The sequence below is a fragment of the Phoxinus phoxinus genome (genome assembly GCF_949152265.1).
Source record: "Phoxinus phoxinus genome assembly, chromosome: 10".
Lineage (NCBI taxonomy): Eukaryota > Metazoa > Chordata > Actinopteri > Cypriniformes > Leuciscidae > Phoxinus > Phoxinus phoxinus.
In genome coordinates, this window is record NC_136885.1 from 13258396 (window position 1) to 13504751 (window position 246356).

The 246356-nt window shown below is 37.9% G+C and overlaps 12 protein-coding genes and 1 long non-coding RNA gene across 24 annotated transcripts; 5 read left to right on the forward strand and 8 right to left on the reverse strand.

Moving 5' to 3' along the window:
* The first annotated feature begins 32382 nt into the window (after window positions 1–32382).
* Window positions 32383–87632, forward strand: ncalda (neurocalcin delta a). 2 transcript variants are annotated; one of them, XM_079626463.1, is made up of 5 exons: window positions 32383–32580; window positions 37151–37228; window positions 74692–75091; window positions 83369–83474; window positions 85534–87632. In XM_079626463.1, exons 3-5 carry the CDS (start codon window positions 74714–74716, stop codon window positions 85629–85631), a joined length of 582 nt encoding a protein of 193 aa, XP_079482589.1. In that variant the 5' UTR covers window positions 32383–32580; window positions 37151–37228; window positions 74692–74713; the 3' UTR covers window positions 85632–87632. The 2 variants fall into 2 exon arrangements, with proteins under 2 accessions (XP_079482589.1, XP_079482590.1); XM_079626464.1 differs by lacking the exons at window positions 32383–32580; window positions 37151–37228 and adding exons at window positions 56960–58149; window positions 58565–59392.
* A 3107-nt stretch (window positions 87633–90739) lies between these two features.
* Window positions 90740–106793, forward strand: grhl2a (grainyhead-like transcription factor 2a). Its single transcript, XM_079626421.1, has 16 exons — window positions 90740–91056; window positions 92009–92195; window positions 92314–92372; window positions 92736–93081; window positions 93220–93278; window positions 94631–94787; window positions 94882–94993; window positions 98556–98650; window positions 101063–101221; window positions 102418–102502; window positions 103162–103298; window positions 103433–103470; window positions 104027–104109; window positions 104356–104441; window positions 105193–105257; window positions 105379–106793. Exons 1-16 carry the CDS (start codon window positions 91040–91042, stop codon window positions 105491–105493), a joined length of 1800 nt encoding a protein of 599 aa, XP_079482547.1. The 5' UTR covers window positions 90740–91039; the 3' UTR covers window positions 105494–106793.
* Window positions 106794–107146: 353 nt separating this feature from the next.
* Window positions 107147–113803, forward strand: tapbpl (TAP binding protein like). Of its 3 annotated transcripts, none has more exons than XM_079626440.1 (10): window positions 107147–107201; window positions 107312–107361; window positions 108512–108724; window positions 108804–109082; window positions 109667–109867; window positions 109947–110114; window positions 111202–111305; window positions 111395–111623; window positions 113270–113344; window positions 113547–113803. In XM_079626440.1, exons 1-10 carry the CDS (start codon window positions 107185–107187, stop codon window positions 113552–113554), a joined length of 1344 nt encoding a protein of 447 aa, XP_079482566.1. In that variant the 5' UTR covers window positions 107147–107184; the 3' UTR covers window positions 113555–113803. The 3 variants fall into 3 exon arrangements, with proteins under 3 accessions (XP_079482566.1, XP_079482567.1, XP_079482565.1); XM_079626441.1 differs by having other exon boundaries at window positions 107152–107201; window positions 107300–107361; XM_079626439.1 differs by having other exon boundaries at window positions 107172–107361.
* An 11-nt stretch (window positions 113804–113814) lies between these two features.
* vamp1b (vesicle associated membrane protein 1b) lies at window positions 113815–124357 on the reverse strand. 2 transcript variants are annotated; one of them, XM_079626467.1, is made up of 5 exons: window positions 123887–124357; window positions 122787–122919; window positions 122455–122613; window positions 118618–118669; window positions 113815–117901 (listed from the first exon to the last, which is right to left on the reverse strand). In XM_079626467.1, coding segments are annotated over exons 1-5 (363 nt in total). In that variant the 5' UTR covers window positions 123889–124357; the 3' UTR covers window positions 113815–117884. The 2 variants fall into 2 exon arrangements, with proteins under 2 accessions (XP_079482593.1, XP_079482592.1); XM_079626466.1 differs by lacking the exon at window positions 123887–124357 and having other exon boundaries at window positions 117761–117901; window positions 122787–122959.
* A 616-nt stretch (window positions 124358–124973) lies between these two features.
* On the reverse strand, window positions 124974–136765 carry psmd4b (proteasome 26S subunit ubiquitin receptor, non-ATPase 4b). 2 transcript variants are annotated; one of them, XM_079626448.1, is made up of 10 exons: window positions 136746–136765; window positions 131595–131735; window positions 131373–131487; window positions 129955–130041; window positions 129761–129829; window positions 129448–129663; window positions 129267–129375; window positions 127967–128080; window positions 127791–127855; window positions 124974–125781 (listed from the first exon to the last, which is right to left on the reverse strand). In XM_079626448.1, exons 2-10 carry the CDS (start codon window positions 131714–131716, stop codon window positions 125608–125610), a joined length of 1071 nt encoding a protein of 356 aa, XP_079482574.1. In that variant the 5' UTR covers window positions 131717–131735; window positions 136746–136765; the 3' UTR covers window positions 124974–125607. The 2 variants fall into 2 exon arrangements, with proteins under 2 accessions (XP_079482574.1, XP_079482573.1); XM_079626447.1 differs by lacking the exon at window positions 136746–136765 and adding an exon at window positions 132344–132432.
* On the reverse strand, window positions 136746–157787 carry pip5k1ab (phosphatidylinositol-4-phosphate 5-kinase, type I, alpha, b). Of its 4 annotated transcripts, XM_079626422.1 has the most exons (17): window positions 157361–157691; window positions 153819–153860; window positions 149768–149802; window positions 148120–148200; window positions 147055–147185; window positions 146626–146743; window positions 145314–145466; window positions 144857–145156; window positions 143991–144214; window positions 141130–141213; window positions 140995–141043; window positions 140805–140886; window positions 139116–139277; window positions 138729–138864; window positions 138490–138552; window positions 136997–137084; window positions 136746–136917 (listed from the first exon to the last, which is right to left on the reverse strand). In XM_079626422.1, the coding sequence occupies exons 1-17, from the start codon at window positions 157404–157406 to the stop codon at window positions 136915–136917; spliced, it is 1797 nt and encodes a 598-aa protein (XP_079482548.1). In that variant the 5' UTR covers window positions 157407–157691; the 3' UTR covers window positions 136746–136914. The 4 variants fall into 4 exon arrangements, 3 of the variants coding, with proteins under 3 accessions (XP_079482548.1, XP_079482549.1, XP_079482550.1); XR_013799356.1 differs by lacking the exon at window positions 153819–153860 and having other exon boundaries at window positions 136997–137735; window positions 157361–157698; XM_079626423.1 differs by lacking the exon at window positions 153819–153860 and having other exon boundaries at window positions 157361–157787.
* Window positions 157788–157938: 151 nt separating this feature from the next.
* Window positions 157939–168522, reverse strand: ecm1b (extracellular matrix protein 1b). Its single transcript, XM_079626427.1, has 11 exons — window positions 168151–168522; window positions 167803–167853; window positions 166520–166558; window positions 166338–166391; window positions 166172–166237; window positions 165674–165945; window positions 163729–163937; window positions 161698–161968; window positions 160909–161126; window positions 158966–159053; window positions 157939–158794 (listed from the first exon to the last, which is right to left on the reverse strand). The coding sequence occupies exons 1-11, from the start codon at window positions 168218–168220 to the stop codon at window positions 158597–158599; spliced, it is 1536 nt and encodes a 511-aa protein (XP_079482553.1). The 5' UTR covers window positions 168221–168522; the 3' UTR covers window positions 157939–158596.
* A 5769-nt stretch (window positions 168523–174291) lies between these two features.
* Window positions 174292–213622, reverse strand: rorc (RAR-related orphan receptor C). 2 transcript variants are annotated; one of them, XM_079626428.1, is made up of 12 exons: window positions 213111–213622; window positions 197860–197889; window positions 182209–182294; window positions 181881–182022; window positions 181424–181738; window positions 180293–180412; window positions 180018–180139; window positions 178638–178770; window positions 178301–178408; window positions 175891–176001; window positions 175696–175805; window positions 174292–175608 (listed from the first exon to the last, which is right to left on the reverse strand). In XM_079626428.1, exons 1-12 carry the CDS (start codon window positions 213163–213165, stop codon window positions 175444–175446), a joined length of 1497 nt encoding a protein of 498 aa, XP_079482554.1. In that variant the 5' UTR covers window positions 213166–213622; the 3' UTR covers window positions 174292–175443. The 2 variants fall into 2 exon arrangements, with proteins under 2 accessions (XP_079482554.1, XP_079482555.1); XM_079626429.1 differs by lacking the exons at window positions 197860–197889; window positions 213111–213622 and adding an exon at window positions 195551–195809.
* A 2055-nt stretch (window positions 213623–215677) lies between these two features.
* Window positions 215678–218103, reverse strand: LOC307005931. Its single transcript, XR_013799360.1, has 3 exons — window positions 217992–218103; window positions 216683–216788; window positions 215678–215805 (listed from the first exon to the last, which is right to left on the reverse strand). It is a non-coding gene; the product is annotated as an uncharacterized lncRNA (long non-coding RNA).
* Window positions 218104–219817: 1714 nt separating this feature from the next.
* Window positions 219818–225527, reverse strand: them4 (thioesterase superfamily member 4). Of its 2 annotated transcripts, XM_079626455.1 has the most exons (7): window positions 225368–225527; window positions 224888–225066; window positions 223849–224044; window positions 223569–223731; window positions 223348–223458; window positions 221497–221621; window positions 219841–220398 (listed from the first exon to the last, which is right to left on the reverse strand). In XM_079626455.1, exons 2-7 carry the CDS (start codon window positions 225047–225049, stop codon window positions 220349–220351), a joined length of 807 nt encoding a protein of 268 aa, XP_079482581.1. In that variant the 5' UTR covers window positions 225050–225066; window positions 225368–225527; the 3' UTR covers window positions 219841–220348. The 2 variants fall into 2 exon arrangements, with proteins under 2 accessions (XP_079482580.1, XP_079482581.1); XM_079626454.1 differs by having other exon boundaries at window positions 219818–220398; window positions 224888–225527.
* Window positions 225465–228465, forward strand: LOC307005929 (uncharacterized protein). Its single transcript, XM_079626468.1, has 4 exons — window positions 225465–225687; window positions 226646–226686; window positions 226780–226906; window positions 228020–228465. The coding sequence occupies exons 1-4, from the start codon at window positions 225625–225627 to the stop codon at window positions 228119–228121; spliced, it is 333 nt and encodes a 110-aa protein (XP_079482594.1). The 5' UTR covers window positions 225465–225624; the 3' UTR covers window positions 228122–228465.
* A 5587-nt stretch (window positions 228466–234052) lies between these two features.
* On the reverse strand, window positions 234053–239702 carry LOC307005923 (uncharacterized protein). Of its 2 annotated transcripts, XM_079626460.1 has the most exons (6): window positions 238973–239202; window positions 238535–238597; window positions 237953–238250; window positions 234589–234643; window positions 234371–234488; window positions 234053–234248 (listed from the first exon to the last, which is right to left on the reverse strand). In XM_079626460.1, exons 1-6 carry the CDS (start codon window positions 239044–239046, stop codon window positions 234224–234226), a joined length of 633 nt encoding a protein of 210 aa, XP_079482586.1. In that variant the 5' UTR covers window positions 239047–239202; the 3' UTR covers window positions 234053–234223. The 2 variants fall into 2 exon arrangements, with proteins under 2 accessions (XP_079482586.1, XP_079482587.1); XM_079626461.1 differs by lacking the exon at window positions 238535–238597 and having other exon boundaries at window positions 238973–239702.
* Window positions 239289–242363, forward strand: LOC307005924 (uncharacterized protein). The gene is made up of 4 exons (XM_079626462.1): window positions 239289–240440; window positions 240647–240701; window positions 241060–241174; window positions 241458–242363. The coding sequence occupies exons 1-4, from the start codon at window positions 240144–240146 to the stop codon at window positions 241597–241599; spliced, it is 609 nt and encodes a 202-aa protein (XP_079482588.1). The 5' UTR covers window positions 239289–240143; the 3' UTR covers window positions 241600–242363.
* Window positions 242364–246356: the final 3993 nt, after the last annotated feature.

The following is a 246356-nucleotide window of genomic DNA, read 5'->3' on the forward strand; positions in this document are numbered from 1 at the left end:
TTAAACATAACATGAAAAAATGTGTACAGTGTAACTGGTGTATAGATTAATATCTTTCCCTCATGTTCTTTTTCTCTATCTTTTTTATTTATTTATTTTAGCTTTCAGCTCATTTTTCTTTTCTCAATTGTATTCTGATGACATTGAACATATTGTTAATACATTTTGTATATTGTATACAAGTTGTATGTTATAAAAAATGTAATCTCTGTAATATACTTGTTTTGCAACAAAAGAAAAAGTTAAAATAAAATAAAGTAGACTTTTGAGCTGTTAGCACGTCCCAGCCAGATTCTTCACTTATTTGGTTCCCCTGGAAACATTTCCCTTGTGGTCAGTGCATTGCAGCGCACTTCTGTATTTGGTTGTGTTGTGAACTTTTGCTGCGCGTTTCTGTATTTGGTTGTGTTGTGAACTTTTTCTGCGTTTTTGTAGCCTATTTGGTTGTGTTGTGAACTTTTTCTGCGTTTTTGTATTTGGTTGTGTTGTGAGTATTTTAATGTGTGTTGTGGAACTGATGAAGATGTTTTCTTAATTTGCGGGTGTTTTTTTCTATTTGCATGTGTTTTCTTCAGTTGTAGGGCGTTGAGCTCTCTCTCGGCCACCGCATTTCTCTACAAGCATGTAAAAAAATAAGCCGATCAGATTCCGCTCCCCTTCTGACATAGGAAGGGGATCTTATTATAATATTACCGCCCCTTAATCTGCACGTTTAGACCCACGGCGCCGCCATTTGGTTTTTGCAAGTGACAACAGTGTAACCAGTTCTAATAACGCAATGGCAACAGTTCGAGCAAAGCAAACTGTTCTGTCGTTGGCTGCACAGACCCAATAGTTTGGGTCACTATTTGACCCAAAAATATCACAGCTGTCTAATAAAGATCTTGGGAACTGTGTCAACTTGTGTAAAAGTTATACATGACGGTACATGCAAGTCGATTAGATGAATCAATGTTACTCCATGTATCCACTAACCATTCAGAAACGTCCATGTGCAGTCTCAAAGTTGCAACCTCTTCGCGATTCTCTCCTCCATAAGGCTGCACTCCACTACTGGTTATTTCTGACTGAGATTCGCGTGTTTTGTTTTTGCCGGAGTATTCGAAGCTCGTGTAAAGAATCGGCACTCTTCTGAACGCAGCCGGAGAGCAGCAGCTTATTTGCATTTAAAGGGGACACACACGAAAACGCCACGTTTTTGCCATAGGGTTTTTGCTCACACCCAAAAAGTGGCCAATTTGACAATGATCTGGGGGGTATTTTGATCTGAAATTTCACAGACATATTAATCTATGGGACTATGAATCAAGGGGAATAATACGTCACCTTTAAACTTTATGCAAACAGCTGCCCCAGACAGTGTGATTTTGTAACAATCATGTCAGTTTTTTAAATGCGTGTAATACTTTTTTTATCAACGTTTTTCCTCTACAGCTGTACAGTTTTGGGGGGATATATGGCATTTTAAATTTTTATTTGCCAAAATTAGTTATGATATTTATATACAGGTTTATTTAAAATAGCAACATTTTATGTCAAATTCACAATAAAGAAGATCATCTCTCAGTTTCATTCATGGTGAAAACATTAAACGTGCCATAGTTTAGTGGAAGATTGCTACAATCTACTGAAAAGCAAACACTTTTTGCAAGAGCTCAATGAATAGTTTGTGCATGAATGCTACATGTAACTACTCTTGCTGTTTGTATTAAGGCTGTAATGTGGCATAGGTCCTATTTTATATTTATCCATTTTGTAGCCGCTTTTATCGAAAGCGACTTACAAATGAGGAATACAGCAAGCAATTCATTGTGAAGAGGCAAATAAAAAAGTGCTCAAAATACAAAGTTTCAGACATTAGCCCTGTTTACATGCACACATTTGTGCTATTCTGATTGAGATCGTTCTGATTGACAGATTCCGGTTGACTGTTTACATGGGATGTTATCTAAACCGATCTGGACTTTGGATTGGATTGGACTTTTAAACTGGTTATAATCGGAATACAATGCTACATGTAAACAGGGCTATTGAGAGTAGCATAAGCTAGAATAGGGAGGGATTAAAGGAAAGTGAAAGCATAGCTTTGTTTTATGATCAGGTTAAGTGCTCAGGGAAGAAAGCTCTTTTAAGTGTTCCGGAAAAAGGCGGGAAGATCATTCCACCAGCAAGGAACAGTGAATGAAAATGTTCTGGAGAGTGAGTTTGGCTAAATGAAGCTTCAGAGTGTTTCACAAGTGTTTCGACAGGTGGCATGGTCCGCCGAATCAGCGTTTGATTGACAGGGTCGGGAACAGACCACACAATCGCACATCTGTATAAAAGTGAAGTCAACGCATCGTGACCTTGTGGGTTTTTGTGAGAGGAGTTTGATCTTGAGATAGCGGATTTTTGGTGATATAGTGACATCTATAGTGCAATTTGTTTAGTCATATTTAGGCTTACATTTAAATTTACACATTGACTGATAGGCTAGAGACAGACAGAGTATAGTGACGGACGGATGGATGAACGGATGGATAAACAATTAAACAAACTCCAATCTTTACAAAACACTCAAAGAATCTTGGAAAACTGGAACAGAACAACCAACATAATAATGAATAAGACAACCAAAGAACTAAACGAAACCCAGGTCTTAAACACACACACCAAACAAGAGGAACTAATGAGACACACCTGAACAGAACTAACTCAATCACTTAGTTACCATAGAAACAAACAAGTGGGGGACAAGGAAGATTGGACCAATAAACAGATCAGAAAACAAACCGTCACATGATTTTCCTGATGTTGTTTATTTTTTTAAAGTTTAACCATCATCAGCCTTTAAAAAAATTAAATAATAATAATATTATCATGAACACAATGACGGGGTGGAATGGGCTCTGATGCAAGTGGCACCAGGTAAAATCTTACCTATAGGGCAGAAAATTGGACAGGGCGGCCATGATGGCAATATTTTACAATAAGGTCCCATTAAATGAATGCATTAACTAATATTAACTAGAAATGTGAAATGCATGTTGTTACAGTATTTATTCATCTGTATAATGATTAGAAGTATTTTTTTGTTATCTAACTAACAAATGGAACCTTGCTGTAAAATGTTACAGAGAAATGCTGCTGAAATGTATGATTATACATGTGCTATCTATTTTTACACTTAGAGTATCATGGTGTTAGCTTAGAAATATTAACAGTCAAATTGCAAATTTTTTCCTTTTCACTATTTGTGTGTGCTCCATATATAGAGAATTCCAAATTAGTCATTTATGAGGCATAAAGAGACATTACATATGCAGAACTCCTTTTTGCCTCTTCCTTTTTAGTAACAGCAGTTGCTCAAAACGCAGGCCGTTATACGCTTATTATCCACATATGGGTGGCTCTAATTAGAGCATTCTTCTGTGAGACACACCATGAGATCCTGGAGCATCTACTGTCCTGAGGCTTGTGAAGCAGCGCAGTGTTCTATCATAGCTATTGAACACAGTCACATTGCCGATGACAGTTCAGGGTCATAATTAATCATACTGGACAGACATATGGCTGGAGTTTTGCTCGCCTGCATTTCATTCTGGGTTTTAGATTGCTTCGGAAGAAAGACTGAATTTATTAGTGGTGAATGCTAAGGCAAGCGATTACTCCTCTACTTAACTCATTTGTAACTGGATATTAATGATAGGCTACATGTTTGCTAACACTAAGAGACCAGTGTAAAAACCTTACAGTTGTTTGCTGACACAATGGTGTTGAGGGTGTGATCACACTTGCCATGTTTAGTTCAATTAAAACAAACCCTGGTTAATTTGAATAAGTGTGAACGCTGCCATCCGAATCCTGGTGCGCACCAAATAAGCGGACCAAGATCCCTGAAAAGATGGGTCTCGGTCTGCTTCCAAACAAACTCTGGTGTGGTTCGAATGAAATATGAACGCGGCACGGACCAAAGACATGTAAACGAACCTAAAACAGGACATGATGTCAAAAGATGTGACCCTAAAAAGGACAGAATGCTCAAACATACCTGTTTTGTCTCGTCATATTCGCAAGATTGCCCATCACAGTTCGGTACGCCTTCTCGCAGCAGATCTTCGTTTTTTGGTGAGTGACGGAGGGATTCCTGCCGCTGTTTTGACTCCTTTATACATTTGATAAGCTCTTTACAAGTTCTCAAATGGTCAAAATACCATCATATGTAGGCTACGCACATAACAAGCACATTTAGCCCAGCACACAGCATTGTTTTGGATGTTTGGTAAGCTACATCGCTACATTTTATATAGTAATAAAAGCCAACCAATCAGGTTGTGAACATATCCCTATGCCTTTAGGTTCGGTGGTAAAATCCCAATGTGAACACTAAGCAGGGGTGCGTTTCCCGTACAACGATTTAACTCGCTGCTTAACTACCGTAGTACGATGCATTGTTGAAGACATCTACTAGCTAGTTACGAGTCACGACTGTTTCCCCAAACCTTTGATATTGTCGCAAAGTGGTCGTTCAACCAAGTCGGTTTATGACGTCATGCACGTGGTGGAGAAATAACTTCTTTTAATGAAACTGTTTGAGATCAAATTAACGCTTGATATAAATTACAGACATGGCATCTGAGTACTATTTCTCATTTTTCTCAGTTATTTTGCTTTACTTCCAGATTCAATCATAGGCTCGTTCTTACGTACCAGAGCACGTTTGCACATGCGCACTCTTCAAATATGGTGCTTTAAATCTCTTGACAAACTAAAAGACGGAAATTAAATTTGCATGTATTCTAAATAAAAGATATAGATTGTACTGAATGTGACCTTGCTTATTTGGTTCAAGATAAGGATTTATTGAGTCTACATGTCATGCAAACTAGAAACTATGCTTCAAGCCACAGGTCGAGAGCCGTCGTTCCAAACACACAACTTTGCGATGCAGTTTGCGAATGTTCGTTGGAACGAAGGTTTCGGGAAACTCAGACTCGTTGAACTATGCTGATAAGGACGGAACTTGCGAACATATTTGGCTAACGATGCTTTCGGGAAACGCACCCCATGATGACCAGCACTAAATAAAAAAATGTTTTGGGTCCAGACCAAACAAACCAAGCAAACCAAACTAATGTTACGAGTGTTCTAAAACACAAGGAAATAATATCTAATATCTTTTGGTTGTATGAACTTTCTGCAATCAAACTATCTACATTTAAATGATTTTAGCTTAAATTAGCTACAAAAAAATCCCATATGATTATATTGAAGAAACGACTCAAGCTATAGAGACCAGAATTAAAGAGACTTGCTCTTTTGTATTTGAACAGTAAGCAATGCCCTATTAATCACATAACAATGCACAAAAACATTCTCACAATATCTAAGCAACCACATAGCAATGCAATCATGGTCGTGAATTTTTACTTTCATTTTTTTTGTGTGTGTGTGTGTGTGACCTAAATAACTAGTCTTAGGTCTTACACCCCCCATCATTGGACATTCTCCCTTTGAGAAGCGATTAAGGCTGTAAAAATAAACAGTGAGTAAAGATGCTAGTTAATATCCTTTCACTGTCTCATTTTCTTTTCCTCGCTTTCTCCTTTCATCCATCTGTGTTGGGTCCAGGTGTAGTGGCCTGATTCCGCGGGGTGTCATCCCGCAGTAAATGCTCGCTTTGGACCTCCTGGTGACTGAATTAGCCCTGTGTATATGGCCCATTGGTGTCAGGTGTGAGGTCATTATCCCGCCACACATGGATGGGACAGGTGTCTGAGAGGCTTTACACCACAGTTAGGTAGCAATAATGAGCCCTATTCTCTCTTTACCAAAGCCTCTTGTGTGTGCGTGTGTGTGGATGTGAGCACATGTAGAGAACTCCAGCTGGGACCCGCAAACACATACACATGCACCAGCTCAGGGAGAGCACACAAACACCTGACAGATGCATGCTGGGAGCTTCATTACCCCTCAAACAAAGGACACAAGACAATTATAGGAGCATGGGTACGTCCCATACAGACGAACTGTCCGGATGGTAACAGCTCTGGGGCAATGAGAAAATTATGCCAAGAAACAGAGCAAGCGAAAGATTCCAGGTGTGATTAGCTCCATTTTGTTCCTATTACAGACAATTTTAAGGCTGTTAAGAAGGGTTTGGTTCATCTTCATGGACAGAGTTAATATGTCCTAGATCTCCACCAACTAAAAAACATCATTTATTTAATACCTTTCAAAATAAATTGACGTGAGGCCCAGATGTCATCTTCAGGATTAATGTGTCCCACATTCTAGACATGACATATGAACAAAACAGTGGGATGCCAGAATTATTGGTACCATGGCAGGAAACCTATTTTAAGAGCCAAGTTTTTATTTGAATAGGCTACATCTAACATCGAAATTTGTTCAGCTATCCTGCTTAAAATAGTTAGGCTATGTGTCCATTACAGAAAATGTTTACTATTTTATTAAATATTTTAAGTATTAAAATATTATTCAATGGTTCATCATCAGCACAGTACGTGCATAACTAGATTTTTCTAACCGCATGTACTCTGAATGCTCAGTTCACAGTTCTCATGTGGACAAACTAATTATTTAAAACAAAAAATGCACAAGTTGACAACACTGGTGTAAGCAAATACCACCAGCTCGCTTGGGGACAGATATAGCGAAGATGATGTCTCACTCCACCACAGAACTTTCATTCGAGGTGAAATTTATTTACAGTGCCAAATATATTTGATTGTGAATAAAAGCCTAAATTCAATCTCTTCGTCATATTAACCAATCATGTGTTACTGCATCCCAATTCGCCTACTTATACTAAGTATAATTTATACTCCATGTCTGTAGTTTTTTTTTTTTTTTTACACTTTTCACTCGTGTTTGTTGTTCTAACCGAATCCACGTCCAATGCGCGATGAGTTGTGGGCAATATCAGCCGTTAGAGTGCGCATCGATCTGCACTTCGGATTCTGACCGGAAATAGTAGACCATCCGGGTGTCTTTGGAACACAGTAATTTTAACATACTACGATTTGGGACGCACTAATTCTACATTCGAATACTATTTAGGACGGATAGTATGCTAATTGATTGGGACACAGCACTTGTCTTGTTTTGGTCATGTTCCTGTGTCTTGTCATGTGATTTCCCTGTTAGTCATGTGATCCTGCCATGTGTTCCCTTGTCTGTGTCAGGTTGTCATTGGTTGATTGTTTCATTGTTCAAAGGTGTCCCTTGTCTTGTCATTAGTCTTGTGTATATTTATGCCCTCTTGTTTGCCATGTGTTTTGTCAAGTATTATTACCTGTAACCACTGTTAGTAAGTTTCTGTTCATGTCTTCCTTTTGAGTTTTCAGGTCACGCCATGTTTTTGTTTCATGTTTGGTTATGTTTATAATAAACTGTACTTGGGTTCTCTTCAAACTTGCCTTCAGTGGATCCTTTTACAGAATACTTGACCTTCCAAAATGAACCCAAGTGCAGTTTATTATAAACAAAACCAAACATGAAACAAAAACATGGCGTGAAAACTCAAAAGGAAGACATGAACAGACACTTACTAACAGTGGTTACTTCATCGCTCTGAATCCGATCCAATCGTAGTCTTTGATTAAAATGCAATTTTCTCCGCTTTTTTCTCAAAATTTGGCTGTTTTATGAAACTTACATTCAAATGTAGATAAAGAAAGAGTGCATGAAACCAAAATAAACTAGGTCTGTTCTCTCTTTTGAGACATTGCATGTTCAAATATTCACACAACAAAATATTGTGGGGGCCATGAGACTTTTGTGAAAATGATAAAAAATGCTGGAGCTGGCTGGCAAATTTTTTCTTTTTTTCAAAAAACGCTGGCTGGGAAAGAGCTGAAAAAAAAATGTCAGCAGCGTCGTTGTAGTTACACAGTACCTGTGGTGAGGACTTTGCTATTAAAAAGATAAACCTAAAACTTTATAAAGTTATCATTATATTTATGGTCCTTGATGTGAACAGGCCTTTATATTCAGCATGAAACAGAAGCTGTGATCATCTTTTCCACTCATCATCTTCCCTATTATGACGTATATCTGCGTGAAACAATTTCTCAAACGATCGATTTGTTGGATCTTTGTTGTATGTGTGCGAGAAAATGCTGGAGGGGACAAATCATGACAATCAAGACATGGATTGATAATTTAATAAACACTGCAATATTCCATAAAAAAATAAGAGTTGTCCATTTTAAATTAATAATGACTAAGAAAAAGCAATTACGCTAACAGTTTCGCTATTAGCTACAAACAACATGTAGCTAACTAGATTCAAGTTATTCAAAGGGGGGAAATGTTTTTTGTTTTTTTTAGAAATATAACTATCAAATAATATAATTTATAATTAGATCAGAGCCATATTTTTGCTGGCACAAACACAAAATGGGTTTCTGCAGTACGAGTACTTGAATCAATTAATCGTTTTTGTGACGTAGTGAGTCAATTTGGTGACTCAAATTGACCAGATTCTCCAATTGTTTAGTCAACATCCCTTTCATTCAAATGGCTGCAAGCTCACATTCAGATCTCCCTCCATCCAATCAATAGCCAATGAATAGAACCAAGTCATCGACCTACATTTTTTCTTTTTCAATAATCAATTTCACTTGGGTGTAAGTCACAATATGGAAAATATCTGTCACTACTTATGCTTCATCTTTAAGGCCTTTAAGACTTTAAGGCCTGTAAAAAAATGACAGCAGCCACAACAATCAATCTTGGCGTCTTACCTCATTCTATCCTTACTGACACAATGCATAATTGCCTTTGAATGTGATCTGCATGATGTCCAGCTGTAGCATTGTGTCTGTCTGTATGCATAACAGAGATGTGTTTATGTGCTTGCCTGATTGGGTGAATTCATTTCCTAAGGACCACTTCCCATCAAGTGATCTGAAACTCTTTAGCCCAGAATGAGAGAGCACTCCTGCATGCATTGGTTAGTTAGTCTGAGTATGTGCTGCTATCATTGTTATAAACACTTCTCAGAGCTCCACTCCACCAGAGTGTACAGAGACTCAGATTGTTTGTGCGTATGTGTTTATTTGCACGTCTCTCAACATCCTCACCACCCTCTTCCGCTCTGCCTCCGCTACGCGCCACTAATGCAACACAACATTAGCATACCGTTTGATGTTGAGTTAGAAGACGTTTAGGCGCTCCGTGTTTAACAACTGTGTCAAGTGTTTGCACCGTCTACATGCTTCAATAACGACATCAAACAATACACAGTCACCGCAATGTTCCCAGTGCAGGAGCTGTTAGCTTTGTCTCCTCCATCTATGCCTTCTGAGGAAGAAATGGCCTCAGAGCGCAATGAATAATAAAGGACAAATCTCTTCGCCAACAGGGACCTCCATTACGGGCCAGAAGAAGACTGCACACTCGGAGCAGGCCACTGCAGGGAGCTGCATTCATCAGATTCTACCTTCCCCATTTTATTTGTGTATCTGCTCTTCCTTCTTCAGTCAGATAAAAAGAGCCATCGGGTGGACAGGCCAAGTCTGATGAATACAGAAGGGAAGGAGGAGGGTGGGAGATTAGAAGCCTGGAGAGAGAGAGAAAGAGCTCGCTGGAGAACGAAAGATAAGAGGAAAGAGGTGAACAGGAACACTTGTCACTGCAGATGCCGGCTTTGATTTCGCAGAGAGGGAGGGAAGATGGTCGCGAGTGTGGCTGGACATAATGCAGTGGCCAAATGTGTAAGGTCTTCTTCGCAGAACTCTGTGACAGCACTGTTCACTAAAGATATGGAGTAACATGTTCATAAGGTCAGCAAACCAATACAGTTTTTCTGCTAAATATTAAAGGAATTCCCGGTAACACTTTCTATGAAGTCCATGCTTATAAATAAATATAAATCGGGCTATGATTTCTTATAAGTATGAGCATGTGCATTGAAACAGCAAATGCATGACTCATAAGTAATTATATATTTTTTTTATAAATATAACTAACTGTTCTTATAATGCAGTAAACAGTAGGTCTTGAGTCTTTTATAAATATATTTATTAGGGATGCACATGAAAATTTTGGCCAATACTGATAACCGATAATTCTTTTCATTTGAAAGCCGATAACCGATATATTGACTGATAAATCTAAATTAAAAATTGTATATCCTTTGATAGCCTGAATACAAAAACAAAACACTATCTATCGGCTTTGATACATATGCCTAATTTTATTGTCTGATCGATAACATCAAAAATTACCATTTATCGGCTGATATCGATATGCGGTCGATATATCGTGCATCCCTAATATTTATACAACAGTAATACATAAATAAGTATAAATGGAGCGATAATTCACTATAAGCATGGACTTCATAGAAAGTGTTACCAAATGATCCATATTCAATACAAGTTAAGGTCAATTAACAGCCATGACATTTGGACATGATTTTTCCCTCCTTTTCTTTTTTTTATGAAAGAGAGCAAAAGTCAGGGTTAATGTCTGTGAAATTTTGCGTGATCTGGAGTTTTGCGTGAGGGTAGAAAAGTTCCCACACAGATCTTACCTGTGGTCCTGATATAGGCAACTCACGACAGTGATTTTTCATTCTTCACTTGTAGTAAAAAGAAGTTTGAAATACCTGACCAGCAGTATGCTGTTAGTGAACATCGAGATGACGTCCATGCTGCTGGGAGTGGCGTTTAGATGAATATGTAAATATGTGCTTTGTGCGTTTCTGGCAATAACAAAGTAACCACATAACAAAAATGACAGCGGTGAGAATAAAGCTTTTAAAGGGGTGGTATAATGCCCTTTTCACAAGATGAAATAAAATATATATTTGATGTCCCCATAGTGTGTATGTGAAGTTTTAGCTCAAAATACCCCATATATATTTTTATATAAAGTTGTCCCTTTTTGAGGGTGAGCAAAAACGCGTTTTCTGTCGGTTCCTTTAAATGCAAATGAGCTGCTGCTCCCGGCACAGAGGGCGGAGCTTCAACAGTTTGTGTCCTTTCACCTCACACAGACATGCACTGAAAATTTAAAAACTTTTTAGCCTTTTTAATGTTCAAACCAGTCAGATGATGTCAATGGAGTCAATGATGGAGAGACTCAAGAAGAAGTGACAACAAGTAGAATGCAACAGGACATTTCTGAATGGTTAGTTGATGAATTTATGTAGCTGTTGTTTAGTTATAGGTGTAATGACTTCTAGTCATTGATTAGCATATTCTGTCTTGATAATCTATAAATCGTGTTCAGGGGCGGGGTTTATGTAAATTCTAGGGATGGTGATGTCACTAACCCTGAAGAAATATCGTGTAGTCCCTACCAGCCGTTTGTTGTAGTGCTTAAAAATCAATTTCTTTAAAAGCAAATATCTCCCTTTGCTTTGAACTTTGAGAATTGTAACTTTGCAGATGTTGTTTAAGCTCAAACAGCAACATTACACACTAACTAAAGTTAGAAAAGTGAAATCATAATCAACCACCCCTTTAAGAAATGATCTAACCCCAGAGCACACCAACCTATTACATAATCGCCACAGAGCAATGGTTGCACCTTCCACATATCATTTGTCTTGCAGAATAAACTCCGGAAACACAACCTCTTACAACGAAGAGACCGGACAAAGAACTGAACAAAGCGCCTCAGGTTACGGTTCCCTGAGAAAGAGAACGAAACGCTGCGTCCCCTAGAGGGCGCTATGGGGAATGCCTCTGGCATGACTGGTGTGTGAAGCTTGTGTCTAAACACGATAATGAGCTTGACATTGGCCAGCGATAGCCGCTGACGTCACTTCAGGTGCGAGCACAAGTATAAAAAGACACCTGTGAAATACATCATCCACTTCTTGTCTGAAGGAGACGTGCGCAGGAATGCCTGAAGCATGGCAAAGGGACGCAGCATCCCGTTCTCAATGGGAAAGTGCCCAAGCAACATTGCTCGACAACATTGCCCAGCAACATTGTTAAAAAAAAGTTCCCCTGTGTATCATCACCTTAAGATCTGTGTATCATCAGTGGCCAAGGAGGCTCACAGAGAGCCTAACAAATTGCCGTACAACCTACCCGAGCACCAGGGTCGAAGGCCTCGGCACTGTGTTTTATGCCTATACTAATAGCAGACAGAGCTCGGGGGAGACAAATGATGCTCCATTTTCAAGCAGTGACCAAGGAGGCTCACAGAGAACCTAACAACTTGGTCCTTAGCTGACTCAGAGGACGGAGGCCTAAGCACTGCGTCCCACACCACCTAGGGACACCAAGGAAACTCAACAAGCTGACTCTTTGAAACAAGAGGAGGCCAGGTGACGTTCTACACTCAGAGCAGCTTTCAAGGAGGCAGAGAAGAGCCTAACGACTCGAAATTGCTATTCAAGCAAAATTCTGGAGGAGCGGAGCCCTCGGAAACAATTCTTTTGAGAGAGAAGGCCTAGCAACGCTCAAATAAAAGCAGCTCAAGTAGGATCAAAGGGAGCCTAAAAACTCAGCACTATTGCCCCTCAAGCTCTAAGGACGGAGGCCTCAACTGACGTTCTCAAACAAGAGGAGGCCTGCCACGTCCTACGCTAAGAATAGCTACCAATGAGGTGCACAGAGCACCTAATATCTGGATACTGCTGCCCCAGGCGGAGCTCGAGATCTCAACCGAAACTCTCTAAGCGAGACCCAGGACAACTTCCAGAGGCACACAGAGATCCTACACTCTGAATGCTATCCCAGCAGAGCTCTTCGAAGGCAGAGGCCTCAGCCGTATGAGGCTTCCTATCACAAACAGTGGCCAAGGAGGCTCGTAGAGAGCCTAACGACTCAGCAGTTTTGCCTGGTCGAGCTCTGAGGACGGAGGGCTCAGCATGACGACTTTCTAAAGTGAGAGGAGGCAGCTACATTCAAAACCCAGGACAGCTTACGAATGAGACTCACTGAGACTCACCAAAAATTGGTAACTGTAATTCACTACTGTTACGTCAAAATAAAAAGTAATCAGAATACAATTACATTTTTGCAAAAAAAAAAAAAAGTACAATTACATTTTGTAAATTTTGTAATTTGGTTTAATTAAAAACGAAATAAATTAGTATTTTGACATAACGCTATTTTAAGCGCTGATTGATTATAGTTCCTGGTTCTGTTGCCAGTCATAACTCGCGTGAGCCACCTGTTGGTGCGTACGCAAATAACACCCGTCTATTATGTTTTGTTTCACAGTAATGTCACATTTTCCTTAGGGTGACGTTTTTCCCCACCCTACTCCTAAATGTATATACGGGGCTGTGTAATCTCTAGTTGGTGAAACAAGACATGATTCAAGACAATTCATAATTAAATAAAAGTACTTTGATGATTGCTTTTGACCGGACTGTATTTACATAGGCTATGTGACCTTAAAGGAATCCAAAAATAATCAGATTACATTACTTTCATAATGTGGTACTTGGATTTTGTTACTGAATACTTTTTTATGAAGTAAATTGTAACTGTAATGGAATTCATTTTAAAAGTACGTTTACATTTAATAATTTAGCAGATGCTTTTATCCACAGCGACTTACAAGGAGAGCAATAAGCAATTAAACTAACAATATGACAACAATATGCAAGTGCTTCGACCATTCCCAGGTTGGTCTAAGGCAGTAGGCTACACGTAATAATAATTTTTATTTTTATTTTATTTAATAGATATAGAATAGAAAATAAAAGAAAGTGTTAGTATTAATGGATCAAAAGTAACCCTCCCAACCCCGGCGTTCATGGAAAACGACTGCAAGTGCGTTAACTGCCATGTCTATTTAGCCTTCATTTCTGCATATTTGTGTGTGTGACACATCCGCACTTTCACATTGACATGTCCTCGCAGTGGCAAGAGGAGACGGTGGTGCCCTTTATGATATGAAGAGCAGGGAAAAGGTTATTCGCTAGAGGTTGATATGTGTCAATCACGCTTTGGAGAATGTTTGCTGTCACTGCCTCCTTCTCCACGCAACCTCACACACACACATACACACTCTGATAATGCTCCAAATATCAGGTGAGAGGAGAGAGAGCTGGCAGAAAAGAGATTGCCTGACCTTATTGTTTGCCTTCGTCTCCTCTTTGTTCTTCACAAATAAAGGTTTTTAATAAACTGAAAGGGTCCTCCGCCACAGCCTGGGGAACCAATGAAAGGGAGCACTGAGGTATGGCACAATGTGGCAGCACAGAAAGAAGCAGCTCATCAGAAAATAACAAAGGTGCAAGTTAAAGATAAGGCTGCTGTCAGAGATTAATCCCACCAGCCTTGATTGTTTTCTTTAATACCGGCCCTGCTACGGCAAGCGATAAGTTTGCTGAGTAATTTAGTTTTTTTCCCTATTTTTTTTTTTTTCTGGAATAGGAGGTAGCTGAGAAGGATAGGACGGGAAATAATATTCAGGTGTGCCCGGTAATTGATTTCCTCTCTCTCCATCTTACTTTGCCCCAAATAAAATGAAAGCCAAAAGTGCTTTCGTTCCACTTTCTTTCGTCTTTTTTCCCGCCCCTCACTTTCTCAGCAGATTAATAAACTTGCTTTATTCAAACCATTAAAGGATAAAGAGACTGCCTTGTGAGGCTTTTTTTTTTTGGCAGGGGATTTTTTAAAGCAAACTGAAAGCAGACCACCATCAGACGACATGACAAGCTTGAGGTAAAGACTGTCTCTTTGTGATGAACGTGGCTCAGATGGTGTTAATTAATTACAGTACTGATGACGAGAGAAGAGACTGCCTAGCATGATAAATTCGCCTTATGCCCGATTGAATAACTCAAAAAAGATCTGCTCTGAATAAAAAAAGGTGTTTAGTAAGTAGAATATCAGAATTTAAAAAAATAAACAATAATGTACAAGAGGTAATGCTAGATTGTCAGTATAATCATGACAGCCTGCAATGCTGTCCAGTTTATAATATTTCAATTTATTACAAAACGCTCTGGAAAACTTGATTTTGATTGGACAATCGTGGAATTCTGCAGTTAGATACACTCCTGTTCAAAAGTTTGGGGTCAGTCAGAAAGACATTCAAATAAATTCATACTTTTATTCAGCAAGGAAGCATTCAATTGATTTAAAGTGACGTTGAATATTTTTTATTTGTTTAAAAAAAAATTATATTTCAAATAAATGTTGTTCTTTTGACCTTTCAATTCATCATAGAATCCTGAAAACGTGTTGGTTTCAAAAAAATATTAGGCAGCAAAACTGTTTTCAACACTGATAATAGTGTGAAATATTTCATAAGCACCAATAAAGCATATTACACTGATTTCTGAAGCATCGACACTGAAGACTAGTGTTGGTAAAACTCTTAAAATAATGTTACAATATTGCGTTACTCCCTAAAAAAGTAACTAATTGCGTTACTTAGTTACTTTTATGGAAAGTAATGTGTTGCATTTCTTTTGCTTTACTTTTTCTCACCTGGGCTGGGCTTGCTTGCTTGTTTTTTAACAAATAATAAAAAAAGTGTTAATAAAAGGCCCTTTCACACCAAAACTGAAATGAATAAGCTGCAGTCTGGAAAAAAAAAAGCCTGTACAGTAAAGGGTGCAGCTCAAACAAACCTCTCAGCTGTGCTGCCATTCTGGACTGCAGGAGAAGAGAGTTCAACATTCTTATTTCATACATTTTTGCGATTTTCAGGTCAGCAGCATTGACATTGGTTAACAAAGTGAGATTAAATACATAAAGTATATTTGTATTAATTTAATATTTAATTCTCGCAGGTTAGCGTAATATTCCGAGTTTGTATTTCACTGTTTTTTATAATTCTGAGGAATACTGAATCTGATTTTGTGCAAGTGAGATGAGTAATTTGCCTGCTTACAGTTAGTCTAGAACTACAATAACCATAATGTTCACACACACAACGCCTCTGCACTTCACTATCGATTTCTTTCAAGATTGGGAAATGAGAGGTGTCAGTCAATACATGAGAAAACAAAATAACTTGCGTTATTTATTTGAAAAGTAACTCAGATATTTTGTTGTAAATTTAAAGGTAATGCGTCACTATAGTTACTTGAAAAAGTAGTCAGATTACATAACTCGCTTTTGTAATGCGTCACCCCCAATACTGCTGAAGACTGGAATAATGGCTGCTGAAAATTCTGCTTTGACATCACAAGAATAAATTACATTTAAAAAATATATATATATATTATACAGATACTTTAAAGTGTATTAATATTTCACAATATCAATTTGTGTTTGATCAAATAAATGCAGCCTTAGTGACTTTAAGATACTTTATTAATATTACTTACCGTAGATATTGTTGTGTTGCTAGGCTAATTGTTTTGTACAATTAACAATTTTGGAAGCTTTAAGATAACATACAGGTAAATTTATGAAATAATTTTAGCTTAAATTAAAATGTCCATGCATTTATTTATTTGTTTATTTTGCAAAAATGACCGGCAGACTGTACATTATCCTTTCTTGCAAGATAGATTTTCTCACTTACTCTATATAACCAATGACCTAGATCCATCAGTTCTAGAGTTCTAGAGTTCTGAGCACATGAAAAAGACTGACAATTGAAGAGCTAGAGCTGCGTCTGTGTTTGTTCAGTCTAGCGGAGTGGTGGTCTTGCTAATGGACATCCGTCTTAGTGACAACTGCCATCCAAATGAGCACTGCCAGATCTTGACATACATTGACATAATCAGCCGTGGGCTGAAGTGAACTCGGGGAAACTGGCAGACGTGGGGCCCAGAATGCATCTTTCATTTCTCATGCTATCTATTCTGTGACAAATCTTCTTATAGATTCTTGCTCTGTTCTAAATGCATTAGTGAATCTGCTTGATAATCTTTTAATAGTCCCTTATTGTCTCGTTATCTCTATATCTCTATTTCTCTGTTGCCTTCCAGGCTCTTCTGAAGATGGACACACTTCAGGGCTTTTTTTTTTTTTTCAATTATGGAGTTCCCTTTGCAATGAAGGTCATCACAATTAGAGCACCATTTAGCTTCTCCCAGTCAAAAGCACAGAATAGCAGTTGCAACTGTGCCGAGTGACCGCTGGATTGTCATTGCAGGCCACTCAAGTGCCTCTTTTATAACTGCAGGCAAATGCATTAGAAGAAACCTGAAGATTAGCTGTGGGCGAACTGAAAAGACATCTCGGATAGAGAAAAAGCTTTCAAAATCAATATTAGCTAGCATCTATTGTGCACTCAGCAGTGGTTTGTGTAGTCCTGAATGGTAGTGGTAATGGAAAGTGAAGGGAGTAGACTCTACTGTATATTACATTTCTCCATTATCACCATTACAGATAAAGTGTAAATGGATGTAATCATGGTTACATAACAGTGACTAGAAAGAGGTGGGATGTTGTTTGGCATCTTCAGCACACCCTTCTCTACTAATTTCCTGTAGTATGATGGATAACATCTATATATATATTTTCAACTGCAGACTGTGAATGGTCATCAAAGTGTGTACTGTTTTCTTGTGTTGTCTTTGGCAATGTTCAGACTGCCAACAAATATCTGATTTTATCCAGATGAGTTTTTGAAAGTCTGGACAGCAAAAAACACATGAAATCGGATTTTTTCCCTAAATCTGATTCGAGCCACATATGGAGGTGTTATGAAATGTGATTCAAATCAGATGCGTCTCAGTCTGGATGCTCTGGCTGCTCAAATCGGATTTCAAATTGTTTTTTGTGTCACTCTTAATGTCAACACACAACGTCAAAACTGGTGATAAAAATGCATTCATACGCTATTCAAACGGTATGTCCAAAGATTTTGGCATGTCCATGGATTCAAACAAAGAGGACAACACCACTCAGTGGACTGACCTCAAGGTCAGAGGCTGGCGCTTTGGGGGAGGCTTCCGTGCAGGCAGAACTCAAAGGGACCTATCTCTGAATGTCCTACGGAGAAGTTCTGCACCACAACTCGACAGGGCACTTATTTGGAGAGCGAGATGATGCACCTCCATTTTTCCTGCATTCATTTTGAAAGCCTTGTCACATACGAGAGTGCGCCTAGCTAGCTGCCAAAGCATCCCATGCAGATAGGTTGGTTATGCCTGGAAACACAAATCTTATTTGATCACTTGCAATTAATAGTGCGGACAGTCTGTCTGAAAAGATCTGATTAGAGAAAAAATCAGATTTGCCTGCAGTCTGAACATAGCCTTTTTCAGTCTCACCCATGTATTCCTTTCTCTTTCTGTGTGTGTATTAAGTCCTCTGTGTAGTATTTGTATTCATCTTTGTTGCAGAGAAAATGAAAAAATAAAAAATCGCTGATCCTCACATCCTTATTTCCTGTAGCATATTTACCGAGCTTTTGCGCTGTGTGTTTGGAGCAGATGGTGAGGGACTCGAGCTCCATGGTGGAGGGAAGGCGTCTAATTGCTTTAAGTAAATCGATACGGGACTGCAGCTAGCAGCAATCCCTCACTCTACATCAGCCTCTCACTGCAATTACCACATTGATTGGCCACTGCTAATTGAAGGCCTCGTTATTTCAGCCTTCATGCAGTCATGGTTACACAGAGTTCAGACCCTGGTGACATTTCTTTGTTCTTCTCCTATACACACATATATATATATATATATATATATATATATATATATATGCTATATATAATGTTGTGCTTATTATCAGATTATGAGCGCCAATGCCATGATGCTCTTTTTTTGTGTGGATCTATTCATTTATTTAAAATACATTGAAGGTGCAATGACTTGTTCACGTCTTTGAACATGTTTATTATCTTTTTAATCACAATTCTTTCGAATATTTTTGGGGGGCAAAACATTTCAGGGTGATGCAATTGTCCAGATATCAAAAGAGCCTCAACGATTTTTGAAAGGAAAACCCAAGTAGGTTGGCATAATCTTTTATTTTTATTTAATATTTATTGTTAATTCACTGCTTATTAATATGTGAGAATCTGGTGTAACCAACTTGCTGTTATCTTGAAAAATATATTTACATTTAAAATGATTTTTGTACACCCACTGTCACGGTTCAGGGTGCTTCATCAGCTTACCTGTTGTCTGTGTTGTCCTGTAATTTTTTGGAGCTCGTGACCTGGGCAATCAGCACTGATTTTGCAGCGCGGGTGTTTGCAGATCACAAGCTGATTGCTTATTACCTTTTCCCTTATATTCTCTGCTGTGTCTCCCCCTTGTTGTCAGTAGACTTATGTGTGCATTGTCTCTTGTGTTGGACCTTTGCATCTTACCCTTGTCTGCTGCTGTGCCCAGGACGCCTAGACGAGGAGTTATACAGCTGGCCGTTCGCTTGCTGTCCTCTGTCTCGTCTTATTCCCAGTCCCGTTGGGTGTGCACTTGAAGTGGTCTCTACAGCCTGTGTCCGCAAGTGTATGTACGGACTGCTCTGGAGCTCTCACACATCCATTGTTGTCCGTGTGTGTGTCACTACACTGGATATGGTTTATTCCCTAAAGTGTCTAATAAACTGTTGCACAAACTCTCTGCTTTTGCACAAACTCTCTTTATGCTCCCTGACAGAATCTATTGACCAATCATGGACTTCGCAGAGGAAGCAGACGTTCATCGAATTCTCAGGCAGCAAGGTGTCCTTTTGGGAAGGCGGCAGGAGGAAATCACTGCCTTTCACCGTGCTTTCTCTGAGCTATCACTCCAGCTGACCCAGCTCACAGAACGACTTGATCGGTTCCAGATCAACCCTCCCACGGCTCCTATTGTACCACCTCTGCCCTAACCTGAGGTGACCATTCCCAGTCGTGCTGAACCTCGCCTTAATCCGCCTACTCCGTACTCCGGTGAGCCCAATTCATGCCGTTCCTTTCTGTCACAGTGTTCTCTGACTTTTTCACTCCAGCCCTCCTGTTTTCCCACGGAGCGATCTAAAGTGGCCTTCACATCACGCTTTTGATCGGACAGACGAGAGATTGGGTAATGGCCATGTGGGACAATGAACATGCATGTTGCAGCTCATTTAAGGATTTTTCGGAGGAGCTTCGCAATGTTTTCGACTGCTCCGTTCTGAGGATGGAGGCAGCGCGGGCTTTATCATTGCTGCAACAGGGAGGTTGGTCTATTTCTGACTACTCTATCGAGTTCCGCACGCTCGCTGTGTCATGTAGATGGACTGCCAATGTATAATTTTCTTCACGGGCTGGCAGAGTACATCAAGGAGGAAATCTCTTCTCTAATTACCTCCCAGCCTCAATGGATTAGTCGACCCCGCCATCTGTATTGACAACCGGATAGCTCTCCGTTCACGGCATCAGAGGGGCGTGTCCTCTCACAAGCTCTTCTCCAACTTGGCCTCTGGAGTGGGGGGTGACCCGCCTTCTCAGCATCTCGTTTTGCCTGAGGAGGAGCCAATGCAGATCCCCAATACACTGAGCGGCGCCATCGTCTCACTAACAATCTGTGCATTTACTGTGGGGAAGCAGGGCATTTGGCGGCCTTGTGTCCGGTCCACTTGCCATCCAAGGGAGGGTGTACGGTGAGCGTTACTAATACACTGCTACCCTGCGGTGGTCGTTCCTTCCTCCACTTTAATGGGGCTGCTCATCAGGTATCAGCCTTAATTGATTCTGGAGCGGAGGGTGATTTTATGGACACTGAGCTGGCTGCACGCTTAGGTGTTGCACCTGCTCCACTGGCCGAGCCCATTTCAGCCAGAACTCTCTGCAGCACCCATCTAAATAGGATTACCCATTCTAGTTCATCACTCTCACCCTCTCTGGCAATCACTCTTCCTCCACGTAGGAACCATGACTTGAGTCCCGAGCTTCATCCTCCACACTCTTCTCCACCTAGAGATATTTACTCTCTTTCGGGGCTTGAGAGAGAGGCCATGGAGAAGTATATCCATGATTCTCAGGAAGCTGGCATCATCAGGCCCTCTTCCTCTCCGGCTGGGTCAGGGTTTTTCTTCGTGGAGAAGAAAGGTGGATCGCTCTGTCCCTGTATAGATTATCTGGGCTTGAATGACATCATGGTGAAGAATCGCTATCCTTTGCCGTTGATGTCTTTGGCCTTCGAACACTCTCAGGGGGCGTCCATTTTTTACAAGTTGGACCTCCGCAATGCTTATCACCTAGTTCGGATAAGGGAGGGGGACGAATGAAAGGCCGCCTTTAACACCCCATGGGACACTTTGAATATTTGGTCATGCCTTTTGGGCTTTCAAACTCCCGTGGGGTCTTCCAGGCACTTGTCAATGACGTGCTTCGAGACATGGTCGACCAGTTTGTATTGGTTTACCTCAATGACCTCCTTATCTTCTCCCAGAACGAGCTCGACCATGTCTAACATGTCAGGCGAGTGCTGCAGCAGCTGCTTGAGAATCGTTTATTGACCAAGGTGGAGAAGTGCAAGTTTCATACACGGTCGGTTCCGTTCCTTGGATTTATTCTTTCACCCGAGCGTACCCGAATGGATCCTGCCAAAGTGAAAGCGGTTGATGATTGGCCCATTCCATATAGTCGTAGAGTGGTCCACTGATTTATGGGGTTCGCCAATTTTTACAGGCGGTTCATTTGCAATTTTAGCCAGGTCACCCTTCCTCTGACTGATCTCAACTCCACTCGAAAACGTTTCTGTTGGTTGTCGCAGGCCCAGGCTGCGTTTACAGTCTTAAAGAGTCGTTTTGTTTTGGCTCCTATCCTTGCCACTTCCGATCCGTCGGATGCGTTAGAGGTGGGAGCGGGGGAAATTTGGTCTCAGATCACTTTCGGATTACAGAATACTTCCCTGCGCCTTTTTTTCCCCATTGTTTAACCCTATTGGAACAGAATTACGACATCAGGAATAGGGAAGTAACTGGCTGTTAAGTTGGCGCTGGAGGAGTGGCGCCACTGGTTAGAGGGTGGGGAGGTCCCTTTTATCGTTTGGACCGATCTTCTAAGCAAAGACCAGGAGACGTTGGAATCACGTTCAAGCAGAAGTTATTCTTTATTGAGTGTATCTGCAGGTGTATTTTCACTAGGCTCTTCACTAGTCACGGTTCCCGCTGGGTGCCCATAAGCCTGTTGTTTGTGCCCGAGTCAGTCCAAACTAACATCCTACAGTGAGGCCACTTATCCATACTAGCTTGCCACTCAGGAGCGACTCATACTTGCAGTGGTTTTGGTGGCCGTCCATGGCGTGGGACGCTCGTCAGTTCATATCGGCCTATCTGGTTTATGCAGCGGGCAAGGGCTCCAATCGACCCCATGCAGGGCTACTCCAGCCACTGCCTGTCCCTTCGAAACCGTGGTCCACACAGACCACACAGGCCTACCCCTCGTCTAGTGGCAATACGGTAGTCCTCACTGTGGTGGACAGGTTCTCGAAGGCAGCCCAAATTTTATTATCCTTCCCAAATTTTCTTCAGCGAGGAAGACAGCCACTGTATTCATGGCCACCCGGTGAAAAGGGGTCCCCGATTTGTCTTAGTTCTGTCTACAGCCGGGGGCGACTGCGATTCTTTCCTCCTGGTATCACCCGCAGACTAATGGTCAGGCTGAGCGTGCTAACCACGATCTGGAGAGGTTCTTGCGCAGTGTGGCGTCTGCTGAACCATCATCTTGGAGTTCCAGATTGACCATGGTCGAGTACGTGCATAACTCCTTCCTGTTCTCGTCTACGGGTTTGTCTCCCTTCCAGAGCTGTTTAGGCTACCAGCCAACATTATTTCCCTCCCAAGAATCCGATACTTTTGTTCCATCCGCGCACTCGTTTTTTCAGATACAGCTGGCCGTTTGCTTGCTGTCCTCGGCCTCATCTTGCTCTCTACAGCGTTCTCTACAGCCTATTTCTGCAAGTGTCTGTACGGATGGCTCTGGAGCTCTCACACATCCTTTGTTGGCCGTGTGTGTGTCACTACACTTTGGATATTGTTTATTCCCTAGAGAGTCTAATAAACTGTTGCATGAACCCTCTGCTTTTGAGTGCTCTCTTCACGCTCCCTGACACCCACATGTATTCAAAGTGTAAAGAAAACTGTAGATTTTACATGATGATTGTACTGTAACCTGTGACATATTTAGAGCCATTAAATTTGAAATTTTCTTGAAAATGTTCAAAATATTTTTTTAAACCATCATCTCAGAAATTTGTATCATTGACCCTAATTTTGGATTATATAAGATGATATAAGTTTATTACTGTATATATCAGGACAGAAATTCCTATGGTGTATTCATATTGTTATTTCTATTATCTAGACATATGTTTTATTATTTGTATTAGTTGCTTATTGATTTCCAATAAGTACTTTCATTATTTTCTCTTAAAAAAATGACATATAGAATGAAATTTTGCTATAATTATTTTACAATATTTTTTTCTCTTTTAGCACAATCAGATCTCTTTAAATGAATGGCAAATGTCAAAACATATCTTAAAACAAAACACAATGTGACTTCGCCCACACTCACAAATCCAGTGCTGTGCAGTCAGTGGAATAAAGAGAATTTGCTTAGTGGAACGTCTAACAATAGCCATTAAAATGTGTTCAAGATTCATGGAATGATGTAAATTGTTCGTTTTCAACAGGTTAGCAGAGATGCCCTCCACCACGATGACCATTCTCTGTTGGCTCATCTTTATTTCCCATGAGCCCTGGTTAAAAATGACCTTCCATGCCTCTCCTCTCTGCTCCAAAACCCCTCGAAGAATAATAAGGGCGCCAGACACGTTAATTAGACGCTCTATTTAGATAAATGTCTGTGAGCGAACGTGAGGTAGTTATTAATATTTCAGATTAAAATAATTAAATTCAATTTTTCATTTGAGCGAAATAGAACATCTACATTAGCGTGTGTTGCTTTCTCTTCTTACCTCCTTCCTGGTGTGTGCATTTTTATTAAAGCCTTTTTTTCTTTTGCACACATTTTCCTGCTCTTGCACTTGCAATGTTCCCTCTGCAACACTGATTGGGTCAAAGTGCCACATGGAGAGAAGGTACAGGAAATGACTGTTAATTAAAGAGCTGACAGCTCGCATGTAGCTTGCTGCGTGTGTGAATAGGAGTGTGTGTGTGTGTGTGTACGACATTGTGAATGTGTGTGTGTGTCTGAACCCGAATACATGGACTAGCCTGGTAACTAGATCTGTCAAAAGACATTTTTGCCACGGCACTTTCCTCAATTGTTTCAATAAAATTCTAAATCAGCCTTATAGTTCCCTCATCTTCAGTTTACGTCTCTTTTCCCATCCTTTAGAATCTCATCTCATCTCCTGCAGTATCACATTGTAGGGCACTTTTGTGCCCCTGATCTCTTCAAGGTTCAAATCCATCAGCAAAAATCTTAAATGCTTCTATTGTCTCTTGTGTGGGAGGTCAGTTCTCTGTTTCACCTGACCAGAAAGAGCTAAATGGTTGCCAGGGAGACTGGAGATCATTTGTGCGTGTGTGCATGTGTGTGCGTGTGTACGCACTTGTGTCTGTATTTCTTATGTGTAGCGCTTTAATGCTTCTATCAGCCTTTAGTCATGTTGGTGTTATTTGGAGCAATAATACCAAGCCTGACAGTCTCTCTCCTGTCTGATACCCAATAGCATAAAAGGCACCCCTGACCTTTAAAAGAGAGGACTAATGGATGAATGAAAGCAAGCCAGGACGTATGAGCAGTAAGGGCAGCCTCCTGTAGGGGAAAAAAGCCATTCCGACACAGGAAGTACAATAGATGTAGAGCTGAAGCAATCACAGAGTGTTACACAGAGAGTAGCACACAGAATAAATTCATTACCGCTGCAATAAATGGAGCAGAACACCTTTACACCGAGAACAAAGAGCACAGACTCCATGAAATATGCATTCAGGAACATTTATATTCCTGTGGTTTTTATGAAATGCGCATCGATTGAATTCAGGTAAATTTGGCCAATTTATTTGTATTTATTTATTACATTGAGATCAACCTTAAAAATGCATAAGGTCCAAAATCCTGAGGCTATAATTGTCTATTATATTTCCTAATAATTCATAAATTAATTAATTAAAAAAAAAATCAATAAAATGATTTGAAATAAAAATGATTTCAGAATTTCACAAATGTGCTTATTTGGTCGGCGACTTTCGATAATGAAATACTGTTTATAAACCCTTGCAGAATTTATACAAGTAAAAGTAATACAAGATAGTTTTATTTTATTTTATTAATTGGTACCCTTTAGAAGCTACATATTTACATATAAGACACAATAACAATTTACACCAATCATCCTGTTTAAACGTTTACATCTCCTTGTTTCTTAATATAGTGTTTTGTCGTACCAATGAATGTTTTGAGTCCCTCAGTTTTCCTAAGAGTGAGTAACTGGAACATCCGCCACAGTTATGAGCTCAAATTTGCAGAAGATGCTGGAAAATCAAAGAAAGTGCAAGACCTGGAGCATTTTTGGTGTGTAGTTTCACAAGACAAAGCAGGGACTCATTCACAATGATTACAAATACAAACAATGATCATCAAAGAAAGATACACACCATAATAAGTTGTAAACGTTTGAAGAGGCTCATTTCAATATAAATGTACTCTTTTTTTAACAATAAACTTAACTTCAGAGCAAAATCATAAATATTGTTTTCCTTTTATGCCCTGTATATTTTTTGATCCTGGTCTTAGACATTTGAACCCACTCATTTTCTTTTATTTCTTTTTTAACATTCAAATCAAGAGAAAAATAAAATGTTGTCTTCCCCACACAATTATTTTATACAATGATGATAATTGTATAATGTCATACAATGACAACATCTGCACACCACTGTGCATACAGATCTCAAATCTAAAATAACTTAAAAAGATTTTGGCCTGTCAGTCTCCGTAGCATCTTTTCAGATAAATGTTAAATAATGTGCATTTGTTCATGAGTTAGCAGTTTGCCGGCTGATGATTAGGCAGATATGGGGAGTATTTAGCATGTTATTCTCCCCCTGCTCTCTTTTGGACTCCTCCTTGGCTCTGTGCCTAGTGAGTGTAATTTGGATGAGTACTGCTCGCTTGCCTTTGGGCTCATTAACAACAATATAAACAGTAATTACAGTGATCGCCTAATTAATTCATTGAAAAACGGGCGAAAAAAGGAAAACACTGAATGGTTAAGAAGCAAGCGCAAATCTTTTGCCAAGATAACAATTTTATGGCAACATTGTTGACATAATTAGCAATTTCACGTGCCACAATACAACTTCAATAATTACAACACTTTTTCTAGAATTCATTTATGAGAATTCTTTGCTTATTGTTTGCAGTGCCCGTCATTTGTGTGATTGTCTCTTCTCTGATATTTTTTGATGAAATCTTCCATTAACAATCTACTTCTTTTGTTCCAAAGGCATTCGTGATTTTTTTTCTTCTTCTTTATTCTGGGCATCTATGATGATTCTGGAATGTGGTTAGTCTGGAGAGAGAGAGAGAGGGAGAGAGAGGGGGGGGGGGGGGGGGTATAGATAGAATGCTCATGTGACTCTCAGCTCTTCATTATTGGTCTTAATTAGCTTAATTAGTGTAATTACTTAATTGTGGTTAGTTAAAAAATGATAAATACCTACCGGTAAAAGATGAATCGCTTGTAAGAGAAATTAATGAGCTTATATTTCATTAATATAACTTTGACTCATAGTATATTTTTCCTTTGAAATTCCATTCATCTTTTTTTATTTATTTAATAGTCTCACCTGTTACTTTCTCATCTCATGAGCATATCTGAAATACAAATAATAAAATATTAATATTAGCGTTTTATTATGAGTTAAAAAATGAACATATATTACAGGCCTGCCCATATACAGTATATCCAGATGATTTTCAAATGAGCAGCATGTTGATCTGAGACTGTTTTAAGTAAATGTGTTTAATATCCTTACAGTTTTTTTTTACAGGCGCTAGGACACATTTCTCAATACTTAAGTCACTTTTTCAAACTTTATATGTGGACTAAACTGTGGATCATTTATCATTGCTTTGGCACAAAATGCATTCAATGACTACAACTTTAAAATTACATTAACTCTTTTCTCACTTTGATACAACAACCGCCAAAAATCTGTGTACCTACAGGCCAATTTGCACACGCTTACATACTGTTTTCAAAACTGTTAAACTTAAGTTCAAAACAATAACAATACAAAATATGTATACAACAGCATTTTGCCACTTTTCTACAGTAATATTGTAATGAAATATATTTCGAATCTAAAAATGAAATGGTATAAAAACAATTGGACCAACCACAGCTGATTCCTATTGTATCTGTATCGGTGGATGGTGCTTGGTGTGTATACAAATTTTTGTACTTTGGAATTACTCCAAAGACATAAAATATATAAAGTATTGAAGCATATGCATCATGTCTAATTCATTCTAGTAACATATATTGCAGTGAATTCTAAACAGTAGAGAGGTAGAAGAAAGCATTTACAGAGGAACACATTGTATAAAGTTACCTGTGGTTAGTGTTTTTTAGGTCATTGTTTTGTGGGTGACAAAGTGTGTTTGTTGGCTGTCAACCTTTTCTAGTGTTATGGAAGAATGTGTTGATTTAAGACATGTATGAAGCTATTAGTTTTAGTGCATTTTGAATGTGAAATTAACTGCTGTGCCGAGCTGAAAGTTGGTTAGGAGAAAGAGTTTTGACAAAGTGACTTAAGTATTGAGAAATGTGTCCTAGCGACTGTTAAAAAAACTGTAATGTAAGAGCAAGATATTTTCGTGACAGACACTGGTCATAGATCAGCAGTGAAAGAAGATGGGCAGAAAGCATGAATGAGCTTCTGCGCCACACGGAAACCAGGCTGTAGTGGTGCCAGCTGACTGGTCGCCAGCAATGGAAACTTCCCACAATTAACACAAATTACTGACAGTCTGCCAGCTATCAGCGCCTGGCATCAGCCTCGGGCCTGGCAGCCATGCAGAAATAGGAGGTGGGATCATATACAACAATGATAATGTGTGCTTCTGTGTGTTCATCCATTATCACCAGTGTCACTGCCAATATGTGTCTCATGTCTCTGCATGTCATTTCTAAGTGGCATTTCTGTGAGTGAGTGTGTGTGTGTGTGTGTGTGTGTGTGTGTGTGTGTGTGTGTGTGTGTGTGTGTGTGTGTGTCATTAATTTTTTTTAAAGATTAATCATTCTCCATTATAATTATTATTAGTAGGCCTATACTTTAAACATGCCAGCAAATTCAACTGTTTATTTTCCTGAAGTTCACCTGCATATCTGATCATTAGGGTGTAGAAAGGGTTATTTAACTTCTCTCGCCCAATTTTTATTTAGTGAGCCTGTATCATTCATATTATCCCAAATCCATCTAGTCTGTAAGAGAAAAACGGAAGGATGTGACATGCGGGTTTAAAATGAGAAATTTTGCCATTTTGATTGGTTCCACACATATAACCAGAAAAGGCTCGAATTGCTGCAGAGTTCAACTGTTAGAATAGAGTTATAGCTCCATCTACTGTTGAAAAGTGGATGGCAGATTTCTAGCGCATCTGTGCAGAGACTGATCACAACACTCGAAAAGATTTCATTTTTTGAAGAGTTTGTGATGTTCCTTCCATGCAATAGTCATTAAAAACAATGTTTTGAAAATGTAAAACTACATTTTGTTACATCCTAGTCTAGGAGTTTAAGCAGATGCAACAATATTAAAGGATTTAAAGTGCACTAGTCAGAGCCCTGCCACAGCACCACAAACAACCAGATCATATTAAATATTTTTGTATTTACAGCCTGTAAAACAGAAACAGAAATAGGAAGTGTTAGCTTCAGGAGAAGGCAATGCCAAAATAAACAAGAGTCCTGCCTTGGAAATAAAAAAAAACCTTTAGGCCTAACTAAACTGCCCAAAGAAAAATAAATTAACAGAAATATTAACTCCCTACCTGGTCACACTTAAACTATACAATAAGTGTTGGAGTCACACTCAACAATCACTGAACTAACACACTGCCATAGGGTCCCAATAATAGGAAATAGTGTATGAGGGGATGGGATGGATGGGGATGTGTGTGTGTGTGTGTGGGGGGGGGGGGGGGGGGGGGGGGTAACTGTGACAAAGTCAATAACCCACCCGTAGCAACGATAAGAGGATACGTCTCTGGCCTTAAAATTTGCACATTTACCTGTTACAATAATTTTAAATCTAACAAAAAGAGTCGGCTATAACACTGTATTGCAAGATAGTGTTATAGTGTTAAAAGTTGAAGGAAAATTACAATTTACACGTTTCCAGTCTAAATAGGGAAGCATTAAGTCTGGAATCTGCACGTTAAGTGATTCAGCCTAAGGGGGAAAAAGAATAATAAAAAGAATTTCAATAAAACTGACATTTTTGAAGCATTTATAAAGGTTTTTATGTATACAATATTGAGGTAGGAACACCTGTTATGCACTGTTTTGGTTTAATTTTCATTATGTTCAGTTCCTGTTGTGTCTGCCTTCGTCATTTAGTTAGTTTTCCTTTGATCTCAGTTTCCCACTAGTTTATTATCATGGTTACTCATTAATTGGTTATCACCTGCTAGTATTCAGTTCATTATCTCGTCTATTTAAACCCTTCCATTATTTCAGAATGACACATCCTGGAATGTTTTCCTCAAAAACCTGAATTTCTTTTCGACTGAAGAAAGAAAGACATGGACATCTTGGATGACATGGGGGTAAGTAAATTATCAGGAAATTTTTATTTGAAAGTGAACTACTCCTTTAAACTCCTCTGTGCCTGCTCGATTAGGGAGACATCTAGTGTGCAGTCACTGCAGTTGTGGATACTCTGTCTCCAGGACCAGGGGCCTGTACCATGATGGTAGTTGAACAAACTCAGGGTTACAGGATTAGTTGACAAAACCAGAAGTAGGCCTAGTAGTTGCCAACAGCAGCAGCTCCAGACAAACAACGGCAGTGTAACTCACGTGTGGAGCGAATCAAGCAACCTCCGTGTCTGTTTTCAGGCCTTCGATCCCACTTAGCTCTCTCCAGCGCTGGAAAGCTTAAGCCTTTTATAATATTAAAGCGAGTCTTAAAGCTCTTGCCCAGACAACCCTTTATTTTCCAGTGGTTTCTTCTGAGCTTTTCACCTTTGTATTGTGTGTTTCATCTCTTTTTCTGCAGCCTTTCTTCAAATCTCCCTCTTGCTCGTTCTCCCCTCCACCGTCATGCGCCCCCTACTGATTGGCTATACACGTTTGTTGTTGTTTGTTCGTATGTAGATCCGACTAACTTCCAAACAGGGTTTTTCAAATAGCTTACCCCACCATTAAGACAATAGCTATGTTTCCATCCACACGTTTATATCCGAATTAAGTGATATCGAATGAAAAATGCCTTATGGAAACAGTAAAATTCTATTGAATTTCATGAATATCGACTCAAATGAAATACGTTCGTCTCATAGGATTTTATCTTGATCGATATACGGCTTATGCGATAAACGCTGATGGAAACGTTATTTGCCGAATACATTTTGTCTAGCAAAACTTTGTTCGCAAATGTTGGCTTGAATGTTGTGCGATTCAGTGCGAAAATGAATGGAAACACCTTAAAATGTCTCAAATCAATTCAATATACCAATTTGATGCAAAACAGCATGTGACGTCATTACGCACATGTTTTTATTCGCTTTAAAGCCGTTGGATGGAAACACACTTTCACCAGCTTTATTGACCGTTCGCAAAAGCCACGCCCCCTAGTTATTGTTACTACGCCCGTCAAACAATTGAGAACCAGACACATAGCCATGTGTTGAGCTCCATACATATTGGTATAAGTGATTGGTTTTGGAGTAATGCAGTAGCCATATTCTCCAGGGTACAACAGAAAGTGCTGCAATATGCATTGGAGGGATATGTTAAAAATGTTAAAATAGGCAAAGACGGTAATTTTACAACAATCGAGGCAAAGGTGTAACTGTACCGGTCTCAGTCCAAGAATGAGAAACCTCACGACCTGTTCTTGCAATGTAACCAGCACAGCCTTGTGGACCAGTCATGTTCCTGCACTGCCGGGTAAGTAGCCTACGTTTTAAATTTTTAATATTTCCCAGGCTATAACAGCTAACGTTGCCTTACAGGCTGTAATAGTAAAGTATCTAATGTTTTAACTTTACTAACTGTTACTTTCGATAATAATGCTATATAGAACCCACAACTGTTAACTTAAGTCCAGTTTTACAGATTGTATGTACTTAGCTACTTAAACTACTTGTTGATCATTGATATGCTAAGTTAGCTCGCTAGCTTTACTTACCTTAGAGCAGACATAAGTAACTTATGCTTATTAATCTTCGAGGCAGAACTTTAGCTGTGAGTGAGTGAGTGAGGTCTCCCACACTGCTTGATCCATTGTCGGCATCTTTCCGCTTGGGTCTTGGGCTTTGGAAAGGTGAAAAAAACGACCCCTCCCTCTAAACTTTTGGGGTAGGCCTACCTGGTATCAGACTTGCAGGTGCCATAGGCGCATCGTTTCACCCTCTTGCTGAAATCGCAATGTTTGACGGGGGTCCTTCTCCTTACAGTTGCTGAGCTAGGATTGGACGAGGACCGTTCGAGGGCGGGGTTTTGCGAACGGTCAATTCGCATGAGTTTTTTTTTTTTTTTACCGAACTTCAGATAATATAATTCGATTGACAAGTGGATGGAAACGAGTGACTTGCTGCCACCTATTGGCGGTTTAATTTCATTATTTAAAGTTTAATTGATTTTATTACACCGTTTACTATTATTTTCCAGATTCATCTCAGCATCGAAAACTTGTGGCTTTGCTTCCGCCCCAAAATTGTAGACCAGACCAGCGTTGGCCCTCCTCACTTACTGGGAAGGTTCATTGCTGTCACTGCTCTCTGCTCTGTGTGATGAATCATTGAAACATAGAAATTCACTATAAAAAAATTATTGCATTTTTTATGCATAACACTTTTTGCACCTCACCTGTTTCAGTCACGGCAGTGTTAGTTTAAGAGAAACTTCTGCATGTAATTACATGCAGAAGTTTCTCTTAAAAAATTATGAAAATGCAGTAAACTACACGGCGGTCAGTGTTTTTAATAAATGTTACTGTAACACTCACCACTAGATGTCAGTAAATTCATAGATTTAAGAATATTTTCCCCATGACGTTTGATTCTTGTCATTTGGGTAAAATATATAATTATTCGAAACATGCATGAGGTAAAATCAGATGCTTTCGTATTACAAACGGCATATTTAATCATTGTTATTGTATTTAATATTACCAAATAGTATAAATGAATATAAATTAAAATTAAAATCCAACACGTGGATTTGGTGACTTAATAAGACTGTTACGGGAAATCTAAAATCGTAGCCTATTTGAAAACAAAAGGTCGGCGAATTTGCACCCAGATTCCCTAATTTATACAACAAAAACGATATCAATAATGTCTAAGAATAAAATCCTCAGGCTTGTTGGTGCAGTAATGGGGAAGGCGTGCCTCGCGGATGACGCCATCAAACATTTATCGTGCCACATTCCCCGAACAGCGCGAGTGCAAAACCGTTTTCGGTTTATTTTCTCTACAGTTCTCGTTTTGTTCTCTGCTGTTGCATTGGACCATACAGCTGCCTTTGGTTCTAGGCTTCCTCCAGCCGTCTCCAGAAAGTTTGTTACCGTGAGTTTATTTTGTCTTCTTTTCCTAAACTTTTCTTCAAGTTTGCCGATGTCTGTCGTCATGTCTTTGAGCTCTGTGTTTTTGTTGTTCAACTTATCCCTCTGTTCGTCGCCTATGATAAACAGCATAAAAGCAGCTCAAGAGTCTGACTAATAACAAACAGAGTTTCTTGTCATTAATAACCTATAACGTCGTGTGTATTTCTAACACAATTCGTGCGCTGACACAACGTGTGCTTTTAGCCAGTTAGCTTGATAGTAGGAAGTCTCCTCAAAACTAATTTAGTTTAATTAAGGTTCATTGACACTAAACAAACGGGGTTAGACTCGTTACACTCAGTTAAACTGGTCTTCCAGCTCGTGAAAACATATTTTGACTGGTTTCTGAAGAAAATTGTATTGTAATGCATTACCGTTAGACATTAATATAAACAGATGATCCCTCAGTGTTTTGATGACGCATGTTATCTTTACAGTACACAAACTGGTGTTTCCTTATTTCAATATGCTTGTTGTAGATGTTGAAACGTTATGGTTCTCATGATTGTGTGTTGGGTTTCTTTATCATTGAGGACTTCCAGATCTCAAATGGATGTCATCCTGAACACTGCCATCCTTCAGAACGAGTGAGGATTGACATTGTAGAGTCAATGTTTTTGTCTTGGTTTGAGATTGCCAATGATGCTGACTAAGCAGTTTTGATTATGAAAACCCGATCTATATATTACCATTTCAGTCGTATCGGACTCTTGGTGACTCTATGGCCATCTCTTGCCATACGGGAGAGACTGTCCATGAATTTTCTTAGCAATGATTTCTTTCCCGGGTAGGTTGCCAGATCTTCCCCAAACCCTCCCCATTACATTACAATACACCTATACTACATGTTTTTCGATAGTGGTGGAGGAAACCCATGCAGAGTAGACCCTAGGAGAACATGCAAACTCCACACAGAAAGGCCTCCTGGCTCAGCAGGGACTGAACCGGGGACCTTTTTGCTGTGAGGCACTTAATGTGATCATATTTAATGTCAAATATTTGTTAGATTCATTGTGATACTGAATAAATCCTCTTGAACATATATATATATATCTTGTTTTGGAATGGCTGCATCTTTTAATGCACACATGCTTTTCTAGCCATGTTTGAAGAGTCCATCCATCCATGCCCTTTACTTTTCCCAAAAAAGATGAAGTCCTTTGGTCTGTGTACTTTCATGACTGTGGTTGAGGAGCCCAGATCTGCCTCCTCCCTCATTCTCCCACTAATGCAGACCAGATGGAAATTAGAGCCACTGATGCAAGCCAAGTGATAACACTCACAACCGTGTGTTCCCATGCCAAATTCAACCCCCCCAACAAACACACGCACGTCTGTGCTATCTGTTGGCCAATTTCACTTAAGCATATCATTTACTGTGATAGAGGGAGTTGGCATACAGCGGCCAAAGGCGGCTGATCATTCTGCTGTCACTTTGCATGAAGAAGAGGCACTTCGCACATGCATAACATGTTGTGGAGGTGTCAACCTCGCAGGCATGCACCCCAGCAGCAGCACTATGGGTAGCCACCCGACACAAGCAGGTTGGCATGCGTGACAGTGCCGATTGTGGTCAGGGACATGTAAATATGTGGTCTCATGAATTGACAGGGCTTGATGCTTGGTTTTTTCCCCAAGGTGCACAAGCTCTCTTAAGTTTAGATTTAGGAGAGCATGAAAATGATTTGTCTTGTGTTATCCCTTTTTCTCCCGAATCACTTCACCAGGAATCCCGCGCTGCAGCTAATTTCATTGGTTAAGGTTGAAGTGATGTGTTGGTTTAGGGATCAGTGTTTGGTAGGCAATCAGTACTGTGATTGACATGACCAATAAAATCGTAAGAATCGGCTGCAGGACGGAGTTTCCACTGAACTGAAAAAGCGCTTCAGAGATAACACTGCCATGATATCGGTCAGGGTTTAAACAGAACATGAAGCCACAGATGAATCTTTGATCTAAACAAATATATAAACATTGATATTGTTTTTGAGAATCGATACAGTATCGCCAAACATATTTCGATATCCATGTGAGTATCTATTCTTTCTTACACCCCATTTAAAAATGTCAATGCTTTTCTATCCGCTCGTTAAGTTAATGTCACGCATCACCGTTGCCTGGGTCCAAACCATAGACTGTATAAAAAGATGGACGACACCCCTTCGCTCTCTTCCATTGGTGAGAACTGAAGCCGCCAGTGTCCCGATATGGCGCTGACATCTTGGGACTTGAGTCTGTGCAGTAGCGATCTCGGGACCAGACCTGCGCAGTAGTGAGCAGGAAGTAAAGCCGCGAAATCAACGCCCGCCCTCACTCTCGCAGAATGCACTCTCCCTACACTTTTCAAGTGGCCTATGTCTGCTCCGTTCTGCTCCAATTTTGATGTCTGTTAATTGCAGTACGACAAGAGGCTTGTTAAAATAAAGTAAATACTATCTCGTCAGTTCTCCGAAGATCCCGAAAAAAAGTCAGTTGGTGCTTCAGTGACTACTTCGCTCAGAGAACCTGTCAATCACAGCTGTCAATCATGACGTTACACCACCGTTTTTATAGCATCACGTAACTAACTAAAACCAAACTTATTTTAAAAACAGACACTTGAACTTACATCAACGTGATAAAAAGGACAGCAAATGACAGAAACTACCTTTGGAAAAAATATATTTGAAGTGTAATTTAATTGTTTAGTTGGTCTCCCGTCCCGTTGAATAACACGGGGAGGCGGGGTTTATGACCTATACTAGGACCAGGCGATGGAGAGACGTTTTGACTTCACTTTTCAGGGCTTGTACGGCACCCCTCAAGTGCAGAAAAGTGAAGCCAAAGTGCCTCGATCGCTCCCTGGTTGCTGGTCCCAGTATTGGTCATAAAGCCCACCTCCCCATGAAGTCAAATGGATGCGATGGAAACTAAACAATCAAATTACACTTCAAATATGTATGTTTTCAAATATGTTTTCTGTCTTTTTAGGTAGTTTTTATCATGCTGATTTAAGTTTTTAATTTTTTTAATTTTTTATGAGTTTAGTCTTAGTTATTTGATACTATAAAAACGGGAATGTGACGTCATGATTGACAGCTTCTCTTAACGATAGTCACTGAGGCACCAACACGATTTTTAGCTGAGGTGACGTGGCGGCTAACAGACAGCAGACAAACGGCTAGTAGTGACAGCGGCAATCCACCTGTCACTCAAGTCGCCACGCCCTTAATTATGCAGAACTTTAAGGCTTAATAAAACCTTAAAGTCCCTGTAAAGGCAATTCTAAAAAAAAAATCCTAAACACATTCTAAATGTTAGAAATGTATTGCTAAAACATAACATATTATCACGTACAAAACAGATCTGTGTCCTTATTTAAATTTCCGAAAAATGATCACATCAAGAAGAGGTGGATTAATTTTGAGAAGAGCCACCTTGATGGAGAGCTGAAGATCACCGCCAAAACCCGCTTCTGTAGTGATCATTTTACATGGGATAGATTTTTAAACTTTCGTCGGAGACAATTCACTGATAATCCGCTGTTACTGGTTAATGGGGCAGAACCGTATCTCTCGCCTTAGCCTTCATCCTCCGGTCACGCCGACAACTGTGCCATCATCGGCAGTGCGTGCCCACCAATGAGTGTAAGTTGCCTACTTGCCTTGTGTACTTATTATGTTATAATTATAGTAGGTAGCCGTCCACAGTAACTCCACAGATGAGTGTGGCGACTGCAGCTGAGCTTTCCCGCGAGTGGGCGTGGTTTCAGCGCAGCCAGCGGACACGCCCCCAGCGTTTGGCTTTTTTTTTATCATTCAAATGTGTCTGGGTGGCTAATAACACGTTTTTCGGTGGTGTGACAAACTCAGAACACATACTTAATTTTGACTTTACAGGGACTTTAAGTTTGACTTTAAAAGTGTGCAGCAACCCTGTAAGACAATAGGCTGCACAATTCCTGGTTTTCCATTCCCAAATTTAAATCATCATAAAATGACAATTAAGACCGTTTTAAAACATTTTAACTTCAAGACCTTAAATTTCATAAAGCAAAAAAATGTTTAAGGGCCTGTGGGGACTTTTATATGCTGCTGCTAAACACATTTTACAGTTCACAGACATCTATTTTAGTCTCAAAGTCGAGTGAAGCGATTGCACTGTCGAGCGCTGCCTATTTTAATATCAAATCAGCCCTAATATATTGTATTTCATAGCTTGTGCGTTTGACGTGTTTATTAAACCAGGTCCAGTAAACATCAGAGGGCTGATGAAGAATTGATGGCAGATGTACCGCCAGAGCTGTAGGTTCTGTTGTTTTATTTTTTTGTAGCTGTTGAACAACATAAGAACAATGAGGGGATGAGTCAAGGTTTCTGTTGCTTAGAAACAAGAGCACCCACCCAGAAGACAAATTTTTTTTTTTATCAGCATCAACCCATTCTTCCAATAAATAGTTTTTTTGCCCTCATTTTCGTAATTCAACCCCTGGTTGAGATATCTTGTTTAATACAAATGACTTCTCTAATGGGAATTGTTCTGTTGTCTTTCAGGTGAAGAGTCCCCTGGTCGGCAGCTAAAGAAAGCAGCCTGGTCAGTTGGTCAAGCCTGTGGATTTCTTCTGGCATTTGGTGAGGATCTGTGTTTCTTTAAGAATAACTTTCACGATTAATCTAGCTGTAAATCTGCTACCGAACATTTGGTGGGTTTTGTTTTAACCAGAAAAGGAAGGAAGTGACCTTGAGGTTTATGTTGTTGAATTACTTAATCGGTTGCGTTTGTTTTTAGGTAGTAATGAATGACTAATGACTCTTTCAAGAACATAACTTAAAACTTTCTTTGAGCTGCTGTTGCCTAGTTACAGAACGGAAATAAAAGCCCACCTGTGTCACTCAAATCAGTTCATTTCTAGCATGGTGACTTTCCATTGAGAGCTCTGAGATGACAGTTGTACGTCATGTGTAGCAGTATTCATTTAATATAATGAGAGTTTTTCTTCTCAACACCAAGAACTCGGTACCATCCAAACAAATTTAGGCTGACAGACATTCGTTGTCATGGTGAGGGATATAACTGGACATTCCTGACTGAGTCTTATTGCGTGTTCTCAAAACTGGTGAGGATCAGCTGACTTTCACAGGAATTTTCTCTTCTGAAAACCACTGTAGTGTCGCTGCCCAAATCATGGTGCTATGCCTGAATGATTACGCCTACTGGCTCTCATATCCGTGATCATGAATTGCCTGCAGAGCTTGAAGTCTCACGTCTGCTGTATTTTCACTGGCTGCAAGGCTGTACTCTGGTTTACATTCTTCTTTTCCCCAAAACCCTTCATTAGAGTCTCAGAATATGTTGTTTTGATTACCTTTTTTCATACTATTAACATAAAAGCCATCCTGTTGGTTAGAGCTACATGATTCTGGATGAATTGACCCCCTGATTGACAGGCGATCTGACCAATCATAATCTGCCATTTGTGTCCGACAAAGCAGTCAGGAGAGTTGGTAGATTACCGTTGGAGGATTTGAACTTCAAAAACGGAGTGTACTGACGCCTTTCCGCGGTTAAAACAACGTTCATTAATGTTTATTTGATGCTATAAATTAACTAGGAGGAAGAGATGATCGGTTCACGAGCAGCTTTAACTGAGGCTCTACAGCGATCTGTCAGACACATTAAAGAGCCCCAAAACGGTATTTATTTAAAAAAGTGACCACATTTGAAAGTTGAGACTGTTTCATATCAAAAGTAACCTGGTCGGTCCTGTCTGTCAGCGTGTTGTCCGGGTCCTCTCTGCTCTGCCATGTATTTTTCACTTTGTTAGAGAGCCGTGGCTTGTCGGACATAGCAACAGTAACTAAAGGGGGCGGGTCTTTGCGAACGGTCAATTGAGAATCACAATTATTTTTATTTTTTTTCAAATGGAGATCACAATGCTCCCACGAACAGACAACTAAATAAAATAACGCAATTTCCTAGAGGTTCTGACAAAATATGAATTGCTGCAGTCTATTTAAAAGGGTTTGATTAATTAGAAGGAATAAAAAAAAAAATGGGTTTGAATGAATGTTTCTATGACTTACTCATAAAGACTTCACATGTTTCATTACTTTATTAATCTTTTTGAATGAACCTCTTGAATGAATGATTCAATGACAAATAGGCTACAATTTTTTAACAGTCACTTGTTGCCAAGTACACCTGCTCGTGTAACAATGTATTCAATACAATCATTGTTTGAAGCACCAAGTTGCTTTCAAAAAGCTCTATTTTGATTGATACCGTTGACATCAGTGTTTATCCGAACTATAAACTTTTATCCCAGTACTTCTGTGATAACTTGAATTATTGTAAGACAGAAATAACAAGTGTGGTTGAAAAGACTGTTTGTGAAGCGGTTTCATTCCTGTACACATAGGTGGAGGGTGAACCAACTCCAGGGTGAGTCTAAGGAGATGCATTTCCTCTTTAAAAACACATTTAAATAGAAAGTCATGAAATAGTTTCAAGTTACATGTCGCCTAGCAACAACCTACACATCCCTGGATAAATGCTCCCGATAAACGATTTGTTAATGAAGCGACTATGCTCACAAACCACTATAATTTAAACAGAAAAGCAAGCATATTTTATGCGTGATTTGGCAGGGCAGCCAATTTGAATAATAAATAACCATTGCCTTAACTAATGCAACAAAACACGTTTTATGCAAATTCTGAATGGATTATATATCGCATAGAAAGAATGCTAAAAGCGCTCTTTAAATAAAAAACAATCTGTCACTCATCTCAGTTCATCACGATCTCACAAAGTTCCGCAATAATCAATGAAGCTCAATGAGTCTCTTATTTATTAGCCTGTGCGTAAAACTGTGTGAACTTCTTCTTGTCCCTAAAAGTGTAAGGAGGCTCTCAAAAACAGTTTGGCAGGGTAATAAGATAACATAATGGCAAGTGTAAAATTATACCATATCTGTGAAACCAGAACTTAACATTGTACTATATATTTTTGACTTCTATACTTAATCAGTTATCTTTGAAAAAAGAAAGCTCAAAAATTGCATTACACTACTGTGTATTCAGTGGGTAAAGTAACTTCATGGGTAAATTCATTCTCAAATGAGGAGTTATGGAAATGCATGCTGCATTGGAGAAACATGGTGGAAGGCAAATTGAGCAAAGTCTGAAAATCCATGCGTGTATAACTCCCATCATTATGAGATGCTGTATATTGTAACAATTACGTTTTATGTATGTTTTTGCAATGTTAAATATCATCCACAAATGCAGTGGAAAATAATATATCTAATATAAATAGTGTTTTGAAATTCAAATATCATTGGTGACTTTGTTGATAAATGTCTTTTTTGTGTTGGCTGACATGTTGCTTGTGGTAAAACCGCAGTGAAAATAGTTTAAGTTCAATTTTGTAATCTAAGATGAGAAACAGCTTGCAGCGTTCTATAAATAATCTTAAACCCGATCTTTTTTCACACTATCTCAGAGCAGAGGCATTCAAAACCTGGCTTAACTCCATAGCTGATCTCATTTAACCCAGTGGTCGTGTTATCGCATTGCTGATTAAGCCCACACAACACTATCTACCTAGTGGGTTGGTTCAAAAGGTGGTTTCAATGAGGCAGTGAAACATTGTTTTTCTGTCCATGTTTAAAAGACTTGGCTCAGTTGGAAAAGCCTTGGGCTATTTCAAACTGAAAAAGCAACACCTTTTATTGCTGCGGGTACTTTATTGTCATGAGTTCTTCATTGTCTGCTGTTGGCTGAATCCCAGAATTGCATTGATGCCCAGACTCATGCTAGATGCAATCTCTTTACTTTATATGGTTGGAAGAACTTATGACAAAAATGAGCATTAATATTGAGACTTTTTATTTAAATATAGGCTAAATGCAACCATGCAAAGTACCATCATAAAGCATGAATCAAACAGAAATAAAGAGTCTATTTTTGTTCACCTCAAATTTGTAGAAACATTGACGAACACCTGTTCTTTTGGGTCAGGTTTAATAGGCATGACAAAAACCTGTGGTAATCTGATGTTTTGTTTGTGGAAAAATTTGCAGATTAATTTTTGCATGTTGTTTTACTTCGTCTATGTCTGTGACCACAAATGTATACTGGGCTTAAATGAGACTCTGGATTGATGTGTCATGAACTCAGGCCTCGGTGATGGTAACCTGCATTTGTGTGACTGATTCTTACTCGACGTTGAGCTGTCAAACCAAAAGTTATCATTTTGCTAACACCTGCTGGCTTAAAAACCTCATACCTTTAATACTTCTAAATCATTGGTGGCTAGAAAGTGTGTGTGTGTGTGTGTGTGTGTGAGACCAGAATGGTGAAGTTAGGAAAATGTGTGTTAAGTGTGAGTCTTAAGTGTGAGAAAACCGTTCTGCTTTGTGGACATAAATATTACTAATCGCTGGAATCTGGCTGTGTCGTGCCTGGTTAGGATATGGTTATTAGTCCTTGATAGGCACACAGTTTCCATTGGTCCAGTCATCTCCGTTATTACATAATAATGGGGGTATTTGTTTGAGAAAATCTGTGGTCATCGATGCAGACGTTCTGTCTTGACCGAAGGATGTTGACATGAATTAAGCTCGCAGCCACATCCCCATTCTCACATTCAAATGTCATCTTGCACCAACTGTGTGGAATCAATAAACTCAAATGCAACATGACAACTAGGTGTTATTGGTGATGGAAAAAATTTATTGCCGTTCTGTGAGGAGCTGGTAAAGGATTTAAGGGTAGAAGGGGTCTTTCTTAATGTTCTGATTCACTATAAGAAAGCACTCTTCTGCTCATCTAGAACAGAAAACAATGAATCAAGAGTGAAACTGCAGAATAGCTCTGTGGGAGGCGTACAGACAGCCATCCGTCGATAATGTTTTATCAAAGGCTAAGCTGATGCCGTCATTGCTTGAATAATGATGTCTGTAAATGTCATTATTCTCCAGGTGGTCTGCTGAAAGGAAGTCAATACCAGATCACTCAGCCTAAGCACAAACTGTCAGCAGACACATGCCACCAGAGCACTGCCTACACACTGAAACCATTCACTGCAGCACATGGCGTTGACTATTGGCAAAACCTGGGTTTGATGTCTTTGGATATTGTGCGGATAGAATGTGTGGAGGAACGTTTTCAGCACTGACACCTTTTCATTCAACATTGAGAACGTTTGACCTCTGTGATTAAATACAAGGCCATAAAGTTTTACGTATCTTAAATGGTATAAGAAAATTCTAAATGATCATTTCAAGAGGTCTTAAATTTGCCGAAAGAAAGATAGGAATTGAGATATGGTTTAATGTGAGTCAGTGTTTCCCATACATTGATTTATATGTGACGGCCCACCACAATATCAACATTGACCGCCACAAATAGATGTCAGTGCTTCCCATTCATTAGCTAGACTGTGCTGGCGGCCCGAAAATATATTTAAAGGGCACCTATTATGACATTTAAAATGTTCCTAATGTTGTTTAGGGAGTCCCCAACAACAGTTTTACATGCATGCAATGACAAAAAACACTTTTGTTTTCGTATAATATGCATTTATTTTTACCTGATTTGCTCACCGACTCCCAAATGAATCGTTCAACGACTCATTTTTCAAACCCCTCCTCTGCGCGACGCTAATCTGCGTTGATTGGTCAGATGACCCAGCAGTGTTTACATAGATAATACTTATTGTTTAACACGGAGTACAATGATGCTTTTATCAATTAAATTGTGTTATAATAATTAATATAGTCCACTGCTTTGTAGTTTGTAGTAAAAAAACTAAAAATAAGATAAAGAATGTAATGTTATGTTAGCGAGCATAGCCCAGAGTTCATATTGTAAAAGCACAATCAGTCTTTGTTTGCGTTAGCCCGATGCATAAACATAACGTTTTTACAAAAATAAAAAAAATAAAATGTAGTTACGTTACTACGAGGTATTACTCTATTATTTAAGACAACTCCGAAAACAACGACAAACACTTCACATATCTCAATACAATTGTCATTGAAGACCTAGAAGCTAAACGGTGCTTACACAACAAACAAAATAATTATTAGGCATGCTACATAAAACATAAAAGCAACAATTATTAATAACACTTACAGGATGTGATACGGAGGAGGAAGCTGATGCAAATACACTTGGAACTGAACCTTCCTTCAATATCAGCCGACTCGCGAATCCAAGTTTGAGTGCATTAAGTTGGTAAAGCAATCGTCTTCAAAATGGCGCGAGCAAAGCACAAGGCTCGGACTATACTTCTGTGGTATAGTTGTATATATGAATTGTAGCCACTAGTCTTCAAATGCTCCTCCTTGGGCAGATGAAAAAAGTTTTCTTTTGAGTCGCACTTCAGAACACCGCGTCTCGTCGCCATGATATTTTCCCTGGCCTTGGAGCGCAATAAGTGGGCGTATCATATTCAAATAACTTGACAAGTTGACGTCATCTAGTCAGAGAAAAAGCTTCGGTCTTCTAACGATTCATAAAAATGACTCAGAGTTGACTCTTACCTTTGAAAGACAATAACTTTATATACGGTGCACTTTCATATTTCAAACTTTGCAGGATGTTTTTGTTCACTTAGATCTATGTTACACACTACATGAAAGGTAAATTTCTAAATTCCATAATAGGTGCCCTTTAAACTTCTCATAATAACATGCAACGGCTCTATAGTGCGACCATTTCAGTCGCAATTGACTAAAAATATCTGTGCGACCATGAAAAGATATTTAGGCGCACTTGTGCGACTGACCCAATCGAAGCTAAAAACTACATCTCCCAAGTGTCCTTACACGTACGTTACGTATCAACAGTGACGTTTCACACTGCGATTGGTTGCTTTCAATGCCGGTTAACGAAGCAGCGCGAAAAAGTTTGCCAGCATTGAAATTGTCTTGTGTTGGGATGAAGAGTATCACATTTTACTTTAAAAGTTCTGTCTCAAATGAGGCAGAACAGAGTAGCTTCGAACGAAAAAGAACAAGACCGTGAACAAGATGTTGTTGTTGTTGTTGTTGTTGCTCCTTGTAAGAAGCAGAAAATATCAGTGACAGCCAGGTAAAGTTAAACGGTACAGGTTCCAAAAAGAATGGCTAGACGCTTTTCCGTGACTACAATACGAGCAAGATAAAAGATGTTATGATATTGCAAAGAAGCTCTCCGACAACTAAAAATAGAATTTAACACTGCATACATGATAGCGAAAGAAGAGATCCCATTCACGAAATTTGGGCCATTCATTTTGTTAATTAATAAAATGTCAATTTGGAACTTTTATAAGGACAGTTCACCCAAAAAAATGTATTCTGTTGTTTAATATATTATTAATTTTAGGGATGCACCGATCCACATTTTTTCACTTCCCATCCGATCCCGATACCTGAATTTGGATATCGGCCGATACTATTCCGATACCAGAGCTGTGTTTGCTTTAATTTTATTATTATCATTCTTGTTGATTTTATATGATGCTGAAATAAACTCCTCTCAACAGGCAAGTATGATATGTATAAGGTCAGAAAAACAGGAAATCCTGTTAACAGGAAAAATCCCATTCTGAAAACAATTATGCAACTAAGGATTTCAAATTGATTGTCATGTCAATATTTATTACATTTCATAACTACATTTCATAACTTCATAATAAGTCTTGAAAATATAGGCCTACGAAAAGTGCAAGTGTAAACATCTAACACACACACTATCAATAAAACAGTGTACATCTGAACAGCACAAATCAAGAACACTGGCTCTTGTAGAATCAACAAATCATGTTTTTAAAATAAATAAATAAGAAAAGTGCAATAACTGTAAACATATTTTACACACACACACACACAATAAAAAATGATATTACATGCGCTTCATGAGGCGCGCGCGGTCTCTTGCTCTCTCTCCCTCTCTGCCGCGCTCGCTCTAGATTCCGGAGATTTTAACTAATTCGCGGGCATCAGTGAGTGATGCGAGGGAGCTTCCGCCTCTATGCATTACAGCTTTGCAAACATTGCACTCTGCGGTGTGTGTTCCAGTGTGAAGTGTTTCCACACAGCGGACATGTTGGCTAGGCTAGCCACGAATCACGATGCTGCTCAATGCTATCCTGCTCTAGCTGGCTGCAAACTGCGGAATGGCTTTCCTGATCGGGGACGTGTCTCATAACTCCGTGTCTCATTGAGCCGCGCCTCCGTTCAGGAAATCCATTCCACAGTTTGCAGCCAGCTAGCAGACTCGCCGGCGGGAATCACTTTTGGAGTTATTTCAGCAGACAACTTTAAAGCGCAGACATGGCTCATGGATATCGGATATCTCCGCAGGTTGGATCGGGAAAATCCGATACGTGAATTACGCTGGTATCGGCCCCGATACTGGATCGGATCGGCCTCATCCCTAATTAATTTATTATCATTCTTTAATCTGCAGAACACACTTGAAGGTATTTTTAATATTATGGGTGTTAGGGGTGGTAATCTCTAGGCACCTCACGTTTCGATTACGATTCAGAGGGCTGCGATGCTAAAACCATTATCGATGCATATATTTTTTTGTGTGACTACTTGGTGCTTTTAAAGCAAAATACCATTTGGGAACGTAGCGGGCACCAGTTACGCATATTTTCACATCTGCATAGTTGATGATTACCGCATTTCGCTAGATTTGTAATGAGACGCGTTTTTAAACACGTTTCCGCCAAATACATTTTTTCTTTTTAAATATTTATTTTTCAGTGCATTTGTTTTATAAATTGCTATTACTGTCATATGATTAATATTAAATATATTATTATGTAGTGTATTGTAGACTGAGACACTAACAACTAAAAAGAGGTTTCAGTCCCCTTTAAAGTTAAGGGACAAGTCAATGCACAGACTTTTCTTTGTTCAATATGCTCACTGGATGTGGGTTGGAGCTCTTTATTTTGAACTCTCGAAGTGCACCAGACCAAACCCGTCACATTTCTAAAAAAGAGAATGTGAGTGCTTGCTTTGCTAAAACATAATTAACATAATTTACCACTTTATTTACAAAATATTAATCTCATACGCGCATGTTCACAAGAGCACCCTGACGCATGCATGTGTATATGGTGCGCAAGGGCAGACGTTGCGTGAATGCGCGTTGGAGATTAATAGTTTGTAAATAAAGTGGTAAATTATTATTATTATTTTTTTTTTTATGCAAACAAAGCACTTGCATTGCTTCATAAAATTAAGGTCAAACCACCGGAGTCACATGGATTACTTTAATGATGTCTTTACCATTCTGGGGCTTGAAAGTGGTAGTTGCGTAGCTATCAATGGAAAGACATGAGGGTAAGTCATTAATGACAGAAATATCCTTTTTGGGTGGACTAATCCTTAAAAAAGTTCTTAATCCTTAAATTTGAGTTTTAAAAAACCTGAGGATACCCTGTAAAATAAATGTAATGATGGCATTAGTCAAACACTTTAGCGTCAACAGTGTTTGCCTGTTTATGAAAAGGCTATAACTACTACATCACTGGAAAGGGGTTATAGTATGAGGAATCTTTTGAGAAAAGAGCTTATTGTACCACCATGAAGACGTGCTGCTTTTCTTCCGTGCGAGTAGACACACAAGATAATGCTGCTTTGTCATTGTCACGTATCGAATCTTCCACCACAAACAGAAGTGAAACATGCATCTGCAAAACAGACTTAAAGTTTAAACTTCTCCTATTAGTATTGGTTGTTAATGAATGGCTTATGGACTAATTTGAAGGTTTAGTTCACCTAAAAATGTTTAATTCTGTAATTGAATTACTAACCCCTCATGTCGTTCCAAATCCATGAGATTTTCGTTCACCTTCAAAAAACACATTTTTGGGTGAACTAACCTGTCTGAATCACTTCTGATCGACCAATGATGGATTGGAAGTAGATAAGTGCCAGTTTGTGTATGAAAATGTGAGGACCCTATTGGAATAGGGAAGTGTGCCGTGCACATCCTGAAAAGTGAAACCAGGACATTTTGATCACCCCCTGGTGGCTGGCTGCAGTATAAGTCAGTTTTACAGTCGGTGTTCAAGTAGTTTTTGCATTAATCACAACAACATAATTGCGATTTGATGGTGCAGTCCTAGTAAAGACATCTGAGGGACAAACAATAGAGTTTGTGTAGATTGGTGCTTTGCGTTAGAACACTTTCCAGTTTCCTTTTTTTCTTCTTTTTTCATTATGCAGCATTTACTTGCGTGATGTAGGTTGGTTTGTGAAACGGGCTATTTTGAAACCGTAAGAAATGTTAATGGCTTTGGCAACGTTCCCTGAAAATGTTTGAAATGTTTTTAATTTTTGGACCGTTTAACTGGAAAAGTTTTGAGTTACCTAATATGTACATGAAAAGTTTAGGAGTAAGTTCAAATTGATTTCAGCTGTGGTGTTTAAAGTTGGCCTTTTCACTGTTATTCTGGGATGGGTGAAACCAGCAGTGTGGTGATCGCTAGCGAGAGACACTGTTGAGAGCGGTAACAGTGGTGCTGACAGACTTCACACACCACATAAGACAGATCTGACCTTACCCTCCTAAACTGCCGAAACGGTCCTGATGCATAACAGAAGCAAGTTTTTGGCAAAGGTCTTTTGTTCTTTTTAATACTTGTTATTTGCTACACTGATTTGACTTTGAAATTCTGGAGTAATTTTAGATTATTTTATTAGTAGACCACTGTTTCCTGAATGCATAAAACAAAACGTCATCTTGCTGTGTGAAATAAACCTGTTAAACCAGTTTGGTATACTATCAAATATCTATAAAATAGGGCTTGTTTTAAGAATTGTTTAGGAAAGTTCCATTTAAAACTGCAGAGCTGTTCAATAAAACCTGACAAAGAAACACTGACCTGCAACCGAGACCAGCAATGACGGTGTAAAACCGCCAACCTTGTCCATTATGTTAAACCACCACAGCTTCTCTTTCCTCCCACATACTGGATGCTTTTCCTCCATTAATGCCAAATACATTGGCTCACATATTCGCACCCCCATTACACTCATGCTTCATCATTAATTCATCACGAGTTTAGTCCATTCAATCTTTTTTTTTTTTTCTCCCAAGGTTGAAAAATCACTCTCTAGCAACTCTCCGAAAAACTAAACGCACTGATTAAAATCTTCTAACAAATCTTCCTTATTTTGTGGTGTGGTGTCAACTTAAAATATGACATGAGGGAAAACGTGTGCTCCTGTTCTGGCAATGTCGAGGGAAAAAAAAAAATATATATATCAATATATGTATCTTTTTTTTGTATTGCACCAGCGGTCAAAGTCTGCTCAGACATTCACATATCCATGTAATCTACTGCTGAGGAGGCTGGTTGGCAGAGACTTTCATTTGTTTTTTACTGCCTGGAAGGTTAATCTTATATATAATGATATCTGGACTTGATAGGAATCTTTATATGAGACGCCTACTCTCTCAGAACTGCACTACTGCACTTACAGAGACGCATACCATTGAGGATATTCTCTCAATGGTATGCCACGTGTGGGCATAGTAGTGTTGTCAAAATTATCAATATTTCAATACGTATAGGTACTGATATATCCGAAGCGTTTCAAATAATCATTTCCTGCAGTGTCGATGCATTGATACTGGCTATAAATAATTGAGATCGAAAACAAATGTTGGATAACCGTAAATAGTGGATAAACTCTTAAAGTGACTGCAGTCTAATACACCCGCTGCTGTCTGTCATGTAATCAGAGAACAAAACACAAAGAAAAAATCACACTTTGCTCTTTGACTGAACAACTTTTGTAACTTACCTTGTACTCATAAGCATTAATCTCTATTTCATTTTTACAATGAAGACGATCCAGTACATTTGATTACTTTATTTAATTTCTGTAGCATTTCTTACCTGAATACTACTTTCAGAGCCACCTAAAAAAAATTATTTAATTTGCCTCTTTATTATATTTTATTTATCTTTTGCAATTAGTTAATTTGTACTTATTTTATTACTGACTGTTTACTTGTTTTTTAAATGTAAATTTAGTTTAAAGTTTCAAAAAGCATCCCTGTACTGTAAAGCTATTGCAACAAAATGACTCAAATTATCAAAACATTTATTTTATATAGTCTTTTTTGCCCAAAGTTATTGTATCGAAGTTAGAAATTCCAGTATCGTGACAAAACTAGAGCATAGGTACCCAAGATGTTCAAATCCAGAAATCATTAGCAGTGTTTAGCATGCCTGTCCATGTGCGTTAATCTAAATTGAATCGTAAAAGGCATCACCCACGCGGCTCTGTTGACAGAATAGAACCACTGCAGAGCGATGAATCACTCATTCTTTCATTGTTTCGTGACCATCTGCACTCTGGGTAAGGTGTGGTGGTGGGGGGTTGGTTAGGCGCCACATGATGAACGGCAACACTGTTACAAATACATCCATTGCATCTCTGCTTCCCTGCCTGCCTGCCTGCCTATATGAAATAGGAGGTTCTGCTGTGTGAGTGGGCAAAGTCGTGACAGTCGTCTCTGCCGTGAGGAAGAGAACTGAAACACTCGTAGGAGTGCAGCTGCCCACGCACTTTCATATAAACCTATGTGCGTCCACGACTGTACAACCTGCACACCTCAGCAGTCTAACACATCTCCATAGCAGGTGTCCAAAAAGATCGGCACACGGTGGTTCATTCTAAAACGCTGTATGCCCATTGTGGGAATGATTGCGTTTCTGTGCATGATGCCAAATATCAATGGCAAAATTATGCATTTAACTGAAATGGATGCAGCTCAAATAGTTTGCATATAATTAATTTAGACTACTGTTTTCTGTGCTTAATACAGTACACAATATATTGCTTAAAATCAAGCAGCTTTAAAGTGCTATATAAATAAATGTGACGGGACTTTAGAGTGCCGAGTTGCAGCAGAGCTCGTGCAAACAAACATTAATGTTGCTATGATCAGATGCTTTTCTCATACTTTATTGTAATGCTTGCTGTTTTCTACATTTTTCTGTTTATTTTGTTATTGAGAGGAAAGCACGCAGCAGCACATGTTGTATATCTAAACGCCGCTCTCAGCAGTGTGTGTGGCGTCAGATGTTCTCTAACAGTATAACACTGCCCATTTATTTTGAAATCGCTTTACACCTAAACGAAGAACAAAAAATAACTTTGCCGTGAGTATATCAGGGCCATAAATCTGTAAGATTTTACCTTCATGCTGTGGAAATGCAAACCGGAAGACAGAACACCACATGCACAGCGCTGAATATGGGTGGGGCTACATAAGGTCTTCATGCAGGGCCTAAAACTAACTTTGCCACACATGCCAAGATGGCCAGTTACTTGAGAAAATTTACCAAATTTACAAAGATGCTGTGACGCCAAACACTCTCATGGAAGAACGGTATCGTGTGACAATGAGCGCTTATCAGGATCAACTAAACGGTGTATTTTGTAAAGTTTGAGGTATAGACTCTTTAAAATATGTCCAAGAGTTTTACACACCGTTCTGTTAGGGACATCGTTACATTTTCACTCTAAACATGTCACGGAACAACTAACTGTGATTGGTTGCTTTAAATGTCAGTTAAATGGCCTCTGGGCAGTCCTTGGGAAATTAAAGCTGCTATGGAGTCCAGACCTCTTTCTGTTATCTGTTTGGTAACTTAACTAGGGGTGGAACGGTTCGGTGCACGAATTTACACGGAGAATACACGGTATAAAAATAAATAAAACTTGAGTGCAAATTAATTAATGTAATGCGGAACTACTGTTAAAAACGCGGGTTCTGTAGCCCTGCCTTAAGCTAGGTTTGCGCTGTCTATGGGTTTGCGAGCCTCCGCTGCGCGCGCGCCTCCCTAATGGACGAGGCATTTATACTTCGTGCTCGCCTGTGTACTATTCTTTGAAACGACAGGGTGCGACTCGGTGTAATTGTCCTCTAAACAATCAGGAATCAGCTGTGAGAAGTAGTAAGGTACACTCGTGAATGTTCATTTTAGTACACATTAGTAGGCTACACCAAAAGAATCGTGCAAACTAAACCAGATTATTCCTTGTGACATTAGAAAAAAAATGGATATGAGAACGTAACTAAATTAACGTTATCTTACATAATTTCTAAACATTTTTATTTATTTTTGTGAACCTTTTTATAAAACAATATGCCATTTATTTTCATTTAAATGGCTTATGTCTGCTATTGTAGGCTCATTTAGTTAATGTAAGCAACTAATTTAGACGCTAGAACTGGGTGCCGGCGGTGAGATGTACTCGGCTAGATTCGGCTTGAAGTCGTGCATCTTCGGATGCCGAGCTGCTCGCGCTGTAACAAAAAAAGCCGTGCACTGCACACCGCCACGCGAAATGGGGCCTTGCGCACCCAACGCGCATGACCGCCCACACCGCAATGACGACATTTTTGCCACGGGCACCTTCGCGCTCGTGAGTCCGCACATAAGAGATGCTGTATTTTCAGTTTTAGCTGATTGTCTTATTTTGTTTACATCTTACTTTACACACTTCAGGGCAGGCTGTCGCAGCTGCTCAGGGGAGAGACTGTATCTAGTGGTACAGCTTGAGACATGCACAATAAAAATAATTGCCCTCAGCATTTTTGTTTTGCTTTTCCCTCCATTGTACCGAACTCGTACCGAACCGTGATGTCTGAACCGAACCGTGACTTCAGTGTACCGTTCCACCCCTAACATTAACCCATCAATTGTTTAGCATTCATGTAAACACTACATTCAGATTCACCAACCGGAATGAATTCAGTTAGATTGAAACAAAAGGTGTGCATGTAAACAATGAATGGCGACTGCAGAAAGCAAAAGCCGAATCCCGGACATTTTGGGCGATCTCGAGGGCCGGACATGTCCGGGAAAAAGAGGATGGTAACCTCTACTACTCGGCTTTCTCCACAGGATAAGAACCTGTTAGCTTAGCTTCCTAAAAAAGATGGCTGACACTATTTGTACATTCTGTGAGTGAGATCCCACCCTCATAAAATACATAAATCTCTCGTCTCAGGGGGACATGAGGGAGGGAAGCACGGTAATTTGAAAATACTACAGGTTTTCTACTGATACAAAGCTTAATGCTAAATCCTGAAGTATCCCTTTAAATAGCATGCGCATATTAAACCCAATCACTCCAGGATATTCAGATCTGCATCGGTGCTGCCGCTGAGCCATGAGGCAGCTGTCATGTATAAAACAGCTTCACAAACAGTCTTTCAACCACACAGTATCGTAATTTCTGTTACTATTCTTATCACAGAAGTACTGGGATAAGTTTATAGTTCTGTCTATGGTAGCGGTCAAAATAGATAAAATCACCAATTGAAAGTAAGATGGCGCTTCAGTTAATGGTTATATTGATTATATCTTTTATGGCAACAGGTGGTGACACATGACTGTTAAAAAAATGTATTTATCATTGAATCATTCATTCAAGAGATAAAAAAAAAACTTAGTCAAAAACACTGATTCATTCAGTAATGAAAGTATTTATGAGCCAATGAATCATTCATTCAAACCAAGTTATTAAAATAATTCAGATTAATTAAACATTTATAGACTGTAGCAATTTACACGTGGTCAGAACCTCTAATAAATTACGTTATGGGAGAATCGTGATCTCTGTAAAAAAAAAAGGAAAAAAGACAAGAGTGATTCTCAATTTCCAGAATCGTGCAGCTATACTGTGCATAGCACTTTAATAACATGAGATTTTAGCCAAAATGGCAGAAAAGGGTGAGAACCCACATTGCTAAAGTCAACTTTATAACATCTTAAGTTGACGAAGTGTGTGATGCACTTACTGCCACAGATACGGGTGTTGACGGAAAAAACACATGTCTGAAATTTTCTCAGTGATCTATTTACACTCCTGAAAAAGTCACATGCTCCAACCAGAAACTTTGACATGTGCCACTGAAAAATGAGAAGAGAGCAGAAGGTTCCTCAGGTGACACCCTCAAAGCGTTTGACTTTACTGGTCCTCACACCACCACACCATTCTCATTCAGTCATCAATTTACCATCCATAATCTAGTTTTCCACTGGAGCAGTTACCTGAGTTTTTCCTTGTATTTTATGCACTATATGGAATTTCCACACAAATGCTCTTTACACTCACTGAACTAACCTTGAAAATACATCACTGCAATGGAAAAACAAGTTTTAAGGCTAATATGTTGAAATTTGTGAATCGCTTTTGAATCTCTTCTGTTTCTTCAGACTGCATGGTCAAGATTAAAATACAGAGTAATCATTTTGTGTGACCCATACTCATTTCTATTAATAGCAAGCATGTCCATAAAACTTTGGCCTCTAGTGTGTTGAACACAAATGAAAACAGACCATTGTTTAAATCCCTCTTTTAATGTGCGTTTTAACATTGCTAAGAAAATTCCTGCTCCTCCGTGAGAGATTTGAGACCGGTGCGTCTCACAGGTGTCGCTCATCAGTAATCACGCCACCGGCCTCGCGCCGTTCTCCCGTGGCCCTCAGTCTCGTCCTGCTCGCCACAGTAAACATAATGAATGGCGACTGTAGAACGCAAAGCCTGGAGAATCCTGGACATTTTGGGCGGTCTCGAAATCCCGGGCAGACTCGTCACGGAGACTCACTAGTAGCCTAGCCTTGTTGTTTAACTGCGCTCTTACCAGTAGGCGTAGCAAGTGCATTCTGGGAGTTGTTGTCTTTCATCCACATGAGCCACAAATACAGTTTTTGGCTTTTCTCAGTCTAAAAGGCTCCAAATTAAAAAATAATTTCGCATTTAAATGACCCATTTTAAATACACATTCATCTTTACAGAGGTGAAGTATCCCTTTAGGGCAGTTCTGGCTATGGTTCGACGACAAATGTTAGTTTGCCATCAGTTGACAGAAGATTGAATATCTTTGTCATGGTGTCCTTTAACGTTTAAGGGGATTTCCCATGACTGGTGTCAGCGCTGTTCAATGCATTGATCTCTATTCAGAAATTCAGATGCATTGCTCATCGATTGAGCCTTGTAACATTGGCACTCAGTTAAATCAATTTTAACAAGTTTACATTCATGAATGAATCACAATTTTTAAGCTTATTAGTTGAATGAATGGTTTAATGATGGCTCACTCATAGAGACAGTCCTTTGCGCCCCCTTCTGTCGTAACAATGTAACTGCACTGATTGACAGCCTGCAATTGTTCAGTTTTAAAGTCTTGTAGGCTTTTTAATAAGCCAAAGTATCCTAACATGGATAGTGATTTAGCAAACTCTGTTTTTAAAGGCCTATTAAAATGTTCATTGTAAAATAAATATTTGTTGTGCTTTATTTGAATCTTAATTAAAACAACAATTAGCATTACTGTAAATAATATTACCAAGGCAACATCTATGTGATATTACTTTATCTGAAAAAAATAAGTTCACAATGACAGTCTGCAGAGAGCTTACATATCACTTATATAAAGCTTGAATGATCGTGATCAGTATCGGCCTATCATGATGGCAAGAAATCTGTAGTCGCTATCGGCTGCATAAATCCTGATCGGCAACTATCACTGAGCCACCAACTCTGTCAGTGAAGGGCTCAAACAAGCGTTCCTTAATAATGTCAGAGTCCATTTCCTTCAATAAAGGACCAACCCCTCATCCTCCTGTGTCCCAGATTAAAATAATCCTGTAGTAGTCCTTTCATTTTTGGCAAGCTTGTCCCATTAACAAGTGTGAGGAATTTCATCCTGGCCTATCACAGGGTCATAATTTTTCTATCACTTTGAAGAATAAATTCATGTTTAACAACCAAATGTTGGTGGGTCATTGAGGAAGCATTCTTGGTTTTCCAGTAACAGCATATTCATTTGGCAGGGGATGTAATACTTTGTTACATTTTATATAGCACTTTTCCCAGTGCTCAAAGCCTGTGTAATCAGATGTAATCTGGACCAGGTGCTCAGGAAATGAAGGAAATGAAGGTAAAATGAGATCTGTGCCTCTAATGTGTAAGATTCCTTAACTCCTTAAATCATTTTTAATTTTTTTAAAGTAAAAAAATTAATTAAAAAAAATCTATTGCCTTACTAAGAAATAAAATAATGCTTTAATAATGTAAACAAGTCATTGGACAATGTGTAAAAAGAATAAAAATGTATGTAAAATGGAATGGCCTGTGCATGGTCAATAATGAAATGGTTTTAATTAAACCTAATTGTTGATGATAATGAGAAAAATAAATAAAACTGCTAGTTATTATTAATAATCCATCAGTTTTTTTTTTTTTTAAAAGTAACCTCTTAGATTTGTTACAGTTTCAAATACCAGCATTTCTGTTTGAGCTGATTGCGCTAAAGCTGAATGTACACCGGTAAACTGAAGCGCTTTGTTAGTGGGTTAATTAACTCAACGACACGCATCCTAGATGAGATGAAGCGGATATTTATGCAACATGTATGACAGTCCCAATCATAGTTATTAATGTTGTGCATAGGTGTTGTTATCTACCAATAACATTAGACCGACAATAGGAACGCCCACAAGCGACTACACAGTACAGAGACTAGCGACATACAGCAACAAAGTCGCTGGCGGTGTGAACGGAGCTTAAGGCTTGAAATGCCAGCTGCTCTTACTCTTGAGTCAGCCGTTCCTATCTTGACTGCAAGTTTTCAGCATCCCATTACTCTAAAATCTCACAGCTAGTATTTCATAATCCAAAGCATTATTTTGTGCAGGAGTGTATGATGTGCAGCAGTAAGTGCCTTATCTAATGCACTGCCATGACATTTTAGACACGCGTTCTTGGGTTATCTTGACAGGCAAATGTTAGAAAACCTGTGTTCACCACTGAAATTTATTCATGGTTTATGCAAAGCAAGAAGAGTAAGACCGTAAAAAAAAGGAGTTCTTGCATAGGAATAAGATATGGTATATGTTGAAATTCATTTAGCAAAAATGTATTTATTACATTTATTGTCCTGTTACAAACACAAACACCTGACGGTATTCACTTTCATTTTAATCGTTAAATTTGAGTCTCTTTTACTTGGCCGTTTAGTTGATGATATTTAAATACATGCATGTCATCTCCATCCGTAATTTTTACTTTGTTCAGTGATTCCAGAGGGTTAGACTAAGAAAAAAATATTATCAAACTTGCTATAGCTTTTATTTCATCTGTACATCACAATCAAATCAAATGTTCCTTCATGTGCAAGTATTTGCATTTAAGCAATTGGCATTTCTGGTCAAATACCAATTTTAAATGTTTTTTAAGCTGCTGGCCATAGTGGCGGGTAGATGATTGGCCCAGATGATTGTGATTGCCTAAATGTGGTAATTTCATGGTCACTTGTGGTAATTCTTAATGCGGAATCTCTTTTATCTCATATTTAGGCCTGGGACATGTTGTCACGGAAGTTCATAGTTTGAAGTATAATTTGAGACTGGCTGTCTGTCAGGCCACCCCACCCGAAACAAGTCTCTCTTATTCTGCTCGCCTCAAGCATTTTAATCCATGTTCTGATTTATTTGGCATCTTATTTTTCCTTGTATGGTCATGTACAAACATCCGTGTTTCTCAAGCATCCTCTCCCCCTACTCTACCCATCAACTCTTTGGGGGAAGCTCCCCCTTTCTCTCTGTGCCAAATCTCTCCCCCCGTGGTGCTCTTATTTCCTGACCTTGCCCTTTTTCTGTTGTCATCCTTTCTTGCCTCATTTTAGAGGCTTGGTTACCTCTATTCAGCTATCCACCAGATGGTATTTAAATTAGACCCCTTGCATGAAAGCAGATTTTTCCAGGCTCTTGGGCTGGAGAGTGGGTGGGTTCACCCTGGAAGAGTGACCCAGAGACCCCTGTACTTCTCTTTCCGCTGTCTGTGAGGGAACGCAGAGACCAGGACTCGCTCCCTCGGCTGCTAGGCCAGTGCAGCCCGCAGAATCTTTTATGTTTCTGGAAGACACAAATAGAAAAATGTGCTGCCTATTTTTCAAAGTTATGTTCGAAAGGGAAACCACACATAATGTATGCTGACAACCTATTGCTAGAGTTTAATCTGGTTTCATCCCCAAATGTTGATTAGAGTGAAAAGAAAAAAGTGTGTTATGACTAAAGCACATTATTTTTACACTACTCTCATCTAAAAAGCAATTTCAGTTTCTAAATCTTCCCCTAATTCAAGTTTGGGAGAACTTCTTAGCTCCAGCACACTTTAACAATGTTAGAATACTTTCTCCTATCCCCATTTAATGTGCAGAGAGAACTTTATGTAAGCAGTTTGTAGGTTAATTTAAACACTGTGGCTCTGTTTCACTTTAAGTATTGCTCATTGTTTGCATTGTCTGACATTGGATCAGTCAATGACATGAGTATGGAGCAGAATTCAAACTCATCTGTTTGTCCAAGCAGTGGAAGAGGTCATTATTTTGCGCAATTTGTTTTGGTGCCACTCAAGGCAAAGAAATTTAAAAGAGTAGTACATCTAAAAGAGTACATCATTTTTGGATCAAAAACACAGGAGAAAAAGAAACAGAAACAAGCAGATGCATATGTAAAATAACGCGACCATCAAACGGCATATAAATCAAAACTGCCTAATGTTGCCGAATAAGATGTCGACCCAGGACAAGGTATAGGACTGTGAAGCTTTGAGGGTGTTGATGGACTCGATCATTTCAATCTCTATTTTAGTCATCGTACTGAATCCGATCTGGATGTAGTTTTTGAAAAAACACTTTTTGCACAAATTTTGCTTTTTATTAAACTCAACCATATTCAAGTGTTGATAAAAAAAGAATGCTTTATGCTAGAAAACTTTTTTTTTTTTTTAAAGCAGAGGGTCTGTTCTTTCTTTTAATATATTGTATGTTCAGATATTCATGCAACAAATGAATGCTGCCACTGGCTCTCAACTTAAAATATGTCAGCAGCCATATCACCCTGTAGCCCAAGACTGGTTTCCCACTGAAGCTAAGCGGGGCTGAGCCTGGTTAGTACTTGGATGGGAGACCTCCTGAGAAAAACCAGGTTGCTGCTGGAAGAGGTGTTAGTGTGGCCAGCAGGGGGCGCTCACCCTGTGGTCTGTGCGGGTCCTAACGCCCCAGTGTAGTGACGGGGACACTATACTGACAAAGAGCGCCGTCGTTCGGATGAGACGTTAAACCGAGGTCCTGACTCTCTGTGGTCACAAAAAATCCCAGGATGTCTTTCGAAAAGAGTAGGGGTGTAACCCCGGCATCCTGGCCAAATTTGCCCAGTGGCCTCTGTCCATCATGGCCTCCTAATCATCCTCCTATATATATATATACTAATTGGCTTCATCACTGTCTGCTCTCCACCAGTAAGCTGGTGTGTGGTGGGCGTTCTGGCGCAATATGGCTGCCGTCGCATCATCCAGGTGGATGCTGCACATTGGTGGTGGTTGAGGAGATTCCCCCCTTCTATGTAAAGTGCTTTGGGTGTCCAGAAAAGCACTATATAAATGTAATGAATTATTATTATTATTATTATTTTTATTTTTTTTAAATGCCGGGAAAATACACGGGTTTCTTTGCAACGTCATCACGTAGATGCGCGCGCATCTAAGAGGCAGAAAGCAACAGTCTTTACGGCTATATCTAGCAGAAGCAGAGATGACGCGGAGCTGTTGTGCTGTAAACTAACCTAAATGCATAGGGTATGTCATGTTTTTATGATTCGCAAACTTAGTTGGACAATTTCATACTAGTCAACTAACTAACTTTTTACATAATGTTATATTAATATGCAAATGAAACACAAGCAAACAGATTCAACTCTGAAATTGCAGTTTATTATTGAGTCAACAAGAATTTACAAACAATGCGAAATCTACGTTAATTACAATGTTCTTTTACAGAACTCGGCATAACATATAGCGGTCTTGCCTCGTGGATGCGCGCGCATCCGGTATTGTTTGTATACAAGAAACCTGTGTATAGTTAAAAGAAAGCTCTAAAACGTAATTAAATTTGATGACAATACTTTGTGTCATTGCATCACACAAAAGCAAAAAAATATTCCATTCATGCAGTTTGAACACACTGGGATTGTAATGTTGACATCATGGAGTTGAAGTCTGTTTATGTTCTGTCTTCCTCTGTGGTTCTGGTTACCAAAGTATGTTTATAATCTAGATTCAAAGTCTCATGGGAACCATTGACTCAGCACCAGCCACTGTTCCTGTCATGACTGAGAAAAGCATGTCTGAAACGGCTGGGAACTCAGCATAGAGAAGCGTTGCGGTATGAAACGCAACAGTCTGATGATTTTCGCGTATTCTCGTTTCGCAAATTGTTGCACACTTCATGCGGTTTCCCTTTCATCGTTCGATGCAGCTTCCTGTCCACACTGAAGCTTTTCTTCTTCAACACTCGCTTATGACTGCAGGATTAGACTGTGGTTTTGTGAGGGTCTCTTTCACTGCAGCTCTGACAGATGACCTATTGAAATCACTATAGAACTGTCTGCCTGTTGCCAGGGCAACACCAGCTCGCTTCTGCTTTTTATGCGCTCACGTGACTGGCTGTTGACGTCACCGGGGGAGGGGCGCTGCCAGAGTTTGGTCCACTCTTGACTGCATAGGGCTTCGAAGAATCTTGAGGACTTGTTGAATTGACACGGTTAGTCTTAGTCTTGGTTGTCTCTTTTCACTGTCTGTCACCCCGATCATCACCATCATCATCATCGTTGTCGGCAGCTGTTAATAGCCGGGTTATGGACTGTTGAGGGCCGTGGATTGCAGGGGAGAAATAGAAATAGAAAAAGAGGTAAGTCATCATACTCCTTATTTTTCTTTTGCAGCAATGTCCAATGGTTTTAAGGATTATTTGAGTATGTGATGTCACAGAACTAGTGAGATTTTATTGGTTGAGTTATGCAAGATGTCAGTGTGATTATTCGTGCACAGCTGTTGCATGCTGGCTCACTCCTTCACACGCTAACGGCACATTGGGGATCTATGAGTAGAAGGATGTAGTTTAAGATGTAGTCGTTCACTCCCGTAGATAAACTCCCCACACACACAGATCATCTCCTCCAATGTTTCCCTGCCATTTCATATCCTATCCATCTCTTCATATTATAGGTTTGTTTGTGGACGGTTAAATGAATTGGAGGGAGATGGTCCATGAATATTGTCATCGCAGAAACCGCTACATTAGAGAGCCTCGTGGGAAAGGAGGAGAGATGAGGAAGCTTGCATAATGTTTCCAAATTCTTCCTCTTCTCTTCCCCAACTTTTCATTTTCACCTTCCCCCACACTTTCGCTGCTCGCTTAACTCATGCATGTGGGTGAGCGTGTGTGTAAAGAATGCTCTCTCTGAGGAGACGCACTTGCACTGAATACCAGAATAGCCCCATCCCCCCTGTCGCATTGAACGTGGGTGGAGGGTGATCTATGGCAGGAAGAAAACTGTTATTGCTAATTGCTGGAGTTTTTTTATGGTCAACGGTTGGCTTTTAAAAAAAATTATTTTATCACTTTAAACCCAAGAAAAGAGCTTTTTAGCAGACAGTGCTTTCACACTTTCATTAAAGTAAAAGATGCCTTCTATTCCTAATGGAAGAATCATCATATACATCACTGGCTAATTTACCAAGAGCTAATTTAACCCAACGACCCACCTGAGGGACAGACTCGAAGCGGCTCAATGCTCGGCTCGACTTCTGCTGTGAAGACATATTGGTTATTAGATGTTATCGGGTCCCTGTAGTGATGTGACAGTATTTCCTGTACACACACACACACACACTCGTGCACACACGGCCTACTGGTAGTTCAGAAACACATGGTACCAAAGACAAACACACTTCTGCGTTGGAGGCCTGCTGGCAGTAGGGATGAGAGACGCTGCTGGCAGCTTGTTCAGCACGGCCCACGTGTGTGGGAGGAGATTATCCTCGCTGCAACCACTGCCATTGTGTGTTATCAGCCCTGTCTGTTATTACAGCGTTTGTCTGTGTGTGTGTGTGTGTGTGTGTGTGTGTAGGTGCTACTTGTGTGTTGTGTATATCTATTAAATGGCTTAAATACACAGTGGCAAGTGAACATGATTTTTTTTTTTCCATTATCAAGCCTCTAAGTGCAGTTTTAATGGCATTCTCACCGTCAGTATCAGTCTGATGAGCACTTAATGCCTTAATGTATGCATCTCAAACCTACGCTACTATTTACTGAAGCACTGATTTTCAAGATGAAAACGAAGTAACACAGATTTTCCCATTTCATTTTCTGTTGCAAGTGCTCAAAAAACATAGTTACGGTATTTTCACACCAAGACGAATGTTTGACACGAAACTAATTGTCGCATGCAATCTGGATTCTTCCTCTTTGTTTACATATTAAAGCCGGTAAACTCCAATAAAATTGCAAGATTGATTTTCCAGTAAATACACAAATGTGCTGTTCACACAAGCAGCTACGTTCCGGCTGTTTCCATCTGGATGAGATGTTTAGTTTCAAACTTTTTTTACTTCTTTAATGGTATTTTATTTAAAAAAAAAAAGGTCCTATTCGCACATGATCTTTCAACTGAAATTTACAGGTAATTTGCCAGTAGACACTTGTGTGAAAGGGGCTAATATCACTTTGTCTGTTTGTGAGCAACACCAAGTCGAAGTTTTTATGTTATTGGTTGGCCAGTTTTATTTGCAGTGCAATGGAACACTTCTCAGTAAAAAAAGAAAAACTGTAACAGCATGTGAATATTTGTCATTCTGAACAGGCGCATTAACAGCCGTTTGTTTAAATTAAATTATCGCACCAAATGTTTGCACTGAACATTTGCCTTGGTGTGAACAGGCCTTTTTACTTTGCTTTTCATCCACAGTAGGGATGGAACGACGCAAATTAGTCGATTTGTGTGAAATGCATTGCTTCATCACGTTGTTTATGTTCCCCAATGATGGCGGCTCCTGGGCTTAATTCAGTTAATCACTTTATTTATTTTAATCACACCTTTGACTTCTTCTAAAGTGAAAGATCATATTAGTGTTATGAAGTGTATTGAATGGATAGGACATATTGTACTTGCACAGTATACAAATACCCCTTTCCCACCAGAATGATTGGCATTCTAGAGCCAGAGCCTGTTCTTGGCCAGGCGAACTGGAGCGTGTCGCGAATCGGTCACGTTTCCACACAATTCACTCTTTCGCACACTGGGGGCCCTATTTTAACGATAAAACCGCCTGGTCTAAAGCGTGCACTTACGGCGTGTCTGGATCCGCTTTTGCTAGTTTAACGATGGGAAAAATAGTCTGCACGCCCAGCGCATGGTCAAAGAGGGTTGTCCCTATTCTCTTAATGAGTAATGGGTGTGTTTTGGGCGTAACGTGCAATAAACCAATCAGTTGCGCTCGCGCCATGGCAGATTCGCTATTTACATGGTGGAATTTGCAAGCAGAAAGACTGAATGCTTCTCCGGAGAGGAAACGGATCTGCTTGTGCGCGAGGTAAAAGTGCGCAAGCAGACCATCTACAAGACAAGCCGGATTCCACCAATTTTTTTTTTGTACACAATAATAATCTTTTACGTTGTAATCCTTTTATTTTTAATATTTGCCATGTTTGTGTGCTGCTGTGCGTCCATGTGTGCAATAAGCAGTGTACGCGTGTTGTGCACCCGCATATAGGCTTATATTACTAATGCGCTCTTTAAATAACAAAAAAAATACTGGTTTCAGTTGGTCAATGGCGCAGTCTTTTTCAGTTGCCTCAAAATAGCAACGCGCCTGAACACACCTCATTTTCATACCAAATGTGGTGCCGTGAAAATGATAACTGCGTCGGGCTGAAACTAGCAAAAAACACTTGCGTTGCGTCGGTTGTATGATGGGGCCCTGGGTCTCTCTTGTGCGCATAGTTTTATATATTTAGATTAAAGAGCAATATAGTGCAGTTATTACATTTTCTCAATGATTCGCCAGCATTTCTCCCCTCTCCCCTTTTTCCCGGCTCAGTTCAAGAACAGACTGTTTTTAGTGCCGGTGTTAAACCAATCTTTACAGCCCGGCACCCCCTTTTCTGCAATGGAAATGCGCGGAACGGTTCGAGAACGGACAAAGGCCAGAGACACGCACCGTAACAATGTCAGTGGTAAAGGGGTATTAGTGGTTTTTACTAAGTCGTATCACAAATAATACCGCCCCTTAACCAAAGGTTCTGGAATGAGTTTTTGCACTGGGATTAGAATAGTAGATTTCTGTCTGCTTGTCTTGGAGTAGATATGATGATCTTTGTCAGTATGCCTGTTGTTTCCATTTCAATTCCCTGTGATACAAGTGTCTAAGGACAAAAAAAACTGCATTTTGAAAGAGGCTTGGATATGCTCTCAGTTTGAAATAAATAGGAGTAATTTTTTTGCCCTGTTTGTGTCCAGCTCATTCTCTGCAGGGCTCCGCATGTCAGAAAATATCCTCCACCATGCTGAGAGCTGGACACAGCTGTTCTTGTTTTGTTACACTCATGATTGTTGCACACTGCTTTTTTTATAGCTTTAAGTCTGTCGCTAGAAATGACTTTTTTTTTCTTCTTTGTCTTCAAAGTTAGTGGCCTAAACTAGAGAACTAAAATGATTAAATAAAGCACCTTTATTAGCACCATATTTCTGGTACTTCTCACATCAAATGCATTGCCATTTGCTAAAAATATGGTTCTCAGAAAACTTGGAAATGGATACTGTTGCGTTCCTCGTTTATTTGCACTATTTATGAAGTGCTATTTGGAAGTGTTAATAGTCATTCTGTTTGTTTCCTTGGTTCTCAATCTCTGTGGGAAACTTTATTCTCCTGTGCTATTGTTTAATTTATTGCCAACATGTAATTTGGTTGAACATGAACCTGTTATTATTACTATATTAGTCATTCTTTAGGCTGGTTTCTTGGTTTCAGTTCCCTTTTCTCAAATGTGGTCTCGCAGTCTTACATTTTTTGGAACTAAAAAAAAAAAACTTACCTTGAGCAATTATATAAATACTCATGGAAGGATGCAGCCAGGCTCCTTGTTTAGACTGGTTGTGTGTCGAGTGCCAATGTGCCATGGATAATGAAGGCAAGGCATGCACTGCTAGACAAAACTGTGACTGAATGGGAGAGTCCTTGTTACAGATTTCATCCACAGAACTTGCTGGTTCTTCTGCAAAAGATATTGAGGTTATATTACCTGTATGTTGTCTGACAGGTTGTCCTGGTATGATTTAGCAGACACTGCTAATAAAGAGAGAGATCATTTAGCTTAATGATTAGGACTGCTAAAACCTTATTTGCAATGTCATTCATATTACATGTAGGATTCCATCAAGTCATTTCAGGGATCGATTTTCATTGTTTGTTCCTTTTATGCTGTTCAATCTATATCTATGTTATCTGAATATGCGTCAACTCTTACAAGACATATGAGTGGCACTGGACAAAAAGTGAAATAAACCACACAATATTGAAACTGTTGAACCGTGTTCCTTTACCGTCTATTTCTCTGTGCAGTGACGGTGGATCAATGTGAGCACAGTGAATGATTTGAAAAGCTTGAAGAGTTGGTGACTACACCATTAAGGTTGCCATCACAACAGATCATCACTGTTGCTCTGGATTATGTCGTCCAGACAATTCAGGAGGAAAACGAAATATTATGTGGAACAAGAAATTGCTTCCTTTTAGGAGAGGATGGTTTTTTCCTCTTTAACCTCTGCATTTTAGTTTCCTTGTGACCACACAAATCAGACATCACTATTTTTAGGCTTAAAGTTCGGTTCATATCAGCAGATAAGATATTTGGAAAAATTACCGTCCGCTACAAAGAGGTAGTTATTTGTTAGTTCTTTGTAGTTCGAGGTTCCCATGATCATTGCAGGGCTGTTAACTCTCACGCATTCAGTGTGAGCCTCACGTAATTGACACTGTTCTCGTGCCACACATCCGTTTTCTTGTGCAGTGAAAAATCGCAAAGCAATGAGGACAATGACACCGACAGACAAGACACAGACTGTTACAATGTCTCGTAACGTTACATTTACCCCAGGAAAGCCATTTAATAACCATAGCATGTTAGTTAGCTAGAAAAATTAACCACAGAGAGGAGTATGTTGCTAAATATATGCACCATATTACATATTTATTATATTTTTACTCGTATCATTCAGAATATTGACATGAAATGATCACACACCTGCAGCATTTCTGACAGTGACAACAGAGAAAAACAGAATGAAATAATATATGTAAAAAAAACTAAAATAGGCCTACACTAAATATATTTGTTAAACTTAAATAATAAAAAAATTAAGATGACAAGAAGAAAACACTGAAGCTTTGAAAAAACAGTTTTTCCCCATCAGACTACGTTTTTTCGTCAAATAAAAATAGCAGGCCTACCTCAATCCACAGCTTGTCTAGTTCTTTTTATTTTTTTAAGTAACACGTCTACATGATGTGGGGTTAGTCGGGGTCTCCGATGGGACAGATGTCCCGGGAATACAGAGATAACGTATTGCTAGTGGCCAACTTCGGAAAGCGCCTTTCGTTTGCTTGTGGATGTTTGCTTCACAAGTGATAGCCTATTGCATTGTACTTGCACTACTGCTTTATTTTAATACCTCGTAGCATATTTTGCAAGTAACCTCGTCGCCCTTTCTGACGAAATTGTCCCACACAGTAGGCTGCTACTTTTCGCTTGCTTCAGTTAGCTTGCTCAGCGAAATATCTCTTTAGGCGCGTGGTTTGTTAACTTAATATATAGCACTATTGACTCTTCAGAGTGATTAAATGCATGAATGAGAATATAGGCCTATATAAAAAGTTAAATGTTAAAAGGAGTTAAGCACAATGAGCAGTGATGAAGAACTCCATGTGGTGCGTGCGCTGACTGACACACAGCATAACAGCTGCACAGAAAGCCTCGTCTCTCAGCATGTGATTAAGCTTGCGCTTAAATGGTTGAATACACACACAATTGTCAAAATGCACATCGTGTTGAGTATTCATGTAAACAGCTGGTTATGTCACAAGTAAAAGTAAACGGTTGGATGTAAACCGGATGTGTATCAGTATAATGGAGCTGTGCATTTGGTCTTAAAGTGACAGCAGCCTAATATACCTCCTGCTCTTGACTGAGTAACTTGTTTTACCTATAATAAGAATACATTTATATTTAGTGAAGACTATGCAATATCTTATTTGATTATTATTTTTGATTTTATTAAATCACCATCACTACACTAATTCTAACTACGTATATATTGTTAACATTAAAGAAAATGTATCATATCTTGAAATAAGAATTTGGTCATATCAAGAACAACTGGAAAAGTCATGGGTTCCCTGGACAAAAGGTGCAGGGTCATTGCAACATGGCAATAGGCTGAAAGCAGCAACAGTGTGGACATCAAAGATCAACCTCTTAGACACTGTTCAGCAAGAGCTTAATTAGAATAATTTCTCTGCCATTAGCGAATTACCACCCATACCGAGGGCCTTTATATTTTTGAAGATCTGCTTTCAACCTGCCGATATGAATGATTGTGGTCATACACCGTTTCAAGACGGGACAACAGGATGTTGTTTCTACCAGTGCCCTGCAGCTTAAATTTACTTTAAGTTGTCCACATAGTGTGACTACTAAGGTAAAGCAACAAGTTGCCTGAAATGTTTTTTCCTCGTACATATTCTTGGCTAATGAATTGAAGATTAAGTTAGCTTGCACTGGATCACAAACAAACTGAACTATGGGTAGGAATGGTCAGAAATGTTATAGTGATCTTGTGCGACACTAGCACTCTACCCGTCTTCTTATTAAGAAATCCTAATTTTATCAGGAAATCCTCTTGGAGGAGCAATGTTCCGTCTAGAGACGCAAACATCTGTAGTCTCATTGATTTATTGTTTTCTTTCTGCTAACCAATGCTGCATGGAGTGTCTGTTTCCATAGCAACATGGCAAGAGGTCACAGAGATTCGTTATTGTACATGATGACAGCATTGCTAACTGCTTTGTAATTAAGCCCCAGTCTGTCCTCTTTGTTTAAATTTGATGTTCAGTTTAATCGGGAGCATTAATGCTGGAAACTTAATAAATACCTGTCATCCATGACACCTCTTAGCTGAAAACTATTTCTCAGCACATGACATATTAAATATAGAAAGAACGTTGATGAATGTAGCTTATATCTAATGCAGTGAGACCTCAGCATCTGCTTTCCTTATCAGTTAGCAGATAGTTTAAACGCGTATAGCACTATAAATATGAATATGGCCGTTTCAGTCTTCAACTCAGGGGCTTGTTGTTTGGACTCTCTCGTGTGACTGTTGTTCTGCGTTTACTGCTAATGGCCTCCTCTATCATTAGACTGAATGGCCAGGTTCCTGGGCAGACACGCAGTAATTCTATAGGGAATTTGATTCCTGTCTGCTGCTTTTATATGTAGTTAAAGAACAAATTGTTTGTTCTGATTCTGGCCCTCTGATTCCAGTCTTTCCATTTGCTTTTAATCTTGTTCTTTGTTCAGTGTTGAAATAGCATGAAGTTCAAATATTATTAGTCAAACAAAAAAAGGTGTGTCTGGTTGCCGTAAGGGATTAGTGTATTTTAGCTTCCTTTCTTCCGTGAGACAAATGTCAGTGCCAAACCATAATTTCTAGTTTAAATAGTAACTGAATATTGTGAAATTCATATAAATTATATATATATAATTATATAATTATAATTCATATCATAATATTAAAAATATAAAAACAATAATACTGCCATTTGTCATCTCTACAGTTTGGGGTTGGCAAGATTTTTTTTAATGTTTTTGAAAGCGGCTTCTTTTGCTCACACAGGTTTGTTGCATTTGATAGAAATACAGTAAAAACGTAATATGCTGATTTGGTTCTCAAGTAACAATTCTTATAACAGTTGAAAATGGTTGTGCTGTTTAATATTTTTGTATATTTTATATAAAAAGTTCAAAAGAACATTTATTTTAAATGAGTAATTTTATTATTAATTTTGTGTAAATGTCTTTACTGTCTATTTAATGTATCCTTGCTGAATAAAAGTATTTATTTGACTTATGTATTAGTTTATGTATTTGAAAGGTTTAAAGGCAGAATGCTTCAGTCTCAAGTTGTACAAATTGTAAAGATCTCTGGCTAATTTTTGGTATTTTTAAGCATTGTCATCAGCAGATACATTTTCCAGTTTAGTCGATTAGTTTCACAAGCCTGACTTTTGACTGTGCCAAGAACTGCCAACTTGGATGTGAAGGAGCCATACTACTGGCATGCAAAATAATAAACCAATGTTTGTTTTTACATGTCATTGTCACACGGCAGCCTATTAATTTGGTAACACAGTCTCATTTAAGTTGAATGGCATTTGGCAGAGCCGCTGCACAGCAGACACGTGAACGCTTGTGATGTGTACAGTGCAGTGCTCCTGTTTTTTTAGTTTTTTTTAGTTTCCTTTCACTAACTATTTTGTCTAATGTTAAAAAGACAAACATTAATAGTAAAGGTTGTATCAGCGATTCTGGGTGACGTCACTTCTGGTTGTGTTTGAAGTGAGATCCCAAACAAACCAAGTTAGCTTGCCCCTCCTGTTTCGTGCATCATGAAAAAAACTATCATGCACGCTAGAGCTACGCTAAAGCTAAGTTTAGTCGAGCTTCGCTCATATTATTTCAAGAAGGATATTTTCATAAACACAGTTCACATCCAAACAAGTCAGCACTAGCAGCTACTCACCTGTCCAGAAGAAACCGTGCAACCTCGGCGTCCGATTAAAAATAAATAAAAGTTTTTTTTTTTAAATGTTTTACTTTCATTTCTTTCCACCGTTCAAAAGCCTTCCCGATAACTATACGTGTCTTGGAATAAACACGATGGTATTCCCTCGCCCTAATCCTCCTCCTCCTCCTCCTCCTCCTCCTCCTCCTCCTCCTCCTCCTCCTCCTCCTCCTCCTCCTCCTCCTCCTCCTCTTGGGGATTGACTCAGCCATGTTCAATTTCTCTTGTTGATAGACGCTGGCTTCTTCTTCAGCTCCGACTTCGCGTGCAGCCGTTCACGAGCGCAAAACCTCACAACACCCAGCCCCTGTCGGTGATTGGTTGAACACTGTTTATTTTGGTTTTGAGTGGTTGGTGAAACCAATTGTTTTTGTGTGCAGATCTTAGAGCCTAGGCTGCCCACAGAGACGCGTTTTTTTGACGGCTTGCTTATGGGGCGGGCAGCTAGCGGATCGTTAGGAAAGATTAGATGAATGTGATCATTTATGTTTGGGCCTGAAATCGCTGATACAACCTTTAATGGTGCATACTAAGGTTCGGATGGCAGCGTGCATGCTCGTTCAAATAAACTGCATTAACAGAGCATTCAGAGTATATTTAAATTAAATCAAACCTGCCAAGTGTGAACCCTCTGTGTGATCCAAATATATTAACATTTTATCCCAAATCCTTTTAAATTCATACTTGGAATAGCTATGATTTATGTTCAGAATAGTTTTTCCAAAAATGTATGTGTCTTAAATTGGCATAGAGAATCTAAAGCAACTGATAAATGGATGATTCAAAATGGTTCCAGTGGTTGAGGACACTGCTGTTTCAGCGCTGCTAGCTTTATAGTAGCCTGATGCCTCTAAACATGGGAGTTTATAAAGCCTAATCAGAAACCAGGCACTGGATTTGAGAAAAATTATAATGATTATAAACTTCAGAAAACTTCCAATGCTAAGTCTTGCATTCATTCAGGAGGCTGTCTGGTAATTTGATGGCAATTTTTTTCCAGAATCAAAGCCCAGTGTGAATGTGGACCTTTTTTACACGGCACCTGTTCCATGATGAAATTGCTACGACATTCTTTGGTCTGTTTTTGTGAGCTTTAGTTTTTTCTTTTTCTTTATTCGGTTACAAGTTTTATGAAAGCGCTACAGCAATAAGGTCTTACCCTTCATTATACCAAACAGCAAAGACAGGATGTAGTGTACTTGCGTGGGTCATTAAGAAAAGCAGTTTCAGGTCTACAAGTGTTCTTAAGTTTGAAGAGCTTCTAGTCAGACAGTGATTACCCGCTCCTCTTCTGCCCTAACCTTTACCCCTCAGTTCTAGTGCACGATTCATTCGGCTCATTTAAAAGTATTTACATTTTACTCTGTATTGTATATTGTTTTGTGTACGTGTGTGCTAGCGTCTGCCTAGAACTTCAGTAAAACTGATTAGTCCAAAGATCCATGACCCACATGAGAAACGGGCGTCACTTCCTGCACATGGAGAAGTCCCGTAACAGCTGATGCTCTCCAGACCTTCCGGCCTGAGTGGAGGCTCTACAGCTGGGGACTGTGAATGACCTGTCTCGTGGACACATTTCTCATTTTTGTTTTGCCGTTTTTATTGAGTACTAGATACTTATGTCTAGATGTGTTTTGTCCTTTTTAGATTTATCGGAATATCTTTGTTGGTTTTGTTTTGGCATGTTTTTATTTATGTTCTGGCTCATTTGTCTGATATTAAATCCTGAAATGTGTAGTTGGGGACCGAGCTTCGATGGTGAGAGGACCCTATTGAAATTGCTCCATTTTTAGCTATTGCACCTTTATAAAGAAAAAAAACCTCAAGTACTTGTATATTATTATTATTATTATCTCTCCCAAATGACCAGATATCAACATCGAGCCTTTAGAAGCAGTTTGAGTACAGAGGAAAGCGTCCTAGTGTTGATGATTTGGTTTTTCTTAACTTAGTTTTTGTATATTACCATCCTGCAGAAAGGGAACATCTCTAGGGGTCTATGTTTGCATGATAAAAGGTGTCTTGTCTTGTAAAATCGCCTTATATTCCTCATGCTGCGTTCACACCAAACGCGAATATGCGTCAAAATTCGCGCCTGCCGCGTCTGGTTATTCGCGTGACCACTTTGTGTTCATTCGCGCGTCAAGAGCGGAATTGACGCGCATAAAAAAAAAAGTTTGAAGCGAAATTTACGCGCGTCACGCGCGTCAAGAGGCGAAAGTCAGTTTCGAGACCCGCTGGCGGCCATCTTTTTACAAGATGTCTGATGAGCGATCATTTACCGAGAGAGTCACCGCACTGTATTTACTCTGGAGAGCAGAACAGCGGCGTAGGGATCATCGTCGCCGTATTTGGGTCCACCAGACCCTTCGGAGGCGAACCCAGTTTGGCGAATTTCACCATTTGCTCCAGGAGCTGTGGCTGGATGACGGCCGGTTTCAGCGGTACTTCCGCCTGTCCCGCGCCCAGTTTGATGACCTGCTGTCCCGCATCTGAGCGAGGATCACCCTCCAGGGCTAAAATTATACGTTCCTCCATTTTGAATGAATGACTCTGGGCGGGCCTGCCGCCACAACATCAAGCAGGCTCCTGATTGGTTAACGCGGCGCGAATTTGACGCAGAAGTTCAGATTTTTCAACTCGGGCGGCAGACGCGAATTCGCGTCAAACGCGTGAATGCACAAAAAGCACAATTCGCGCTTAACGCGCGTATCGCGCCAAACGCGCCAAACGCTCAATTCGCGTCATTCGCGCGAACTAGACGCGCGAATGAGGCGAATTCGCGTCTACCGCGCCGCGCCAAACGCCTCATTCGCGCCGCAAGAACTCCAGACGCGCCTAAACGCGCCTTACCATTGACTTAACATTGAAATCACTCGCGCCTGACGCATATTCGCGCTTGGTGTGAACGCAGCATCAGAGTATAGGCTATGTAATATATTTTCTGGTATCATTATGGAGCCCCACAAGTTACATAATCTTTAGATGATGATGCTTTGCAAAATGGATTACCGAGCAGAGTATGGTGTATGGCTTTATAGTTATAGTTCATAGTGTGTCTTCTGTTGTTGGATGTAATTGGTTCTGTATGTTTTGAGAAGTTTTCATTGTCAAAAGTTACTGCAGTGTTGAATTGCAGCTAAGATTTTGTCATATGTACTTTAGATCTGCTCCTGAAGGAATCCCAACACTGCACATTTTCTTTAGTCTCCCTAATCAAATGCTCCTGATTAAACTCATCAGCTCATTAGAAGAAACTCCAGGACCTGAAATGGGTGTGTCAGAAAGAGGAGACTTTAAAAAAATAAAAATAATGTTGGGGTCCTCCAGGACCAGGGCTGAGAAATGCTGCTTTAGATCATGAGGAATAGGGATGTGCCAAAAGCTTAAATCTGAATCTGGAAAGGCACAGAAAATGGAAAAAAAAAAAACATTCTACGGAGCCTCTAAAGGCACATTGTTAAGCTTGCTGTGGTAGTGTTAAGCTTGCTGTGGTAGTGTTAAGCTTGCTGTGGTAGTGTTAAGCTTGCTGTGGTAGTGTTAAGCTTGCTGTGGTAGTGTTAAGCTTGCTGTGGTAGTGTTAAGCTTGCTGTGGTAGTGTTAAGCTTGCTGTGGTAGTGTTAAGCTTGCTGTGGTAGTGTTAAGCTTGCTGTGGTAGTGTTAAGCTTGCTGTGGTAGTGTTAAGCTTGCTGTGGTCGTGTTAAGCTTGCTGTGGTCGTGTTAAGCTTGCTGTGGTCGTGTTAAGCTTGCTGTGGTCGTGTTAAGCTTGCTGTGGTCGTGTTAAGCTTGCTGTGGTCGTGTTAAGCTTGCTGTGGTCGTGTTAAGCTTGCTGTGGTCGTGTTAAGCTTGCTGTGGTCGTGTTAAGCTTGCTGTGGTCGTGTTAAGCTTGCTGTGGTCGTGTTAAGCTTGCTGTGGTCGTGTTAAGCTTGCTGTGGTCGTGTTAAGCTTGCTGTGGTCGTGTTAAGCTTGCTGTGGTCGTGTTAAGCTTGCTGTGGTCGTGTTAAGCTTGCTGTGGTAGTGTTAAGCTTGCTGTGGTAGTGTTAAGGTGTCGGTGGTCGTGTTAAGCTTGCTGTGGTAGTCTGTTGCATTACATACAGTAGATCAGATTTCACTTTTCACGTGAAGATATTAAAGACTGACAGGACGATGCCGGAGGATTTTGTGCGCAACAGATCCTGAGCGTCATTGATAAATATCTTGTATTGTAAAATGTGTGGTCAGTACTGCCGCTCCTTATACACAGAGTATGCATGATCGTGAATTGGAAAGTGAAAGTAAAAAGTATGCGTGCATTCAAAAGCGATTTTCAATACCCTGCGTATTGGTAGTGGCTCTCTGATGCCCGCAAATTATATACAGTTTAATTGTGAGGGAACACAAAAATTGAAATATATTTTTTCCTCCCATCTCAAATTTTTTTTACCATCACCATGTCCTTTCAGGGGCTCCATAGAGTGTATCATTTCCTTTCCGAACATTCTGGTTCGGGCACATCCCTGATGAGGAACTCAGAGGCCGAACACATTGCTCTGAATTAGAACATTTCCTGACACTGTAACTATTTCGGTGACTGGTTTGATTGGGTATTGTGGAAAAATTAGGCCTCATTCACCCAGCATCATGCCTTAGTTCAATTAGGATATTTAACCCGTTTAATCCCACATTTTTTCTTGCAATTTGAATACATGCATTTTACTCCTTAGACCTCTCTAACACACTAACACACAAACTTTATGCCCTTATTGATTTTATGTTGGTTAAGTTAGTGAAATATTAGGTTTTATACTTGGTCACAATAGTGACCGGTGGGAAACAACATAGTCAGAATTCATACAAATTCTTCAATTAGGCCTATTTACGCAACACATTCCAAGACATCCATAACCTCGCTTTGTCATTTCATGAAGGAGGTTTAGTGAGATGAAAAGGTTGTCATGGACAGAGTTACACCCTGGATGAACTTCCGCTTGTTCGGCTAGACCTCTATGGGCTAGAGTAGACCAAACTTGGGCCCTGCCTATAGGCCAGTTTCAGGGAGATGTGTGTGCACTGATTCAGTGCACTAAAGATGGGCTGTACGTTGTAGAAAGGGTTGTTTGTGGTGATGTGTGGCGCACGCACACCAATTGGTTCTCATGAACATCTGCCTCATCCTCCAGATGTTTCACCTCTGCATCGCCATTCAATAATCTACCTGGCAAATAGGCCGTACTCCCTATCTGATCCATCACTATCAATCACTTTTAATTGCCTCTGTTTGCTGCACACAGCACTTGGGGGGTCACGTACGTCTAGAAGGTCCAACACATCTGATAGTTTTAAAATGTGTAATAATAAACAATTGATAACTAGGATTAACAGCCAAAACCTGTGTTTTCAACTGAAACACTGTGTTATACTACCGGTCACAATTGTGACCGTTAACAAATTGACATGTCTTACGAGCAAAATATATATGCAGGAGTATAATTCTAAAAATATATCAGTAGTAGACCCTTTAAAGAATATATGTACAAAATTTTATATTTCTATCTGTTAATTAAGGTGTTTTATATACTACTTTTTGTAGTAGTGTGAGGAAGACATCTTCTTCTAGATGTGCAAGCAGGAAATAAACTGATCTAGTCATGTGACCTTTCACACCAGTCACATGACATTTATAAATTTTAATCAAAACAATCTATTTTTTCTTTTAAAAGTTGAATTTCTTGCCCAAAGCCAATAACAACACTTTTAGAGCTTCCAGAAATAAGAAAAAATATGCGGTCACAATTGTGACCGGTGGGATTAAACGGGTTAAGTAGCTTTTATAAACATGCCTTAGAAAAAAACATTACTGGTGTGCATCTTGAGACAAAACAATGGCACTGACATACTTTAAGATAGATCAATGGAAGTTGCTTTCAGTTAAAACCGCTCAAATATGCATTTTAGTCTCTGCCTAGTTTAAGCCTGTGTGAAACCATGGGACAGCTTTACTGCTGCAGGTCATCACGTTTTTTATTAACTGATCAATGGTAATTTCAAATAAGCTTTTCTGTTCATTACGATTAAAACATTTTCCTTTTTTTTATTTTCTATCTGTTTGTGTTCCTTGAACAATATTGAAATGTGTATGATGGTACTTCCTCAAAATAGGGCTGGTATTGCATTCTTGACTGTGCCACAAATAAATTGGGATGATTGACATTTGTGGGCATAAAGGATCATGGCAGAATAGGGTACCACAATAACACCACTATGTAGACTTGAATCTATAGTTTTCCATTTATGCTCATTTTCTCTCTTCCCTTTCTTTCGCCAGCGCTGTCTTGTGAAACTAAAACATGGGGAAGCAGAACAGCAAGCTCCGCCCTGAGGTGATGCAGGACCTGCTGGAGAGCACGGACTTTACGGAGCATGAGATCCAGGAATGGTACAAAGGCTTTCTACGGGACTGTCCCAGTGGCAACCTCTCCATGGAGGAATTTAAGAAAATCTACGGAAACTTCTTCCCTTATGGAGACGCCTCAAAGTTTGCAGAGCACGTGTTCCGTACTTTTGACGCGAATGGCGACGGCACAATAGACTTCCGGGAGTTCATAATTGCACTGAGTGTCACGTCACGAGGGAAGCTGGAACAAAAGCTCAAGTGGGCGTTTAGCATGTACGATTTGGATGGAAACGGATACATCAGCAAGTCCGAGATGCTTGAGATTGTGCAGGTATGTCAGGCTACCTAAAGCTTTTAAGATTTTACCTTATTGTTGGCCCTCTTTAAAAGCTCTTTTCATCATCGCCATGATGCTTAAGTCTGACATAGAATCAGATATCGCTTAAGGAGACACAAAAGAGAACCCAACCGAGTCCTGCTATACCCAATTTTCACATCGCATATGTTGTTGTTTCTCACTTGCAGAATGTAGTGCGTTAGCAGCAAGGATAGCCGTGGTGTTAGACTGTCAGGAAGCTCCATACTGTAAAGAAAGCCTGAGTCTTATTTCTGTCACTGATAAACAAGCTTTCATCAAAGTGCACTCCCTCACATGGTTATGTTTGCTGTTAATGCAATTGGCCTGATTTATCTTTGCTTTCTGCAAGTTATTGCTCAGATCTTGAGGCCCTGTTGAAACAAACCAAGTTTGAGGATTTGTAACTCGGGCGTTACATTGCATGACATTTGACTATAACTAGAAAAAAAGGAAAAATGTTACACACAAATTATATTAAAATAAGATTATTTTAGGTTTAGTTGACACATTTCATATAACTTATAACATGTAAACATTTTATTTACTTCTGTTTTTTTGGTGGTTATAAAGGATGCGTTATGAGAACATCTCATATCTTGATGGCATTTTTATTTTGATGCATGGTTCACTTCCTCGCCTGGAAGGCTGATGTAAATCTAATGATATGCTGAATGTCTTGTCGACTTTTACTGATGTATAGCCAGGTAGTGTGTTAAAAAGGAGCCCATCTGTAGAGTGAAGACTCAACTTCACAAGAGATCTGCGCTTTACAGCACACACTCTTTTTCCCCCTCAGATGTTAAGGTTATTAATAAAAGTATATATTGCAGATGGAAAAGGCCTTTAATAATTCATTAATCTCTCAAGAAAACACAAAAGATGAGGAAAAAACAAGATGATACGAATGATACGTTAATCATTCGTACTAGGGATGTGCTATACTGCATATTATAAACTAGTCCTTGCATTTAAAAACTACAATCAACATATTAACCCTATGGGGTCTTAGGTGTTTTCTGGGTTTTGTTTTGACATGCCCTATTTTTGTGCAGGATTTTTCCTGCTGGCCCAGTTGCTTGCTTGATTGATTTGGTATTTTTTCATTGGCTTAATCCTAATTATATTTTTCATAAAGGATTATTTATTCAAGTAAAGTCTACAAGAAGATTTCCAAAACGCTAACAGTTCCTAGAGAGACAGTTTGACAGCCTTATGCATGACTTTACAATTTGTTGTACCAAAAAACCATTGAGGGTTTTGAAGAAAAAGCACAGAGACTTGCAAGAACACTAGACAAGCACTGCCTTCATGTTGGGACATCTTGCAGAATGCCACAATTGACCAAGGCGAACATAAAAGGCAGACTTGAATATGCTAAAATTAATTTGGATAGACCTGTGGATTTCTGGAAGAATGTTTTATGGAGTGATACTGTATGATCCATGGACCAGCGGTATATCTGGTGAAAACAAGGCAACGCTGACGAGCAGAAGAACATCATCTCTATGGTCAAACATTGGGGCGGTCCAGTCTTGTTATGGGGAAGGGGAAATCTTGACTGTATGAAGGACGTCATGAATTCTTTGAAGTATCAAGACATTTTGGCAGCAATGATGATTCCTTCGGTGCAGAGACTGAAGCTTGATGATCAATGGACTTTCCTGCAGAACATCCAGTACACATCCAAATCTAGTTAAACTTGGTTCAGGGATCAGTCGTAGAATGTTCTTGAGTAGCCTGGCAGTCTGCAGATTTAAATCTCATTGAAAATATTTGGTGGTATTTGAAGAAAGCAGTGGTAACGTGAAAACCAAAGATTATCAGTGATCTGGTTTGAGCCCAGATTGCAGTAGAGAGGTGACATGATCCTTCAGAAATCATTAATATTCTGATTTAATGCTAAAAAAAAACATTCATTGTTATAATCAATGTTGAAAACAGTTGAACTTTGATGAAAAGAAAGTTCAAAAGAAAAGCATTTAACTGAAATGGAAAGCTTTTGTAACATTATACACTGGTGTTCAAAAGGTTGGGGTCAGTAAGAATGTTTTTGGGGGTGAGGGGGGAGAAATAAAAGAAATCAATACTTCAATTCAGCAAGGATGCATTAAATTGATCAAATTTTGTGTATGTATGTATGTGTGTACAAATGCTAAACTTTACAATGAAAAGGTAACATTTCAATTTGCAATGCATAAAAATGTATACTAAATCAATGAATGTAAGATTTCTTTGTGGCTAATGGGATTTGTAAGGTTATATTTCCTGTAAAAGCTACTTTGGAGCAGGATTTATTTTGAAAAGTTCTATACAATTATATTGTACTTTAACATTTTTAGTTGAGTATCTGTTGCCTTCCTGAAGATCATCATACTGGACATGTTTCTAAATGAACTGTTTATGCATGCCACATTAGTTGTCTGTAGATTCTGTGTTCGCTGCAGTCAGTCATGTGCTGGTTATTCTCAGTCTCATCTGAGTGTGTAGTCAGTACTGTTAGTGCACTAGGTCTTGTTCTAACTTTCATTCTCTTATTCCTTTGATAGTAAAGTCTGTTTACTGTTCATTTGAACAGGAGCTATTATAGGGGAGCAACATCTTTTAAAGGGTTAGTTCAGCCAAAAATGAAAATTATCCCATTAATTGGTACTGTAGCTTAGATTTTGAAGCCCAAAAAAGTGCATCAATCCATCTTAGTCATCCATACTGCTCCAGGGGGTTAATAAAGGAAGAGTGACCTCTGACCCGACGTATCGACGAGGATTGAGCGAAACAAAACGCCGGTCACGAATTGGAAGTCTAAAATTAAAGCTGCAAGCAGCGATTGCGGGCCCAAGCCGGTGGCACCGCCACCCTGGTGCCTTTAGTGGAACTAAAGGCACCGGGTGGCGGTGCCACCGACTTGGGCCCTCCATCGCTGCTTGCAGCTTTAATTATATATATATATATATATATAAATAAATAATATAAAAAAAAATATATATATTATGTAAATTCTTTTTTCCTCCCTATTTTTAACATATATATTATTATATATATAATAATAATATATATATTATTAACATTTTTGGATGCTAAACTATTCTTTTTATAGGCTTTGTACTTTGTACACTTTGTACACTCACGTTCCAATATAGAAAAATTAAAAAAAAATATTATGAACGGCACAAACTGTACAAATGACTATTTAAAGAGAGCAGTGTAATTTTTATATGTAAGGTTGACTATTTTATTATTATATTTTATTAAGGCTATAATGAACATTCTGCGATGTCAAGATTGCAATGCTGGAATTGTGTGTGTGTGTGTGTGTGTGTGTGTGTGTGTGTGTGTGTGTGTGTGTGTGTGTGTGTGTGTGTGTGTGTGTGTGTGTGTGTGTGTGTGTGTGTGTGTGTGTGTGTGTGTGTGTGTGTGTGTGTGTGTGTGTGTGTGTGTGTGTGTGTGTGTGTGTGTGTGTGTGTGTGTGTGTGTGTGTGTGTGTGTGTGTGTGTGTGTGTGTGTGTGTGTGTGTGTGTGTGTGTGTGTGTGTGTGTGTGTGTGTGTGTGTGTGTGTGTGTGTGTGTGTGTGTGTGTGTGTGTGTGTGTGTGTGTGTGTGTGTGTGTGTGTGTGTGTGTGTGTGTGTGTGTGTGTGTGTGTACTTGGTATACATTACATTGTGGGAACCATAATGTCCCCACAAGGATAGTAAAACCTGAGATCACCTCCATTGTGGGGACCAGCCAGCGGTCCCCATGAGGGGAATGGGTTAATAAACATACTAAATTATATATTTTTGAAAATGTAAAAATGCAGAATGTCTCCTGTGATGGGTAGGTTTAGGGATAGGGGCAGTGTAAGGGGATAGAATATACAGTTTGTACAGTATAAAAACCATTACGCCTATGGAATGTCCTCACAAGGATAGAAATGAAAGCTTGTGTGTGTGTGAGGCTCGATCGAACAATGGAGACATAAAAACATACTCCGTCATTTTGTTCATACAGACCATCATTCAAAATGCAAAGTGTTTCTCTATATTTGTGTACACTCGCATTGAAACACAACATTGTGCTTTTGTTAAACTACAGTGCTATGCATAAGTTTAGACACCCATGCTAAAGTTGACTAAAAAGAGGAATAAAAAATCATCTTTTGGAAATTGAACTTAATGCCTTAATTTAAAAAAAATAGGAAAAATCCAACCTTTAAGGACACCAATTTTCTTTGTGAATGAATAATGTATCGTAAATAAATAAATGTTCTTCCTTAAAATATAGGGTGCATAAGTTTGGACACCCCTATGTTAAATTCCCATAGAGGCAGGCAGATTTTTATTTTTAAAGGCCAGTTACTATATGGATCCAGGATACTCTGCATCCTGATAAAGTTCCCTTGGCCTCTGGAATTAAAATATCCCCACATCATCACACACCCTTCACCATACCTGGAGATTGGCATGGTTGTATTTCAGTTAGCTTAAAAGCTGGTTTGATTTGCATTGAGAGATGATCTTATGGAAAGTACTCCATGCCAATCTCCAGGTATGGTGAAGGGTGTGTGATGATGTAGGGATATTTTAATTCCAGAGGCCAAGGGAACTTTATCAGGATGCAGAGTATCCTGGATCCATATAGTAACTGGCCTTTAAAAATAAAAATCTGCCTGCCTCTATGGGAATTTAACATAGGGGTGTCCAAACTTATGCACCTTGTATTTTAAGGAAGAACATTTATTTATTTACGATACATTATTCATTCACAAAGAAAATTGGTGTCCTTAAAGGTTGGATTTTTCCTATTTTTTTAAATTAAGACATTAAGTTCAATTTCCAAAAGATGATTTTTTATTCCTCTTTTTAGTCAACTTTAGCATGGGTGTCTAAACTTATGCATAGCACTGTATAAACTCTTGTCAAACTGTAACCTACAACTGTCACCCAACCAAAATCACACACACACACACACACACACACACACACACATCCCCCCTCCCCTCCCCACACAGACAGAATGGCAGAGAGACAGAGAGAGAGAAAATACACATTCAAACCACAATATCTGACTTCCTGTTGGTCGGAGCTAATGACTGTAAATTAGAAAGTTGTCCGGATCGAAGAGAAGAATATACGTACCGAGTTTGGTTACTGTAGGTAAAACTATAACTAAGTTATAACACACTTTATGCATCCTTTTTTAATCATAAATTTGTTTCCTCGCCACGGCCAAACCGTTCGAGATATCAAAAATCCCCTGGCAATTTATCATCTTCCATGTCTTGACTTCATGCTGACCGAGTTTCGTGGTCATCGGATGAATTCTCTAGGAGAAGTGTTTCAAATGCGAGAGCAAGCGTTCTCCAATCAACCCGTAATAGCCGACTTCTTGTTGGGCTGGCGTAAAACTTGACCCAGGGAAAGTTGTTCGGCCCGATTAAATCTATATGTGTACCGAGTTTCATATTAATTCATGCAAGCGTGTTTGATATACGGACAAGTGTTCGAATCCCATTCCAGGGGGCGCTGTCGAGCCCCCCTGCCACGCCCGGGTACCAGCTTCAGCCCGGCCCTAATGGCCGCGGGTTCTGACCTGTGTGCAAAATTTCAAGAGTTTTCGAGCATGTTAAGGCCCTCAAAAGTGCCAGAGATTTTGCACACAGCAGAGAAAGGGTTAAACTAAACTAGCCCCCCTCCTCACACACACACACACACACACACACACAGAGGGGCAGAGGGAAAATGCTCCAAACAGTACACATTCAAACCAAAATATCTGACTTCCTGTTGGTCGGAGCTAATGACTGTAAATTAGAAAGTTGTCCGGATCGAAGAGAAGAATATACGTACCGAGTTTGGTTACTGTAGGTAAAACTAATACCCCATTTTTGACTAAAGGTGGCGCTACTGAGCCCCTTACCACGCCCGTTTCTGAAACTTCGCACATGTCTATTACACAATAAATGTCAAATGCATGTTAAGTTTCATGCAATTTGAAGCATGTTAAGAGCCTCAAATGCATCCAAAAAGAATATAAAAGTTTAAAGCGTTGCCATGGCGACAGTATTAAAGATATCAATAATCCTTTCACAGGTCTACATCTGTCGTGTGTTTACATTATACAGATGAAGTTTGAAGCAAATCGGGTAAAAATAAGAGGGTGATTTCAAAGCATTTCGAAAGTGACACACTTCCTGCTGCCAGTTGGTGGCGCTATAACTTTGACTCACAATAGTCACATCCATGTGATCGGCCTCTTACAGCGAACACACTGCTGAAGTTTCATCAAGATCAGTTAATGTATGAGGATGTTATAACACACTTCCTGTTTCCAATATTCGCCATAAATTTGTTTCCTCACCACGGCCAAACCGTTCGAGATATCAAAAATCCCCTCGCAAGTTTTCATCCTCAATGTCTTGACTTCATGCACACCGAGTTTCGTGGCGATTGTTTGAATCGTCTAGGAGGAGTATTTTAAATTCCATTGCATGTGTTTTTTAAACTACGCCAAATAGCCGACTTCCTGTTGGGCTGGTGTAAAAAGTCAGAGCATGAAGGATATATGAACCGATGAGATCTATAAGTGTACCGAGTTTCATATTATTTCATGCAAGAGTGTTTGATTTATGGACCAAGTTTTCGGACCCCGTTCCAGGGGGCGCTGTCGAGCCCCCCTGCCACGCCCGGGTACCAGCTTCAGTCCGGCTCTAATGGCCGCGGGTTCTGACCTGTGTGCAAAGTTTCAAGAGTTTTTGAGCACGTTAAGGCCCCCAAAAGTGGCAAAAACCTTGAAAAAAAAATTATTATGAAGAAGAAGAAGAAGAAGAAGAATAACAAAAAACCCTTAGAAGAACAATAGGGCTCTGCGCCCTTTCAGGGCTTGGGCCCTAACAAGAATTTTTAAAGAGAATGTCGGAGGAGCTTGAGTTTGTTGCCCAGCCCTATTTTTTTAAACCTCAAGAAGCGTCTAATCTCACCTAACGCCCGTTTCACACACACTCCTTTAGCGTGCGTGTTTTTCCCGTACCCATGTTAACCGGTTAGAGCTGTATACAGCAGTGCAGAGATGGTTTCCGCACCGAGTCTATTTTTGCTGTGCAGCACGCGCTGAATTAAAGTGACAGCGCATGGTTCATGGTCAAAATGAACACGGATTTACATGAAAATATAGTAATCTCACCATAAATGCATGTAATTAAATTATACTGCTGTTTTTCAGTCATTTTCTGTTTAACTTTTACACCCGGGCTAATTAAAGCAAGGAAAACTGCAGTGCCTAAACAACGCGACATAATGGATGTAGCCTACTCGTCTCTTCGTGGAGGTGGAAGAACAAGTTCTTTGTGACCCACAACATTTCTTGTAAAAAAGATTTAAATGCAAAAGAAAACGTGTTTTGGTCAATTGTATGTTTTAATTTAAAATGTTAACATAAGGCCTGCATGTTTAGCCATTATAGAAGTAATGCATTGAAAAATGAAAGAAAGAGCGTAGACCTATAATTACGTTGTTGCCTACAAATAGAATCGCAATGTTAAAACTTTTATATAATTTAATAAAAGACGCGGATAATAAAAATAGTGATTTGCAATAAAAAATAGAGAATAAATGTTGTGTTTGTGGTACAGCTGTAGATGAGTTGCGCACTGCAAACGCAGCATGTGAAAGCACAATAGCCGCATACGCACCGCAACGCGCGCTGCACACAATACGCTTACACTACATCTACATCATACGTCATGCGTCGGGTCAGAGGTCACTCTTCAACCGGAACTGTGGAACTTACGGCCTTTACCGGAAGCTAGTGAATATAGTTTATGAAGTTATAAATATGGATATTTTTCTTTTACAAAAACACATCGCTTCGCCTTATGAACCCTCTGGAACCGTATGGAGCACTTTTATGATGGATGGACGCGCTTTTTTGGGCTTCAAAACTGCCATTATAAAGCTTGGAAGAGCCTGGATCTTCTTTAATATAACTCAAATTGTGTTTGGCTGAAAGATGAATGTCATATACACCTAGGATGGCTTGAGGGTGAGAAAATTATGGGATAATTTTTCATTTTTGGGTGAACTATCCCTTTAAGGCTTTCCATGTCGTTATAGTGATTCTGCTACATTCATTATGGTCTGACATCATTGAAATTTCACATTTTATACACATGGGGTATGATCTTGCTGATGATTGTAGCATTAATATATGAGATTACTGTGTTTTGTGATGTGATATATTTTGATAGAGGGAATCTCTTGTGTATTGTGTCTCCCACAGGCGATTTATAAGATGGTGTCATCAGTGATGAAGATGCCAGAGGATGAGTCCACACCCGAGAAGAGAACAGAGAAGATCTTCAGACAAATGGACACCAATCGAGATGGTAAACCATTCCCCCCCCTTTTTCATTACACTTATTTGGCAGTGGTATATGAAAAATAACATAATACATGTGTGGTCTTTGAGGGATGAAATCATTAACCAAAATTATTTTTAGTAAGTACTTCTCCGGTGGCGTGTTTTGACTGTCAACACTGAAACGTCACTGTCTTGTTTGTTTAGCTTGAAATTAATTCGTTTTGGCTTGACGTTTATACAGCTCCTTTTACTTTTCATTCTTGTTCTGTTATGAATACTGTTAAATTTAAAGAATTTATTGTCGATTTAGGGGAATTACCTTTAGCTATGTTTACAGTGTTTATAATCTTTGGAAACATTTCGCTTTATATTAGGCCTAACAGTATTTTACACTAATATTTGGAATAAAACATTATTAAAATGCGACTTATACACGGCGTTACCGTTTTTTTCTTGGAGCTTATTTTTTAACCATGCAACAAACATTTTTAAAATATCTTGAAAAATTACTGTTTAACCAATAGTATGAATTGGTCCAAATTCTTTAATGTCGGTTAATCAGTTAATTATGAGCGTCCCTAGTCCATAGCTCATTAATTAGCTAGAAAAAAAAGCTCTAAAGAGGAGAATTTGCTAATTATTTGCATTATATTAGATAACGAAAAAAATATTTATTAATTTTAATGACTATTTAATGTATGTTTGAATAAATCTTTTAAGATCAGTTTTATTACACCCAACATTTCAATGTTTAGAATTTAAAAAAAATTGGCAACATAAATATATCATTACAAAGTTGATTATATACAAATGTTTATATACAACTCGGTGTTGAGAGTTGATTAAATATGATTTCTGTTTTTCAGTTTCGGTAAAAATAAATTTTGGTGCATCACTATGTGAAATGTTACGTTTTACTGTGTTTTTGTTTGTTTGTTTCTTACTATTTTTTTACAAAACAAATTCTAGCACTATGCTTTCTCTGTGTAAAGTCTCTAACTTACTTAATGCATCATGATTGAGTGATTTGAAGAGCCCCATTAGCTGTTAAACAAGGCTTAGGACTGTCTACGCATGAAATTGATGATCAACAACCAAACGGATGGGAGTATACAGAAAAGAGAATGGAAAAAACTGGTCTGATTCTATGGTCAGATGATCTTTGCGTTTCCTGCTCTCTCGTGGCCAGAGTCACATGGGACGGAGACTGTGTGTATTTGTGTATCTGTGGGCAGTTGTCTGCGGAAGCAGCATAAGCGCGGTCTCACTCGGACAGAAGCTTTATTGATCACAGGGAGGAAATTGAAGAACATAGGACCATGTTCATTTGTAGTGGTGTTTTTATCCAAATAAACCATGCAGTCCATGCATGAACTATGAGCGATGAATGCTAATGTTATCACATATATGTTTGAGAGGACCTGTTCTGGACTATTTCATCACTCCTCACTGGGGTACCAGCGTCTGTATGCGTCCTTTGATTCTCAGCATTCCTTCGCCACCTCTCACTTTTGAATGCTGAGAGTCGGCAGCGCCCCCTGCTGGCCGCACTGCTCATGCCACTTTTGGGGAACTTCAATCACTACATGTTTTCAGGGATGCCCCTATATATTTAAAATGTCAGATAGCAAATAACCAATCATTTTATATCCAATATTACAATAAAAAAAAAAACTTTAAATAAAATTAAAACTAAAATAAATATTTTTATATAAATTTTAAATCCTACAAGTCAAATTATAATAAACCATTTGAAATGGTTATTGATTTTGAGATTAAGATTAAAGATTACATTACCTTCTTTTTTTTATTAAGCAAGTGTTTCTTTTTGTTTTTTGACTGTCAAAGTTGTAACTATATATCCTGCCCTTTTTTAACCCAAAGACCTGAAGGCTTATTAGATTTAATAGAAAAGCTCAAATATCTTCCATTTGTTTCCATAACCTGTAAAAATATGGCTAGAGAAAAATGTGTTGATTCAGATTCTAACGCAACGAGCCGGATATCGGACAGCTAGCCATCATTTTTCCATTGTAAATAATATGATTTTCTAAGAGCCTGTGTCCTCTCCTGTTTTATTCTAGGAAAACTGTCTCTGGAGGAGTTCATCAAAGGGGCGAAGAGTGACCCATCCATCGTGCGTCTGCTACAGTGTGACCCCAGCAGTGCGGGACAGTTCTGAGAGCAGCCTCATGCTTCAACCTTTTATTTATTTATGGGTTTTAATTTAGTTTTTGATATAGTCGCAGGGAAATGATGGCGGGTCAGGTGTTTTTTCCAGAGTAGGGCATCTGGGTCTCATCAGACTGAGCTTGGCCAGATCTAGTAACACACACACACACACACACAGAGAGAGAGAGTTATTGGCTGTGCTATCTCTGCAAGAGGCCTGTGATGGAGTGAATCTGGGCAACTAGAGCGTTCATCTGAGCTCCAATCACTTCCTGGTGAGAAAAGAGCTTTCAGTGTCATGTTAAATACATAGTTTCATTCTTATCTTCTCTGGGTTTTAGATGCAGCAGTTTAAGCTTGACCAAGACCGGGATTTAATATGGGAAATGCACCCAGTAGAAGAGAATGTTTTGTTCCTAATTCTTTTATTTTTATGAATAAATCTGATGCCTGAATCATTGTTCAAACGGATGACCGCAGTGGCATCACTTTAAACACCTCAGCCTTAGTGATCGAAATAATCGGGGGAGTTTTCAACTTTATTTAGATTAGTTTATAAACTTATATAGTTTAGGTTCTCTCAACTCATTGTTCGGCCAACTTTATTATTGGCAGATCACAGTATTATTATCCCATGGGACCAATAAATCAGGCATGTAGATTTTGTAAATGTACACGGAAGTTTCCCCGCGTCATGCTTCCGATCTTAAGAGCCTTATTAGTGCTGGAAGCGCACGGTCAGTTTAGTGTGGATTAGTTTGGTTTTGGTCGTACAGTCTACTGTTCAAATGACTGCGTTCTCTTTTTCCAGTTTTCTAATGTTTGTACTCTAGTAACTGTTAGGCCTGTACATAAATCTGAAGTATCAGACACGCATGCGAAACTGTTCCATCTTAGGATGCAGCAATGGGTTTTATTGACGTTTTTAGCAAAAGCATGTAACATCAAGTTTATCTGCATTTGTGGACAGGAGAGTATTTGTGTGATTTGTATGCATGTGTTGTGGTTAATATCAGTTACGGCCCTGTTCGCTCTCACCCTGGTTATAGGTGTCGTGATGCATCGTTTGCATTCGCAGAACGTTTCTGTTCTTCAACAAGAACTAAAGCTTTATTGATTCAAAGCTTCTTTGATTTTATACAATCACTTTTATCTTTATCTCTGGATTGTACACCTGAGCATCAAGTTACTGAATTGCCTTAAACGCGCACTCAAGTGTTTCTGTGGGTTTTATCAAGCTTAAGTTGCAGTAAAATAGCTTGCATCTGGAATGATAATCCTTCACATGTTGGGGAGTTTAACTCTATGCTTGAACAGATGTAGTTAGTTATGTTATCATTCTGAGAGACGCTCATTTCAAAAGTGTGTAAATGGAAATAGGACCCATTGCTTTTCAAATGCCCCTTGCACTCATGTGGTACCTATACTCGTGTCCATTTCACTTGAATTCAACAGTAGGTAGAAAGCATTTCTACAGTTCCCATATCACCCTCTGTCGTGCTCTTAGTAATCCTGCCGAAGCCGCAGAGATCCACACTCCTGCTGATGTTCAGTGTTCTCGATGTCCCTGTGAACGTCAAATGCCTCACCGCAGTGCATTTGGTTCTGCTATACTGTTAATGAACATAATTGAATGTTTTTATCGGTTTATTTTACTCATTGAACAACTGCTGTTTTGTAAAAATATTGAAAAAAAGAAAAGTTAAAGTGGCAGGTCAAAACTGCTCTATTTCATGTTTATGTAGTTTTTCGTTCTTTTTTTTTTCTCTTTTTTGAAACATCTGACGTAACATTTCTGTATCACAATTATATCGTGGTCAGGTGCCAAAAATATGAATGCAGTATTGTAGAAATTTATACTGTACAATTGTTATTTCTCAAACAAATTGTTTGTAATTGTTGCATTTTGTAGATTTTGTATGGTAATCTGTATTTTGTGACTGTAGATTTGAGACATAGAAATTTGTTTTGGTTATCATATTGAGCAGAAATTAAATCTGGAGAGAACGGAGTGTGTTGTTGTTGCATTTATTTGCTTTTAGAGGGAAAACAAATCTTCAATGGCAGCTACTGATCGAAGCTCCCCAAAAGTGGTTGAAATGTAGTAGTACCCGCTTTGGCCACAAGATGTCATAAAATATAAAAGGAAGGGCTCCAAATAGAAACTTAAAGTGCTTCATTTATAGAACCTTTTAGGGCTTTATGCATTAAGTTTTAATTTAATTTGTTTAATTAGTTCGTTTTTATTTTGATTCAGTGTTATTAATTAAACTGCTCATACACGTACTTTATCACTAGGAGAAAATAAAGTAAATAACCTGTTAAACGTGAAAGCATTATGCAATACTCTAAGACATTTCTCCTTTATATAGAAAAGTTGCTTGCTGCATTATGCTATTCTGCTCACTCCATACACTATAATTACAAAATAAAAAACTGATTTGTTATAACTTATATTGAAATATTTATGTTGCATTATTATTGGGACCCTTGAAATTTAGCTTTGAGGTCGTCTGAGATGTTTGTGTTAACCTGTGGCAAATTCAATTGAAGGGACATGATTTGGAAACTCAATAAAAGGTCGAACAGCTGAAAATGCATATCAGAGTAGAGCACAAACAAAGCCATTCAGCAGCAGGCACTTAGGGAAAGAAAAATATTGAGATGTCCTTAATTAAAACCTGGTCCAGAACCTCGGACAGGCCAGAAGGTCCACCTTTCCCACAGGATAATAATCCCAAGCACACAGATATAAGACAATGCACAGGCTTGTGGACAACTCTGTGAATGTCCTTGAGTGGCCCAGTCGAACATATCTGGAGAAACCTGAAAATGTCTGTCCACATCCAGCCTGACGGAGCTTGAGAGGATCTGAGGAGAAGAATTCAGATGTGCAAAGCTTGTCGTCATATAGCCTACAGAAAAAGACTTGAGGCTGTAAAGGTTCTTCAACAGAGTACTGAGATAAGGCTATGAATACTTATGCCACGCAATTATTTCAGTGCCTTTTTAATAATGTTGCAAAGTTGACAAGTGTTTACGGTCACAGAGTTGTTGTTGTTGTTTTTTTGCTTTGTCATGTGGTGAGGAGTGTAGATTGATGTGGAAAAAAGTAATTTAAAGCTGTCGCAAAAAAAAATGTGGGGGTGAATACTTTCACAAGGCAAATCCAGAAGAACTGTGGCAACGTCTCCAAGACGCTTGAGGAAACCTTCCTGCAAAGTTGGGATGCTTTAAAAAAAATAATGTCTTCAATAGATTTTATTTATCAATTAACTTATAACTAAATCAAATCAATATTTGGTGTGCACCCTTTGCGTTTAAAACAACTTGCCCAGCTTTGAAGATCGGTTTCTTCAAGCGTCTTGGAGACGTTGCCGCGGTTCTCTGGAGTTTCTTCATGTAATCACAGACAGACTTGACAGACAGACTAGACAGATAGTGAGATCAGATCTCCGTGTGGAGCAGACCGGCTGTTCTCATACAAAAACCCAAAAGGAATGTTTGGAAATGTAAACTATTTCCTACTGACACACTGCCGCAAAAGATATAAATAACTGGAATTTTTTTGGATGAAAATACTAAAGTGTCGAAGACTTTTGCACAGTATACAGTGAAAGATATACACATTTGCCTTTGGCGTTTACTTTTTTTCCACATGGAGTGAGAGATTGTATTTTCAGGAGGCACGAGTGTGCTGTTGTAAACGATCTGGTTTCTGTAGATTGGGGCGGGCCTTGTTCCCATGCTCAGGCAAGAGATGACATCATGTGAATCATGTGAGTCAGCAGGGTTAGTCCTGAATTGCTCGCTGATATTTTCCCATCAAATTGAATTTTAATATGTTGTAAGTGACATAAAGCATGTACACCTTAAAAAGGTGGTGCGTGAGAAAGATTTTCTTCATTTGAATTATCTAACAATTAACAGACACACAATATGAGGATGCTGCGTATGAAGTTTTCTGAAGACAACTCCACAGAAGTCTTTGCCCTTTATTGGACTGGTGCGACTGGTAAAATGTGTCGATTCAGTGTGTGTGTGTGTTTGTGATGTATACTACTATCACATTTTGCTAACAAAGCAGAATCGTTACCTGTCAGACAGGTAGAAGCTGAAGCGTCTCTCCAGGTCAAAACAGGTTATTTTTCTTTTCAGGCATGCCACACCTCCTGTGAAATGTCCCATGAAGTGTGATAAGGATGTTTATTTTATTTTTAAAAATTTTGTAAGAGCAAATTAAACGCAAAAAAAGCCATTTAAAACAATGAAAACCAGACTGATAATTAATGTATTTGTATATATATGCCTTCATGTTGGTGAAAATGATGAAATATTGTTCTGCACTGAGGTGTCAGTTTCGGTTCCCATGACTGACGACAGTGGGTCATAGTAGATTTCACCTCACTTCTAGTCTTGTTGAAGCCTGCTCATCTGTGATCTGTCACGTACACAATAGCACTTAAATTATTACGAAATTATGATTCTTTAAATAATAAACAAAACAAAAAAAAACAGTTGGGTTTTTTTGCTGTTGTTTTTTTTTTTTTTTTTTTTTTTTACTGGTCTGCTGAGCCCAGGCCAGCCAAAATCCCAGATCTCCCCCCGATCCAAGCAAAGATAGAGCACATTTGACGACTTTAAAAAAGAGCCACACCTGTTAGTCTAACAGACACTTTTATTTGCAGCCCTAACAAACAAATATCAGTCTGCTGGTCAACAATAGCTGTATTTGGATAAGCACAGACAGAGGGCTAAACGTGAACAAACATTCCCCTTTCCCAACAAGAACAGCTCAATGGAAACAGAAGTCATATTTCATTATACTCAGTTGGTTAAATATAGACAACTCTGCCATCTGTCAATGTTATACAGACCTAAAGAACGCTATAAACAAAGCGTAGCCTATTATATATAGGTTATTTACTAGAGGTTTAACCCACATTTATACATTTTCCATAGAAACGCCTATCGAGTGATTTGTCATTGCGCAATTAATGAAAAATTCCCAAGAACAGAATGATTCTCTATTTCAGATGCATGTTTTTAACCGTGTAACGTGCAGGTAGCGGCCACGCCTTCTTGCATTTTTCAGCCAATCACCGTGTCCGAATCAAAGCAGCTGCGTGGGGATTAGCTGGCTCGTCTCCTCCTCCAGGTACTGAGAGCGCACCTTTGCTTGCTCACAATAACAGTCACCTTGAAAGTTGCCAGAATTAACACAATCTACCGCGTGATCCTGGATGTTTGGCGGTTCACCTTTGTGCGGAGCAGACGGAGGATGCTGTAATGAGAGTCGGATGCGAGAAGTTGTTTGACCTGTAGTCCGAGTTTTCTTTCAACCGTTCCCTGCGACTCACCTGCCGCATCTCCACCGACCTGAAAGTCCAGTTTCACTGTGGAAGCCCCGCACTGCACATGGCTCAGGAGGAGAAGTAAGTCGCCAATGTAAACACTAATGCTATCTATAAGAAATTGCTAACTTAAGGAAATTATATAGCAACAAGTTTTAAGAACTAGGGGATTTCATGACGTGTTGTATTTTCATGTGTGACGTCACGTTATCGTGGCAGGTTGTTTTGTTTGATAAAATGCTTAGTAAATTTGTCAGCTTGCTTTGATCAAGCGGTTATTTTATTACATTATCTAAAGGTAAACTAAAAGGGAAAAGGTAGAGGTCCACGAATAGAACCCTGAGGAACTCCATTATATTTATTATTATTATTATTATATCTGATAACAGATCACACAATTTTCTGTAAAGCTGCTTTGAAACTGTAGTATTGTGAAACGTGCTATACAAATAAATGTGAACTGAATTATTAATATTATTAATATGTTTAATTAATTATATAAATATTTGTTTTTTTATATACGTATTTAGATGATTACCAGTGTAAGGTGTTCCAAACTATATAAACTGCAACAAGAAAGAACAAGTGTGACAGATTGATGTTTTTTCTTTTCCTCTTCTGTTTGTGTTTGTTTGCTGTAGAACAACTATAACGGTGGGCCAGGGCAGGTGGCTTATATTAGCTAACATCCTTGTACAGCCCCTCCCATGCAACCCTTCCTCACTGTAGTATCAATATCCAGCAGGATATAGTCCATTGTCCCACAGAAAAAAAAGCAGTTGTGTGGAAAATGTAAAAGGATAGTTCTGGGAATTTCAGTTGTATGCTCCTCCAGCCCTTTGTAAAATTAATGAACCCTAAGGTATAGAGAGAGGTGGTATTATTGGGATCAATCCTGTTGTCTATGCTTCAGATTGTTTGATGCATGTATGTGGATATCTACAATCTTGTGTGTGTATATATATATCATCATACTCGTACCTAGACCCTTTTATGTGCCCTCTTTTTAAAATAGCATGCCTGTATTTTACAGTAAGCGTCTGGTGGTGGTGGTCCCTAATGAGATGAGCCTTCCATCACGCCGTGCCTTCACGAGTGAAGATGAGGCATGGAAATCTTACTTGGAGAATCCACTGACCGCTGCCACCAAGGCCATGATGAGCATTAATGGAGATGAGGATAGTGTGGCCGCCCTGGGAATCCTTTATGATTACTATAAGGTCAGAGGGCATCTGTAACACACTACAGTTAAGAAGGAAATTAATGTGCTGGTTAGGGGTGTAAATATTTGAAGACATTGTGCCAGGAAGTTATTATACCCATTTCTTGTCCCTTTAGGTTCCTAAAGAGAAGAGGCTCTTACCAGTACCCAGACTTCCAGAGGATCATGAAAAGAGGTCAGTCAATCACACAATTTGTTAAAGCTTGCTTTGATCAAGTGGTTCTTTTATCACATTACCTAACAGGAAAAAGGAAGCGGCCCACGAATCGAACCCTGATGAACTCTCATTTCTAAAAATAAATGTGAACTGAATTATTACTAACATAACAAGTTGAGTGAAAGATTGATCCTTGTTATCCAGCATGAGTTGGGCTTTGATAGTAGCAAGTAAATCATTTACTTGCATTTTGTTTTTAGAATCTTAAATATTTCTTCATTGTAGGCCTTTAATTTACTTTTTTATCTTAAAAAAAAAAGTCCATGTTCCGACTTGAATAATTTGAACTAACCCCTTTGATTTCTGACCTCTTTCTTTCAGTCGGATCGGTCAAGATGGTTTTGAGTCCACGGAGAATCGTATTCATGTCCTGAAGTCTCTTCCAGTCAACCTGTCCTTGAATACGGACATGCACAGTGCAGAAAGTAAACAAGACCTGTACGATACCATGCCGGTTGAGGAGGGTGTTGTGGCCACTGTGAAGGCTGAGGTTTATGCTCAGTCATTCTCCAACCATCACCAGCAGCAAGGGCTTCAGTATCAGCGCATGCACTACCATTCTTTACAGAACTCAGCGAGCGCCAGCAACGACGGATACGCGAAGGATGAACAGTGTAGTACACCAGATAGTAGCAGCTATGAGGACTCCTACATTGAAGAGCCTATGGTGAGCTTTCTGCAAGTTTATGACTATCACTGGTAATGGTATACAGGCCTTTGCACATCTCAGCGATAACATGCAATGCAGTTTAGAACTATTTGTTTCTTCCGTACGTTCACACGTCTGTCATATACTGTTTTTCAGAAGTACAGAGCGCCCACCACAGTAGGGGCTGAACATTTCGGCCAGGCACATCCAGGGGTGTAAGTACAGCAACCCTTAATCTTTATTTACACTACCATTCAAAAATCGGGGGTCTGTAAGATTTTTTTTTTTAAATTGTCTTGTGCTCACCAAGGATGCATTTATTGAACAAAAGTACAGTAAAAACAGTAATATTGTGAAATATTAATGCAATTTAAAATAAGTGTTTCTATTTTAATATATTGTAAAAGGTAATGTATTCCTGTGATGTAGACCTCTAGTCTTTAGTGTCACATGATCCATTAGATTTGGTGATCAAGAAACATTTCTTATTATTGTCACTGTTGAAAATAGTTCTGACACTTTTTTCAGGATTTTTTTAATGATTAGAAATTTCAAAAGAACATTTATTTGCAACAACATAACATTGTAACAATGTAAAAGTCCATACTGTAACTTTTGATCAATTTAATGCAAATTTGATCACTTTTATTGCGGTCAAATCAATTAATATTGATTAATTGTGATTAATCGCATCTAACAAAAGTTTGTTTACATAATATATGTGTTTATATATAAAACACATATATTATGTAAACAAACTTTTATGTTAGATGCGATGAATCACATTTAAATGATTTGACAGCACTAAACATTATTGCGTGTTAGTTATTTCATTTAAAATAACATGCACTATTTAAATTCTAAACTCAAATTATTTCTAGATGTTATAATTCTCTGTAAAAGTACATTTGAATCACAGTAATATGGATCTCTGTATTAGAGCCTGCAAATTCTGAGCCATGGTGTCTCCGTGTTTTATTCATTTTGTTAAATTAATAGCAGTGGTCCTTTCAAATTCAGGAACTGTTCCTCTGAAGACTCCCTTTTATTATTGATGATTTTTCTAGTAAAACTGCTTGAAAAGATGGATGCATCATTTAGACAACACTGATCATTATTGATGAATGATTATATATTAAATATTTATATGCCGAAGCCAATATATTGGTTAAAATTAGATATATATCTACATGAGGCTGATTACAAAAAAGTGCCCAACTATAATGAAACAACCGCAGAAATATATATTTTTTCCACAATTATTTAACAAATATAAGCCTACTATGTACAAAAAGGTGCAAGTGTGTCATAGAAATTGGAAGGTTCGTTGATCATTTGTATATGATTTATTGCCATGAATAAATTGACTTTTATACTAATCAGACCCTATAAGCGATAATATTAAAAATATATATTTTCTTAATGAAGAATGTAAATCATATAGCATATGAACTTGTGCCAAAATCTTTGTTGAATGCAGACTTGATTACAAATATAGACAAACATATAATTTTTTTCCCCAAAAAAAATTCTATTCACACAAAAGTGTTCTCATCCTCTCCTATAGAGACATGTTCCAGTACAATATAGAAGCGAGTCGTTCGGCCCGTGAGAAGGCAGGCGAGGGACCCATGATCTACCTGAACAAAGGCCAGTTCTACAGCATCACTCTCAGTGAGACCGGGGCCCACAAGAGCCTTCGTCACCCCATCAGTAAAGTGCGGGTGAGTTCTGCTGCTACCATGACGAGCACTCTTAACCCTGCAGCATATTTGATGTGAAGGACCAGAAACCTATTGTGACTCTTGTCTCTCTCAGAGTGTAGTGATGGTGGTGTTTGGACAGGAGAAGTGCCGAGATGAGCAGCTCAAACACTGGAACTACTGGCACAACCGTCAGCACACGGCCAAACAGAGAGTCGTCGACATTGGTGAGATTCTGCTTGATGTAGATCTTTTACTTATGTCTTAAAGTGCCCGAATGCTATTTTAAGGGTTCCTAATTTTGTTTTGGAGGACAATGTTTACATTAGGGGTGTTGAATCTTGTCACTGTCCCGCAAAGTTCAGCTCCAACCCCAATTAAATACACCTGAACCTGCTAATGAGGGTCTCATGAGGCATACTAGAAACTTCCAGATAGTGTTGAGGTAAGTTGGAGCTAAACTCTGCAGGACAGTGGCCCTCAGGACTGAGTTTGGACACCCCTGGTTTACACGCATCCAAGATAAAAAAACACACATTTTCTCATAATATACATTGCAGCATCAGCTCTTTGCTCACAGTGTCTAAAGCGGTTCGTTAAAGTATTCAGTCTCTCTAAACTCCTCCTTTCTGAGAGCCTACTCTGCTCTGATTGGTCAGATTGGCCAGTCTTGTGATTTGTTTTACCGTATCAATTCTAGTCCGATTCCGAGTCCTTTGGAAGTGCATGCAAAGTGGATTTGCTTGCATCATTTTTGTCAACAACACTAACCAAACTCTTCCAGTCTCAGCCACAACTAGTGTTTGAGGCTCAAAGCAGATGCTGATCGCATTATGCAAATTAGCTACAGTACAATCCTATGTAGGTTCATGCAAGAAGTTAGACGACTCGTTTCAGGGAGTTCAGGTCAGGTCAGGTCAGGTCATTTCAGTTCAGTTCAGGTCAGTTCAGTTCAGTTCAGTTCAGGTCAGTTCAGTTCAGTTCAGTTCAGGCAGTTCAGTTTCTTTTGGGAGACAATAACTTCATTTGTCGTGCACTTTTATCATTGAAACTTTGCAGAACTTTTACATTCATAAACATATACATGACACACTACATGAATGGAAAAAGCATAATAGGGGCACTTTGAACATGCACGTTTTTGGCTAATTTCACGGGCAAAAATGTCCATTCCCCATTGTCAATAGTGCAATGTGTGAAGCACAGCTCACACAGAAGTCCCTTTCAAACCAAGAATCACGATGAATCTGCGAGACCAACTTGAAGCCAGTGAGAAATCTTTCGCTCTCACGCACTGCAAAAAATGATTTTCTGCCTCAGTATTTTTGTCCAGTACAAATATCTAAACATTCTTAAATCAAGATACAATTACTTGAGAAAAAAATTACTGAAGATAATAGTCTTGTTGTCTAAAACATTTTTTTATGCTTTAAACTAGAAAGAATATCTGCCATGAGGGATAAAGTTATTTTCCCTTTAAATTGAGTTTATTTTTCTTACCCCATCTGCTGATATGTTTTCTTCTTTTAAACATAAAGTCACTACATTTTGAACAATTCAGAAAACAAGACTTAATATCTTAAAGGGATAGTAGACAGTTGACGGTAGCCATTGACTTCAATATTAATCTTTTCTCCTACTATGGAAGTCGATGGCTACCGTCAACTGTCCGTTTACCAACATTCTTCAAAATATCTTAATTTGTGTTCAACGGTAGAAAGAAACTCATACAGGTTTGGAACAACATGAGGGTGAGCAAATTATGACAGAATTAAACATTTTTGGGTGAACTGTCCCTTTAAGTAATTTTGCTTCTCAACTTGATTTAATGATGTTCAGATATTTGTAAACAAGCTATACTGAGGAAGAAAATATTATTTTGCAGTGTGCAAAATTCCCAATAGTGTGGATTCCTATTAAAATGACTGGATTTCACATGCAATAATTGGCAGAACAATGGTAAATATGAGCGTACCTTAAGAATGACACAGTGTTTCGGGGTGTGTCTTTGTATGTGTGACTCTACGTGTGCATCATTGTAGGCTATTCTTTTTTTCTCTTTTATTCTCTGTGTCTGTATCACTGGGATACCAGATAACCAGAGTCCCCTCCTTTTGTTCATCTTTTTTTCTTCCCAGTTCTTCATTGACTTTATTTAAGGTGTATCCTAAAAAGGGGTCTGCAACTTTAGCACAATGCTTAGGGCAAAGTATTCCATCATAACTCCCAGTTGGGAAGCATAAGGACAATGGGGGGTCAGGTTAAAGGAAGTTTTTTTTTTTTTTTTGGACACCTGGGGGGCACTGTGATGGTCTTCTCCGTGGCAGCTGGCAACCTGACGAGGTTTTGGTATGATTTTGGAAGAAAGAAACCCGATCTGCTGATCCTGATGTTGTCCTGATTTGAATAACAGTATCCAGGGATTTTTCATAATGCCTGAGGCTGAAGATCAGGATTTGAATAGGAGCGTTAACCGTTTAGGAGGGGGGAGTCGAATCCACAGACAAACGGGAGCTTGGGAAAGGGTCCGGCTCTTTTGTAAACGGAAGGCTTGAGTAACATCTGCCATACATTTAAGCGGAGTTATATTTACACAGCAGGCAGGTACTGTGTCGTAGTCGTGAACCGTGTAACAGAACGCCCGCGTCTGAGGTCAAAATTCATCTCGCTGTGTTTTTTTTGTCTTTTGAATCTTTAAATGACTGAATTTAACCTGAAGTGCTTAAATTTGTTTGCAGCTTTGCATATTATATTCATATTTTACTCAGGGCAAAACATGAAAGTGCGTTCCCACATTTATCTGGTCTTCATGTTGTTTGAAAATACAGTCGGGTGCAAAAGTCTTTGTGAAAAGTTAGCATTTTGCAATTAATATTATCAGCATAACTATTCGAGTGACATGAATTTGAGAATGTCTTTTATATAGGATTTGGTATTGTCCACCTTTTGTTTTAATACGAGCAGCACTCGAGCTGGTAAAACCTGATGATCATGTTCTCCAGCATGATTTGAGCTTGTGTTTCAAAGAACTGGACTTTAGCACAAAGGAGTTCAAATGGTCACGACCTTGGTTAGAGACTTAATGTTGTAGAATAACACCTGTTAATAATATGTATTTGATTCAATTTATTTTATTTATCCAAATAATATCTTGAATCCCAGATTTACCATGTAGCCTCAGACATTTAAAAATAAAAGTTTTTATAGTAGCCTATTTATCCCAATTTAATTAGATGCATTTATTAGGTTAATTTTTTATTTTTTTATTAATTTGGTATTTTGTTTTGTTCATTGAAATAAGATCTTGAATCCAACCTTTCTTTGAAAAATATATTTTATATATTCATTTTATTTAAAAAAATATATTTTTAAGTATTCTGTTAAATTTATTTGATTCAAAGCAGCTTTACATTGAATAACAGGAAGATAATGCAACAAAGTTTGTTTCGACTGAACAGCAGATCTAGAAAAAAAAAATAGTGTCATTGTCCAGCTTAAGTAGGTTCAGTGTTGATTCATTTTGGTTGTAAAAAAACAGTAGTTATTAGTTTAGTTCATTTATACAGCAGCTCTGGAGAAAACAGTGATGTCATCGTCCAGCTCAGTTCAGTTCTCATATAATGTCAATGCAGGCAGATCCATAATATTGTTGAATATTAAGTGTCCCCCATATATAGTGTTGAACCCCACTGTACACTGTTAAGGTCTTAAATAAATTATATTAAAGAAAGATTACAACTTAAAATATAACTAATATAATCTTGTCACTACTCATCTTTCACCCCTCAGCTGACTATAAAGAGAGCTTTAACACCATTGGCAACATTGAGGAAATCGCATACAATGCTGTGTCCTTCACCTGGGATGTCAATGAAGAGGCAAAGGTGAGTCTTCAGCTTCTCCGTTTTTACCTGGATGTTAAGTTTGCTGTGTGTGGGTCAAGCTGAAGTTGTTTGCTAACAGCCGCTTAGCCTTCTCCTCCTCTTCCCTGCAGGATCATATTCACTGTCAGGAGGCTTTTTCCTTCGTAGTTCCAGTGCTTAACAAGCTTACTTTAAGTGCACTCTTAAGGGTGGAGACGTCCACCCAGTGCTCATGGTCAATATTTGTCTTTTAAAATTGGGCTTTTGAAGTAGCCTTATACTGTAATTGTAATAGCCAGTGGAAGACTTAAAGGGGTGGTATAAGAAGTCTTTGATGTCCCCAGGGTGTGTATGTGAAATTTTAGCTCAAAATACCCCACAGATATTTTTATATAGCATGTTAAAGTTGTCACTTTTTAAGGGGGAGCAAAAACACACCGTTTTTGTGTCTGTCCCTTTAAATGCAAATGAGCTGCTGCTCACAGCACAGGGGGCGGAGCTACAACAGCTTGTGTCCTTTTACCTCACGCAGACATGCACTGAAATTTTCAAAACCTTTTAGCCTTTTTATGTTTAAACTGAAGTCAGACAATGATGGAGAGACTCAAGAAGAAGTGACAACATGTAGACAACATTTCTGAATGATTAGTTGGTGAATTTATGTAGCTTATGTGTAGTTTACTTCTAGTCACTGATTAGCATATTCTGTCTTGATAATCTATAAATTGTGTTTTGGGGGTGGGTTTTATGTAAATTTTAGGGCTATAGATGTCACTAACCCGGGAGGAATGTCGTGTAGTCCCTACCAGCCGCTTGTTGTAGTCCTTATAAAGCAATTTCTTTAAAAGAAAATATCTCTCTTTGCTTTGAACTTTGAGCGTTGTAACTTTGCTCAAACTGCATTACACACTAACTAAGGTTAGAAAAGTGAAATCATAATCAACCACCCCTTTAATAGAAGAGCCCTAATCTTTGGAAAAATGGTTCTGGAAGCTTCCTAATTCAGATAATGTGTGAAGATGGCATTTTCTGAAAATTGATAAACATTTACATGCGTTACATTTTAAGAGCCAACTGATGGTGATTTGATAGTGTAGAAGGGTGTTTAGATTTCAGTGATATTTGCTCGCATGCTCCCACACGCACATTCACACAGAAAGACAGAGCCCACACTAGAGAGATTTATCCGTGTAAGCGTTTGCTAACGGATTCCTGTCAGAGTCGATCACGTGGCCCTGAGAAAGCAAGTGGTTCTCATAACATTGAACAACAAGCTCCTCTATGAAACAACAGCTACAGGCACAGACATGAAAGAACGGGAGACCGTCAGTGGGAAACTATTTTCACCTCGGGCTGAAAGATTCGCTATAGCTTTCATCTTTCAACAGTCGTTTTTCCAGTGTCTCTTGATGTATTGGCATAAAACAGGTTACAGTTGGGAATATTTCAAATCAATTTTGTTTTGCTTATACTATTTGAATAACCTACTGACAGGCACACAATGAATGAGTGGTTATGCGGTTTTGTTTAGAGTCGCAATTTATAGATTTTATTTGATGATTTAACATTCAACGGAGAAGATTGATTATAATAAAGGTCACAACTGATAGAAGGTTTTCTCCACAAAGAAGCAAGAATGTTTAGATTAAAGATGGACTAGTGCTAGTCTGGGAAGCAATCCCAAAATAGCTTTTTATTCAGGACGAGTCTATTAATCAGACAGCCTGTAAAGTGTGAGGGTGAGGTGTGTCGTTTCACCACCTCTTAACATGTTTCCCAGAACTTATGTCTGCCATTGCCCAAACCGATAGTGCCGCCCCCTTAAATTATGCCATTGATTGAACCAATGGCGCCAGTCCTGGACCGTTGCAGCACGTCTTTACAGCTTTTATAAGTACGAAAGTTTAAAAAGTTAAAAATGCATTTATTCATGCTTTTAAAAAATAATAATTTGTAAATATGTGCAACGTGGACATATTGACTAGCACTTCAAAAGAAGTTTTAAAAACATGCAGTGGAACACAAAAATAGGGAAAATGTCTCGAGCCACGTTTCTGCTGCATTTTTAAACACAAGATGGGATCATAACACTCAGATGTCCATCTAGCATATTTCCATAGAAAAATAATGGAAGGAATGGCTCCTCACTATGTTGTTTTCTAGTTTTGAAACGCAAAAACAGGTTCCACGTGAACGGCCCCTTATTCCACTGTTTTCTAGTTTTGAAACGGAAAAACGCAAACATTCCCCTTACAGTTGAGCAGCTTGGTGTGGAAAAACGTCCCCCTGGCTCTCCTCTCATAAGATAATACGACATGATTGCCTGGCCATACTTGACATTTCCCAAGCTCAGAGATGCATGTTTTGTCAAGCTGATTTTTGCATGCATCTCATCATCTTCTTCTTCTTCTTCTTCTTCTTCTTCTTTTCCAGGTTTTCATTACGGTGAACTGTCTGAGCACAGATTTCTCCTCACAGAAGGGAGTCAAAGGTCTTCCGCTTATGATCCAGATTGACACCTACAGTTATAATAACAGGAGCAACAGACCCATCCACAGAGCCTACTCGCAGATAAAGGTCTTCTGTGACAAGGTTGGTGATGCGTCAGTGTGACTGTTGTCGGTCATATACATGCATTGGAGTCACAGACATCAATCGCTTTATTTGCTATAAAATTGTTATACAAAAGTATCTACAGTTACAGTGGCATCTTCCTGTGTTTGCCATTGACATTTCCTGTAGTGGCTGTAATTACTTGACTAACATGTAGTATGTGGTGGGTATTATTATTAAGTAGATTTCATTTCTATTTGTAAAAAAAAAATGTCAATCTCTTTCTACTGTCTTTTCCTACAGTGGTGGGATTTTGTGTGTATAATGGGGAATTATGACGCTTTATAACAAGATTGTAAACATTATTTACACAGTTAACATGTACTACATTCTCACTTAGGTTTCATGAATTAATATACTTTTCATGGATTTGTTCAACTTTTGTACATTGTAACACCATGGTAGTTTTTTCAGTGATATTACATCACCTAATTTTAATATTAAAATAATTAGAATGAGTAGAAATTTGCATAACCCAAGATTTGAAAATGCTTCAAATTCATTGTTAACTATTATGTAATGTTATTGTATACGCAGTCTTGATATATTCCCAACCAATCCTAAACTAACTCCAGTTCACTTAATAGTAAATAGTGGTGTCTTCATTTGTGAAATTTCAGGGCATTATTCTAATAACTATATTTGTGTATATAAAAAATTAAACAAAGACCCTTATGTGTTGCAGAGTTGTGTTATAAAATGTTCAGTACAGTTTAATTTATTTTTCCTTTCTACCAGCCAAAGATGATTCTGAAAGGAAAGTTTACTGTCATGCTGTAACAAACGCTACATTCACACGCATCTGACTGACAGATAAACCACACACGCTCGTGTTGTTAATGTTGTGGTTATTTCTGCAAACAGTTTGCTTTGCACAACTGAGTTTAAAAGCAACACAAGTTAAAGACAGCTAACTTTATCATATATTCATTGATATGTGAACATACATTTTAGACACTCCGTCTATTGCTTGGTCCATGCAATACATGCATGTCCTTGAATGAGTGTGGTTTCTAGCATATTTACTTCAACTGCTCAGGTCATGTCAATGGTATGACCCATTTCAGGGGTGGCCAAAATTACAATTTAAAATCAGAATATGAGCATAGCTCATTTAACTATAAAATGTACCCTCAACAACAGTATGATCACACAAACTCATCTCTTCTGTACAGGGAGCTGAGCGAAAAATTCGAGATGAGGAGAAGAAGCAGCTCCGGAAGAAGGTCAAAGGTCAGACTGTCGGCCAGGGACATGATGGTGAGAGTTCTGGCAATCAACCAAACGTTCATTTATACAATGTGGTGCCATTATCCTTAGATGCTGTATCCATACATCATTGCTCGTATAATGGATAAAATGCACTTCAGTCATATCAACTCTCGGGATAGTTCATGAAGCATTTTATTAATGTAAATGTAGTGTACGTAGGTTTGTTCTTGGCAGACTAGATCTGCTATGTTGACGCTATGGTTTCTCTAGTCTAGAACATTAAATGAACGGAAAAATGCTGTTGTTAGAGAGAGGGAGACCCGCGTAACAGATTTAGGGAGGTGGTGCTGGGGAGGAGGTGGAGGGCTAGAATAATAGTTTGCATATAGCGCACATATTTAGTGTATTCGTTCAGATGTGTCATGGTTATAAAGTTCCCTAGTCATGGATCTATGAAACTGATTGGCTGTGGAAGTTACATTGAAACAACCATTTAAAAGGCTAGAACTATTCATTCATATTCAACTAATCCATGGCTGAACTATTCATATAGTCGTCACATATTAGGTGAAAACCTGTAGTGCAAACTTAGACTGTTTGTGATGAATATGATGACACTGACCTTTTTTGTCCATGGTGTCTAATGAATTTATACGTTTCAACTTGCTGGTTTTGACTTGAGTCACTGGTTTTCTTCACCCTGTTAGGTAAGAGAGGAGGTTTCGCCGCTTTATCTCAAAAGAGGCCAGATATTACACTTTTCAAAACTTTGACGGACCTGGAGTCCCAGCCTGTCCTCTTCATCCCCGATGTCCATTTGAACAACCTCCAGAGAGCCGGTCAGGTGAGGAGGAATGATCAGTGCAGTTCTGAAGTGACACTAGAGTTGTTTCAGTTCTGAATTGTTGGGAATTGACTGTCATCATTATAGAGCATGTGCAGTTTTAAGTCTCTATAATGTTTTCTCTTTGTTTATAGGTGTTCAGTGTTGGTGTTGAAGAAATGGAGAGTGATGGGTCAGTGTGATTACTGTGAATGTCCTCGTTTAATCGAATTGTATTGGTATTTAGGGATGCAAGATATGGCTTTACCATAATAGTTATCTGCAGAGATTTTTAAAATATATAATGGAGGTTACATATTGTTTTTTTTTTAATTTGTGGATGCTTATTTTCCCTATTTTTTATTTATTTAGATTACCTTAGCCGTCATGCAACTGTCACTTAAAATACATTTTAAAAAGCACTAATAACAATGTTAAATGTAATCTTTAGCAGCTCTCTAAATCAAAATTATAATATTGTGAGGCCTTAATGACTTATTGTAGTTGTTGATATTTATTTAATTTGGGCAAAATAGTGTAAAATGATCAGCCACTCATTAATTTTGAAAATAACATGAAAATATCATCTTTTAATCATATTCTTATATACCATGCATCCCTTTTTGTATTATTTAATTTCATAAATATATATTATTATCAGACCAGTAGAATTAGTTTCTTGCAATAATACATTAAAAGGTATCATCAAAGAAGTATAAAAATAATGATTTCATCTGTTTATCACACAGGATGGCCATGAAAAGATCGTTCGCTCATCGGTCAGAGGAGGAAGTTTCTCCGCCCGCCAAATACAGCAGAGAGGACAAGAGAGGTATGCATTACTGCATAGGTGTGAGATTTAAATGTCAGTGCAAAAGAATATATTCTATATTAAAGCTTTTTGAAATTAATTTTACATGTTTTTTTTTTTGTTTTTTTTTTATGTTTTTTTTATTTATCATATTATGTGTATTTGTGTTTGTAAGTTTGTGTGCTCCTATGCTGTGAAACTAATTGCCCCACTGGGGGACAAATAAAGGTATTGAACTTGAACTACCTGCACATTATGTTTCTGCAGTCCTGCTGTACGTAAGGAGAGAAGCTGATGAGGTTTTTGATGCACTGATGCTGAGGTCTCCAACACTGAAAAGTTTACTTGAGGCAGTAAGTACAGTGTCACACAGCACATGGGATTTACACTGTTTCTTAAAGGGATAGTTCACCAAAAAAGGAAAATTCTGTCATAATTTACTCAGCCTCATGTCGTTCCAAACCTGTAGGACTTTTGTTCGTCTTCGGAACACAACGCGCTTGTGCTCATTGGTTCTTGCAGAAGCTCAAACGTGCTGCGTAACATGAGCATGAACCTCATTGGTTCTTGCAGAAGCTCAAACGTGCTGCGTAACATGAGCATGAACCTCATTGGTTCTTGCAGAAGCTTTACCACAACTGATGTGTGCGTTGATAAATGTTTATATGTGAATAAACGCCTAAATTCAATCTGTTTATCATATAAACTGACCTTGTCTCTTTAAAAAAATAATTGGACTAAACTGCTCAATTCATATGGATTAGTTTTACGATCTCTTTATGAACTTTTTGAAGCTTCAAAGTGTTAGTTGCGTTGATTGCCGGTGGAGGAAGAGAAAGCTCTCAGATGTTATCAAAAAGATCTTAATTTGTGTTTCGAAGATGAACGAAACTCGTACGGGTTTGGAACGACATGAGGGCGAGTAATGACAGAATTTTCATTTTTGGCCCTTTAAAGAGGAAGAAGTAATTCGGTATTACACTGCGTTTGGTAACGGGTCAGATTACTCTTCCATTGAATACAACAGAGTTGGAAATAAGCTGCCATTCACAGAGGTTTTTTTGTTCGAGCTGCTGATTTTAAGGTCTTTTTCCCTCCCCCAAGATATCTGGCAAATATTCTCTTCCTGTGGAGAAGATGACTAAAATCTATAAGAAAAGCAAGAAAGGGTGAGTAAACATTTACCTGTACAAAATCCATTCCCTCAACTTTTATCAGTGATAAAAGGAAAAATATATGTTTTTGTTTTGTTTTGAATTGTTTTAATGTTCACTCTCATTCAACCACTAGTATCCTGGTCAACATGGACGACAACATCATTCAGCACTACTGCAACGAGGACACGTTTATCCTGGCCATTGACAACCAGGCCGACTGTTTCCGGGTCACTCTCACTGAAATTTAAGTGTTAGTGCCGCAATGACATGGTTCTACTGGAGAACTTAATTGGGACCCTGAAGCACAACACACAAATCATTATGTGCATCAACACTGCTATTTGGTTCTTATGACATCTGTATTAGAAGATGAAAACGCCTTCGGAAGTCACTAACTTGGGAATGCACTTCCGTGGACCTGCTGGTACAGATTAAATTGTTTAAATAAACATTATGATGGACAGTCTGAACGGCACATACAAATGCTCTTCCAAAGCACTATAACATGGCAGTCAGGTTTAATGCCTTTTTTACTCTTTGTGCTGTCTCCCCCTTGCGGCCAACAACGTGCAGCCGTAAAAAAAAGTAGGCCTACCAGACTTTAGCATGCGTTGACTTCCTTTATCAATACTTCGATGATATTTAAACAGTAAAGAGATCTTTATCATTCAAGGAAGACATGTATTGTACATTATATCCACAACAATGCCATGAATACACTACTCTTCACCTTATGTGTTGCATTGAATGCATATACCGGTATATTCCTCATTGTGTTATATGTTGTTGTTGTTTTTAAACATACCTTGTACATATTTTTTATGGTTGTATTTTATCTGTTGAATAAACAAGTCCAGAGTCTCTTCACTGTTGTACATGCACGTGTATTCATTTGGTAAACTGTTGACTGACCAATTGAAATTTGGGGCCTTGTGGGCCTTGAAAGTGGATTGTTGTAGCTGTCAACAGAAAGCTCTCAGATTTCCTTAACAACAACAAAAAAATCTTTAGTTCTGAGGATGAACGAAAGCCCTACGGTTTTGGAATGACATGAGGGTGAGTAAATAATGACAGATTTTTCATTTTTAGGTGAAATAACCCTTTAAAATGAAAAGTATTATTAAAGATGAATCATGTTTTGTTTTTTTGTTATAATGTTGCAATATTTGTTTTTTATTATTTGTATGAAATTTGCATAAAATATATGTACGTGTCCTTGCTTTTGCTCAATATTAGTTAATTGTTTGTTTGTTTAGGTATTATGTGCTTGTTCATGAAAAAGAAGAGAACTGAATTTAAAACCACTAATCATATCACATTTTAATATGCAAACACACCCTTTGTCTCTTATTTGTTTCCCAGGCTTTTGGTGTGTAATTATTATGCAGGGATAGGTGTCTCCATCCCAGTCTATGTATAAGGAGGTTCGGTCTTTAACCCTAGGGGGGATTTGCTTGCTTTGAGTCTGATAACTGCTGATTCCTGTTGCAGTGTTTTCCAATCGCAAACAATATGAATATTAAAACTGTAAGCATCTGACAAGTTCCCAAACTGGTTTCTGGTGTTTTCTGAGAAACATGATGCAGGTCACAGGTCTATAACCCAGAGCTTGAGAAGTACTATGGTGATGAGGTGCAAAAACAAGACTAATTGCTGTGCTTTTCAAATGTGTTTGAAATTGTATTAATGTATCATTTATTTTAGCCAATATGTTGATATTTTGTACATTATCTATCTAGCTGTCACCTACACCTATCTTCTTGCATTTGTGCTAGCCTATATGCCATATTATATGGACCTATATATAATAGCCTATCTGTAATATCTTATAATTTACATTGTGACTAAACTAAACTAAACTGAAAAGTAAACTCTTATTTTGAACCTGCCGACGAGGAAGAGCTCTGATCAAAAGTGAAAGTAGTATATTACCTATTGAATGCATCGGGTTTCGAGGTGAGCCTAGCAGAGTTCATGTCTTTGAATAAAATGCCTTTTTGCTCACTTAATGTAAATATATGCATATAATAAGCGACATCTAGCAAAATGATTAGTTATATTGTCAGGCGCTGCTCGGTGATGTTAACACTCCTCGTCTTCCTTTCGTTGATTTATGGTGAGTTTTCGACATTTATTCGTAGGCCTATTCCTATATTCAGCCGAGCTGCTTACATAGATTTGCATCTATACATTGTATATTATTTAATGAAATATAAACGTAATGTTTTACGACGTTAAATGATCTATTAATGGATTTCGCTTTCGGTTTTATTTTCAATAGTCTGATTTTGGGAGATTTGGCTCCCCCTGCTGTTGAAGTGAATGTACTGTTCTAACTAATGTTAAAGGGATACTTCACCCAAAAATGAAAAATAGCCCATGATTTACTCACCCTCAAGTCATCCTAGGTGTATATGACATTCTTCTTTCAGACGAATACAATCAGAGTTATATAAAAAAATGTCCTGCCTCTTCCAAGCTTTATGAAGTCCATAAAAGTGCATCTATCCTTCATAAAAGTGCTCCACACGGCTCCGGGGGATTAATAAAGGCCTTCTGAAGCGAAGCAAAAAGTTTGTGTAAGCAAAATATTAATATTTAACATGTTACAAAGTAAAATTATAGCTTCCGGGCAAACGCAGTCATTACGCCTAATGCGCAACTTACTCAACTTGTGACATCGGAAGTAGCGTAGTGCGTCATAGCGTAGCGTAAATATCAGCAGTGCGTCGCTTAACTCGCATAAGTAGTGCTAGTCTAAATGGAATCTGTATGTCCGATTGGCCGGAAGCTAGTTATTTTACATTATAAAGTTTTAGATATTAATATTATTCTTACACAAACTCCTCGCTTTGCTTCAGAAGGCCTTTATTAACCCCCGGAGCTGTGTGGAGCACTTTTATGATGTATTGATGCACTTTTATGATGTATTGATGCACTTTTATGATGGATAGATGCACTTTTATGATGGATAGATGCACTTTTATGATGGATAGATGCACTTTTATGATGGATAGATGCACTTTTATGATGGATAGATGCACTTTTATGGACTTCAAAACAGAAACAACTATTCACTGCCATTATAAAGCTTGGAAGACCCAGGACATTTTATTAATATAACTCTGATTGTATTCGTCTGAAAGAAGAATGTCATACACACCAAGGATGACTTGAGGGTGAGTAAATCATGGACTAATGTTCATTTTTGGGTGAACTGTCCCTTTAATACCGCTACTGTGCTAACCACTGTTCTGTCGTCACAGGGCTGGAGGGAGCGGATGTGGTTCTGTCCTGCTCGCTGATCGAAGAGGGGGGAGGGATGGGAGGCATGATGGGCGGGTCGATGTTCAAGCGCACTCCCTCCACGCTGGTGTTCAGGGATCTGGTTGGGAATGCTGATCTGTCACCAGAGCTTGTGACCCCATATAACCCCCCCGAGACCCCTAATGCCGACGATCTGATCTTTGAGTTGATGTGTAAGTGCACCTTAAGTCAGCAAGTATATAAATGAAATACATATAGAATATCTTTCTGTATTGTTTCTCACCCCCACAGTACCAACCATTCAGATTCCTAATGCAGACTTGCTTCTTCACGCTGATTGTAATGAACAGGAAGTGGTTTGTGAGATCAGCCGTTATGTTCCTCGGGATGCTGATTTGGATTCCCTGCCTGCTCATTTCATTGGCTCAGTTCAGCTGGATGGAGGCGGGATCAGCCTCACGCTGGTCCTGCAGACCCTTCACAGTGAGACCACACTATCCCACACGCAACCACTTGTGCAGAGTACACTGAACCTGACCCTCAGCCAAGCAGGAACGTTGCTGACAGAGGGTAATGTTGAAATATATTATTATTGGTCTATGTTCACATATACAAAGGCTGCATCCGAAATCGCATACTTCCTTACTATATAGTAGGCGAAAAACAGTATGTGACAAAAGAAGTGTGTCTGAATTGACAGTACTCATAAAAGAGTGGCCAAAAAGTTCCCAGATGGCCTACTTCTTCCGGCGAGATTCTGAAGTGTGCATATGATGGACACTTTACTATCCCATGAGGCCACGGGAGAATTTGTGACTGGCAGTGAAGCGACGTAACTTAGATCACATGATAATGACAGCATTCTCTCTAAAAAAATATTGCGCTCCCCTTATAAACGTAGTGTTTCCACGAGAAACTTTGCATTCGCTCACATAATCATTTCCCCTCCCACCTCTTTTTCCATCAACACAAAGGTTTAGCGAGCAAACGCAAACGTTTTATGGGCGAACACATATGTGAAGAAACACATATTCTTGGGGGAACAAACGTTTTCTGATATTTTCTCTCTCTCTCTCTCTCTCTCTCTCTCTCTCTCTCTCTCTCTCTCTCTCTCTCTCTCTCTCTCTCTCACTTCTTAATATCTCTCCACCCAGTTGTGTTTGTGGTGTTCTCGCGCGTCCCATCCATAGTGGCTCCAATAGGCAGTGATGTGCTGTTAGACTGTGGCTTTAGACAGAAGGTCTCCGTCCCAGGGCAGGAGGTGGCACTTGAGTGGCGCTTACAACATAGAGGAAATGGCCGTAAAATTCTTGATATGAAAGCGAGGGAGGAGGAGACGGACACGGCACCGGAACGTAAGTGAGAAGTTTTCAGATAATTAAAGGAAATGATATGTTTATATGCTAAATGTCACCATACTATTGTACACTATAGTGTTTGTGGACCGGGAAGGCACAAGCGCTGAAGCCGATCTTCTGGTGAGGGACGGGAATGCGTCTCTGACTATGCAGAGGTTAAAGGTCACAGACGAGGGCACGTACATCTGCACTGTCGGCTCTGGGGAGTTTCAGACTCAACAGATCGTGCAGCTGCACATTACACGTGAGTCTTTCATAGAATATCCCAGATGTTTCCTGACATCCTATAAAGGTGTTTCTGCGGTGGTGCGTAGAAGCTTGTTTCTGCCACGGAATAAAGAAAATAAATGAAGAAATCTCAGAATTGCTCGGTATAAACTTGCAACTGTGAGTTGTAAAGTCAGAATTGCGAGTTTATTTTTCATCACAATTCTTCGAAAAAAGTCGTCTCACCATTGTGACTTCATATCTCACAGTTCAGTTGAGAGAAAAAAGTCAGAATTGCTAATTTATATCTCGGAGATCTGACTTTATTTCCCAGAATTGCAACTAGGCCTATATCTTGCAGTTCTGACTTTATACTGTAACTCGCAATTATGAATTTATATCTCACAAATCTGAGAAAAAAGTCAGATCTGCTAGACATGCAATTCTGACTTTTTTTCCTGGAATTGCAAGTTTATATCTCTCTTAGAATTTTGAGAAAAGTCACAATTCCGAGTTATAATGTCAGAATTGCGGGAAATAAAAAGAATTGTGAGGGGGGGGGGGGGGGGGGGGGTTAATTAATTAATTAAGTGATAAGATGTATATTTTATTTCATATTTTTTATTCCATGACAGAAACAATCTTCCATAGCTGTGCGTGCTATGAAAGAGCTTAACTCTTAAAGGGATAGTTCACCCATAAAGAAAAATTATTAAAATCCTAAATATACAATTCATATTTTAAAATATAAGTTTTTTTAATTCCTTGTTTAGATTATCACATATTTTAAGCATAATACTTACTATTTTTATTATGTAATTTCATTGTTTAGTATTGAAAGTCTAAAGCTGTAAAAAAAAAGCAATGTATACATGAAATGGATATGAAAAGTATCAAAAAATAAATACATGATAGGAATGATAAAACTTTTAATGTGAGCTGCCTTCATATAACAAAAAGAAAAACTGAAATCTGTTTGTTTTTTATAAAAATACAAACATTGGATTTACAGTAAGTGCTCAAAGTTGAAGAAACCCGTAAAATTGTTCACATCCATAAATCATAAGTTTGATGTGAATGTAAGTCGAAGATATCATGCCATATCACTCTCCATCTTTGCCCAGAACCTCCTGATGTCACACTGTCTGAGGAGAAACTGATATTTCAGGATTCGACACCTCAGAAACTGAGCTGTCATTGTCAGCGTTACTACCCTCTGGATGTGCAGGTCAGCTCGCTTTCAGAACAGCCACGGAACAAAAGCACATTCTGACGCCTTGTGTAGTGGAGTGTCCTGACGGCCCTGTGCTCCTGCAGGTGGAGTGGTTTTCCCAAGCGCCGTCTGCAGAAGAGCCAGTCTCTTTGACAAAAGAATCCTCTCTCTCCAGCCATCGGCAGCACAGTGATGGGACATATTCCCTCTCCTCTTACCTCACCCTGCGGCCCGACGAGCACCCAGCGGGGACGGTCGTCACCTGTAGGGTCTCTCACTTCTCCCTAGAAACACCGAGGGATGTCAGCCTGACTGCGGAGAAAACTGAGCCAAGTAAGAGATTTTCTTCTTCTTCCTTTTTACAAATATGCATTTTTTAAATGTAAATGTAATGTTTATCACAGAGCAAACTAGTCATGAAAAAACCGAGCAATTTTAAAGTGCCCCTATTATGCCTTTTCGAACATTACCTTTCATGTAGTGTGTTTTAGCTGTTTGTGAATGTAAAAGGCTTGCAAAGTTTTAAAGATTCTGAACTGCTGAAACAAGATTTCCTGTTACATACACGTAACAATGTAACAAATTCGCTTAATGCCAGCCCTGTGGTCTTCATTGGCTGCCCGCGAACAACGTCTGCTTTGATCCATCCTCAAACACTGTAGTTGTAGCCGAGACTGGAGGAGTTTTTTTTCCCGGCTGGTCGAGAAAACGAATTTTTTTTGCGCTGCAAATCCACTTTGCATGCACTTCAAAAGGATGAGGATTTGGGCTGGAATTGATATGGAAAAACCGATGCCATCATTACTGCTCGTATCACTGTGTATCAAGTGCTGAGGAAGCCTCCGGTGGCGAAATTTAAATAAGGTGATTGTCATTTTTTAAGCGGTCGACCAATCAACAGACTGGGCCATCTCCAATCAGATTAGGTTTGCAGAAAGGAGGGGTTTAGAGAGACTGAGGCCACATTTACACATAGCCGGGTATTTAGAGAAACGAATATTTCTCCCCCTCCGTTTTCAATAATAACATCGTGCACACAACCCGCATAAATACACCGTCGAGCGCCTTTATAACTATGCTAAACCTATGGGCGGCAGTGTAGGGAGAAGGATAAAGCCATGCAAGCCAATCAGAATCCTCAGAATCGACAAGAGAGAACCTAAAACCCCGTTTCTCCCAGTTGACACGACAACATATAACCGCCGTTTTCAGAAATCTCCACTTTGGCCGGAGTTTTTAGAAATGATCGTTTTCTGGGATAAAAACGGCGTTTTCGTGTAAATGACAGGCCAAAAACGCAGAGAAATATCTGCGTTTTCCCATCGTGTAAACGGGGCCTGAATCTTCGAACTAAACGTTTTTAGACTCTTTGAGAAATAAAGAGATGTGCAATGTATATTATGAGAAAATGTAAAAAAAATGGTTTTACTTGGATGCATGTAAACCTGTTGTAGGAGAGTCCAAAATAAAATTAGAAACCTTTAAAATTGCATAATAAGGGCACTTTAATATGCAACATACAGGTGAAACTCGAAAAAAATGTATATCGTGCAAAAGTTAATTTATTTCAGTTACTCAACTTAAAAGGTGAAACTAATATATTATATAGACTCATTACATGCAAAGTGATATATTTCAAGACTTTATTTGTTATAATTTTGATGATTATGGCTTACAGCTTATGAAAACCTTTTCACAATATTCTAATTTTGAATTTGAGGTTTTCATAAGATGTAAGCCATAATCATCAAAAATTATAACAAATAAAGGCTTGAAATATCTCACTTTGCATGTAATGAGTCTATATAATATATAAATTTCACCTTTTAAGTTGAATTACTGAAATAAACTTTCATAACTATTAACATTTTTGGAGTTTCAACTGTATGTTAGTGATTACTGCAAATCTAGTAATGTCTTAATTTAAATATTCATGAACTCTGTTGCATATAAAAGCTGTGGAACTTTGAATTTAACAGGAAAAGCCTTCTGGACAGTTATCTTAATGTTGGCGATTTCAGTGGTGTTTTTGTATCAAGCATTCAGAGGTGCAGGTGAGTTTCGTTTTTTTTTTAACTCATCAACAAACTTACTGTTCAAAAATTTGGGGTCAGTAAGATGTTTTTTTTTTTTTAAATAAATTAAAACTTTTATTCAGCAAGGATGCATAAATACTGTTAATAGTGAAAGTAAAGACTCTTTTACATTATTGTTACATTTATGTTAAATTTACTATTATAATGATTGTCTTTTAAGAGAACTGAGGACCCGTTCTTCTTGAAATCTTGGAAGGAGCCATTTTATTTTTTTACTTGATCCATCTGTCCCCAACCGTCTTCCAGCGGATTTATTTTCATTCAATCATGGTACATTTGTTTAATAGAAGTTAAATGTCAAAAAAAGGTTTTCTGCGTAACTTATTCTATAAATGTAAAATTAATTTCTGATCTACTGGATGTTGTTTATTTGTTGTACATTTCCCTTGTGTTTGATAAATAAAAACAGAAACGGATCAGGTTTTGTTGATGGTTTTACTGGCATCATCTACAGTATCAGGGACATACAAGCATGCTGTTTATGCCATTACAGTCTAACCCTGGCATCAGGCCTGATGGCATTACCCCTCTGTTATGGTATATGCTTTCATTCATTCATATTTATACATTTAATCATTTGTCATCATATTTAATTTGTGTCAATTGATCTTGAAAGAGAAATATAAGACATGTCTCCAACAGAACAAAATATAAAAGTCTGTGCTGACGAAGGAATGTGAACCAACAGCTGTATTTTGCATGGCAGTATAGATTAAAATGTATGCTCTTTTTGCATCGATTATCTGTAATTTTCTGTACATTTCAGTACATTTTGGCAGGGTTGTAGCATTCACAACTTGTTCCCCGGTGAGGCTTTTCCACAGTACAGGAAAATGAGGCTTATTTTGTACAGGCAGTTAATAGTAATAAATAAACATATTACTAGTAAAAGAGTCGAACAGTAGGATTATTCTGCCATGCAAGTCAAAAGACAACAAATAACACCTTAAGTTTTCTATGTGCACATGTTCTCATTTTTCCCATTTCACACAGTTATATAATTATTTTACTGTTTGATTTCATTAACTTGTGCACCTCCAGGTAAACACACAGAAAAGAAAAGTACAAAAGCTGTTACTGGGGCGGTATCCTTTCAAAAGATACTATGTAGGGAAGGGGAAATAAAGCATCATAAAGCACTGAGGCTTTCCCCTGACTGTACCGCCGGGAAAAGATTCAAAGCTTCAAGAGTGTCAAAAACAGCACCATCTGGTTGTTAGTTACAAATGAAAGCAGCCAAAAGCCTGTGAAAAAAGCTACATTGGATAAAGCAGCCACCACTCACTCCATAGCTTTAAAGGGGACCTGTTATGCAAAATTCACTTTTACATGGTGTTTGAACGTATGTCGCCAGTGTGTCGCCTCTTTTTTAATCCCCATAAATCATAAGCAGTGTCTCAGAACAAGCATTTGCAGATTCTAGCTTTAGTGACAAATGCCCCGCCCACGACTGCTGATGGACTCCGCCCTATTAGCATAAACCCCGCCCTGAATGACACACGGGTGCCCATTGTGTTCCTGGAGATCTGCCTTCTTACAAAGCTAAGCTCAAACCCTGATCAAAAGAACTACCCCAAATAATTAAGATATTCAGGAGCACTTGATAATTACAGGACGGTGTGTTTGGTCAGGGTTGGAGAGCTGTACACTCTCCGCCATGTTTATATCCTCGCCAGAGCATTTAACACCAGCATTCCCGTAAGAAATCTATTCTTATTAAAGCTACTAAAGCAGTTAATGATTTTTTTTTTTTTGCTTCATATTAACAACAATATAATGACTTGTGACAACAACATATGACTTATATTACATCTTGTAATAAGGGGCATAATAGGTCTCCTTTAATGTTACGTATAAACAAATAAAAGCCTGTTTTGAATTTCTCTCTGATAAATTAATTTACCATTAGAATGTGGCAATAAATGCCAGTATGAATATTGATATGATGTAATAGAAGAATAATGTGCAAATGTATGACTAACAGTTCTAAATTATTGTTGATCTAAATTAAAACTTGTAAAGTAAGATCTGGTGTTCGAGCATTCTGACACGCAAAGCGAATTGTGCACGTGATTGGACAGAAAGTCGTTTACGTGACTCAGTGAAACCAGCAAGGTAGATAACGTATTTGCCCCGATACGGGGCTTCACTGGAGATTGTGCTCAGGAAATTGTGCTGTGTGATATGTTCCTCAAAGATTCAGTTTCATAAAAAAGAAAAAAAAAATCAGTGTCATACGTAACATATGTACTATTTCACCGCCAGAGTGACCGCTTTTGTAGCTTTTTTTTCTGTGTGTAAAAAAAAACTGTTATCTCATTGCATTCTCATACATTATCTGTCTAGTTGTGTGTTTTTAATTTTAAATCTGTATCTTAAAGGTGCCGTAAGCAATTTGTGAGAAACACTGTTGAAAGTGGATCGGACCGAGCACCACAACACACTTGTAGCCAATCAGCATTAGGGGGCGTGTCCACTCATGATGGGGAGAAGAGAGAGAGAGAAAGAGAGAGAGAGAGAGGGAGATTTGAAGAAAGACTGTTAAAAGAGAGATGGCTGAGAGACATTACAAAAGAGAAAAGGTCAGATGATTATCACTGGAAAAAGAAGGGTTATGATCAGGCAAGAGCTTTAGCACCCGCGTTATTATTAGAAAAGCTTTCCAGACTCCAGACCGAAGTGGGAATATCTGAAACAGACGCAGAGGGTTGAGTTGTTTCTGCTCAATACGTGAGTAACATTGGTTTTGCTGTGTTTCACAGAACCAAGATATGCTGTTGTTGTAATGTTAGCTACAACAAAAAACTCTTGCTTGTATATAGACCTTATGTAGCCCCGCCCCTTTTCAGGGCTGCGCTCGTTGTCTTTTGTCTTCCGGTCTATATTTTCACAGCGATCTTGCGTATTTATGAATGAACGGCTCGTTTTAAAATCTTCCCGGTCTACTGACATTTGTTAAGACATCTGCTTTAAACTGCATCTGTATGATAACTTTACATTAAGTAAATCCACTTCAAAAGCTAATTACTCCTGGACAGCGATGCCATAGAAATATACAGAGCGACCGCAAAAACGGAAGTTCAAAGACATTATTCTAAAGATGGCTGAGCCCTTGTTTCTCTGGCGCATAAGGTCTATTGTGTACTGTCTGTTCATTTTTTGTTCTTCCTTGTTGTCCGTTCATAATTTTCGCTTTATTTTGCTTCGCTTTAGCTATGATAAAGAGACATCCACTCTTCCTTTGCGTGTTCGTGCATTTTGGGGGCGGAGCAATGAAGAGAGGTGTGTGTTTATTTGGTTTGATTTCAAATATCAACAGTATTTTTCTCAGAATCGCTCACTGCACCTTTAAGTACAAATACACATTTAGAATAAAAGTCAAAGGATGACAGCTCATGAACTGTCTTACAGTAACAGGGTAATGGCAACAGCAGTAGTGATAATAGGATGGGGGCGTATCTGCAGGGACAGATTATGTCAGTATCAATTTATAAAATTTCTCCGAAAGGTCAGATGAGAAAGCTTTGGCATTACAGGGACAGAAAAAATGTTTACCTGACTTTACTATCATCTATTCCCCCACCAACACACACACACACACACACACACACACACGCATACAGACTCTCTCTCTCTCTCTTACATACACTACCGTTCAAAGGTCTGTAGAAAATGATTTTGAAAGGAGTCTCTTCTGCTCACCAAAGCTGCATGCATTTGATCAAAAATACAATACAAACAGTAATAATGTGAAATATTATTAAAATTTTAAATAACTGTTTTCTATTTTAATATATCTTAAAATGTAATTTATTCCTGTGATGGCAAAGCTGAATTTTCAGCATCATTACTGCAGTCAACAGTGTCACACTATCCTTCAGAAATCAGGATGTTGATTTGGTGCTCAAGAAACATTTCTTATTTCTTATATTGAAAAGACGAATAGAAAAGTTCAAAAGAGCAGCATTTATTTGTCTTTGCTGTCACTTTCGATCAATGTTATGTTTCCTTGCTAAATAAAAGTATTAATGTATTTCACAAAATCTTACAGACCCCAAACTTTTGAACGGTAGTGTGCTCCTCTCATGAGCACTGGATCTTTTTTTTCATCCTCCTACCTTGTCTTCCCAAGTGTCACCACAATTATTTCCTTCCTGGCTTCTCCCACTTATTCTTAATCTGCTTTTTCTTCTGCTTTCTCTCTCTGTGCATTCATGTATGAATGTCTGCAGAAAGTTTGAATAATGCAGGAGATTCCAAGAGGGAGGGAAAAGGAGAGAGGGAGACAGAAACTGAAAGATATAGAGAGCATGTGACGTGTGTTCATTCTGATACAGGAGAAAGGAGAGCAGACATCTACATAATACAGTCACACCATGGTGCAAAATGTCTAAATGGAGAGACCTTAGGATTTAAGAAAGGAGTATTTGGGTTAATGGGTGGAGCTCATGATTGTGTTTTCTTCCTTCATTTTCTTGTTTGTTGCAGGTGGATCGGCTCAAGAGAAGAAATACACTAGATAAGGAAAGATAAAAAAGGAGAGTGTGAAAAAAAGGTCCACGTTATCCACAATGTCTCTTGTCGGGTTCGCCATACATACGGTACACTTTAAAAATGCTGTGTTGTTGGGTCAAGTATGGACAAACCCAGCCATTGGGTTCATTTTTTTTATTACATTTTTAACCCAACGTTTAGGTTTGTCCATATTTGATCCAAAATTGGGTTAAACATTTTTTTAGAGTGTACCATTACGCACAACTGCCCTCAATGAATAATTCACCTGATGATGAATTATTGAGCTTATGCTGAGTTGGTCCAAACCCAATAAAGAGTACAAATACTTAAAGAAGCCTGAGCATCCCAGAATGCTCTGCGTGCCCACGACAGGTAAGCATGTAAGTGTCTGCACATTCAAAACTACCTTCCTTCGCTAAAGAGAAAATGATGTGTAAATAATGGTATTAGATCATGAATAAATAGTACTGTAAATAAATTCTTGAATACGATAACAGTAATGAAATAAAAAATTTAAAACAATAAATCTTCAAAGCTCAAAGCTTTAAAATTTCCATATAAATACAGAAATATAATAAGAAATCCAGTTATAATTGCCTTTGTAACAATTAAAACTAACAGACGTTCTAGTCTGTTAAGATAAAGGAAAATTGTCTGATCATAATGTGTAAAAGCAGATGCTTCAATTAACCTCTTAAATGAATCGAAAAACTCACAGAAAATGATTCCAACGAACAGGACTCCAATGACACCCATAATAATCATCATCTGAGGGAGAGAAAAAAAACAGGCTAAAAATGGTTACAATTACACAATTCATCACTGACTCTACATTATAAGAAGGACGACAGCAACACAAACACAATCACAAACATCCTGGTTATCGAGACGAGAACCATCAGATCAAGAATCTGACAACAAACGCTTACAAATCCTTAAGTTTAAGTGCATGTCAAATATATATTTAAGTGCCTGCTGAGCAACTCAGGGATTATGGGATTTGTTCGTTTTATCACATCTGCCTAGCGTTGTCAAAAGTACCGACTTCAGTACCACAAAATTAAAAAAATGTGAAGATACCAGCATTCCCCTCTAGCATTTTGAGCGCTGTTGAACGGATTCTTAGAGACCTCTGATTGGCCATTGTGTTCAAGCAATCAACATATATGTCTGTGATTGGCTACAATGAGATGTTATCTTCACCGAACGGTGAGCGCTTGCACAGATACACACGGGAGCTATTGAAAGCAGGCGTCTATCAGCAGATCCGTTTATCAGTGAATATATTAGGGATCTGCTGATTGAAGCCTGCTTTCAAAAGCTCCCATGTGTATCTGTGTAAGCGCTCGCCACTCGGTGAAGACAATATGTTTTTGAACCATTGATCATTGTATCACAGACATATATGTTGAGCGCGTGAACATAATGGCCAATCAGAGACATATATTTTGAGTGTGTGAACATAATGGCCAATCAGAGACATATATATTGAACGCGTGAACATAATGGCCAATCAGAGACATATATATTGAACGCGTGAACATAATGGCCAATCAGAGGTGTTTTAGAACACAGTAATTTATGGTGTGGGACAGCCTGGAGGGCCAACTTGCCTAAACACTCATATCTGGAAGTTTCTAGTATGCATTGAGACCTTGATTAGCTGGTTCAGGTGTGTTTTTGAGGGAACACACCTGAAGGGATTTTTTGAGGGATTTCGAGGGATTTTGTAGCCTGGCTAACGCCAGACCCAATTCTCGTTGAGATTTGGGTCTGGGAACCACATGTGCATTCTCTCGTATTTGAGGCGTGGTTTACGAATGCCCGGCGCCGTTTATTGGGCGCTAAGAATGTCTATCAAATGCGCCTGTACGCTCATAGCCAATCGTTTCCATTATACCAGATGACGTATGTAGAGCGAAAGAAATTAGACAAGGAAGAAGACGATGGGTAAGATATTTTTGTGTAAACAATGACGTTCAGCAACTATTGCCGTTTGTGCAAGATAAACATGAGGGTCGAAGGTATATATGGATATAAACAAACTGCTTAGTTGTGTCGCATATATGTCGTCATCGTCTTGCTGCTCCCTCCCCGTTCTGTGATTGGTTCCCTAGATGAGGCGAAAATCTGGTCCATGGTCTCCAGACTGCCTTTCAGCGTGAATAAAATCGCGCTGCGCAAAGGCAGTATGGGGAAACCCAGGCTAGGGATTTCGAGCCATTCCTCTTCCATAACAGTGGCCAGGTCACTATGTGAAGTTGGTGGACGTTTTCTGACTCGCTCCTCCAAAATACGCCAAAGCGGCTCAAAAATATTTAGATCTGGTGACTGTGCAGGCCATGGGAGATTCAACTTCACTTCAAAATGTCTTGCTGTGTGCATTGGTGCATTATCATGCTGATACACGGCATCCCCTTCAGGGTACAATGTTTGAACCATTAGATGCACATGGTCCTCCAGAATGGTTCTGTAGTCCTTGGCACTGACGCCCATCAAGCACAGTAGGGAATGCAATGATAATGATATCGTTCTACGCGGTGGTGTGCCGCAGGGGCGTGGCCTGAAATAATTTGGAGCAAAATAATGAGACAGGTGTCATCTCAGCTTTGCAGGAAACTTTACTGAACAAGAATTTTCGATGATAAACAAAAAACTTTGAAAGCATAACAAACAAGCATAGAGCACTTAGTACAGACTGACACTCCAGCTCTACCTACTTCCTGATCACTCGCGCCACTGCTCATGGGTAATGTAGTTCGTTTGAATATATTGTAAAGGTTAACAATACGATTGATCACAAACATTAAAGCAATCATAATTATTTTAACCTTATAATTATTCAACGTCAATCAACTGCAACTTATAAATTGCAACATGGCCACAAGGGTAGCAGCTGCCACCCTAAAAATTTGTTTTGCCACCCCAGTTCCCACCCCAAATCTGCCCAGTGTCTCAGCTCGCATTTTGATGTAATGATCGATAAAAGCTATAGCCTTGAACGTGCGCAAAATGCACTCCCTTTATAATCACTAAAGAGCTGTCATTCATATCAATCCATCACAATCTCACAAGTAATCATATAAAGTAAATATGATTGAAGTAATCATATTATAATCAATGAAGCTATCTAAACTACACAATGAGTCTCTTACTTACGTCGTGTCTGCACTTTGTTATAATGAGAGGACACTGACGAGCGTGCAGAACTCGGCACTGAACAAAAAAATTGGCGATTTGAGCGCTGAGTGTATTCTGATTAACTTTAACACCTCTGATTGGCCACTGCGTTCAAGAGATCCACTGACATGTCTGTGATTGGCTACATTGATCAACGTTTCAAAAACGTTTGACGCTTTCCAGAGCGCAAACACAAATACCTACTGGAGCGTTTGCCAAATCTGTTTTCCCAATATGATATTATTACAGTTTCAACTAAAGGTGCTCTTGCTTTCCATAGAACCCGCCCTGCTTGTCCAGAGATGAGTAAGTGAGAATCTCACATACCAAAGCAAATCTTTCATTTGAGTTGTGTATTCTGCCAGGTGTAATGGTATCGAATAAATTGTCATTCAAATCAGTGATTTCAGGAGACATAACTTGCCTATATATGCGGAGAAATAGCCAAATAAACACAATATGTTGAAGATCTTCATTGTAGAAATAATATAAAATGTTACTTTTTTTATTCTTTTATTTTTAAATGGTTGACTATTTAGTTGTGACGTCATTAACGTCACCTCAATAAAATGGTTCCCCCTCGGTTGAAATTGCGACAGCATTTGCCCCGGTAGCGACGGCTATGTAAGGGGTGCAGGATGTGCAGACCATTTTGAATAAGTTTTAATTTGTTCAAATCCCTAAGTGGGAGTATATGAGAAAAAATAGTAATGCATCAATTACAAAAACATATACATGTTCAGTCATCACTCATTTTTGACACCTCATTTTTTCCATCTCATTGCAGATTTCAAAAATACATTCTTAATAAATCCTTAAACAGAAATGTAACACTAACACAATTTAAACAGTTTACTTTACATATTAATAGTCTAGATTCGGATCACTAGTAACAAAAATCCTATTTAATAGTGGACAGTACACAAAGAGATGGACGATGTCCAAAGTTTCTCTGCATCAATCGGTAATTAGCAAAACCCAGAAGCTCCAGTTTACACATATTAACTAATTAACACTAGCAGCTGTTCTGAGCAAAATCGCTGAGCACAGCATGAGCAATAAGCACTGACCTATTTACTTCTGCATGTTATTTCATTCACACTATATAGAGATCTGAGTAAAGTAGAATTATATATAGGCTACTATTATTAATATTTTGAAATCGTTTCTAATTTTTTAAAATGTTTTCATTTTCATTTAAGTTGTAGTAATGTTATGTACTTTTATGATTTTGTTATTATGATTATTTCCTACAGCTTTATTTATTTATTAATTTTTTTAAGTTTTAGTACTTAAACATTCTTCAAGTATACGTTTTTCATCTAATATTTATATTTTATTTCAGCTTTATTAATATGATCAGAATGTCCCACCTTGCAGTTCTTCCACCAGTATTTGTTCTTGAGTTTGGCAGCACAGCTTTCGAACTGTGAAGCCCCGGCCTGCAGAGCATCTGCCCTGTCGTCTAGCTCAGACAGCTTCTGGTCTCTCTCCAGAACCTTATCCACATTCACACGCATGATATCCACCACCTGCAGACCACAAACACACAGAAGACATGACGCAAGAAACATCGACGACACTGAACACTTGTGTTGCAAACGCATTGATTCATAAGGAAAGAAAGAAAAGTATACAGAAAGTCTGCACATCTTGCCCATCCATAGCTAATCCTTATATTTCTTGTCCATAAACACTCACTCACCTCCTCCACTTGTGCTTGTGTCTGCTGTAGTCTGCGGTTGCTGGTGGTGTTTGGAGGGGGGGGGGGACCGGTTCCTCCGGGGCCACCTGGGGCTCCAGGAGCACCCGCTGGGTTGGCATCATCTGCAGAAGACCTGAACATCCAAAGACAATCATGACACATAAAAACTATTGACTGAATTTGCTTAACCCTTACAAAAATTAACCATTTGTATAACCACAGTTTTAATGCAAATGTCATGGTTAAACTATGGTTAAGCAAAACCATATGGTTACTATGGTTTAACTACAATAACCATGTTTTTTTTGGTTTTATTTGTTGTAAGATTATGGTTAATTTTCATAATATTTCTGATTTGATGTTCCAGTTATGTCGAACACAGGGTATGGCTTCCTAAAATACTACATACTACAAAATAAAACTACAACATTAATTATTAATACTTCTATTATTTTAAGGTCTAAATTTCTGGTCGACCGATATGGGTTTTTCAATGTCTAGTACCAAGCTGACTATGTACTGTACACGTGTAGTACGATATATAGGCCTAAGGTTCAATGTTTATTAGCCATTGAATCCTGGTTATCAGTCTTTATAACAGGGAGGTCTAGTTAATATACTGGGCTATCAAAAAATGTAAGGCCTTGTTTCACAGAGAGGGTTTAGATTAAACCAGGATTAAGTTTTAGTTCAATTAGCCTAGGACATTTAAATAGCTTTTATAAACATGCCTACGAAAGAACATAACTGTTGTGCATCTTGAGACAAAATAATGGCATATTGTATTTTTTTTTTAAAGATATATCAATGGAAGTTGAGTTCAGTTAAAACAGTTTAAACATACATTTTAGTCTGGGGCTAGGATTAAGCCTTATCTGTGAAACCGCGGGGTAAAAATATAAACATTTAATCGTGACAGTTTAGTCTACTGAGAGATCCATGACTCCAGCATCTCCAACAAATCGATAAAAAATGTAAGTTACTCACACTCATGGGAAATTAATCTTAAAAACTGTTTACAAAGTTGCATATACGTTACGTTAGGTCTATGCTTGTAGCAAAAAAAAATGGTAGAATATAGAGTCTGCGAAAATACTTACATTCTCTTTTAGAGTACCGCACCGAAGGGAAAAGAGTCAAAAGGTGATACAATTAAAATTAAAACAGCGAAGAAGCGGTAGAAATGGTTAAATTATGAAGGAGAAACTGATATGCAGGGTTGAAGCGGCTTGCTGCTGAATGCTGATGCAGGATCCCCGCGCGAGTCATCAGTGCGATTGGCGCATTATCGAGGCACGCGCTGGACAGATAAAGCGGTCGCGTGCTCGGACGCACGAGCGCATGTTCAGTTGCGCCTTGAGGGAACTCCAGTAACGGATTTCTCTCTTTTCAGTTTTCTCTACAAAAAGTTACAAATTTCAACGTAAATTAGAGAAACACAATGGTTAATTATCACATACAGAATGCAGTGCGGGCTAATTTTGAGTGCACTCGCTGGTTTGTAGGTTAGTGCAGTAAATGTGCGCGCGCTGCGCTCCTGCACTGCGTCGCGCTACTGTATCTGAACTCATGAGGATGAGGATGATGCGCTGCGTGTTTTTACTGCCCCCATCCTCCCTCTCTCTCTACTGCGGTACTTCAGTGAATTCAGAGTGCTGAGTCGGCTTGTTCTTTCTAAGGGGACTTTTCTTCTCTCTGATAACTGGCTTCTCCCCATGCTATACTTCTCAAGTCCTGCATATAGGCGAGCATGGGTCTCATAGGCCTGGTTTCACAGATAGGGCTAAGATTGAGCCAGGATTAAGCCTTAATTTAATTAGGACATTTAAGTAGCTTTTATAAACACGCCTTAGAAAAAGAAAAAACATTACTGGTGTGCATCTTGAGACAAAACAATGGCACTGACATATTTTAAGATATCTCAGTGCAAATTGCTTTCAGTTAAAACAGCTCACACATGCATTTTAGTCTGGGACTGGCTTAAACCTCCTCTGTGAAACCGGGGGGTAGTGTATCAAACATCAGGCCAATATTCTGATATTATCCCTCCATTCATGCACTTAATCCAATCTGGGCTTTATGAGGCGGCAGTTAACTAATTATTTAATAAAAATGCTGTATAACATATTATATAGCATAATGATCACTTTGGTAGATGAAATGCAGACTTAAAAAGTTAAAAAGTAATTTGTCAGTCTCTATTTGACCATGTTTTAATCAACAAAGTGTTCGGTTGTGAATCACTACTGGCAACTGAACCTAAAATCAAAGGATTGTGATATTTTTTGCCTTTTTGCACAGGAAAGCAGAGCTTCAGTGGTTTACACCTTCAAAAAAGATCACAACTACGATCTGTAGATTCCCTTAACCATAACAAAGCCCTTTATTAAAAAAGGAACTGAAAATAGTGATACAAAATTGACAAAGAAACCTTTACAAGTCATCCAAAAACCACAAGAGAAATTATAGTTGGGTGGCATAAAGTAACCTATCTAGCAAATAAACACTGAAGTGAGCACTATTTGAAGTAGCGCGTGAATTTTTCTGCTCCACTAAATAGGTTCAAGATCAGATGTTACTTAAAAAGGAACGAATGAAGATGATCATTCACCATTACAAGTAAGAAGTGTTTTATGGATATTCTTTTCTGTCAATAAACTTTGTTGTTAGTCTGTTGTTCCTCCCTCTAACAATTGTTAAGAAAACTCTTATTAAATCATTATTCTTGCTTTTTTTAATCAGTTATATGCATTGTGTTCATCTCAATCCATCATCCAGTTGGAAACCCTTCATGCCCATGTCCTCGGTCTGGACCGTTTCTCTATTTCTTCTCATCATCTTTCTTGCCCTCAGGTGGTTTTGTTCTGTTCTGGGACGCCAGAGAGCCCATGGCATTACGGATGGCTTCATTGTTGGGGTCGACTCCGGGAAGGTTCTCCAGCACACTCTGCAGAAAGTCTGGATCCTGCATCACATCGTAATCCTCCTCATCCTCCTACAGAAAACACACCCAAAAAGTTTGAGTTTCATGACATTGTGCCAGGTTGTATGTCATTATGCATTTATCATGTGACAAATTAAAGGCAGTACCTAATTAATATGTAATTGCTTTAATTATCCTATGCACATGGTATAGATCAGGGGTTTTCAAAGTCTAAGACAGTGGGCCTTCCTTTTGACACAACTTACCCAATGGCTTCAAAATATAATCATCGTGACATCTGCATACTGTCTTTTTTGCATATATTTACTCATAGATTGCAACAGTGCCCGCTAACTTTTTCAATGGCTTTTGTTCCTAAGGTATTTTTCTCCATTCTTTTTTTTTTTTATAGGAATTTTAATAGTCTTCGTTTAAGAGTTAACCATGAACCAAACCAACCAGCTAAAAAGTGAATTACAACATTACAAACTTTAAAGTGGAGCAAAAAAGCAAAGTGCACAAGACTGTGTAGTTAATGGCTTTGCCGAAGGGGAAAAAATGAGACATTGCGAATGACAATCTAATAAAAAAAACGATGGAGAAAACCATTGATGTTGACGACTTCAACAAAAGCACATAACATCAATTAACAACCTTGTGGCTCACAGTAGGTCTGTCTGTCTTTAAAGGTTTATAAGTTATTGTGAAAATTCAATTCCCCTATGGAGAAAATGACTTCCGGCACCGACTGTTGAGACTGGTGTCTTTACACTGCATATATGGTAGGGCTGTCACGATTCCTCAATTAAAGTTGAGTACTCGATTTAAAAAAGATCCTTGATTGCAATTCACCCGTGTCAGGTAACCGGCAAAATACCGGAAGTGGCACATTTCACGTATGAGAATCCATTAACCGCATTATTACACCGTTTTCTAAGGCTGCACGATATATTAAAACCATTTAAAATTATAATATAGCATAATGCTATTGTGAAATCACAAAGGCTGCGATTCAGGTAAATAAATATATACGCCGTTTTGTTTTTCCCACAGAGAAGCATGACGCTTTAATTATTTACATGCGTGCAAATTACATGTTAAAAGTACCTCAGCTCTGTTCACAGTAAACGCTGCTCCAACCAAACGCAGTCTCTGCGTGTGCTGTTTGTTTAGGTTTCCAATAACGTTCATTTGGGAACGCAAAAAGTCAGACACGGTTTATAAAGTAAGTAACTCATTTGTAAATCTAGGCCAACACAAAGAATACATAAATAAGTGTCTAAATATGCAATCTGTTGTTCATTGCGATTTCAAAATAAAAGTTTAAACCCTCGCTCTGAGTTTGCGTATTTTGATGTGCACGTTCTTGATCAAGAAATTACAGCGGCTGTTGCATTTCTATCATACATAAGTGACCAAATATTAAAGATTAAGAGGACATTTTAATTAAATGTTGTTTGGCCAATATTAAACAAGGATTTGATCATGCCGTAGTTGGCGTAGGGTAACAACAACTATCACCAGGCCGTTGGCACCCTCTGCAGGCATTTGTTATAATACGTAATGTACATAAGTTATGTTTATATGAGTTTACATTTATTTGATATGTTGTGTTTTAACAGTGTTGTTTAATGATGCTCATATGATTATTACTTACTTGGAAACTTTAATTGAACAATTATTATCCCTTGTTATTATATTTGTATTTTAAGTCATTTTAAAGGCTGTTGTTCACTTGGATCTTTTTTTATTACCACAAATTTGTATCCGATTAATCGATGGAATAATCGGTAGAATACTATATTACTAAATTAATCGATAGCTGTTGAACTAAAATAATTGAAAGCGTTGCATTCTGCGTTCTACTCACAAATCTAATAACATGTAATGTTTCCGTGACTCTGTTTTGTGTGGTTTTGACTCGCTTCATCATATTTAGCAATGGCTTTTGAATGATGGGAATGAAGAATTTGCAGCTGCTTTTGATTATTCCCACAACACGACTGTGTTCGATCTAAAATTCTCATCTCCTCTCTATGAGAACGCAGATCTGGTTGGAGGAAAAGAGCTGAGAAACGCACCTTAGGAGCTTCACTTTCGGCTGCTGCGCTTGTTTCCACATCCATGGCCTCTGAACAGCCAAATTCTGTGCACAAAGACAAACATGTGGTCATATAAAACAAATCATAAAAATGGGGGGGCTGGGGGGGTCTAAGAAAACCAAAAACAAGAAATGATGAAGAGTAATAAGCCTGACCTCCTCCTTGCATGGACATCTGTAGGGCGTATGCAATCTGTTCATCCTCCGTCATGCGGCTGAAATCGGGCAGAGCAGGAGCCGTCGACATCTTCAGCAGGGCATTTTCAGACTCTAACACAAATACAGAAGACATCAGGTCACATTAAACACCGACTTCTCATAAAACAATCGTATACGGTTAAAATACACAGTTTCACTCTTCAATTTGGAGCATAGAGAAACTTTCCTTATACACAACTCAAGAAATATGTTGTTTTTCGGAGCGCGTGTCGAAAAATCTCGGAAGCTTTCAGTAAAGCGCGTATCGAGGCTGGTATCGCTTTAGACCAATGACTTTATTGATGGTGTCCGAAGCCTCGCTTCCGCCTGACTGGTTCAGGAAGCGGTTCGAATCTTGCCAGAACGTTTTGACATATATAAAGCACATGGTTTAAACCCAGACACTTTCCAGTTTTAGAATAATTATATTGCCCCTCCTGCCTATTATGACCAAATAATAGATTTACACACATTTGATAGCCCCATTCATTTCAAGCCAATAACACAGTTATGTTATACAATCATTATATACCACCAGCAAGTACACATTATAATCATATACACAGAGTAGTCTATGTGGAAATAGATTTTTTTCTTCACTGTTATTGGCACAAAATACAGTGCATCACAGATCACATCAGGGGTCATGTGTAATGGATCTGCTTGTTTTACACTCTTGGACCACCAGATGGTATTGTGAGCAAAAGAAGCACTGGACTGAAAAGCTTCAATGCTTCATGAGGCTTCATCTCGCCACCACTAGTCACATGATCCTTCAGAAATCATTCTAATGTGCTGGTTTGATGATCAAGAAATATTTCTTATCAATATTGAAAACTATTGTGCTGCTTAATATTTTGTGGAAACGGCACTACATTTTTTCAGGATTCTTTGATAAATGCTGTTCTTTTGAACATTATTCATTTAAAATTAAAATAATTTGTAACGGCCAACATTTTCACAGTAATTTCTGATCAATCTAATCCATCCTTGCTGAATAAAATATTAATCTCTTTTTTTTGTTGAATAAGTACTAAACTTTTGTGTTCCCCTGAGAAACTTTGCGTTCGCTCGCAAAGAATTCAAAAGTCAAAAGCAGACCATTTTTCTTCCCATCTCTAGATTTTTTTCTATCACCATGTCCTTTTAGGGGCTCCACTTAACCCAAACACCCACAGCTACACTTGTCGGGACCCCGATGTGTCCACAAACCCCATCTGGTTCAATCCTCATTTAAGCATTCCCCTGCGTCTCTCACCATCTGCAGTGGGTGATGAGACTCCAACCTCTGCAGCTGAAGCCACCGTTACCCTGCGCGCTTCCTCCTCCTGCCTCTGTCTCTGCTCCTCCATCGACACACGCAGAGCCTGGAACAGAGACACCAACAGTTACAATCTGGAGCATCTCTAGCAGAGAAGTTTGTCCTGTGTGCTACTAACCAGAGCGAGCTCGGGGTCTGCGCTGGGGTCCACTCCAAACTCGAAGTCACTGGGACCCAGGCCGATGATGGTGCCACCCTCTCCAGCCATGATAGGAGAGGACATAAGAGCATCTGCCAGGCTCGGGCCCGGAGGCACCGTGACCAGGTGAGAGCCTACACCCTCCTTTCCATTTAGGGTGTTCACAAACACAGTCAGCTTATCCGTGTTGAACTCCTAAAAGACAAAACGAAAATGGGAGGAAATGACATGGAAGAATAAGTCATTTCTGGAGGACTGTGGTAAAGTACATTCCCTCAGAATAAATGTTCACCTCTTCTCCAAAGTTAACAATGTCAACGCTGACTTTTTCCTTCTTCAAACGTTTTGCCATTTTCACCAACTGAGAGAGAGACACAAATGGGAAGGTCACGAACACATTATATTGGCCTTTTTTAAATTCAAACTCATAAGGTACAATGTTTAGAAAGAAGAAAAGCACATGAAGAAAAAACACATCTTTCTCACATCTTTCTCCAGGTCCTCCACAGGGCTTCCCACAAAAGCAATGATCCTCATCTTATGGTTCTTTCCCTGTCTGTGTTTCAATGCCAGCTGTGAAACAGTGAAGAGCAGAGCAAATCAGAAATAACCGTACAGAGGACGTTAAGAAAAAGTTATATAATAAAATAAAAATAAATAAATATATATATATATATTTCACATATCACATTTTTCTGTTATTTACCATTTAATTTCAACAGAGAGATATATGTAAGCAATAAGGTACGAGAGGCTGTGCTGAATATGCAACCCCTTCAGCCGTGACTTATTCACAATACAACACCAGCCTCTCGTACCTTATTGCTTTTATAAAAAGGTAACCACACACTACAAATATTAAAGCCGAAAAATATGTATCTATGCGACTTTCATGAAGTAAAATCACTAAAAGCCTTCCGTCTGCTGGAAAAAATAGTCCCTGACCGTGAACAGCAACAGAAGTTACATACATTATTTCACCAATAGATGTTATGAGTGAGTCAGTCAGTAGAGAAGACTTTTACATTGAAAGGACTCAAACTTGCGATCACGGAGAAGGAAGACGCAACTGACAGATGACTATAGGCACGGGAAACCCCTTAACTGTTAAAAGGACAAGATATCGCAGCGGACATTCAAACGGATTTTTTTTTTAATGAATATAGGACTGACCTGAAGGAAAATGCTATGTCTACTGTAAATGCAGGTACACTCGCTTACTCGATCTCTCACAATACTCTACAATAGCTTCAATGAACAATATCAATGAGATCAAACATGTGTTTAAGTTGCTAAGAGTGGTTGCTAGGGGTGTTGTGTAGTGATACATAGAACCGTTTGGTGAAGCAGTCATAGCGGTGTTTTATCGTGAATAAAACACAGCTATTGACCAATCAGAATCAAGGATTGGAACTGACCGTTTTATAAATAAAATAATAATATATATATATATATATATATATATAATTATTGATCTTTTGAAATAAAATAGTAAAATGTTGTAAGTAAATATCCTGTAAGATTCTGAACTTAAAACTTCACTAGTTCAAAATAAAAAGGCAGTTTATAGCAACCAAGCTGCCAAAACAATAACTCCACATTTCTGTAACCTTCTGAGGTTTGATGTTGTTACTCATTTCACATGTAAATAGTTCATAAGAAATGATGTTCCTAAAAGGATGATCATACAAATTTGAAAGTTACAGTAGCAAAAATCAAACAATTTAATTCTAGGCTCAGACAAAAGGTGCCATCTAATGTAAATCATGACCGTTTTTGGTGCAAGAAAATATGGTTGCAATTGTGGATCTTAGCGGCAAAATAAAAACAAACATTTATACAGAATAAATATTGATAAAATAAATTCTAAAAATAAATATTGTGATGTGAATCGACCCACTCACATGTGCTACTCTGATGCCAGTACAGAAGCAGATGACTCCTATGGGCTGAACGGCATGAAGCTTCGACAGGATCCGGCCCGTGTCAGGGGTCAGTGTGGTCAGGACCTCACAGTTACTGAAACACACACAGTGGATCTCGTCTATAGATTCTCTCATACACAATAATCCCAAATTATACCTGTTAGTAAAATAAATAAAGTATACAAAAAAACACCATCCTACTTGGCCATAGTGATGAGCCCAACGTTGTTTTCTGGGTTACTCCGAGTTTTTGAATGACAGATGATGTTGACAGCGTCTTGCTGGGCCTGAAGTCTGGTAGGTAAGAAGTCTCCATTGCGCATATATTCACTGTTGTCCACACTAGAAATAATAAACACACACACACACACATATATATATATTATTATTAATGACAAGATTATATATTTAAATATTAAATATACAAATATACATACATGTCCTGTCCACTCAACATAGGAAGCATAATTCTGCACATACTGTACTATTTAATATTTAAATATACAATATTGTTAATAAAAGGCTGAGGACGCCACCCAGACTAAATAGTTTATTAAGCTAACAAATTGAAAGTAAAAAGAAGGATTTTAAAACCTATCTGGGTAGTTATTTATACAAAAACCTATACTGTTACTGAAAATAAAACCAACACACACATTTACATTCAAAACTAATCAATTTCATAATAGGGCAACTCAGACAACCTGACAATCGCATCTATGAGCTTTCTAACGTTTTTCCCTCATAACATGTCAACACAAAGAAGCTGTTTAACAGCTGAGGGTCCATCATGACTAAGGAAAACCGCACATCTGTCATTCTGTTCAACACAACCGCTCTCTCAACTCCAATTCACAACACTTTCACTGCACAATTGCGTGATATTTCAAACACATCACGTTTATCAAACTACATTTGATGTTTGAGGAATATAAAGTATTTTTTCTTACCAGACCATAGTACTTTCAAGCACCATCTTGAAAATTTTCTGTCGCTCTACGTGATGTAAGCACGCAAGTGAACCCTTATTGGTTAATGTAGCGCTGATAGGAATCATGGGAAATGTAGTTCATAATGTGTTTTCTATTAATCTCATGAACTGTTTTTTAATGACACCGTAAAATATACAATGTTACTCTGTCGTTATTTAGATAAAACTCTTACATTTTAACCGCCTTGCTTCAACACAACGTATTAGTTTAGTTTCTGACATAGGTTTTAATTTAAATTAGTGCTGGCTAGCATTCATTGTAATTTTGGTAACACTTATAAACACAATCTAAGGTTTCATTTAACATTAGATAACTACATTTTAATGAACTAACAATGAAAAATAACATTTATTAATCTCAATTCCAACATTTATTAATGTTAAAATGAACTTGAGCTAATATGAACGAACAATAAAGTTGTATTGTTATACAACTTTATAGTTAGTTACCTAAAGTTAAAGATAAATACATACTTTAATTCCTAATTGTTAGTTAATGCATTGGTTTATGCTGATTTGGTGATCAAAAAATATTTCTTACAAACTTATCATCAGGGCATTTTCAGACCAACACAAATACAGAAGACATCAGGTCACATTAAACACTGACTTAAACAGTATTACAGTAAAAAAATAAATAAAGTAATAATAGTAATACTGTGAAATATTATTACAATTTAAAATACCTGGTTTCCATTTTAATATTCATTTTAAAATATTATTTATTACTGTGATGGTAAAGCTACATTTTCAGCACCATAACTCAAGTCTTCAGTGGAGTTTTATACAACTTTATTGTTAGTTAACTAACGTTAAATATAAATACTGTAACAAATATACTCATCATTGTTAATGTTGGTTAATGCATTGGTTTGGGAAAAAAATATGTTAAAACAACAGCAATGGTTTGGAAAATATTTTATTCTTTTTAAATCAGAAAGACGATGTGAAAAAACAGAATCACCACATCACTGAAAGATGGTAGGAGAAACAGGCTGCAAACACCACACAAGAAAAAGGCATTTCCGTGACTTGCTTATATACATACTATATACACGTTTTATACAGGCCAGGTAAAAATATAGTCCTCAAAGCACTTACGGTCGCCAGTGTTGTTCCTGACACCGCCAGACATTCACAAGTAGAAAAGCTGAGGAAGAGCTTTCACAGATTTAGAATGAATAGGAATATTTACCTTGGACACGAAACACATAAAATACAAAAATGGTTTATATTGTCAAGAACTTCCCTCAGACCCAAAATAAAATACATACTAAAGATTATGTAATACATACAATCATCTACGGTACATAGAGATTTCAAAATACATACAGGTCGACAAAGTAAAAAAAGAAAAACAAGACATTTCTTAATAAATACAATCACTGAAATACATTGGCAGAAACGTTCATATTGCAGTTGGTTGGTTGGTCTGTTTAGTGTCAGAGTTGCCAGCATTTAATCTGATGTGTCTGTTGTGCAAATATCTGTGTCACTGTATTAGTACAAAGACTGTCTCTGTTTGCCCGCTCACAATGAGTTTACGATCTTACTTTCATTCGCATTACGCATCGCCAGGTCAAAAGTTTCACTTTTGGGATATTTAAATCAAGATGTTTTCTAGCCTGTAAGAATAGATTGATCAGTATTGAGTGTTGGTCAGAGAAAGGCGGTTATTTTTGCATCTTGAGACCATAAAGACAAATTAATAAATAACAGAAACATAAAAGAATGAGGCCTGAATTGTGAAGATCCAAAAAAAACTACCAGAAAACTACACAAGCCAACTGTGAAATTAAGCCACTGAGAGCTGATCCAAGATCAGTTTATGGTTTATGAATTTCAGAACCTCAAAACTATAAAAGAAGATGCATCATACAGAGCAGATACAAGCACCACATTGGAAAGTGAAATCAATACAAACATTGTGTGCAATATTAGTTTTTATAAAAGTAACTTCATCATAACATACACCCAATATCCTTCAACAGAGAGGCGATACAAATTTACTATAAAATGTACAAATGTTAATCAGGGCATTGTTAATCTTATTTTATTTACTGTACTGTAGGTAACTTTTGACATTCACAGATAATCCATTAAGTTTAGAAACGCTGTAAAAACCTTGTATGACCAAAACCAGTCGAATATACCGAACTGCTTATCTTTGTTTTTAATATCAGTGCCAAAGCAAATCCTGAAATGTGTACTTCCAGAGGACAAACTGTGAGTTTAGCTCTAGTTTTTAGTGATATTAGCTTGTCGTGGGGTAGATCGTTTTTTCCCCCCTAGATAAAACATTAAGGTGCATTATCAAAATGTTCTGTAACATGATCCGACAAAGACATTGAAATGATTCAAACCAAAAGACAGAAAAAGACCCAAACCAAACTTCTGTGCACGAGTATACATTGTCACTTTGATTCAAATACATTAAACTTAGAATATGCATAAATACTGCATCCACTGTGAAGCTTTATAGGTTTCTTCAATACAGACTTGCCCATGTACTTCCTGCGCATATTCTATCTGCATTTTCTTCAGGTCTGCAAAGACAAATCCTTGGCAAGCGATCCCTTCGCTCCGACTGTGATTTTAAGAGCTGCAGTTCACCGACCGGGACAACACAACACTGTTCAAGCCTACAGTCAGCCCTTCTTCTAAGTACTTCAAGACTGCATTGTCAGTATCACATCTGTGTGTGGCAGAGGTTTTAGGGCCTGGAACCGGCCAAAGAGAAACTGTAAGTAATGCCTGTCAACCAATGGATCCATTAACAACTACTTCCTCTGTTAAATCGATCCAAATGGGTGTGATAACAGAACGGCAGATTCATCAGAAAGCTTGTAGTGATCCGAAGACTCTTTCCAGCTCCTCTAAAGTGTTCACATGTGCCCTGGTAAAGTCCATTAGAGTTCTTTCTTCGCTCAGTTTAAATGATTATTCTCAGGGTGAGTCTAACTAACAACTGTTGAGCAGATTTACCATCCCGTCAACTAGAAATCAGCCGCGAATATTCTCAAGACTTCTTATATACCGACAACATGACGTTAGAATGTAAATTAAGCCTACATTCCTGATATTCAAATAGCTAAAGGCTTTTCAGTCCTGTCCATACATTACAGGACTGCGTATAATGCTAGAAAACAAATAGGTTTGTATGAAAAGGCCAGAAAGCATGCACTGTGTAACAAAAACTTCTGTAACGGGTAGATCTGAAAAGTTGGTCCGAGTGATTTCTGTAACCAGCAGAAATTGAGTGTTTTCATACCAACGCGCTGCTTTCAAAAGCTGCATTAAGGCGGATGATCGGAAGACGTCATGGCACATCAATCAGTCAGTCAGTCTATCCATTAACATGTTAGTTAAAAGACAAGAGCTGCTGTGCTGGAAGAGCACATTCGTAGCGTTTTATACATGTACAGGAACACAGAATGAATCATTATTTACAGAGATATATACATGAGTACACTAATATTACGGGGCCCTTGGCAAGGCGTATGTGCATTAAAACTAGAATATGACATGCACGCGGATCCGTCCGTTTCTCAACCTGGACAGTTGATTGGTCCAATGTGGAGGGGCAACTTGCAATGGGCAAATGCAAAAGACAGATGCATAGACAATTATATTTGCGAAACAAAATATCTAAATCTACTTAGTGGCACCTCAAAGAAGGCAATTGTAAAGCAATGAAATACTAAGCCTGAATGCGGCGTATTTAGAAGATACAAAGCTATTTTATCTGTAACACTCAAACGCATTTCTTTTTTAAAAAGTGGGAATCGTTTTTTTTTGGTCGTTTTCCCCGTTTTTTCTTCTTCTTTTTTTAATCGCTCTAAGGGCACATGCTGCCCTCATCGGGTTTACTCAAAAAGAGGAGTCATAAAAATGAACCTTCATATGTATTCACAGAACGCCACTGAGAAATAGAAGTTGCCTGCTCATCTCCAACATAACGCCTTCTGAGATAAACATACTGGAGCGCTAGCAGAAAGTCACACCAGTTAAGAGAGAATCAAAAGGTTTACAGACCTATATAAATAAAGATTTACGCAACATAGCCTCCAAGGATAATATAAAGTGGTGCCAACTGTGTAACACGTTTTTTTCTCTCCCAGCACTAGCTAGGCAGAGAAAACTAAAATTGGTTTGTGCATCCAGCTTGCCTTGTTTTAAAAGTTTAAGAGAGAAAGGCCGTAAAGAATGTGACAGAGATCGTAACATCCCTTTTCCAATAACTGTGTAAAGTTTGTGGTTAAAACTGGTTTTAGCAGCATTTCCTGTGCGAGAGAAAGAGAAAAAGCCACCAAAGCTCCTCGCTCAATGGCTTTTCTTCATTCCCTCGGTTTCTCACTCACTTTTAAAACACACTTCATTGTGCCGAGGATGTTAAGTTCTTTCCCAAGCTCCCATTGAGAGAAAACTGCCATCATAGCAGTGCTCGTAGCATAGCCCTTCGTCTCTCTTGAGTTTCTGTGTGTCCATCTCTCGCTTAAATGCTCTGCTCCTTCAGTCATCGCTCTGCTCTTACTGGAAACAAGCAATGTGGTCTTTAATAAAATCACATTTTTGGCTCAATTAAATTATTTGGAGTTTATATACAACTTACAAAACAAATGTCAGTCTCTGGGATGATGTCTTTGAGCGAAATGGCATCTTCGTTGCTTAACTGCTCATCTAAGCATTCGGCTCCAGAGCTGAAAAAGAGAGCGGAAGATGAAGGATTGGTCTCACTTCACCCAAATATTAGAAATGTGTCATTATATACCACCCTATTGTTCCAAACACATTCACAAAGTTCGAGGTTGGTAAGATTTTTGAACGTTTTTGTCTCTTAAGCTCACAAAGGCTGCATTTATTTGATCATAAATACAGTAGAAACAGTGTGACGTTTTCTATTTCAATATATTTTCAAATGTAATTTATTCCTGTAATGGGAAGGCTGAATTTTTACTCCATTACTCCAGTCTTCAGTGTCACATGATCCTTCAGAAATCATTCTAAAGGGTGTTCACACTTGTAGTTCAGTTCGTATAAAAAAATCCTGGTCTGCTTAGTGTTCAAATTGCCATTTTAACACCGAACCTAAAGGCATAGGGATATGTTCACAACCTGATTGGTCGCTTTTATATATTACCGAACATCCAAACCTATGCTGTGTGCTGGGATAAATGCCCTCGTTGTTTGTGCGTAGTCTACATATGATGGTATTTTGACCATCTGAGAACTCGTGAAGAGCTTATAAAGTGTGTAAAGGTCAAAACAGCGTCACAAACACAGAAGAAGATCTGCTGCGAAGAGATGCGGTTCAGATTGCCTGTTCCGAACTGTGATGGGCAACATCATAGCTATGAAGAGAGAAAAAAGGTATTCTTGAGCATCTTTTTAGGATTGCATCTTGTGATATCATGTCCCGTTTTTTGGTTCGTTGACGTGTGTTTGGTTTGTGTCGCGTTCATATTTAATTCGAACCGCACTATAAAATGCACACCCTACATTTGTTTGAAAACAGTTGTGCTGCTTAATATTTTTGTGAATATTTTTTTTTAGGATTAATGATTAATAGAAAGTTCAAAAATTTGAAATAGAACAAATGTTTCACAGTAAGAGTCCTTGATCAATAAAAGTATTTAAAAAAAATCTTACTGGCACCAAACATTTGAACAGTAGTGTAAGCTGATTTTTCGGAAATATTCAGACACATACCATATGGATTTGGAATGACATGTTCGGATGATCTATCGCTTTAACAGTTTAATCGTGAACAGGGCCGTAACCACCACAGACTCCAATAATTAGAACTATAACTGAATGTGACGAGACAAGGGACATTTTGTGTTTTTGACAAATCAAATGAACAAATAAGAATGAATGTATGCATATTTAAAAAATAAATATTATTTGCAAAGTTTAAATTAATTACTTTAAAACTACAATTAGACGTAGAACTTCTTTTATCACTTAAATCCCTTTTAATTATTGAATTCCTATAAATAAAACGCCTAAAAAAAAATTGCTCCTCCCCAATGTTCAACACACGGGTACTGCCTTGACCGGCGTGAGAGGTGATGAGATGAGAAATGTGTGTGCGTTTGGTTTTACCTGTGGGGGGCGCTGTTGTCCGGCTCAGTGACTGCAGATTTGTGCACCTCCACCCCTACTGACCTGTAAGTATACAAACGAAGGTGAAACTGGGCCAGAGAGAATTAAACGAGAGCGAGATGATGATGATGAAGAAGAAATATAACAGTCAAAAAAAAGACTGCAAAAAACCTACGCAAAAATCAAAAAAGAGAGACGGATTAGAACTGAAAAAAGTTAAAGAGGTAATGTGAAGGTACCTTTGAGGAGGTGATGATGATGCCATTCCCGTGCTGCCTTGTGAGGAGTTGGACATATTTGATGCTGCAAACTCACTAGAGCTTCCTGCCAAGGGATCGGTTTGTTGGAGCAGGTCCGGTCTGCCCGACTGCATGCCTGAGAATGACAATCACAGGGAGTTTTGATTTGATTTATGCTCCAAAGACTATTGAACGCCTATTCACACTAAATCTGACTCAGCTGAAAAGCATGCACACAAATATTTAAAACAATTAACAGCGACACGCCTACTGCTTTGCATTCAATGGCTATGATGATTCACTCCCGTATCCCAATTTTTGTTTAAAGAAAGAAAGTAGTCAATTCTGTGACAGACTTGATGTAAATAGTTTTGGTTGCTCACTCACCACTCTCTCCTTCTGTATCGGACTGGTTAAGGTGAGAGCGGTACACGAATCTGGCGTCAGCAACGGTCTGTCCTCCAGGGGCGGGAGCAGAGCTTCCCATAGGAAGCCGTCTCACAACACTCGAACCGCCACTTCGAGACTTCTTTGAGGGGGAAGATTTTACTGGGAACCGAGAGAGAGGCACATGATGACGGCATCACAAAAACACAAAGTTCAATGACCAAAATAAAGACATAACTTAAAGGTGAAGCATGTAGTTTTAGCAACACTAGTGGCACGTGGTGGAACTTCAAAAATAATACATATTTTCAAACAACCTTAGAAACGCCCCTTCGCATGTTGAGCCTCCCTCAACTCAAACATCACAAATACAGCTTTACATGTGCTTGTGCAGCCAAATCTCTACAGGAAAAAGTAGTCTACTTTCAATAAAAGCTCCAACATTTTAGGAATACTTTTAGCTGTGTTGCCATGTATCATGAATCAATGACACATAGAAGCAATTGAGTAGACTAACATCTCGCTTATAATAAACTCTCAATCTGCACTGGGCACATCTCTTTGACATGATGTGTTTTGTAAGTACCGTAAACATTATAAACTGGTACATTTGTCTTTCTGAATGGGTGCGTAATGATGCTGCATGTGTATGGTATTGATGAGTCCAAAGTAGAGTGTTGCATCACAATGCCCCATTCACTTTGACGTGTTCATGACCGATTTCATCTTTGAAAGGTCTAAATGCAGTGAATTTGGGCTTGGGACTTTTGTAACCAAAACTGAATGTCTTTTCCCATGTAACATGTCAGCCATGGTCTCACACCAGCTAAACACCCTCTGCCTCCGCCTGCTACAGTAGCCACGCCCCAAACTCACGCTATTGGTCAAGCTGGAAAGTGATTGACAGAGCTGAGTGAACAACTCTCAATGTTAGATGGTGCTTGGGAGCTTCGATGTTTACACTTATAGGGAAGAAAAACCCATGAATGGCATACTAATAGTAGTAAATGAATAATAAACTTGGTCAAGAAAATGAATTTTAACAAAAAAAATCATACATACTTCACCTTTAAAGTAAATAATCATCTAAAATGAAAATGATTATCATTTTACTCACCCTCACGTCATTCCAAAACCATAAGACTTTCATTCATCTTCGAAACACAAACCTGATAGATTTCTGTCCCCAAGATATTTTTAATGAAACCTGAAAGATTTCTGTCCCTCCATTGAAATATAGTCTATTACGCCAAAAACTTCCAAGCTTCAAAAAGTTATAATGATATCGTAAAAGTAAACCATTTGGATTGAGAGGTTTAATCCAAGTCTTCTGACGAGAAACAATCACTTTATATATATGATGAATATTTAAATTTAGGCTTTTGATTTGCTGTTTTGAATGTGGGTTGATCAATGTTGCACGTAAATAATTCTACCGTGTCTCTTCACAAGACTAAACTGCTCGATTCATATGCATTACTTTTACAATGCATCTATGGACTTTCAATTGAGGGACAGATATCTTTCAGGTTTCATTAAAAAAATACCCGTGTTTTGAAAATGAATGAATGTCTTATGGATCGGAACAACATGAGGGTGAGTAAATGATAAATTAATTTTAATTTTTGGGTGAACTGACCTTTTAAAGACTCACTGGACAAGTATTTGTTTTGGGGTTTTTTTACTTACGTGTTTTCCTAAAAACTGTGCTGCACATGAAACGCTGGAATCGCTCAGCGTAGAATCCGGGCCGATGTACAGAGACTGTGTCCTACAACGTGAATGTTTAGAGTGCTATGCATATTTATATACAATGGTTGCAAACACCTAAGTGCAAAATAACCAGAAGGTTAGGAACCATAAGGAACAGATGACTTACCCCATCGTGAACCAAGGCCTTCCAGGAATGCTCTATTTTTTTTATAAATCTGACGGAAGAAACAAAGGAGAGATATTAATCATAGTCACAAACATGTAAACATGCACACACAACTCTGTGTCTGTGACTAGTCACCTGTATGACTGTAAAATGTCGATGATCCCAATATAAACCAGTATTCTGTCTCCTTTACTGCTGCGTGCTGGGATTCCTCCCCATCTACCGACAAAACAGGAAATTGCATGCATGAAAAGACATTCATAATTTCAGTTTTTAAATGTATAATAGTCCTTTACAAATGTTGCTTGTCAGACTGTAAGAACATGACCCCCGCTGTAAGCCATGTCACACTGTAGGATCTGAGCTGTCATTAATGTCAGACTGTCATTGTACGGCTGTCAAGACACGTTAAAAACAGACGTATTCAAGAGTCGTCTGGAGTTTTACATCAATCCGTGACACGTTCGGAGACTGTGAGCAGCATGCGAAAACAAAAACAATCTCTAGCGTTAATTTTGATCATGATTTGTCTTGAAAAGAAAAATGGGAGAAAATTTACAAAAGGTGTGTGGAGCAAGTGGTGGTTTGTTGTTGCACTAATTGTGACATCAGATTCTGACGCTCCTATTGGTTTTAAAATTGTTGGTTGTCGTAGGAGAAGCCACACTACAAGACAGCGCGTCAAATCTTGTGACACGGACAGAATTTCATCAGAGGTAAAATCTGATCACAAGGGTCATTAATCGGTTGTCGGTGAACATGTTAAACTAGTTATTGAAGACTTCAGATTTTAGCCTACGATCAGAGGAATCTTTACAAAAATTTGTCTCAGACGGCCAAAATCGTACATTGTACACACGGCTTAAAGGAGTAATTCAATTCACTTTAAAGTGAAAATTAGCCCATGATTTACTCACCCTCAAGCCATCCTAGGTGTATATGACTTTCTTCTTTCAGACGAAAACAATCGGAGTTATATTAATAAACACCCTGACGCTTCCGAGCTTTATAATGGCAGTGGATTGCAACCATCAGATTGAAGCTCAAAAAAATGCATCCATCCATTACAGTGCTATGCATAAGTTTAGACACCCATGCTAAAGTTGACTAAAAAGAGGAATAAAAAATCATCCTTTGGAAATTGAACTTAATGCCTTAATTTAAAAAAATAGGAAAAATCCAACCTTTAAGGACACCAATTTTCTTTGTGAATGAATAATGTATCGTAAATAAATAAATTTTCTTCCTTAAAATACAGGGTGCATAAGTTTGGACAACCCTATGTTAAATTCCCATAGAGGCAGGCAGATTTTTATTTTTAAAGGCCAGTTACTTCATGAATCCAGGATACTATGCATCCTGATAAAGTTCCCTTGGCCTTTGGAATTAAAATAGCCGTACATCATCACATATCCTTCACCATACCTGGAGATTGGCATGGAGTACTTTCCATAAGATCATGTCTCAATGCAAATCAAACCAGCTGTTAGGCTAACTGAAATAAAACCATGCCAATCTCTAGGTATGGTGAAGGATATGTGATGATGTGGGGCTATTTTAATTCCAAAGGCCAAGGGAACTTTATCAGGATGCAGAGTATCCTGGATCCATGAAGTAACTGGCCTTTAAAAATAAAAATCTGCCTGCCTCTATGGGAATTTAACATAGGGTTGTCCAAACTTATGCACCCTGTATTTTAAGGAAGAAAATTTATTTATTTACGATACATTATTCATTCACAAAGAAAATTGGTGTCCTTAAAGGTTGGATTTTTCCTATTTTTTTAAATTAAGGCATTAAGTTAAATTTCCAAAAGATGATTTTTTATTCCTCTTTTTAGTCAACTTTAGCATGGGTGTCTAAACTTATGCATAGCACTGTATATAAGAAATCCACTCGGCTCCGGGGGGTTAATAAAGACCTCCTGAAGCAAAGTGATCCAAAGTTTTTGTGTAAGAAAAATATGAATATTAAAAACATTATAAAGTAAAATTCTAGCTTCCGGCCAAACATATACAGTCTACTTACACCTAAAGCGCAACTTACGTCAGAAGTAGTGTAGCGCATCATGGCGTAGCGTAAATATCAGCAGTATGTCGCATTACTCGCATATGTTGCGCTTTACACTCAAGTATTTATACTTAAAGGTATAGCGGAGGATCTTTCCTAATTTTAGAAAAGACCCGCCCTCTCCAATTTTTTTAAAAATGCACATGCGCAACACTCTATTTGCTCCCGAGAGAGAACGCCTACTAGCAGTGATTTTAAATGGATTTCTCCAAATATTATGACAAACTTTACCTGTCTAGTAGAATTTTCGCGACCCTGGCATCAGTGGGAAGCCCAACATGTGCTTTTAGCGCACGCCAGCGTGTGAACGGCCTTACGTAAACATTTCACCAGAATGATTGACACTTAGGTGGACCAATAGTATAGGCTACCCACCCGGAAAAAGAAAATCCTCCGCTATACCTTTAAGAATCCTTTCGTTTGGCCTTTCGTTGTAAAGCTACTTTACTTTATAATGTTTTAAATATTAATATTTTTCTTACACAAAGAACTTTGCATCACTTTGCTTCAGAAGGTCTTTATTAACCCCCCGGAGCCGAGTGGATTTCTTATATAATGGACGGATGCACTTTTTTGAGCTTCAATCGGATGGTTGCAATCCACTGCCATTATAAAGCTCGGAAGCGTCAGGGTGTTTATTAATATAACTCCGATTGTTTTCGTCTGAAAGAAGAAAGTCATATACACCTAGGATGGTTTGATGGTGAGTAAATCATGGGCTAATGTTTATTTTAAAGTGAACTACTCCTTTAAGTGAATTGAAGAAAGGGATTATAGTGTGGGAGAAAGATGGAACAATGAGAAAGTTGAAGAGGACAGAAGACATAGGAAAAGCACATAAAATGGGTGGATGGGTGAATTAACTGCATAGATGGGAAGAAAATCAAACAGAGAACATATAGTAAAATAATAAGATGGTGACTGACTGGTCCTCAGTTTCCAGGGTTCCTTTCCCTTTGGCCTCTCCCTGTATGGACTCCATCGCGGTGCTGTACAGAGCTTTCTGAGTCTGCGGCCTCCTGTGGTCAGGGGTCACGGCCCCCTCGGACCCCCCGCCCTCTACTGCCCCTGCTCGCTCACGACATGCCTGATCCGTGTTGTGGATCCCCACCAACAGACTGTAGTCCATGATCTTAAAGCTCTGTAGCAGCTGTCAAATACAGAGACAGATTAACTAAACAAATCTTGTTTTTCACAATATTCAATATGTATATCTGGATATTTACATATTTGCACCAAAATGGTGATTCATTTATGAATTTTTTGACACAGAAAGCATCTTTTCAACCAAACTATTGTAGCCAAAGAGACTCAATGTTTAATGCATGAAATAAAATACAGTGCAAAATCTTTTTCATATATATATACAACAATATACACAGCCCAGCCACAAAAAAAAATGCTGTTTGGATTTAATTAGGCAAATGCTTCAGAGTCTATGATTGGATCATTATTGCAGTGATTATTATGTTTCTAGCATGTTATATGTTTGACAACAGATCTTCTAACCCTAATTGATGGAGTGTGTAGCTTTTCATTTCTTAAACAAGCATGTAGGAAGACACAGCATGTCCATATTCCAGGACGACAATGTCAAGATTCATCAAGCTCAAATTGTGACAGAATGGTTTGGGGAGGGAGCATGAAGAGTCAATTTCACACAAGAATTGGCACCTCTGATTCCACATTTACTTCCACCGAGAGGTGCATACAATTTTGGTCAAGATTTTGGTAGTGTGTATACTGAATACTCAATGTATCATTATTGATTCAATGTTTTAACTATGCTCACCAGGCAGTCCCGCTGGATGGTTTTGCAGAGGGCGCTGTAGTTATCCGGTTCTAGTTGGATGCCCTCAGGCATTTCCTGAATGAAATCCAGGTCTTTGTAAGTAGGGACTCTTTTCTCTCTCTCTTTAGGGGAGGCACGGCGCTTGTACGTGGAGCCCTTCAGGTCATATTTGTGGTGCATAGGCACACTGCGGGGCAACAGGTTATTCATTACGACGATACGGATGTTCTTTCCACCCGCCTGCACGCAATACAAGCCGTAAAACTTCGGGAGCAGCGTTCTCTTGTTCTGATTCAGATTCTGAAGGAGGAGGAGCGGAGATTAGGAATTTGTGAAAAATGCTGTAATATCACAATTTGGACATAGATGAATGCTACAATTTCGACTTATACCATGTACTATGTATCTGAAGTACACATCTATGTCACATCTAGGAACACATGTGTGTAATGCTCACCATGAAGTATCCGGGCAGTAGTTTCTGCAGAAACTCTGCTTCCTTGTGCTGCACTGTTTTAATAATGAACTCATCATCGCTTGTCACATAAAATATTGATCCACTCGCTCCAGGGTTGGACAGTTCGATCAAAGGATCATTACATAGAGAATACTGCAGACAGGAAGAAATCACAAAATCACATGAGGGATGTTCCTAAGGACAATGAACTCTAATGATGACAGTTATATAAATGTGTAAATATACTGTAAAACAATTTGGGGTGGGTAAGATTTTTTGTTTTTGTTTTTGAAAGAAGTCTCTATAGCTCACCAAGGCTGCATTTATTTGATAAAAAATAGAGTAAAATAGAAATATTGTGAAATATTATTTCTGTTTTCTATTTTAATAAATTTTTAAATGTAGTTTATTCCTGCGATGGCAACGCTGAATTTTCAGCATCATTACTCCAGTCTTCAGCGTCACATAATCCTTCAGAAATTATTCTAATATGCTGATTTGGTGTTCAAGCATTTATTATTATTGTCAATGTTCAATATACTTTTGCAGCTTAATGCCATGCTAGAACAGCATTAATTTGAAATATAAATATTATGTGACAATATAAATGTCTTTACTGCGACTTTTGATCCATTTAACGCATCCTTGCTGAATAAAAGTATTAAAGGGTTAGTTTACCCAAAAATTAAAACTCTGTCATTAATTACTCATGTCGTTCGAAACCCGTAAGAACTTCATTCATCTTCGGAAACACAAATGAAGATATTTTTGATGAAATTTGAGAGCTTGTGTTCAGAAGATGAATGAATTTCTTACGGTTTGTAACAACGAGTAATTAATGACAGAAATTTCATTTTTGGGTGAACTAACCTTTTCATTTCTTTTTTTTAAAAATCCTATTGAGTCCAAACTTCTGAATGGTAGTGTGTGTGTGTGTGTGTGTGTGTGTGTGTGTGTGTGTGTGTGTGTGTGTGTGTGTGTGTGTGTGTGTGTGTGTGTTAAGGGTGCAGTAAGAGATTTCTGAGAAACAATGTTGAAAGTGGATCGGACTGAGCACCACAACACACTTCAGCCACACAGACACAAACAGAGGTGTCTGTGTTGCATAGCGTGTTCATGAATAATTCGGGGGCGGAGCTACCAAGATAGGGGTGTGATCCTTTTGGGAAGGTGCGCATTTTTTTGGTGATTTCAAATATCAGCAGCATTTTTCAAAAAACTCTTACTGCACCTTTAATATTAATGTAAACAATAAATAATCAAACAAATCTAGTATATTTATGTGGGTTATATATATATGGGGTAAGCCAACCAGGTAGTCATCAGGTCGAATGCCGAAGAGTTCTCTGAAATAACGGAAGGCGATGGGGGCGTAAGTCTTAAACCTGAAGTCACCGTGGTGATGTGCTGGAGTCAAATTACTTCCTTCACTGTAGAAGAGAAGACATGGAGAGCAAATCAGAGACAGGGTTATGAGTTTGTTTTATTACACTTATAACCTGGCGAGCTGCCCACTGTTCGATTCAGAGGTTTGAACACCTCTGTAGCCCAAAGACTATAATGGCATTTCACTTAGTTTTCTAGACACACAAACTTAACAACAGTCAGCACCCACAACACCCATTCAAATCTATTTAAATAGCCATAGATATCTAAATACCTATACTGCATGATTGAGTAGTTCTGGTTAGCATATATTTAAGTAGCATATATTTAAGTGGTGGTCTATTTTTACACACACCTGGGGAAGAAGATGCTCTCTACTACATAAAAGTCCTGCATGAGAACGTCTCTCTCAGCTTTCTGACTGAGGCTGCCCACCGTGTGTGCGATTCCCAGCTGGATGGCACCTTTGAGGGCGGAGGAGGTCGTCTACAGACAGAGAATGAGTGCGTGTGTGAGAAGAATGCGTGAGAAAGAAGTGCAAACCGAAAGGAAACACTAGATAAATATCACAATGGTTATTTAAATAACCTATAAATGAGCTGTTACGTAGGTGGCGTGGGAACATAATGCATTTATAATAACAAAAAAAACAAAACAAAAAAACAGTAATTTCCAGTAAAACAAATGCTGGAATGTGTCATTATTAGGAGTGGGGCGATATAGTCAAAAACAAGTTTTCCACTCTTGACAACTCACAATATGCGTTTATAAATTGATGTATTTGCTTATGTAAAATGCTTATGCCTCCCCCATCATTTCAACTAAACAGTCACTGTTGAAATCTGCAGTTTTACACATTTTTTATGAGTTGAATGTGTCATGTGTCTAATAAACCTTGTTCCCTTCATCTATGAAATCTTTGGGTGGGGGGAACACTGATTTTACTATTAAATTCCTAATAAGATTAAACAAATATATAGATTTAAAAAATGAAGAAAAAATAAAATTGGAGATGATGCAAATGTATTACTGAATGAGAATTTTGTAGTGATTGACCATTTTGAAAAATATAAGGAAGGATCTTGAAACTACAGTAGTCGACATTTGAAGTGAAAAAAGTTCATCAAAGTTGTTGTCCTAAAACAAGAATGTGTATTGTTCAAAATTAATGTACTTTGATGAAAAGTTGAGATACACTTTTTAATTTCACAGTTTAATAACACGCTTTTTAGGAGTCTTAATAGACAAATAAAATCATATTAAATGCACTGTGATATTCGCAATTCTGCTTAATTTTCTCTCTCGATAACCCTTTCTTTCCTTTACAACTCCTCCCTTTGGTCAGTTCCTCTTTTCTAGCCCAGTTTCTCTCTCTTGGCCTTTTTCTGTTATCAGGTGACACATTTGACTGCCAGCTGACCTTTTTGTAAGTCGTTTCTCCTGTGGGGTCAACTCCTCGGTGACCAATGGTCTTCTTCATACTCTGAGATGATCCTGGCCCCTAGGTTGGAGAGACAGAGACACAAAAGAGTGACAGAGATAAAAGTGGAACTGAAAAAGTCAACTGGTTTCATGTCAATAGATGGGATTCAAGAGCCCTCAAATCTATCCAGGTTTGACTTCCTGTTTGTCAGGCGTTTCTTCGAGTCAAACACAGACACGCAAATTCCCGTCAGTCTGTTCATCCTCTCACTGTCTTGATACATGTGAATCTTCAATTGACAATGGGAGCAGTGTGTGTGTGTCTAACTGAGTCAATATTTGTCCTGTTCAAGATCCTTCTCACATGACTGTTTGATCAACACACAGTAACAGTAAGTCAACCTTACTTCAGGCTACAGGGCTCATGTGTTCACATTCCTCTACCAATGTCCAGCAACTAAAAAAAAAAAAAAACATTCAGATTTGGATGAAACTGTGGATACTGATCTGAGATTTTACAAGTACATGGCTGACTGAAGAGAAACTGAGAAAACAAGGGAAGGTGAAAATGTTTGCATGAAGCACTGAGTACAAAAACCAGCGAGGCAAGATCTGACATCTATTTAGCGATAAATCAAGAAGCTGTGCTATATTGTGAATACAGTCGTGACTAAAGGGCGAAGTTAAACCCATATTTACCACACAGCACGACCTCGAGCGCCTTTTTGCTGCTATAGACCTTATGCGCCAGAGAAACAAGCGCGCAGCCATCTTTAGAATAGTCTTTACTTCTGTTTTTGCAGTAGCTCTGTATATTGACCGGCTTGGAATCAGAAAGATGTGAGACTGACGGGCCGGTCACCGGTCCGAGCCAATCATGTGGAAAATGGTCCCTTGCCGGTCAATCGGTGTGTCTCTACTTTCATTTATATCTGACTAGAAACAAACTAAAAACTGTTCTCAGTAAAAAAAATATGAGTTTAGCCTAACTTAACCTTTTAAAGAGAAAATTTGTGAAAATGAAATGTATTTTTACTGACTGGCTGTTCGTATCACAACCGTAGGCCTATCTGAAGTTACACATTTACAGTTTAACTCCAACTGTGCTCCAAACCTGTGACCCTCATGAACCAGGAACCTAGCAAACATTAAATGTTAATTATCCCAACGTTTTTATTTAATAAATATATGAAGCTTAATTTTTACTATTGGCCAATTTATTTATTTATTTGTTTTGTTGGAAAATTCCTTATAGTATGACCTCTATTATATTCTGCATTTTGTACTGACCAATCAGCTGTCAGGAATGGAACCATCTGCTTTATGATGATCAAACATTACATATCCCACTACGCACTGGGAAGACTTGTCGACTTAAGGTATGATCCTTGCCCTTATGGTGTATATGCATTTGAGTACGTGTTCCACTTCTAGTCAAATTATTCTGACAAAGAGATTAAATGTCAGTCAATTAGAAAGAATGTCAATTCTCATTAAACAGGAACATGATTTAACTGATGCAAAATTTGAGTGATGAAATGATAAACGAAACTACACAGTCATCAGATTTAGAATTTAGAGAGAACTTAAGAAATAATCTCTATGCCTAACACAAATTGTGTAATCCAATATGAGAACAAGCTTACCTCCGTAATAGTCATCTTTCGAACTCCGCTGGACCCTTTAAAGAGAGAAAGAAGCATGACAAGAACATTATTATGTGTTAGAGCGACAGAAAAAAATGCTGTTTCTTTAAAGCAACACTAAAGAACTTTTCCTCTTCGGTCGCCCTACAGGTTGGAAGTGGAATTGTCCAATTCCGCTGTCGTAAATAATTTAGCCAACCGCAGCCTAATGTCGCACGCACGCTCGCTGTTTATCCAGCACCGGCTTTGGAATGAACGATGTCCACAGGCAAGGCAGAGTATGTTGCATGATTTCATGAAAGTATGATGTATTGTGACATCAGAAATGAAGAAAAACTAAATAATGACTATTGTAACGTTTGACGCAAGTCAAATTTGTAGTTTTCTTATGTCTCAATTGAACTACAGAAACGCGACCCGGTCTGGCAAACTTACAGAGTTTGGTAATAGTAGAATCCGCAAAGCGAATCCAGAATCCAGAAGTGCCTTTCACCCTGTTACGACTTGATGAACCACTGATACGGTTTTGGAAACATTATTTTCAAGGTAAAAAAAATATTTAGTGTTGCTTTAAATGCAAATGAGCTGCTGCTCCCCTTTCCAGAAGAGGGCGGAGCCTGTACAGCTTGTGCCTTTTATGCGCCAGAGAAACCAGGGTGCAGCAATCTTTAGAATAATGTCTTTGAACTTCCGTTTTGAGGTCGCCCTGTGTATTTCAATGGGATCGCTGTATGGCGCATGCAGTGAGTATCAAACTAAGTTCTCTTCAAAAACACACAAAGTTCACATAAACAGTCACATGTATGTCTGTGAACATAAATCCCAAGTAGAAATTGCATGTGTAGCCTATATTAGGAAAGGGCAACGATTAATCGCATCCAAAATAAAAGTTTGTGTTTAAATAATATATGTATGTGTATAATTATTTTGTATACAAATACACACATATTATGCATATATATATTGAAGAACTATTTGCATGTTATATTTAATTTATATTATGTATAAATATAAATATTTTATATATAAATAACACATATTTCTATGTATAAATAACAAATTTTTCAGGCTAAAGTGTAGTCTGCACACATGTAAATTAAAGTGCCGTGCTTTACTCTGAAACCCCCAGTGCATATAGGCTACTTATTTAATTGAATTGCAGACTTTGTGATTTCAAAATAGCACTTTGCTATGGTTTTAAATGGTTTAAATATATCGCGCAGCCTCATAAAACGGTCTAATAATGTGGTCCATGGATTCTCGTTCTTTGAAGGCACCACTATTTTGCTGGTTAATCGACACAGGTAAATTGATTTCTTAAATAGAGTACTCAAATTTAATCGAAAAATCTTGACAGCCCTATCCTAAATATTTCACAATATTACTTATTAGTTAAATAAATGCAGCCTTGGTGAGCATAAGAGGCTTCTTTGCAAAAACATTAAAAAAAATCTTACCAACCCCAAACATTTGGATAGGCGTGTGTAGGCTATGTAATTTTGCATTAATCCCTTACACTTAGTATAGAAAACATCTAAATTACAAAATGTGTTTGTCATCTCTAATCCACCCGAAAAACAAACTAAAGTTCTTTCAACTATCCTCCACCTGGCAATGTCACAGGGGGCAAAATCTGTCATGACACCAGGGGTGCCAGACATTCAGCAGACTGTCACAGCAGATGCTTGGCGGATGTTCACTCAATAAACATTAAACAACACAGGATCTAAAATACTCTGAGGCTTCAAATTCAGATTTTTATAATAGCAAAGCATGTGATGGGTTTTGCTTGTTTGCATTGATTCAGAATGATCGCATGTCTTCAGGCGAGACAGAAGTTATACAACAAAGCTTGACCGCTCGTAGTCAAAACAAACAGAATGAGATGCAATAGCCTAGCAACTTCAATACTGCCAAGAGCTTGATATTATTACACACAATCAAGATCAGAATCCAATCTACAGAAATAGTAACAGTTTTCTCTGTGAGCACACACCAGATCTGACTGATATCATGTGGTTTTGAAAAACCTTTGTAATATTTTCAGTAGAAAATAAAATTTCATGGTCCAGATATACTAAATAGGCAAATTAGCATGAGTGCGCAATTCCAAAACAGCCCCTTTGGGAGTGGAAAGATCTGCGTGTGATCTACTGAAAATTAAAGAACACAGACGCAGCCGGATAATTTCCATAATGACCAACGCAATCTACCAAGAGCAGAGGAAATTAGTGTTCAAGACATTCTTTTTTGGGCCAATATTATAATGGCGCAAATACCAGTAAATTGACAAGAGCGAACCTAGTAAATCACCTTGCATGATTCATTTAAACCGCATAAATTTTGCGTCTGAAAGGGAAACTCCGACAAATGCATATTGAGGTCAAGACGCAAAAAATAACCCTGTTGACGCCTTTTTAGCGCTAATTTTCACTGTGTGTCGTTAGCAAATCCTGACAGTTTTAACACTAAAAGTAAATTTGAGCTGTCGCAAGCTGTTATTAATTCTGACCCTAGCGGTCGACCGATGTATGACCAAGGCCGATATAGCCTATCTGCCGATATTTGCCATTTTGTAAATATCGGCATAGGCCGATACGTTTTTCTGTTTGGCCGATGTGTTGGAAAAGAAGACTTTTATTTTGACGGCGCTGAGAACGCTCAAACTATGCTGCGCTTCATTCAGTTGCCCACTATGTCATATTCATGTAATTTTCACTGTGCTGCAAGTAAAAATAGTGTTACCTTGTCTTTATTTTAAAAAATATGATTCCCAGTCCACACAAACTTACCAGACTAGCCTTATTTACTTCTAATTTATGAAATAATAATTAAAATAAATATATCGGCAATCCTGCTCTCTAAGATATCAGCATCGGCCATCAAAAAAACAACATCAGTCGACCACTACATCGGACCCCATAAATATCATTACTTTTCAGGGAGCCGCACCACATGACCTTGAATTAACCTTGCCTTTTCATAAACATGTCAAATTATCTGATATTTTATAATGAGGTCTGAGAAAGGAGGGTAATGAGGGTCTGTAGGTCCTCTCTATGATACCATTTCCTGTTTTGTTTTTTTCTCTGCATGTTGGTTGCATCAAATAGCCTAACCCAAAAGTTATTTGAGCTACTTTTATTTTTTTAAGGTTTTTTTATTATGATATCAAGACAGTTCACTCTGATATTTTTTATTTTACCAAAATTAACATATTAAATTAATAGGTAGGATAAAAAGTTAGCGGTTTCATTGACTCATTAATAAAATGAAGATTACAACAAACAGGTTGCACCATAAAAATATTTATAAATTGTTTTACAATATCAGTAAAACTCTTAAAGCACATGTGCTTTACCTCTTGACTACCCACACTCCTTTTTTTCATCATGGAAGAAAAAACATTGTGATATTAATCTCTTGGGTGCAAATGACACATTTGGCATGGCTGATAACCAAGTCTACGTAACTGCATAAAGAACTCATGGAAAATAACTCAACCATTCTCACACGAATCCCCAGACAATTACTGAAAATTATTGCAGTAACTAATAGCAACGGCTACTTTAAGTGAAGACAGATAACGGATATTCCAATGGCCAGCAGATATATGTGAAAGGACTTGTGTGACCATACAAGTCTGAGAACAACCAACAATTTTGAAAAATGAAGTTTGAACAATATGTGTGATGATGAAAAGAGACAGCATACAACTGCCCATCTCACCAAAACGCACAAACACTAGTAAAAACAAAATGTAAAGCTTGACCAGATGGCACAATTTCCAGGAACTGTGATATACATCTACTTGTTCCCACAGATTTCTGGACCCTTTCATCATCAGTCTGAAATATCAGTTCCTTTTCCCATATGCCATAATTGCACAAACAGATGAGTCAGTTACAGCTTCCACTTTCATTCCACCCATCCCCCAGTCATCAAGCTTAAATCACCACTGCAAACGAGACCATGCAAGGGACAAGCCATTTTAGTTAATTGGCATTCAGAGTCTCTAAATCACACAGCACATCTGAGCCATGCGTACTACCTCTCCGAGAGGCCAACAGCCTCCAAAATGGAGTCCTCAGATCTGTAAAGGGTAAAACAAAATTGTCAGCACTTAAAGGTGGGGTAAGCGATATTTAAAAAACACTATTGGACATTGTTGATACTTGAAATAATCAACCCAAAACAAACACACCCCTCTCTTCATTGCTCCACCTCCAAAACTAAATCCTAACCGCCCTGCTCCGAGTCGGTCTCGAGCCCCGATTGCCGGCACTAACAACGACGCTAAATTCTTCATTCGTTACGCACGCAATCCAAGAGTGGATGTCTGTTTATCATAGCAGAAGCGCAACAAAATAATGCTTTACGAAACAAAGTGCAGATGATGAATGAATGACAAGGAACTAGTACAAACAAAAATTAACGTACAGAGTACACAATAGTAATTACAAACAAGAGTACGTTATTAGTTGCCAACAGCACAGCAGCTCCAGACAAACAACGGCAGTGTTACTCACGTGTGGAGCGAATCAAAGCAAACTCCGTGTCTGTTTTCAGGCCTTCCCGCTTAGCTCTTTCCAGCGCTGGAAAGCTTTTATAATATTTACGCGAGTCCTAAAGCTCCTGAACATAACCCTTAATTTTCTAGTGATATTCCTATGAGCTTTTCTCTTTTTTATTGTGTCTCATCTCATTTCTGCAGTCTTTCTTCAAATCTCCCTCTTACTGGTTCTCTCTTCTCAACCATGCGTCATGCGCCCCCTAATGCTGATTGGCTACACGCGTTTGTTGTTGTTTGTTTGTGTGTCGGTCCGACTAACTTCCAAACGGGGTTTTTCAAATATAGCTTACCCCACCTTTAAACCAGTGTGTCCTAAAATTATCTCTCAGAGTGGTCAAGAAACTGGGTCTGAGTTTGTTTGGAAGTGTGATTGTTTGTTTGGATGTGTGGGTGTGTTTGTTTGTTTGTTAGTTTGAATGGATGGGTGAGTTTCTTGTTTGTTTGGATGGACGGCACGGATATTTGTTTGTTTGTCTGTTTGAACTTTGGACGGGTGGGTATTTGTTCTTTGTTTGGATGGAAAGGTATTTGTTTGGACGGGTGGGTATTTGTTGTTTGGACGGACAGGTATTTGTTTGGATGGGTGGGTATTTGTTTGGACGGGTGGGTATTTGTTGTTTGGACGGACAGGTATTTGTTTGGACGGGTGGGTATTTGTTTGGATGGGTGGGTGGGTGTTTGTTTGGATGGGCGGGTGTTGGTTTGTTTGAATGCGTGGGTATTTGTTGTTGGGACGGGTGGGTGTTTGTTGCTTGTTAGGATAGGTGAGTATTTGTTGGGATGGGCAGGTTTGTATTTGTTTGTATGGGCGGGTGTTGGTTTGTATATGATTTGTTTCTTTGGATGGATGGGTGATGGTTTGTTTGGATGGATATTTGTTTGTTTGAATGGTTGGATACATGGATAGATAGATGAACTGGCAGAGAGACACATGGATGAGTGAGTATATTGAAGGATGCATGGATACAATGATGGATGACTGGGTGCATGGCTGGATAGATGGTTTCCGAGAGGGAAATTTAAGTTTTCTTGTAGAAAAAGTAAAAAGAAGAAGAAAAAAAAGACCAACAGCAAGAATAACAGACACACTATTAAACACCATAACCAATTATTAAAACATTACAAATTTATAGTTTATCAATTATCACAAAAACATATTGGTCTTAACAAATTCCAGTTTTGTTTGCACACCATCCTTAAACCGCAGAGCAAGTGAAATGACCACTAAAAGAACATGGCTCGTCTATTGAGCTAACCTATATTTAGTCCAAGCTTAAGACATAGCCTACACTCTCTTATAAGAGTGGTAGGGAAGAAATATTTTACCTCATGCACACAGAAACAATCACGCGTGGCAGGATGTCCTGTCTGTGAGATGGGACTTGAGGTTTAGATGTTCAGCAGTCTGTCCCATTTTATCTGGGCGAGTGAGCTGGTTTCTGTCCCATTTTCACATTTATATTTAGAGCAAGAGAGCAGCCTTCAAGACTGTGTGCGTGTCTGAGAGCACTAAAAATACTTCTTACAGAGTGCTAACTATGTCCTAATGTGGGTTACCCTCACAAAATGCCATTATGTTGTGAGCTAACAGACACAAAACCACCCAAGTAATGAACACCTGATTAACTTCAGTATCTCAGACTACTGAGGTCAATCTCCACTTCATTTCCCAGGGGATGCTATTTTTACTCAGAAGTCAATGAAGACAGGCATGGAGTTAAAGAGAATAAACACTCACAGGACATGCACTGTTAATGCCATTTACATCCCAGTAACCCATTAGCTAATTAGTGTCAATGTGTGAAGAATGGATTATGACAATTATGTTACTTAACTATATTATATTATACTACCGTAGTTGATTATAGCATTCTCATAGATATAGATATTAGGATATGATTTCATGTTTGCCCTGGTTTAATCAGCACTGAGAGACAAAATAAGTGTAAACTCCAACAAAAGTCTAAATTCCTGCAAACCTTTATGAAGGACAAAGTCAAATTAAACACCTTTTAATCATAACTGAGGAAACTCCTTAACTCTTGGTCTGGCTCCAGATAAAATGCTACATAAAAAAGCCCTGTTCATCTAAATTTAATTTGGCTTATTAATAAGTGCACCACATATTATTACTTTAAATTATAAAACTATTTTACTTGTTTATAGGCTAATTGATTGTATGGGTGTGCCAGTGGAAAGAATCGGCACACCGAATTAAACTTAAACCTGACCGTTTGACCATTGAGCTAGTTTTAAATATTAACAAGTCGTTGTGTCAATGTCTTATAGGAGAAAATTTATTAATATCCTAAATATCATGTAATTTCTCATGATTTAGCCTAACGTTACACTAGGAAAAACTGAATGTTACCAACGGAAGTAACGTTACTATTTAAAAACTTAATATGTTTAGGCAATGTGCATATTTGACCAAACTCTAACATCTCTTTTTTTAAACGAAATTAATTATTTTTCTCTTTCTCAAAAAAAAGGAAATAAAGTAAGAAATGTGTGTTGTTAACGCTCGACAACATAACGTCAGAGAGAAATTAATAGGGGTGGCTTGTTCATTAGCAAAAAAAAATCCAAAACAACCCAATTTAATATAACAATAACCAAAAAGACAATCGTAACTGAACTGCATTCATTCGTGTAGATTATTTATTTTAATATTAGCTTTGGTATGTGTTTGTTATAACAGGGCTAGTTAGCATAGCATGTTAGCCACAGATCCACATCATCGATCTGGAGTAAAACCTTCAGATCATAGATCAACTAAACTCAATAAATCCCACATACACAAATCTGATAAATTGCTGATATATTATAATTACTCCCTAGCGACTGTAATAGATTACATTTATTTTGTTGTTGAACAAAAGGCTTGATTGAAGCCAGTAAACAGTGAACCTATCCAGTGCTGGTAAACAATAACTTAGTTGATCCATGGCAACAGACAACATAAAAACACAAAACGCACATGCCAAAATAAGTATAAAAAACATAATGATTTAATTTACCTGGAGGGGCAGATAAGCCTGTGTCGGGTGGACCGGCGGACGCCATTTTGATTCGGGGTTACTGGACCCGCTCCATGACCGGAATCAGACAGACAGACTAGTGTCCGGTTCCGCCCGGACTGACTGACTCTCTGGCACCCTTTACTGTCACTGACCTACTTGAGACTATAATAACTAAACAGAGATTCGGACCACTACCTATACAAAAAAAATATTCTATAAGGCTACATTATATTACATAGTCCAAATAATATAATTTAGGCTAATATACACAGTTGTATAGCCTACTGCCGACGACGACAGTCTTGCCTTGTCAACGTCCCATTAGTTTGTGAAACAAACGAGGCAAGCCTTTATGTGCAGTGCTAAAAATAGCTAACAAAACCGGTTAGAGAGTAGGCTAGGCTAGAATCTAGATAACATCTTGGACAGGCTGAGCATACATGATATTTTAAAAGTCATTTCACATTGGGAAAAAATAATAGTTAATGTGAATAAATATAAAAAACACATAAAAATTAGATAGGCCTAATGAACCTTTTGTGCCTTAAAAGCATGCTAAAAAGTTAAGAACTCCCTTCAGTTAAATGACCTTTATTAGCTATAGGCATAGTTGACCCTTGCCTGAATGTGTCTGTCTACGTCAGTGTAGATCTACACTCCCAAAAAATTCAAAATGTATAATGCACACACAGGCCTATTAAAGATATGAACCATTCTGTAGTGTTTTATTTGCCTGCGTTCATGCTGGAAACGTGGGCAAAATTATGTTGCCTGTGAATAACATACAATCACAGAAGATTAAAAAAAAAAACAGACATTTTGTTTATGTATAGATACATACACACATATCATTTAATATTATTGGGAACAGAGAGGAAACAACAGTTTCAATGTCCAAGCAGGTCTTCTTTTACGATAACGAAAGATGTCTAATCAAAACTTTCTGCAAGAAAACTGCATTAGAAATAGAATATATTAAAAGAAATAAAGAAAAAGTGGAATAGGTTTGGTTCAACTCAAGTTTACATATATTGAAATGTGTGCACTCTGTAGGCTATTAAACTGATCCACTTTCACAATATCACAGTAGCATATTTCTATTAAAAGAAATAAACAAAAAGTGGAACAGGTTTGGTTCAACTCAAGTTTACATATATCGAAATGTGTGCACTCTATATTAAACTGATCCACTTTCACAGTATCAGGGATTCTGTCTGATTCTGGGTCTTTCTTTCACACAAATCGACACAATTCATACGCCAAGTAGAGAGGGCATTCCTTCCTCCCAATATATTTGACTTGATTTGCCTTGCCAATATATCGCAGGAGCAGTTTTGTGGCACATTTGGCACGGTGTTTGATCGTGGCTTCACAACAATGAGGCTTCACCAGCTCCTTCGTTTCACACATATCATTCATTTGGCTGTCAAGCTGCAAGAGAATAGACAGTTTTAAAGGCAGCGAGCCAAGGACCAGATAAAGAATAAATAGCATTATTGCTGAGATTACTCTTTTGACTGTTTACAATTTATTTATCTAGCAGATTTTTTTTGATCACACACGAATATATGGAGGAAAATCAACCCAAAAGCTTGCCCTTACCTCGGCCTCTATGCATGCATGTCTCTCCTGTAACACTAGAGGACAGCACCGTTTAACCATTCCATCTACTGAGAACGGGAAACCCTTCCTGTGGGTGATAAATTAGATTTTGAGTTATTAATTCTTGAAATATTTTAAATGGGGTCATGACATGTTTTTATTTTATTATTATTATGTTCCCTTAGGTGCAAATATAGTATTACTATAGTTTTTTTTACAAAAAACTTTTAAAATGTAGTGATTTATGACCTTTTCCCACCCTGTTTCTCATCCTCTGATTCAAACAGTCTGTTTTGGGGGTGTTTCCCCTTTAAGAGTTCAGTGTTAACGCCCACTGTTATGATTGGCTAACGTCAGTGCCTATGCATCAATTATTAACGCCCCCAGCCAGAACCTGTGCGGATTCAGCGTATTTAAAAAGTAGTTTAAAGTTTTAAACACATTACTTACAGTTTGCGTCGTCGTTGTTGAGCCCAGAATAGTCGGCAAGGACTTATCTTTGAGCAACAGTTTTCTGGCAAAGCCAAGCATCATATTGGGATTTGTTCTCAAAACAGTCATCCTTCAAATGTATAGAACAAACGCTTAAACTAACACTGCCGTGACTGGGACGTCCGCAAAAAATAAAGTGCATCCATTTTCCCCTGACGACTGGATCTTTCGCAGCGTATTCAAAGATGTTGTTTGTCCACAGCCAGGAACAGCACATCTGCGGCATCGTAATTTCCCTGTACACAGACCCACTCACTGTCCGTCGACTGAACACTTGTGCGGCGCGCAGCGCGCGGGCGCGACAACGATACGAAATGAGCGTAGTTGTCTTGCGCTTAAAGCGTAGTTGTCTTGTGCTGGAGGCGGTCATATGCATAGACATGTATAAAGGCCTTTATACATGTCTATGGTCATATGCAAACGCTGGTACGTCACTTCGTACCGTGACGTCACTTCTTACCATGAATTCAGAACGAGCTGTATTTAGAGCTTGATTAAATAAATGATTCGTTTATAATGGGGAGGACGTCTTAAGCTATGAAACTTGCAGGACGTTTTAATGGTACAAAGACCTCTTATATACCAAAAGATCAAGGCAAATTTGGTTTCTCATGTCATGACCCCTTTAAGAAAAATATCTTAAATTTCCAATGCCAACAGTTTGCTGCATGTTGGAAAAAAAAATTTGAGCGGTCTTAGAACGAAATCAAAAACTTTCTACATTTAAATACAGACTTTTAGTTGGACATATCTTTGTATTTGTATTTTCTTTGTCCTTGAACCAATGTTTTGCTGTGGTTAACAGTGTAATCACTAATCACACGCTGAGATTATCAGCTGTCCTTGTTTTGACCAGCATTCATGGTCACAGATGTATGAAAGGAAATAGATAAACATAAACATAGATAATAAAAGCACAAAAACAACATATCATCTCATATCTTCTATATTAAGAAAACAATGGCATGTTACTTAACAAAACCTAAATGTGTGTTATTTTTTACAGTATATAACATTTAAGTACAAAGAGATTCTCAGAGCTTATCCAGTTTATTATTAATATTATTAAATTTATACTTTTATTTAGTAAGGCTGCATTAAATTGACCAAAGGTAACTGTAAAAAGACTATTTTCTCCAGCACAATTTTTAATTTTTTCACAAAAATATTAAGCAGCACGACTGTTTTCAACACAGAAAATCAGCATATTAGAATGATTTCTGAAGGATCATGTGACAATGAAGACTGGAGTAATGATGCTGAAAATTCAGTTTTACCATCACAGAAATAAACTGCTTTTTAAATAGTTTTTACTTGCCTATATTTTTTATCAAAATAAATGCAGCCTTGGTGAACGTAAAATACTTCTTTAAAAACATTCGTCAAACAGTGTTACCGACCTCATACGTTTTGTGAAGTTTATCTGTTAAACATGTAGTTATGGGTCTTACTTGCTCTTGATGGCTGTATGTGTATCACACAAGTCATGGAGAGTTGCTGGAGCCATAGCAGCGTTGAAGTCTCGATCAGTGGAGTTGTATCCCGGATCTGGAGCTGCGGATGCAAAACAGCTGTACTGCTCTTCTCCATTCCTCTCTCCACAACACTCAAACTTGGGTCCTTTGGTTTTCTTCTCATCTTTACAAATCTTGTCCACCATCTTCTTCCACTGAAGTAGATAAAAAAAAGAGCTCATTAATAATGTTACCAAGTTATGAGCGACAAAAATCACCTGTTTAATAAAAAAGGAATGGTTATATTCACAGCTTATAGTTCTTGATAAATACAGTTTAAAGGTAAGATACAGTGGGAAAAGTTCTGTTTGTTTTTTTGATGGATATATTTGTATATTAATTCCATTACACACTCAATAATATACACACTCAATATATCTATATTTATATGCTCATAAAATCACTCATCAAGGCCTGGTTGTTTCAGGGGCTTTGTCACAAGTCCATTCTTTTTGAGTTTATGGGTTACTTTTGCTCTATTTTCACTTCTTGTGCAAAGAACTAAGTCTTCTAACAATTCTCTCATTTGTAGCTCCATTGTTTTCATCTTAAAATATGCGAGCGATTCAATGGGCTATATAGCACTTTTAATTGTCGAGAAATTACGTATACAAAATTATAAACGCAACACTTTTGCTTTTGCCCACATTTTTCATGAGCTAGACAACACAGTTCAGAAATTGGGAATTAAACTGCTATTTTTGAATTATTATTTATCTTCTTCACCTTCTTTTCAGCACAGTGTCGTTCACCCTTTTTCTCCTGACAGCATTGGTTATATTCTCTCTCCAGGACATTGATGGCCTTCGACTGACGGATCAGCCAGCTGTAGCCAGTGCAAGGGAGACAGTTGGTTAAGTATCTTAGTCTGATCTTATGATGAGTGCAGATGTGTTCTATGTTGGAGGAATCGGGACGGCCAGGTGGAAAGTTGAAGTCTGGAACTTTAGGCTGCTTCCTAGGCGCTCTTGGAGAAGCCACCAATGCCACCAATGAGCTGGATGATTAAAGACAGTGGAAGTATTAATACTTTCTATATTCATTTGCAAGTCTCATTTGCAAATATAAGTTTTCATGGTGGGACGAATGTGTTTTTGTTACATCACCACCACCTACAACTAGCAAACTAGTAGTTTAGGTGGTGGCTAATTGTCGCTGAGAATGACTCATTTCTTTTTTTAAGACACTTTTTTCTGCCCAAATTACAAAACCAAAAAAACCTTCCATGTATTTATCTTCTTCCTTTTGTTCAAATATATTATATAATATATCATTGTATGTTATAGTTTTGCTTATTTTCTGTGTCAAAATATAATTTGGTGCAATGGCCTCGTTATAACTGATACAGTATTTGACAAACTTGTTGAAATTATTTTGAAAATAAATACAGTACGTTTGAAAATTAGTAAAAGTGCTTTGTATTTTGCAAATGACTTGCACAGTATATAAATTAATCTCATCATAAGATAAAGAAACCTGGACCTGAAGTAAGTAGCATCATACAGTATATCGTTGGAAATAACTGATATGTGTAAATAACATTTTAATTTTGTTAAATGTGAACTTTGTAATGTAGATTGACTATAAAAACATTGACGGTTTATAAATGAGAGAGAACTTTATTGAATTATTATTGTAAGTATTGAAATAATGTTTTTTGTACAACTTCATAAGATAACGTAAAAAAAGAAAAGAAAATGCAGCTTATAGCATGAAAACAAATTGTAAATTGTACATTTGTTAAAAGTTTTGACCCATTAAGTGTTTTGTTGTCATTTAAAAGCGAATAAAAAAACAATGTGCCAAATATGACCAGAAAGAACTATCTTTCTGTGTTGAGAAATAAATATAAGCTATATACCTTTTTATTACTAAATCCAAAATTTACTATGTGATACTTTACATTTTGTCATTATAGAGCAGAAGAGAAAGAATACTATTTCTACACTAACAGAAAACAAAAGTTTATTCTCAATGTTGCATAGAATTCATAGTGTCTTTTCATAATTTGATGTGACCATATGTCATGTGGTGTAACCAATGTGTCATCAGGATTTGAAAAATGACTAGTCAGGAGTCAGAGGTGTAATACTGAGTATTTACTCAAATATAGTTCATTTACATAGGGTGATAGAGAACGGAAAAAAAAGAGAAGACGAGGAACACCTCCGCTTTCTTCAGTCATCTTTCATACTCTTCACTAGGAGTTGGTGTAATACATTATCTGTGTTACATAATCTGTAACCATACTTTCCCAGTCAATATGCAAGAATGGACATTCCCATATACGACCTCTAAAGGCCTTATCCCAGATGTCAAGGGTTCCAAGTACGACATAAACATCAAGCAAACTTAGGCTACACATGTTACATTGACCATTGTGTTACAGAGAAAGTAAGCACAGAATAAAATGGAACACACCACACCAACATTTCAGTTATTTCCATAACTGTATCAAATTCAAAATAACATGCCTCTTGTGGCATAAAAGATCATACCAAAATATGCCATAAAACAAATGCCAGAAATGTTTTCTGTAATACTGACACTAAAACCTCAAAATAAAATAAAAGAAATACATAAAAAAGTCATTAATAAAAATCACTGTTGTACCCAGTTTGTCTAATCTTGATTGACATCTTGATTCGCTCAGGTAACATTACAATCATGTGAACAATTACCAAAGATTTATTTTTAAATGCCCTTTAAAACCCTTCTCTAAAAAAGCATTCTCTATATACTCCAGTGGAAACCTACCCGTTGCAAGCGCGGGAGTTAAATTTGAAGCCTCGGATCTTTTGAGGAGATTTGACATTTGAGTCCTCGGAGGAGACGTGATATGAAGAATCTGACGCCTCCTTATCAAAACAGCTCCATCTGGCCTTCCCCTTCTTCTTGCAGCAGGAGTAGTGACTGGTCTTAATGGAGAACTCCTGAGTACAGTAGGCAGACAGACTCTTCTTCCACTGTAGGCACAAATAAAGAAACAGCTTTAGTAGGAATACAATTAGTCACATTTACAATAACACAGAGAAAAAGAGAGAGCGCAACAGTCACGCGAGAATCAAACTCAAAGCTGTTTTCTTTGGCATTGGCCTATTTCATGGCTGCCAGATGTTTTGGATACTTTCTCACCAAAGACTAAATAGTAAATGGGAAACAAGGAGATACTTTATCTAAAGACGCACTAAATCGTATGAGAGCACAGATCTTTCCCTGATAGTGCACAACGTTCATATAAACACTTTAAGTAGATAAGAGAACCAATTGAGTCACATCAACAACAAAAAAGAAAAAAAGAAAGACAATGTAGATGCAGTAAATTAGAAAGGGAGAAGAAAATAAGTCTTTAAAGGGATAGTTCATCCAAAAATTAAAATGTCGTCGTCATTTGCTCGCCCTCATGTTGTTCCAAACCTGTATGAACACAAATTAAGATATTTTAAAGAATCTTGGTAAACAAACAGATGACGGTAGCCACTGACTTTCATAAAAAATACTATGGAAGTCAATGGCTACCGTCAACTGCCTGGTTACCAAGTTTCTTTAAAATATCTTCTTTTGTGTTCAACAGAAGAAAGAAACTCATACGGGTTTGGTACAACATGAGGGTGAGAAAATGAAGACAACATTTTCATTTTTGGGTGAACTATCCCTTTAATTTGCTTTTGTAAGAAATGCTTGTCTCCCTCGATCTGGAGGCTCTACTTTAGTAATGTGAGAAATCTGAAAGCTGTTAAAAACAGATGTGAGTGTAAACGAGCACTGTGACTATGTGGCACTAAAACATTGCCGTTTGTTTTATTTGTTCGAGAAGGGCCGATGTAGCAACATCATGCCTCAACCAATGGCAGAAGTTTGGTGCTGGATCAACGACAACAACGTTACATCTAGAATCACAATCTTGCAAATTATTTTAACTAAAACTTTGAGGGGAAAATGGTATTTAAAGTCTGAAAGAGTTTGTTCATACCAAAATAATCCAAAAAGACGATTTTTTTTGTCATTAATAACTCACCCCCATGTCGTTTCAAACCCGTAAGACTTTCGTTCATCTTAAGAACAATTTTAATGAAATCTGAGATATTTCTGTCCCTCCACTGACAGCTACACAACTAAAGAGATCGTAAAACTAATTCTTATCAATTGAACGGTTCCAAGTTTTCTGAAGAGACACGATCGCTTTATATGATGAACAGATTGAATTTAGACTTTTATTCACATTTAAACATTCATCAATTAGTTGGGGTAAACAGAAGCTCAAGCATGTTCGCTTGACCAATGAGATTCATTCTCGTGTTACGCGGCACGTTTGAGCTTCTGCAAGAACCAATGAGCTTCTGTTTATGTTCGCTGGTCAATGTTTATAAGTGAATAAAAAGCCTAAATTCAATCTGTTCATCATATAAAGTGACAGTCTCTTCAGAAAATGTGGACTAAACCAGTCAATTCATATGGATTAGTTTTACGATCTCTTTATGAAAGTTTTGAAGCATCAAAGTGGTAGTGGCGTTGCTGTCAATGGAGGGACAGAAATCGGTCTGATTTCATTCAGAAGATCTTATACCACCTCCTTCAGGTAGTCTCGGGTTCGGTACCCCGGTGTGCTTCTGGCACCGCATGACACCTTTCACGTTACCAATTTGCCTTTATTGACAGCTACAGCAAACATTAGAAGGTATAATAATGTTGAGACTCTCACCGCTTGTTCAGCACAACAGATTTTCTCTTCCTGCGATCCATTAATGCCACAGCAGACGCTGTACCAGGACTGGAGTTGATTGACAGCTTCAGCCTGTCGAACCGCATTGCCAAAGCCACTTGAAGGAAGCATGTCCTTTGGGTACCTGACCGGAGCTTTACTAAACTGACAGATATCGTTCAGGTTGCCTGCATTTGGAAAGGATGGGGGGAAATAAAGCTCTGGTCCAGAGGGACCCAAGGTGCGAGGGGGAAGGCGAAATATTCGGCGACCTGAAGAGGGAGATGAAAGATTTTGACAGGCAAAACACATAACATTTTGCTATTCAAAAAGAGCTATATTGATCCAGTTTAGAGCTTCTTTAAAATGAAACACTGTTGAACAGCACTTTATATAAACATGCTCAACTTAAGAGCTCTCTTATTTCTTCTGACACATTGGTGAATTGAATCTCCTAAACCGAAACACATACAGTAATAAGTTTGCATGCAACTGTACCTATTGGGACATTCTCAGGGTGAAAGTTTGTGGCTTCTCTCTCGGTCACGTCTAAAGAGTCTGCAACTAAATAAAGAAACACATGAAAGGATGTGGAAAACACCATTAAGTACAAATTAATCGACTTTCCATTCAAGAAAATGAAAATAGGCCAGCGATCACTCACCCATCACTTTGGAAAGGTCAGGGATGAGCGGTCTCTGCATCATCCAGTCCAGGACTGAAATAAGAAACAGAACGTGTTTTTGAAATTGATAAAGGACTCAGTATTGAAATTAAACATAACCACGAGAAAAACAAACCAATCGATCGACAAAATGGCAAGTTAATCACTGATCATGGACTTACCCTCAGGGGGAACCGGACTCTCTCTCTGAGGGACATGTACTAACAAACGGGAAAAAAAAAAAATCAGGTCAGGCTCCTGACACAACCATGGCTAATCCTTAGTGAATAAAAAAATATTGGGGAATATCTATGAAAAATCTCAAGCGCTAGGACATTTCTCTGCTTGTAACACAGACTCAAACAAAGAGGAGACGGCAAAATCTCTAGTGCATCGATATATATTAAAGGTGCAGCCACATTGGCGAAAATTTGCTGGGCCAAAAGTCCATTGTCTATATTAGTAGTGTACCAATGTTAAGAACAGGGACGTGTTAACACAGAAATCATTAGGTGTGTTCGACTTGAAGCGGCTCTGCGCATACCCATCGAGGAATGACATCAGAGTACAGCGAGAGCGATTAAAAAACAGACTTTGATGTCATTCACCGATGGGTCTGCACACACCTAATGATTTCTGTTAAAACGTCACTGAACATACATTGGTACACTACTAAATAATAGACAATTTTCAGTAGATTTGAAACAGTAGATTTAGACAGATTTCTGTTGGTCAACTATTGGACGCACGTGACCAACTTGAACGTGCTGCGCAATCTGCAGGGGGAAATCGTTCGCCCTTACGCAAAATTCCCAATTGTGTGGATTCCCATGTATGAACTGACTGGTTTTCGCCCACGAATATTTTCAGAACAGCGATGTGACCGCACCGCACCTTAACAGACCAGCTTTCAATCTGTGCATTTGTGCTAGTGACGCGAAAAGTTTGACTCTTTGGCTTTTTTGGAACTAAATGTAGGCTACGAACCAATTGAGCATTTTTCTGATATGTAAGTTACTGAATATTAATAACCATGAGTTAATTACTTCTATAATTTGCTCAATATTAACTGTGATATTGCTGTTTACAGTTGTATAAAACAATAATATACAACCATTGCTAAACTATATGCACCCAATTTTACTAACATGTAGCCTATATAATTACAACCACGCACTAGTGTTATCTATCTGTAGCATAAATATATACTCTCAGAAAAATCCCCTTAAAAAAGGTTAATTAGGTATTTAATATGCACACTTTTGTGACAGCTTTTGTACAATTTTTTTTCTGAAATTATATATAGTAGGTAGGCTATATGCTCAGAAAAAAATGGTACAAAAGCTAATGGTAGACGGTTTCTACCACCATTAGGTATTATATACACTTTTGGTACAAAAGTCCCACCCCAGTGGCAGCTTTTGTACTATGGTGGTCTAAAGTAAAAAATATCATCCAAACAGACCTTCATCAACCATAATATCAGTAACTTCCCTTTGGACCGACAGGGTAGGGTCTGGAAAAGTAGGACACATTGGTATTAGAAAAAAAAAAACTTGCACAAGAACCAACATCTGCACGCATTAGGCTACATGTTATATAACGCTGGTATCCATGGAACAGACCTGGTCAAAAACAAACATTGCCTTACAAAACATGATTTAAAACATCTAAATGTTTAGGCTACTATCGTGAACACATTAATATTCATTATATAGTAATATGCTATATACAGATCAATGTCTGAGCTTTATATTAAGTGCAAACGACATAAAAACATTAGCGTGACGCAGGCCTAAAATGTTACATTTACCTTCCGATGCTTCGCACAGAAGAGCGAGTAAAAGCGTCAAATAAAGTCCCACGCCGCGTGGAGAGCTCATGTTTGGTGAAGTCGTGAATCCCGCTGCGCTGACTCCGTGTTGTCCCGTTCCGCTCCTGCGCTTTTAAAGGCAAACTTCCTTACAGGAGCCAAGTCGAGTCAAGGTCAGGAGGAGGAGGAGGCAGAGGAGGACCATCTTCTGCTTTCGCAGACTTGCTGACACACTTTATCTGCCTTCACATAAGTTCGTCAGTGGTAGCTTACGTGCCCGTCTCTACCAGCCTAACCCAGAAAAAGAAATCACATGAGGACGGGAGGGATGGCAGTGTTTACCGTCATAATACACTCATGTCATATGTAACTAATTTCCTTTCCCAAAATCTGAAAATGTGCTAACACTTCTGCTCAGTGAACAACACATTAAAACACGAGTTGATTTTCTAGAAATAATTGTCTATGAAGTCTAATTCTAAGTAGGCTAGTTCACCGTTTCCTCATTTTCTTTTTTTAAATAATAGACACGATAATCGAATAGGCCTATATGAAACACACTATAGCCTACCTTTATTATAGGCTACATTTAATTTTAACTTAGCCAGCAGCTTTAGAAAAAAAAGTAGGAACATATAATGGAATTGTATTGTTTGGATAACAGAATTGGCCAAAACCAAAAGTATTCCAATGTTTTAGCTGTTTTAAACAGAATTCAAACTAGAGAAAACATCTGTTTAGTTGGACTTTTGACTCATAACTTTAGTTAGAGGAAGTCCTTGAGAATAAATGTTCAGGCAGGGAAGAAGGAGCTAAGAGCAGTGAAGTTATCAGGGTTTTTATAAACAAAAATTGATTCTTCCATAAATAAAGCAAAGGCCTAAACAACAGCAATCTTCAGCTTTGACCTTTTCACATTTGCTGCCACAGCTTGTCTGATCTCCTCTCTCGACAACAAGTTCTGGAGTCGGCTTTTCAACCTCTCTCCCTGATCCACTGCTGTTACTCACTAACCACTGACCCTCTCCTTTACACACACCGCCAACAGTCCAGCTGCGTCCGAAAGATCAGAGAAATGCATATAGAGGTGAGAAGACACATCCAGTATTGGGAGTAATGAGTTATGAAATCAGATACTTTTTTTTAGTAACTAAAGTAACAAATTACTATGTTACTATTTCAGATAAGTAACGGAAGTTACTTTGTTTTCCCATTGACACCTCTCCTGTCCACATGAGAGAAATCAACATTAAGTGCAGAGGCATTGTAGGCGCTGTGTGAACATGATGGTTATTGTAGTCCTAGAGTAAATGTAAGCAAGCATTTACTCATCTCACTTGCAAAAACAGATTCAGTATTCCTCAAAAAAAAAAGAAAAGAAAAGCGAAATGCAAACTCAGAATACGCAAACCTGCAAAAAATATTGTTAAATCATACAAATATACTCTATTTAATCTCATTTTATTAAGCAATGACTTTCAAAGCTGCAAACTTTCGATGATCCAATTCATATAATAGGTAAAAATGACTTTAGGTAAACATCACAATTGTGATAGATTTTCGTTTTGTTTTTATTGTTGAAGTAAGAGTGTTAAACTTCCTTCACAGCTGAAAGGTTTGAGCTGCGCTCTTTACTGCAGGTGTGTATTTGCATTTCAGCCCGAGGCTTATTCATTTCACTTTTGGTGTGAAAGGGCCTTTACATTTGACAGAAATATAACTTTTTGTTTTGTTTTGTTATTGTTATTAAAAAACAAACAATTAAGCCCAGCCCACCAGGTGAGAAAAAGTAACACAAAAGTAACGTGTACTTTCCATAAAAAGTAACTAAGTAATGCAATAGTTACTTTTTTTAAAGGAGCAACACAATATTGTAACGCAATATTTTTAAACTAACTTTCTAATATTTGTGTAGGATGTGACACAAATATTAGTCTACTGAGATAACTTCATAGGATTTATTTTTAAGGCAGCATTAATGTATCCTATGATATGCCACAATGTGCATTTCAATAGTTGAGTTAAAAAGCAAATATGGCATCTGAAAGTTGGGTTGGTTGTCAGTTTTTGTCTAAATGTAAAAAAATATATATAGCTATATATTCCAACTTTTTCCACATTTACCCCCAACCCAACATAGACAACTACCCTGTGTACATCTAGCCCTGCTCTCCCTATTGGTCATAATCCATCATCAGCCGGTGAAAAATCCATCTGTTGACAATATTCTAGTTTTTCCCGTATACCAGGGTTGGGTTGTCAGATCTTGAATGCATTCTGGGTGGTGTGATGATCTGATGGGTTCAGTCTCTAATACCTTGAAATCCTGTCTAACAAGTTTGTCATTCTTATTTTAACCGTTTTTATTTTATTTTTTATTGTATATTTATACAGTATATTTGTATAGATAGGCCTATGTTATAACTGCACTGTTGCGGTATAATTCACACATACATGTTATGTAATTTCTGAGCATTGCTGGCCCATACACTCACTTGCACATACAAGTGCTTCATACATGTATATGTGTGCCTGCACGGCATAAATGTGCATGCAACTTCCACTTTTAATTCATTTTAAAACAACAAATACAATAACACTAACTAGTTACACTTTGGCTTTTAGAATTGTATTTATGTGTATTTGTATTTGCAGTGTATTTATGAGCACCTTAAGTGATGAGGAACGTTTATTGATTATGATTATTTATACAATTCTCAATCTTCAATGAATTGCATTGCATTTACAGTATGTTTTCCATTACAAACTAGCTTTGATCATAAAACTAAGCATTTAAATATCATCTTACTAAGAGACGTTACTGGGAGATATAGAGTGACAACTGATATTATATGCATTTTAAATGGTCTGCTATAATCTCTTTGATTTACAGTGAAAGCTATCAGAATTTCCTCTTTCTTTTTAGCCATATAAATATCAGCAACTGCACCAAATTGCATATTTTTTGCTCAGGTTGGGCCTCGGAATAAAATGTGGGTGTATTTTCTCCTTGAATGAGCTCCTATATTATATTATGAGCCATAAGGATGTATCAAATATGATACTGATCTATTAAATGATACTCAACAAAAACACCTATGTAATCTTTTTGTTAAGATTTTGTGTATGGTTCATTAAACCGTTCCATTTAAAAAAAAATTTGATGAAATGATTTCATATGTCAGGGTTTACAGGGTTAATGATTATAAAATTAATACATGTTAATAATTGAGTCAGTCTGGTCATTAAATTGTGAGCATCATATCCACTTGGTCAACAAGCTGTAGTATTATTTTCACTGAATACTTTGTTACTCTTATTCAAGTAATTATATGTTATTTAACATTTTCTTGAGTAGTTGTGTTTTAAGTACCAGTCTGTAGTTTAGGCTACTCTATAACGAGGTCTGAGTAAGAAAAAAAAAAAAGAAAAAAAAAAAAAAAGGTCATTTTATTTTATTTTGGCCTGACAGGGATATCTCAGATGTGGAAATGTGCAAAAGAAACATTGGATTCTCATGAACCTCAGAGCTGGCCCACATTTAACACAACACACACCTAACACAACATTGCTGATGGTAACAACCTTGTCACGGCAGTGATTGCCAGTCTGTGCTGGTATTTCTTATGTTGTTGTGTCTTTCTGTGAGTCAGCCACTGCTTTGTTTCCCTTGGACACATAGTATCAATATAAACACAGTCATGAGAAGTATATGCAACACTGAGGGCCTGGGAAATAAATCCAGTTTTGGTCTGCTCCATTTGATGCATTTTACATGCGGTATACATATAACATATTTTATTAGACAGACAGACAGACAGATAGTCAGACAGACAGATAGTCAGACAGACAGACAGACAGACAGACAGATATACAGACAGACAGATGATAAATAAATAGTCAGACAGACAGACAGACAGACAGACAGACAGACAGACAGACCGATAGATAGACAGACAGATATATACAGACAGACAGACAGATAGTCAGACAGACAGATAAATAGATAGTCAGACAGACAGATAAATAGACAGACAGACAGGACAGATAGTCAGACAGACAGATAAATATATAGTCAGACAGAGAGACAGACAGACAGACAGATAAATAGATAGTCAGACAGAGAGACAGACAGACAGAAAGATGATAAATAGATAGTCAGACAGACAGACAGACAGACAGACAGATAAATAGATAGTCAGACAGACAGACAGACAGATGATAGACAGACAGATGACAGACAGACAGACAGATGATAAATAGATAGTTAGACAGACAGATATATATATAGACAGACAGACAGGACAGATAGTCAGATGATTGATATATAGATAGATAGTCAGTCAGTCAGTCAGATAGTCAGACAAACAGATATACAGACAGACAGATGATAGACAGACAGATGATAGACAGACAGACAGATATATATACATACATACAGACAGATGATAGACAGACAGACAGATATATATACATACATACAGACAGATGATAGACAGACAGACAGACAGATATATACAGACAGACAGACAGACAGACAGACAGATAGTCAGACAGACAGATAAATAGACAGACAGACAGGACAGATAGTCAGACAGACAGATAAATAGATAGTCAGACAGACAGATAAATATAGTCAGACAGACAGACAAATAGATAGTCAGACAGACAGACAGACAGATGATAGACAGACAGACAGATGATAAATAGATAGTCAGACAGACAGATAGTCAGACAGACAGATATACATATAGAGACAGACAGACAGGACAGATAGTCAGACAGACAGATGATAGACAGACAGATAGTCAGTCAGAAAGACAGACAGACAGATGATTGATATAGTCAGTCAGACAGACAGATATACAGACAGATAGATGATAGACAGACAGACAGACAGACAGTCAGTCAGATATATATACAGACAGACAGATGATAGACAGACAGACAGTCAGATGATTGATATATAGTTAGTCAGACAGACAGACATACAGATGACAGACAGACCGATAGATAGTCAGATATATATATACAGACAGATAATAGATAGATAGATAGATAGATACAGACAGACGGACAGATATTACCCAAATTAAAATAAACAAAGGGCTGTATGAAGCAAAACTCTGTGTCAGCAAGATGAGTCAGTTGAAAACACAGAAGTAAAAGATTGAAACTTTCAGTCCCTGAAGGGACTTTTGATAAATACAGTTATTAATGTACAGTAAAATTAATTTACAAATGAAATTGTCAAATGAACCATACAAAATGTTGAGGGTTACAAATATTGGAAACCATAGAAAATCTAAAAACTACCATAACTCAACTGATTAAATTCATAGTGCAATTCACCCGTGACTCAAGACTGAATTACATAACAAATATTTTACCCTGACCCAAATCTGTCTACATGTAATGGGAGTACAATGATATATTACACAGTCAGGGAGGAACACGGTTTAGTCAAATCCAGGTTGACGTTAACGGTCAAGGAGGATTACATGTGCCTAGACAAGCTTTAATGAGATTGAAGGAAAAATAAAGTAGAAACACTATATATTACTAGTTAGCTTTTAGACAAAATTATATATATATATATTCTGCATCCCGGAGCTTGACTTCCCCAGCTGAGTCACTGTTCTCACAAACTTGAGAGGAACATTGTAGGGACTTTTTCCTTAATACAAGGAAAACAAGGATGCTAATGTTTTAAAGGAAGTTGAAAAATCGTCTGATGGCGTCATTTCAAGGATGCCTGTTCCCCCTCCTGAACACACTCTGGTAGGAAAATATGCTTTGAGGGAATCCCATTTGTGCCAATAAAAAAATTAACATAACTTTCCCAGAAACTGAAAATAACTTTTAGGTCATTGTAGGAAGAAATGATTTCACCCCAGTGTGTTTTTGTGTGTGACAAAGCCTTTCTGGTCTGCTGTGATGCAGATGATTCTGCATGTAAACCTGATGAAAACCAGATGAACTTAGTTTTCTTTTTTTATGAGAATTGTTGCAACATTTGCAAATATTTTCACGGGCTCTATAAACATGCAAAGGGTTGTATGACATCTGTGCCAGTCAGACGAGTAAGGAAGAAGATTCCAGAGCAACTTTGCCCACAATCATGAAATTCAAAGTCAGGAATGTAAAACCAGTGTATATTTTTCCTGAATACACTCCCACCCTTTACACTTTTTCAGAGGTTTATTTGAGGCCTTTTCCGCAAATCAGCGCAACACGATAGATAGCAAGCAAGGATTTATGCTTCAAACAGAACAAAACCCAAACAATGCACGTTTCATTAACTGTGTGGGTGATAAGTTAAAGCTGACAAAAATATAACAAGAACAGAAACTGTGCAATTGAGACACAATATAATTGTGGTCAATATATTTTCTACACAAGCATAATGAAGAAGCGCATTATATTTGATTTATTTCATAGAAGTACTCTATACATTTTTAGACCCTTGAGCATAAATACTGTCAAATCTACAATTATTATTCAGCTGACTGAATAAACAGAGAAAATCATCTATGACCAAAGACTGAATAACACAACTTAAGATGGTCTATTTGAAGGGAATGGTGAGTTCAAGAACAAAATCAAGTTCTTCTCAAATCCATGTGAAATGAATGAAAGATGAGAATGGCAAGCACTAAAACAAGCTTTAACAGGAAGTACAAAAAAAGCTAACACTTAATAGATGATCATATTTAAATTAATGCGATAATGTAATAGGCTATTTTTTAAGTGGCATGTCTCTACTGAGAGGACATAATGGGATTCTAATGTTGCAGATGAAGCTTGAAAATCATCTATAGTTTCTAAATGAACGCCTGATGCCATCAGTTCAAATATCATGGAAAGTATGTTGACAAAGAACAATGATGCTCAACATTTGTAATCTGGCATTTGCTAGTATCAAAATCTCTATAAAAAAATTACATTCTAATGATCAGAGCTAATGCTCCTTTACACCAGCTTAGGATCAAGACCATCGAGGTCATCAAAAACTTCAAAAACATTAAAATATATCCTCAGACAAAACCGAGTTTAAGAATACTCAAACTGAATAGCATTCGTAGTAATATTTTGCTTCGGCCTACAGAATAGAATTTGCACAAAATACTGCATACTTCTGTTCAAATTATTTTCTGTTACAAAAATACATTTAACTTCTTTAGCTGGTAAATATATTTAGATCTTGATTGCATACACTTTCAGAAGTAACTTTGTTCGTGTGTAATGTGTGCAATGTCATTTCATGTCTGCATCTGCAATTGAGACGTGCGTTTAGTGAGTAGTCAGGGACTGTATATCCGTGTCAGAGCCGAACAGCTCTTTGTATAGCGGAGGGAAGAGGGAATGCACCGTGAGAGGGTAAAGCTGCCGAAACCATCGCAGTTTCTCAATATGCAGCGCACACAGAGACTTCAACACCGGCACTCTTTGATACAGCTGGAATCAGACAAAAACACAAACCAGTTAAAATCCATTCCTCACTTTTCTGCCTTGAAATCCTGTCTTTTTCTCCATCTCTTTTACCTTATGCAGCAGACTCTCCTGATTGTCTCTGTGCATGATGTGACTAAGGGCAAGCTCCACATCTCTCCTTACTTTCTGCACTCTTTCTCTGTCTTCCAGACATGGTCGATCTACTCAAAAATGTAGAGAGAGAGAACGAGAAATGAAGCCAATACTACTTTAAAGTCAGAATTTCTGCAGTTTTGCTGTGCTCACCTGCATTGATGAGGACCAGGGCAGTGAACACCGCCATCTGCTGTTCAGTCAGTCTCAGCGCACACAGATTGTGAGCAAAGTCAAATACAGCAGCTATTAGATCGCTACACGCTGAAGAACAAACGGATACAAAAGCAAAGTTGTAAAATGATTGATAATAGATTAAGAAACTGAATAATATCCTTCTTGTGAGAAAAATGCACTCAATTGTATTGAATGTGAACTTGTAGTGTATACAATCTTAAAAGTATATTTTTAAAAAGCCATACTTGCACATAATATAACATGAATGAAATAAAAGACCAAATAAGTGTACTTAAACAGAGCACACTTTACTTTTAAATATCTTTTGTCGTGCTTCAATGAAGAACACTTATTTCAAGTGATTTACATAATAAAGAACCTAAATTACAAATTACATAAATGACAATTTCACCTTTATTTGATATTAATGTGAAGATCATGTTCTGTTTTATGGACCTTTAGTTTGCATTTCATTGTTTCCCTGTGTTTAGTTCCTGCTTCCTTTGCTCCCCATTTTTCTGTTTCCAAGGCTGTGTCCGAAATCACCCTCTATACCCCTAAATAGGCCACTATTTGAGCAGAGTGTGTGTGTGTCCAAAACCATAGTGGACATTATTGCTCTTATTCAATCCCATAATGATAACGAGTGTACAACCGATGAACACTCAACAGCTAGAGAATACCCATAATGCACTGTGAGAGTCGCGAGCTGAATGAATTCCCTCGTCTCGCCAGAAGATGGCGCCAGCAGCTGAATCATCCATCCATTTTCAAAACTGCTGGTCCAATGTGGGTAATATAATACAGGTAAAAATTCCTTTTTAATTGATTATTAAATTGTTTAAATACATAGTTTCCATGATAGAGTTCAAGATAAATCTATTAATTACTACTGGAGCTGCCAGTTTGCGAAGTTTCAAATGATTATTAAACAGCAAGCACAAACTATGCAAAGCGGCAGCCCTTCCGACGCACTCAGTGTCCGAATTCACTCACTCGTTCCATTCACTCCTTCAAGGCTTCAAGGGGATTGTATTATTGGAGGAATGTCGGGAATAGTGAATGAGTAGTAGGTGATTTCAAACACAGCTCATGGTTTGATTGTTGCTATGGTTACTGATTTCCTCTTGCACCTGTTTCTTGTTCAGTTTGTTTTTCTCTGTGTATTTAAGGTGCAGTTTACAAGACACTGTTTTCAACTTAAAAAGCGTTTTGGTTGTTCTTTTACACAACAACACTGTTTTGGGGGCCTGAAAACGTGTTATTTGTTTGTAATCAATCAGTCATTTGCTTCATGCATTAGTTTAGTTTGGGGATTTATGTTTGCAGGCCTGTACGTATGTGGGAACGTGTCTTTAATATTTTGTGCTTGTGTAAATTGCGTAGCTTATTCTATATTTACATTGTATGTTTGTAATATGCTTTTGTTGTTGCCTCCCTCATTTGTCGCGGCTCTGAGCCGGCCGTGACATGCGTGAACTACAAAAATGTGAAAAAAGGTGACATTATGCGCATGCTTATTACGTGTTCAGTCTATTGGCAAGTCGTTTTTTTTAACAAAGCGACATTGCCAACTACTGGCCCGGCAGCATAATACAATGTCTTTGGTCGTTTTCGCGGATCCAAGTGAACTGGGATCGTTTTGACAATGTTGTCATCTGCACGCGAAAACCACAAAGGATAAACTTCTCAGTTTTTAGTACATCATTGTTGTGTAAACGTACCCTGAGCCCTCAGTTTAGTTCTCTATGATCGTTGGAACGCTTGTTCTGCTGTAATTGTGATCCTCTACTCCTACTTTCTTGCCTGCACCATGACAATTACATGTAAAGTTAATAGATTTTAAATGTACTAAATTGCAACTCCATCATTAAAAATGTGTAATTTCAAATATATTTAAATACATTCAAGTATATTTTATCCATCAATTCTCAAAACTGCTTTATCCTCGGTAAGGTTGCATAAGTATATTTTAGTTTACCATAAATCTTTGTCAGTGCATTTGGTGGTACCATATATTTAATAATATTTTTAAAGACAATAGAATTATGAAATGACATAAAGATTAACTTAAGTCCTACTTAATTGGGTCAAAATAGCACTCTAAAGTTAAGGTAGTTGCATTTAATATAAATGTTAACTATATATATATACATTTTCCATTTAATTGCAATTAACATGCAATCATATGTCCAAAAACATTACATTCAATTCAAACTTAAGGATATTCCTGTATTATTTCCTAATAATTAAAATGTATCCTTAAATTGACTTATTTTAGGGATTAGACAAATATGATTAAATACAGGTTTGTAAAAAGATATCATGCTCTTACACTGGAAGTCTAAGGGTGATCGCTGTAGACCAAAATATTCCTTTAACTCACCGAGAGATTTGAAAAGTTCTGTTCCTGCAAATTTGCCATCAAAAAATACTGTGTTGTTTTCTGTGTTAAACATCCGACTCATCCGAACCAGAACCACTTCCATTGACCCTAATAAGAAAGAGAGAAAGGCACGCACAGAAGAAAGTAGAGAGGAGAGAGCAAAATGCACAGAATTATAGAACGAGAAGTGAGAATGGAAAAGAAAGAGACAAAGCCAGAAATGTGACAGGTTTTTGAGAGATGAAAACAGGACAGAGAGAGATGAGAATTGAGCTGCTGTAAACCTTACCAGTCTTAATCAATGAACTCTTATGTTTTACAGAAAGATATATCTCACCACTCTTGAGGAGAGCAATTTGATCATTCTGACAAAGCTGACGGAATCCTGGGATACGTTTAGCAAATTCCACCACATACTGAACGGCATCGGTCAACCTCACCGCACAGTGCTGCCACATCTCATCCACCGACTACAGACGGAGGACAGAGAGAGAAAGTGAGAAGGGAGGGACTGTGTTGCACACACTACAAGTCAAAAGTTTGGCTGATGTTTTTGAATGAAGGCCTGATTCTCACTGCAAAGTTCTTCATTCTTTACCCAGAGGTAAAAAGAAGATTTAAAATGTTACACTGTTTGCAAACATATCGATGTCAATGCTGTTGGTATTAGTATTTAAATATGTGATGCATGCTATTTTCTTAATAAAACAAAAAACACACAACAAATTGGCAGACATTTCCAGGAATTCCAGGCCATCTCCAAATCTGTAAAAGGCTGTGCATGAGCGATCCTAGAGATGTGGATGAGTTTGGCACTCAAGTGTATTCATGTTTTTACTCTTGTCTGATCTGGACAGACTGAGCGAAGAAATGAAATGAAAAACATTTCAAAGCCCCAAACATTTCTTACCCACATATTGCATAATCATCATAGACCAATGGCAGTTCATAAGTGTTTAACAGTCAGCTTGAAGTTTAATAAAAGGTTTGCACGTTTCGAAACAAACTCTTGAAGTATATCGGGGCCTTAATGGTAAAAAAGATGTGCAAATATTCTTCATTGTAACTTTTTTTCTTGTTATTGTGACTTTATATTTTACAACTGCCATTTTATTTCTCGTAATTGCGAGATTGATAATTTTTCACAATTGGTCATCTTAGATCAGAAAGAGGAATGTGTGACTAATGCTACAGTGTTTCACATGGTCATCACAGTAAAGCCCAAAGTATAATTTGGTTTTATGTGTTCGTTAGTTGTCCCGTGTACGCAGCCCATTGTTCCACAGCCGAAAAAGAAACTGATGAGACAGCAACAACGATGGACACCCACGTTCAGCTGGGGTTAAGAGATACAACTCAATTTTAAATGAGTTATCTTTATATTTTACTGGTCATGACTTAATAGCACAGACACTGGACGCTTGAGTCCAATTCACACTGCACTGACAGACGCCAACTAATGTGGACAATCACCAGATTACAGTACTTCACTTCTCATACAATCCCCAAGCCAAAAAACACAGATTCAACGTGTTCAATGGGTGAAAACAAGCGCTGACCAGCGGCAACAGACACCGACCGGGGTAACACACCGATCCGACAAAACCCGATAAAGTGTCTGTTGGTGCGAATTGGCATTTAGTGAACTTGTAAAAAAACAGATGTATACTTTGGGATTTACAGTTTTGCTAGTTATAGAAGAGTAGAGGACATGTACTTTGCTCTGGTAAGCATGGATCTCCTCCCTGCTGAAAACCTTCCATCTGAGAGCCTGCAGTTCCTCCGGTCGATACTGAGTCGTCTCTCTGTGAGAACGTACGATACTCGCAGAGAGCTCCTCTGTCAAAAATCACACAAAAAGAGACACGTTAATCTGAATGCACGGCATTCCGACACAACATAGTTCAGCTCCTAACCCTATTAAACCACTTCATTCCACCACATAGCACACATGACATTTTAAAAATGTGCTAAACTGCTTGCGGTTCTCACCTATGTGCAGAGAGGTCGGATAGGAAAAGAACGAGCTCTCAGGGTCAAAAGGACGAAACCCCATTTCACTGCCGCTCATGTTCAGAACAGTCTCTGGTGTAGACCTTGTAGAGTCAAATCCTGAACGATAGAAAAGAGAAAATGATAAACCACAATATCTTATGAGATTTCGAGATGAAAAGTAGGTCACAATTGAAATTAGGGTAGCCTTAACTACTATGTACCTAAAAGACTATGTACTGTGTATCTACATTTTACCTTGGGAAATTCACACAATTATTGCTAGTGAGTTTGAGGTATGGTTGCATTTAGAAATAAGGGTGCGAGCGCAACGGTCAAAGATGTCCGTCTAGCACGTGTTTACATCAAAAAACTATGGAAAAGTAGCGCAGTGGAATGGACAAACGTGCTCTGTGTGAACAGCAGGGTTAAGGCCCGGGTCTACTTTCCATGTTCCGTTGCCTTTCAAAATACACTCCTTTGGCCGTGAGTGTGGAAAGATGCGTTTGGCGCGTGTGCACTATTTAGTGGACTTTGTTTTCAAGCGCTCAAGACACTCTCTTATGCACTTTTGTACACACACCATCCGTGCAGACACAAAAATCGGGCTGTACGCAGACAGTGTGCGTGGATGTCTGTGGACCCTCCTGATGACAGTGAGCGGACTGTCGCAGGCTTAAGGGTTAGGAATAGTGGATTAGGCCAAATCACACTGCACCGACAAACTCCGACCAATGTGAACAGACACTTCGTCTGGTTTTGTCAGATCATTGTGTTACCCCTGTTGGTGTCTGTTGCCGTTTGTCAGCTTAGGGAATGTCTGTGAAGTGACATACTGTAATCTGGTGATTGTCGACATTGGTCGGCGCCTGTCGGTGTAGTGTGAATTGGCCTTTAGACTTGGAATTTTGGAGTAAGGGTTTGGGTTACAGTTGGGGTAAAATTAACAATTGTTAATTAAATGCAAGTACTTTAAATGTAATTATGATGCAACGCCATTATATCGTTCATATTTAAGTGTATTGTATCAAATGGTTAAGTACATAGTAGTTAAGGCCACCTAATTTAAAGTGTGACCGAAAAGTAATTCCATCAGTGTGAAATATAAAAAAATTTGGGAGAATTTCTCACCTCTACCTGCGGACAAGCTGTTGCTCTCACCTCTCCTGTGGGAAACCCTGTAGGCCAGACTCTGAGACTCTGAGTACAGATGTACCTCTGGTGGGCAGCCTGGCAGTTCAGGCTCAACAGAATAAGGGTAGGCTTGAGGTAGAGGCGGGATGAGATGTGATGTCTGTTCTCTGGGCTCTTTGCCAGATCGGTAGCCTGGGAGAGACTGAGGCTCTTGGACTGAGTTGGCCTGAAGACGCTGCTGTTGTCGATGTCTCTCGACTTCTGCAAACAGCGAGTCTCTCTGACGCTTGGACATGCGGCCAAACTTCACCGCTGAGGGAGACGAGAAAACATCACTACAATTAATTATTGCATTAATGCATAAAATGAGTATCAAAATTGTATTTCTATATAATTCCAATAAATCATCAATCCATCCATTCAAACATTCTTCCACCCATTCATCCTTTCTGACCATCGCGGCTCATCCCCTGAGCGACACATTTTTTGAGGCGGCAGCTCTGGCAGCGGTTACGGCTGGCGCGGTCGATGGGGCAGTTGCTCTGCCTGGAGCACGAGTACTGCACGCTGGAGGACTGACTTCTGCGGAAGAAGCCCTGTAGAGAGAGAGAGAGGCAGAGAGAGAGAGAGAGAGAGAGAGAGAGAGAGAGAGAGAGAGAGAGAGAGAGAGAGAGAGAGAGAGAGAGAGAGAGAGAGAGAGAGGGAGGGCGAGGTGTGGAACAATTAGGCGGAATGTGCTAAAGAAATATTTGACATTAGTGAAGTAATTTTCTTTTTCTTACCTTGCAGCCCTCACAAGTGATGACTCCATAATGAACCCCTGAAGACTTGTCTCCACAGATCTTACATGGGATCACCTCAATCTGAGCTAAAGACACAAGCAACACAATATCAAAACTGAGATTAAAGCCGTGATCATGTGCTTTAACACAAATGTGTAGAACTGTCACAGTTGATTTCAATTATTCCTGATGCTATTTATCAGATTACAGTCTAGTCAGCAGAGGGCTATATAGCCCACAAAAAAAAAATCAGTTCAAAAGTTCCAGTTTGGGGAAAAGACTATTTTTTTTTCAATTAATAATTTTTATTCAGCAAGGATGCATTAAATAAGACACACACACACACACACACACACACACACACACACACACACACACACACACACGTATTGGGTTTTCATGATTTATGGGGACTTACCATGGACATAATGATTTTTATACTGTACAAACTGTAAACTTCTATCCCTTACCCATCTTAGAAAACTTTCTGCATTCTTACATTTCCAAAAAAGATCACTGATTTATGATTTATAAGCAGTTTTCCTCATGAGCACCAAAAAAAATGTCCCCACAAGGACAAGGATTTCTAAAAATTTGCAATTTGAAAAGTGGTACAATTTCTGAATCTGTATTCTGTGATGAATGGATAGACTGATTAAAATGAACTATTAATGAAACAGTGGATGATTGGTTATTTTGTAGTAGATGCCCTTAAGTGTATTTGCAGTTGTGTACTGTACACATTCACAGTATACAAGGGTATAAATACACAGGGGTATAAATACACAAACCTTCTGAAACACAAACACACACTGGTTTTGTAACAGACTAAAGATAATCCCTGAAAGCCACATTAAGAAATCCTAATCTAATGAACAGACACACAGAGAGAGAGAGAGAGAGAGAGAGAGAGAGAGAGAGAGAGAGAGAGAGAGAGAGAGAGAGAGAGAGAGAGAGAGAGATTAATGTACATTAGTACATAGGATCTTCTTGATGCCAATAAAGAACCTTTATTTTTAAGAGTGGTACACACATGCACATGTAGCCTACACATTTGTTTAATGTTGGGAAATGGTGTATATTGGTGTCTTTAGTTAGCTTAGCATTATAAGCTAATTATATTTTATTTCCCCAAGATAAAATAAAAACACTATTTAGTATGTTTATTACATTGTTTTCCTCACAATGAATGTTGACTGCTCCCTGTTATGTACTGTAGGTGATTTTAGGTTTTACTATCTAGTGGGGACATTTGGTCCCGAAAATGTAGGAAAACCCTGACACGCACACACACACACACACAGATACACACCTACATTTGCAGTGAGATTATTGTGTATTTAACAATCACATCAGAAACACAAAATGCAAAGGCATGCATCTTAAAATCCATTTGTGCTTTAAGTTGCAATGCAGCGGAAGTTATGACATATCTTTTCTTGCCTATTGTGACATACATTCGAGTGAAACAGATTATCGAAAAGAAAAAAAATGTAGGACGGGAGTTTGGTTTTAATTGCGAGCTTGCAGTCGATTTTAAGAAAGAGACGAGTTTATGCAGACTAAATGATTGGAGAAGTCCAGCATTTGTCACCAGAGACACATCTGTCATTTCACCTGAAGATCCGATTATGGATCTTCAGGTATCCATATTGATGAACAAAATATGCATTGATGAATTGTTCACAATAAGATCAATAATATTAATTTAGAGAATAAATTTATTTCAGAGGTTCTTATTTTTATTTCACACTTCTTTACTGTTCTTCTCTGGAGTTTGGTCTCAGAAGACAGATTTTGTGGCATGTTAGCAGAGGTGTGTGTGTGTGTGTGTGTGTGTGTGTGTGTGTGTGTGCGTGTGTGTGTGTGTGTGTGTGTGTGTGCGTGTGTGTGCGTGTGTGTGCGTGCGTGCGTGTGTGTGTGTGTGTGTGTTCAGTCAAAATGACAGTAAATCTAACCACTTATTTCTTGGAATCCAGCAATGTGTGTGTGGCTAAGTAATGTGGTCACATCGTCCAGTACCAAGGAACATCAGTCCTCTTCATCAAAAAGCATGCACACACACAAACACATACAAGTGGGAGAAAGTGTACAGGAGGCAGTGAGTGGGAGAATGATACAAGGTTAAAGTTCATAGCGGACACACTCCACTGAGGCATATTAAAACATTAAAAAACAAATAATAAAAAGTTGTAAAAAGGTTTTAACTAATGGGCTTATACTTGAAATTGTTAACCAAGGGTCATTTTTAATCCTAGCTTAATGTTAAGCTGCGAGTAAATTTTGTGCAGTAGTGGTAATTTCATTTTGCTCAAATACCAACCACTCTGGTGAGCAACCTGTATCTCGAATTACATTTGTTGACAAGATATAGAAGCGACGACACACTTCAATACATTAACATCTTGATGAAAGGAACATGCCAGTGCAGGACAGATTGTGCTCTGTCGTTCACGTGCACATTCGTTTTGTCAGCGGTGTCTTAAAACAGCAACAATTCTCTCTTATGTGAATTGAGTCTGGTTCACAGTGCATTTTGTGCATTGCTTATAATGTAATTGTAAACACAAATTCTTCTAGATTCACTTTAATATTGCGCAATTTTAAATAGTTGTCAATGTAGCACAACAACGTTGTGGTTATAGGTGTCAAGTGAATTGTCAGTAGTCATCAACATTTGGTGCAGCTCCGGAAAAACAACGTCAGCCCAAAAAACAAAAGTGTGAATGTAAAGTTCACTGAAACCATAATGGAAGTTGACCTAAAGGAGACCAAAGTTCACTTTCAGTGCCAGGAACCGTGCAAATCAGTGGCTCTCAACCAAGGGGCCGCTAGGGGACCTCAGCAATATACCAAAGGGGCCTCAAGATGGCTTAAAATTATTTAACCATTAAATGCATTAATGTTTCGGCAATCATTATTACATATTCGGGTCTTAAGCAACCCGGATCTATATCTAACATATCATCTACATACATACACATCACGATACTGAACTCACAATACGATATTAATGCGATACTCCAAGACATATAGTAAAAGGTTAAATTTTTTTTTACTGTTGATTAAAATGTTAAATTTTATATTACATTGTGGGTGTAAATGAATAGGCTTGGACTTGGTGCTGTTAACCCAATGCACCCGACAATAGACAAAAAAAAAAACGGAAAAAACACCAGACACCAGAAAAAAAATTCTGAAGCTGAAAATACAGAATTATTTTAGACGAATATGCATATATACACTCTTTCACGGACTAGATACATTTAAAATAATGTAAGCCACTTTTCACTGTTAAACATAAGACATTTGGCCCCATTGCATTATTATACATTATATATAGTTTAATATAGTACACTAAAAAACTAAAACTCATGTAGTACACTAAAACTCTGAAAACTAGCTTTTTTTCTCACACAGTAATTTTTATTTTGGGTGAACTATCCACGATACATATTGATGCATTTTTATATTGCGATATATTGTGACATGATATATTGTTACAACCCTAGTCGCAATAATATAAAATAAGGAATAAAGTAATTCAGTCATCAGAGATCAGAGAATTATTGTTCTGCAGAAAAAAATATACTTACACTGTTACACACCTCGGGTCGTTAGTGACCCTATACAATATTTGTCAAAAATAGAATGGGAAAACAGGATTTTTTTTTTCTTTCTATATTGTTTAAAATAAATTGAGGAATACTGAGAAGGTTGATGTCTAACTTTAAAACATGATCGAGGAGGAGGGTAGTGAATGACATCCCGGGTCACTAAAGACCCAAGGTATACATTTAAGGGTTAAAACACAACAAAACAAGCTTGAACATTAGCAAAACAACTAAAACTCTTTTTGCCATTTTAATTCACCCCAAATTTCTGGAATTCGAAAATGTAATTATTAAATTAAATAATAAATTGCACAGTGTACTTAAAGTGGGCTTGGTGAATGAATGATTAAACAAATTAATAAATGTTTTTACTCTTTTTTTTCTTCTTCTTTTCATACATTTGACTAATTGAACAGTAAAATTGGCTGGTGGGCAATTTTATTTTTTAAATTCTCCCCACTTTCCACCCTGGTTATCTCTTTCAGGGTTTCACACCGTTCATACTTTACCCTGCATTACTAATTCACATGGTACCTTTGTCCTGTCTAATGCCCTTCAAAGCCCTCCCATGTGAAACGTTGCTAAACTCAGTTAAAAGTGGCCTTAACATGGTGCTAAAGAAGACCTTAACTGGTTAAGTATAGTGTGAACAGTCTACAACAATATTGGGTTCTCTTCTAGGCCATCTTATAATGCTAGAACGATCATATTTAAATTAATAAAGAAGGTGATTCGAGGTGAAGTGGAATCTGAATGTGTCATGTCAGTCTGACCTTTTCATGTCAGAAATTTAAGCTTAATTTGACGAGTTTTCCCACCTGGTCCATCAAAGCTCTTACAGTGGGTGAATCAAAGAAGGGCATTTTTTCACAAAAACAAAAAAAAATCAAATAACACGTCATGAAAAAACAGGGAGATTCACCGAGACTGACTGAGACTGGGGGTATATTGAGTGTGAAGAGGTGGACATGAAGGTGTCAACCTCAGAGTCTTTTTAAGTGGTTTACTGGCTTCTCTTTCGCTCTGACTTTCCCTCTTTCATGCATTATCTTGCTCTTTATTTCCCTCTCTCTGTCTCGCTCACAAAGGATGCGACTGCCAGTAATACGCTCTTTCATCTGTGTTTTCACTGCCAGGAATGTCCCCCCCTTCCCCCCGCCTCTTTCGTTCTCATCCTCTCTTCTCCCAATCCAACCATCTCCCAAAGAAACTTAGGTGGAAATATGAATCTGATACAGCACTCTTAAAAAACTATATCAGAGATCAAAACATTTCATATTTAATGTCTTAGAAGGTGTATTGTAAGAGTGCAACTGAAAGCAACATTTGTCATGCAACTATAGTTCTTGTCATGCAACTATATCATGCAACATTTGTCATGCAACTATATAAGTTATATATTCAATAAACTTTTAAACAGGATTCATTAAATCTATAGATTTAATGAATCCTGTTTAAAAGTTTATTGAATATGTTTTGAGGCTATCATATTTGATACATCAGGCTTTTAAGACTCACATAGTATGATAAAGTGAGATTATTGCACTTATACTCAGAGGAAAAAAAATGCTACATTTTATTCAGACGCCCAAGCTGACCAATAATATTCAATTTGCTGCAGTTGATGACTTTTATATGGTCAAAATGTAAGATTTTCTGATAGGTTGTAATGTAAATCATTGATATCTTTATAACAGTATAGAAGAATATTTCCATAAAACACATAAATATCAGTTGTAACTCTATATTTTGTAATAATATGTCTTAATATGATCAAAACACTGTTTTTTATTGTGGGAGCAAAACATATAAAGCAATATGCAATACAATGATGATTGAGAGATGCAAATAAACCTTCCTCGAAAGCCTGATGTATCATATTTGATAGTTTAACATGATTTTCGAATGATGTATGGATAATGAAGAATGTGTGTGCATACAGTAATCAGCATGTGGATGTTTCTGTGTCAGTGTGTGTTTATGTCACTGTGTCAAGGTATGTCATGATTTGGGGCACAGAAGGAAACTCCTTGCAACTGTTTTTGCAAGAGTGTGGGTCTCGTGTGTGTCTATGAGGGAAGGTGTGAATGTGGGTTGACGTCCTGTGCATTGTATGCAGCATTCCTGGATGCAATATTAAAATAGGCAGGTTTTGAGCCTCTCACTTTAACTTAAATGCCACGTGCCTAATAAATATGAAGCCAGATTAATGACATAATCGCAATGCCGATTGGCTGATGGCACCACGGAAACACGCATGCACGACCCTGTTCACTATTGATTAACCGGAGCTGTGATGTGAAAGACAATATTTGATTTCCAATGTTCCAATAGTCCACTTCAGGCTTTTATTAGCCCTAAAAACAGACACTTTATAAAATATAAAGACGTATAATCAGTGCTATTTTAGTATCATTTAGATACTATTGTTTTTTTATCTTGAAATGGTTTTATTTTTTATAATTTTCTGTTGTCATTTTAATTTCTTTGTGTTTTTGTCATTTTCACTAGCTTTTTTATAGTTTTTATACATTTTAATTTAGATTTAGTTATTTTAGTATCAACTTTAAATAAAAATGAGAAACGTTGCCTTGGCAAGTTGAAATATAAATAAATATAAAGAGGTTTTTATTTTATTTTAGTTAAAATTAATTTTATTTCAAGTGACAAATGTTTTTGGTTTTAGTTTTGGTTAACTATGATTCAGTACTTACAATTGTATGTTTCTTGCAAAAAAATTATAAAATATAAAGCTACTTTTGAATGGCCATTGTTGGAAAAAGATTAGAGTCTGGCGGGCCGTGTTAATTTGGTATTAATGGACTAAGTGAATTTCCTGTTGTATTGAAATAAAGCCAATAACAATAGACTTATATCTCCTTGCCCTGCTTTCTTTCTTTCTTTCTTTCTTTCACAGTCTAAGAAAAGTCCATAAAAATGGGAACAATGTACTGTTAATATGAAGTTTATCACAGGTGTTTTAACTGTATTTTGAATTGCACATCACATTCTCAAACTCAAAAAATAATCTCTTTCTGGGTTCCTTGCATGTTTTCTATCCGTTTGTATTTAAAATGACTCTAAAACCTACATGTTCACTTGCACACATAATATCCAAATAAAGATAAATATCTCCATAGACAAAAAGCTTCTCATTCTCATTATATCTCTCTGAAACAAACCACACGCTGATAAAGAGAACATTTCTCCTTTTCTCTTCTGCACTATCGGTTCACCTAAACCACATGCTGATACAAACAAAAAAAAGCCTTCGTGTTTCTCATCTCTGCTCAGAGAAACTGCTGGAAAATATACCAAAGAATAAAAACTAAAAATAAATTCTGTATGAGAATGATCAGATCTGCAGTAAAATCGAACTCCCAATCGAAAGAGTTGAACATTATTAAGACTCTAAAAACACTTACACATTTCAGATAGAAATCATATATTTCTTAAAGGGAATTAAAATAAGAATTAGCACACATCACAAACTATTAGCAGTCATAAACCCAACTGGTACTTACCACAGCTGAAGATCAGCATAAAGCATTGCCTTATCCATACATATAGCATAACTAAAACTGAACAAAGTAAATTTACCTGTTGAAATGTACCTATAACAAAATGCCTGAGAGACTTGCACTTGTGATTGCATCTCACAGATCATACATCTTTCCAGAAATGAAGATACTATCTCACCTATATATGTATATGACTGTGAGCAAGATGTAAGCTGTGATATGTCGTAAATGATTATCTTTGATGCACCACTGATAGAGGAACATTACATAAAACTATACCGCAACTTCAGTATTTAGGTCTGAAACGCCACTGGAAATGGTGCAGGTCTACTGCAGTTATATGATTTTTCACTTTGAAAAATGTTGTAGTGAGTAAAAAAAAAAAAAATCTATATATAAAAAATTTCCATGTAAATAAAATTGCTCATTTAAAAAAATGACAACGTACACTAAATACACAAACATAATCATTTCTCTATACATTTTTAACATGCATGTTTTTGAATAATAATCTCGAGATCAAGCGGAAAAAGGATGTGCAAATATAAAAAGAAAATGAAAGTTATGTTTATAATTTCGGAATGACACGATAACTACTTTTTATTGTGCGATGTATTGTCCCAGAAAACATTGCGATGAACGATATTATTGCCATTTTAAGACCATTTTATGCCACTGAATATATAATCATAATATAACAGCATTATAAGTGTAAAAAAATTCAATATCCTAAATAACAAAACTTAAATAAATAATAAAGAAAAGAAAAGTGCAAAGTAACTAGAAAAACACACTTGCAAATGCACTTATGGAGATTTTCCCCTGTCTTTCTTTTCTGTAAAGTAAGGGTGCACACACTATTGCTGAAAACACAACCCTACTTAGCAGTCGGATGTCTGAACAGAGGCACAGATGGCTCAACAGGCCATATGCTAAAACTATTTTTTATTAGTGTGCACCATTTTGCACTGTAACGTTTATATTTGCACCAGAACAGGATTGCGGCTTTGAAATGTATTTGGACTTATTCTTCCAAACTGTCTGTAGTTGTCAGGAAAACACTATAACGCCCCCAAAGACGCCTTTTCCCACCTGTCGATGAACTGGATGCTCCATTTTATAGCCAACAAATTATGATGGCACGTGTTATTTTACTGTTTTAATAAATGCAATAGCTGTATGCAAACAAACGTTTAACGAAATAATATATGAGGAGAAGAAACGCATCCCCAAAAAAGCCATCTCAAAGATATTCGGTCAATTTAAGTTCCCCTAGTGTATGTAGCGGTTCTGTCTGTGCTTCTCTTGAAACCTCCATCATCACAGCATTCTGCACTGTAAACTATAAACCTCAAGGTTCCACTAACGGAAATCCTCGAGTTGAACACAAGAGTGCTGTGACAGGACAAAAAAAAGAAAAAGTTACCAAGAGAACGAAAGAGAGAAAAAGAGAGAACCTGGAAGCATCAAGAGCCTATAGCTTTCAAAGAAACACAATATACAGACATGCATGAGACAAACTGAGGAGTTTTGAATAGCTAATTGAATGATATCTAAATGTTAGTGCTTGCTAATAGTGATGTAACAAACTAAAAAATGTTTAAATAATCACTGACGTTTTTTTATTTTTATTTGGATTAGTAGTTTTCACTATATATGTAGCCTATATTATGAATTTTATATGTATTATTTATATAGAATATGTCCACAATTAAGGTAAAATAAATATTGTTTTTGTTTCTAAAATGAAAATGAAACATGAGTTAGTAATGAAAGGACTGGCTGCATAAAACAATTCACAAAGCAGCACAGCAACAAAAACATATTCTGTCACAGGAAAATGACAAAAGATAAGATGCTATAAGCAGAGTTAGATAAGACACTTGTGCTTATCATGGTGATTTAGTCACACGCACACACACTTACACACACACACACACACACACACACACGCACGCACGCACGAACGAACGCACATACGCACACACACACACACACACACACACACACACACGCGTGCACATCCTCACACATATTTACATTTTCTTTTCATTGCATAAATTAATAATAAGTCTTCTCTATTAGATCTTAGGACCCGAAGGCACTGGATTATTTTTTTTTACCAGTCTGAACGGAAAAGCTTTGTGAATTCAGGGGGAGAGAATATCTCTTTGATTTTCAAGTTTTTGGTACCCGAATGTACAAGTCATGATTTCAGTGTCTTTGAAGATTTAAAGACGTTTAAGAACAAGAGTGAAAAAAGGTGTGAAACTCCCCACACACACAGACACAGACACATTAAAAACGGTAAATTTTTCATATATCAATGTGCGGATGTGCTCATATATCAACTTTCATATAGCATTCAGTTTCATGAGCGTTTGGTCTATATGAAAACAGATCAGAACTGATTTTTATTTTTAATTTATGATTTCTAAACAGAAACAAGTCAACTCTTACATTTTTTAATTGATTTGACTGATGCACCGTTTTACTTGGTAACAAAGGGGGAAAACAAAACCCAAAATGTAGGTGATGGAAAATAGCATTCAAGCAAAAGCTCTGCATGCACACCTGTGTGCACACACACACACACCAATGAGTGTGCCGATACACACACACACACACACACACAGGGACTGAACGGGTGACCACAGTGCAGAAAAGTCTTGCAGCTGGTGAAGCGTTCATTGGCAGTATATTCAAAAAGTGTGCGTGTGTGTGTATGCAGTGAAAATCTAGTGCAATGCTGCAAAATGCCTCACAGACAGTGCATGTTTTCCTAATGTGTGTATAAAACCATAAAGTGCATTCGATAAAATCCACGAGTTTTCTTTCCGGTTCCGTTCATCAGATGTAGAGCAGAACAGCGATCCCGGAAGGTCGTTCTGCTCATGCCTTCCTTTCTGACTGTGACTGAAGCGCTGCCTCTCTCGGTCTAATGCTGAATAAAAACCTTTTAGGCCTTTTTATGCAGCAGAACAACAGTAAACTGTCCGCATTAAGTACAGATAACCTCTGATTCCCTTCTTAAATAATGCTAATTTGAACGACATTGAAACCTTTTAACATTAGTTTTTAATCAAAGTAAAATAAAGTATAATAAATGGTTTAAAATTACTACTAAGGACAGTCTTCACAAGACAAAAAAGGATATTTTTGAGAATATGGGTAACCAAACAGTTGATGGACCCCATTGATTTTTTCCCCCCACAGTCATAGTCAAAGTTTGGTTACCAATATTCTTCAAAATATCTTCTTTTGTGTTCAGCAGAAGAAAGAAATTCACGCAGGTTTGGAACAACTTGAGGGCGAGTAAATGATGGCCGAATGTTCATTTTTGGGTGATCTATCCCTTTAAGGACAATTCACACTGCACCGACAGATGCCGACCAACGCAGACAATCCCCAGTTTACAGTGCGTCCGACACTTCTCAGGCGTTCCCTGACCCGACATGTGGCGATTCAACAATTCAATCTGCAAAAAAACAAGCTCGGACAGACGCCAACAGACACTGACAGCGGTGACGCACTGATCCGACAAAACCCTATGAAGTGTCTGTTGCCGTCGCTCAGAGCAGTTTTAACCGACCTTTAAGATGTTTACTGCATCGGAAGGACATTTTTGGTACACACACACACACACAAAAACATATGCGCTAGCAGTTTGGACAAGCAGACATATTCCTTAGAGTTACTACTTTTCACATTTTAAAATAATAGTAAAGTCATTACAATTCTGATATAATATATGGAAATTATGCAGTGACTAAAATATAAAACAAAACAAAACTATCTTTTATTTCAGTTTCATGCCTAGATTACAGCTTCACACACTGTTATATTTGCTCTAACTTTGTGAGGTGAATCGTGGGATGTTTTTACAACAGTATTTGTTCTGCTATTGAAATGAGAAATTCCTATTTTAAAGAAATTGATAAGCATTTTAATCTGTCTTTAGCACTTTATTTTTCAGTTCTGTTCCCCATGTAATAACTAGGTACTAACCCTGAACCTTCCCCTAAATCTAACCTTAACCCATGTAGTTAGCTTTTATTAACCAGCACTTTCTTAGGCAAGTACACTGTAAGTACATGCAAGTGCACATACTGTACTGTAAAATAGCTTTCACTGGGGCAGTACCGTTTCAAAAGGTACACCGTTGGATCTTATTTACCCCTAATAAGTAAATATTAGTACCTTAGAGACTGTATGTTACATAGCCTAGTATCTTTTGAAAGGGCACCGGCCCAGTGACAGCTTTTGTAGCTTTTTTTCTTGGAGTGTATTTGTCCATCAATTAATTTTAAAATAAATCAATGTAAGAGGTGAGTTATAAACCACTCTCGGTTGTGGTTCGAATCTTGAATTCTTTAACTGTGTCTTAACAACATTTTCAATCACACAAAAACAGCTTTTTCCGCAGCCAGGGTTCTGGACAACAGCGAGAGCTTCGGCGCAGATAATGCAAGTGGATAAGATACAGCGCAGCTGACTTCAGCATGTGCTACTTGAATTGTAGCAATTTTGATGAGCAGATATTTAACCACATAAGTGATGTGGGCTGCTACGGAAAATTCAGTTTTAGGGGACTGTACAAAAAGCTTGCTTGAGAGTCATTTCTGAACGATGCCCACGACCACAAGCCTCACAAACGAACGTCATCTGATACTTTTGGGGGTCCTCCATTTTGTCCGTTTTGGTTTTCAGGATAAAGTAAACACAAATAGAGGCGGAATTAACGACCGTCTTTATTCTTTTAGCTGTTACTTCTCGTTTAAGGGTGTTGTATTCAGACCGTTTCTGAAAGTCAGATCTTATCTTGCAGTGTTCATTTCATTAAGGAGATAATCTGCACATTAAACCCTTTATCTGTCGGCTAGGCTGTATCTACAGCTGTGGTTCTAATCATAACAGCCACAAAGCACAAGATAAACTAATAATCAATTGATCTAGCCATTAATCTATATTGTGGCTTCTTCAGCCAGATACTCTTACTACTTACTTACATCAAGAATAAGTAACTGCCACTATCATCAATTTCGTGGATCTATCTACATAAATATAAAGTTCATATTTGTCTAAAATAATTTAAAAGGAATTGTTATCTTTGTTGAAAAGCACTGTACAAAATATTTGATAAATTTGTGATTAATTCAGGACAGTTTCTGAGTACAAAGGTTCTGTTATTTCAAACGCCACAATCATTTAGGACACTACATCAATTTCCAATATGATAATTCAGTTCTCGTGTCAAACCGGAATTAAGAATAAACTGAATTTAGACTAAAATGTTGTGCTTTGGGCTCAAAGGTAAATTGTGGAAATGGTGTGGCATACTTGATGTTGAATGCGTGAAAATCCCTATTACTAAACTCAGTGAGAAAGTGCAGTCACACACCCACGCTGGACTACTTCACTCACACACACACACACACACACACACACACACACACACACACACACTACAAGCTACTGTTAAAGCCAAATAAATTACTTAAGATAAATTAAAAAAAAGCAACTATGAGAAAAAATTAAGAACGAAAGAGGCTGCATGGCAAATTTCTATTAATTAGTAAAAAGTAAATGAAACTTTCTGACAAGTTTTCCTGCACACGCATTATATCAGGTCAATCAGATTACTTTAAGCACTTTTTAGGCACACACACACAGGTGTTTTATCAGGTCCTACTTCAACACCAAAGACATTTTGAATTACAAATCAAAATCCTGGTCTCAAAATCAAAGCACAGCAGACCTCCACTGCTTTCTGTATTCCAGCAAAATCCTGCATATCATCCCACTCCATCCTTCAAGATGGACCATCCGTCTCCGACTCAAGTGGCTCAAGACAAGCGCAAACCAAAGTCTTGGACTTTTCATCTACTTGCTAATATGGCGGAGCGAGTCTCGTACAACTTCAAACAACAGAGCGAAACTCCTAAAAAGGTCAATCTCAGCTGAAAGCAAAGGATATATAATCACTTTGCCCTAAACTAGGGTATGCGAAACGAAAGCACAATATGAACGCAGTGTTTCGAAACTTGTCGTTTGCGATATAAGCTGCACTAACAAAAATGAAAACCATTGCGCGCAAAGACATGAGGATGAGTCCAATGTGATGTAAACAAGCAATTGTCACACACCCACACAAACATTAGCAAAAATGCATACTTACTAGGCCAGAAACAAAACACAAATGCCTACCTCGCATCATCTTCACAGCATGTGTGAACTGCTGTCTTTTTCTCGTGAAGATGCGTCTAAATCACTCAATGTGCTTGACAGCTCTGTCTCACACGGTTAATCAAACTTCTGAACAGGTGATTCTGTCGCGGTGTGGGAGATGACAGAGAGATTAGGTGGTTTTCTGTCGGTAGGTGACGGAGAGGGAGATCATTTGTGTGTGTTTCTGTCTGAGAGTGACAGAGAGGGACAGGGCCTGTCCCTTTCAAACTGTAGGTACACCTCTCTTTCTCTCTTTCTCTCTCTCTCTCTCTTTCTCTCGCGCATGATGTGTCTACTAAAGAACTTTATGTGCTGTTTCTCTGTCCGTCTATAGGTGGACTCTGCTTTCTCTTTCTCTTTCTAATTCAGGGTTGAGCAGTTCACCTCTCTAAGCTTTTCTGCAGAGCATCATTCTCCCTGAAATCCTGAATTCCTCACTCTATCCCTCTCACCTTCCACGCCACACCGTAAAAATACAACTTATTATATTTAGTTTATTTTTTGCATAATTTTTTTAGTTTTACTTGTTCCCCAAAAGTTGAGATAACTTTTGTTTTTAGTGACCATGAAATCAAAATGGACAATTTTTTTTTTTTTTTACAGAATATTGCAGTATTTGTTATAAATGATTTATCGGTGCACAATTTCTTTTAATTCATGCGCCCTCCTAATCCTTCTTGCAGTGACATCTCTTCTATGATGATGTGTTTACTGCCGCGAGGGCGTGGCAACCTGTCACTCACATGAGATCCACCAATAGCAAACCACAACCATCCAATTAATTCCCGACGGACAAAATCAAGTCCTGCGCTCTACAGTTTTTCTTGTTTCCAGACAGTTTCAAGTCAAGTCAAGTCATCTTCATTTATATAGCGCTTTTAACAATGTAGATAGTTTCAAAGCTGCTTTACAGAGATAAACGTATAATTTAAGATAACAGATTGTTTTGGCTTTATAGCGGTTCTTGAATAATGTTATTTTCCAGCTAAAGTTAGTTTTGATTGATCTGGATATACATCAAAATAGGGAAGAAAAGACTATCACAACTTCCGTTTCATGCCGACTTTAATTTTGTCAACTCAAATACACTGGAAAAATCAATTGGACAAATACAGTTAATTAAGTTTAGTTTACTAAAATCAAAAAAAAACATTTTTATAGACACACAACAACAAACTCCCGGTTACTGTATTATCAAACCGTCCTGAATAAATAGAAACAAGGTACAAAAGCTTCCACTGGGATAGTACTCTATCAAAACTTACACTTCGGTCACTTATTTGCCCCTAAAGGGCATATTAGTATCTGTTGAAAGAGAGTGTTAAAATGCACATGCAGAATTTGAACTGCAAAGTGTTGACTTTTCTTTTGCTATTATATTTGATGAGGAAACGTTCAGAGGATGTGAGGCTGGTTGGATAGGTGGTAGATGGTATTGGTGTAAACAACCTGGTTAAGATCGTCATGTGATATTGTTGCCGCAGCGTACGCCAGAGTGTTGTTATTGCTTGTCATTATGAATCATGGTCCAACCACGCTATGAGTGTTTTCTAATCCTCCAACAGTCATACTCTAATAATCCCAGTACACTAATATGATATGAAACACACTCCGTTTTTCTATTTAGGGTTTTCAAACATTTTTATACAGTCAAATTAACTAATAAAACAATCAAAAAAGACTAATCGAATAATCAAATGTTATGGAAGCTCAGTCAGTGGATGCTTCCATAAAGGTCATATTTGAATGTAAAAACAAAACTTTCAAGGACGGAGGGAAGGGGAAAAAAGAGCGAAAGACAAAAAGATGAGATACTTACACAATGCTTGTAATCAAACACAAAGGCGGAAAGAGTTTTAAACAGCATCTTTTCACCAAAATACTCTGAGATCTTATCTCGATTCAGATGGTGCACACGCCCATAGCAGCGCCACACACACACACCTGTGCGTGTGTGTCTACGGTAGCTTTGCTCATGTTTAAACATACTGCTTTTGTGGCTGAAGTAAAAATATATGTGGATACAGGTGCATTGTGTGTGTGTGTTTAACAGGTGTAATTATGCACCGCTTTGCTACACTGATACATGGCCCCCTCCCTATAACCACAATGTAGGGGTTCTCTGATATGCAAAAAACAACATGCATAGGGGGTGAAACATGCCACTTCTCAAAGCACGCACACAAACATGAAAATAAACTACTATTGTGTTGTACTAAACAACACTAGCAGAGTGAACAGAGATACAGAGTGAACAGACAGTGAATGCTTGAGATTCTTGTACTTACTCAGATGGGATTTCTTGAGCACTGGATTTCCTAAAGAGGTGACACAAATAATAGCTAGTTAGCGGTCACGTTCCACAAACAGGGCACACTTTTTTAAACAGAGCCTGTAAATATGTTACATATAAAATCCAACATACAGTAATGGTAAAGTAGCATGAAAATTAACTAGTAGAAAATGCATCAAATGTCTGTGCTCCCTCAGACAAATTGAAATAATACAGCAATAACATTTTGACCATCTTTTTAATTGATTTGTTGTAAATTAAATTAATAATAAAAACAATTTTATATTGACCTGTGTTCTTTTTTTTAAATTGTTGCATTTGTCAAGATCAGCCTTCAACCCTGTTAAAGTTATTGAAAGAAAAATTATCAAGCAAATATTTTTCTTTAATTTAAACTAAATAAAAGTTTATCAATAACTACAAACATACATTTAATCACAAACAAGCTAGACTGTGTGACAGCTTAATTTATTGTAACAATACCCATTCTGTTTTTTTCTCCTTTTAATTGAATTTAGTATAATTTATTTAGCAGAAATTGTCTTATACATTTTTTTGTTTATTTAATGTTTATTGCTAGAAAATAACAAATAACACAAATCAGGTTTTTTTTTAAACAAGATTGCAATAATTGAAAACCTGATTGAAAAATGAATAGTTTCATTAATTTTTAGCTTAAAGTTAAAGAAGTTAATCGCCATTTTAAGCACCTCTTTTCACTAAACATTTGTTGAGTGTTAAGGCCAAGGACCTTAGTGCAGTGTTATTCCCACACCTACACACACTAAACAACAAAAACGCTAAAACACGTGAGTGTATACACTAACACATGTCATGAACACAAACTTTTATTGAAATAAAAGCACAAGAACACGTTAATCATTCACATGAAAAGCCCCCTCAACCCCCATCCCTGCCCACACACGAGCACAAACAGCAATCTCCGTTGTCTGACGTTTGACCACACTTTGAGAAAGTTCAGATTTGATGCTGTGTTGGCCGTTTCCGATGGGTATTTTTAGCAGTGTGTCTGTCTGAAGACACAGGGCAGGTACGATAAGCATCGCAGGGAAGAACACTTGGCCTCTCTCTCTTCTGTCTGTCTCTTACTCCGACCGTCTCTCTCACTCTCTCTCCCTCTTTGAAGGGCTTTGTGGCTTTTTGAAAAAGTCACTTTTGCTTATATAGCGGAACACACAAATAGGTGCGTGGCGACTTGCAGACGTACTCGGAAACAAAGACTCTCAAAGCAGGTATTTCACAACTCCGTCTCACGGTTTGCCTAATAGCAAAAAAATGACCAGTGCTGTTTTCGGTCTGAGTTTTTGGTCAATATAGGGTGCTCGATTCTGCTGATTTTCTCAAATAAAACAAGAACGTATGCGTTTTCAAGCATGTGTGCGTTTAAAGGCCCAAAAGAGCAGCGAGGTTCATCGTTTGATCACAGATTAAAGGATTCTCTGTAGTACCTGAATCATCAGTGTGATATAAGCCACCAAGGTAACAGATCTAAATGCAGTTGGATAACACAGCCAAGTCCTGATTACACTGCTTATCGCTCAATTCTGGCCAACTAGCACAGTTACTTGATCACACAGCCCTATTCCAGAACCAGAGAGAGAAAGAAAGATGTCATTTGAGACTCTTTGCCACAGTTAAAATGGATAAAAAACAATTGTTTAAAATCACACTTATTCAGAACACTGATCATTAAAATCAGTTTTACCAGTTAAATAAAAATTTACCATGATCATTAAAAAAGCATTTTTAAAAGTATGCACGTGTCTACAAATTATCAAATGTCAATTAAAAAAGTCATTATAACAAAAAATAACAAGTCTGGACACACTGAAAACATACAGATAGAGAAAACTGACATTTGGGCCTCACCCCAAATGTGATAAACGTATCACCACACCGGTCACGCTTGCACTGAACAACACTTGTCAGGTGGACATCTCCTCTTCGACACATTTAATGGGGCTACAAAATGGAACAAAAATTAATTTAACTGAGATGTTGTCGACTGTATTTTTTTTTTAAACATTGTTTTTCGCAACCCTTGCTTTGACCAAACTATCCTCAAGTCACATTTTATCATTGCAGTCCAGCGTTTTTCATGTGATTTCACCAAGAAGCTATGAAGACACTGAAGTTTTAAAGCACTGAGTGTGCAGAACTCATGAGATCGCGCTGAACAAAAACATCTGCATCATATGGATGGATTCGGATTAAACGTGTATGATTGGCCATTGTGTTCATGCTGTCAACAGACATGCCTGTGATTGGCTATTACCAAGACATGTTGTAAATATACTTTTGCCGCTCTTCACAGAGCACATGACAATACGCACAGGAGCATTTGACAGCAGCACTTATCAGCAGGTACCGAACTGAGTTGGTTCTCTGCACTTTTGGTATTTTGTATCGACATGGTGCCAAAGTACAGGTACTTTTAACAACACTAGCCCAGACAAAAGCTCCCCATCCAACTTAAAAATGGCTAAGAAATTTCTGTGTAAGCATCCAGTGTATCTTGCCTAATAGAGTTATGGGCTGGAAACAAAGAAATGGTCAGTCACTCTTGGCTACATTGAGCATGTGATGTATGTCTTTGTCTTTGCATGTCTAGTTAGCTTTTCTTCTACTTCCACTCAAAGCACACGTTGTGGGAATCTCTTCAACCACCTGGATGATGTTGGCATCCATAATGGCATCCATAATGAAAAAGGAAGGACCACTGTTGACATTTTATTGCACTAAATTTTTGACAAAGAAACAGCTTAACCCTGCTTAGCTTCAATAGGTAACCAGTCAAGAACTACAGGGTGTTAAGCTTCTGGAAACATATGGCGCTTTTCCACTGCACAGTACCAGCTCGCCTTGGCTCGCCTCACCTCGACTCGACTCGCCTCTGTTTGGTTTTCCACTGTGTAAAAGTTGTACCAGTACCTGCTTCCAGGTACTTTTTTTCGTATCACCTCCGGCGAGGTTCTAAGCGAGCCGAGGCGAGCTGAGGCGATACTAAAACGTGACGTGACACACGGGAGACTGCTGATTGGTCAGCGAGAATCGTCACTATTCACTGCGCCATCATTGCACGCGCCAGACGGAGTATCCTGAATAACCCTGGCATTTTTAAATAGTTTTGCCAGAGATTGCGTGATATACCCATTACTAATATTATGTAAAACAGCATACACTCGATTTCCTCCATTGTCCTGTGTGTGTGTGGGTAGCGGGTGTGTGTCGCGTCGCTATGACGACCACCAGGTACTATTGTGGAAGTACTATGCAATGGAAAACGGAGCGAAACGCGAGCCGAGCCGAGCTGAGCTGAGACGAGCTGAGTCGAGTCGAGCTGGTACTGGTAATGGAAAAGCGCCAATAAACTGTGAGGTGGCAGTTGTCCTCCATAACAAGAAGTCACAGAGGATCCCTGCTGCTATACAAGAGAAATCCACAAGCAACAACATCCTATAAAAAGGAAAAACGAACCCTTCCTGAGAAACTCGCTTCTAAAAAGTATTTTAAACTCAACTGGCTGCGAAAGAAAATTAATGTACATGGATAACTGTAAAGAAACATCACAGGCCATCAAAGTTATTTTAGTTTTCAGTTGACAACCATTGACATTATCATGAGTCTCAAGATTTGTCTCATCTGTAGATTCATATAAACCGCTATAAGGTAACAAGCCATATTGTCGTTGAGTGTCATTACTTTGTGGTTTCCTTTTGTCTCGTACGTCGCACCCATCTCTTCCTCTGTTCAGTCTTTAAAGTTCTTTCTCACTCCCACCTGTATAAAATCTCCCCCATGTTTAGTCAAATGTCACACTCTGCCTACGTAATCGTTGTATTCAAATATTTGCTTGGGAAGAAACTGCGAAAGAGTGTTGCAATGTGTGTGAATGCAGGTAATCTGTGTAGTGGGGTAGTGGATGTAAGCTTCTGGATCTCAAATTAGCCAATCGGCTTCTGGAAATAGATCAGGAATCCAAAGACACTCACTAAACACTAATCTTTCCTTTAATCCAGATTATGTCCATTCTTACCACACACAGAGGTATTTACAGTATTTCTGGCAAGGTTATGTGAGGGAAAGTTAGAGAAAAAGAGACAGTCAGAAAGAGGGACTGAGAGAGATAAACTGAGAAAACATTGAATGAGAAATGAGTCTTAGGGTTAGTATCACAGAGCCATCTAAGCGGTAAACATCAGAAGAGTTTGAATGAGATTTTTGCAATCAGGAGCGGAAAAGCGTGGACATGAACATTCACATTAAGATGAGGACTCTGGGTGGTTAAACCCTCAGTAATAACGTTTACACACATGGCCTAATTCTTCTGATGAAAGCGGCGTGCTTTGCTTTCTCATCAGACTTGGCAGTTATTAAAACATTCACAAAGAAAATGTAAGAGGATCAATTAAATGATTATTTGAAGACATACTGTGTAGGATAGATTCAAAAATCATGAAGGCAACGAGATACAAAAAAAGTTATCAGTAGGGTCTACAATCTTAAATATATAAAAATTTCAATTAGAACCAAAAACCATTTACATCTGTTGCTGTAGAACATTTTAAAGCCATTTAGAAATATTTATTAACTTGTTCTTTAGAAAATCATGTACAGGTCGAGTCCTAAAGGAATGTTTTTGGTCGATATCAAATTACCAATAACGATTTTAATGAACAACTATTGACCAATTTCGCTTATTTGTCACTTGCTCTCTTTGAGCTTTTGTCATTAAAATAGACTACACTACAGGGCTTTTAAATGCTTGAATCTGATTGGTTGATGAACACACACACACACACAGAAACGTTGTCAGCGCTTTGACGATTTCATCTGTAAAAATGTTTAGCAACATAAAAGCTACATGACATTTCTCACTAGCAATGTAATAACGGCGCTGTTCTTGAAAAAGATAAACTTAGAGATTCGGTAATAGACATGCTGCTGCCAAAGACTGTTGAGAGATGCACAAATTCAGGTAATTCACACACGCTTAATCTCTCTCTCTCTCTCTCTCTCTCTCTCTCTCTCTCTCTCTCTCTCTCTCTCTCTCTCTCATAACTGCATTAGTCTGCTATCAATGGTTAAAGCCTCCATTACTAGTTCTAAAATTACATTTTGGAATTGGTGACGGAGGCTTGAGATTAGATGCATAAGAAATTAGTCTTAAGGTGATGATACAACCTGACAAATGATGATAAAAACCTGACAAATGCCTTGAAATACAGTACATCTGAACAATGTCTTGAGGTGTGGTCAGGGCCGTAGCTAGAGGATCCGGGGCCCCCTGAAAAAATATTGATGTGGGCCCCCCACCACCCTCCACCAATATATTTTCTGCATGCATACTCATATATTGTTGGCGTACTGTACAATATGCATGGAGGCCCACATGTAACTAGGGTTTTCTTACAAAATAACAAAGCAGATAACAAATAAATGTAAATCAAGATTTTAATGAACACTTCATGGAGTGAAGTGAGGTGTAAAGTCATCAAAGGTTAGGCCTATAAATCAAAACAAATTAAATAATAAGAAAACCAATTTTTAAAAAAGGAACGGTAAAATAATGTTTTTATGGGTTGTAACACAGTCTCATCTCAAAACGTCACATACTGACGTGGTTTGACCATACGGCAACATACGACGAAAAGGGTACCCCTATAACGTCAATATGAGACGGTTCAGGTTATGGTTAGGTTTAGGTATGCGTTAGGGTACCGTTAGGGGGCGCTGCTGGTGCGCTTATGTCTCCGTCTCATCTTGACGTTATGGGGTACCCTTTTCGTCGTATGTTGCCGTATGGTCAAACCACGTAAGTAACAGTCTTAGGAATGTAGTCAAAGTTTTAAAAAAGATTTATCTTATTATGTATTTTAATAGAGATAATATGGAACTGGTAAAATAATATTGTTATAATATTGTATAACAGTTGTATTCGTGTTTCTTGATGTAATAAACACATCACCAGCCAGCAGGTCATATTATGCATAATGCAATGCGTCGTGTCTCGTGTCAAGTTATTTACAATAGTGAAAAGGACAGGGATTTTAATCGCGTAATCATTCAGTCGGTTGTACCGCTCGCGCCCGTTAATGAAAAGTGAAAGAAGACGGTAGTTTTCTGATTCTCAGCGAAATAACAATACAATACACTAACCTGCGTTAAAGAAGGTTTTAATTGACTGGGATCCAACAACTCTCCTGGCCTCCCTCTCCTTCTTTTCGTGGCGTTTCTGATAACCAGATTTGTATTTTCTTTTTCCCGACATTTTTCCAGTGAGTCAGTTCCACCAGATTAACGTCTTCAGGCAATGCCGCCTCAACTCTGATTGGTTCTCTTCACGAGCTGGGGCGGGGTATTTATTAATAACTAATAAATAGATCGGACTAAACCATTTTTAGGGAGGTAAGAGAAGCAGCTATTTGGAAAAAATATTTAACCAAGTTGCATGTTTTTTTGTGGTTTTCATTTTAAATCTCAGGCATACAACTAATACATATTATAATTATTCATGCAATAGTGTCCCTATAGTATAACTGCTGGATTTTGTGGGGCCCCCTGGGCAGCGGGGGCCCCTATAATTGTCACCACCTTTCACCCCACCAGCGACGGCCCTGGGTGTGGTAACCGTAGTACAAGCGGAATAATTACCCAAGGTGGTAATGCGGCCACAACGCGAAGCAAAAATAAAATTATTATTTTCTAATAATTCAACGGACCGTCGTCAATTATTCTTCTTTACTCAAGTGTTTTGAACATGTTTTATATCAGCAAAGTTCAAAAACGCATGCATTTAAGTCAGGCACGTGCAAGTGCGTTGGGTGCTTGAGCACCTGCCCCTTTGCCCCTTGGTGCCCAAAGTGCCTTTTTCTCAAAGAAAACAATTCTCTACTTTTTTTTTGTATTTAAAGGCCCTTTTGTGAATGCCTGCCTATGACAAATCTAAATATTAGTAAAATTTATGAATAATAATTTAGCCTTAAATTTTAAATAATATAAAATGATCCAGATGATGACCTTTCACCTGACGACGACGACCTAATCCGACCGACCGGGACGATTCCTCACGCAGCGCGCGCATTTTTATTTACCAGAAGATATTTTCAACACCGCGGCAGCTGGTAAGTCGTGATTCATTCACAGCGAAGGGATTTTTTGATGTTTATTTACTTATTATTATTATTTTACAAGAACGATGTGAAGAGAGCATGCAGATATGTTGTATATATTGCTGTGTGTAAGTAATACTAGCTAGTTTATTACTGTATCATAAAATAATTTTTATTGAACGAGGATTGGATCCATTTAAGATTCAACAGGCCAACATAAATACAACAGAACAAAGGTGCCTATAAACAGTGCTTTTCAGGTAAGGGTTGATACCCAACGGTACCTTTGTTTTGGTAAGGCATGTTTACCTCAATAACTGTAAAGTCATTTGTAGAGGTGTTATTGACATTATGCCAGAGATGCCTTGGTCGCTGTGTCTGCCATTGTTTGTGATGCTTTAATGTTAATAAAAAACAATTATTTTAGTAATAAAAAATAATAATTTCTATAAAATGTTTTGTTTTCCACAAATTCTGTGTTGTGAATTTTCTAGTTGTCAAATGAAGACATAAAACATTAATTGAATTGATCTTTTATATGAAATTAAACTTTTTTGTCAAACAACATGCGGCACAACTGACTTGTATACTGTTAAAATTACAACATAGAAGAAAATGTGTGATTATTCCTTAAAAAATGTATAGTTTTGATAATAATTTTTTATTATTAGTGTTAGTTTAGTAGATATCTAAATTCTACTGTACAACAGTAATATATTATCAGGTTAAACCAAACTTTTATTTGACAGGTTGTGGTGAAGACCTTTGAGTTTCTGTATGTTAATGATATAACAATATTTTTTGTAAAATGCTGATGAACTTCAGTGACTCGGCTCTGGAAATGCATTCATGTTCTCATATTGTGAGATTGCGAGCGTCACGCAGTGTGTGTGTGTGGTAAATGAAACCCTGCGTCTGTGCCCCTCATTCACACAGAGACACGCAGAACATGCAGGATTCATATTTAAATAGTCTTACTCTCGCACCCAGATGCGTTCTCAGGTACCGAAATTTGGCACCGATTGATTTAATGTGAATCGGTACTCGGTAGGTAGTACCGACATAATTCGGTCGGTGCCCTTAAAGGGGTCATGACATGGTTTTTTTATTTTTATTATTAGGTTCCCTTAGGTGCAAATATAGTATTACTATAGTTTTTTTTTACAAAAAACTTTTAAAATGTAGTGATTTATGACCTTTTCCCACCCTGTTTCTCATCCTCTGATTCAAACAGTCTGTTTTGGGGGTGTTTCCCCTTTAAGAGTTCAGTGTTAACGCCCACTGTTATGATTGGCTAACGTCAGTGCCTATGCATCAATTATTAACGCCCCCAGCCAGAACATTTGCAGATTCAGCGTATTTAAAAAGTAGTTTAAAGTTTTAAACACATTACTTACAGTTTGCGTCGTCGTTGTTGAGCCCAGAATAGTCGGCAAGGACTTATCTTTGAGCAACAATTTTCTGGCAAAGCCAGCATCATTTTGGGATTTGTTCTCAAAACAGTCATCCTTCAAATGTATAGAACAAACGCTTAAACTACTGCCGTGACTGAGACGTCCGCAAAAAAATAAAGTGCATCCATTTTCCCCTGACGACTGGATCTTTCGCAGTGTATTCAAAGATGTTGTTTGTCCACAGCCAGGAACAGCACATCTGCGTGGCATCGTAATTTCCCTGTACACAGACCCACTCGCTGTACGTCGACTGAACACTTGTGAGGCGCGCGGCGCGCGGGCGCGACAACGATACGAAATGAGCGTAGTTGTCTTGCGCTTAAAGCGTAGTTGTCTTGCGCTGGAGGCGGTCATATGCAAACGCTGGTACGTCACTTCGTACCGTGACGTCACTTCTTACCATGGATCCAGAACGAGCTGTATTTAGAGCTTGATTAAATAAATGATTATTTTATAATGGGGAGGAAGTCTTAAGCTATGAAACTTGCAGGACGTTTTAATGGTACAAAGACCTCTTATATACTAAAAGATCAAGGCAAATTTGGTTTCTCATGTCATGACCCCTTTAAAAGTACCGAGTTCGGTACCTAACCCTATTTTCAGGTCTAACAGTAGTTTTCAGGTATAGAAATAAAGTAATCAATAGCAAAATAAATTCTTCATTGTATAAATTAAATATACATTAAGCCTTATTAAAGTTACAAAAGTTATTTTGTCAAGAGTAATGAGTGATTTTTTAGTTTTTAGTTGTTTGATTAACATTAAAAGACAGGGCAGTGCAGCAGGAATATTAGGCTGTTGTCACTTTAAGAGCTGCACGGATCCAATGCAAGCTGAGTCTTAATATAAAATAAATAAAGTAAATAAAATAAATCTTAATAAATAAAGCTAGGGAAGCATACAAGTAAAAAAAAAATCAACATTATGTCCCAGGTGTCATTCACGGCAGTGTCCTTATTGTCAAGCCCTGCTGTATTTTGTTCAGATTTAATTTTGTTATACGTATTTAATTATTTTACCCAGAGAAAAACATTGGATTACGCAACTCAGTGTCTTCGTCTATTAATGTAGACGTAGCCTAAATTCTTGACTTTGTAGCATCTTCAGACCAATTTACTGATTCTATCATCCCATTAACATGGGAAAAGTTAAACCCTCTTGGATTTTTTAAAGGAATGTCTGTGATATGAAGTTACCAGACAATCATTTCAACAATAAATTTCAAACGAAAATGTTTATCAGGGAGGCTAGATGTTCTAGACGGATGAATTCTTGGTTATGCATTAAAGATACAATTCCTGTGGGTGGATTTTCCCTTTCATGCATTTTAGAGCACATTGTGGGAAAGTTATTGTGCTTTAAATAGCAGGAGTTTAAAAATTGGGTATAATTCAGCACAGAAAAGGTGGATAAGTGATTCGATCATTATAGTCTCATGTTAAAACATTATGTAAATATTGAATCAGCGTGTATCAATGTTAATCCAAAAAACTTTCCCCACATACTTCTATTGTAAGAGCATTACATGGGTTATTCCAACTGAGGAAAGAGTTTAAAATATTGTCTTAACCACAGACGCAGATCTTAACTTATTCTCTGTTAATGGACAATATCTATAGATTGGTCTGAAAATGCGATGCCTTTTATTTTTTAAGTGCCCTATTATGCTTTTTAAATGTTCCTAATTTTGTTTTGGAGGTTTTATAATATACATTGCACAATTTTAATATTCATACACTTTTCTCACAATGTCTGAAAAAACTTGATACATGATTCAGTACAACATGATTCTTCTCAGCTCCAACTACAGTGTTTGAAGGCAGGTCAAAGTAGACGTTGCTCACGGGCATTATGCATATGTTACAAACCTACGTAGATATATTGGAAGTGAGACTAGAATTACTGATGACTCGTTTCAGCCGGCTTTCTTTTAGGAGACAACTTTATTTGTCATGCACTTTGATCTCTAAAACTTTGCAGAACTTTTACATTCAGAAACAGCTATATTACTGCATGGAAGGTATATTCAAAAAAGCAAAACAGGGGGAATTTAAGAGTGTAAAGGTTTTAGACTGAAAATGTAAAGACGTTGAGAAGCACTAGTGTGTGCACAGGTGAACATACGGATGAGATGTTGACTCAGAATAGGAAAGTTAGGCTAATATGATGTACGAGAGAGATTGAGATATGAGGTGCAAGTACACCGGAGCAAGTGGGAGCTCATCAAAGAAGAGAAGCAGACAGACCAGAACAGAAACTAAATGTGGAGGAGTTCAAAACAGAGGGAAAGTGTATTCAGATGATACAGTGAGAAGAGCAGAAAAGGAGTGATAAGGGAAGTGTGAGAACATGTGGATGAATAGCATGTTTCAGATATAGAGCTACATGAAGAGAGAACGACGCTGACAGGACAAGAACAGAGGCATGACACAGGGTTTATGTATTCTCAATGTATATGTGAATATGTGTGTGTGTGTGTGTGTGTGTGTGTGTGTGTGTGTGTGTGTGTGTGTGTGTGTGTGTGTGTGTGTGTGTGTGTGTGTGTGTGTGTGTGTGTGTCCGAGAAGTCATCATCAGTGATGAAAAATATTACAAATACTGTCAAAAGCCAATTGTCAAACCATTAAAAATTTCAAAAAAATGATTTAAGAAAATAAAAAAGAAAATAAAAATATTGTCATATGAAACACAAAATCTTGCATTATATATTAAAGGTGTGCAAAAACCTTTCATACCATTTAGATAGAATAATACACAAACAACTGAAACTGTCCCAAATAGATTATTTGATAATAATTTCCATTAAATTGAATGAAATAATCCACCTCCCACGTAATGTTTTGCCTGAACTCATATTGCATGAAAGGGTTTAATGGTTAACACACCACACTGCTGTGTTAACTTCCAGTTTAAACAGAATAAGGTCACTGAACAAACTGATCTCGGCAAAAGAATGTCGTAAGAGTGACATAGCCAGAAGGTTAACTTCAGATAACCCAATACACCAGTTTCCAATTAAAGCAATACTCTTGCAGTTGAATAAGGCCCTAAAGAAACCTATTGGGTTGCAAGTTCCAAGTAAGACACCCTTGAGGGAATTTCATTTCAGTAACTAAAGTATAGTCTTATCTCTGTGCTACTTGGTCAATAGGTATCGCTTTCCTTTTCTTTATTCCTCTTTTATTTCCCTGACTTTTTTTTGTTTCATCCCTCAGTTCTCTGGACAAACAAGTGAATCTCTAAATTCCTGCCACACAACTGGTAATATCTGTCATACAGGTGAAACTCGAGAAATTTGAATATCGTGCAAAAGTTCATTTCAGTAATTCAACTTAAAAGGTGAAACTAATAGACTCATTACAATGCAAAGTGAGATATTTCAAGCCTTTATTTGTTATAATTTTGATGATTATGGCTTACGAATATGAAAACCTTTTCGCAATATTCTAATTTTGAATTTGGGGTTTTCATAAGCTGTAAGCCATAATCATCAAAATTATAACAAATAAAGGCTTGAAATATCTCACTTTGCATGCAATAAGTCTACATAATATATTAGTTTCACCTTACAAGTTGAATTACTGAAATAAATTAACTTTTGCACGATATTCAAATTTTCAGAGTTTCACCTGTATATTTAACATCATGACAATGTGCTCACTTTTATATACTGATCAAACCCTTTTTACAGTTTGTACGTGTTTGAATTTCAGGTTCTCCACAAATTGCATCTACAACCAATTTGCTATTGCTTTCTTTACAATTGTGAAATATTCTCACTTTCACTGTTATTTGTACTTGAGCAGAGACCGCAGCTATATTCCATCTAAAAATATTTAAAACTTTTTTATCATTATTTTACTCAATCAGAAAGGCTACAAGAAATGGTTCTAAAATTGGGGTTTTGCAGCGATGCCAAATAACTATTTTGGGTTTCCTTGAGGGCAAAATTTCCATGGAATTTTCCAATGGAAAATTACTGACACGATAGAACCTTTATTTTTAAGAATGTACATAGAATTTTTGTAGCCTATACTTACAACAGTTAGACTAATTTTGTCAAACCCATGGTTTAACTCACAAAGTTAGAGTCCCCCTGTAGTCAATAATTGTATCCCTTAAAACTCATCTTTGATCACCAAAATTCATGTGAAAAAAATTCTTGCCTTAAAGGGGTCATCGGATGCCCATTTTCTACAAGTTGGTATGATTCTTCATAAGTCTTCATGTAAAGTTTGTAACACTTTTGGTTAAAATTCATCAATGGTTGTGTAAAACAACACTCTTTTTACCTCTGTTCACAGCGACCCGTTTTGGTGCATGTCTCTTTAAATGATAATGAGCAACTGCTCACCCCACCCCTCTTTTCCATGGGGGGTGTCACACAAGACACATAAAGTGCTGCCTTGGTGGACAGTATACTGTACAAATGGCTGAGGGCGGAAATATGCTAATACGAGACAGTCCTTCAGCAGTCGTGGGCAGAGCATGAGCAATATGACATATTGCTCAGATAATCCAAACTGCTTGATTATTGAGAGTGTTTAGACTTTTTGAGGATAAAAAAAGGGAGTGAATGGATTTTTTTCATTGTATGGTGGTTGTGTCCACACACTGCAAAGACACATTTGTATGCAAACACTATATAAAAGTTAATTTTGCATCCGATGACCCCTTTAAAATAGCTTAAATGTAACTACTACACCCTTTCTTCATTTAGTACGTAGATTCATGAATATGCAATTTAGCCCCGCCTCCACTCACAACAGCCCAGAGATCCTATAGGCTACTGTAATAAACGCTGCAAAATGGCAAGTGGAAATACTGGTTTAATTCAGCCATATATGTTTGAACCAGAAACTGATTCAGAAGAGGAAGAGTAAATACAGGTTCATCTACAAGTCAACATGTCAGAATGGTAATGCGTTTTATGTATCGCTCTTTACAACGTTTAAGTTTTGTGTGGCTTTTTAAGCCTTTTTCTTGACTGCGTTATCAAACAGCTAATAATGTGTAGCTAATGTTACAAAAACTATGTTCCCGTTCACCATCTCAAGAGTCAGACAGCTGCCTTCTAACAGTCAGCATCCTTACAAACACTTTGAACAACTCAGAAAGTCAGTGGAGAAAGGCATATAGTAAATGTAGGCTTACACGATTTTTCATACAACATTAAAAATATACCGGGATAACCTGGCTTCTCTTGAAACTGCCCTGATTCGCAGCATAGTTAATAATATGCTAAAGCCCGCCCACACGCTGACGTGATTGGATACAAGGTTGTTTGTGACATCAGAAACACCAGCGATTTCAATCAAACCACGTTTTTGCTTTTCTTAAAGCAGGGCTATGCAGTTTCGGGAATTTCTTCGCTGTATTCTCTCTTTTTGCATTGCAGGTTTCTCTATAGAGCTCCCCCTACAGCTTCGGAATAGATATTTGACAACACTGTCGAAAAACTCGTTGGCGACTCTCAGATACCAAAGGCTAGTAGATTTTTTTGCCATAAAGCAATTCGTTACATTGGCCCGCCCGCCCAAAGTTGCAAGGGTGGTTTTTCCGCTCACAGGCGATAGGGGGGTGTGAGACGACCACCATTCAACCTGAAAAAAGTAATATAACCATTCCAATGACTCCGAAGCTGTTCAGTTAAGGCAGTGGTTCTCAACCGGTGTAGGCTACAGGATGGGAGGGGGAAAAAACTGAAAATATAACAAATTTGCAAAAATGTTTTATCACTTAACTACAGTCATAAAAAGTTATAGTTTCGTATAAAGCCTATATAACTCCTGAATAAAAATGTAAATGTGTTTGGACTGATTTAAAAAAAAAGGTTTTGAACAAATTTGATTGGTTTGTCGATAGTGAGCGCAAATGCAGGTGATAAGCGGTTTTATTAAGCGAGTCATTGAGTCGTTCATTCAAACGATTCGTTCAAACGGCCGATCCATCAAGAATGAGACAGATGTTTGTGAATAGGTCATTGAATCTTTGACTCAACAGATTCGTTCAAAACACTGAATCATTCAAAACACGGGTTGGCCCCAACTGCAATGAACCAGCTTTCGGGGGGCCCAGATTGCAAAAGGTTGAGAACCCCTGAGTTAAGGTAAAAAACCTGCATAGTTCACCGTTAAAGAGAAAATGGTTTGCACAGGGTTTGTCTTAAAGCATAGTAAAAACACCACATAGACATATAAACAACATTAAAAACTTGATTTTCACCACAGGGGATCTTTAAAAGAAATATGACAACAAAAGTGAAAACGCACCCTGCTCTATGAATGACCGAAAATCAGTCAAATTGACACTGCACGTTTAACAAGAATAGATAAGGCAGCACAACACTATTTTGAATGCACGCTGGATCAGAGGGAGAAGTGACAGAGAGTCAGAGAGTTGTGGTTTAGCATGGCTCGCTTGGCACAAGCGCTGTGGGTTAGTGTAGGACTGGTGCTGGCACACAGACAGGCACTTCTGTCACATAAGGGGTGTGTATTTTTAGTGCCACTGGTCTCATATCTAACACTGCATGTGTGTGCGAGTTTGTTCCACGTTTCACAAGTGTTTGACACTCACACACACACACACACACACGTGCAAACTGAGATCATGTCCTAGCAATGCAGCAGGTATGGTTTAATGAAATAAACACTTACCTCTCTGAGTGTTGTCATGGTTCGGGTCCGGCGATGCAGGCTCATCATTTTCCATTACTTTCCTGTCAAAACTCCGTGCCAACACCTTATAGTTTAGTTGTGATTAGTGTGTATTATTATTACTAAACTTACATAAAATAAAAATCCACTTGAAGGAAAAGAAGACAACTGCGGACACTTTAACGACCGGGACGCCGCAAACGTTTTAACAAGCACATCGCCATTTTCAATAATCCCCTAAAAATGGGCTCGTCTGGTCAATAAACAAACAGGGTTTAAATCAAAATGCTCCTCCGCTTCGCTTCGTTGTTGTTTGAATATAACTAACATGCGTACATGACATTTCAAAAGGAAAGAAAAATAGTTGACCAGCCCCGGAGAGAGAGAGAGAGAAAGAGGGAAAGAGAGAAACGGACGGGCACTTGTTGGATAAATAATCGACCGAGTGGCCTCTGGCGCGCGCAATGACTCTGTCTGTCCAGGCTCGCGCAGCGCTCGAGCTGTCCCGAGCCAGTACGGTGTTATGTCATCAATCATTATGTAATAGGCGCGGGAAGCGCGAGAGTAATGCTTTTAACGGGAGACTGAAGGGTAGTTTATGAGTATTTTTGTCCGGTGCACTATTGTTATTGCATGCTATTAACATCACACACTACACCACACTACAAGACACTTTTTTTTTTTTTACATACAAAAATTCTGTTCTATTTTATTTATATTCTAGCTATACCAAAATAGGCTACATACACTGGATTAAATAATATTTTTTAAATATTTTAATAATTATTCAATATATCTCTCAGACGTTTCAAATGTATTATTTTTTTTCTTTTATAAAGAGAGAGCAGTTTCATTTGTTCTGGACACATGGTCAATAATCCTTCAGTGATGTGTTATGTAATGTGAATTCAGCACTGAACTGTCACTGGATAACATGAGGCGACTATGTCAGTAGTGTGTTAATGCACAAATTATTCAACTGTTAATCAGAAAATAAATATTGGTGACTTTCATATACATCCTAATCCTTATCCACTCTCCCTAAACCTTATTTTATCATCTTAGGTCTTATGCCCTGGAACACATTGTACAGATTTGGCCAGTCCCAGACGAAAGATGACCAATCGTAGTGACTTCTGTGGTCGTGGCTCCTTAATGGAGGTCCTACGTCGTACAGTGAGAGAGGTTCAAAGACGGCCGTTGTCTTTTCACGACCAAAGATCGCCTGCAATCATTTTCTGACAGTGAGATTTACCATGATCATCTCACAGTGTGTTTGCTGCTAAGACCTACTACGTCTACTGACTAGCCAATAATGCAGCATGAAATGGCATATTGATCAATGCGACATGGCGCTAAAACTACTTGCCTCAAGCTCCATTTACAAAATTGGCATGCCAAGTTTTCCCTTTAGTTTACTTCAATAGGTGTCATCATCGTAATCTACACACATGCATACCCAAGTTTATTAGATCCATGTCGTACAGTGTGATTTGTAATGATCTTAAAGGATTGCCGAAGTCTGTAGCAGTCATTAGAGAAATGTAGAGCCCACATTTAGGTATTAATATATTGTCAGGGTTCTCCAAAATTGAGATTACCATAAGAATCCTCAGTGCATAGTTGACCACTATGGCTCCCAGTTAGTGGCGTCGCTATGTTTTCTAGGTCCAGACTATTGCATTTGACCCCCTTGTCTATTATCAATAGTGTAGTGATTTATGAAGCACAGCTCACACAGAAATCACTTCAAAAGCTTTCTATTGGTCAACACAGCGAATTTGTGTGTCCAACTCGAACCCGATGTGAAATCCGCATTGGGAAATCTTTCGCCATCATGCATGCGAAACTCCAGATCGAGAGGATACCAATTGAAATGACTGGGTTTCAACAGAAAATGTTGCATTCAAAAACATGTGTGCAGAATAATGATACAGCCCTCATAATTTCTAATAAACAAATTGCTGCTGATATAAGTTGTACTTTCCTTTCAGTTAATCCATTAATTACTGCTATATTAATTCATTCATTTTATAATTATTAACAATATAAAAAGCCAACATGTCTCGACAAAATCAATGAAAAGGTTAGTTTTTGACTAAAATGATTGATCTCAGCAAAGGCAATGAGATGATGGAAATGGCATTTTGGTCAGACCAAGGTTTGACTGTTAACAACATGCATGGAAAATGTCTCCCCGAGAGTTTCGCTGCACTGTTCCCACAGAAGCCATCACGCAAAGCCCACTTGACCAAACACTCGACACCTCTCCATAGATAGAAACCCACCTCAGACTGCGTCCTACATACATCATATGCGAGGGGCCTGTGGGAGACTACAGGGGCCACCACAGAGATGCAGGTTTAAATATTTATTTCTATCACTTTAAGTGTGATGCACATGAGGCTAACAAGGCTAGGAAGATGTGTGTGTGTGAAGCTCCAGCTTTACATGAGAGGTAGTCAACATATGAAGTCACACTGCACAGCATAACAGTATTAACACAGATGAGTTTAAAATCTCCACATATGAATGTACACTCCTCTGATGTGGACAATGTGTCATTCATTACCGTAACACTGCGGTGTCAGTCAGTTCTCTTTACTGGAATATATGCAGCAATGTGGAACTTAGATCAAATGGATTTCATGCACATGCAATATGGATATATGGTGGATACATCCTCCATCCTTTCCTGCAACAGGAAAAACAAGATTCATTGCATATAGAGATTACTGGTGCAATCCCAAACTTAACAGGATTAAACTGCTTCATTTTTAAATGTCAATGTTAACACTTGTTTTCAATGCAAATGCATTTAAAATATTGAGGCTAATAGTGAGATTGATTGATTGATTGATTGATTGATTGATTGATTGATTGATTGATTGATTGATTGATTGATTGAATACAAATTTGAGAGTAAATAAATTCGTTTTTGCATTATATTTGAATATTATTTATATATAATATTTAAATATAATGCAAAAACTTATTTTTTTATGTTGTTAATAGTACAGAAACAATTTTCCATTTTTAACCTTGTATTAATTATAAATATTTATTTATTTATACCTATTTTATATTCATCTTAATTTATTTATAAAACACTAATTCCTCTTAATTATTAGGTTTCTGAGGTTAAAATTATTTCTGTACTATTAACATAATTAAAAATAAGTCTTTGCAATGTTTATTTTCAGCTGCATTTGTAATAATTATTTTATTTAATTACATTTACTCTCTCCTAAATTTTTCATATATATATATATATATATATATATATATATATATATATATATACACAGCCAGTTATTCGTAATACAAGTGAGCGATGGGACAGAGAGCATTTAGTGTGTTGTGCTTACATGTGCATAGGTTGAATATCAGCAAGATCAGTTGGTCATTGCGTGCACACGAACACACACACACACGCAAACACACACACGCAAACACACACACACACACAAGCACACACACACACGCAAACACACGCAAACACACACACACACACACACACACACACACACCTCAGACACACACCTCACACACACACCTGCAATCTCACTCACGTGTATAGAGATGTGCACACATGCACATGGCCCTGTGGTGGATTTTGGGCTGCTTTCAGCTTCGTGCTCCAAATAAATAACCCAGTTTTATTGACACAAATAGAATCTGCCAGGAGCGAAACAGGGGTAAAGAGTGTGAGAAAAAAAGAGAGAGAGATAGGTAGCAAGATAAAATACAAGTTCAGTTTACTAGGTAAACTTAGCAATGCATCCGCTAATGGGGTGTATGGTGTAAACGTGTCTTGAATAACGACGAGCATATGTTCAGATTGATGAGCACAGAACAAATAGATTAGTGTTTGTTTGGCAGAAATCTGTCATGGGATTAGGTGTGTGGTGAGTCTACATGGGTATAAAGTGGTTTCAGGTCGTCAGATTTGGTTACGTATTTATGCATATTTTCACACTGATTGCATCAATGACATTAGCTTGTTTTCTTTCTCTCTTACAAAATATGACAGAATAATAACAGAAAGATATATATTTTTTTTTTACATGTCTACCTGCTACCTCCGTGTAGAGTTACTAGGACTCATCAGTACTGGTCACTTTACAAGTGATGAAGGTTTTCCTATTCTCTATTTAATACTAAGTGCAGAATTCATCCCTATGTAAATAATTGCCAGACAGGAAGATTGTCTGACATCACTTCCTGTTTTAAGACCAAACATGGGACTCCCCCATCCTTCACAAATTTGATAGAGTTCACTGTGCCTTTAAACTGTGGCATTCATAGCACTAGCTTTGATGGAAAGTCCTTAACCAAGTCCTTGATCAAACATTTAATTTAATTTTGATTGACACAATCATGATTTTTTTTTTTTTTTTTTTATTCTAATATTAAGTGTGTAAAGATTTGACTGCCTGGCTGAAAGTTTACAGGTGGTCCCTCTCCTTTTCTTGCCATTTCCGTTGTCAGACAGTTATGATTCATTTTTAGGCCACCTCAGAGGTTAGCATCATCACCCTGGTTTCCTCAACAAAATCCAATAAGATTTTTCCATTGGGTTTGGATTATTGAAGAAAAAAGCTCTGTGGTCAACAATAAGTTTATGATTATTAGGCCTACGCGTTGTTCATCATGGTAATCTCCATAAGAGCAAAAACTTTTATGAATTTTGGAACCTATAATACAATCGCCAGATGCAAAAAGCTAAATGAAGACTAAACAAACTGAACAAACACCACAGTTGAATGACAATATAACTAGCCTACCTTAGAGTTTAGGACAACTCCTTGTAGTCTTTATTGTAAAATATTTTCTCTAAAAGTTCAAGTTATAATAGTTTGCAAGAGTAGATGAGTTTACCTGTTCATCGTGTTGATGTTTCATGTCCCCGAGAACCTCTAGTCCCAGTTTGCCACTTGTTGTTAGCAACCGCATTTTTAAGATAGTCCCGGGACTTAATTGGGAACAGAAACAGCGACATCATCTGGATAAAAAGCGAGATTGAAGATAGGTTCCCAAAATCTGCCATCATTTACTCATCCTCAGTTTGTTCCAAACCTGTATGAGTTTCTTTCTTCTGAATACAAAAGTAATATTAAACAGTAGACGGTAGCCAATGACTTCCATAATAGGGAAGAAAAATAATAATACTATAAGCCAATGGTTACCGGTAACTGTCTGGTTACCAACATTCTTCAAAATATATTCTTTTGTGGTCAAACGCATACAGGTTTGGAACAACTTGAGGGCGAGTAAATGACGACAAAATTGTAATTTTTGGGTTAACTATCCCTTTAATGTTTAAATGCATTTGAAGGACCCTCTTTCAGAAATCAGAAACAGTTTGTTTGAGGTGGTCATTTGAAAGCTTGGTTTCATCAAATGCACTTTTTGCAGTTTTGCTAAGGTCGATTTTTTTTTTGATCTGAAACAACATATTTTCTATTGTACAATGACCTTTTATGTTATTTGATTCTTCATAACCCCTTGAAGGACTGAATGAAAGTCTGGAGTTTTTAATCAGCATACATGTTCATTGTGTGGGTTACATCCCCAGGTGCTATAGGTGTGGGCTAAAGATCGTTTTGGTCTATTCTTGTGTCTTAATGATCTTAACTATGATCATAAATGACAAAGTATTTATTCATCCAAACAGAGAAGGAATGAACACATGTCTTTTTCTTATCAAACTTCAGGAATCACATTATCTGCTCTTTCTGAAAGTGCACTTGACAGGCAGTGTCTGTCTCTTTTACCAATTTGACGGAAGCCAACCCACATCCAGTTAGTGCTAGAGAGGAATAGAAAAAGAAGAAAAGAAAAAGGTTCAGGTTGTGGAGATGGAGCTCTTGTTGGAGAGCTGGTACATAATGCAACAGGAAGACCCCCTCATGATGAGGAAGAGGCTCAGGGCACTGATTTAAAGTCCCCATGAAATCAAAATGGAAGTTTTTTGGCTTTTAGTATGAATAGGTTAGCCTTACCGTTATCTAAAATTTCAGCCAGAGTAAATTTGCTTTCCATTGGGAAGAATTAAGTCTGGTTTCAAGTTAGTCTCGCGAACCGCCTCAGTGCGCACAGTCTGCTCTGGTTACCTAGCGTAACCTCGGTTCCCTGAGAGGAGGGAATGAGACGTCAGTGTTGAGAGACTGAGTCGAAAAGGGAACTCCAAGTGAGTGGTGAAATAGGGTGGACCTCTATTTTCTGTCTAACAATGTAGTAATGAAGGCATGCTATAACTTCCCTAGCAATAATAAAAAGGTAGCCACACACATTTCCATTTATAACCATTTCCACACTGATTGGTTGATTGATGGCTTGGTCCCCAGTGTACTTTCTCTGCCTTTTAGAGCTGCCAGTATCCAAGAATGGCTCAATTTCAGAGCTCCCTTTCTCAAGCTGCACCGCTTGCAGAGCTTCTTGCCCAGTGATGTTCCTGTCACTGCCCAGAGGTTCCTCATGGACCTAGTCAAAGTCAGTGAACCTCATGGCCTTTCCGGTCCTGGTCACTGCCATAGCTCAAAGCCAGCAGCCAAAAATGCCTCAGTCCAGGGCTGCTGTCAAGGTCACTTCAGTGCCAGAGATCCCTTTCTTGGTCCACTCAGACTTTCTTTAGTCAGCTGTGGTTGGAACCTCAAATGATCCAAAAAATATTGTTTCAATTTGGTCAATTTTCAAAGGAAATTTCAAAACACAACCAGACATTTTTGAATAGTGGCTTTAATGGGATTAATAAAGGCAGTTATGAATGTGTTATTCCTTAGCAATAACAAATAAGATCATTTAATTGCACACCTTTCGATTTATAACAAAATGTAAATTCTATTTAACACAATATACAATATAGCACTGTTAAAATATATATTACAGAGTTTTTCATTTTATAATACTTTGAATGCTAAAGAACCTAATTGTCACCATGATGAATAAAAAGTTAGTAACAAAACTTTTGCAACGCAAAAAAACTTTAAATACCATATCAATAAATATACATGGTTAATAGTATTTCGTTTTTACAATAAAAATGAGGTAGCCACATGTAACCGTTACATGCATACCCTTCTGAATACCTCCTTCAGAAAGCTGAAGTAAAACATCAACTTGATTAGTTGTTCATTGCGCACACACTCCACCTCAGACACACACCTGCAATCTCACTCATTTGCATACAGATATGCACACACATACTGTGCATGGCTCCGGATTCCCGGCTGCTGTCAATTTCGTGATCCAAATAAATGGCCCACACTTATTGAAACAAATAGAGCTGTGAGGCAAGAAAGGGAGAAAAAAGAGAATGTTAAAAAAACAAAGGGTTAGAGATAACTCGTACTATAAGTTTGCAGGACTTGACAGAAAGGACCGTCTCAGGGCCAGCGTGAAAGACGCTTGGGACATTTGATGGAAATGTCACTGGCTAGATCAGCCATTACATTCATCACCTCACACATCAGTTGTGGTAAACGGAAGCTAAAGCATGTTCGCTTGACAGAACCAATGAGGTTCATTCTTGAGTTACGCAGCACGTTTGAGCTTCTGAGTCGAGCAGGTTCAGATGAGCTTCTGTTCATGTTCACTGATCAATGTTTATATGTGAATAAAAGCCTAAATTCAATCTGTTCATCATATAAAGTGATTGATCATCAATGAAAATTAAAAACATTTATTTCAAATGCATTGTTTAACCAATAAATAAAAGAGGCACGGTGTAGATATCGCAGATGGGTTGGAAGACGTGGGCAATGGATAATCCATTTTGCAACACGAACGGGAGGTAAGCAACAGTAATTTGTAGATTAAAGATCTACCTCTTTTCGTTTTTATTTTTATTTTTTTGCTCCAGATTAAATGGTTAAACTTCTGTTTTCGCGCAGGCGCAGTGAGGGAAAAAACACAGAGTTTAGGGCAATCGGTTCGTAGCTCTGCTTCAACTGTGCGATAGTCACGAGGAGCGACCAAAATTTCTAACATGCCAGAAATTCATCCGACCATCCGGTTGCCGGTTGGGAGGGGTTAATCGCCTCTCGTTTCCCCTGTACACTGCACGAAAAACGACGCACGACAAAGCTGAAAATCGGCCCGACCCGAGAGTCGCACGAGTCAGAATTCGGCTCAAAATCGGATGAAAATCACACAGTGTATGCCCGCCTTTACACACGAATATATCTAACTAGTATATCAGCTGCGTGGTATCACCATGCATAAGGTAGGTCAAATGTGTGAAGTCAGTCTACAAGGATGTGCTAGTGATGTGGTTTAAAGATTTGATGTGTTTATGCATATTTTCACAGTTGATGGCTCATTGAAATCAGCTTGTTATCTTACATGCATAAAGTGCATACGTTTGTGTGTTTGTGAACCCTACCTGTGGCCTCAGTGTAGAGTTTAGACTCATCAGTGCTGGTCACTTTGCAAGTGATGAATGTTTTCCTCCCCTCTATTCGATCCAGAGCGCTGTGGATTAAAACCACACTGCCCAGAGGCATTGGACTGTACAGGAGAACAGAGATCAACAGGTGAGATCACAGATAATCAATCCCTAAAGCCAGTGTAAACTGGGAAAAATAAGGGTACAACTACAACTTAACCCCAGGGATGGGCAGATCGAGGCTTCGTGAAACACTGAAACAGTTGAAGCAAATGTGTCGCGGCTTCGAAACAATCCGACACCCGCCTCTAAGGCGACCCCTAGTGGCCATAACAGTGTAAATGCAAAAAAAACCAGGCCAAACATGCACAAAAACACATTTTTACAAATCTGTTGCAAAAAAAATTATTGAAAGTAAAATCTTTCAATTGGAATTATCTAATCATCTTATAAGATTATCAGGTGTATGTTATATTATAAATTGTCAGGGTTTGTTTTGTTTGTTCTATGAATGGCTCAGCTAAACAGGCCAATAAGACTCTAACTACCATTATTCATTTTATTTATACTAATGTCTAATTAAAACGTCTACATATGTATAAAACTGATCAGAGATCAGGTAAAACCCACAGACACTTGTTCATTGGTTCTCAGTGACTCCTCATGATTCATGGTTGACAGAGATCATCGCCCCCAGCGGTCAACCATTGAATTTTCCAAGTGTTTCGAAACAGTTATGACGTAATGAAGCCTCGTTTACTGAAATCACGTGACTCTGGCTGTTTGATACACGCTCCGAACCATTGATTCGGAACAAAAGATTCGTAAAGGATTAGAAGCTTCATGAAGCAGTGTTTTGAAATTGCCATCACTATTTAACCCCCTTTTTTTAATAGACATGAAAATGCACATTCCGAACTTAAATGGTTGTAATTCAGGAATGCTTTGGAATATATATGTAAGATTGGTTGTTTTAAAGGAGACATTTGGCAGATTTTTGTAGAAGTGAAATAAATGAAGAAAGTTAAACAGAAAAAAAGTTATAGACGTTTGAGTTTATGAAAATGTACAATGTTAAAAATTTAATTATTTAGATTTTATATAAAATATATATTTTCAAAACCTGGTGGACTCTAAAAATGCAAAAAAATCTGAACAAGTTGTGTTTCAAATTTTAGGATGATATATCTCAAAAAATAAGCTTTCAGTAAGATTTTGTTTGGGCGCAGTACCAAACTTTTCCACTAGTTGACATTACTGCCCATATAAGGGTGCCTCCATTTCCATATGTTGTTTGAGTGATCTGAACCATCATTTTTACAATTTTCATACAATTTATGAAGTAGACATCCTATTCAGAAGTAGTATTGGAAGTTTGGCAGATACTGTTTGGCAACCTCTAAGAAACACGTATGTGCATTATAGCTCGCTGCCACATCACAAATGGTGAATCTATTATTTTTTTCTTTATATTCAAAACATTTTCAGACCTTTTTTTCTAAAAGAATTGAATGGATGATATCTTTTGAACTCTTGGCATGAAAAAACAAACTGAGGTTTCTACCATTCTTTCATGATTTTTCATGTTCATCACTATTTCAAAATAAAGGTCTGAGCACGCCTTAGGAGTATAAAAATATTCTTGTTGCAAATTGATAAATTACGGCTCCTCTGTAATTTATTTTGAAAATCAGTCACCAAATATGAAAACTAGAGATTGTAAGCTTTCAAATGATATATAGTTTGTCAAGATTAGTTTAAGTTTAGTATAGGATATATATTACTGTTTTAAATATGTAATGTCTATGCCAATATAAGGGAGACAGAAGTACGGAAACATTAGCTCACTTGCGGTAGTCAAGGTTGAGATTGGCAGTCATAATGGGTCCTGACAGGTAACCAGCAAGAGAACCCGTCACTGTGTCAATCATGGTGGCTATGGCTCCACCATGGACATGCCTGACACACAGGAAAAAGGTGTAACATCATTTCCTGTTCTCCCATTCTTCACAAATAAAAGGGTGGCATTCAATTTCAGGCAATAAATGTAGAAGAGAGCTCTTCCTTACCCAGGTGCGCCCTCTAGTAAACGTCCTGCCTGAAACACACAAACGCAGCTCTTCTCCTCCTTATTGACAAACACCACATATTCAAACGTTGCTCCTTGCTCTTTAACATTTCTTGTGAAAAGTCGAGCTTTGGCCTGGATGAGTTTGCTGAGGTGGATGCCGCCTACCAGACAGAAACAATGTGACATTTGCCTTTACACTCAATAGCATTATCATGTCATTTTATTTGACTGATTACAGTGACTAGAAGTAACTACGCAAATACATATTAATCGCTTACCAGTAGCATATTTAATGGAGCGGTTGTAGCTGGGCAACTTCTTCCAAGGACCCCTTTTTTTCTCCTCGCCATTTTCAGTGTCAGTGTCACACAGTGCATTGTAGTGATCGTAAGCCTTGCACATCTCTGGACTCCATGACGAGTTGGGCAGGCTGAAGTCCCGCGGCTGAAATGAGAACGGCCACAGCGACATCGTCTGGACAAAGAGTGACATTAAAGTTAGTTTTAAGTAAAGTAAATCAGAGCAGTGTTCATTCTGTAGTCATGTTTATTGGCAGGTCTTGTAGTGTTTGGTGTGCTGCCAACAATGGATGACTATATATACATATATTGACTACATATATATATATATATGTATATGTAAATATACATATACAAACACACACTCACACACACACATACACATACCAACACAGTAATAATCAATTCAGCTGTGCATCACAGGAATAACTTGTATTTTAAAGTATATTAAAATAGAAAACCATTATTTTAAATTGTAATATTTCACAATATTATTGTTACCAAAGCTTTCCATTTTAAATAAATTCTGTTCTTTTTAAAAAATGTATATTAATCAAAGAATCCTGAAAAAAGTATCACAGGTCACAAAAAATTAAGTAGCACAACTGTTTCAATTATTGATAAATAAGCATATTAGAATGATTTCTGAAGGATCATGTGACACTGAAGACTGGAGTGATGGCTGATAAAAAATTCAGCTTTGCATCACAGAAATAAATTATATTTTAATGTATATTTAAATAGAAAACCATTATTTTAAATTGTAATAATACTTCACAATATTAACTTTTTCTGTATTTTTGATCAAAATAAAATGTTCTGTATTTTTTATCAGGTTTGATGAGCATAAGAGACTTTTGACCGATACTGTATATGTGTAATGTATTACATTATATATAATGTAGTCATCCATTGATGGCAGCACAACAAACACTACAAGACCCGCCCACAAACATGACTACATAATGAATATGAATTATCAGCAGTTTAAAACAAATGGGAAAATAGAAAACTTTACCGAGATAGGACTGCTGGTGTTGAATGAGGACTGCGTGTGTCTGTGTGTCTCTTTAGAGAGCAGCTGATTAAACGAGACTCCGTTCAGTCCATTAGAGAGCCGCTGCTGTCCGTGGAGGAGGAGGAGGAGGCCAAGTCTTCTTCTCGCTATCTGTCCCAACATGCTGACTGTAAAGCAGTCTGTTTTCAGAGGAATGTAGTGGCCGTCAATCCAGAACAAACACGGCAGATGTGTTATTCTTCTAGACAGGATACACGCCTAAATATCTAACGTAATATACAATTGAATATGACTCTTTTACTGTCCATGATGTAACGCTACTGAAGGCATTTCCACACACGCTCTGTCAACAGAACCCGCAAACGATAGCCGCTTAGTCATTTTTAACCAATTAACTGGAAAACGAAAGAAAGTCTCTATAAATTAGTTAGCTTTAGAACATTGTATAAAAAATGACAGCCAACTTTAGGGTGGAAATACCTGCCGGTGAACTGTGTGACTTTCACATTCACGGATGTCATCGGTGATTGGCTAATTCACGCACGCGGAGTGAAAACGCTTGTCACTGTAACCACGTGACAGTAATTCATACGTCTGATTGGTGGGTTGAAGTGTTACAACATCCTGTGTGTCTGTTGCCACAACAATCCGTGGTTCCCGTAATTTCAGCGCACTGCTGGAATCTACTGTTGTTGTCATTTTACATTTAGTCGTTGTTTACCTGCATCTGATGCACAATGTTTGGTCGAGCGGCGCGTTCAACAAACAAGTTTGTGCAGAGAGAGAGGGACAGAATAAGGGTACAGAAATGCTGTTTGGCTTTTTTTTTACAACTTTACAGTCACAGGGTCCCCAGAATAAGAAAATATTAATAATCATAATAATAACTTGACTTAAAATTACTATATTGTAAAATTATTAACATACACTACACTAGGCTATCGTTCAAAACAAAAGTGTGGTGTCAATATTAATAAGTTAACGTTACTTTTATTCATCGAGGAAGGATGCGTTAAACTGATCAAAAGTGACAGTAAGTAACTAGACATTACGTTATAATGCTGTACTTTTGAACTTTCTGTTCATCAAAGACATTTTCCACAAAAAATATTAAACAGCACAACTGTTTTAACTGTGATAAAGACAATAACTGTGTCTTGAGTATCAAATCAGCATATCAGATTGTGTTGTAGGTGGTAGTAGGCAGATTTTTTGTGTTCATTTCTATTGCATTACGATTGAAAGCAGAATAATGTAAAAAGTATGGTGCAGTCAAGTTCGGATGTGTGTATGCTGTTTAAATGATACGCTTGTTGTGATTCGCGGAGTTTTGACGAGTTGTATTGATATTTCTTACCAGCACCCCCAACCTAAAACATCTGCCCGCGCCCCTGTATCTGAATGACTTCTGAAGGATCATGTGACTGAGTAGGCTAATGATGGTGAAAATTTAGCTTTGCCATCACATGATTAAATTACATTTTAAAATATATTAAAATAGAAAACAGGTATTTTAAATTGTAATGATATTTAAATTTCCAATTTACCCTATTATTAATTAAATGTTTAAACATGTCGTGTGTTTTATCTCTATAGACCCCCAGTAAGTAGGCTATGTAGTTTTATGCGTTTAACAGCTTTCTTTCTTTCTTTCTTTCTCTTTCTTTCTTTCTTTCTTTCTTTCTTTCTTTCTTTCTTTCTTTCTTTCTTTCTTTCTTTCTTTCTTTCTTTCTTTCTTTCCTTCTTTCTTTTTTACAGAAAGCTGAAGAGATCGCGGACATGACTGCTGAGCTGGACACGTGTGTTTACGTTGATTTAAAAATCGTGACGTTTTAAGATTAGTATTTTAGAAATTTAAAAGAATACTATGATATACTATGTACTTGTTCCAGAATCAAGAGTGTGAGGTTGAAAGCTGAATTTGAGTGTCTCGGCCTTGCTGTTTATGAAAAAGCCCTGACAGGCAGAGAAAGGACCAAACAGAGAGAGATGGAGTTGTGGAATACCTCTCTCACTCTGGTCAGTAAAGATATCTGTGACTTTTTTGGAAAAAAAAAATACTGTGAGAGTGAGTAATCGATGACAATATTATAATGTTTGTGAAAACTAACGCTTTCAAAAAGTATAGTTGCAATAACAGTCTATCACCAGTAGGGGGTGATATAAAGACACGAGCGTGAGTCAGATATACATTCCTTAGATTGAATCAGGAAATAGTAGGCCTAGATTTTCGAGATTCACGGTTGTCTTCTTACGGAAGCTAAAGTTAGTTAAACATTGTTTAGCTTAAGGTTTCTCAGGTTAATTTTAGGTTAGCAGGTTTATTAGGCCCAGCTACTAAGAAAGACATGATAGACTGCGCTTATACAGGGAAACCATGCAGTTCAGATATCCACAGTTGTGTTTGACAAACAGCAGGCGTCAGATAGAAACGATTCAAATATATTATTAGTTTATCTTTACTTTGTTTATCCACTCTAAATCCTGTTACAGTCTGGACAAATAGAGTTATCTTGAGTGCTCATCCTTATTGTACCCATCTAGGTCCTATGACAGCAAACTGACAAGTATAACAGAGGAGTGTTGGAACAAATGAACCAATACCAAGGAACTGGAATTGTGCCAAATTGCATTGTTTGTTGCACTAAAAAAAAGAAGAAGAAAGAATTCAGTCTGTTTTTAAGATTTAGGTCAACGCATTTCAAATGTATGACAAATGTCCATTACAGTGAACTGAATGTGATGTATAGTTCTAATAAATAAAAGTATAAACATTTAAAGCAGAATACATGTATTAAGAAATACTATATGTATTACAAAACCACTATGGCAACTATAATAATATTAAATAATATGTTTGGCATATAAAATCAATTTAAAATCATTTGTAAAGTATGTATAAAGGATTTTTTCCTCCTGATGTTTCCCAACATCCAACTTGAGAATGTGGGAAATGTTGACAATTGTTGGTTTGTCAATCAGCTCTATTATATACCTAACCACACCTTTTCGGCATTGTCTCAATTTCTGTGTGGTATTTGCATTAAAGGAAGATTCAAATCTAGCTTTGACTTGTAAATGTTGTTGATATTGACGGCAGCAGGAAAAGGTTATTATCCTGTGTTTCTCCAGGTAAGGAGAGAAGCGTTACGCAGTTTGCTGGAGCAGGAGAGACATCTGCACATAAGAGAGCTGAGCAAGATTGACCTGGCCATTTATCAACAAAGAACATAAACCATAAACCATTAAAAACATATGCCCATGTTCAGTCTTCACATTCACAGCTTTCTAATATACATGGTTTGTATTTGACAGTTCAAGTTTTTCTACAATTACTTTATTCTGAAGTTCTGATAGTATCCCATTGTTGAGTGTGCATTTTTTAATTTCTCTGTAATTTAATTACAGTTACTTCTGATGTATTTGCATGAAATACTGTATAAACTATTCTATATAAAACTATATTTAACTTCAAAATGTAACCTCTAATGTTAAAATTTCCCTTTTGGTCAGTTCAAGACCAAACTGCTCATTTTTATATTATTTATTTGAAAGAATTAAAAGAGCAGTTTCACATCTTTCCTTGTATCGTTCAACTGAGGTTGATATGGGATTTAGAAAGTAATTAGTAATAAGTAATACTTTTTCGAGGGAGTAATTAATAATCTAATTACACTGTTGAAGATGTAATTATTAGCCAGTATTTAAATACTTTTTAGAGTAACTTACCCAACATTGTATTATCCTTCAGAAATGATTATATGATGCTGATTTATGAGCTGATTTTTTCACAGCATTATTTATACAAACTGAAAACATTCACTATGGAAAACAACTAAACAAAAACATGGAACTATATGGATAAGCCTTTTTTTTAAAAGCCTAAGTTGTGAGTAAACAGGAACAACTCTTTAATAATTACTATTAAATAAGAGACCCCAAATGAACTTTATCCAGGTATTAATTTATGGTGAACTTAAAAATATAAAATAAATATGGTTATCTGAAAATATTCCTGTTTCAGGAATTACAGGTTCCTGTCATGGCTGTTGGAAGATCTATTCTTTTGAAAGAAAGGGAGGGTAAACACTGTTCACATTAGAGCAGGTCTGTGTCCTTTTCTAACAACACATTTAAATTGGCTAGAAAAATAATAGCATTGGTAAATATGTACATTCCCACCCTGAAGATCCTGCATTAAGCAACTTCTCCAATAATAGTAAAAGGTGAATTTCAAAAACCTTGAAGAGTGACACGAACACTTAGAGACTGAGTAAAATGCCATGAATGTGGAAAAACAGGTAAACAGAACTGGAAGAATGGGACTATTTGCCTAATACACATTCGTTTGCAAAGTGCTGTCATATGATAAAGCTCACAATGCAAGTCGCTGCTCATGATTAAATTAAAACCGCCAAATACGTTTCTAAGATATATAGGCCTATATATTTATATACTTGTACAGGTGTGCTCAAAAGATTACATACTTAATACTGTGTTTTAAAAAAGTATGAATTATCTTGTTTTAAAAAGGTTCAAACATTCACTGATGCTCCAGAAGCAAACAAGTTAGGGGGGGTGAAAACTTTTGAACAGGATGAAGACGTCTACCTTTTTCTTATTTTGTTAAATTTATTTTTTTCCTTTTCTTTCTTCATTTAATACTGCCCTTCGGAAGCAACAGAAGATACTGACATGTTTCCCGGAAGACAAATTAAGTACAATTTACCTTGACTTCAATTTCAAAACGTTTTCACCCCCCCCCCCCCCCACCCCACACCCCCCCGACTCTTAATGCATCGTGTTTCCTTCCTGAGCATCAGTGAATGTTTGAACCTTTTTTTAATAGTTGTGTTTGAGTCCCTCAATTGTCCTCAGTGTGAAAAGATGAATCTCAAATCATATATACGGCTGAAAGGGTTAAAATATGCAAACGATGCTGTACAACTGAAGAATTTGCAGGACCTGTAGGGTTTTTCTGAAGAACGTTGGGCAGGAAAAACAAGAACAACCATCACAACAACAACAAAACAGTCGTGGATCATCCAGGGGCCTATTTCAGAAAGGAGGTTAAGTGAAAACTCTGAGTATGTTAACCCTGAAATGAGGGAAACTCTGGGTTTTCCGTTTCAGAATGGGAGGTATATCAAACCCGAGAAAGCAGAGTAAGTCAAGCCCGTTTCTGAAAGAGGGGTAACTTATACTCAGAGTCAGTTACCATGGCAACTTACTCTGTGAACCTAACCTGGTCGGGAGCAGGTTTTCTTCGGTAAACCCAGAGTTTCTTGCGGTCTCCTCCCCTTTTTTAAAGAGGAAGCGTTGTTTAAACACTTAAATCATTCTTTCTGTACATTTATTTATTGCTGTTTTTTCCGCTGTTTTAAAAAGAAATTAATAAGATGAGGTATATATAACTCCTTAAAGGTATAGCGGAGGATTTTCTTTTTCCGGGTGGGTAGCCTATACTATTGGTCCACCTAAGTGTCAATCATTCTGGTGATATGTTTACGTAAGGCCGTTCACACGCTGGCGTGCGCTAAAAGCACAGGCTGGGCTTCCCACTGAAGATTCTACTAGACAGGTAAAGTTTGTCATAATATTTGGAGAAATCCATTTAAAATCACTGCTAGTAGGCGTTCTCTCTCGGGAGCAAATAGAGTGTTGCGCATGTGCATTTTTAAAAAAATTGGAGAGGGCGGGTCTTTTCTAAAATTAGGAAAGATCCTCCGCTATACCTTTAACTGGCAACTGAAAATACAGTACATTAGAGTTACATCATGTAGTTCTAAACAAATTCTACAGAATTAAACTTTGGCATTTACTGAAAATCACTTGGGGGATAAGAATGTCCGTTTATACTTAGATATAAACTTCGATTCTATAGGCTACGCCACATACAAATGTGAATGTGTAGATTGTCTGATGTGTAGACACATAATATTAACATTACCCTGTAGGCCTCTCTGTGGCGCAGAAACTGTTTCTTCATACCCATCATCCTGTGAAGATGAGCATTTGTACACTTTATAACACTATTTGTCATAATTTCTGGTGTATTGAGTAGGCAACTTACAACTGTCTGGGGTTCTGTTGGGACAGGAGGCTCCAAAAGACAGATATTAGTCTCTAGATAGATATTAGTCCCAATAGATATCAGAATCTATTGGGAGTGGGACCAACGAAAAACCCAACCCAAAGTAAAATAAATGGAAATATCAAAAATACCCTATAAAAAATAACACATAGACCTCTTACATTTTATGAAGGCCCTTGGATCTCCGGGAGTGACCGGCTCTGATGAAGGAATTCCCTCAGCCAAAAATGCTGCTGCACTGCTAGACACTGGATGCTATTTAGTGTAATATGTCAAATGTTTGTAAAGTCAGGTAGCCTACACCCATGATATGCTCAAGCCTTACCTGATTGAATTATGTTTTTATATTTATTTTCAGCTGCTGCCACATTCTTTTAATGCCTGCAGGATTGCACCTAGCCTTCATGAAAATTAAAATTAGGTTGAATAACTGTTCTTCCCGTTTCACCTGATATTATAACAGTTACTCTAAAATAGTTATTAACTAACAAATGACATCTTCAACAGTGTAATTAGATTAATGTAATAATTACTATCTTTAGAAAGTATTGGTCTAATATTATTAATTACTAAGTCCCATATCAACCTCAACCACTTGAACAATACAATGAGGAGAGACAAGAAACTGCACTTTTAATGCTTTCAAAATGAACAATATACAATTGCATGAATTATTCTTGAATTGACCAAAGTGTGTAGAGGGAGAAGGTTACAACAAATGACATCTTCAACAGTGTAATTAGATTAATGTAATAATTACTATCTTTAGAAAGTATTGGTCTAATATTATTAATTACTAAGTCCCATATCAACCTCAACCACTTGAACAATACAATGAGGAGAGACAAGAAACTGCACTTTTAATGCTTTCAAAATGAACAATATACAATTGCATGAATTATTCTTGAATTGACCAAAGTGTGTAGAGGGAGAAGGTTACATTCAAAATATACCTTTTAAAAAATGTATGTTAAATCCACTATTGTTTTATACAGAATTGTTCTATAGTCTATGCAGTAGCCTATGTAATTACATCATATTTTATTTTAAATTACAGAAGAATTAAGAGTTATCCCTTTAATTAAATTACAATATTTAGATTACTTGGCAATTAATTACATCCAACACTGTATAACTGTAATTCCTCTTTGTGTCTGGCGCTGTTGCCATGGTGACTCATAATATCTGCGCTCCATTGATAATGGCTTTTTATAGTTGTGGTGCACGCGCTTAACTCTGAGTCAGTCAACTTAGAGTTGATTGAACTAACTAATTTCAGCTGATCTGTAACCGAAAACTCAGAGTTTCCCATCTCAGGGTAAGTCAACTCAGAGTTCAAGTTTTAACTCAGAGTTGGTTGAACCTCCTTATTGAAACAGGCCCCAGGTAACGATGCACAGTATTAAAAATCAAGGGTGTGTAAACTTTTGAACTGCGTATCAATACACCTATTTTTTGTATTGTGGGCTAAACATCTTTTATGTAAAATATCTTATTCAGGACAGTAAAGAAAAAGTAACATGCATTTTTGATCCTCTTATTTTGTTTAAATAACATTTAACAGATTCTGCAAGGTGTATGTAAACTTTTGAGCACGACTGTACAGGTACATAACCTTTAACATGACAATAAAACTTCCCCCATCTGTTTTTTTGATGACCAGAACAGACACACCCCATCCTCCAACCCTCACGGATCAAGTCTAGCTATAATAGTGTGCTGAACAGAAGATACGCACCTAACTCTCCAAAGAGTCTTTGGTGATTGCTCAAGTGAAATGATGCTAGAGTTGATACACTGGGTTGAGTTACACTGTATGATGAGCAAACAGACAATACCAAAGAGTAATATATAGTTTAAGCACACTGGAGGTGCAAAATGAATAATGAATGTAAATGAAGCAATGTTCAAAGCAGTGTTGGGTGTGTTAGAAATTTCAGAAGCGAAGACCAGAAGACATGGATGTATCTTCAGCAGGATTGTTTATTGAGAACACGTGCTGTTGGTTTTCTAACTGTGGAAGCTATACACTAGTTATATACACATTTTAAATGCTGGGTTGTTTCAACCCAATTTTGGGTGAAATATGGACACACCCAAACGTTGGGTTAAAAATGTAATAAAAAAATGTAACCCAACGGCTGGGTTTGTCCATATTTGAAACAACCCAGCATTTTTTAGAGTGACAAGTGAAGACAAAGCACTTAAGTGACGGCCTTAAAAAAAAAAGCACGCAAATGAAGTATTCGGGTATAATAACCCAACCCAGCTTCTAAGCTGTCACCAGTCCTAATCCAGTCTCAGTATCTGTTTTATTTGACTTACAATAAAGAGAACAGGACTGGCAGGAATCTCTTGCTGGAAACTTTGCTTAACAGAATTATTCATCTGATATCATCTTCACAAACTTGAATGCTAAATTCAACGTACTTCACTTTAGTTTTTCACTTGATGTTTATAGCTCTTACATGTTGTCCTTTAACTACTTCTATTGTTCTCATTTGTAAGTCGCTTTGGATAAAAGTGTCTGCTAAATGAATAAATGTAAAATGTTACAGTATGTCAAGACGTATAGGATCAACAGATTCTTAAATTTGCAATCCCACAGGGATAACGCATTACAAGTAACACAAGATAAATTATCAGATTACTTTTCCAAGTAACTAGTTAAGTAACATTACTTTTAAATTTGCAACTAAATATCTGAATTACCTGTTCCTTGTCCCACTCAGTTGAAATGGCAGGCACCTTCATGCATTACTTTATATAAAAAGGAACTAAGTAACACCTATAATTTTTTTAAGGAGTAGCTACCGTAATATTGTAAGGCATTACTTTTAAAGTAACTTTAACGCCCATAAAAACTGAGCGTTTCAGGAGCAAGGCTCAGAATCAGGGTAGAAAGTGGCCTATTACTTATTCATTTAGATTTTTTTTAAATGTAAAAACCAACCGAACGTCATAAGTTGACTTCAGACAACAATATACATTTTTTTTTTAAAGCCAGTTCATGACCCCTTAAAAAAAACAGCCAAGTTTTTACAAAAACCAATGAGTCTTTTTTTCCCACATCAGTCTTTATAACACATTTATTTAGTGCATTGTTCATAAAAAAGCACATCCATACCTTATTTTATGCAATAACATTTAAACACAGTCAAAAAGGGTGTGAAGAAAAAAATATACACAATCCCATCCAGAACATTTTTCCTGAGCACTCCCATCAGACTTCTGAAATCCCTTCACAGTGCAATTGCGCACAACTTCCTATGAACAGACAAGCAAAGGGACTCGGTGTAAAAAAACATTCTGATTCGTGATCTTTGAAATTATAAACAACAATTACAGTTCATAATCAAATGAAATGAATTCAAATCAATCACTCTTACTTTGACTCTTCCATTGTAATATCCACAAATTTGCAGATATTTACATCTCTCTCTAGAATGCTCCTTTTTAGACCCTGAATCTCTTCCTCAGCTTTCTTTTTTTCAGCGTCTTGGTCTCCTGCAGAGTAACATGTTGAAACATTGACAAGGAGCATTATATTATCCACATACCTTCTGACACTCTTTCGTTCTAATAAACCCCAGAGTAACTCACTTACCCTTTAGTTTGTTAAGTGCTTCTTTCGCTTCATTGCTCTTCTTCTCTAATGTACCCTGAAACGGAGAGAGACAGGCAGAGAAAGACTGTGTGAGAGCACGTACAGTATAAGCTTTTGGTTTATACAATAAGGACTGAAAAAACAGGAACACAGGGCTCAGTTCAACAGAGGACAGACCTGTCGACAAACTTGATTTGCATAAATGCTGTAAAACATCCACTGTGATGTAATTAATGTAAATACTGTAATCCTAAAACATTAGCATATCCCAACTATCAAGAGACTCATATTTTAGGAACCATTCAAATTAGAGCAAATTAGACGCCTATAAGACAACGCTGTTCAGGTTTGTAAGATCTTCTCTTGAAAGAATCTTATGCTCACCAAGGCTGCAAAAATACAGTAAAAACATAAATATAGTGAAGTATTTATGCAATTTAAAATTACTTTTCTATTTTATTATATTTTCAAATGTAATTTATTTCTGTGATGCAAAGCTGAATTTTCAGCATCATTACTGAGTCATTACAGTCTTCATTGTCACATGATCCTTCAGAAATAATTCTAATATGCTTATTTGATGCTTTATTATTTGATGCTTTATTATTTGATGCTTTATTATTATCAATGTTAGTTTAATGTTTTTTTGTGGAAACTGTGATATTGTGTTTTATTTTATGTATTTTGCAAGGATGTATTAAATGATATTCTTGCTATTTAAGTATTAATTAAAATGATCAAACTAACATATTGAAATTTCCAATCGTACTTTGTTTATATTATTATCATTATTATAAAAGTAAAGTAATTGATTCAGAAATGGCAAGCTGTCTATTGGTTCTTTGGTTGTACTTATCTTGAAAAGTTGCAGAACTGGAAAGTTTTCATTCGATGTATAAACAGTGAGTTCCAACTGAATTGAATGTTTGCATCTTTAAACTTCATAATCACGTCTGGTGGTTTATTAAACCATACCAAAATAGCTTGCAAATGTATAGAATTCAACAAGTCAACAATAGAAAAAAATAGTTTTGCCCTATATTGGCTAAGAGTCACATCTCAAAACTGGATACTGTTACAGTTTCATAACATTTAATATGATAATATGTGGAAATATAATCATTCTGTGCCCCTGAAAATCTTTTGAGAAAACTTCAATTCATATTTATTTGTATAGCGCTTTTCACAGTACATTTAGTTTCAAAGCAGCTTTACAGAAAATGCATGCGTCTACATTACAATTTAGAGCATATGCTTTTGAGTTGATGAATATTTGAAGCATATAATGTGTGTATGTATGAATGTACAGTATGAGAAAAAAAGAATGAATCAGGTTTTTCACCATTTTATCTTTTGCAAGTTCATTCATTCTAAACAATTATGTGGTGGTCTGACAAATAAATTATTTAAAAGTGCAAATAGTTTTTCCATTGTCATACAAGCTACACTATTCAAAAGTTTAGGGTCAGAAAGATTTAAAAACAGAAAAGAAAACCATCTGTTGGGGGTAATGATTTACAACCAATGTGAGTTATGTAATCAATTACTTGTCAAGTAACTAAAGTAAAAGATTAGTTTTAAATTTAGAACAAAATATATGAATTAGGTTTTCAAAAAAATAACGCAATTTGCTTTGTTTTCCCATGTTTTGACTGACATCTCTCCTGTCCACATGTTGAGAGAAATCAATAGTGAAGTGCAGAGGCGTTGTGTGTGATCATGATGGTTATTTTAGTTCTAGACTAAATGTGAACAGTTTACTCATCTCACTTGCACAAAAACAGATTCAGTATTCATCTAAACACATAAAACGGTGAAGTGCAAACTTAGAAAATTAAGAATAATTAACTATCGTAAATTACATATTTGCCGATCCAATTCGAACATATTCTGCAATCTAGAATGGCAGCACAGCTGAAAGGTTTGTTTGAGCTGCGCCCTGTACTGTACAGGTGTGTATTTACAATTTAGCCTGAGGCTTATTCATTTAACTTTTGGTGTGAAAGGGCCTTTACATTTGCCACAAATATACGTTTTTTTATATTAAAAAATAAACAAGCAATCCCAGACCAGGTGAGAAAAAGTAACACAAAAGTAACGTAAAGCATTAGTGACTAAGAAATGCAAATAGTTACTTTTTTAGGGAGTAATGCCTAATGCAATACTTTTAAATGTAACTTTCCCCAACACTGACTTGTATTAGCGAGGACACATAAAATTGATCAAAAGTGACACTAAAGGCATAATGTTACAAACGATTTCGGTTTCAAATGAGTGCTGTTCTTTTGAACTTTCTATTCATCAAAGAATTCAAGTATCACGGTTTACAAAAATATTACAAGCAGCACAACTGTTTTAAACTTTGAGTATAATACGCAATGTTTCTTGAGCTACAAATATTAAAATGATTTCTGAAGGATCATGTGACACTGAAGACTGGAGCAATAATGCTGAAAATTCAGCTTTGCATCATAAATTACATTTTAAAACACATTAAAATAGAAAACATGTATTTTTAAAGGGGTCATGAACTGGCTTTAAAAAAAAAGTATATTGTTGCCTGAGGTCAACTTATGACATTCGCTTGGTTTTTACATTTAAAAAGATCAAAATTAATAAGTAATAGGCAATTTTCTATCCTGGTTCTGAGCCTAGCTCCTGAAACACTCGGTTTTTATGGGCGTGCCGCATTGAAGACCTGGAAGTAAACGCCCACTGCTATGATTGGATAACGGTTTTGCATATTATAATGAGTTTCATGTAATGCGTGAATCGGTGGGCGGGGCTAAACAGGCAGTGTTGAAGTAGGCGTTGCTCTTCTTCTGCGGAGGCGGTGTTTGAAAAACATGTCGTTCGCTGTGCCTGGTGTCAATAAAAGCTTTTATTGGACTAACAAGGAAGTTTTCAGTTCTGAAACTTACAGGATATTCTTATAGTATGATGACCTCTTATATGTCAAAAGCTCAAGGAAATTTTTATTTCTCAGTTCATCACCCCTTTAAACTGCAATAACATTTCACAATATTACAGCTTTTCCTGTTATTCTTGATGAAATAAATGCAACTTTGGTGAGGCAAAAAAAAAATCTTACCGACCCCCAACTATTAAACTGTGTATAGCATTTCACGCCGCAGGACATCACCTTCTCAAAAGGATTTAATGTCACCTTGCCTCATATCACAGACAAAAGAGCAAAAAGGAGTTGCAGCGTGCAAAGGCAGAGAAAAATTCAGCACAAAAGAATTTGATCACGCTAATCCAAGTTTGTGAATGATCTAAAGTGAATGAGTCAAATTCCATCAAGTCTTGCCTTAAATCAGAAAATCACTGTAAAGCTCAACCGCTTCAAGATTGTTTACAATACCTTCTCAGTTTTGCAGGTGCCGAGTTCCTTATCAGATGCATCAGTGCCTTTCTTAAAGTCGTCCCTCTGTTTTTTGAGCTGATCCCTCTGCGAGGTCAGGGCACTAAGCTTTTTAGTGATCTCGTCCACTTTCGTCTTGGCTGACATGATTCCGTCCTCCTTAAACCTCACCTGTTCACCGGAAACAACGATGCGTGTTTGCAGGTTGCGGATGTTGAGCTCCTGCTTTACGGCCTGGTAGGTTATAATCAGCAGGGCACATAAGGCCAGGACAATCATTGCCGACATGCCTCTCATCCTGAGGGAATAAAGGTAGGAAGAGAGAGGAAAAGAAGACCAAGAAAGTTCCTCAGGGGACCGTCGATTTTGTTTTCTCTGCCTGTAGACACAGTCACTTGGTTCTCATGGCAGCGTGCTGTGCTATGCTGTCGAACGAAACTGACACAACTACCTGCCTTGTCTTCCGGAAAAGCATTCAATTCTGAGCCGTAGACAGGCAAGCCTGTCTTACCTGTACAACTGGATGTCATGGGTTTAAGTAAACAAATGTGTGTGTGTGGGCGTGGGAGAGAGATAGAAAACCTCAACACTTCCTTGATGCTGTTGCTGTGATCCCTGACCAACTTTTCCATATTCTCCACCCATCTTCGTGTCATCAAAGAAAAATAGGAAAACAATATAGCATCAACTCTCAGGAATTTTGTTTTCTTGTTTGTTCCCATCAAATAATATATCGACCTAATATATATATATATATATATATATATATATATATATATATATATATATATATATATATATATATATATATATACACACACACACACACACGGATATACAGTCCTCCCTTATCTCTCACACTTCAACCTAACAGGGGGATCGATTTAAGGTTTTAAGGTGTGGGATTATAAAACTCTGCAAATTTGGTAAATCATTACAAGGTGGTTAAACAGGATGAGCCAGGATAGTCTGCATGACAACATGTCAAACTCCCCCCGGCGAGGTTTAACAGGTGCTCACCTGGTTCGTTGAGGTTTCAATACTCTACTGTGAAGGTTTGGCTCAACTGAAGTAAAAATAATTTTGTCCATCATTGTACTTGGATTTCAATTCAAGTGGCAAGTTTCATGCGTGATAAAAGAGAATTTCTTCGATGTGTGTCTGACAATACTTGTCTATTTCATAAGCGACTTGACGACGTGGTACCAGAACCCGTCGGAACAAGCGTCCTCGCGTCAACGACTCGCTGAACCGACTCATTGAACAGATCATCATTTCTGTCGGATACGTCACGAACATGGCCAATTCATAATAAGCTGCGAACTGATGTGCCAATGAGTGAACAGAGGACTTCACTGAAGTTAGGCCTAGTTAAAATGTTAAATAAATGTATTGTAAATTATACGATCAAATGAGAGATTTTGTTCAAAATATGTAGGCTATTCCTAAAAAAAAATCTGGATATTGACAGCTTAGCCTATTTTCATATTTATTAAAAAGAGAGGTAGGCTATCCAATCCCCTAGGTAAAAACCTATAGGCTAAATAAATAAATAGGCTATGTCAGCAAAATAAAACAATAGTTTTGAATCTGCTTTATCCAATGTTCAGATTTCTTTGACACATTCCTGGACACATGGCTACAACACATCAAAACGCTGCTAGCTACATTTGTCTTGGTCATGACATGAGGCTGCTACATTAATTGCTGAATCAGTTTAGCCGGTCCTTGAAACGAACTGTTGGAAAGAACCGATTCGGGGAGATGAGTTGGACTTTCATTCAAACGTAACGTCCTACGTCTTATTTGCTCGACATCACTGTGAACGTACACCAATGAGCTCGAGGGGTGGGCGTGGTTTTTCACAGGTGGGTTGTGTCACCTGTTTCGTCGTCTCCACTCCTATCAAGCACCGCTCAGATGTGAACAGGTATTTACCGAGCGTGAAAATAAAAAGTGAACCAGGAAGGACGCTATTTGAGGACTTGTTTATTTTTCATTTGCATATTTTACTATCTATCTCGGTTAATATCACCGAGAATACACAGCGTCAGCTCTTTAAAATAATGCAACAGCCGTCGTCTTCTGAGAGGGGTTAGTATCTAGGTAACTCTGATCCTCTGCACACCTGCTCGCGAGAGACAGGATCTGAAACAGGTCCAGCTTCCTCTTGAGTCTTGAGTCCTCCGTCATGAAGTTTCCTGCATTGCTGTTGGGTTTTATCCTGGTGTGCAGTCTGGGCATCGCTGGCTACATCCATACCAGACGGAAGCAGGAACTGCATCTGAATAAACAGGCTTCATTTCTAGATATTAAATTCAGAGTTACTAGAGATGTTCTGGGGGAATACGAAGATCAGTTGATCCAGTCCACCACAGATATAGAAAAGAGTACGAAAGAGGTGGATACTCTAACCAAAGACGTGTCCCAAGTTAAGACCTTAGTGGCTCAGAAAAAGAGTGACGCTGATAACTGTAAAGGAGACATGGTGAGTTGAATATGGAGGGATTTTTTAATGTTTAATTGTTATATGCGCTCAACAATTTATATCCATCTTAGACCTTATTTAAATGCTTCATTGTATGACTATTATAACTGCCTGTGTGCCTTCAAATATAGTGTCTCAATTCTTGTAGGCCTAAGTGACACAGTAGTTTATTATAATATTAACCTTTTTCATTTTTTCTCCTCCAGAAACGACTCACAGATGAAATTGCTGACGCAGAGTCAGAGAAGAAACGTAACCAGGGTGAGTTTATTTTCAGTTTTAAAAGAAAACCGTAGGCTATGGAAATGTTGCAATCACCTTGCATTGTATCTCAGATTAACTAAATTTGTCATTTATTGTAAATCCCATGACAATACTCAATACTGCCCCCATGCGGCAACAAACGCAAGTCAGTCGTGCCTGGATAAATGCCAGCTAAATGAATAATGATGTGTATTGTTAGTCGTTGGGTAGCCTATTGAAATTGTGCAATTGATTTCTGTGTGTTTTAAAAATGTTGACAATAGCCTACATAATTGCTCATTTTGTCATTGTTTGTTTTGCTTTGACCTGCTATTGAAGATATCCTCTCAAACATTTTTCTATTTTCTGTTCCTAGATGAGTTTGTCAAGGGGAAGTCTCAATGGGAAACGGAGGTTGCTTCTCTAAAAAAACAACTGGAGCAGGAGAGCACACTCTGCAAGTACATCGACAAGACCTCTGAGCAGGGAAGGTGAGTGGATTTGTACAACAGAATAATTTGTTATGGATCTCCATCTCATTTAACTATCAGAAAACGTGTGAAGTTAGTTGTGGTTAAATATGTGCAGAACTTGTTGATCGGTCATTGACTGCCATTCTGTGCTCTGTTCAGGATGTACATATTAACCTGAACCTTTTAATTGGGGATTTTACTTGGTTACATATTTAATTATTTATTTGTATATATATAAATAGAAACCCGATAAAGAGCATTCCATTAACATTGCTTAACAATACTCCTTTACTTCTCCAAGGAAACTGTGTAACATAATTGAAGAGCCACCAAAGGAAGCGGCCAAGGAAGCGGCCAAGGAAGCGGCCGTCGACAAACCCAAACCTGAGGAAAAAAAAGTTGAAGCGCCAGAAGCTGAACAGCCAAAAGTAAAGGTGGAGTGAAGAAAAACCAAGTGGATTGAGTACGTGTGTGTTAAGGAGACGGAAAACATTACGATGCCAGTATCCGCTGGAGAATTGAGTAGGAAGATTACGGTAGCTAAAGCTGAACATCTTGCTTGGGTTGATATCCAGCATTCCACGAGCACCCTCAAATGACAGACACACACTTTCTCAACCATGCACACAACAAACCTGGATTTGAAGTGTGACTGATAACATCATGCGTTCTGTCATATTTCTGGTCTGTTTTGGTTTATAAGAAATATGGGATGACCCAGATATATTGACAATATTAGCTGCATATCTGCTATATATATCAATTGATTGTGTTGTCCACTTTATCCACAATTAAGTTATGACATTTTCTTTGATAATTTTTTTCCTTTCCATTTTTTTATACAGTCAGGTTCCTTTGCTTTCTTGGGTGTGTTTGTCCTTTTAATATTTCTTTATTTCTTTATTTTTTGCCCTTGTTACAGTGTCATTATGACCCTCCCTCAGGCTCATGCATACATGCCCGCTTGTATCGACCAATGGGAAAGCTCTGACCCTCTTACTGTCACTCCTAATTATCCTCACCCTGTTACCCCGGTTACTATTGTTATATAGTCCTTACAACAACGAGCTTAACCCATCAGAGCCTTCAGTGGAGCAGTTATGAAGTTCAAAGGGTTGCTCTTCAGTGTCATTTGTTATAAGTTTTGGTTTTATTCTGAAATATTGGGATGCTTAATGTAAAAATAAAGGCAGAGTTTGGTTAGACACTCCCTTTTATGTATTCTTCCAGTAAATGGATGGTTACTGCTATTTAAAATGTTTGCCTAGTCATTGTAATCTAATCTTAAACAGTGTCTTGACTGCTGAAAATGTCGTTAGGTTGTTTAACCAGTTTGATGGGTATGTAAAAGTAATGTCATAGGTTTTTCAGGTGGCATCCAGTTTGAGACAAAACACAACAGAAGTCTTAATATACAGCACCACCTTCTGACAAATCCTTGGCAGTATTTATACAGTTGTGTTATTAAACGGACCTGGAATTTACCGGGTTCAATAGAAGTTAAGCTCAATAAGGAGCATGTATAGCATAGTTACAGACTTTTTTAGACTAATTAAGCATTTTCTTAAAAAAAAAAAAAGGATTTAATTGCAGAAATGTGCATGTTATTATTGTATAAATTCACTAGCATACGCTGGTTTAAAAGGTTAGTTCACTCAAAAATGAAAATTCTGTCATTATTTACTCTCCCTCATGTCGTTCCAAACATAAAAGTGAGTGTTTTAAATGTCTTAATGTTTTTATCTTAACGATGGAAGTCAATGGTAACTTGCGGTAGGGGTGTAAAGGGTGTGGGAGATCAGCAGAAGAACAGAAAACAGCTGTTTCAATGGTGTTAAAGTGCGTGAATAACGGTTGGTGCTCTGCCTTTATAAAGCAGCACCGAACGCCAGTTCCACTGACTTATTATTCTTCAGACCGTTTACTTCTGACTGTCTGAACAAGCCTGACACAGAAGATCCTCGGCATAGAAAAGCACCCCTTCAGTGGACGGCATCACAAGCTGCTATTGCTAAAGCGGCCGTAAATTATATATTGTTAATACGGAAGCATCACTAAAAAAATTTTGTTTATTTAAATTTAAAAAGTTGTTCTGATTATCATTCTCTCATTCTGATCTTTTTCGACCGTCACCACGGTCTTACCTTGAATGATCCCATTATGGCATCACAAAGAGTTTAATCTCTTTGCTTTTCAAAGAGTGTCAGCCATCTTCAGGCTGTGGGAATAAAGATCCTTCCATACCTGGACAACTGGTTGATCTGTGCACCATGAACGGTAACAAGGTTATCTACCCTGGCACAATCTTACTGCTTAGGCACGTGTTGGCGCAGTACCAAAAATCAGTGGGGAGGATTTCGGCAGCGATAAAGGTAGTGGCTCTGGGACTCAATGCACGACCACTGCAGTGGTGCATCAACAAATTTCCACTCATCCCTAAATTACACAGGTGAGTGAAGTTGAAGGTCACATGGAAATGTGGTCAGGCTCTGCGTCAGTGGATAAGCAAAGGGAGATTGAACCAGGGGGTTCCTCTGGGGAATATACCAGCAAGGAGAATGGTGGTGACAATGGATGCTTCTCTGACTGGCTGGGGGGTTGTCTGGCAAGGCAGATCAGTCAGGGGTTTATGGGTGTTCCCCTCGACCATGGAACACATCAATGTACTGGAGTTGAGGGCAGGCTATCTGTCTTTGAGACATTTGATTCAATTCTACAGGAGAAGCAAGAGACTTCTGTTTTTGGGTCTACCCAAAACTCTCCTCATACCAGGAGTTGTAAACGGGGCAGCCGATCTCTTCTCCCGAACTGGGCCTCCCCAGGGGGAATGGCGATTACACCCAGAGGTGGTGTCTCTCATATGGGCCCGGTTTGGAAGAGCCCACACCGACCTGTTTGCATCAGCCGAGACAACCCATTGCAAGATGTGTTTTTCACTGAGTGGCCAAGATGGGCCTTTGGGAATGGATGCACTGTCTCATGAGTGCACGGGACGATTGTTATACGCTTTGTTATATGTGACCCTGGACCACAAAACCAGTCACATGGGTAATTTTTTTTACAATTATGATTTATGTTAAAGCTTTCCATTGATGTATGGTTTGTTAGGATAGGACAATATTTGGCCGAGATTTGAACTATTTGAAAATCAGGAATCTGAGGGTGCAAAAAAATCGAAACAATGAGAAAATCGCCTTTAAAGTTGTCCATTTATGCTCGCGATTGTGCTGCATTCACTCACAAAAATAAATGTTTTATATATTTACGGTAGGAAATTTACAAAATATCTTCATGGAACATTATCTTTACTTAATAATCCTAATGATTTTTGGCATTAAAGAAAAATGTATAATTTTGACCCATACAATGTATTGTTTGGCTATTGCCACAAATACACCTGTGCTACATGTGGTTTTGTGATCCAGGGTCACATTTGGGACATTGCAGGATCTTACTGATCGCCCCGAAGTGGCCAAGTAAACATTGGTTCCCACTTCTCCTACGTCTGGTTCTAAACCTTCCATGGCTGCTATCAATCAGAGCAGACCTTCTCTCTCAAGTGGAGGCTCAGATCTGACACCCGAAAGCAGCCACACTAAAACTCTGGGTTTGGCCCCTGCTTTGCAGAGTTAGAGGAGGCAGTAGTGAAAACCACAAACAATGTTATATAACGCTTAGTTCCAATCCTTGATTCTGATTGGTCAATAGCTCTGTTTTATTCACGATAAAACCAAGGAGGTAATCCATCAGCCGGAAACCAAAGCTTCTTGGTTCTACAGTCATCATTGACTAAATCCCCGTTTGAACCATTGGCCCAGGCGGGTCTTAAATCACTAACAAAAACACTAACACTGTTCAGCAAAAAGAATGGGCAAAATACAGTCTTAAAAAAAAAAGCAGTAAGTGAGTCTGAGGTGGAAAGCAGATTATTCAGGGGTCTCTCTTTGGCTGAACCCGGCTTTCTTGCCTAAGGTTCTTAATCCTCGCATGATCAAGTAATTGATCTTGTTGTGGCAAAAATTCATCAAACAAACATCACTGCGTAAGGGAGACTCAGAGTCAAATTATAAAATTAAAGTATTTATTCTTGCAAGAAGGAGCAGTCTAATACACAGCTGTTACCCTGTGCAGAAGAGTGACACACCCTCGGACAGACTCAACAAGCTTTTATCTAAGATTCAAGGCCTTCTTCTTCAGAGCCCTCCTCCCACAGTAGTTTTCCATTCAGTAATTTTCCATAGACAAGGAAGCCATAACACTAGTTTCGATTCGTCACTAGAGCCAACTCCTAAGCCCTCCTTCACCAAATGGCCCTCTGACATCTAGGTCAGAGGTCCTCGCTCGTCTGTTCTCTGGAGTGTCTCTCCCTTCTGCCTTCCAGGTACATAAACAGAATCTTCTCACACTAACAAGTGAGAGTCACACATGTGACATTCTTTGAATCATCTATATTTTACTAAAGAATAATGAATATCATAAAACCGCCACTACACTCCTCACTTTTTATCATTATTAATCAAACATAATAATAATAACAACAATAATAATAAATGCAAGTTCAAGTCATTACATCACACATCATAAAAATCACTCTCCTTGAACCTGTGAATAAAAAAAAATTTAGGATGAAGAAGCATAAGGCTGTTTTTTGTGGGGGAAAGCCCCATTATATTTTAGCAAGCACGTAAATATGTTTACCAATGCCGGGCTCACTACCGCAGTCACACTAGTAAGGAAAAAGATTATAGCACAGTAGGAAAACAAACAATGCAATAAAATGAAAGCATTAAAAAATTAAAAAAAAAAATTAAAACCCTCCTTTACATATCAATCGTTCTCAGAAAGAAAAGAAAAACATCAACACATTTAACTGTAATCTCTACTTGAATCATCTGCATAATTTTGTTCATAATCATCATCATTCGGATAGACTGTTATTTTCACCAATGGAACAGACATTCCAGTTTTCTCATTCACCTATGAATAACAAAATTATCAGAATAACACATACAATCATAACTCATACACTACACATTCAACATTTCCCCATATCCATTTCCCTAACCATAATTTGTTCTTTTACTTTTAATTCAATCAGGCAGTGGTTCTACTTAATAAGCTTCAACAATAATCCCTATAATTAAATTAATTAATGGATCTTCTCTTCCTCAAAACATTTGCCTTAAATATTTTCTAATGA

Excerpts from the sequence above, each read along its gene's own strand:
- pip5k1ab (XM_079626422.1), bottom strand. The coding sequence starts at position 157,406 with ATGGCGTCCGCCGGTCCACCCGACACAGGCTTATCTGCCCCTCCAG. Across the intron at positions 145,157-145,313 it reads TACTGCCCGGATACTTCATG|AATCTGAATCAGAACAAGAG; the intron begins GTGAGCATTACA and ends CTCCTCCTTCAG. Across the intron at positions 141,214-143,990 it reads ACCCTGGAAACTGAGGACCA|ATGGGGAGGAATCCCAGCAC; the intron begins GTCAGTCACCAT and ends TTTTGTCGGTAG.
- ncalda (XM_079626463.1), top strand. The coding sequence starts at position 74,714 with ATGGGGAAGCAGAACAGCAAGCTCCGCCCTGAGGTGATGCAGGACCTG. Across the intron at positions 75,092-83,368 it reads AGATGCTTGAGATTGTGCAG|GCGATTTATAAGATGGTGTC; the intron begins GTATGTCAGGCT and ends TGTCTCCCACAG. Across the intron at positions 83,475-85,533 it reads AATGGACACCAATCGAGATG|GAAAACTGTCTCTGGAGGAG; the intron begins GTAAACCATTCC and ends GTTTTATTCTAG.
- grhl2a (XM_079626421.1), top strand. Across the intron at positions 103,299-103,432 it reads ACCTCCAGAGAGCCGGTCAG|GTGTTCAGTGTTGGTGTTGA; the intron begins GTGAGGAGGAAT and ends CTTTGTTTATAG. Across the intron at positions 105,258-105,378 it reads TATAAGAAAAGCAAGAAAGG|TATCCTGGTCAACATGGACG; the intron begins GTGAGTAAACAT and ends TTCAACCACTAG.
- ecm1b (XM_079626427.1), bottom strand. The coding sequence starts at position 168,220 with ATGAGCTCTCCACGCGGCGTGGGACTTTATTTGACGCTTTTACTCGCT. Across the intron at positions 167,854-168,150 it reads TCTGTGCGAAGCATCGGAAG|ACCCTACCCTGTCGGTCCAA; the intron begins GTAAATGTAACA and ends CTACTTTTCCAG. Across the intron at positions 159,054-160,908 it reads CATACAGCCATCAAGAGCAA|GAAGGGTTTCCCGTTCTCAG; the intron begins GTAAGACCCATA and ends TATCACCCACAG.
- tapbpl (XM_079626441.1), top strand. Across the intron at positions 109,868-109,946 it reads GACGGACACGGCACCGGAAC|TGTTTGTGGACCGGGAAGGC; the intron begins GTAAGTGAGAAG and ends TGTACACTATAG. Across the intron at positions 111,624-113,269 it reads TGCGGAGAAAACTGAGCCAA|GAAAAGCCTTCTGGACAGTT; the intron begins GTAAGAGATTTT and ends TGAATTTAACAG.
- LOC307005923 (XM_079626460.1), bottom strand. The coding sequence starts at position 239,046 with ATGATGGACAAAATTATTTTTACTTCAGTTGAGCCAAACCTTCACAGT. Across the intron at positions 238,598-238,972 it reads TTGAAACCTCAACGAACCAG|ATGGGTGGAGAATATGGAAA; the intron begins GTGAGCACCTGT and ends GATGACACGAAG. Across the intron at positions 234,644-237,952 it reads GCACCTGCAAAACTGAGAAG|GGTACATTAGAGAAGAAGAG; the intron begins GTATTGTAAACA and ends TCTCCGTTTCAG.
- LOC307005929 (XM_079626468.1), top strand. The coding sequence starts at position 225,625 with ATGTTTGGTCGAGCGGCGCGTTCAACAAACAAGTTTGTGCAGAGAGAG. Across the intron at positions 225,688-226,645 it reads GAGAGAGGGACAGAATAAGG|AAAGCTGAAGAGATCGCGGA; the intron begins GTACAGAAATGC and ends TCTTTTTTACAG. Across the intron at positions 226,687-226,779 it reads ATGACTGCTGAGCTGGACAC|AATCAAGAGTGTGAGGTTGA; the intron begins GTGTGTTTACGT and ends TACTTGTTCCAG.
- psmd4b (XM_079626447.1), bottom strand. The coding sequence starts at position 132,369 with ATGGTGCTTGAAAGTACTATGGTCTG. Across the intron at positions 129,830-129,954 it reads TGGAGGACCTGGAGAAAGAT|TTGGTGAAAATGGCAAAACG; the intron begins GTGAGAAAGATG and ends TCTCTCTCTCAG. Across the intron at positions 125,782-127,790 it reads CCGAAAGTGAAGCTCCTAAG|GAGGATGAGGAGGATTACGA; the intron begins GTGCGTTTCTCA and ends TGTTTTCTGTAG.
- LOC307005924 (XM_079626462.1), top strand. The coding sequence starts at position 240,144 with ATGAAGTTTCCTGCATTGCTGTTGGGTTTTATCCTGGTGTGCAGTCTG. Across the intron at positions 240,441-240,646 it reads ATAACTGTAAAGGAGACATG|AAACGACTCACAGATGAAAT; the intron begins GTGAGTTGAATA and ends TTTCTCCTCCAG. Across the intron at positions 240,702-241,059 it reads AGAGAAGAAACGTAACCAGG|ATGAGTTTGTCAAGGGGAAG; the intron begins GTGAGTTTATTT and ends TTCTGTTCCTAG.
- vamp1b (XM_079626466.1), bottom strand. The coding sequence starts at position 122,948 with ATGTGTCATGATTGTCTTTGGATGTTCAGGTCTTCTGCAGATGATGCC. Across the intron at positions 122,614-122,786 it reads CACAAGCACAAGTGGAGGAG|GTGGTGGATATCATGCGTGT; the intron begins GTGAGTGAGTGT and ends TGTGGTCTGCAG. Across the intron at positions 118,670-122,454 it reads ACTGGTGGAAGAACTGCAAG|ATGATGATTATTATGGGTGT; the intron begins GTGGGACATTCT and ends TCTCTCCCTCAG.
- them4 (XM_079626454.1), bottom strand. The coding sequence starts at position 225,049 with ATGTTGGGACAGATAGCGAGAAGAAGACTTGGCCTCCTCCTCCTCCTC. Across the intron at positions 221,622-223,347 it reads CTCAACCTTGACTACCGCAA|TCCAATGCCTCTGGGCAGTG; the intron begins GTGAGCTAATGT and ends TCTCCTGTACAG. Across the intron at positions 220,399-221,496 it reads ACTCTACACTGAGGCCACAG|CTCTATTTGTTTCAATAAGT; the intron begins GTAGGGTTCACA and ends CTTGCCTCACAG.
- rorc (XM_079626428.1), bottom strand. The coding sequence starts at position 213,165 with ATGGAAAATGATGAGCCTGCATCGCCGGACCCGAACCATGACAACACT. Across the intron at positions 180,140-180,292 it reads TCCGACCTCTCTGCACATAG|AGGAGCTCTCTGCGAGTATC; the intron begins GTGAGAACCGCA and ends GATTTTTGACAG. Across the intron at positions 178,409-178,637 it reads AATTGCTCTCCTCAAGAGTG|GGTCAATGGAAGTGGTTCTG; the intron begins GTGAGATATATC and ends CTTTCTTATTAG.